This window comes from Typopeltis vanoorti, chromosome 21 (assembly GCF_054136105.1).
Source record: "Typopeltis vanoorti isolate ZY-2024b chromosome 21, IOZ_Tvanoo_1.0, whole genome shotgun sequence".
Taxonomy (NCBI): Eukaryota; Metazoa; Arthropoda; class Arachnida; order Uropygi; family Thelyphonidae; genus Typopeltis; species Typopeltis vanoorti.
In genome coordinates, this window is record NC_143569.1 from 100735299 (window position 1) to 101023656 (window position 288358).

At 35.7% G+C, this 288358-nt stretch overlaps 2 protein-coding genes and 1 pseudogene across 2 annotated transcripts; all 3 read right to left on the reverse strand.

Annotated features, from left to right (window-relative positions):
• Window positions 1–18634: 18634 nt before the first annotated feature.
• Window positions 18635–34075, reverse strand: LOC150095148 (glutamate receptor ionotropic, delta-1-like). Its single transcript, XM_090411488.1, has 5 exons — window positions 33923–34075; window positions 29157–29307; window positions 28717–28946; window positions 21468–21730; window positions 18635–19620 (listed from the first exon to the last, which is right to left on the reverse strand). Exons 1-5 carry the CDS (start codon window positions 34064–34066, stop codon window positions 19308–19310), a joined length of 1101 nt encoding a protein of 366 aa, XP_090267614.1. The 5' UTR covers window positions 34067–34075; the 3' UTR covers window positions 18635–19307.
• Window positions 34076–34130: 55 nt separating this feature from the next.
• On the reverse strand, window positions 34131–240511 carry LOC150095149 (uncharacterized). Its single transcript, XM_090411207.1, has 21 exons — window positions 240386–240511; window positions 230203–230361; window positions 214165–214462; window positions 189795–189972; window positions 187659–187682; window positions 181750–181845; window positions 173136–173301; window positions 170006–170180; window positions 158361–158498; window positions 140795–140907; window positions 135785–135925; window positions 119264–119419; window positions 106167–106270; window positions 101611–101692; window positions 61046–61160; window positions 43793–43915; window positions 43489–43691; window positions 43244–43393; window positions 40671–40841; window positions 40390–40496; window positions 34131–34293 (listed from the first exon to the last, which is right to left on the reverse strand). The coding sequence occupies exons 1-21, from the start codon at window positions 240404–240406 to the stop codon at window positions 34131–34133; spliced, it is 2883 nt and encodes a 960-aa protein (XP_090267333.1). The 5' UTR covers window positions 240407–240511.
• LOC150095150 (U2 spliceosomal RNA) lies at window positions 238534–238636 on the reverse strand (annotated as a pseudogene).
• Window positions 240512–288358: the final 47847 nt, after the last annotated feature.

The window sequence follows — 288358 nt, forward strand, 5'->3', positions numbered from 1 at the left end:
AAAAACTATTGGAAGTATTAAGTGTTTAATTGAGAGTTATTTGGTGGGGAGAGTAATGATAATTGAGTCTAATGAAAATTTACACAGTCCTTGCGTTCGGTTCCTCGTCTTCAGGGGTCATTATTCACGGAACATTATATCTGGAATTATCTCTTAATGGTCCTCCACTATACTCGGGTTTTGGTTTATTTACTTAGATGAATAATCCAGCGATTCGCCAGTAAATGATAATCGCTCTTACCTTCGTCGAAGACCCGTGGTGTTTGCCTCGCACAAGAGAGTTTCTTGAAAACCTTTTCAAAGTGCTTCAGTTTGTTAATGGTAGAAGAATTACTTGAACACGTCTTCGCTGCGTTCTTAACGTGTTCCTGCTTCGTTTGAAGCTCTTTTCAACAAGATGGCACGTCTTGAGATGTGCCCTATATAAATCCCCTTGATAACTTCATTTAGTTGAAGGATCGATCGAACTGCGCGCACACACACACACACACATACACACACACACACACACTGCTCGTGTCATTTTATTACCTTCTCCTACCTCCGAAATCAATGATGATATGTAATCAAATTCTCTCTCTCTCTCTCTCTTTTCGATTTCTTTTATCTTTCTATTATTATTTTCCACTTGAGCTGCCGAGTTGCTCTTCTCTCTATCACTCTCTCGCTCTATCTTACACTGTATTGATGGTTATTAACTTTCCAATGATTCTCAAAATGCTGTAAATTAGTTAGAAAGCAAGAAGTTCTACCAAGGGCTGTCAAACATATTTTTTAATAGACAGAATCTTAATCACGTGGTTGTCAATGAAAATCTTGCACCCTTTGCTAAAGGAAAATCCAATTGGTTAAAATGAAAATTGGCTGCGAGGTTCAAATATACATTATCTCTATACCACCTGTGTTCGACGGCTAATTTGTCTGTTTTCCAGGATGAAAAACCGCGGTTCCCGGACGAATCCATATGGAAGGGATTAATGAAACTCAAAATTTGGTTACAGCAATGATATAATTAAAAGAAAGAAACACACGTATTAATCACAGTGAAAATTATTTCATTGTAAATATTTCATCCTAAGTATCTCAGGACATCATCAGTACAGTAGTTTAAAACAATAATAGGAATAACATACAGTTAGGGCGCATGATTACAATAGAATCTCATTAAACGTGCGTAACGTGTTACAGAAAAAAAAAAATTATTTAACACAATTTTGTATGACAATTTCCCATACTTTAGGAATAGTAAGAACGTCGTTTCGGTTTAAGTTTGGTCTGTGTAGTAGGGCTTCAGAACGTTCTTTGTATTCTATGATGAACCTTCTTCCTCATCGCATCAACTTTACGTTAGAAAAAGAATCTCCACAGGGTATCTCCTTTTTGGATTTACACATCCAAAGAAAAGAAGACGGTTCCATCGCCACGTCTGTCTTTCGCAAGCCTACATTCTCAGGTCGCTACATTTTATTTGCTATAAGAATCTTTTTGTAACACTTAGTGATGGATTTGAGTCTGAAATCCTGCAGTATGTTTGCAAGAGAAGAGGTGATAATAGCTGATAGATTTGAATGTGGATTAGTCAGGTTCTGGGTTTGTACTATCTGTTTGGAGCGGACCACATCAGCATATGTTCTTACTTGATGTTGAAGATTCGTTTTCTTAAGGGGCTCAGTTAAAGATGGGCAAGCACCTGTTGTAGTGATCTCACTCTTGGAGGACTGAGGAGCCTGAGCTTCAGGAACTCTCCCACTACACGACGAGGTAGACCGATGATCTGGATCGCTCCATCTGTTTTGGGGGTGATGTATACACCCTCTATAATTAGCAGGGTGAGGACATCACAATTAGCGCACTTAGCCGGGGTGGAGTTTGGCTTGCCGCAAGTGTTTGTGGGGTGATTCTCGCCACATTTTAGGCATCTGAACTGACTTTGCATAGCTTCTGGGTATGGCCAAATATTTGGCATCTGTGGCACTGCCCAAAAGATGCTTTCTTTCTCAATGGTTCTGGGGTTATTTTGAGTCCGCAGATTGATTTTAGATTATAGATGTCTTTGTAAATGTTATGAATTTCTGCTAAGACTAAATGTCTTATTTAATCTAAACATTCTAGTGATCTTTATGGGAGATAGATCCTGTACGTTAAGGTCAGTAACTATTTCATCCGTGTCAATATCCTCGGAGAATCCTCGTAGGACCATTTTCAGATTTTTTTCGGAGGCAAGTGAAAATGTGTGATATTGAGTTTCTCTTGCGTCCAGTTCCTTTGTAAGATTTCTATAATCAGCCAACGTGGTGGGATGAATTTTTAATTGAAATCCAGGAATTCAATAATAGATACAACCCAGATATATTACTAATCAATGAAACTCACTTGAGGCCTGCTGACACCCTAAACATCAGAGGGTATCAGATTTACAGAAACGACAGACTTGGGTATAGAGGTACAGCCACCCTTATCAAAAACAATATCAGTCATCATTCAATAACCAACCCTACAACCACCAACCTCGAAATCGCAGGAATTAATGTCCTCACAAACTCAATTGGAAACCTTAAAATTTTTTCCGCTTACAACCCTCCATTAAAGACATTATTGACCTCAGATCTGGAAACCATCCTTGGAGTAAAAGGACCGGTCGTCATCGCTGGAGACTTCGATGCAAAACATCCTGCTTGGAACAGTAAATCTACCAATAAAAAGGGTCGCATCCTTTCCAGCTACACAGGATCAAACTATGCTGTTGTGGCTGGACCTACCGAACCAACTCATCTCAGTACGTCTGGCACTGCTGACATCCTGGATATTGCTATCCTGCAAGACATTAAAGTACAGTACAGCCTTAAATCACTAAACGAGCTGTCGTCGGATCACAACCCAATTCTACTGCAATTGGGAGAACAAGAATGCCTGTCTCCTCCGTCTCATTCAGGCATATCGTGGGAGAGACTGTCTAAAGCACTTAGGGATCAAATTGGACTCGTCCCTCACATATGCACACCAGAAGATGTGGAATCTGCGGTGACTAGCCTCGGCCAATAGATTAAGTCCGCTATAGCGGTTGCAACCTTTCACAAACCTGTTCCCAAGCCTGTTCGTTTACCTGAGGATATTACGGACCTGATCAGAAAGAAGAATAGAGCTAGGAAGAGATTTCGTAACAATCGCGCTCCTCAGGACAAGACAGTGCTTAATAGATTAAACGGAGAAGTAAGAGATGCACTTAAAACTCAGAGAAACCAAGTTTGGGATAAAAGGTTAGCCTCTATCTCACCTATTGATCACTCTATCTGGGGGTTACTGAGAAACATCAAAAATAAAAATAGATCCCCCCCATAATCTCAAACCAGGGGCTAGTCCACATAGATGCAGATAAGGCAGAAGCCATACTAAAGAATCTTGAGGAGTAGTGAAGACCTTCTTATAACAACTTAAATTTCAATCATTTGTACAAACATCCACAGACAGGTCAGGCATGCATTAAATCTCCCAGATACCAGTGCTGACCATATTGCATCCGCATCACCTGCTGAATTATATGATATTATTAAAAAACCTAAGAACAATAAAGCTCCTGGACCAGACGGCCTCTCAAACAGGGTGATCAAGCTGCTGCCTAGAAAAGCTATAGTGCACCTGACCAGTATAATAAATGCAATCTTAAGATTTCACTATTTTCCTCCCACCTGGAAACTGGCTGATGTAATTCCTATACATAAGCCAGGCAAAGACCCACACCCACCGCAAAATTATCGTCCAATCAGTCTTATCTCTAATCTGGGTAAGGTTGCTGAGAAAGTCATCCTCTCACGACTCCAAACCTCAATAAATGACCTAAACATCCTCCCAGTGATGTGTTACTATTCAATACTAAAATTCGCTGGCAGACAGAAACAAATTACTTGGATGTAATTCTCGACAAAAGGCTATCTTTCAACCAACACATCAAGTCTGCCTGTGCAAAGGCATCAAAAGCCATAGCTCAGATCTATCCGCTAATTAATAGGAATAGCAAGCTCAGCAACAGAATCAAATTGCAACTATACCAGATGACGATTCGTCCTGTAATCACCTATGCCTCTCCAGCCTGGAGCCACACCTCTAATACTAACATTATCAGATACAGCGAGTGCAGAACAAGTGCTTGAGAATGATTCTGAGCGCCCCGTGGTATGTTTGAAACAACCAACTCCACAGAGACACAAATATTCCCTATATTTTCTCTTTTCCACAATCCTTAGCATCCACGTTTTTCCTAAAGACGTCCACACACCCCAACGATTTGGTTCAGCAAACTGCAGCATACGATCCAACTGACATATTCAAATATAGAAGACCGAAAGCTATATTAGCCTCCTATAACGATGCTTAATCTCCATGCCCATTCAGGGCAAGCAAACTGCGCGTAAATTTTACCCTCACTGTAACCACAACAGATAGCGGGGAATATGAAAAGCATCTTGCTTCACCCCTAAAGACATAAATGTCAATGCCAATTGTTAGCTTAGTATCGAAATCTGGTCTTTGGGTTATCGACCTTGAGATGCGATGATTGGAATACCCTTGGAGGGTAATTGATGGCAGTGCTGTAGCCAATGAAGTCCTAACTGAGGCTCGGCTATTGCAGTTACCCTCCTGCCATGATCACAGCTTTAATAGCTCAATAACACCTTATCCCAACACTGTCCTCTACAGATAACGGGGAAGATGAAAAGCATTCTTGCTTTGCCCCTTTAAGCCAGTCCTTATAAGGACTATAAACTTAGTATCTCTCCTGGCGGTGGATCTGGGAGAGAGCTTTTTAACCGTTGGTTAAGCGATTAAGCAAGAATATAATTCGTGGCATTTTTAATTTAAACAGTATTTGGAGCGCGAGACCGCTGATTAAATTTTGGTTTCTGGTTCTTTTTAGTGCCAACTTCCGTTTTTGAAAAAGTAAAAAGTCGCACCGTGCTGTATCAGAAGGTTATAATTTTTTTCTTCAGAAATTCCTGTTCAGATGAGCAGATTTTTTGCTGTAATCTTTCCCACCTGATCTTTAATACGACCTGCATCAAAGAAAAGACAAAGCTATTTTCGCAATCAGCCAAAAGTTCAAGATAGGTATAATTTTAAAGAAACGGGTCATATTTCAAGTCATAATCCTCTATTGCCAACCTTATTTCTTTTGCTCGAACCCTCTTCTGTATAACACCATGTGTCGATGTCACTTTTAGCGAAAATACGCTCGCTGCCTTTTTAGTTCAATCTTCGATTCGTTTTCTATTTGAAATGGTAGAGCTCTTATTATATTAAAAGATTTCTATGCAGTCAATAATATAGATTTTCTTGAAAAATTCAGCCACCTTTCTAGGCATCGTGACATGCTTCTTTAGGAATATTAAGGCTAACTAAATGGATTACATATAAAAGCAGAATATTAAACAGAGCCGTTTCTTCATATGTCACAGGAGTGCTTCATTGTCATTTGCTGGGTAATGCCCATCACAACCTAGTTTTGTATAGTTTAGTTCTTTTACAAATTTGGACCATAATTTGTATAAAATGATTGATGATTTATGTTGAATATCGTACCACATCCGATGCATCTTTAAACCTGCGATTATAACCGTTAAACTCGATAATACGGAATTTTTGTCAGTTACCATTTCAAGTTTTCTTTTGTTGTATAAAATACCAGATCCGACTTCTATGTTCTCATTTATGTCGACGTTAATACTAAGATCATCGGGTAAGTAACTTCATTCATCTCAATCGTCTTCTTCTTATGGTGCCATCTTCTATAGAAGGTCAGAGACCATCTTGGTGAACAAACGACGTTCTTGCGTTGATCTGAGCATATTCATCTCAATGATGAGTCCTTTTTCCCAAGGAAGCAAAACAATGTTTTGCGCCTGAAATATATTTACGTCTGAGCTACTTTTTGGCTGCCTGTATATGAAATATACGAGTCTATAAGTCTATGACTTCTGTGTATATATTGTATATGACTTATCATTGCTTCAACCTTGGTATCTCTACCGGGTCTGGCTTCCACTGATGAGACCTCAATAAAGGTCGAAACCTCTCTGGATAGTGGGCCTTTCCATTATGCATTGCATTATACAAGCCTGAAAGGGGTGCTTTGCATTATGGGATACATACTAAGGCAAATGACATGAAGTCATTAGCCTCTATATACAAGTAGCTCAGATGTGAATATATTTTGTGCAAAACATTGTTTTGCTTCCTTAAGAAAAGGATTAAAACCAAGTATAAAATTTTTGGTATCTTTAAAGTATAATAAACCCAAGGTAAAAACTCTCTCTCTTTCTCTCTCTCTCTCTCTCTCTCTCTCTCTCTCTCTCTCTCTCTCTCTCTCTCTCTCTCTCTCTCTCTATATATATATATATATATATATATATATATATATATATATATATCAGTCGGTCTTTACTTATCTGAGAAGTTGTTTTAGTTGTAATGGACTGAAAAGTTGTACCCGCTGACTTCATCATTTCACTTTCCAGCTAATTTTTCCACTCTTTTACCTCATTTCTCTATAGGACTATTTTTATTTGAGCAAGTATATGTGCTTTTCAGCATGGAGTCAAATGATATAAGTATTTAGTGAATAGCTTTTAATTGCGGCAATAAGGGAAGTACCAGGAAATGGTTAACGTAGTATTTGTATCTACAAGTAATAAATATAAATAGAAGAACAAGCAAGAATACTTTTTATAATACAATATGACCTTATATAGTACTTGATTGCTGATTTGTTTTAGCTTGAATAAGTTTGTTATGTATACCCCTGTCGAGCGCACTCATCCGCAAGACAGCTCTGTATTGCAGGTTCTGTATCTACACATAACGCGATTGGTATCCAAACAGACACATTTAACCTCAGTTTTGTATGCGAAAAGCCAACAGGAACTAGTTGGAGTCATTTTTAAACGAATATGTCACATAAGACAACATAATTGTGTATAAACCTCTGAATGACAACTTGGGGGTATGGAATGAAATGTTACGCTGGGGGAGAAGAGAGAGAGAGTGTATGTGGGGAAATGAACAGTTTAAGTAAAGTGCTTTATGGAGTCAAGACGAGGCCGTTTTGGAGGCTGAAAAAAGCAGCCCATCACACCTAAAAGAGCAAAGTGTCCTTTCTCCAGTTAATAAAGAAATATGGCGGAAAAGAAAGTGTTATTGGACAGGTGAATTACTCATGATTACAGAGGACAGAATGGTTTATCTCCCCGAAGAGGGACGTGATAGCTGGCGGCCGTAATAAAGCACTTCGCGGAGGGGCCATAAATGTATGATGGCTGCCGGTAAATGCATGGAAATGGGGAAATAAGATGAGGTAAGATGATAGGTAGGTAAACATCGCGTGCAGTCGGTAATAGCCCTTGCAAGGATGTCGTACGTTGTAGTTAGGCGACCATCACCTTCGCAAACTCCAACCGTGAGTTTCTCGAATCATTTATTTTAAGTGTTATGCGGTGTCCGCTGCGGGGCCCCCTTGCGTCGAATGAATCCCATTAGAATAAGCAGGGAGGCCACCAGCTGATCGGGATTATGCGTGCTAACAGCAAATCTCATCTGCAATTCATTCTTTTATTTCTTCTCTATCTTTTCATTTATATTCTCCCTCGTTCTGTCTCTCTACCGAATGAATCACGCCGATTGTGGAATATGACAATCAACATTCGTATTTCAAAAACAAAAGAATATATCCTATCAAAAATTACCTTTCCCTTTCTTATTCGTTTTCTCTCTCTCTCCCTCTGTCACTTGGTTTTTCTGCCCATCCAATTTTTTCTTTGTTTTCTTCTTAGCATCACCTTTCTTCCTTTTCAATTTTCTTCGTTCTCTCTCTTTCTCTCCATCTCATTTGCTTGTTTTATTTTTTTCTTTAGAGCCTCAGTAGCTCAGTCGGTATAGACGATGCCCTTTAGTTGGAAAGACCCGGGTTCGATTCCCGTCCATGACGTGAGGAAACCTTTATCTGGTCTCTTTCGACCAACGGTGAGTTAGCCGCTTTTATACGGGGGGTTCACCTGGAAACTCGGGTTTTTCGTCCCCCAGAACAAGCAAACTGGCTCCGTGAACACACACGGTTGCAGTCATGAATACGTCCCCGCCATATGCCAGTCTCGATCCTGGATAAAACTGAGGAGTTGGGGAATGCAATGGTACACTATCCTGTACAAATATCATCACGAATACTTTGTGGGCAATGCATGCAAAGTCACCTACGGTCGAAAATGACTGAAAGGGAAAATCAGCAATTTTTTCTTTTAATCATCACCATTTTCTTCGTTCATTATTCTATCTAACAATCTTACAGACTTACTTTTCCTACCCTTTATGTTTGTGTTTCTTATCTTCATCATCATCAAACTCTTGTTATTTTTTTCCCTGAGTGTTTCTCTCTCTCTCTCTCTCTCTCTCTCTCTCTCTCTCTATCAAACTCTCGGACTTGCTTTTTGCTATCAATCCCATTTCTTACTTTATTTTTTATTTATCATCATATCCTTTGTTATTCTTCTAACCATTTTCTTCGTTTCTTGCCTTTCTGCACATCTATCGTCTAGACTTCCTTTTTCTATTATTTTTATTTTTCCTATCATCGTAATCATCTGATTTGTATGTGTGTGATTTAGTTTTAATTCTTCTTTCTTTGGATCCTGTTCCCATTCATAATTTTTCGCTATCTTTCCTTTAATTATTATCAAGTAATAATTTCTGCCAATTCTTTTTTCACTTTTTAGATTTTTTCAAAGGTCCTTTTTCATTCATCGTCTGTAGTTTTTACATAACAAGGGCATTGAATCTGTAGTAGTGCAGTACGATAAAGACTGCACCTTTGGATTAGAAACAACACAATTCAGTTTACGTTCAAAACGAGAGAAATCTTTAATTTTTTTTTTATTCCAGATAAAATGATTTGGACCGCTTTTCAAGGAGTTGGGAGGATTTTACCTCACGAAAAGTCCAATTATCTCACATAACATGCAGACAGGTCAAAGAACTAACTCAAGTAAGACTGACGTAGTCACAAACAAATCCTTAGTAATCAAAAAGAATTCTAAATTGTTAACAAAGATATGTAAAGAAAAAAGGAGGGCAACTAACTCCAAACTATAAGCCATGGACGAATGAAAATGAATTGTTACTATCCATAATCTATAACAATGAAAACACGTTTTTAAAATCTCGTACCAAGATAACAATTTCATCAGACTACAGTAATGTTAACAATTTATGAAAATAGCAAAACCAGTCACTAATATTATCGCTGTTATAAGAAACATTTTCCAAGTAAATTTATAAACACTTACATCATCAATTAAAATTTCGTAGCGATTCCAATTAGCAGATAACGCTGCCATCTAGCGGATATATACATAACCATTCGGACCATACTTAAGATATCCGATTTAGGTCTAACATAGTTGTCAAATGGTTCTTAAGTACCGTAACTGAAATTGCGTGTTTTGCATTGTAATTCATAAAAGCATCTCCACCTAAACAAATGACTCAGAAAATAATCTGACAGGTATTAAGCACTGAACCAGAACGTGACTTCTACTATCGTTCTGTCACAGAAGCAAACTACAAGAACGATCAGCAAATATTGAAATATCCATACTTAAATAATTCCATTATTTATTTATTTTTTTTGCGAGCTTCCATCAATTAATATCTCAACTCGGCGAACAAAACAAGACACCACTTAAGGTGATAAATATCATTAGCAGCCAACTAATCTCCCCCGAGTTGAGCGGGTCACGAAAGGATAAAGAAAAGGCAGGGAGTGGCTAAATGCACGAGATTAGGGATGTGTGTATGTTCCTCTTCTGACAAAGTACCTTCTTAGTTCACGAGAAATGTTCCCTCTTTCCCCCTCATCTGTACAAGACCCTTAAGAGAAGAAAAATGACTTTCCCTAAACCCAGAATGCGTGAGGTGGTATAAATGCTGGGGCACATTATGAATAATGGATTCGGGTTCCAATATCACCTGCCAAGCTGTAGGGAGATGTTGCAGGATGACAAATTACTTCTTAAATTGGAGCCAACAAGAGTAGCATCTATCTGACCAATTGACAAATGACTGGAGTGTCGCTGCTTCTCGTGATCCATTCGTTTTGATTTTATATACAACAGCCATGCATTGCAGTAAACACGTCTTGTAGGATGTTGTGTCCACTTTGAAATTCATGGAAGTTTTTGTACCGAGCCACAAACTTGGCCAAAAATCTTATCTAAGAAGAGCACATGACTTTGCTTCAGAACATCCGTTTCTTACGTTGGAATCTATATTTAATATCTTACACTTCAAAAGTGTATGACTTGCAGCTAAACGTTTTTTTTTTTTTTTTTTTTTTTTTTTTTTTTTTTTTTTTTTGAAGAGCGTCTCAAGATCGTATGTTGAAGATACGTCAGACTGAACTGACGCATGTCTTCTATAGGCTTGCCTTTAACGACAATACTATTAGGAAAAGCTAGTATTAAACTTTTCCCCCATTTGGAATAATGAATGGAACATGATTAAAAGCAATTTAAATATGTAACTCAGCCCTATCTAATTTAAAATCGTTTTTATTCTTTTATAAAATAATATAATAACATAAATCTATTAATGTATTTTTATTCAAAAAGAGAGTGGGGAACACTTTCTACATCCTGGTAGTTGGATTCATTTCTGCCAACGTACCGGACAGACAGTGCAGAGAATGACAGGTGGAAGATATCTGCTGCCATCTTGCGTTCCTAATCCCAATTAGTATTATTTGTCTTTACATTGTGCTCAGCGAAAAGCTTTAATTGAGCCCAAAGTTCTACTCGGAAACTGTAAAATATTTCAGAGAAAAATATCGGCTTTTTTTTTTTTTTCTAGATAGACTCCTCGATATTTCAAGTAGAATCAATAACTGGGAATGACTTTGGTTAAGGCGCATTAAATTCCTTCTTATATTGCATTATTTATTTGAGGAAATCTGTCGTGAAGAATGAAATACGGAAATCTCAGTTCATTTAAAATAATACCGTATTAACTTCGTTAACAATAAAATTATTGATCTTAACATATTAATAATATATTAACTAATTTAGTATTATTGTTAATGAATAACGAAACATTATCAATTATTTCAATGAGAATTATTAATTTAATTCATTCATTGTATTTTCATATTTTAATAATAATATTTAAGTAAAGTTAATATTTTACATTAATATTATTAATTTATCACTTAATAGCCTATTAATAAAAAATAAACTATGAAATAATATAGTATATATTATTAGTATATAACATTTGATATTTTATTTTATTAATATTTATTTAATTAAAACTAAATATAAACCTCTCATAGAAAATTAATAACACACCTTTTTCTTATTCATATAACTCTCATAATGGCCTTCGTGAGGAAAAATGGATGGCAATGCTGTAGCTAATGAAGTTCTAACTGAAGTTAGGCTATTGCTGTTACCCTCCTGCCATGATCAGAGCTTCAATTGCTCAATAACACTTTACCATACACTGTCCTCTACAGATAGCGGGGAAGATGAAAAGCATTCTTGCTTCGCCCCTTTAAGCCAGTCCTTATAAGGACTATAAGGACTATTCTACTGCACTATTAATTTGCGCCATGAATATCGCTTTGTAATGTTCATATTGTTACTTAATAATATTCATATTATTATTTAATTTAATAAAATAAATAATATATTTCTTTTAGTAATAAAAATAGAATTAAATGTTTCGTTGATATAGATCATATGATATTTTATTATATAAATCAATATATATACTCTGAAACTTTTAATTTGTTGTTGTTGAGTTGCCATTTTATGTTTGGGGAACTCTAACGGCAAAAAGTGAAAACTATTTCTTACGCATGCGTAATAAAAGCTAGTATATACTGTATTTTCATTTTTATAATTGTATGCGTTTGACATTTGTATGTTTTATTTATTTATTTTTTTAGAAATTGATTTTTTGTAATCACACATCGATTGATATGAATATTATTTTGTGTAGGCTTTATTGAAATACATTTATATTATATTATATTTCTCTGTAGGGCTAACCGGCCTTGCCTACTCCCTATATGGGAATAAAAAGGCGTTAGCTGATTTTTTTAAAAATATTTCTTTAAAACCAATAAATTAATTTTTGAATCAGTTAATATACTGTAAGAAATTGTTATTATTATTATTATTATTACAGAATTCTCTTCTCTAGGCCTGTATGATGCAAATTAATGGCCGCCTAAGCCTAGATGACTTTTTCCATACAATTTCTAACTGAAAGTATACATATTGCATTAACTTTTCATACGTTACCCACATGACACACAAACATGCTCGTACAGCCTCTCCTGGAACTACATCAAGAACTATATTTATTTATTTATTTATCTCCAAGTCATCTAGTCACGAAATATGGGCTCCACCTACAACTCTCAATCTAAACAGTCACATGCATCCTTATGCTCCTGTCAGACTTATTTTCATCATTAAGTTGTAGTGGAGAAAACTCCGGGGGGATAGACTCTCTCGGTTGGCGACTGACCTCTGCTGACCTCACGACAGTTAATACTGGTGGCGCCTGCTGACACCAAGATATTCGTCTCAATTTGTGACATTTCTGCAATGGACAAGTCGCTTCTTATCTGTGGCTCTGCTAACGATGTTACACGAGAGAGGGAGTGCCTACCTTACTTTGACATTTCCCACTCGTGTGGGAAACCTGGAGACTTACCGACGGGGATGTTATGTGTGATTAAAAGAGACCGACTGATCAAGGATTATACGTCAAACCTTGGCAGGATAAGCCACGTGGTTTTTGGTATTTAATTCTAAGGGAACCGTTTCGACGCCAGCTTTCTGGTCTTCATCAGATAGCGATAAAATAGATGCACAAAATTGTTTTAGTGAGTTGCCTTTCGTAGATTGCATCCTTATTTATTTATTTTTTTTTTTTTTAAATTTTCGCACCCAACTTGCCGGGAGGAAAAACCCTGCATCTCTTTTTAATCTGCAATATAACTTTCGATTTATTATTACTTCTAAACTAGCATTAGAAATGTAAGCATTTGTATCAGATTAGCTCTTTATGAAACGCTCTGAACATATGAGAAAATGCATTAGTTCTTCGTGTGACCAATAGGTGGCGCTCGGATCCGTTCTCATCTTTATGTCCGTTTTCGTCATAAAGAGAAAATAAATAGTTGAGCCGTGCTGCGCATGCGTATTATGAATGTACTTTTCGGATATTTTTCGTCTTATTAATGCAATTTTCACTTTTATTAATAACCAAATCTATTTAAACTTGAACTCTTTTATTTTGCGCGAATAAACTTAGAAACAAGACTAGCGCTAATTGAAAAATAGTTGCGAGAATTTCTGTACATAGCTTGGCTAATCAGCCTGCCTTCGTTCGCTTATTTCTCGCACACACACACAAGTTCGTAAAACTTTAAGCTCGCTGACGGAGTATTTGAATCTTATCGCAGTGTCTCGAGACGCCCGCCCTCTTCCTCGTTAATTATCTTTTCCAAATCAACTCGGTTCATTAAACCTCATAATTCCTTCCAGAAAGCCATCATCAATTCCGACACTCTAAATTATTATTAAAAGGAAAGAGCGTGGCATTGATTGAAAGAGATTGTTTCAACTTCCCTGCAAAGGAGGGCAGTCAATATAATCGTTCTATTGGAGCGATACACAACCACCTCTCGGTGCCATAATTAGAGCCACTTAATTAAACCCGAACAATAGGCATAATTACCTAGCGTGCATTTGGCGCTCTGCAGTCGTCTTATTCTCGTCCTATCTGTCTATCTTTCTGTTAATGTCTTTCGTTTGCATCTATTCATCTGTCTATCTGTTCATCAGACTAATCTGTTCATCCATCCATTGAAATCTTTTTTTTTTCCTCTTATAATTCTTTCTTTCTTTCTTTTCTCTACTTTTTTTTTTGTTTTTGTCTTTGTTTTTTATTCTTTCACTTTGTCTCTCATTTGATCTGCACGTGGGGTCTTCTAAAAGTACTCCGAAAGCTATTCAGATAGAATTACGTAAAGATATTTATGTTCCAGTTATGTTTCTATTACGGTCTCTTGTTGCTTGCTGTCTGTCATTCTGCAATTGACTGAGTACAGTTTGAACACAATCGTTTTGTCTATTTATGTTTCATACTTTCCATGCACTCCAAGACATTTATGATCTTTACCTCATAATTCGGAAATCAAGCCAGGTTCATCGCATTAGAAATCGCAAAGAAAGCCAAATCCATTCAAAAACCAAAGTAACGTGTTTTGTATTTGTTTTTCAATCAAGAGGAGATCACGTGGATTCAACACGTTGCACCTGAACAAACATTCAACAAGATATATTGCAGTATGCGTTCAATCCGTAATCAATGTCGTAAGATGGAAATTGACATCACCATAACAATGAGCCCGCTCATTTCTAGTTGTTTGTTTAGCAATGGCTTGTCAAACACTGTATTTTACCTCCCCATATTCTCATGCACAGCCCATGGTACATTTTTTTTTCAAAGTAAAGGATTCTAGGATTCTTCTGATAGGAAGGAGAGAAAGTGCAAGATATTGATTGATTAAAAAAACTGAATGTCACGAATTCGGAAAAAACAGAAAATAAATACCGGTAAGTGTCATTCTAAAGAAACCGTAGGGGTATTCCTTCAGAAATAGGAAATATTTCTCCATCCAATGCATACGTGCTCAAGAGAGCATCTTTGAAGCAGACAGCAAACATTAGGATGTAAGTTGATCGTCTTCTAATTATAGTCTGATCACTTTTAGATCGTCCCTTATTCTGTTCTGCTTTAATCTTGCGCACAGACTGCACCGCACGATGCAGAATTCCTGATCCAACAGAATAGGAGATGGTTGACGCTTATTCTATGTCTGTATATTGAGTTTTTTTTCTTTTTGTTTTTGGGACGAAAAATCCAAGATGAGGGTAGAAAAACCTTCCATCCCTGTATGAGACCAGCTAACTTACCTTCATTTAAAAAGTCCGTCCTGATAATGGTGTTCTAGATGGGATTCGAATCCATTCAAAAGGCATCTTCAAGCTACGGAAACTCATACACACCCTCTGTCCAAAAAGAAACCGAACTTTTCAAAAATAGAAGAAACTAGTGGCGCCACCTGTTGTATCTTTTTTGTTGTCGAAAACGGCGTTATGTCAACTCTTTATGACATTTGTTTCATTAGAAGCGGAGTTATAGTGCCAAGAGTGACATTTTGACGAACGGTCGGAAAATGATTTCAAACAGAGCTGCGATTGACAAAAGTCAATCGCAACTCAGTTTTAAATCTAAATTTTAAACTCCAAATGCAAATTTTTTTAATCCAAAGTAATCCAATTTTTAAACTTGTTAAAAGTTCTACCGAAACGCATGAAATGCTTCAGAAATACGGTGATGAATGCTTATCCTGTACTCAAGTTTACGAGTAGATTAAGCGATTTCAAAGTGGTCGTGAGACGTTTGTGGACGACGAAAAGCCAGGGCGTCCAAAAACTGGACTGAGCGAAGTTAATCCAAAAAGTGCGTGATTTCATCAAAGAAGGCCCAAAATAGTTTGTGAGATTAATTGAAGATGAATTGGGATTCTAAAATTTTGACCGAGAGTTTGGGCCTTTGTAAATTGAATTCGCGACAAGTTGACCGACAACCAAATATGTATTGAATTGAACACTGCAAGGATCTCATTAAAACAGCTCGTAAGGACTCAAACTTCCTTGAAACGATCGTTACTGGTGAGTAACGATTCAGTTACTCACCAGTAACTTTTCTTTCAAACACGAAACCTGGTGTTTTGAGTATGAGCCCGAAACAAAGTGCCAGAATGCTGAGTGGAGACCGCCAGAAGAGGGGCATCCGGAAAAAAAAAAAAAAAAAAAAAAAAAGTCGCTTGGAGAAGTCAAAAGTAAAGACAATGCTGATTTATTTCTACAATTTCAATGGCATTATCCACAAAGAATTCGTTCCGCCTGGCAAAATGGTCAATGGTGAGTATTCAATACTTCGAGATATTCGTCAATATCTCGAAGTATCGAAGCGATTGATAGCGAGAATTCATCGCGTACGGCATGAATATCGTGACGACCGACCGTTCGTCAGAACACACTGTCACTCTTGGTACTGTAACTCGGCTTCCTAATGAAACAAATGTCATAAACAGTTGACCCAACACTAATGATGGTTGCCCTTTCGACAACAGGTGGCGCCACTAGTTTCTTCTATTTTCGAAAAGTTCGGTTTCTATTTGGACAGAGAGTGTATACGGTGAAGGATCTATATATGTAGATTCCAACCACGAAATAATATACCTATAATACTTTTTCATTATACAGTGGGTCCAGTAAGGGATACATAATATGGATAATAACTCTGCTCTAGAGACCAAATATGGAACAATTCCAAGCCCCTTCAGTCCTCCAGTCTTGCATTTATGGGAAGTCGGAAGATAAAAATCAAAAGCCCGCACAATATCCCGTCATATGCTTAGAAACCGTAGTTGGAGTTGTTTGAAAGCTGTCCAAAGGCAGAACTGTAGTCAAAAAAGGCCCTCTCGACGGAGAGAAAGAAAGAAAATTTTGAATCGAACAAAAGATCAAGAACTAAATGGCATTAGGTTTCCAAAGGAAAATACTCATCTATCTTGAACGTTCCTTTTTTTTTTTTAATTTTTATTATGTAGCTCCTCTTGGATGGTCTAAGGATATTTTTTATTTATTTGGACCAATTTTACATATTTTTTGCATTTTTAATAAATTTATTATTTACATCGCCCCGAAACCTGCTCTAAAAACTAAACATGGAACTTTTAACTGCGCCACCTAGCAGCAAGTGAAGTCAACAAAATAATACCAGTTTGCACGCTTTAAGCAGACCAATTATTTGTAAACCAATTATTTATATTGTCCAATAGAGCAGTTGTTATCGATGCCTATATACCAAAAAGTTACGAGAGGGGGTGGAGATGAATTGTAACCTTCAAGTGAGCTCTTTACTTTATACTATTAACCGAAACAAATTTGTCTAGGGCCAAAATCCTAAGCTGTAAAAAAAAAAAAAAAAAAAAAAAAAAAAAAAAAAAAAAAAAAAATCAGTAAAAAATAAAGCGATGTCGTTTGGAAAAGCAATGAAATTTGGCTTTGCAAAACCCACGTAGCTGACAACATCCCTTCCCTCAGTAATAATAAAAAGAACAATTTCCTAAATCGGATAGTAAAGGTTCGGGCGAAGCGTTAAGATCAAAGATTCGCGTGTAAAATCACTCCTCCCCAACACACTAATTTCGGAAATCTCTGCCAGCCAAGAAAAAGACTAACATTAGATGCTGGTCTAAATGAAATTAGTCCAACAGAAGCAGCAGTTTGCACAACAACAACAAAATTCCAGCAGTGGAGCTTAAAGGCATGCTAGCAACAAAGTAGGCAAGAATGTAACAAACTTTGCACTACTTAAGAGATGCGGCGTCTCCAAGGAAACAGGAAATTGTTAAACGTGCCCTTTCCTAGAAAGGCTATTATCCAGTGTGGTAGGATGGCAGTTAAAAGACGGTAGACAAATTGGTGAATGTGAGGTTACGGACTTCTTTCATTTACCATAATCCTCTGTGTTGGTAGATCTATCGAAGTCTAAATGCACCCGTTTGCTTCAATCTTTTGCTAAGTATTTTTGTTACAAACAGGAAATTAATTCCATTAATGTTTTTTCTGTTTACTTTAGCTTTATTGCGCAATATATTACGTAATTCATTTATAAAAGATTAACATAACACCGCCAAGCGATGAATAAATAATTTTCATTATTTTTAATTGAATAATATGTCATTTATAAAAGGTTAATATAACGCCGCCAAGCGACAAATAAATAATTTGTCTTTTTTTATTATTATTAATTAGAACTCAAGTTGTTTACCAAACGACGTGAAAATAGAGGATTTCAGTTGCCTTGGATACGCACGTGACTTCTGTGTTGAGTTGTGATTTTTATTATTTTTTATAGGAGTTGGCTGCTTATATTAATTCGCTGTCTTTACGTATTTTTGAAGTTATTTCAGTAATATTTTAAAACGAATATGGCTAACTGCTATTCTTCTTTTTAATTAACATTTATTCGACTTTGTATTCTATTTATACATATTATTGGATAATATTAAGTTTAAGGATAATATTAAGTTTAAGGATAATATTAAGATATTAAGTTTAGTCATTAATATGCACAAATTACATTTAAACTGAAAATATCATGAAAAATTAGTCATAAGTACGAAACATAAGTACACGTTTAGACATAAATGCCCATAAAATATGTATACAAATAAAGTTACAGCAGTGTGTTTTACTCGTTCGTTTTTATTAAGGTGGAAGTCTCAAAGGTAATTTGTAGACATCCTGCATATCTGCAAGTCGTGCTTGTCAGCTTAAAAATGTGAAATCCATTTTAAAATGTAAAAATTAAAAATTCAAGAAGTCTTTCAAAGGCGATAGATGGCGGCACTTGCAATAAAGACACAAAGCATGTAGTTCATAAATCCATAATTTATTAAGTTTTATTATTTAAGAATGGATTCCGTATATAAAATGCAAATCAAAATACAAACATCATTAACGATAATTCACATTTCCTTTTACAACTAACATTCGTTTAACAATTCATAATTTGTAGTAAGAAGTTAGAGAATATCCATGAATAAAATAAATGCTAAGTACAATTCCGTAGGAAAAAAAAAAATTATACGAGAAGAAATTTGTGAGTTAATCAAACTCAATAATTTATTTATATGGCAGTTTGCCATGTCATCTGTCTATGCATGTTATTCTTATATATTGCATGTGTTGATTTCTTTCAATCCAGATACGAATGCATGCATTTCATAAATTATAAAATTTGTTATGCTCATAAAGAAAATGTTTTGTCATGGTGAAAGAATATTGACGTCAGTGTTTTAAGTATTGATAACCCATTGCTTTGGGAGGGAGGAGAGACAGACAGAGGAAGAACAGAAACGGAAGTGGGAGAAGACACACACACACAGACGCAAGAGAAGAAGGGACAGAAAGAGAAAAGGATAGAGCAAGAGACCAAAAGGAACTTTTCTTCTTATTTCGCACAATAGGTCACGGTTGCAGAGACGCACACAATTTAAAAGCTGTCTTAATAAGATTTGTATCCTCAAGGTCTTTGCAGTTACTTCTTCGACCTCGAGATAGGATTTTCTTACTGTCGCCTTTCATTTGTTCCTTCATCCCATCCCCCGCTATCTATCGTAGTACACGCGCCGACGAACGGAAATGTACCCTCCTTAGAAACCTACCCTCGCGTGTGTGCATGCAACACACGCATGCCTGGCTCGAGCTGTTGCGTGCCAGCTTCCAGTATATCCTTTCGGCTACGAGGAAAATTACTGCAGTCATTAGTCCCAATAAGAACAAGTAGAAGGCGCTCTGAACATCTTCCAGTATTAGCTCCCTGGCTACTTCAGACTGGCTTTTCGAGTTTATCTTTATTCCAAGGTAATCGAGCTCTTCTCGAATCCAATGATCGATCAGGCCTGCTTGCACGATGTTCTGGATGCTGAAAACAGAAAAGAAATGGTTATCTTATTTTCAACTTAGAGCCAGTTTTGAATATTTGATACGTTTGTTCCAACTACAAAAGACAAAATGAAATTAGGATTACTAGTGACCTCTAGCGAGAGGTATGAAAAAGTCGGGAGATAATTGTCTGCCATCCTAAAAAGATTCTTTTTTTGTGATAGAACAATGGAGGAGCCCTACATAGGATTAAGGGGAGTGTTTTATTCTATAATAAATGAGAAGGGAAATTCTAAAGAAAAGTTATTTGGATATTTCTAGATACATTTTCAATGTAGTCAAAAACTACATGGAAAATATTACGAAATTATGTCTGATTGAAGGAGATACAAATAATGATCAATACTTTAAAAGAAAAATAAAATAAATGTGATGAGGTTTCCTAACATTCTTTGCGTTTATAAAAAATTTAATTAAGGGATGTTTATAGAAAATGATTAATGTTATGAGAGGACTCGGTTCCGATTCTGGTGTTGAATCTCTCATGGCTACTACAACCATAGCTTAGATATTTGTGAATATCTAAGTTAAATTTAAAAAATAATAATAATAATCAAGCTGAAACTAGTAACGTACGCATTTATTCGTTCATGGCGAGTGAAATGCAAGAGATTGTGGCAAAAGTATCATATCGTGGATCGGTAAAATTAGTCACGCCATTGTAACACTGTGAGTTGGACATAAGTCTGTATATGAAAAAGCCCCTGTTACTGAACCAGGGAGAAGTAAACATTTATTTTTCCACAGGCATTGATACCTACTACCATGGTAATTGCACAACTCACTGAAAAATCGTCAATCTTCAAAACCTGCATAAGTTGGCGATCCACGTTTTGTGGTTCTGGGGAAGAATTAAAAGAAAAATGCAAGTGAATTTAATGACAGAAATGGCGAAATGTCTTTCGTTAAATAAACCTAATACTCACTGGTAAACAAACAAAAATTCTGATCGAGTTTTTTAATCTTTCAACACATCTAAATGAGAGAAAAATAAAATTAGATAATCTTGATTTATTTTGTATTTCGTGTGTGCGTGCACAAACTGTATTCTGCGTGCTTTAATATCGTACTAAGGTGTACTTTGAATTACTGTGCGCAAGGTAACTGTGGTATAGCAACACCGCCCTTTGAAGAGGGTTCGACTCCATTCTAAGAGTAAATAATCTTCATAAGGATTCTTCAAGTGAAGATGACTTTGCTGATCACATACGAAGTGACAGAGTATTTCCTCTAAGGGAAGGGGGACCGTCAGAGAGTATGCCCTGTAGAAGACTATGTAAATGGGAATAATACCGATTACATTACCAAAATTAGATTTATAAGAAAACAGTTCAGTCATGTTCATCTTGCTATTTTGTGTAAAGGAAGATGCAATGGATAAACAACTTCCATGTAGAGTACACTAAGGATTAGACACCTCAGAACCCTTTTTTCAACTGACTCGAGAGTAACTTCCTAGACTGAGCACTGCGGTGCTAATAGTTTTAATATTTACCTTTGGAGATAATAATCGTGCCCACTGAAGATAATTTTAGTATTTTTTATGGAGTAACAGTCATTGATATGCCTGCAGTGTTTCGTGTACTTTTATAATCTGTCTACACACACACACACACACACACACACACACACACACACACACACACACACACACACACACACACACACACACACACACACACACACACACACACACACACACACACACACACACACACACACACACACACACATAATTAAATTCAATTATAGTTTAATTAAAATTCTGATTATTAAATTATTAAAATCAGAAACTGAAAAAGCGTTTCTCAAATGCTGTTCACTCACACTCCATCAATCTCGTCCTTCAGCAATGACCCTTTGTCAATAGCGATGGAGAAATGCAACGTAGTGAAGAGATCTTTAGAGAAATAGAACTTTTCCTTGTCGAAATCCTGGTAGGCAATCAACTCAGTTATAAGGCGTGTGGATAAGAAGGCGTAATTGTGATTTAGAACGCGTCGAAGACCCTCCTGATGAGATGAAACAATGTTGGCCGGATCTCGAGACATGGCTGCACCCAAAGAACTCATTATTTCATTTGGCGTATCCTGAAAAATAAATTTCAATATTGGAATAAAAATATATAGCAAATGTCGTAGTTCGTAAATGGACCGCTTGGTGGCGGTGAGATAGTAAAATCTTAGTTCGTGGATCGATCCCTAGGTGGCGATGCAATGGGAAAATTTTAGTTCACAAATCGATCACTAGATGGCAGTGCTCTGTAGTTTAATACAATGTTAATAAAAGCTTTGTTTCTTTCCTGTTTTTTTTTTTTTTTTTTTTTTTTTTTTATTATTGTAATTTTTTCTTCGGCCATTTTTTCCTCTTACAAGAAACAAGTCCAACTAATGAAATTCTACTTTGAGCATTTTTAATTAGAACCTTTTTTTTTTTTAATACGCGTGCTTGTTTTAAATCCCCGTTGAACAGCCAATCGTACCTGCGTGCTTTTTTTTTTTTTTTCATTAGGTGACATTATTAAGCGCATTTAAGTACGAAAACGATAAAAGAAAATTACTCTACCATGACAGAAACACATCCCATATGGGTCTGTTAAATCCTTTTACATGCAGAGGGAACAGCGTTTTGCATAAAACAACGGGAAGTACTGAACCCATTAAAAAAGAAAAAATCACTTGAGGGATGGGCAATATACTGTGGGTAACATCGTGAAAAAGTAGCATAATCTGTCGACTTAACTTTCATTATAACGCAACCAATAAAGGCACGTGCACTAAAACCATTTGTTTCAAAAAAAAATCTAGTTTGAACTTTCTGAGTTTTTGTCACGTTACCTTAGAAACGACGAGAGTGGACTGCAATGTGTATTCTCACTTATGAGAAGAATAAATAATGAGAACGTGTTTACCAAAAGATTCCTTTTTTAAAATAGTTTAGCGTCTATATTATTAGCTATGACAGTTAAAAGTTGTAAGAACGTAATTTCTGTTATTATTAAATTTTCTTATAGAATATGCAGTAAACTTATATTTAAAATAAAATTTACATAAAATATTTTAATTCTCACAAAGATATTAATAATATTAGTGAATTATTTAATTGCACCTTCTTTCTTTTATTATCATTTTCATATATAAGGTTTTTGATTATTCCACAACGAAATGGGAGCCAGATCGTTTGCCTGAAGACATCATGAACTTAATCAGAGACAAAAACAGAGCTCGAAAAAGATTCCATAACACGTGTGCACCACAAGATAAAACAAATCTAAACAGACTAAATGGGGCAGTAAGAGATGCACTGAAAGCTCATAGAGACTATGTATGGGATGAAAAGTTATCCTCCATTTCACCTACTGATCACTCCATCTGGGGACTACTGAAAAATACCAAAAACAAAGGCAGATCAATTCCCCCAATATTAACTGATCAGGGCCTTGCTCACACAGATGTGGACAAAGCAGAGGTTATAGCGCACAGCTTGGAAGAGCAATGCAGGCCTTCGTATGGAAACGTTGACTTTGACCACATACATAAGATTCACAGCAAGGTCAGACACTCACTCAAACTTCCTATCACCAGCACTGACCATATTGCATCAACATCACCTGCTGAGATATATGACATTATTAAAAATTTAAAGAACAAAAAAGCTCCTGGACCAGACGGCATTACTAATCGTGTGATTAAACTTCTGCCCCGGAGGGCAGTAGTATACCTGACCAGTATAATAAATGCAATTTTAAGATTTCACTATTTTCCTTCCACTTGGAAACTGGCTGACGTAATTCCCATACATAAGCCAGGCAAAGACTCACACCTACCCAAAATTATCGTCCAATCAGTCTCATCTCAAATCTGGGTAAGGTTGCAGAGAAGGTCATCCTCTCACGACTTCAGACCTCAATAAATGACCTAAACATCCTTCCAAAAGAACAATTTGGTTTTAGGCAACACCATAGTACTACCCAGCAAATCCACAGAATTGTTGAATACATCACAACCAGCTACAACTGGTGTCAGTGCACAGGCGCTGTTTTCCTAGACTTATCCAAAGCATTTGACAAAATCTGGCATTTTGGACTCCTGCACAAGCTTATCTCAGCCGGCATCTCACCTAAAATGGTTCATTTAATCCACTCATATCTTCAAAATAGATCAATGCAAGTAAAAATCAACGGTTCTACATCCTCCCAGCGCCACATCTTTGCTGGAGTGCGGCAAGGATCTCTACTGGCTCCATTGCTGTTCTCTATATACATGTCAGACATCCCGCACAATCCGATGACTTCCATTTTCTCCCTATATGCGGACGATACGGCAATACTAACCAAATCTCTCAGACCCCTTTTCATTACCAGAAAGCTTCAAGAAAACATTCTAAAGCTGGAGGGTTGGTTCTCTAAGTGGAGATTGGAAGTCAACTCCCAGAAAAGCTCAGCCGTTCTTTTCTCAAAAAGGCCAATGTCTCCTGTAGGAGATTTGTTACTATTCAATACTAAAATTCCCTGGCAGTCAGAAACAAATTACCTGGGTGTAATTCTCGACAAAAAGCTATCTTTCAATCAACACACCAAGTCTGCGTGCACAAAGGCGTCTAAAGCCATAGCACAGATCTATCCGCTAATTAATAGAAATAGCAAGCTCAGCAACAGAATGAAATTGCAACTATACCAGATGATAATTCGTCCTATAATCACCTATGCCTCTCCGGCCTGGAGCCACACCTCTAATGCTAACATCATCAAAATACAGCGAGTGCAGAACAAGTGCCTGAGAATGATTCTGAACGCCCCGTGGTATGTTAGAAACACTCAACTCCACAGAGACACAAATATTCCCTATATTTTCTCTTTTCTACGATCCTTAGCCACCAAGTTTTTCCTAAAGACGTCCACACATCCCAACGATTTGGTTCAACAAGCTGCAGCATACGATCCAACGGACATATTCAAATATAGAAGACCAAAAGCTATATTGGCCTCCTTTAGTGATGCATAATCTCCATGCCCAATCAGGGCGAGCATTCTGCTCATAAATTTTACCTTCACTGTAACCACAATAGATAGCGGGGAATATGAAAAGCATCTTGCTTCACCCCTAAAGACATAAATGTCAATTGTCAACAACGAAATGGGATAGAACATCTGATTCCCGGAAAAGTCCTTTTTAGGGCTTCCAGGGTAACAAATGGCAATGCTGTTGCCAATGAAGTTTTAACTGAGGCTCGGCTATTGCCGTTACCCAGCCATGACTAGAGCGTTTAGCTCAATAACACCCCATCCACACAGATTTTCTTCATTCAGATGACGGGATAAAGAGTCAAGGACTCAGTCCATCGCCCAGTTCTTTTAAGAACTTGAAGAACAACGAAATGGCAGTCTTCAGCAGTAAAGTTCTTCTCAGCATCCTCTTCACATCCAAATGAATTAGTACAACAAGCAGCAAATTATGATGAAACTGACTTCTCAAAATACAGGAGACCCAAGGCCATCCTACTTCCAAATGAAGTTCTTTAAATCGCACCCACTCAGGCAGAGCACTTAGCTCATAAACTTTTCCTCACGCAGCAATCCTTATCAGATAGCAGGGATTATAAAAGCATTTTGCTTCACCCTTATAGTCAGCAACGTCTTGCGTCTCTTACAATGAAATGAGAGAATTGAATATGAATCAATCGACCGTGAGATGCGGTGATTGATTCATTCAATCCAATACCCATGGAGGGTAAAATGGATGGCAATGCTGGAGCCAATGAAGTTCTTACTGAGGCTCGGCTATTGCTGTTACCCTCCTGCCATGATCAGAGCTTTAATAGCTCAATAACACCTTATCCGTACACTGTCCTCTACAGATAACGGGGAAGATGAAAAGCATTCTTGCTTCGTCCCTATAAGCCAGTCCTTATAAGGACTATATAATAAGAGGGGTGAGTCGGTGGGAAGAGTGGAAATGAAGTTAATCGACCTTGAGATGCGGTGATTAATAATATATAATACCCTTGGATGGCAATGCTGTAGCCAATGAAGTTCTAACTGAGGCTCGGCTATTGGTGTTACCCTCCTGCCATGATCAGAGCTTTAATAGCTCAATAACCCCCTTTAAGCCAGTCCTTTTAAGGACATATCATTGTCCTTAAAAGAGGACAATGGCAATGCTGTTGTCCTCTTTTATATAATTAAATAATATAGTTTATATAACTAATATAATTAAATTAAATATAGTATAATTCTATAATATAATATAATTTAGTATTGATTATTCCGATTGCGTAATATATTTATTACCGATTGCAGTCAGTCCTCAGCTTGCGATGTGGTACCGGCATAAGTTGGAACCATACGGCCCATAAGGAAATGTTAACAGTTAACATGCTAAAAGGTATTTGTCTGTTTTGTTACAAATAATATGCGCTTCTCTGCAAGTAAAAAAATCAGCTGGAAGCACATGGTACAAGAGTATTTCTTCAAGGCTGCTGCTTTATAAATTGGACGATCCATCGAAGGGGGTCAACAAATTCTGTAAATGCAGGAATTGCAACAAGGCCTTCTAGTGATTCCTTCCCAAAGTCTGGAGATATTCTTAACTTCAGTAATAGTCTTATCCTGAGAACAAAAAAAAATTCTCAAATAAACGCCTTGAAAGTAATACCATCCGTGGATTGAAGATGCGAGGTGGTATTTGGTGAATGTGTTGATGGGATGGGAGTCGTAAGTCATGAATTGGCTATGCTCTAGTGGTGTTATCACTATATATGGAGGGCACGAAACGCCGTAGCATTAGGACAAAAACTGTTATGAGGCGAGTAGAAAAATATGTAGAAAATCATATAACTGACAGGGTAAGAAGGTCAATAATAGAGAGACATTGGAATTATTAGAAGCTATGGAATTTCTGACGAACAGGTGACAATAAGAAAAGAAATGTATCATGGGAGTTGTGTTATTGCATAGCAAGCAACATCGGAATGGTTTGAGATAAGGACCGGTGCGAGACAAGATTGCGTAAATGTCTGGATTACTGTTGAACATAATCATTGATTGGATTTTAAGAAAATGTTAAATGAAATCCTATATCACAGCTAGTGATCTAGATTATGCAGACGATATAGTTTTCATACCATCACTGATTATACAGCAAATTCGGAATGTAAAATAGCTGAAAAAATGGTCTTAAAATAAATACGAATAAACGAAAAGTTCCTAAATGTAACAGCAAAATGCCAAAAAGGAATTAAAATTGATCAAAACACAGCAGAAGCAGCTAAGAATTTCACATTGTTCGGCATGTTTATAGTTATACTGAAAAGGGATGTTGAGCAGCTGCAACTCTTTATTTATTTTTTTAAGGCCCAGCAGAAAGAAAAAATGATTGTTGTCATTTCGATGGGGCAGGGACTTTGGAGGTACCCTTGTAGAAGCACTGGAGCCGTGGATTTGTGAGATTTATCTGTGAGGTCATCTAGAATTGCTCATAAATGACCTCACAGCAGGAAGAGCTACTTTGGTGCGTTTGTAGTGCCAAAGGACACGAGGTTGGGAATGACCGGAGGGTGTACGGGTTTTGTGGAAACTCGCAAAAAATGTGATCCGAGATACTGAGAGAAGAAGTGACTTCTGCGGTGTACCTGGAGGGAGGAATGGTTACGCAAATATCAAGGGTGTTGGGAGGGTGGCCTGGGTGATCGGGACAGTAGATGTACAATTTGCGTTTAGATCATTGCGTATAGCAAACATTTCCGCATCTCCTCCAGATTATCAGTGGAATTGGAAGGGGGAAGTCAGCTGAACTGCGTACATTAAGGTCACCCCACCTAGGAGTATTTGGACAACCGGGTTGTAAAAAGTCACCTTTTTATCTTCGGAGTGGTTTTCGGAATTAGCAGCGGATGAATACAACTGAATCGGACAAGGAAATGTCTCATAAAGTCAGAAGAAGGAAAAAGCAGAGAACTCAGAGTTGTGTGGCACCCTTGTGGCGAAAGGAATCGGGCAGTGGAGGTGCCTCAAGTTGTTAGAAATGAACAGACCTCCTTAAGAAGAGGAGGTCTGGTGTAGATGAGATAGGTCATTTATGTGGAGATTCCTGTCACTCGTATTGTTGAAATCGATGTGTACGTTTTTTTGTTTTTTTTTGTAGGAATGGTATTGTGGCATGATCTGCATGTTTCGTTTGTTTGAAGGAAGTTTATTTTAATCGCAGTGATACATCACTGTACGTTGTACGGGTCATTTTCATTAGGAAATGGTTTAAAAGATAATAGGGAGAAGAAATAGACACCTAGACAAGACTACCAAATAGAGAGTTATGCCAATGAGATAGGTCTATACATAATAAATAACGGAAAAACTCACGTAGAAATATTATTTAAAAAAATATTTTTTAAAACTTAATGAGATAGGTCGCTGTTCAGTTTTCTGGTCTGGACAGTGTCATCCATATACTACTGATAATTCCCCCCCCACCCTAGGTAGCGGATTATGCACCAGCTGACTGGGAAGTCTCTTAACTCGTTACTGACAGACTCAGGCCCGAGTACCATCTGGTGACGCGCCTGCTGCACCATTTTACCGCTGTCTCTTCGAAATGGAGGTGGTTTCGATCTCTAAGTATGTTGGGATTCACTTGTAGGGTATCACTAACACCGCACGTTAAACGATTGAGGGGACAATGACCGTTAACTAGGAAGATCTCTTTTAGAGTGGGATTGCTCACTGGGTGGGTAGGGCAGAGTCTCTTTCATGGAAAGAGACTCTGACCTACCCACCCATGAGAAAGAGTGGTTCTCAATTGTGTATTCTGACCATCAGTGGCCATATTATTTAATATACTAGGGGGATACTTCCCCCTGGCTCCCAACCCCCCCCCCCGTGTTCTGGACTGGCAGGCCGGTTTACCTTGAATTCTGATGACTCGAATTTTGAAGACTCGACACTCAGGGTAGCCCCTGAGTTTTAAAACGTTTCAAAAAACGTGACATAAAAAGGCTTATCATTTTATATAGTGTATATAAGAAAACAGTCTCTGAATGACACCCCCCTTCTCCATAAATAAAATGAATGTGAGAAACGTACTTGAAAGACAGCATGCATCGCTGTGCCCCCTATGGCTCCGCATTCCATCTTGTTGTCTTGCACAGCTTCATTCAGCTGACCGATGGTTGCGATGAAGGGCTCCAATCCAGGAAAAGTCATATACGATGTAAGAGTTCCGCTGTAACTCAGTAAGAGAACCATCGTACTGATCCACCAAGATGCTAACAAAATCCGCACTGCATTGGTATGGAAAAATTGAATATTTCCTCCTATAAAAAAAAAAGTTATTTGAAATTAGGGAGAGAAGTTGGCGCAAATGTTAAATTAAAGCCTTTAATAAAAGGAGAATAAAAAGAAATTTAAAAATAAATAATGAGAAAGAGAGATTCTATTATATATGTTATGAATGTATTCATTTGAAAAGATTTAAGACGCTACGTTTTGTGCTAGCAGCGTAAACATAATTCAAAATCTCTTACCTCGATTTGTCAGAGTCCTAAACAGATACCACATAACATCTCTCAGATTTGAGCATGTATGTAAAACACCTTGCATTTGGACTTCTAATTGATTCAATGTCCGCAAGAGGGCACTACCAATCAATAATGAGCTAAATAAAGCGATCCAAAGCTACAAAAAATTAAAAGGAAACATTCTGTTGTAATGAAGTGATTTTTGTTGCCATTTTCCATTAGCTAGTTTATAAGACGTGATTAAACTTCAAGAAAGTAAAGCAACCTGAGCTATTATTTTTAAACATGACTTCACTAAGTGCCTTGATTCTACAGCGCATATTTTACACAATAACTAATTAGTCAATTTTAAAAACATTATTGCTTATTTTTAGGAATACATCAGTACTGTATAAGCATTTGTAGTCTAAACAGAGTTATGAGGTATTTATTTATTTGATTTTTTTGGGAGTTGTTAATTTTTATATTTATTTTGCTGAGTATCATAAAAACTTCATCTTAAGACATATACGTTCTTTATAATGAAGGACCCAAGAATAATTTTTCTATTAATTATTAAAAATAATATATTATTATATTAATCGATGATTCCCCATTAACTAGGACGATCTTGTCCAGTTTAAAACGCTATGACAGCGTTTACATATATATGTTGAGTGGTGTGGAATTTGTGAATGTGTGGAGTGAGTTCGATGGGCGAAAGGATTTATATAAGATGGATGGGTTACATTTGAATGGATTTGGTGTACGTAGGCGTGAAAAAGTGTTGATGAATGAAGTGGATGTGCAGAATGAGGGAAACTAGATTTATTAAGGGGTGGGGGAAGTAGATATGCAGACCTTAGGGAGGCAGTTGAGTGTATGAATGAGTATAATATGCCCGAGTGAGTACGAAGGACAACAAATCAGAATGGGATAGTTAGTATAAGGCATCAAAGTAGGGATGGGACAAATGGGCTTCTGCAATTCATGTACACTAATGCCAGGGTATTAGGAACAAGAAGGGAGAGTTTTTGGCCTTGGTTGGCACTTCCAGGCCACAGGTTGTTGGTATTAGTGAAACATGGCTGACAGAAGATGATAAAGCTAGTGGGATTGAATGCGACGGGTATAGCGTGTTCGGGAATGACAGGGAGAATAAAAAAAAGGGGGGGGGGTGTTATTGATGATAGCTGATGAGTTGCAGCCAAAGAGAATAGAAGTTGAATTGCAGGATAGAGAAAAGAGCACATTTGAGGCTGTTTGGTGTGAGATTGAGGCTAGCAGAACAAAATATATAGTTGGGTGCTGCCATAGACCAGGTGATGGAATGGATGATGGGGATAGTATGCATAAGCAAATAGAAGAAACGAGCGGAAGGAGGGTAATTATTATGGGTGATTTCAATTATGGCAACATTGACTGGAAGGAGGAGAGGGTACATGGGAGGAAGGAATTGGATTTTATGCGGTTATTAGGGACAACTATCTGCGACAGCATGCAGTGGAAAATACTAGGAGGCAGAGAGTGCTTGACCTTGTAATTGCATCAGAGAATTTAGCTGTAACGAACATGACCACGTTGCCACTAATTGGTGAGAGTGATCATAAGGTCATGACTTGGGAGGTGGCTAAAGGAGTCGAATTTACAATTAAGACAGGGTACATGTGGAATTACCTGGCTGGTAAGTATGACAAGCTTAGGAGTGTGCTTGGCTCTGTGCCATGGCATGCAAAACTGCAAGGGCTGGATGTTGATAGTGCATGGGAGGTGGTTATGAAGTGTTTGCAGGAGGCAATGGTTGACTGTATACCAAGAGTCCGAATAATAAATCAAGTAGGGGTTAAATGGATGAATAACACTATTAAGTTTGAGCTGCAAAAAAAAAGAAACAATTGTGGAAGAAATTTAAGGAAAAAGGTGACCAACAGGTGCAGGAACAGTATAAAGCTCCGGCCAGGAAGGTAACAAGGGTGGTAAGAAAAGCAAAAGCGGATTATGAAAGAAAATTGGCCATGCCGGCTAAAGAGAATCCCAAACAGTTTTTTCAATATGTTGCAAGTAAAAGGAAAAATGTTCATGGCAGAATGATTTTAAAAAATGCTGAGGGTAGGGAGGTAACCGAATCAGTCGATATAATGGAATTACTGAGCGAGCACTTTGCAAAAGTATATCATCCAGGTGGTGACATTGCAGGAATGGAAAAACCAACAGCTTATACGGGAATAGTGATGAATGAAGTAGAGGTAAATAGTCTATTACAAAACCTGAATGTCAATACATCTGTGGGATTGGATGGTATACCAGCTCGTGTCGTACGTGAAGCGGCTAAAGAATTGTCAGTGCCCCTGACCATTTTGTTTAATTTGAGCCTCGGGTCGGGGTCAGTCCCAAGGGGGTGGAAAGAGGGGAAGATAGTTCCGCTGCATAAAGGTGGTTCCAAGGCTGCTGTTGAAAATTACCGGCCAATCAGCATAACAGGAATCGTTATCAAGGTCTTGGAGAAAATAGTCAAGAGGAAAATACAAGATTGGATAGAAGAAAATGGGATACTGTATCGGGGACAGCATGGTTTTGTGAAGGGTAGGTCATGTCTCAGTAACTTGCTCGCGTATTATAACACAGTGACGGCTGAATTGGATAAGGGTAATGGGTTTACAGTGATTCTACTGGACCTTGCTAAGGCTTTTGACAGGATACCACATGGAGTTCTAATTAGCAAAATGCTGCATATGGGGATGGATATAGGGTTGGTGAGATGGATACGAGGGTGGTTGACGGAGAGATATCAAAGAGTGGTTTATTCAGGAGAAGAGTCCAAAAGACGGCCTGTGACTAGTGGTGTGCCACAAGGATCTGTTCTTGGACCACTGCTGTTCAATTTGTTCATTAATGATATAGGAAAGGATCTGAGAGGAACAGTTCATTTGTTTGCCGATGATGCAAAGTTGGGTAGGGCAATAGTGAATGCAGATGATATCAAAATTTTGCAGGATGATTTGGATAGATTGGAGGTCTGGGCTAAGGAGAATGGATGTCAATTTAATGTGGCAAAATTTAAGGTTATACATTTTGCGGTGAAAAGATTAGCAGCAGTTTACTACATTGGTGGAACTGTACTCCAGGATATTAATGAGGCACAAGATTTAGGAGTGTTGGTGGATAAGGAGTTGAAGTTTAGGGGACATATTGCAAAAGTGGCCAAATCAGCTCATCAAATCACTTGGTTGCTGAAGAATACTTTGACAAGCAGAGACAAGCAGGTTATTGTTCCTCTATATCGACCCTTGATAAGACCCATCTCGACTACTGTGCCCAGATTTGGTCACCTAAGTTTCTTCTTGATGGGGAGGAGGTGCAGAGGATCCAGAGGCGAGTGACCAAGATGATAGCAGGTCTGTGGAATGAACCATATGAGAACAGGTTGAGGATTTGTGGGTTGCAAAAATTGGTTGATAGGCGGAGGAGGGGAGACTTGATTGAGCCATTCAAATTACTGAAGGGTTTCTATAAAATTAGTTCAGAAGATATTTTTGAGAACAGGGCTGGTTGTGGGAGGACTAGGGGACATCCGTGGAAGCTGGGTAAAAGTGTGGTTAGTAAAGGTGTTAGAGCTGGGTTCTTTACTTTTAGAGTGGTGAATGAGCGGAATGGGCTGTCAGAGTCTATGGTGGATGCTGTGATAGTGAATGAGTTTAAGGCGAGGTATGATAGATTCTGTATGAATGTCATATAGTTGTGTGGACATGATGTTTAAGGCCTCCCTCGATGAGTCAAAGGACTCCCTGGAGTTGCCTGTAATAATAATAATAATAATGTTTACACATATACAGTGATATATGTTTGCACATATACAGTCATATACATATAAAACGCTATAACAGCGTTTACATATATATATATATATATATGTTTACACACATGTATATATATATACAGTGATATACATATATTCTATATTCTACTACACACACACACACACACACACACACACACACACACACACACACGCACACACACACACACACACACACATATATATATATATATACACACACACACATATATATACACACACACACACACACACATATATTCTACTACATAAATATATAAATATATACAGTGTTATACATATAGATATATTCTACTATATAAACTGATCAGTGCAATAATAATATATAACACTGTTCTTAGTCTAATTATGATGGATTTTGTATAAAAAATATTTGCAATTAAGCTTATTATAAAAAAAATTTGCAATTACTATATATTATTATAGTTGCTATTATATTTCTAATCTAATATTAACGAAATATGTTTTATATTTAAAAAAAATACAATTTTATATTTATAAAATGCAAAATTCATTTAAATATTTTTAACATATTCCTATTTTTAAGTAAAAAACATATTAAAATATATGTTATCTTTTTAACATTTAAAAATATTTTAAATGTTTCTAACTATTTTTTTTTTAAATAATAAACCATATAAAGATAAAATTATTTTTTATGTTTTATTAATATTTAGAAATATTTTCATTGTACTGATTAAATAGTAATTATTATTTAATTGTCTATTTAATTAATAGCTGACTGTCTATCAGCTAAAACCGATAGACAATCTCATCGTAAAGAAATTTAAAAATTTTAATTAATCGGTTAATCCCCCCCCTCGTTTATGTTTTTCAATTTAGTTTAATTTCATTCTGATACTTTGAATCTTTATTGTTTAGGAAGTGTCGTCTAGATAAATGAACAGGTAAGATTGTTTAATTTTACTATTTTTACCTCTAATGTGAAAGGTTTAAGAAGAACGAAAGTCTTCTCTTGCATTCTGGGAGCTTTCGTAATAAATATCAGAGGGTCGTACACATAAGGCACCGAGAAATCAACAACCCGACGCCTGGTGTACGTTTCAGCGATCATACTCATTGCTATATCTGCTTGCTAAAGGAAAATAATAAAAAAAGCATATTTAAACTAAATTACATAAACATCAGTTGATCGCATTAATGTTTAAATAATAGTTGAGAATAGCAGCATCGCTATTAATACCTCTCCTGGCACTTGCCTTAGAAATTACCATTCCTAGAAGTCCGGATTTGTAATCTTTAAAGAATTTGTCCACATTTCGGTCAGGAGCCACAAGTATTTTATAACTGAAAAGCAAAAATAAAAAATCTTTTAGCAGAATTCATAAAAGAATTTGAAATAGGTGCTTTCGAAACTCACGAAGAAAGATTCTTTTTACATAAAATGGTTCGGATTTTATTAACCATCCTAAGCAGTCCCACAGACAAAGATGCCATTGCATTCTGATCGCCAAAATCGTTTAAATGTGTGTGTGTGTGTGTGTGTGTGTGTGTAAAATGTCGCGCCGTTGGCCTGATGGCTATGCCTGGGGAAGGATGTCCTAGGTTCAATTCCCGTCGACGACGTGAGGAGCTTAAGGATCTTTCTCAGCCATAGCCGAGTTAGCTGGTCTTTGGCGTGGACAGCAGGGGTTTTCCCCCCAGTTTGTTTTTCATCCCGCAAGCGGGCAAACCGGCCCATAAACACACACAGATACAGTCATGAATAACCCCTTGGGGGATACAGCAGAGGAGCGGCAAACTGGCTGCAGTAACCCCTCATTAGGAGGGGCTCAGCCCGTCCTAGAAGGAACACCAGCCACTTTTATTTTTTATTTTATTTTTTTTTTTTTTTGTGGCTAGATGGTGGAGCAAGAATGCTTCATATTCCCCGTTATCTGTAGAAGAAAATGTATGGAGAGGGTGTTATTGAGCTATAAGCTCTGATTATAGCGGGAGGATAACAGCAATAGCCGAGCGTCAATTAAAACTTCATTGGCTACAGCATTGCCATCCATTACCCTCCCTGGGTACCCATTTTAGTCGCCTCGTACGAAATGCATGGGCTACAGTAGGGCTATTCTTATCCCGACCACCACACGGGATGCTACAACTTTTGTTAACTGTTAACTTTTATGGCGAGATGGATGACAATCCCTTAGATTTTTATCCTTCATCGCTAAAGAGTTGAGAAATGAAGAAAAGATTATCGAGCACCTGGCTCACCCAATTTAGGGCCTTGTGAGAGCGCTTGTACCGATGAGCAGAACTGCCTTCGGACGCTTATGTTTCCATCTGTCGTTCTCATCGTAGTTGGATGACTCTTGAATGGGTTCATTGGGGTGGAGAGCCGCCTTGACGAAGTATGTAGAGGCAATCCGTCAATCCGTAGAAGTAATTGGGTATATCTGGGATGTTAGTATCTCGATGGAGGAGAGCATTCCTGACAAGCCACGGAGCATCAAAAATCATACGGAGACACTTCTTTTGAATCACTTGTAGTTTCTTGATGTTGCTGGGGGGGGGGGGGGGCTCCAAGCCGGTGATCCGTATGTTAAAATGGGTCTGATGATTGATTTGTAAATCCGTAGCTTGTTTTCCGTGCTAACTTGGCAGGTGATAACTATAACACCATAGCAAGCCATGGTGGTTGATGCTGTGCTTGGGGCGTCTGCAACGTAGATGTTGAAAAGCAGCGGGGATAGTGGCGAGCCTTGAGGTACACCGGCAGTGATTCTTTTCGGAGTGGATTTGAGTCCGCGTAGCTTGACTTGGAATTTACGGGGTTTTTTTTAGAAAGGAGTCAGCTTATAAGGTATAGTAAGGTATATTGGAATGCTACAATTTGGGAACTGGGAACTTCTTTGGGAAATGGACCGAGTCCTTGACTCTTTATCCCCTTCATCTAATTTTAGCTTGTGTATGAGAAGATTATTTTGGGTAAATTACCCGCTCATTGTGAGCATTGTAAGCTGTATTAGCTTTATCTTGCAATGGAGGATTTTGGTTTTTTATGTTTGAAATGATCTGAGGATTTGCAGTCTGCTGCCTGTTGAATTAGCTGATTTGGGTGATTATCTGTGTCTGCGAAGAATTTTTCTGCAATGCCTGTCATGTAGGTCTTGATATCTGTAAGGTTGGCTTCCTGATGTAACTGGAGGTTTCTCATGAACCAAGGGGCATTAAAAGCTATTCTTAGGCATTTGTTCTGGATGGTCTGTAATCTGTTGATGTTGCTTTTAGCTGTGTGTCCTCAGGTTGGTGATGCGAAAGTGAGTTGTGGTCTTATTACTGATTTATAGAGGAGGATTTTGTTATTTATGTTTAGGAAGCTCTTCCTATTCAAAAGTGGATACAGTTGTGCTATTGTCTGACTTGCTTTGGTGGAGATACTATTTATGTGTCTTAAAATTCAGGCGTTTATCAAGATGAACTCCTAGATATTTGGTAGAGTTTTGCCAAGGGATGATTTTTCCAAACATTTGTATGTGTGTGTTCGGTTCTGGTTTACGTCTGGTGAAAAGTACCGCCGAGCTTTTTCCTGGATTGATGGCAATGCGCCATTTGGTGTACCACTCCTCCAGTTCATTGATTGCTTTCTGTAGCTTGTTTACGGCCAGATATGGACGGAGGGATCTGGCTATGATAACTGTGTCGTCGGCATAGAGAGCGGTGATGGATGGGGACAACTTGGGGAGATCCGCCATGTATATGGAGAAGAGTAGGGGAGATAGCAGAGAGCCTTGTGGGACTCCTGCCATGACTCTCCTTTCTGTGGATCTGACACCGTTGAGTTTTATTTTAAATTTTCTGTTACTGAGATATGATTTGATAAGTAAAACTAATGGTATTGGGATTCCTACTTGGTGTAGCTTGAAAATTAGACCACGATGCCAAATTCTATCAAATGCTTGTGTTATGTCCAAGAAGACTGCGCCAGAATGTTGGTGCCATTCAAAATTTGGAGGATCGTAGAATGCTGTTTTCTGAATCCGAATTGCTTGTCTTGTATGACTTGGTTGTTATCTGTTGCTTCTTGAATTCATGTTAGTATAGCGCGTTCGGCTATCTTGCCTACACACGATAGAAGCTGATAGTTCTGTGGGAATTGTGCATTTTCCCCAGGTTTTTGAATTAGAAAGACATCTGCAAACTTCCATCGCTCTGGGAAATAACTTAGCCGAAGGATGACATTGGTGATGGCTACCAGATGTATAACCCCTTTACGTGGGAGTAGCTTGAGCACCTTGTTCCTTATACCATCTGGACCCGGAGCCTTTTTGTTCTTTAGTTTTCCTATGATGTCGTATATTTCTGTTGGTGACACGGATTTGTTGTTGGATTGGATTGAAGCGTTTTGAGTTATTTTATGGGGATGGATTTTTCTTATGAAGCTTAAATCTACATTGGCATAACTGGGACTGCATTGTCTTTCTAAGCTGTCTGCAAATGCTTATACCTTTTCCTCGTCACTGTAGACGACTCTATATTCTCCTTGGTTTTGGGGAAAGGGTGCTAGGTTTTGAACGAAGTGATCTCATCATTCTCCACAGTGACTGATCCTCTGTGTTTAATTGGTGCATTTTGTTATTCCAGAGTTCGTTACGGTGATCCTTTAGGGCATACCGAACCTGGTTTGTAGCTCTGGTAACTGTCTGCTTATCTGCGGGATCCAGTGTTCTGTGATATTTTCTTCTTAACCTGTTTTTCTCTCGGATAAGATATTTTATTTCATCTGGGAGTTTATTTGGTGGTGCGCATTTGGTTGTATGTGTTACCAGTGATACTGCTGTTAGTACTTGCTTTTCAAAGATTTTTACTGTTTTTTCTATGTCTTCAGTGGATATTATATGTAGTAATGGGCCAAGAATTTCCTGGAAGGCTGAGGGAAGTTGTTTCCAGTTTATAAAGGTGGAGGTATTTTCCGTTAAATCTTGTGTGGTGCCTAGTTGCAATATGATGGGGTTGTGATCAGAACTTAATTCGTTGACTGCATGTATTTGATAGATGTGCGCTATATTTTTAATATAGCTATATCAAGTACATCAGGACGTCCGGTTGCTCCGTAGTGTGTTGGTTCTGTGGGTCCAATGATTGCTATGTTTCGTGAAGTAGTGTAAGAGTTGAGTATTCTTCCGTTGATATTTGAGTTTCTGCTATTCCAGGCTGAATGTTTCGCATTAAAATCTCAAGCTATAATTACTGCTTTACCTGCATTTAATATTTCGTCCAGATTTGATTCTAGGAGTTTTTTTTTTATCTGGGGGGGGGGGGGTTGTAGGCTGCAAATACCATGACATTACTTCTGTTCTCCGTGTGTATTTCAATTCCTGTTGTTTCCATGTGTTCTGTTTGAGGCGTGGCGATTGCGTTGTGTTTTATACTTCTTTTAATGAAGATGGCAGTTCCTTCTCCTCTTGCATAGGTTCTGTCTGTGCGGTACTTGGTGTAGTTGTTGATTTTTGTCTTGTCAGATGGACGCAAATGTGTTTCATTTACTAAAATGATGTCTGCTTGGGTTTCTGCCGCGAATTCCTGTAGTTCTATTGCTTTGTTGGGTAGTCCGTTAGCATTCCAGCTGATGATCTGTAGAGAGTTCGGTTTTATTTTGCTTTTATCCATTAAGGATTGAAGAGAATAAAATCTGTGTGTGTTTTAGAATGATGTCCTTGGCCTCTTGTGTTGGATCAGTTTGTCGGAGTTCTGCAAGCATCTCTCATATGCAGCTTGTTATGTTGAGAAGATTGGTCTTGCTAGTTTGCTGTTAGTTTTGGGTTTGGAGTCTTGTTGTTGGGTTGGTCTTGCAACTTCTGCATATGATCTTCCGTTTGTTGTGGAGGTTGTGTTTGTTGGGTGGGTGTGCGTTCTTGTATGGGCTTGATGCTTTGGGGTTGTATCTTCTGGTTTTGAGAATGTGCTGTACACCCTCTGTAGTTGGCGGGGTATGGGCCCCCATCAGTTAGCACATTTCGCTTGCTGGGTGCGTAGTTTCTTGCATTCTAGTGTGGCGTGTTTTCTTCCGCATTTCACGCATCGGAATTCTGCTTTGCAGCATAGCTGTGCACGACCGAACTGCTGACATCTGTGACATTGTGTTGTTGTGGATTTCCGTCTCAGAGATTCTACTTTTATAATTAGGTCGCAGATGGTTTGGAGATCGTATATATCTTTCTGGTCTTTTGAGATTTCGACTAGGATCAATGGGTAAGGAGTCTTGTCTGCTCTGTGCATTCGGCTTACTTTAATTAAATTTGTTATGTAGGTCTGTGATGACTTCTTCTGTTGATATTGTTTCTGTGATTCCTCTTAGTACTACTTTGAGTTGGAATGTGTGATATGGTAGGTTGTTGTTATCCAAGAATTTTGTTATGTTTCTGTAGTCTGTCGATGTCTTAGGGTGAATTCGTATTCCTTCTTCTGTGTTTGTTGCCTTTGTGAAGGTGATTCCTGTTGTTTTCAGAGCGGTGGCGATCGATGTCCAGTGTTCCTTGGCCCTTAGGATGACTGGGGGTATTCTTTCCTTTGTCTGTTTCTCTTGTTTTGGGTATTTCCGTCGTGTTAGATATTTTTCTTTTCTTTTGTACTTTCTGGAAGTCGGTGTGCGATTCTGCGATTTGGTAGGCGTTGCTATGTGTTGTTTGTTCTTCTGATTGTGGCAAGAATGCTAAGTCTTATTGTTGAAGGTGTGTGTCATCTTCGTTGTTTTGGTCGTCCATGATATCGTCTGTGACTGCTGCGGGGGGGGGGGGGGAATGTGTCGTACAGTTTTACCTTCTCTGGCCAGTTATCGTTTAAGAATTTTCCTAATCTTAGGAACTCTCTGTAAACTTCTTCGAACGTTAGGGGCTTTTCCATGGTCTTGTTATTGCTAAGTTAAATAGTGAATTGGTTGCTACTTACCTTAGTAAGTTTTTCTGAGTTCTGGCACTCAGAAACGCTCCTGTAGTCCTTTTTGTAATAAGGTTCCAATACTTTGAGAATAATCCGTAATCCTGAGATACGAATATACACTATTTTCATCAAAATATCAGTAAATCACTAACTCGATCAAAACTCACTCGGTGTCACATAATCACTCTTAGCTCAATATTTCAGCATAAAATCATCACTAACTCAATTACTACAATTTTTCATAGAAACTAAACAATTTATCTAATTTTATTTATAAAAAATAAAAGAAAAAATTCTCTAGAAAAATTAGATTTAAAACTTTTTTCAAAATATACTCTTTTTTTAATAGTATATTATAGTTTATAGAAAATTCTATAAAAATAGAAAATAAATATTATAGAAAATTCATATTATCGTCTACTTTTATAATAATATATAAATATTTATCAAATCCTATAAGTGGTAGTTCTAAACACTGATTGAAAATAAGTAAATAATTAATTAAGCAGTAACCTGACATTTAGTCTTCCAGCGATTATATCCAATACTTTGGGTTCAACGCCTCCTCCAGGGATCCAGGTGCCCTCGTCTGTTTGGTTGACTACAAAAAATCTTCCGATCTGGCGAAAGAGAAAATTCAGTTAGCATATTTTACAAGTTAACGAGGCTAAGAGGAATTTTACGAGGCTGCGTGGGAATTTTGATTCTCGTTAACATTCATTAATGTGTTATCATAAAAGTAATATATTAATTAAACTTCAACTTTCAGTTCTTGTTGGTAGACTGATGCTCACCTTTGATGTAGCAACCGACAAATGGAGTGGTTTATGGAAATCGCTGCAACTTTTATGAGTAAACTGCTCGAATTGTCGTGTGTCGTAGTGCCATTTGTTTACGGTAACTTCTAGCGAGGAAAATGGAAGAGCCTTTTTAATCCTGTATAAGGAATGTTCTCCGACTGATCCCTAGAAATATAAAGAAACAGTTAAGAAATACAATATATATATATATATATATATATATATATATTGCATTTTTATCGATGTGTGAAAGTTTAAGAGCATGAGTTTATTATTATTAATTATTATTATTATTATTATTATTATTACACACCTCCGGGGAGTCCAAAGACTCATCGAAGGAGAGATTGTGCCAAAAGCATCGAACGATTCTTCCCTTTCCAACTACTAAGCGCGTTCAAACTTACTTAACTGAGCCATTAGTAGCAGAGGCTCTACCAATCGACCAACCTTTGCCGTCAAAGAGCACCAGCGCTCATCTTAATTGGTCGAATGCAATTAATTGTAGCTAACTTTGAATACTTTATCAATGAATATGATTTTAAATATGGAAAGCATAAAGATCAAATGAACAATAGTTATGCTTCAGGCGCACCGTTTATGAGAGATGCACAAAGGGTTTACGCTTCGTGGTGAGATTAGATTATCATTGGCAAATACTAGGGTGAGACACGAATAATTGGAATTTTGATACGCCTTTTAAATACAGCTGTATAATACGCATAGAAAAATTGGGAAAAGTATACACTTGGGAAATTATTATTTTCCGGATTGAATCAAAGAAGTCTGAAATAACTTACTTATTGATATCTATACACAAGTCCAACCTCATTCAACTATAATCATACAATCCCCGAAAGCTCTGGTAGAAAACGAGACATTCAATCAATCACCAACACTGTTTCCCATTGTGAGTATGAGCAAAAAAAAAAAGTTAAAAGTATTTATAGAAAATTACTTGTCTATATCGGTGTCTAAACACGTATTTCACCCTTCACTCACGCAAAACAGATGAAACACAAAAAGAGGAACTCATGACAATTGACATCGTTCAGTTGGATTGGTTGACACAATAACCAATCACATCCACTGATTTCTGGGTGCTGTTGTCTCAGCGCACACTCTGCCTTGCATTCTGGGTGGATTATAACCCACTGGAACGCTAAGAATTTGACCTGCTGCGCCATCTGTACGTCTGTTTAAATGTGTGCAGTGACACCTTTAACGCGAATGTGAAAATTGTCCTCTTCATGAAAGCATTGACATATATTGGGTTTAATTTTATGAATCACGCCAAGCCAGGAAACTGTTATGGGAGTCTTTAACAGGAATAAATACAAAAATATAATAGCAGTGAAATTCCATGGGCGTGTATCCACACCTTGAATATATGCCGTTGATATATAGAGGGTTGATGAGGGGAAATATCTAAACTGTAAAATTAAAATGGTTATCTGATACATATCAAAGGGTTGTATATGGAGGGGCAATATCGGGCAAAGGAAAGTCACCAGTGGGGTTCCATTGGCTCCGTGTGTAGGATTATTACTTTTCTAACTTTATATCAGTAATATTGTCACTGGAATTCAAGGAAATATTCAGTTTTGTGGGGATAGTGTGAAGCTGGGGAAGGTTATTGAAAATAGTGCTTATATTGTGGCTCTTCATGAGGATCTGAATAAGCCGAAAACGTGGACAGATTCATGGGTGGATGCCAGATCAACGTTGCTACATGGAAGGTTTTGAATTTTGGGATATGCTAGAGGAAGCACAAAATGTTGGGGTTATGGTTGATCGAAATTTGAAATTTAAGGAGCATGTTGCAAAAGAGATTAAAACGGCTCAAAGGACTGCTGCAATATTAAGACGAAAAGGAGTCAGCAGAGACAAAATACTAAGGATTCCATTGTGTAAGGTCCTGATCAGGATGATTACTGTGCTTAAATCTGGTCACCAAGGTTTAGAGGGATGAAGATACTTTGGGGGTTGGCAAAAATGATTTCGGGACTGTGGGATGTTAGCAATAAGGATAGATGGAAGTCGTGTAATCTGCAGAGTTTGGCTGATAGAAGGCGAAGAGATGAGTTTAAGCTCTTAAGTGGTATTCATTGGATGGATACGAGAAAAAATTTTCACACAGTAGAAAAATAAGGAAGGCGCGAGAACTAGAGGCCATCCATTTAAATTATGCAAGAAAGTGGCGAATAAGAAGGTAAGAAATTGTTCTTTTACTCTGAGAAGAAGCATATGAGAGAGAACAGAATCTATGAGAAAAATGATTGCAGTGAGAAATGTCATCCAATAACTGGACGGCAAGCTTCTGGTAAACATCAAGCAGTCTTGGGGGAAATATACCAGTTGTTTTAATAGTTAAACTATTTAAAATACTAAATTGACGATTTGAAATAAAATATAAGTTACATTATTATTTCTGAATGTAATAAAACAAATAAATGTTATGAAATATTACGTCCAAATAACATCTTGTCATTATAATAAATGAAAAAAAAAAAAAATTCGTATACCAAAAATGGTGCCCAATTCGCTAAATTCAGTCCTGTTCTCACCTCATCACTTCCTGCGTACTTCATGGGGATTAAAACCATGTCGTGCAGCACTGAGACCTTCCTGCCCACAATCTTCTGCAGGGAGCCCATAGTCACCGTTCCTTCAGTTAGAAATATCCACTGTGTTAATGCAAACCTCCAGTGCACGCACTGCAAACACATACACAGAAAAATCATGAAATAACGCATATTTTAAAAATGGTTACAACTGAATTGGTTATTAAATTGAGACTTTAAATAGTTACCTCTCGCAGTTGTTCCATTAAGTCTTGCCCATGAGTGAAGTAAAGAACTGTGGTTCGCCCTGTGGCAAGCCCGTACTTCCGTGGCCTGTGATAATAACGTTCGATGTGGTGCTCTATTTGAGAGTGGGGATCGGGTCCTTGAAGAGTGGTCAGAATGCCATCGGCATGAAGAGCGTCCAAAGTCTCTTGTACTAGCGTCCGCTCTAAAATTGGAAGACAGCGTAAAAGAAGTATTGAAAATAAAAACAAAATTCAGAAAGAAAGATTTGGGAATAAAAATGTTTGTTTGAGTCTTTTAACTCACCAGTGGCGTTAGAATATTGCACTATGACCTCGCTGACGTTCAGCCACTTTCTGATCACGTCCACGACCATCTGCGATATATGAGCGTACGAATTCTTTGAACAGGAGGACCCCACAAGAAGAACTGCAAAATACACACAGCAGAACGCCATCATACATTCTATAAACTACGCTATCAAAAAAAGAGAGAGGAAATTGCCTTAAATATTTGGCCAACCAACTAATATGAAATTAGTTGGTTAAGATTAGAAGAAAAAGCAATCGCGGAAAGATCTGCTAACTATCATAATCCTATCTATGAGAGTATAGATCAAGAGATCCGCTTAAAAACATCTGCTTATACAAGTCAGGCCATCAAAGATATCAACATTTACGCAATCAAACGTCGGGAATTGCACGTCACTTTACATATCCAATGAAAACATTTAATTAGCAAACTGCATTGCATTTAGTTTGCTTATTGAAATAATGACAATATCACATGGCTAAAGTGCATAAAACCTTTCATCCAATTCTTTGTAACTTTTGACGCACCCTTCAGTGGATTTTATCGAAATGACAATAGATCATAATTTCAATGACAGAATTATTTACCATGTTTGTTATTCTATAGCGGCGTACATTTTATTACCAGTTATCTTTGGATATCCTTCTCCGCCCTCGTCTAAAATTCTGATGTGGATTAATGGCGAATAATTTCTCATGTTAATCCAGTCTCACTGAGTACAGAGATTGGATCCCATTGTGCTTTTATTCTACATTGGATATTTTGAAAGATAAATATGGTTATTTGCCTCTATTTATTATTATTATTATTCTATGTTAATTCATTTTCTCTTTTACAACGATTTATAACATAACAAATTATTGCCTTATCTAAAGGTAAAGCCGTCTCTAAAAATTCGGACGATCCCTAGGCAACTCAATCGTGGGCGAAAGACCGTCCATCTCAGCGGTGGCTCCACTCAGTGATGGCCTTCCACCTACCACCACCACCACCGAGCAGAACTGCTCAAATTCCGAAGAAAAGCATTCACCGACAAAGCCCCTCACCAGAGAACACTTCTCCCGAGACTCAAATTGCTCTCTTAAGGAAAACCTTAAGAGATCATACTCTTATTAGCAATAGCCGAGACAAAGTTAGAACTTCATTTAAACTATAGCATTGCCATCCATTACCTCATCAAAACAATAAATTATTGCAGCATGTGATTACAATGCAACATAAAAATAAAAATGAAACACATCTTATATAGTCTTTATAAGGACTGGCTTAAAGGGGCGAAGCAAGAATGCTTTTCTTCTTCCCCGTTATCTGTAGAGGACAGTGTAGGGATAAAGTGTTATTGAGCTATTAAAGCTCTGATCATGGCAGGAGGGTAACAGCAATAGCCGAGCCTCAGTTAGAACTTCATTAGCTACAGCATTGCCATCCATTACCCTCCAAGGGTATTGGATTGACTGAATCAATCACTGCATCTCACGGTCGATTGATTCCTCCTCTCACCGAAACGCATCTTAACAACAACAACAACGTTACTGGCTTGCTGGATGAAGCATAAAATGCTTTTTATTTTCCCCTTTATCTGTGTGGAGAAGCTTGATGGGGGAGGTTGTGAGACTTATGCTCGCACTTTGTGAATTATGGAGTTAGCTCTGTTCTGCTGAAAGCAGGATTGCCTTGGGTCTTTTGTGTTTTTGATAGTCATGTTCACTATAACTGGAAGCTTGTCTGATTAGTGGATTAGGATGAGAATGTGCCTTGCTGAAGAACTTTTCGGCATGGTCATGAAGAAGAGAACGGATGTTAGGGGTTCCGGTTTCTCTGTGGATCTGCGTGTTTCTGACGAACCATAGGGCATCTAAGATCATCCGCAGGCATTTGTTTTGTATCCTCTGTAGTTTCTGGATGTTAGATTTGGATGTGTGACTCCATGCCGGGGATGCATATGTGATTACTGGTCGAATTACCATCTTATATAATAACAGCTTGTTGCGTTTATCCAATTTGCTGTTGCGATTGATCAGGGGATAGAGTTGGGCTATGGTTCTGGATGTCTTTGTGCCTATGAGCTTGATATGGCTGTTGAAATTTTGCTTTTTGTCTAGCTGTACTCCAAGGTATTTGGCTTGTCTGCCATGGTATCTTTTTTCCGAGAAGTTCAATATCATCTTGGATGAAGGCTTTGCGTCTGGTGAAGAGTATAGCTGAGCTTTTGATGGGGTTTACTTGTATCCTCCAGTCGGAGAACCATTTCTCTAGCTTTGTGATAGTATCCTGGAGACGACTGACGGCCAGGTGTGGGCGGAGAGATCTTGTCATTATGGCTGTGTCGTCTGCATATAGGGCTGTGATGGTAGTCCTCAGGTTCTGTGGAATGTCAGCCACGTAGATTGTGAAAAGTAAAGGAGCCAAAAGAGATCCCTGAGGTACTCCTGCCAGGATTTTGCGCCTAGTTGAGATGGTGCCATTTATTTTTATCTGCATGGATCTGTCAGTGAGGTATGATTTTATTAGATGGGTAAGGTTTGTTGGTATGTTGGCCTGAATGAGTTTATAGAGTAATCCTTGATTCCATACCTTATCAAAGGCCTTGGCAATATCCAGAAAAACTGCAGCTGTGTGAAGGTTCCAGTTGTATCCTTGAGTGATATGCTCCACTATTCTGTGTATTTGTTGCACTGTGCTGTGCATACGGCGGAAGCCGAATTGTTCGTTTGGGATTATTCCTAATTGGTCTGATTTTTCTTGTAGTCTTGAAAGGATAATTTTTTCAGCAATCTTTCCCAGGTTGGAGAGTAGGCTTATTGGACGGTAGCTTTGCGGGAGTTGCGGATTGTTTCCTGGCTTTTTTATTGGTATGATGTCTGCTGTTTTCCATGCAGAGGGGAAGTGCTGTATCCTCAATATTGCATTGGTTATGTTAACCAGGTGCATAATAGCCTTTCTAGGAAGTAATTTGATGATTCTGTTAGTAATTCCATCTGGCCCTGGAGCTTTTTTGTTGTTTAGATGTTTTATGATGTTGGTCATTTCAACTGGAGTAGTGGGGGTGATGCTGGCTGGTTTGTCTTCGGACTGATTTAAGGTACGCTTGACCTGCTGGTGGACTTTATATATGTGGGTGATGTTTATATTATCATATGACGGGCTGCATTGTTTTTCTAGGTTTTCTGCTATTGCTTCTGCTTTTTCTTTATCCGTGTGCGCCGTTCCTTGAGCAGTTTGCATGGGCGGTAGGGGATTGTGTTTAGTGCGCAGAATCTTTAGAAATTTCCATATTGTGTGATCTTCTGGGTTGAGTGATGATAATTTATTGTCCCAATCCTGGTTCCTGTGAAGTTGAAGTGCTTTTCTGACTTGGTTGTTCAACTTGTTCAGAGTCTTCTTGTCCTGTGGGGCTCTTGTGTTGTGGTATCTTTTCCTGGCTTTGTTTTTTGTTCTGATGAGGTCCATTATGTTTTCTGGGAGCCGACCGGATGGGTGGTTGGTTGCGGTTTTGGTGACTGTTTCTAGTGCTTTTTTAATTTGGCTTGTTAAATTGCTTATTGCTTCATCTATGTCTTCTTTTTTGTGGATGATTGGTACAGGACCAATGTATTCTGGTAGGATTTTAGCTAGCCTATCCCACGATATGAAGGTGTGCTGGTGGGCTAGTTGATCTTGCGTGCCAAGTTTGATCAGTACTGGGTTGTGGTCGGATGATAGTTCATTGAGCGTCTCTAGTTTATATTGATAACTGATGTTTCTAAGGATAGCTATGTCAAGTACATCTGATCTGCCATGCGGGCTGTAATGAGTGTGCTCAGTGGGTCCTGCTATCACAACTGAGTTAAGTGTTGAATAGTTGTGTAGTATGCGACCACTTCTGTTGTTGGTGGTGCTGAACCATGCTGTGTGTTTGGCGTTCAAGTCACCTACTATGATGGTGGGGTCTGTGGTGCCGAGGACTGCATCCAGGTCTGTTGTCAGTAGAGGATTGCTTGGTGAGTTGTAGGCAGCAAATATCTTGAGGCTTCCAGCATTGTTTGTGTGGACTTGTATTCCTGTGGTTTCCAGGTTTGTAGTCTGTGGGTTGGATATGGCATTGTGGTGGAGGTATGGTTTGATGTAGATGACAGTGCCTCCCCCTCTGGAGCTGAGTCTATCCGTTCGGTATATTGTATATCCTCTCACTTTTGGGTTGTTGGCAGGTCTTAGGTGGGTCTCGTTGATCAGCATTATGTCCGGATTGTGTCTTTGTGCGAATTCCTGTAGTTCTAATGTTTTGTTGGTGAGGCCATTGGCATTCCAGGCTGCAATTAGAAGCGAGTTAGGTTTTACTTTTGTTTTATTCATAGTTGAGTGCTGTGAGTATGGAATGGGTTCCTTGCAGGAATCTCTTTGTGGAGGATGGAGTTGGGTTTGTTCTGCTGAATTCCTGGAGCATAGTGGCTAGCGAAGAAGTCAGTATTGCTGTGATGTTGGAGCCTATTTGATTGCTTTGTATTGTGTCTTTTGGGCGGGCTGCTTCAGCATAGGTCTTGGTGGAAGGTTGAGCCCTTTCCTGACTTTTATGGCTTGGGTTTTGATGGTTTGATGACTGTGCAGCAGAGATGCTTTGATTGGTGGTCCAGATAGGGGGAGGTTGGACGGGTCTTGTAGTTCCGTGATTTCTGGGATGGTGGCTGCATCCTTTATAGTTTGCTGGGTGGGGACCTCCACAGTTGGCACATTTGGCTGGTGTGGTTCTTGCTTTTGTGCATGTAATGGTTTGATGCTTCTCACCACACTTCAGGCATCTGAACTCAGCTTTACACAGTCTTTGGGCATGGCCAAACTTTTGGCAACGATGGCATTGCCCTGCTGATGCCCTTTTCCTGAGTGGCTCTGTTGATATTTTAAGTCCACAGACTGCAGTTATGTCATAAATTTGTCTTTGAGTGTTCTGTATCTCAATCAATACTAATGGCATTGGTTGTTTATCGGATCTGTACATCCGGCTGACTTTGATAGGTGATAGGCCCTGCTGGGTAAGGTCAGCCGCGATCTCCTCGGAGGTAATGCCTTCTGTGACACCTCGCAGTACAACCTTCAGATTTCTTTCGCTGCTTAGTGCGAAGGTGTGGTACTGTAGTTTGTTGTTATCCATCATTTTTGTTATTCCTCTGTAGTCTGTCACTGTTGTTGGTTGAATTTTTACACCTTCGTCGGTGTTTTTGGCCCAGGAGTATCCAATTTGATGTTCTCTTAGGTTTCTTGCAACTGTGGTCCATTTTTCCTTTTCACGGAGAATTACCGGAGGGACCTTTTCCCTTTTTTCCGGGACTGTTTGTGAGGTAGTTTCGTTTTCCACATGATCTTCCTCGATTCGCCGTCTCTTGCCCGTCTGTTCTCCTGTGATGACCGTCTGACTGGGGCTCTCGGGCAGGGAGATGGATGTGTCATTGATCTCTTCCACTTCGCCGTCCATATCATCGGATTCTTCCGGTTGTGTGTACAGGTTTAGGAAACCTGGCCATTCAGTGTCAAATTTTTTAAGCAGTAATTTAAACAATTTTAATGCTTGTTCTTTGTTTAGATGCTCTAGCAGATCAGTAATATTATCCATGTCTGCTTTATTTGTTGTTATATCTAGTAGGTAGTGATTGGAAAATTGCTTATGATCGCAATTAGAAATCCCGCAGGTCTTGAGACCTGCCAGCAGAAATTTTGTAGAGGATATTGCAGATGGAAAGGATTGCCAGCAATATCGAGCGATTAACTAGATGTACAAATCAATAGCATATGAAATTTCAGAAAATGAAGAACGCTTACCTCTATATATATCATACAATTCACCATCAAAAATACACAACACAAAACACTAACATGCGAGACGCCATCTTCGAAACGCATCTTTCCGATTAGGCATATTTAATATTCGTAAATTATAATTTTTTGAAAGTGGTGTTGCTATCTTAAAATTAAAAAGAAAAATATGTATTCATTCAGAAATATTATTTAACTATTAATTAAAATAAAAAATCCTTATAAAATGTTATTCTTTTTGTTATTCTATAGGAACAAATTAAAATCTCTAGTTGGTGTGATAAATGAAAGTAGTTACTTTTAAGATACATTTTAAATTTCATCTTTAATAGGAATCGAAAAAAGACTCAGCTAAAATGCAGCCGAACAAAGCTATCCTTATATATATATATATATATATATATATATATATATATATATATATATATATATGTGTGTGTGTGTGTGTGTGTAATTTATATAATAAAATAATATAGATGTAGTAAAGATTCTCGTTTCTGAAACCAATAAAATGAGGGGAGAAATGCGAATTCTGAAACAGTGGCAGACAGGACATGTTCTTTCACACTACTCCAATACTGAGCGGAAGCCACACGAACTGTAGTGAAAGTCCGAATGTGCTGAAAAGATTCCGAGTATTGACATCGGAATTTATCTTTGATGTAAATACAGCGGTTTCAAGTTCAGACAATTAATAATGGTGTACATTTGTGTGAGTATTATAACCAACGTCACTATACTATTACGGATTCGTTTCCTTGCAGACATCGCAGGCTTACTAATACAAACACAATTGCTAATTCGCTCGTATTTTAATCTGCAATTTATAGCACATGGTTACAAAGGGAAAAAAACTATATATTATAATATAAATTAAATTTCTAAATTGAATAAGAATAACGTAAAATACTTTTTACGTTATTGAGAAAAAATAATAGACTTAAATAAACTTCTTACACCAAAATAATTTTAAAATATTGTACTCTATATATTTTAAATCATATATATGAAGTACTGAAATTGCATTATTGATGACAGGACTTGTATCAATGTCTCTTAAATAATTTTGAACATATTTAATAATATCTACTTTCCTGTTCAACTCTATTGGATTTCTTTTATATTTACGAATCAAGTGATTAATAATGGCTCTTATGCAAATTTTTCTTAACCACGTCTGAACAAATTCAGGAATGCTGGCGTAATGGCGGTTGCCAAGTGTTTATATATGTGATCAGTGATTTAAATAGTCGTTATGATTTTCTGAAGAAAAATTTATTTTGTAAAATATTTGCTACTGATGCTGGTAGATCGATTTGATCTACGGGATATTTATATATAGAGGTAAGTGTTCTTCATTCTGTGAAACATTTACTACCTTTGCTGATAGATCGATTTGATCTACGGGATATTTACATTGGGCTCTAGGTCCCACTTCTCAAACTTTATTCTAATAGAGTTGTTGCCTTCTATCAATCATGACAAAACCTCTCATGAATGCATATTTGAAGAAGTTTACAGAGAATTCCTAAGATTAGGAAAACTTTTGAGCGACAACTGGCCAGGGAAAGTAAAGCTGTTAGATACATTCCCCCCTACAGCAGTCACAGAAGATAGGATGGATGATTCTAATGAAGGAAGTATGTTGACTGAACCAGAATCAAGTCACTCCACGAATACAGAGAATGCTGCATCTCAGGATAATACTCCGCAGTTTTTGGAAACCAACACAGAATTTCAAACAGTCAAAAAGAAAAGGAAAATCTCCTCTACTGCAGATACACCCAAAACAGTGGAGATAGAACCAGATAATGTAATTAAAGAAAGGGTACCCCCAGTCGTCCTAAGGGCCAAGGAGCACTGGACGTCCGTTGCATCCACACTGAAATCTTCAGATATCACCTTCATTAAAGCCACAAACACAGAAGAAGGGATTCGCATACAACCTAAAACATCATCAGATTACAGAAAAATGACCAAACTTCTAGACAACAACAATTTGCCATATCACACTTTTGCACTCAACAGTGAAAAAAATTTAAAAGTAGTGTTAAGGGGAGTAACTGAAACATTACAAATAGAAGACCTCACTGCAGACCTCCAACTTAAGGGATTTAGCCCAATTAAAGTCAGCCGAATGCGGAGAGCTGATAAAACACCCTATCCCCTAATTCTAGTGGAAATAAGCAAAGACCAAAAACATATATACAATCTCCAAACCATCTGTGATCTAGTTATAAAAGTTGAGGCATTGAAACATAAATCAACTACAACCCAGTGCCATAGATGCCAGAAGATTGGGCATGCCCAACGATGCTGCAAGGCTGAATTTCGTTGCGTTAAATGTGGTGGCAAACATGCATCAAATGAATGCCATAAACCTCGTACACTTCCAGCAAAGTGTGCAAACTGCGGAGGACCACACCCTGCAAACTATAGGGGCTGTATAGTATTTCCTCAAAACCAAAAATTACAACTCAAAACCAGTAAACCTCTTCAAGAACAAGCGTCTTCCCATCAAACCATAGTCTCCACAACGGATGGAAGATCGTATGCTGAAGTTACAAGATCACCCTTCCAAAAAGACCCAAAACCAAAGCAGTCACAGCAAACCAACAAACCTATCCTACTGAACATAACAAACCACTTAGGTGAAATGCTTGCTGAACTCCAACAAACCAACCCAACTCAAGAAGCCAAAGATATCATCTTAAGGCATACACAATCACTCTTTATGGAAATTCTTAATGGATAAATCTAAAAGAAAACCGAAATCATTACAAATTGTTTCATGGAATGCAAATGGTTTATCTATCAAATTACAGGAGTTGCAGGAGTTTGCAGCAGAAACTCAAGCAGACATCATCCTCATAAATGAAACACATCTTCGTCCAAGTGACAAAATCAGAATCAATAGTTATAGCACTTACCGTACAGACAGATGCTTTGCTAGAGGTGGAGGCACTGCCATCTTTGTGAAAAGTAACATAAAACATAATTCAATAGCAGAACCCCAAACAGAACACATGGAAACTACAGGAATAGAAATACATATGGAAAATACAAGCAGCATTACGATATATGCAGCCTACAACCCCCCAAATAAAAAACTCCTTGAATCTGACTTAGAGGTGATAATAAATACAGGCAGAGCAGTGATTATAGCCGGAGATCTTAATGCCAAACACTCAGTCTGGAACAGCAGAAACTCAAATATTAATGGAAGAATACTCAACTCTTACACCACTTCAAGAAATATAACAGTAATAGGACCCACTGAACCCACACATTATGGAGCTACCGGTCGTCCTGATGTACTAGATATAGCTATATTAAAAAACATAGCGCACAGCTATCAGATACAAGCAATCAACGACTTAAGTTCTGATCATAACCCCATCATATTACAACTAGGCACCATACAAGATATAACAGAAAACACCACCACATTTTAAATTGGAAATAACTTCCCTCAGCCTTCCAGGAAAACTTTGGTCCAATACCGCATATAACATCTGCTGAAGATGTGGAAAAAGCAGTGAAGACTCTTGAAAAACAACTGATGACAGCTATAACGCAGGTAACAAATATAACCAAATGTACACCATCAAATAAACTTCCACAGGATATAAAACGTCTTATCCAAGAGAAAAACAGATTAAGAAGACAATATCAGAGAACAATGGACCCAGCGGATAAACAAGCAGTCAATAGAGCAACAAACCAGGTTCGATATGCCCTAAAGGACCACCGTAACCAACTCTGGAATAACAAAATTCTCCAATTAAACACAGAGGATCAATCAATATGGAAAATGATGAAATCACTCCGTTCAAAGCGTTTTACATTTCCTCCAATCCAAGGTGAATCTAATGTTGTCTACAACGATGAGGAAACAGCTGAAGCATTTGCTGACAGTTTAGAAAAACAATGCAGCCCCAATTATATCAATACAGATATAAATTTCATAAGTAAAATTCACACCCAAGTGCGTAAAATAACTCAAAATGCCTCATTCCAATCCAATAACAAATCCGTGTCACCAACAGAAGTATATGAGATTTTAAGAAAACTAAATAACAAAAAGGCTCCAGGTCCAGATGGAATAACAAATAAGGTACTCAAGTTACTTCCTCGCAAAGGGGTTATGCATCTAGTAGCCATCATTAATGCCATCCTCCGGCTAAATTATTTCCCACAACGATGGAAAATTGCCGACGTTTTCCTAATTCCCAAACCTGGGAAAAATACACAGTTTCCTGAAAATTACAGACCAATCAGCCTTCTTTCATGCATAGGTAAGATAGCCGAACGTGCTATTCTCACACGGCTTCAAGAGGCAACAGATATCAACCATATAATTCAAGATGAACAATTCGGCTTTAGGAAATATCACTCCACAACGCTACAAATTTACAGAGTTATCGAACATATAACCCAAGGGTATGAATGGCACCAACACACTGGCGCAGTTTTTCTAGACATCACTCAGGCATTTGATAGAGTATGGCATCATGGACTAATTTTTAAACTACACGAAGTTGGTATTCCATTGCCACTAGTGCTACTTATCAAATCATATCTACACAACAGAAAATTTAAAATAAAACTCAACGGTATCAGATCCACTGAGAGGAGAATCACGGCCGGAGTACCTCAAGGCTCTCTACTATCTCCCCTACTCTTCTGAATATACATGGCAGATCTCCCCAAACTGTCTCCAGCTATCACCGCTCTGTATGCCGACGATACAATCATTATAGCCAGATCTCTCCGTCCACACCTGGCCACAATAAAGCTGCAGAGAGCAGTCAATGAATTGGAGGATTGGTACACCAAGTGGCGTATCGCAATTAATCCAAACAAAAGCTCTGCAGTACTTTTCACCAGACGTAAAGCAGAACCGAATACAAGCATTCAAATGTTTGGTAAAATCATCCCTTGGCGCAATTCTACCAAATATCTGGGAATTCATCTTGATAGACGTCTAAACTTCAAGTCACATATGGATAGTGTTGCCACTAAGGCAAGTCAGACTATAGCACAGCTATATCCACTTTTGAATAGGAACAGCTTTCTAAGCATAAGCAACAAAATCCTCCTTTTCAAATCGGTAATCAGACCGCAACTAACTTACGCCTCTCCAACCTGGGGTCACCCGACTAAAAGCAACATCAACAGACTTCAGATAATACAGAATAAATACCTAAGAACGGCATTTAATGCCCCATGGTTCGTCAGAAACATCCAGTTACATCAAGAAGCCAATCTTCCAGATATTAAGACCTACATAACAAGCATTGCGGAGAAATTCTTCACAATCACGGATAATCACCCAAATCAGCCAGCTCGACAGGCAGCGGACTACAAGCCCTCAGATCGTTTCAAACATAAAAAAACGAAATTCTTCATCGTAAGAGAAAGCTGATACAGCCTCAATGCTCACAATGAGCGGGTAAATTACCCACAATAATCTCATCACTCACAATCTAAAATCCAGATGAAGGGATAAAGAGTCAAGGACTCAGTCCATCAACCAATTAAGTTCAAGTTCAAGTTCATGAAGTACTGAGATCAAAAGGTAAGATGGCGGTTCGCATGTTAGTGTTTCGTGTCGTGTATTTTTGATGGTGAATTGTGAATTTGACTGATACGTTTTTAGAGATTTATGCTTATTCTTTAATAATATCAGTTATTTGCTTGCTGCCATTAACAGGCATTTTATTTTCCATACTGGTTTATCCAGGTAAGTCAACTGACTTCACAAAGGCGATACGCTAGGCCTACTACCATTAGTATCGCCATTGTTGTTGTATTTTAACATCTTATTGCTGGTTGACACGCCTATGCTTGATATTGCAGGCAATCCTTTGCGGCTGCGGGATATTTTACAAAACTTTCTGCTGGCAGGTCTTCAGAACTGCGGGATATTTTATTAACGCACATGCGAAGTTAAATCGATATGAGCGTATCTGACCTAGACGTATTCACTGATTTGCTCGATAAAGAGCCAGCTCTTGAACTCATTGATAAACTCCAAAAGAAGTTCAAGCTGACATGGCCTACTAGCATGATTGACCCCGACACTATTATCGAGTCACTCAATAAAAAGCTAGCACTCAGTTTTATTAAAAAGCTCCTCAAAAAGTTTGAACGGGATTGGCCCGGCTACTTAAATTTGTATTCCTCACCTGAAGTCGATTCTGAGGAAAATGAAGACTCCCCTCAAATGGAGGAAAAACTCAATCTAGTTGTCTCTACCTCTAATCCTTCTGACCAAGAAGAAACCCACGCACGTAAGAAGAGAAAAATTCTTGCTGCTGAGTCAACAAATGTTGTTGGTATGGACGAGGATGTTCCCATTTCAGATCCCTCTGTTTCCCCAAATGAAAAGGTGCCACCGATTATCCTAAGGGAAAAGCAGAGATGGTCATCACTCAGAACCATCATGGCTAATTCACAGATTCGTTACACGTCTGCAAAAATTTCAGACGAGGGAATACGTATCCAGCCCACCACGGTGGCTGACTATAGAAATCTTACAAAGGAACTGGACACTAGAGGAACCCAATATCACACATTTTCACTTGCCTCCGAAAAAAATCTGAAAGTAGTCTTACGTGGAGTCTCCGAGGATATTGACACAGATGAAATAGTTGCTGACCTTAACCTACAGGAACTACCCCCCATAAAGGTTACTAGAATGTTTAGATCAAATAAGACACCTATGCCTTTAGTTTTAGTAGAAATTCATAACATTTACAAAGACATCTGTAATCTAAAATCAATCTGCAGGCTCAAAATAACCCCAGAACCATTGAGAAAGAAATCATCTTCTGGACAGTGCCACCGATGCCAAAAATTTGGCCATGCCCAGAAGCTATGCAAAGCTCAGTTCAAATGCCTAAAATGTGGCGAGAATCACCCCACAAACACCTGCGCCAAGCCAAAATCCACCCCGGCTAAGTGCGCTAATTGTGGGGTCCTCACCCTGCTAATTATAGAGGGTGTATACCCCAAAAACAGATGGAATGATACAAGTCATCAATCTATAGCTAGTTATGCGGATGATATGGCAATTCTTAGCAGATCTCTCAGGCCGAATATAGCTACGCAGCGCTTACGAACTGCAGCAACAAATTTGGAGGACTGGTTCAGAAAATGGAGAATATCTGTAAATGCCGATAAAAGCACTGCCATTCTCTTCACAAGAAGACAAGCATCTCGCTTTGGAGAAGTTAAACTTTTTAACACAGCCATCCCATGGAGATCTAGCATCAAATATCTAGGCATTCAACTTGATAACCATTTAAACTTTAACTCACACATAGTTTATGCATGCAAAAAAGCAAACTCTGCAATTGTGCAACTCTATTCTCTCCTCAATCGAAGAAGTTAAGTCAGTACTGAAAACAAACTACAGATCTACAAAACAATTATCAGACCATCGTTAACTTACGGACGCCGGCCTGGGGTCACACTTCCCCCACCAACATAAAAAAGCTACAAGTTATTCAAAACAAGTGCCTCCGTATGATTTTCAACGCTCCGTGGGTTGTCAGAAATGCTCTCTTACATCGAGATGCCGATATTCCAGATATTCCCACTTTCCTCCATAACAGTGCTGCTGCTTATTTTGCCAAAGCAGCTGTTCATCCCAATCAACTCATTCCAGAGTCATCTAACTATGACGAACACGATAGGTGGAAACATTAGTGCCCCGAAAGCAGCTCTGCTTATCGGTTCAGGTGCCTCCGTACAGCCCTAAATAGGGTGAGCCAGGTGCTCGCTAACCTTTAATATAAGACTATTTCATAGCGATGAAGGGATCGGAGTCCATGGGACTGATACCCATCAAGCCACATCAGTTATCAGTTATCAGTGAAGTACTGTGGATTCGACCGTGAGATGCGGTGATTAATACCCTTGAAGGATAATGCTGTAGCCAATGAAGTTCTAACTGAGGCTTGGCTATTGCTGTTACCCTCCTGCCATGATCAGAGCTTTAATAGCTCAATAACACCTTATCCCTACACTGTTCTCTACAGATAACGGGGAAGATGAAAGCATTCTTGTTTCGCCCCTTTAAGCCAGTCCCTATAAGGACTATAAGGATGAAGTACTGTATATTATTCCCCCCCCCCCAAAGTCCTGCTATGCTGCCTCATCGTGGCGGAGGTGGGGGGGGGGGGGTGCCCTGGTCGGGATGGGCGAAGCACATCGGGATTATTATTACACTTGGTAGGGCCACCCAACGCGTGAAGCCCATCCCACTATGCCCAGCTATATGCTAGCAGGTGAAAACAGAAGAGGAGATGGGAACCATCTCTCTTAATTAATTTACTGTCCATTAGACATTCGTGGCGAAGGAATTAACACAGTATATCAATGATTTTAGGCTGTACTGAAGTTTAACATTTTGCAGGACAGCTATATCCAGGATGTCAGCAGTGCCAAACGTACTGATATGGGACTGAGATGGTTCGGTGGGGCCCTGCCACAAGAGCATAGTTTGATCCTATATAGTTGGAAAAGATGCAGCCATTCTTGTTGGTGGTTCTATAATTCCAGGTAGGGTGCTTGGAATTTAAGTCTCCGGCAATAATGATGGACTCTCTAATGCGTAAGATGGCATTTAGATCAGAGTGCAGTAGAGTTTTTAAGGGTGGGTGAGTAGATTTTCAGTCTGCCAGCCGAGCTAGTGAATACTTTCATACCTGTGACCTCAAGGTTAGTGGTTTGAGGGTTTTTTACAGAATGGTGTTTGATATAATTTTTAATGAAGATGACAGTGCTGCCGCCTCTATAGTTTGGCCTGTCGGTTCTGTATAGGAGATATCTCCTTATTTTGGGGCTGTCCAAGGGTCTTAGATGTGTCTCGCTTATTAGAATAACATATGGCTGATATCTGTGAGTAAAATCTTGAAGCTTTATAATTTTGTTTCTGAGGTCATTTGCATTCCATGCAACGATCTCAAGAGAGGCTGGAATTAGTTTGTTTCTATTCATCTATAAGTGCTGTGAGGATGGCCTGTGTTTCTCGTGGGAATAGTTTAGTGGAGGTTGCTGAAGGGTTGGACATGCTGGCATGTTTGCTAGAGAGGCAGTAATAACAGCAGTCAGGTTTGTAGGTGCTGTTTGCTGATTCTGTTCTGGTGTTGACTTGTTTGAATGGGCCACATCTGCATTTGGCCTTTGGTATACTCTATTCTTGAACGCCTCTGAATGTGGCCACTTACCCTCACGCTATGGTGCAGGGGCCTCTGGTATTCGTGTTCTAGAGGAGGAAAACTGTTTAGCTATCTCCAACTGTCTGTTCTGGTGCTGAGTACATCCCTTATAATTGGATGGATGAGGACCACTGCAGTTGGCATTTAGCCGGGGTGGTTTTCGGCTTTGTACGGATATTGGCTGGGTGGCTATCCCCACATTTCAGACATTTAAACTCAGCTTTATAGAGTTTCTGGGCGTGGCCAAACTTTTGGCACCTGTGGCATTGCCCAGAAGATGCCCTTTTCTGGATGGCTCTGGTGTGATGATAAGCCCGCAGATTGATTTTAAGTTGTAAATATTTTTGTATATATTTTGAATCTCTACGAGGACTAATGGCATGGGAGTCTTGTCAGGTCTATACATTCTGCTGACCTTCGTAGGAGGCAGATCCTGTAAGTTAAGATCCAGACACTATCTCTTCTGGATCAATGTCTTCAGAGACGCCACGGAGGACCACTTTTAATTTTTTTTCTGAACTGAGTGAGAAGGTATGGTACTGAATACCTCTGACGTCCATTTCCTTTGTTAATTTTCTATAATCTGTCACCGTGGCGGGTTGTATCTTGATACCCTCATCCACATTTTTGGCCTTTGTGTAATTAATATGTAAACTGGACATATTAAGATCTTAGAAGTAACCATCAGTGTTTTTCTCTTAGCATGATTGGAGGTACTTTTTTCTTTGAGAGAAGCAGTGGAGTCCAAAACTGGGTCGTCTTGTTCCATTTCTTTATCTTTGAGTGGTTCTAGGGTTGTTTTGGGCTTTTTGCGTGCGCGGACGTCTTCGAAACCTGAGGGAGTGGATATCACCGAGTCCAACTGTTCCTCCATTTTATCGGCGTCATCACCTGTGACGCTTGTGGAGGGGGGGGGGGAGTATCGTAAAGTTTCACACCTTTCCTGGCCAGTTATTATTAAGCAGTTCACCTGGTCTGCTGAATTCACGATATACTCCTCAAATATCGCCTCATCAATTTGTTTTTCCATGTCTGTCAATGTGAAGTGTCAGAAGCTTAAAAAAATAAAAATAAAACGCTTACCGTGATGTTGTAGTTTGGCCAGTATTTTCACAAAACTCTGAATTTTTAGGATAAAAGCACTAACATAAAATGGCGAGATCTTCGAAACTCATCTGCAACAAGTATCACGCACACAATCTAATCTTACAATCATTTTTTTTTTTTTTTTTACGTTGCTTATTTAAAAATTAAGTTGGTGTCCTTTCTTGAATTATTAACAACTTAGACTAGTTAATGTAATTGTTTTATTAGCAAATTAACAAAAATTACTAAACAATATTTACTTTTATTTTCTCTTTCAAAAGTTTTGCACACATCATTATTAAAAATGAATTTTATTTCTACGTTCAAATTAGACAGTAGACACTACTTTCGGTTAAGGCAGTTCTCCATAGTTAATTGTATAATTTTTTTATGTATTCAGCTGAAGGATAAAATCAGCGTGTTCAACGTATTATGTAGTTAACATTAACATATTCAGACAGTTTTAAGTAATTTACAAGAACACAAAAAAATCGTAGTCTCTTAACTCCATCTATATGTTGTCAAGTGAAAAATTTAAATTCGTTTGGTACATAATTCATGATTGCATTGCGCCGCATAGCAAATTGCGTTGATAAACAGCTAGACGCCGCTGGCAACAACTGAGAATAAATGCTTTTGAGAATTAATAATTAGCGGTTATGCGTCACCTTGAAAGACTTAAAACAGCTAGATGTTGCTTCTTAATTAAATAAATCCCATTTGTCGGCAGAAACATTGTAAATATGAGATTATTAATTCAAAATGCTATCAGCAAATCCTTTATTCACTGTGGAGAAACAAATGCTCAAGTTTTATATTTCACAAGTAAACAGACGTCGTCTGCGCCATTTTAATTTGGAAGAACCTGTATTGAATACGTTGGTATTATGTCTGGTCTGTAGATATAACAGACAGCTAAATTAGATGGGAAATAAATTAACCTGAAGAAGCTATCCTAATAATATTTAATATTGCAGTACACATTAGAAAAATAAAAATATGTACTGCAGTATTAAATATTCATATTGTTTGCCTGCATTATATTTACAGTTTCTGTGACCTTTTATTATTATTTTTACTGTTCAACACCCAATATTTTAATCATTTATTTAAATGAGTATTTTTATTCTGTTATCGTATTACTTACAGTTGCCACAAATATCGTCTGTTGTGGAATTTAATGCCTGCTGCATTCCGCTAATTGGAAATCCATAGCTTATTAAATATATGAGAACTATATTCTTTCTGAAGTACATTTTGAACTGAAAAAAGAAATCAGAAAAATTATCAGGAATATATTTTAATTAAATTAATTAAAAAATAGCTTAAATAGAAAAAGTATTGAATTAACTAACAAATAGCTTAATGACAAATTAATAATAAACGATTAAAAGAATTTAATAAAGAATTTCAATAATTTAATTTGACGTGACTCATTAATATAATAAAGAATCTTATAGATCCATCCTTATTTCATATTCAAAGATATATTCAACTGAACTTTATAGTCAATTTTGAAACTTAAGTTTCAAATTCAGTTATTTGGATGAGAAATGAGGATCGATCTATAATACCATTTTATTCTAAATGTCCTTGGATACTACCGAAATACCAGTTCTCATAGAGACACATAGATCTCAATTTATCCGTATTGTTTTGAATACCGGTACATGTGTTTACTTATTAGACGTGATCCTCCGTTTAGGAAATTCTCATATTAACGTTGATAAAAAAATCTCTAGGAATATTCATAATGGATTATAATTGCTAAATTTCCGAAATATTACTTGATACTAATATAATGAAAAGTTATCTTAATAAGATTATTCTGAATGAAGGGTCATGTTAATTACTTAAATTGCCAAAGAACACCAACAGAGGAAATGCGAATAAATCCTTGATAAGACACAATACTTTTTTTCGGAGCAGATCTGTGGTAACATATCTGCTCATAATGCTAGTAAACTATAAACTGATCGTATGGCTTTATCCCTTGCCATACAGCACAACAGGCAACGTCCAAAAAATTACCTTCGTTTGCGCGCAGTTTCAAGTATGACTGTTGCTATAGGAACGAACAATAGTACATCGGATTGATTTATGGAATATCATGCATTTATAGAAAACATTTGAAGTCATGAGTAGTAATTAATATCTTAACTTTTCCGGAATTATGCATGACTATTACAAGCAGCGGGTGGAAGGGAAGAAGGTAAATTTATAAAATAAAACTTTATAAACGCTGCCAGTTACACGCCACACCCACAGGCAAATTATCGGCGTGGGTAATTTGCAGTGGTGTTTCCATTCCTTTCTCGCATATCCCATGTATAGTGCCAATATAAAACAATCCAAACTTTGATTTCTATAATAAAACGAAAGAATAAATTAACTGATATCAAATCAGAAGAAAAAATGGCAGTTGACTTCTGTTTTAAAATGCCGTATTTCTGCATCTCTTTTAAGGTGTATTAAGCATGCAATTATAAGTTATTCATGTTATATATTTAATAGTAGAAGAAATTAACAGATAATTTTACTAAATTTCATTAAAAAAAAAGCCAACATTGCTTATAAGAATACCAAAGTTAAACGTTCTCCGTGAATTACTTACCTGGAATATCCAAACGGTTCCTCAAAATGAAAACGGTTAATTTATAAAACGTTTACGGCAACCCTTCCCATTTATCGCTGACACGCGAAATAAATATTTCGATAGTAAAAGTCTGTCGGCATTACAATAGAACTAGCAGTTGTCCATTACGACCTGCTTGCATGAGTTTTCCGGATATTATTTAGTATTTACCCCCCTCCCACTAACCCATTTTACTGTTATCGAACGCTAATAGATTTTCCTTCTGTTCAATCTTTGCTGCCATGTTTTAGTGTTACCCGTAGTCTTTTCTTTTTTATTTTTTTGTTGTTGTTGCAATTACTCAATGAAAGTAGGATGGGTTATTTGTTGGAACTGCAACTTTGCAATATATTATTCGGTTTATATAAAAACGAAATGTTGTAGTTGTAACAGCTATGATGGAAGAGCTGCGAATGGCATGCTGATATCCAATAAAATACACGACTTATTCTATGATTATTTATTTATTTTTTCCCAGTTCCCATCGCGTTGTTTGAAATAATAGGTTTTTCGGTTCTACTGCTGAATATACAGTAGTGAATGCTTAGCATTTAAGCTAAAGCATTCTTTATAAGTAAAGAATAAGAAGTGTCTACTGTATAATATTATATGTCGTTCAATTAGTTCAGTCTTTACTCAACAGGGGAAGTCTCAACTGTAAAAGACCAACAAATGCGCGTCAAAATCGTCTGCGTATATTGAGCAGGATATGGATTAATGCGAATTCGTTAAGGGAAAAAGGGCTTCGTCAAAACAAACTGAGGGTCTTTTCTTGCATTTATAAAAAGCAAAATTAGTGAGGTGTACTGAGTACCATCTATTAAAAGTCCTTTCAGAACTCTACACAGAATTACAAACTTATACGTTTATATTATTTTGCTAACGTTATACAAAAAAGCTCAAGTTACTATGGAAGCAAGAAAACTGAGTACATGCAAATGACTATGCTGTTCAAAGTTGCAATATTTCTTTTGATCACGTGAACATGGTTTGTTTTTAATCTCAGCCTTTCTCTACAAACAAAGATCCTATGTGAGCAATTTACCGATGTTAGATTCGTTTGCTGAAAAGCAAGGGAATAATTTGTGAATAACAAGAAGAAATGGAGTTTATACAATTGTTAAGAGATAACTACCTGAGACAGCATGTAATGGAAGGGACAAGAGATTCTCAAGTGTTAGATCTGGTCATAACATCGGAGAACATATCAATAAGTCATTTAGTTACACTGTCTCCTCTTGGGGAAGCGATCATGGGATCTTGACATGGGAGATTGTAAGATGTGCTGAATATTCTGTTAAGAAGGGGTATATGTGGAATTACAAGGCTGACGATTATGAGAAGTCAGCTTTCAGCAGTGCTATGGCATGAGAATTTGAAAGGGGGAGAGATGTTGATGGTGATGGGAGATTGTCAAGGAGTATTTAAAGAAAGCTGTATCAGTGTATTTCCAGAGTCAGAAGGAGAAATCAAGTAGGAGTAAGATGGATGAATAATATTATTAAGCAAGAGTTGCAGATAAAGAAAAGGCTGTGAAGCAAGTATAAAGAAAAGGTGATGAGCATTCCAATGAGCAGTACAAGGTACAAGCAAAGAGAGTAACCTGTATGGTAAAAAAAGCTAATTATGAGAAGCTAGTTGATGAATCCAAAAGAAACCCTAAGGAGTTCTTTCACTATGTGACAAGTAAAAGGAAGAATAACCATGGAAAGATTACTTTAACACTTTCATTGCCAAGCTGAAAATTGGAATTTCGTGTGGCGGGCAAATTTTTTTATTTAGTTAGCGACGTCAACGCGATAACGCGTGATCGGCCGTTTGGTGAGAACTCGCATCGCGCGATATCGCGTGATCGGCAATGAACGTGTTAAAAAGTGTTGATGGTAGAGAAAAAAACAAACAAATCAAATAGTTGGTTGTGATAGTGCAGTGTCAAATGTGTCATTGACTGAGGAGTCTAGAGATAGACGAAATAGAGGTGCTTAATATACTACAGAACCCTAATTCTAACATTGCCATTGGGTTAGATGACATATCGACCCATGTGTTGCGAGAATGTGCAAGAGAATTAGCACCTCCTCTAACCAGGCTGTTAAATTTAAGCCTCAGTTCTGGTAAAGTACCAATAGAGTGGAAAATAATTCCACTGCACAAGGGAGGCTCCAAGACTGAGGTTGCAAATTATAGACCAATCAATATGAAGTGGTGGTTAAAGTTTTGGAGAAATTGGTAAAAATTAGAATTCAGGGGGTGGACAGCAATATGATACTTTATAAGGAGCAACATGGTTTTGTGAAAGGTAGGTCCTGCCTCAGTAACTTGCTTACTTTCTATAATAAAGTAACAGTAGAGTTGGATAAAGGAAATCCTTTTTCAGTGATCCTGCTGGACTTTGCAAAGGCATTTGACAAGATCCCACACGGAACTCTGTTGCATAAATTAAAGCAAATGGGTATGGAGCCGAAGCTGCTGATTTGGATTTGGTGGATGGTGGATAGATATCAGTGATTTATGGAGGAGCTGAGTCCAGGAGAAAGCAAGTGACTAGTAGTGTACCTCAAGCCTTTTATTTTGGTTGATAACTCACCTCTATTTCACTTCACTAGTGTTTTGGTATTAAAAAAAAATAGCTGAATTACTGAATGCTCAGTTTGCTGGGCTGAGTGTATCAACTGGAGGTATCTGATGGAACAGAAGTCAGTAAACGGGAAGTGCTTTGGATATTGCTTAATGTGAATTAGATGACATACGAACCCGTGCATCACAAGAATGTGTTAATGACTGTCACTGAATAATTCATTTTTAAGTCTCAACTCTGAACAAGGTCTCCAAGGAGTGACAAAATGGTTCCACAGCATAAAAGAGAATCTAAGAGAGAGAGAGAGAGAGAACATTTTAGACTGACTAACATCTCACAGGCAGTGGTTAAGGGATGGGGAAATCACAACTTTGTGGGATCTTAACTTTGAAATTGTATTTTCTATAAAACAGTGATAGTTGGGTTCAATAAAGGAAATGACTGCAAGATAATACTACAGAACTTTGCAAAGAAAGCATTTCCTAGGATGTTGCACTGATCTCTTACATAAAATAGGGACATGAAGCTGGTGACATGGATAAAGGGGGGGGGGGGCTGATCAATAGACATCAAAGAGTGGTATACTGTATATGGAAGAGTTGAATCTACAGGGTGTCCCAAAATTCACGCAATATTTAAATTTAGCACCATTTGTGTGGTAAAGTGTGTTGCCAACGAGAAAAAAGACAGCGTGACAGCTGACAGTTCAGGGTTATTAAAAATGACCACACACAGCAAAGAGTTGAATGGATTATGGAACACGTGGATGCTTATTTTTCGAACAAAATCATCTTCAGCGATGAGGCTCATTTTCATCTTGATGACTTCGTTAATCGACAAAATTGTCGCATTTGGGGTTCAGAAAATCCACGAGTGAGTGTTGAGAAACAAATGCATCCACGTGTCACTGTTTGATGCGGATTTTGGGCTGGAGGCATCATCGGTCCATTCTTCTTCGAAAATGCGGTTGGTAAAAAAAATCGTTTTTTGTGCCTAAATTGCAAGATGTGGACGACATGTGGTTTCAACAAGACGGTGCCACATGCCATACAGCCCGAGAAACAATTCAATTACTGCATGAGTCATTTCCTGGTCGTGTAATTTCCCGTTTTAGTGATCAGAATTGGCCGCCCAGATCACGTGACTTAACGCCGTTGGACTTTTTTACTTTGGGTTTTTTTGAAGTCTAAGGTTTATGCCAACAAGCCCACGACCACCCATGCCTTGAAGGAGGAAATTGCGCGGTATCAACGAAATTCAGCCACATTTATGCAAAACGGTCATGGAAAATTTCGCTAAAAGAGTGCGTATGTGCCAGCAAAGCCGTGAAGGCCATTTACCTGATATGCTATTCCTTGCATAACCCTATACTGTATACTTTATGAATCAATAAGAAATTACAATTTTTAATTAAAAACCTGTGTTTTCTATCAAAATTACTTCTTGCGTGAATTTTGGGACACCCTGTATAAGAAGATTATAGATTCTATCCATGCTACAGGGTTCTGTACTTGTGCTGTTTAATTTAAATTGATTTCAGGTTAAATATCAGTTGTTTTCTGATGATGAAAAAACTGAATAGGGCATAGTTAATAAATGTTATAGATATCATGCAGGACAATTAGCTCATATGATCATTTGGACGTCAAACTGTTATTTAGGATTATAGCCAAAACAACTAAGGCTATAAGAGACATGATATGGGTCAGTGTATCATGTCTGCAAATTACATATTCTTCTGACTGGTTTGTGGGATGAAATCCTCCCACATTTGCTGAAGCAAAAACCCTTAATAATGGTTCTTTGCATCCTGGAAGGGGATTCAAACCCAAGTTTTTTCATTCAAAGACCACTTGGATGTTGAAATACACATTGACAAGGATAAGGTCACTATTCCTCCTTTATAAAGCTTTGATATGGCCACAACTGGATTACTGCACACGGATTTGGTTGCCTGAGTTTCTTGAGGATGAGATCTGGTAATGGTTGAAAGGATTCAGGGTCAAGTGACCAAAACTTCAGCTGGTGCATGGAATGCCCCATATGCAAGTAGACTGAAAGTGTGGGTTATAAAGCTTAGCTGATAGGCAGAAATGTTTCAGAGAACAAAATAAGGAGACAGAGTGGTAAATGAGCAGAAAGTACTGCTAGATGCAGTTGTGTCAGTTAATGATTTCAAGGAGACATACAGGTGTTGTGACAATAATGGCTAGTGTTAGCCTCCTTCAATGAGTTTTCCCACTGCATGGTGATGTTCATATATTTTTCAGTTTAAATTTCTTAAGGTTTTATATTTTAAAAAATTGTTGCTTATACTTATAATGAAAATTAAGGCAACTCAATCAAATGTACAAAATTTTATTTTTCAAGAATACTCTTTATAAATACAAAAACAATACACTTAAGTGTTAAGAGATGTTAGAAACATTTTTACAGAGTAGAGAACCAATACAAGGAAATAGTTCAAAGATCAATACAAAAAAGGGTATCACTTTAAAAATAAATTTGAAAATCACATTAATATATATATTATGAAGTTAAGTTAGTTTTATGAATGGAATGTGCATGAAAAGGAAACTTAAAAAAAAAAAAAATTAAAATCAGTGGCATAACAGTTTCAGTAGACCACACAATGCATACAAATGATAAAGCTTAGAAAAGCTTCGATGTAATCAAAAGTTAAAAATGGAGGGCAAAGGAAGTTTGTTTATGGGAATCTGAAATTATGCCACAATTTAAGAAGATAAATATCAACATCATAAAATTTCTTAATTTTAATTCAAAAATTTCAGTATACCCACAGTACATTTTATTAATAAATGAATTTGGAAAGATAACATGATAAAATAGCATATAAGTTAGCTAAATGATAATAGTTAGATCAAACACAAAGTAATTCAATGTAATTTTGTTAAAATTCATCCACTGATGACATAAACCACACAAAAATTAAAACCGTGTATATTACTGTATATATTGCACATATGGCTATGAGCATTCTGGGGACAAAGGAGTACTATGAGAAATATAAAGTGCTCATTCATGAATTTTACAATATTTAAATTGGATAACCTTAACAGTTATTTGAAAATTCATGAATCAATGTCCTATATCAGGAAATTTATTCTATTAAAAGTAATACTGGCCAATGCAATTTTGAATGAATGCCGATGGACTAATATTATTATATGTTACTTTGCCGAGATATTACATAGTATTAAAAATAATTTTGTCACTCCATGAAATTTAAAAATGATTCAACTTGGTAAAATAAAGTGAAATAAATACATAGTACAATAACACACGATTTCAATAAACTATGAAAACAGTCACAACTTATACAGAATTAAATTGTATATATACTTACACAATACCCTAAAATACTAAATTATTTAAATATATCATATTTATCATAAAATATAAAGAATACGGGCCAAATTTTCCTTTCAGCACCATAAATGAAAGAACACAAAATTGATGAATTTACCTACAGGTGTTACGTATGAATGGCAAAGCACTATGTACACTGCAGTTAACGTGGTTATATTACACATACAAATCCCAGTTGCAGACTTCAAATTTGAGAATATAATTAAATCTATGACTGAACCTTCTGGATTCACTAAGGGAGGCATACTCCCTTTAGTCAATAGCAATTTTGTTGGAAAGTAAAGATGCTGTAATCTGATTGCACACGTTTCTATGCTCTTCATTCACCGGACTGATTTGTTTCCAAATTTCCGATATTTTTAAAGATAACAACTTTGAATGAAATTTGAGATGCTCACAATAATACTTGTATTTCTAGACAAAGGTTTAAAAGAAGTCAAATCAGCAGATAAATAATAAAATAATTATTTGTATTTTTTTACCAAATGCTAGGTCTGAAATATGGTATATATATATATACAATGACTTCCCAAATGGCAATGTATATTTAATGCCCTGAAAAAAAAAAAAGTGCATCTGAAAAACATGCTTTTCAGTAACCTCATACCAAATTCTGATGAATGATTTACATTGTAATACATTCAGTTTAATAACATATGCTAACTTGTAAATTGATTATTTGAAATCTCTTGCAATGTTCTTTATGTACTAATACATTTTATAATGGCTATTGTATTGGTGAGTATATACAGTAGCATTCGTAATGAGAAAAAAATAAGCACTATGAAGAACAGGAATAAAAATTACATGCTTTAAATTAAAAATAATATGTATGTTGTATTGAAACAACCTCTGAATTGCAATATTATAAATGCTCTTAACTAAATGAGGTAATATCAATAATTCATTCAAAATCATATTTAACATATAGAAAAATCAACATACATTGTTAGTGAGAAAGATAGAAATTTAATTTCAATGAGAGTACTTTTCTTTTTCGCTCGACAACTGGTCGACAAATATCGAGATAACTATGTTTTTATGACTAACTGAAAATTACATTAACTTTGTTTACTAAAGGTCTGAAACTAATTAATGTTAGTAGAGAAACTGTAGTACATAAAATCGGAACAATGGGTTTCCAGAAAATTTAGTTCAGTTATCTGAAATACATAGATTTAGAACAGATTGTCAGAACTATGATAACATTACTGCTTTGGTCAGAGCTATGTATTTTGTGGAATTTGTGGCTGTTTAGAAATTAAAAACTGCATCTATTTACTTTTCAACACACAATCAGTTTGTACCTTTCTTTTTTCTTTTTTATTAGAGAAAGATTGTTCTACCTTTATTTGAAAGTTTTGTAAAAAATGGTTATACTACAGTAAATATGAATACGAACTTAAAATTTATTGTAATAAAACTTGAAACAATCACTGAATTGCTACACACTTTGAATTAACAAACTTTTATTTATTCAAGTGGGTTCAGATTATGTCATTTCCTCAGTTTCTAAAGTTTTGAATGGTATAATGAATATTACATAAAATTCTGATGTAATTATTTCTTTTTACAAACATTTACAAAAACATTCTTTTTAAAGATATTTTTTTTATTGACAAATTTCTTATAAGATCTTTGAAAATCAGTGTTAATTTGGTTCTGTGAGGAGTTTTATTCTGCTTTGTTTATGAATCCAATGATTATCTGGCAATCATTTGCTATCTGCCAAGACTTTAAAATTCTCATAAAATTTAATACGAAGAGGGCCACAAAACTTTTGTGGCCCTCTTCTTGAAAAACTGCTTGAAAGACCAGAATTTTCTGCATGATTCATATTTTCACACTTTTGACATTATACAAATCTTGAGTAAGTTTTGACATTCAAAACTAAAAAAGAACATGGTACAGATAAAAAAAAAATTCCTTTTTGCTTCCCCCCCACCCCCAATATCTCCATGTAAGAATTAATGGTATCTGAGAGGCAAAAGAGAAAGAAGCACAGAGAGTAACAGTAACATCTTGCCCATGATAAAACATAATGGAAAAGTTAACATTGCTATGCAAATCTTGAATAAGTTCACTGCCATTTGAAATTAGGGAGGGGGGAGTAAAATTCTGGTGGGAAAGGAGCTTCTTTCCCTTCTCTTGCTGGCATAGAATATGACAGAAATATCAAACGAGGTTCAGTAAAATCAGATGAGAAATATTTTTAAATTAAATGTAACAAAACAATCTAAAGAAATACTAGGCTGGATAGTTTAGCACAGAACAAAAATTAAATAACTAAAATATTTAGTGGAGGGGAAATGTTTTACTTCAGTTGACAAAAACACTACTAATTTACATCATTCCACCCAGAAATACGTGAAAAGATTCTTAAAGGATCTCTCTCTCTCTCTCTCTTTCCTAAAAAAGTGGGCTGCTTTTATGCACTAAAATTCTATAAATAAAGCCAGGAAAGTCTGTTAGTTCTTACTTTCATATTCCTGTAAAATTGTCAATATACAAATTTCCTCCATTTATGAAACCAACATCCATCCATCTAAGCAATCTACAAACACATGAGGACTGCTGTGCATCTTTAGATATGATATTTATTTCAGAATGGAATTAAGACAAATGTTATTTATTTCTGCTATAATTTCACTAGTCTGCTTCGGCTATCATCATCAGAGCAAAAAAAGAAATGAAACTATTAGAAACAATTTGAAAAATGAAAAATAGAGATGCAGTTTTGGGATGAATGATGCTTGCTGAATAACTAACATACATCAGAACAACCAAGTAGCTGTAAGAATCCATGAAAAAGTTAAAGAATGGAAATCAATAAACAAATGTTTGTCAAGGATGCCCAATGTCACCACTTATTTAATATCTATATAGATGAAATAGTAAAGAAATGAAGAAAAATATATAACCAGCATTTAAACTGGATCATGGAACTATTGAAAAACACTTATTCTTAATATACTCAATATCCTTTTGTTTGCAGATGACCAGATAATCATAGCAAGAAATGAAGATGAACTCCAAAGGTCAATATACTCCTTAAATATAATTATTAAAGAATTTGGAATATGCCAATATCAACAGACAAAACAAAAACCATGGCTTTTAACAGATCATATCCAATCAGAAGTAAAATCATGATTGAAAATAAAATTTTAGAACATTTAAATTAACAGCTTGAAATACCTTGGATAATATACAAAAGAAGTTGACATTGACATCAAGATTTCAAATTTTGTAAAGATAACAGGGATGATCAATAATATTTTCAAACCTAACCAAGTTCAAAAGCGTACAAGAATAAGAGTTTATAAAGTTTTGGCAAGATCTTCTCTACTATACAGAAGTGAATTATGGAAGAAGAAAAAAGAATAGAAACAATGAAATTCCTGTGAAGGACAGCAGGCTATACTCTCTGGACAAAAAAAGAAGCACAGAAATACATAAACTGAACAACAGACTCAGTATTGGACAAAGTATATGAATACCAAAAGAAGTGGCTTGAACATATCGAAAGAATAGAGTTCAAGACTACCGAAAAAAATACTCTGATATACCCCCCAGTTAGAGGATATTGAAGTCAAGGAAGACCAAGTAAAAGATGGAATGAGACCAGAACAGGCCACTGGGCCTAAATCCCTGAAAGGTTGATGATGATGTTAACAGTGATGAAAGGTATACAAAAAAATCCTTAAATATTCTCATTAAGAATGTCTACTTTTCACATATATAAACTGAACTGAATAATTCATGCTCAGATTTGGCTTTGTTAATGGAGAAAGCTTTGTAGGATTCCTTGAATAAAAGTTCAAATGTGAAGGAATTGCAATATCCATGATCAGTAGACTTGGTCAACTAGACTTAACTTTCCAAGTCGAAAAAATCAAATATAATCTCAACGTTCATCCCTTCATATGCAGATCATTCAGTCGGATTAATAAGTAAGATAACAAATGGGATTTATGCATACATCTGTATACAAATAAGGATGAATTCTATAAATCAAAAACGGGATGTTTTCTGAAACAGCGAGAAGGATACAGAAAAGAAAGTTTAACTTCTTTAGTTTTATGCTTATTTTTTTTTCTGAAATGCCTTTCACATCAGGAATGGATATTTATGGAAGATAGCTGCCTAAGTATTTTTCAGTATAATTTTCATAACTGCTGAAGGGCATAATTGTAAACCATTCCCTTCAAATTATTAAGGAAAAGGCCTGATTTAATGAATCATATTTCTATAATAAGAGAATGTTTGTAAAGAGGATAATTGGCACAATATTTATAACATCGACTCAGTGGGCCAGAATGAGTTTTGATTATACAAAGTTTTTGAGAATTGGCCACAAAGAGCAAATATATCAAAAATATACACTTTGTATCCATTTAATTTTTTTTCTATACTATCCAATGGTTATACTGACTTCAATAGACACTTCACATCCATATAATTACGGATGTACGTCCAGGCCAGTATAGTGGTTAAACAGAGAAATCAAGAAAGTTATAAACCTACTGATCAGACAGCCTAAACATAGCAATGTGTTATCGGTTTCTTTTCTATAATAAACTTCAGATGTCATTAATACTATTTATTTTCTTCCAGGAAATATTAGGAATATTTGAAAGTATAGCAAAATCATCATCAATGAATCTGTACCTACAACAAGGTAGGGAAAAAAAATGGTAGCAAATAGCTGTTCTTCAAAAGCAATCATGTAGAAATTAGTAATGCTGGAGAGATGGGTGACCCTTTCCTCCCTTTGCCATTCTCTATTTATCTCAAGATTTTTCCTCTGCATGCATAGTAACCAGCATGAGTTATGAAGTCAAGAACAAGATGATATCAGGAGGGAACTTCTATCTTAAGAACTCAAGGGTATCTTGCAGAGATCTGCTCGCCACCAATGATATCATGTTAAAGCTCAATTATAATTATGCCACTGTTTAATCCTAAACTCATTACTTTGGAAATGGACTCCAAAGTATTTTTAATTGAAAGTAGGATAAATTAAAGGTCAGATAATTCAGAATCCCTGTACTACTGTTTGTGTCTTAATTCTATTTAAAATAAATACCAACATCATTATGGTGATGCTTCTCTGCACTGTTCCCTAAACTTAGGGTTTAAATTGGGAATTGAACTATCTAGGCATAGTAATCCAAAAAAATGAAATTTTTTTGGATTAAGTTGGTAGAAGTATTTTTGAATAGCCTTCAAACAAATGATACACTGCTTCTCAAATCAGCTAACAGTTGTCAAAATTTAATATCTAATTCTATAAACACTTCTATGTCTTAAATAGGTACATGGAATATAAATGATTATGAGACATGCATTCACAAGAATATAATAATTTTATTACTGCAATCATCACACAGAACAAAGAATGTTAATCCTATTTACAGAGCTGAGCCACATAATGGATGCCACCTGGCGAGTAGTTACAATAAAATAAGATAATGATTAAGGCCCAAATTTAAAATAATTAATTAGAAGGGGGAGATGCACTATTGCTTGCCATTGAGAATGACACTTCCAAATTTTGGCAATGGAGAGACAGTTGTTCTGATTTAAATTTGGACACTGGTAGTGCCTCAGCACTCTCTTTAAATAACCACTCAAACCTAAGGCCAGATTTTTCAAGTTTATTGTTGTTAATATAAGATTGGTGTTCTTGTACTCATTTTTCAATAGGATGTTCTGTTGAAATCTTATTGTACCACCCACTAGATGGCATTTGGCATGTGGCTCAGCACTGTAAATAGGATTAATCTCTCTACTGGCCGAGGTGGATGAAATAGTGAGACCAAATTGCACTTCTTATCCATGTTATTCAATAGGTGTTACAGAATCGTATCCAGATTTATCTGGACATATATATATATATGTCCTGGCCGGTTGTGGTGTTAACATTCTTTATTCTGACTTCACCTCATGATTATACTGATGCAATGATGATGACCACTTAGTTTCAGGTCAAAATATTTGCAGTAATAAAATTATTTTCTTCTTGTGAACGTGCGTGTCTTGTAAATGTTATTATACCACAAATGCTATTAAAAATTCGTCTAACAAAATGGGATATAAATTTACAAGTGTGAGTAATGAGACAAATGGTCAGATTATTTAAAGAAATACACTTCAAAATGATGTTTTGTTTTCTTTTTTAAATCAAGAAACATATACAGAAAAGTGTTTACATATGAGTTGCATTAATTACTGGATTATTCATAGTGAAAAACACCTTGTCACAGAAAGTAACAGTAAACAAACTAAGCATAACTGAGTGAGTGTGATGTACAATAAATTTTGCTTGTCCATTTAATTTCTGACCACTAGGGATTATCAGCATTTTATACAATACAATTTGCCACTTCATACACAGCAGTAACTTTGTGTGTTGCATGTTAATGAAATGAAATTTAAATTTCCAAAAGACTAAATAATATTTCTGCAAGCAATAACTGACAGCAGGAATGTTGTTTTTTTTTTAAGAAAAATAATATATTTTTTCCCCTTTCAAAAATGAGTCTGTAATTTCTGCAACTTCAATTTTTGATTATCCTGCATGAAAATAAATGGGTAAGCTTCTTAACCAAAAATAATCCAAGTAAATAAAACAAAATATTTTTAGTATACCAATTAATGAAAACGAGGATATAACTAATAAAATGATGCAATCTAATTTCAAAACAATTTTAAATATTTCACAATTTTTAAAATAAGGATCAAGTCATCTGCAATCTATGTCCATAACTGCAACTTTTTTTGCTTGTATGAATGTAAAAAATATTTTCAGATAATTTTATAGAATTTACCACAAAGTTCCACTTATGTGGGACATTGTGGTAAATTCTATGACCAAAGAGTATTCTCAACATTTCACCAGCTATAAATCTGTTTATATTAAGCAGCTGATTTTGCTATATTCAATCAGCATGGCTTTATAACAAAATATATTTATTACATCTCACTACTATCTTAATTATATTTTCTTTACACTTCTCATCAAGCTACTCATAAAAATATCTCTTAAAAAAGCACAATATCCTGTGCTGAATATAGGATTTGCTGCTCGGAAACATTATAGAGTTATAGTCAAAGGTTAAGTATTTTATATCATACTTTATATCATATATTTTATATCATTTAGTCACAAAATTCCAACGTGAAAAATAACTGCATAATGATGTTTTATGCACTAATACAAAATATCTGCCATTTAAGCCCAATTTCATAATTATAATCATGATATAATTATAATGGCAGTAATGCATTTCTCGCTGGATCCCTTATTATTATCAACAGACCTCCATGAAGTCAAGAGACTCATCATGGGGGGGGGGAGGTCCCGCTCTCATATGCAGAGCTCATCATACCTCGACAAGTTTTGAAAATTTTCATTTTGAAAAAACAAAACAAACTAATTTTTCCAATATAGCTTACACCTTTTACTCAAACAAAGAGTCAAAGCAAAAGATATACATTATAATCGTTTCTTTTTTTTTAAAACTAAACTTTTATCCACTACTATCAGTAGCAAATAAAGTATTTACAAAAATGATTCCTCCTGGTTCAAGATCATTCCTAAACACACTTCAATATTGAATTTATTAACTGAAAAAATTTAAAATCAAGATGCATAAAAGATTTTTTTTCCCATTAATAAATACACTTGTTGACACAAGTTATTGAACATTGCATTTTATATTTGTTCAAAAATTATTTCTTGTTTCTCCCTCTTTTTTAAAAAAAATGTTTTTCTTGTATGTATAGGCAAAATCTAACCTATACATAAAAAAGATGATATTCAAAAATGTAATAATTATGGACCGATTCTTCTTCTTCTTCACTACTCTTACAAAATCTTTGTAAAAATAACATTGAATTGTCTAAATAACATTTATGAACAACTAACAGAAGAAAAACAAGTGGCTTTAGAAAAAAGAGATCATCAATATTCTGAAATTGCATGGGAGAAAGGGAGAAACCTCTATTGCTGTTTTTTGGATTTCAAACAAGCATCTGATTCCATCAATAAAGAAAATTTATTCAGATATTAAAAAACAAAACAGACTTTGAAACATTAGGATTCACCTCAAACTACTATAAGAATACAAGTGCAATAGTTCCATATAAAAATACACAATTAAAACACTTGAAATCAAATGAGGGGTTATGCAAGAATGCCCTCACTCCCCGTGCCTTTTTTTTTTTAACATTTCATCCAAGAACTCATTATAGAATCACTGTCCTCAACAAAAGGAGTAAAAGTCAATGGTTATACCAATCACACACACATATCGTATATGCGAATGATGTAGTAATTATAACAGATAGCAAATCAAATCTCCAATACCAGCTTGCAGAATTACAAAAACTCTGCAGAAATTATAATATAACTATATGTGCATACTCGGAAGGCACAGCTAACACTTAATCAGGAAATCATAAAACAAGTTAATGGTTTTAATTACAAACGATTTTCATTTAAAACATGTATATTATATCCAAAGGTTATATTAGAAAAATCAGGGCAGCTTCTCCTACACCTATTTATTCCTATTTCACCCTTAATAATTTTGGAGGAAATGAAAAGTGAGCTAAGAAGACTGAACATTGACAAGTATAAGAGTATCTGATGTAAGATGTAAAGGAACAGATTTTTGGAGTGATGAATATCATGTTATATATTCCAGAGAAGAAAAGGAAAGAAATGGAACAACCATAATCCTTAATAAGACATGAGGTAATAGAATAGTGAACAGTTTACATAGCAGCAACAGAATAATCATGGTTAAATTAGTTAGTGGACCAGTAAATACTGTTGTATCATAAGACTATATGTCAATGTCTGATATAGAACAGACGAAAGTAAACAGTGTTATAAGATATCATATATAACTTGATAGATCAGGTGAAATAATGAGAACTTTGGTATTAATGGGAAATTTTAATGCAATAGTTGGAGAAATAAAAGAAAAGAAAAGAAGACAAAGTAATTGGAAATTTTGGAAATGGTATAAGAAATGAAAAAGGTGAAAAATTAGTAGAGATTTGCAAACAAAGAAATCTAGTCTAACACCTTCAGTCAAGTTCATAAAAGAAGTTTTCTTATTATTATTGCATACGAACCTCTATGGAGTCCCTAAGACTCATCACGGGAGACCCAAACTATCAACACAATATTATCATACCTCTCCTATAAACCATTACCAAACAAAGTACTCGCAACTGACTCAAGCACCCCCACTATATTCATTCACCACTCTCCAAGTAAAAATTCTAGTCCTCACACCCTTGTTAACCACACTTTTTACCCAACTTCCAGGGATGACCTCTTGTTCTGCCCCCTCTAGCCAAGTGCTGAAATATTTGCTTGGCATTAATCCTAAAAAATCATTTAAGTAACGTAATGCTTCTATCATATCCTCCCATCCTTTTTTTTTTACCTATCAACCAACTTTTGCAATCTACAAACCCTCAATCCACCCTCATAGTGAGCATTCCACAGACCACTCACCATTTTGGTCACCTGCCTATGGATCCTTTCCACCACTTCCCCCAAGAAAACCAGACCCGAGCACAGTAATCCAGATGTGGTCATATCAAGGCCTTATCTCTGCTTGTTACTGTGTTCTTCAATAACACACTTTAGCAACATGCCCTCTAAACTTCAGCTCTCTATCTACTACTACCCCCAAATCCATGGCTTCATCAATTTCCTGGAGTACAGTATTCTTAATGTGTGCACAGCTTGTAATCTTTGTATCCCAAAATGCATAACTTTACACTTTTCCACATTAAATTGACATCCGTTATGTTTTGCCCATACTGTCACAGTCTATTTAAATCATCCTGCAAGCTCTCTACTTTAAATGAAGAATGCAACTCAAAAATGGAAATAAAAGCTAGAATTGAATGGCAAGAAAAAATTTTCTCCTGATGAAATCAATACTGTGTAACTCAATTTAAATTTAGAACTTTAACTAAGCATGGTTAAATGCTATGTATGTATGGTCTGTACTGCTGTACGATTCAGAAACTTGGACCTTGAAAACAACATTGATAAAAAAAACTTGAAGCCTTTGAGATGTGGTTTTATAGACGAATTTTAAAAATCCCATGGACAGCAAAAATGTCCAATCAAGAAGTACTGGAACAAATGGGGGAATCACAGGAACTTTTAGATACCATAAAAAGAAGAAAAACATATTATAAAGAAGAATATAAATCAATCTTGGTCACCTCCTTCGTAATGAAAAATATAAGATACTTCAATTGGAAGAAGACTTTTTTGCTCAAAATTTGCCAAGGTGGTCAGCAATCTCTGATAGGAGATTGCACTCAAAGAAGAAGAAGAAGCTCTCTACAACTTTTTGCTATTTGCCCATCAGCTATCAAAAATGCCAGGGGCTTTAAGAAATACTACCTTGATTACATAATAACAAAGAAAACATTCTAGAACCAAGTTAAATCTTGAAGGTTTACTCAGGAGCAACAGCAAACTAAAATTTCAAAAAAAAAAAAATATATATATATATATTATGTGAATCAATTAAAAAAAATACAACTATAAAACAATGAATATAAAGCTTTTGGAGATGAACAAATGAAATAGAATAAATAACCAGAAGAAACACTGCTGGGGAAAAACAAATAGTGAAAGATTACTGAAACAATACACTAAACAGCAGAGAAATGCCTGGAAAAAGTAAGAAGAGACCCTAGAAAAATGTAGGTAAAAAAAAAAAATGATCTCATTGATAAATGATCAAAATAAAAGGAAAATCAATTAGGATGATAAGAGTAAAAAGAATATGTAAAATTAAGGAAGAGGAATTACTTTAGTGTGCAGAAGACTAAAAGAAAACTAGATGCATAAAAGATATACCAGGAGATTGAAAATGTGATGAAAGTAGAAAAAATAGACATTGTGTAGAGATTAATAAAAAAATGCAATGTTGTAGAAAATCAGATGTACTGTGATAAAACGTCAAAATTATTAGTATAATTTTGTCAAAATGTAATAGATAATTCTGACGTCAAAATGTCAAAATTATCTATTACATTTATATATGAATGTAATAGATAAAATGATGATTCAATTGAAGATCAAGGATATGATATTCTAAGAGAAGAGTTTGAAAATGCACTTTGCCAACTACACAATGATAAGGGGAGATGATATCAAAGTAGAACTGATAAAGGATGCTGATGAGATGATAAAATCTGAGCTGTTTGAATTTATTAAAGAAAGTTTCACAGAAAAGGGAAAACAGTGAGGGACTTCAAACAAAGATCCTCACATAGAAAGCAAATGCTAGAGAGAGAGACATTATTGCACCATTAACCTCTTCACATGCTTCAAAATTCTTCTTGAAATAATACAAAACAAAATAAGAAATAAAACAGAGATGAACCTATGTGAAGACTAGTTTGAATTTAGGAAAAAATATGAGACAAGGGAGGCAATTTATTCCATAAGACAAATCAAAGAGAAAAGAGAATAAAGGTAGGAAAGGATATATATATGTTAGTTCTGTAGATTTAGAGAAGGCATTTGACAAATTATTCATAAATATGGAAAGAGCAAAAGAGCTAGCATAGACTAAAGAGACAAAAAGGCTATATATATATATATATATATATATATGACTTTACTCAGAACAAACAGCTAGAAATGAAAGAGATGAGAATTCTGAAACTGTTAAAATAAAGAGAGGAGTAAGACAGGGATGCTCGTTGTCCCCACTTTTCTTTAACTTATATATTGAAGAAGCTGTGAGCATTGTAAATAAAGTACTGGCAACACTGTCAGGAGACATAGTTGGTAACTCTTGACAGATATAGGTGCTAGTTGTATGTAGTGTACATGCGCACAAGGTGACACGGCCCATTCTAACAAGCGCCCTTGTGTGAAGAAGCGGTTAAAGTTAACATCTCAGTGTGCAGTGCTCTAAGGTATGTTCACATGATTAGAATAATATCCTGGATCAAGGTCCAGGTTGCATGAGGTGAGTGGCTTGTTATCATGGCCTTAGGATAGCTCGTGGTGATAGTACCCTACCGTACCAGACTGTCACAAGATAGGTCAGTGCATTTTGTGTGGGACAAGATCACCCGGATGATGTCGCAGTGCATGAAGACCCACCATTTCAGATGAACATGTTGGGAGTGTTCAGGGACTCCTTGCAGTTGATCGGCAATGGACTGTACACCAGTTGGCCCAGGAAACTGGGATAAACCACCAAAATGTTTGGCACATCCTAAAAGAGAAGCTTGGTATGTGTGAAATATCAGCTCGTTGGGTTCCACATCACTTGATTGAGATGCAAAAATGGCACAAGTATGCAGTTGTTGTACTATAAACTGAAAGACAGTTTAAACTGGAGTACGTTCTATAGTTCCAGCTGTATATGTAACTGCGTGTGTGAGATATCACGAGAACACCAGTACTGGACAGCAAAAATGTGCACATCAGATAAATTGTAGCTGAGGCTACTATTCATGTGGGTTGAATCAAGTGAAATTTCTTTGGATTTGAGAATACGTCTCTTAAGTTCATCATAACATTTATGCATGTTTGAAGTTTGAGATCAGTCTATAAGATGTTGGCAGCCTTCGTCGGAGTTTATTGAGAATAGGACGTGGCTGGAGAGAGAGCGCTAGCTCGGGTTCTGTTGTAGGAAATATCTCTTTTGTGTTCCTCAACACAGAAAAGGATAGATTATCAGTCTGTCCGTAGTAAGGCTTTCCACAATTAAAAATAATCTTGTAAACTCTTGGGTAATGAAGAAAGTGATGTTTTTCTTTAGGTCAACTGAGGATGGAACGGAGTTTAGGAAACGTAGTGAAAGATGTTTTGATGTTGAACTTCTTAAGAATATTAGCCAGTTTGGGAGAGAGGGAACTAATAAAGGGCAAAGAGATATACGCTCTGGGGGAAGAAAAGTCTTCCATAGTAGGTTGACGATGGCAGGAAAGAAATTTCTCAATATTTTTTAGAGTGAAGCCATTGTTGAGAAAGAACCTTTTTAAAAAATTGAGTTCATTTTGAAGTTCTATCTCATCTTATAATAATGATCTGGCTCGATGTGCCAGGGTGGAGATAATGCCAAATTTCTGTGGAGGGTAGTGATGGGAGGATGCATGAAGGTATCTGTCCGTATGTGTAGGCTTTCTGAAGATGGAGATTTTAATATTGTCAGAGCATCTTGTAAGTTTTAAGTCTAAAAAAGCGAGCTAATTGTTGGTTTCTAGTTCATAGGTGAATTTAATCTTGTGATGAAAGTTGTTAAGATGATCCAGAAAAACATCAAGGTTATCTAGGCCATGCTCCCAAATGAGAAAAACATCATCAATAAAACACAGCCAGATTTTAGTGTTGAAGAAAAAGCGATTAGAAAAAACTAATTGCTTTTTCTTCTAAGTCTTCAAGAAATATATTTGCTAGTACTGGGGAGAGCAGGCTGCCCATAGCTAATCCTGGGTTTTGTTTAAAGATCCTGTCCTCGAATCTAAAGTATCCTGAGTTGACACAGTGGGAGAGTAAGGCAAAGAATTTCTTAGATAATTTATTCTTGAGGAGATTGGGAACTTCCTGGGTTGGAACATTTGTGAAAAGAGACTATGTCAAAACTTGTCATTAAATATGATTTGTTTAGTTTGAGGTCTTTGATCTTCAAAACGAAGTCAGCTGAATTTTTTATATAAGTTTCCTGTTAGGTGTCTTAAGGAGGAGATGAGATATTTAGACACGTTGTAAGTTGGAGAGTCGATATCTTCAACTATTGGTCTTAGGGGAGTGTGGATTTTATGGATCTTCGAAAGACCGTATAATCGTGGGATTAAAGGGTGAACAGATCTGAGAGAAAGACGGATGTGTCTTGGTAATTCTGAAGTAGCTTTTAGAAGATTGTTGGTTCTGTTATGAAATTCTCTTGTAGGATCATTATTAAGTTCAGAGTAAGTGTCTGTCTCCAATAATTCAAGGATTTTGTTATGGTAGTCAGTTTTGTTCAGGATGACTGTGGCATTCCCTTTGTCAGCTGGAAGAATTATGATATCTTTATTCTTCTTTAAGTTGTTAATGGCTAATCTTTCACTATGAGAAATGTTATCAGTAGAGAGTCTAGCATTATTTATCGTGAATATAGCTTTCATACGTAGAAGGTTTGCTTCTTGGGTTGGCAGTGAGGATGCAACTTTTTCTATCTTCATGAGGAAAAGTTCTTTTGGAATGGAAGTAGGTGCGAGAATGAAATTGAAGCCCTTTGCAAGAACACTTTCTTCCGTCGATGAAAGAGAATGGGAAGATTTGTTTATAACTACTTTTTTTGAAAAGGTAGAAGCGTAATGAGACAAGGAACGATCTTGCATGCATCTAAGATAATTGAATTTTTTGATAAGTTTAATTTTATTTGCGTTTTGGGATTTTGAAGCTCAAAGAGCGCTAATTTCTTTTGTTTTGTTCCGAGATAGATTGTTCCCAAATTGTCTAGAGAATTACTTAAGCGGTTTTCTAGTGAAGTCTTCTTAGAGAAAAAAGAAACTAGGTTGCGCTTAGTGTCTACGATATGTTCTGACAGAAGTTCCACTTTAGCCTTGTGGTAAATTCTTTGAGCCCGAGTTGTTTTAATTGATTCCTTGAAATTAAGAAAATGAGGTATGATGGAACTGCACTTACATCTTTTAAGGAAGACTAGTCTTTAATGAATAATCCAATGCTTCTTAAAGTTTTCTGATAATCCTTGATGAGAAAGTGTAAATCCTCATCATAAGGAGTAATGATATTAGAATCCATATTTACTCGGTTAAAATGATATGAAAATTAATAAAGTTTAAATGACTAAACACCGAGAATAATATAGAATGGGGTTTAATAGAAATACTACTAGTTTTGTCGATAAAACAACTTCTTCGGGTGTCCAAGTGCAAAGAATTACACTTCTTTCGTATATAATTCTTTGCACTTGGACACCTGAAGAAGTTGTTTTATCAACAAACTAGTAGTATTCCTATTAAACCCCCTTCTTTATTATTCTCGGTTTAGTCATTTAAACTTTATTAATTTTCATATAATTTTAACCAAGTAAATATGAATTCTAATAACATACATACATACATATATATATATGCAGGGTAGCTAGAAAGAAGACTATATTAAATGCAAAAGGAAGAAGTCAGTCAGATCATTTCATTCAACTGTTTCCACTAAGCTTACAACTATTTTGTTTCTCAATTCCTAATATTTTCACAGTGCAACTCATGAAAAAAATACAAATGGTAATCTTTATGAAGTAATATTTCATGAGATTAATTAATAAATCATGAAACTGCAGTTATTCTATTTAGGAATAACCTAACACCGTTTGTTATCTTTTTATAAGACAGCCATGTTATCTTTTTATAAGAAAAACAAAAATTTTTTATTTTTGTTTTTCCTGATTTTACCCCAAGGGTAAAATCAGGAAAAACAAAAAAGATAAACATAAAAACAAATAAACTCTTTTTGTTTTTTTGAACCAATAACAATTCAAAACTAAGTATATGTGAGATCATATATTCAATTTACAATTCAATTCAAATTAATGATTGCTGGCATAGTTTAAGTCAGTTGTGTTGGTTTCTGTTTACACTACCATATAAGTGAACTTCACTAAGTTCTTTGAAACAGAGAGATGGATAGTACCATTGAAAAACAAAACAAAACCCATTAATGTTTATAGCTTTTAGTTAGCCTATGTACCCTTGCTATGAGCAGTACATTTTATAGACACCTGGGCACTTTTAGGAAGGACTACTGTATCGTGTTTTAATGTTAAGTAGTTATTTTTTCAAAATGGCCAGCAGGCCATGGCAAAGAGCTCTGCAGACTCTGGTACCTACATCTTGCAGAATAAAAAGCACGCCATATCAATATAGTACAGAAATAGTCTGTATTATATTTGTTTCATAAAATACACCTCATACGATAGAGAAGATTAAGTTCTTTGTATCTTCATCTTCTTTGCATGAAGTCAATCAGTTTTTTTAGCATAGTAATAATGATGAACTTTTGTCAAGGGTGGTGGAAAGAGTCAGCATGAAGATATTGATAAAAGTTTTGTATTTTTGGAGAGGTTTATACAGGAAACAATTATTTATGTGAATGACCTATGTGTTAACTGCTCTTAGTTCTGGCCTGTTACTAGTTCAAAAAAAATCAAACTTATTATTTTCACGAGTCTATAAAATGCAAAAAATATATTTTGGTTTTTTTTCTAATTTTTTCCCATATTTACTCTAAGATGCAGTCAAATAAAAAGTCAAGAAAACATGTCGGTTATTCCTGAACAAATTGTTACTTTTCTGAGAGTATCTCTTGATCTATCTAGTCACCAAATGTAAATATGACTGGCCATCCCTAGTTTAGATTAATATGAAAATATTTTTTTTCTCCACATCAGAAAGCCACTATTTCTTGGCAGAAATAAGAAACTAGTCTAACATTTGACTCAGTGCATCTTCAAACTTAACTTCTGGCTTAAACTGCTTTCAAATTCAAATTTCAAATTATAATATGCACAGCATATTTGATATTTTTCGGCTAGAATTTTGTGATTTAAATGCATTTTGCATTTTCTTTCATTTTGAATGTAGTTAATAGTGAAACATTTCACTCTCCACACAACTACAGTTAGCACCATATCATTATCCCAATAACGTTGGACATAAAAAATAAAAATAAAAAACACACATTGTAATAAATAAGCATTATTTGCAAACAAGTTGTGCTTATTCATTATTCACAAAAAATGAGAGAAAATAACTTTTATATCATATTACAGAATAAGATATTTTGCTTTTCTGAAAGAAATGTATACATAACTATTAGAACAAAGAAAGGAAAACAATTACAGAATATTATTTCAGACAATTTACAAAGAGTAGCATTACTTTTAAACATAATGTTACTATTTACAAGAGACATCTAAAAGTAGGCATTTATCATAGATTCTCAGGATAACCATGTGTTGAAGCCAAAGGCTGAGAAACATTCTGAGCTTGTTCTGTAGGATGCAGAATTTCCTCCATTGCTGGACAATGAGAACGAGGTCCAGGTTCAGGAGTGTAAGTAAATGTGAGTCCAGTTGAATAAATGATGCCATCATTTCTTACTAAAGAAACAGGAACCTAAAATAGATACTTTTTAAATTAATATAACAAATTCTCTTGCACCCAGAGCTCACTCTTACAAAAATATTATGAACTAACATTGATGCATAAAACTAAGGACTTAAATAAGCTCTATTATAGGAGATTTATTTTTGGTATTTTCATACCTAATTGACAACAATAATGCTCAAAATAAATAGCTTAATATTTGGTTGGTGCCAATTGTTTTTTTAATAAAAAAAAAATAAAGCAGACATATGAACACAATTATAAATACATAGCTGAAATATTTCTGTCAGCTGTATGAATATGACTTGCATCGATTCTTTTTTCAAAAACAATAACCTACTGTTTATCCCACCTTTAAAACAACAACCATGTATGTCAAATGGTTTCTCTGTAGAGCACCATGTAATATTACTTCAATTATCTAATTCTTCAATTATCGAAAATTGCCATTTTGATTACTGAAGGATCAGATAAATGGAAGATTAGTGTAGATACACAGCCTCCATAAGCCAGCTTTGATGGCAAGTTGGGTGCTTCTTGTGAAATTGACAAACAAATCAGTAAAGACTACATTCTATGAACAGCCAAAGGAATGGTGATTAATTATGATAATGAATCATATTCATTTTAGTTCATTTACCTAAATTATTAAAATATGATCTGGTAAGAAAAAAAGTATGTATTCATTGTAACCAGTGCTTTGTTAAATAAAATAAATTAAGCCAAATCATCTGAAGGGATACATCAGAACAAATAGAAGAAAGTGTAATGAGATGAAAAAAGCAATCGGAATGGATAAGATGAAATGGTTAGAAGCCCAATGCAACAATATAGAACAGTACTATGGAGAGCATAAAACAAGGGAGGTATACAAAATGATCAGAACCATTAATAGAAAGTGGCAACCAAAACAGACCACAATTAAAGATGAAAAAGGAAAAGTACTGATGAATAAAGAAAAAATTGTACAGCGGTGGAGACAAGATACTGTAGTGAGTCATATGAAGAAAAACTAGATTCAGATAGCATTGGGAACCTGACTGAAGAATTGAAGCAGATATCATCACCAGGTAATGAGAATGATACGGACATTTTAAGAGGAGAGGTAGAAAAAGCAATAGGATAGCTAAAACACAACAAGAGTCCTTGTAATGATAACATTACTGGATTACTGGAGAAATGATTGAATATGGTAGTGAAAGTATGGTTACAGAAATGCACCAACTATGTAATATGGTATGGAAAGAAGGGAAAATGTCAGAGGAGGGTGAAATCAATATTAGTAACATTATACAAGAAAGGAAATAAGCTAGAATGTAAAAATTATAGAACAATTGCCTTGATAAGTCACCTTGGTAAAGTAATGATGATTATATTGACAGAAAGATTGAAAACACAATTGGAAGCATACCTTGCAGACGAGCAAGCAGGATTCAGAAAGGATAGAACTACAATTCAACAGATTTTGACAATGAGGTTAATAGCAGAGAAAGCTAGGAGAAAAAACAAAAACATATATACTTGCTTTGTTGATTTTCAGAAAGCATTTGACAATATTGACCAGAAAGTGACATTAGCAGTTCTGGAATCCTATGGAATTGATAAAAAAATAATAGCTTTATTAAAAGATGTTTATCAGAATGCAGTTACAGCAGTTAGAATAGGTGATGATTTGGGGAAATGGTTTAAAACAAACAGAGGTACTAGACAGGGAGACCCAATATCACCAAGCATTTTCATCGCACATTTAGAAAGAGCAATGGACAAACTAAAGGAAGATGCCAAAGGAAATCTGTACATGGAATGAGAATTAACAATCTGAGATTTGCAGATGACAATGTTATTATTGAAGAAGATGAAAGAGAACTACAAAAAACACTGAAACTGTTAAATGAGGAAGGGAAGAGATTTGAACGTGTTATGAACTTGGAAAAAACAAAGACAATGGTATTTGGTGAGTACAACATGAAACAAACGATACAAGTGGATGGAACTGATACAGAAAATGTAGAACAATTCACATATTTGGGAAGTAAACTGACATATGACTTGGACTGTAAAAAAGAAACAAAGATCAGGATTGCAAATGGAAGAACAAATCTCAAGTCCATGGATAACATCTGGAAAAGTAAAGTGATCAGTCTGCAAACAAAACTAAGAGTACTGGAAACATGCATCTTCAGCAGTGTACTGTATGGATCTGAAACGCGGGTAATAAATAAGAAACCAAGAAAAAGAATTTTGGCATTTGAAAGAACTGGTTACAGGAAGATTCTAAGAATAGGATGGGTACAGAAAATCACCAATGAAGAGCTCTATCAGAAGATACAACAAAAACAGAGTCTAATGCAGAAGATTATAAAACAGAAGCTGCAATTATTTGGACACATCTGTAGAATGAGGGAGGACCGGAAGATAAAGACATTTATGTTTGGTATTTTGGATGGTTTAAACAGAAGAGGTAGACCATACAGATAATGGATAGATGATATAAAAGACTGGTGTCAAATGGGTGTACAAAAACTGCGAGACTGTGCACTGGACAAAAAAGGTGGAAGAAGATAGTGAAGCAGGCATCGGACATCAACGGGCAGTGAGCCCATGGTTCGTGATGATGATGATGAAATCATTAGTACTTCAGCATCATGTTAAAAGAAGGAGTTCATGAAAGTTTCTAACAAGAAGTCAGTGCAGAGAGAATCACAACTGACTAGAGAAGTCACAAGATTGGATGCATAAGTTGCCATCAGTACACTAAGGAGATTCTTGTATTCGTTAAACTGTATGAGAAGCTATCCTGAAGTATAAGGCTGCCATTATTAGCTACGTATCTAACTATCATTACAACAGAGTAACCAAAAAAGCTGCATTTCCCATCTACAGTTGTTGTAAGTACATGAAGATCATCTAGCATGCTACTTATTTTATGCTTTTACTTACCCACTTCCCTTTAACATCAGTTTTAAACAATTTAAATTAATCAGCTAACTTAATCATTCCTTTTTCACATTTCAGTAATTAATGAGTAATTTATTTTCAATAAAGAATAATCCCTAATATACTTTAATTAAATTGCAAGAGTATACCGTATTTGCCGGCGTATAAGACACACCTTTTTCCTTTGAAAATAGGTCTGAAAAACAGGGTGCGTCTTATACGTCAATACTCAGTTTTTTATTACTTTCATTCCTGGAAATTTTCTCTGTTCCGAGTTAAGCGATTTCTTTCTTGCAGTGTGTGTGAGAGCATTCCAGTTATATTAGTTATGTATTCCAGTTACTGGAGAACATTCTAGTATTCCAGTTATGGATAGATAACATTTGGTCTAGGCACTCTGTTGAAGAAGCCTGCCCTGCTAGTATGGGATTAGTTTCGTTCTCACAGAATAAAACAGAATATGTTAAAAATAAACTCAAGGAATTGCAAACTCAGTTAGCTGTAATTCCAGGAGGTCTAACTAGTCAGCTTCAACCTTTAGATTCTGTATTAATAAATCATCATCATCATCATAAAATTCCTGACAGGTACCCTCAAGGGGTGTACAGGATATGATAGTACTACATGAAAAATTTACATCATTACTAACTTCCTATCTACAATTTTCCTCTAAATCAGTCTGTTACTTGTCAAGACTATTATCAGATTTTATATTTCTATGGTCTAAGGCACTTTGTACCGTATCAATCCAACTATATCTTGGTCTTCTTCTGGGTCGTTTTCCTGCCAACCTGGCAGAGAACACTTGTTTTGCTAATTTTTCCTCGCCCATTCCATTTAAGTGATCATACCACCTGAGATTAGCTCTGTTGACAATGTCCAGTTCTTTCCTAATATCCTCACTTTTAATATGATATTGCCATTGATGCCATCTGTTCACGCCTATAATCTTTCTCAGGACTCTCATATCTGCAGTCTCTAGTCTTTGGTCAAGTGTTTCACTTCTGACCCAGCTCTCAGATCCATAAGTTAAAACTGGTTTGAATACTGTCTTGTATACAGAATTTAGTGTTCCGACTAATTTCTCTCTTATTCCATATGAATTTATTCAATTGACTTCCTACCATACCAGCTTTGGTGATTCTGTTATCTATTTCCATATTTAATTTACCATCTTCACTAAAAATCGTGCCTAAGTAGTTGAAATGTTTCAGTTGTTCCACAGGTTCTCCGTTCACAACGCAGTTGTCAATGATACTGCCTATTTTCATTGTCTTTGTCTTTTTATTGCTGACCTTCATACTGTATCTATTACAACAGTTATTCAATTTAGTCAAGGAATCCTGCAAACTTGCAAAGGATTTATTTAAAAGTATAACATCGTCCGCATAAAGCAAAGAGCTGACATTAACATCTCCAATTCTGATATCATGTTTAATACCACTTTCCTTGATAATGTGATCCATATAGATAATGAATAACAGAGGGGATAATGTACATCCTTGTCTCACACCAGATTTAACGTTAAACCATCTTCCTGTACTTCCTTCAATTCTAACTGCTGACTTACAACTCAAATAAGACTAAGTATTGCTTGATATAATGTCCCATTGACACCATATAACTGTAGATTGATTAGTTTCTCTCTTGGCACCTTGTCATATGCCTTTTCCAGATCAACAAAACTTGAATACAGACCTTTGTTATATTCCCATGCTTTCTCAACTATTTGTCGTAAAGTGAAGATCTGATCCTGACAGCCTCTATTTGGCCTGAATCCAGCTTATTCTTCACCAAACTTTTCTTTCACAATTCTTCTCAACCATTTCTCAAGTATACTCGCATAAATCTTGCCAGGAACACTCAGTAGGGAAATACCTCTGTAATTCTCACATTCAGTTTTATTTCCCTTTTTATATATGGGTACTATGAGAGCTCCACTGCAATCATTGGGAATTTGCCCCCCTGTCCAGACTTTTTGAACTATACAGTGCAGCCACTGTAAGACTTTTATACCACCATACTTCAGCATTTCTGTCGAATATCATCTACTCCTGCTGCCTTTCCACATTTCAAAAATTTGATGGCTTTTTCTACTTCAAGTATGGGTATGTATTCCTGACTGCATGCCTGGTCAGTGTGTTTTTTATCACTGTGCTATCATCACTGCTTGTTTCATTTAGCAATTTTTCGAAGTAGTTATGCCACACTTCAAGGATATCTTTTTTTCTCCTATTTTCATGTCACCTTTATCATCTCTAACTCTTTTTCAGCACTCTTTCCTCCATTTCTAAGCTTCTTCAACAACCTACAGAATATTTTGCCACCTTCTTGATATTTATTTTCTATTTTCTTGCCAAAGTCCTCCTATGACTTTTGTTTAGCTAGTTTTACAGTGTTAAGCTTTCTTACATTTGTCTCTGTATTCTCTAAGAGCACAAGCTGACTTATTTGCCAGGAACTTTTGATATGCTTTCTTATTTTCCTTCGCTGCCTCTTTAACTTCCTGTGTCCACCATGGACTTCTGATTTTTCTATCCTTGCAGACAACCTCACCACATGCCTCTCTGGCTGAATCAATCAGGGTTTTCTTCAAGGCTTGCCAATGAATCTCCAAGGTTTGGTTGCTGTTCTCAAACTCTTACATTTTTTCTTCAATAAGCGTTATGTATTTTAGTCTACAGTTCACATCTGAGAGTTGCTCAACTTTTATTCGCTTTAAAAATTTCTTACATGTTATTCTTTCAATATGAAATTCAGTTTTATCCTGCTCAAAACTAAATAGTGATTGCTTCCAATTTCAAATCCTCTGTACACTCTGGTGTCCTGCACCAGGGAGAAAACATCACTATCAACAATAACATAGTCAATGAGACTTTTCTTATTCCTTGCCTCTTCTCTCCATGTGAATTTGTGCACATTTTTATGTTGGAACATGGTGTTAGTAATAACCAGTACATGTCCTGAGCAGAAATCCAACAGGTATTTGCCATTATTATTATTAGCTTTGCTCTTTTCTATAAATTTTCCCAAAATATTTTTGTATGTCTGACAATCATTTCCTACTCTGCTATTTAGATCCCCAAAAGGGACCAACTTTTTATTTTTCATTGTGTCAGTTGCTTTTTCTAAAGCATCAAAAAATTCCTCCACTTCTACCTTAATAGAACCTATTGTGGGACCATAGGCACAAATAAGTCTCATTGTCCAATTCCCCCATTCCAATATTTGCCCACATCACTCTACTTGAGATTGCCTGCCATTCAAGAAGATTAGCTCGTATTTTGTTTTGAATACTGTGGCTGTTCCTTCTTTTCCTTGATTATTATTGCCTGAATATAACATTTTGTATTTATTGCTCAGAAAGATCTCACCAGTTTTTGTCTTTTTTATTTCAGTCACCCCTATTATGTCGATCTAGTACTTATCTAATTCCTCAGCTAGCTCCATTTCTTTACCATTCAGGCTTCTTATGTTGATAGTACCGATCTTTAACTCCAGTGATGTTGAGTTGGGGTGTGCTTTCAGATTTGTTCCAGTAGCTGACTTTCGCTGTTCACCCTGGTTCTCTGGTAAAAACAATGAGGGCCTTGGAAACCGGGCGACGCCCCAGCCAGCATGAAATTTTGTCATGTTGTACCATCATTTTGTATATTGGTTTAAGCCAATAAGAATACAATTTGGTCAGCTAAATCTCAAATTGCCAGCCCATCCTCGTTCGTTCAGTATCCAGGTAGATACCCAACAGGGTGCACTACGAGACGGCGAGGATTGACATTAGGTCAGAAGCCCTAGTCGGTTCTCTGCATTCCTTTAAAGGCTATGTGGAGGTCGCCTCTCAGTTATACAGCTTTGACCCTTATAAGGGATTTATGAAAGAGAAGTGGAACACTGCATCCAGAAGACTAAGACTGCTGGATGCAGTCTTCAGATTTTGAGGTTACACCATCAGGAAGAAGCCTAGCATTTTGCAAGTTTGTGAGTGAGTCAAAGTTTCATGGGATGCTGTGAAAACTGAGACAGTGGTTAAATCGTTTAAGAAGTGTAGCATTAGTAATGCACTGGATGGTGCAGAAGACAATTTGTTGCATGAAGACTCAAATTCTGATTCAGAAGAGGTTTCAAGTGTCTCTTATTTAGCTCTGGAGATGAATTTCTGGGTTTGACGAAGAAGATTAAAAGGTGGGTACTCTCTCCTAGTTAGATTAGGTATTTGTTGAAAGTAGATCTACTTATTACTTTATATTTGAAATACTGTAAATTCATTAGAATATTCAATGATAAAGTTTTTTTCCTAAAAAATGCGTACAAAAAGGGGGTGCGTCTTATACGCCAGCAAATACAGTAATTTAATGTATATATATTAGGTAGCTGATGGTGTTAACATCTTTCACTGTAATAACTATCTGTTAAATCTACTACACACACACACACACACACACACACACACACACACACACACACACACACACACACACACACACACACACACACACAGTATAATAAATTTAGTTTAATCCTTGTTTAATATTTTATCCAAGTGTAAGCAAACAAAGTTTGCACCTGAAAATATCTTCAGGACTGACGTAAGGTAGTGCACCACCAGGCAACTCCGAGCAAAGGTGGACCAAATTCTCATCACTCCTTGTCTCAGTATCTCCCATAATGCAAAGCACATCTCCTTGCAGACATGTATACTGCTATGTATTAAGGAAAGGGCCACTACCCAGACCGGTTTCAACATTTATTGAGATCTCGTCAGTGGGAGGCAGACCCAATGTGGAGAGATCATATTTACCTATAGGAGATGCCAACAGGTATACTACCTTATTATTGAATTACTCTGGATTTAGAGAAAGATGTTGGAAGTTTATTTTTCACTTGGTTAGACTATAATAAATTTAGTTTAATATTTTATCCAAGTGTAAGCAAACAAAGTTTGCGCCTGAAAATATCTTCAGGACTGAGGTAAGGGGTAGGGCAACACCAGGCAACTCCGAGCAAAGGTGGACCAAGTTCTCATCGCTCCTTGTCTCAGTATCTCCCATAATGCAAAACACATCTCCTTGCAGACATGTATACTGCTATGTATTAAGGAAAGGGCCACTACCCAGAGCGGTTTCAACATTTATTGAGGTCTCGTCAGTGGGAGGCAGACCCAAACGTGGAGATACTAAGGCAAAAGCAATAGGAGAGGTCATATTTACCTTTGCTCGGAGTTGCACTACCTTACCTCAGTCCTGAAGATATTTTCAGGCACAAACTTTGTTTGCTTACACTTGGATAAAGGATTGAACTAAATTTATTATAGTCTAACCAAGTGAAAAATAAAGTTCCAACATCTTTCTCTAAATCCAGAATAATTCAATAATAAGGTGTAATAAGTACACCTGTTGGCAACTCCTATAGGTAAATATGTCCTCTCCTATTGCTTCTGCCTTAGTATCTCCACGTTTGAGTCTGCCTCCCACTGACGAGACCTCAATAAAGGTTGAAACCGGTCTGGGTAGTGGCCCTTCCGTTAATGCATAGCAGTATACATGTCTGCAAGGAGATGTGCTTTGCATTATGGGAGATACTGAGACAAGGAGTGATGAGAGCTTGGTCCACCTTTGCTCGGAGTTGCCTGGTGTTGCACTACCTTACCTCAGTCCTGAAGATATTTTCAGGAGCAAAATTGTTTGCTTACACTTGGATAAAGGATTAAACTAAATTTATTATAGTCTAACCAAGTGAAAAATAAACTTCCAACACACAAACACTAAGTAGGGCAGGTATAGTAAACTTTAAAAAAAGGACAGCTACATGTGACAACAATTGACAACTTCCAAGGCAAGCCTAACATTAATTGCTGGAGGCTGTTGCATCATCGCACTTGAAGACATATTTATCCAATTCAAGCACTGAATTGGATAAATATGTCTTCAGTGCTTGACTTCTTAATTGATGAAGTAAATATTACTAATGTGGCCTCTCACATTATTCTTAAAAATTCATTGACATTTCTAAGTATGCTATATGAAACCAGCATCAGCTTCATTTCATGCTAATTATCAAGTCATGTCATTTAGTCTATGCATTATTGCTGTATCATAGTAGATGCATTAAAGGATCAACCCAACTATCAATAAGAGCTGGCATGATTGATCCCTGGAGATATTGTGAGTGATTTATTATCAATTTTAACTGTAACAATAATTTGTTGCAAATCCATTGACATCAAAACAGAATGTTATCATAAACATTTTTTCTTTGTCATTAGTGTTTCGAGCATTTAAACTTTTTGGATCTGTCTGTGACAAAAATGAAGAGTGCAGAATATGCATGTGGACATTTAAATGTTATAATTTCGATAGCAGGAATTGCTGTCATGCATCTAAATAATACTTTTAATATTTTATAAACTGAAAGAATTTTATTTTATCACTGAATTATTTCACCTTTTACATCTTATGTCTAGTATATGTTACAAACATATTCGGGTTCGTGTATTTTAGTTGCATTTCTGCAAGACTTTTCATCACTCTTATTATTTATTTTTCCTATTTGTCATAATAATTTTAGTTTCATTTATCTCTATTTAAAACATAAGCTTTATTTATAATCTTCATATTTTTAATTAAGCAACTGTCTCTGTCTTCAATCCTTTCTATTTAATCTTTATATTTTAGTTGCACACACACACACACAAAAAAAAACTCTGAATTTATTTTAAATGTATTTTTCTTAAGATGGCCACACTAAGTACCACCCTCTTTAGCTGTGATCTGCAAAAATGGGCAAGCATTTTTAGATTTATTTTGTTTGTTCATATAAAAGTTATTTCTAGATAAATTTCATTGAAATTCAGTATTTGAAATCCTTGCAGAAATTTGCTGATCTCATGGCAAAATTATACACAACTCTGATCTAGCTGGAATTTAATAAAATTTGGATTTAGGGTATGTGTGTGTATTTTTTTTTAAACATTAACTCCACACACAATAAATCACAAAACTTATAAAAGAACATACCACACCATATGTGAGTAAATGATTAGGGAAAAAAAAAAGGAATGGGTTGTGTTTACTGAACAGATGGAGGTCATAGTCCTTGGATGAAACAGTATGGGGAAAGGTCTATGAATTGACCTTTCCCCATACTTTCCCCAATGCTGAATTGTGTATGGATGTTAATTATAGCACTTTGAGTTTTTATATTTTTTTAAAGGAAAGTGGAAGAATGGCCATGGTCAGTTTGGTGGAGCAGCACTCATTAAAATACCTAAAAAAAAGACATAATGCAGAAACAGTGTTTATGAAAGTAAATGAAGGGCATCTGTAGGAGAGGGATCACCTGTTAAATGGACCACCCTCTTTGCCAACTTTAAAACAGTATTTTAAAGTTGGCTGAATGTGAAATATTTTCAAGGAAAGCCCTAGATGTGCAAGTTTAGTCCAAGAAGAGAAATTTGATCTTGACTAAATATTTCAATATTATCAAAAAGTAGGGGGAGGAGGAACAGAAGCGAGATCTTTGCTAAGAGAAAGAAGAAAAGACTGCGTTCTAGTAGCACTGAATTTCACTAAACTATCCCCCACTTCCCTGATAAGATGATCAGTGTTTAAGAAATTAGTTTTGAAGAATAAAAGAAAGAATAGTTTTGAAGAACTTGAAGCTTAGCCAATGCAGTAAAGTTTGTCCAATGCAGTAAAGGAAAGAAATCTGCATGGACACATACTAGAATGTATTTGTTGTTCAGTTTTGGTTTTAACCAGATGAGTTTTATCAGCATAACACTTTGAATGATTGCAATAATTTAGATGGTATTTAAGAGTTGTGTGAAAATGTATGGAGTTGTTTCAAGTTTGATTTCAATTGGGCAATTTTAGTAGCAAAATTCAGCAAAACAAAATTATATGTATCTATAGTACATAATTCAAAATACACCTTAAAATTTATAGATGAGTACTATGATGAGTAATTATAGAAGAGTACTATGATAGCTATATTCCAATCATCTGAAATTCAACATTCTGACTAGGTCTTCTAAATTATGCAGTGTAGCTACTATAACTTTTATACCACCATATTTGAGTATTTCTACTTGCATATCATGTGCCTGAGCTGGTTCTCCACACTGCAGATTTTTGACAGCTTATCCTACCTACAATATGAAATTTACTCATAACTGCATTCCTCCTGGGTATTTTCTACCATTGCTTACTTCATTGGCTGGCCTAATTGATCTTCTAGTTGAACTGCCCTCCCCTCTCCAACCAATAGGCTGCAAGTTCAAATCCACTGTAGGTGTAGATATTATGAATATCTTAAGTGTCAGGTGCATGTTATTGCCTAGAAGGCACCAGACAAAAAGGAAAAGATGGTCTTCGCAGAAGATCTAAAAAGCAGTAGGAAATGAATACCCAACATATAGCAATGTTGTAGAAAAATTTGGAGAAAAGAGCAAAGATAATAATAACGATAGATACCTCCTGTACTTCTGTTCAGGTATTCTTGTCTTCCCTCCACGTGCATTTCTTTATAAAATTCACATGGAGAGAAGATAAGATAGGGCAAAATACAAGAAATAAGTCTTACTGACTATGTGATTACTGATAGTGAATCTTAACTATCTGATTTTAATTCTGAACCTGGTTCAGAACATGAGTAGGTATGGAATTTGAAATAGGAAGTGATTACCATTTAGCTATGAACAGGATAAAAATGAATTTTGCATGGAAACTATGTCAGAAAGTTTTAAAAAAGAATCCAAGTGAGGCAGTTTTCAATGGTGAACTATGCAAATATTATCCAAAAAAAATAAAAAATTGCAAATAAGAACCAATCTTTGGAGACTGTGGTATACTTGGAAACAAATATTGAAGATTTAGCCAGAGAGAGAGAGAGAGAGAGAGACTGTGTGTGTGTGTGTGTGTTAGCAAATAAGTCAGAGTATGCTCTGAGAGCATACAGAGAAAAATATGAGAACAAAGCATTGTGCAAAAGTAGCTAAACAGAAGCCACGGGAAGACTTTTGTAAGAATATAGATGGTAAATATCAGGAAGGCAGCAATGTGTTTCAGTAGGCAATTGAAAAAGCTTAGAAATAATGGAATAAAAGGGATCAAAGATGATAAAGGTAACATGAAAACTGAAAATAAAGATATTCTAAATTAAACAAGCAGTGACAGAATAGCATCAGAAAATATTCAAAAGGAATGCAGTTAGGAGTGCATGTCAATATTTGAGATAGAAAATGCCATCAGAAACTTGAAATGGGGAAAGGCAGCCGAAGTAGATGATATTCAACCAAATATATTAGCAGAGAAATTCCTCTGTAATTCTCACATTCGGATTTATTTCAATTTTTATAAATGGGTACTGTGGGACCTCTACTATAATCATGCAGAATTTGACTTCCTGCACTGCATAATCAGAAGTTATGGTCAGAAAGCTAAATTCCAGATGACTGATTCCAAATTCCTAGTACCCATCTATAAAAAGGGAAATTGTGTGAGGCCTGGAGAAGTACAAGCTGGGTTCAGGTCAAATCAAGATTGTCCTGACCATATTTTCATTTAAACACAAACAGTTGAGAAATCATGGGAATATATCAAGAATCTGTATTTAAGTTCTGTATTTCTGGAAAAGCATTTGAGAAGGTGCTAAGAGAAGAGCTGTTCAACATAGTGTAAATGGGACATTATATTGAGCAATGCACAGTCTATACGTGAGTTAGCAGTTAGAACTGTAGAAAGTACAAGAAGATGGTTTGATGGAAAATCAGGTATGAGACAATGGTGCAAGCTATCTCCACTGTTATTCATAATCTATATGGATCACATTATGAAGGATAATGACAATAAACCTGATATAAAAATTGGACATGTTAATCTGGGCTCTTTACTTTATGCAGATAATGTTACACTCTTAAAAATAAATCCAGTACAAGTTTGCAGGATTCTTTAACTAAACTAAATAATTGCTGTAACAAGCATGGCATGAAGATAGAAAACTTCAACTGCACTGAATGGAGAACCTACAAAACATTTCAGTTATTTAATCACAATTTTTTGTGAAGAGCAAATTAAATATGAAAATAGACAAGGAATTATCAATTCTAGTATGAGGGAAATCAACTGATTAAATTTATAAGGAATAAGAGAGAAATTAGAATCCTAAATTAGTAGTATGTATACAAGACAGTTTTAACTATTGGATCTGAGAACAGAGTTAGGAGTTAAACAGATGATCAAGACTGGAGATTACAAATATGAGAGTTCTGAGAAAAATTAGAGGAGTAAACAGGTAATATCAGTGGCAGAATCATATTAAAAATGGAGATATTAGAAAGTAACTTGATAATGTTGTTTTTATGCATGTGTGAACAGAGCTAATCTCAAGTGGTATGGTCACTTAAACAGAATGGGAAAGAAAGGATTATTAAAGCAGGTGTTTAATGCCAAGAGCAGGAAAAAGGACCAAGACATAAGTGGATTGATGCAGTTAGATGTGCCTGAAGACTGAAATATAAGTGCTGACATATACTGGAGTCCTAGCAGATGACATACTGATTCAGAAAAAAATTATTGGTAGGATGTTAACAATAATGTTAACTTTCATGTTGTGGTATCATAGTATCCTGTACACCTCTTGAGGGTATATATCAGGAATTTGATGATGAAAACGAGATTTGATGCCAAATCAGGTGTATGACAAGGGTACACATTATCTCCACTGTTATTCATTATTTCTATATAGATCACATCATGAAGGAAAGTGTTATAGTCCTAAATAAAGTCAGTAGAAGTCTCCAGTATTCCCCACCAAACTGAATAACTATCATAAATTTAATATAAAAATCAGCAATAAAAAGACAATGACTACAAAAATAGGCAGGAACACTGAAAACATCAACTGCATCCTGAATGAAGAACCTATATAACTAGTGAAACATTTCAGCTTTTTAGGCACAATTTTTAGTGAAGCAGCTGACATATGGGAATAAAATTAGCAAAGTTGAATTATGGAGAATTGATGAATAATAAGAGAGAAATTATCAAAAGCATGAAAGAAAAAAAAACAGTATACAAGACAGTATTCAAACTAATTTTAGTGCTGATTTAGCAGTAAAACACCTGATCAAAGAGTGGATACCACAGATATGAGAGTTGTGAAAAAAATTAGGGGGGGGGGGTTACAGATGGTATCAATGACAGAATCCTATTATTAAAAATTAAGATATTAGGAAGAAACATGATATTGTTAGCATTCAGGAATGTGTGAGCAGAGCTAATCTCAGGTGGCATGGTCACATAAACAGAAAAGGAGAAAAAGGATTATCAAAGCAGGTGTATGATGCCAAGAACAAGAAAAAGACTTAGAGAAAGACCAATATGTAGGTGCCTTAGAAGACTGAAATATAAGGTCTGATAACAGACAGTGGAGTTCTGAAAGATAACAGACTAGTTTGGAGGAAAATTAGTATAGGAAGTTAGTAATAATATAAACTTTTCATGTACTAACATAGTATTTTGTACATCTCTTGAAGATACATATCAAGAATTTGATGATGATGATTCTTAGTTGCACATTAATCAACTATTGGCTATCAACGTCTTCAGGTCCTGATACTATCTTTTTCTTCCACCAACTTGCCTGGTTGGCTGAAGTTAACATATCTGCCTTCCAACTAGCAGACTAGAGGTAAGTTTGAATCCCACAGTGAATGCATTTAGGTGTGAGACCACTGACATACTTACTGGAAGTAGCTTGAGAAACTTCCATGCTTGATCTTGAGAGTTGGGTTTCCAGATTATGTAAAAAAATAAATAAAAAAATTAATGCTAAAGCATTCATTTAAGCAAGTTAATGCCATGCCTGTAGTAATTAGTGACTGGAATCCTGGAGACTTACAATCCTAATTATTATCACACGTTAGTAACAAGTGTTATGTGGGTCAAATGTGTACCATCCATATTCTTGTGATTTTTAGACCTCAATTATTGTTGAGATTAGGATGATTGATCAGAATTTCAGAGGCTTCTTTAAATTTGCATTCATACCAAGTTTTGATATGATGTAAGGAGCAGTGCCTTTCCAATCTATTCTGTGCAGGGTCCAGGGTATGATCAGAAAAGCGCAATTTTTCATAACTATTAAATTTGATATGTCATTTGTGTTGCTTTCCAGATAGAAATAAAAGAAATGGAGGGTTGAAGTGGGGCGATTTAGGACAGGTAACCTCCTTGGTCACCTGTCCTAAATCCTCTGGATTTCTGTTGGTGAGTCCTTTGAAATTGGTGGTATACTATATCCTAGTGGGTAATGTTGCTGAATTGCAGGATGTCGAATATGCATACACAGTTATCAGACATCAGCCAGAAACTTTTGGGTATAATGGTGTCTGTGGTGAGATTTCGATAGCTACATAGCTGGTAACAGAGGTCATTTTGATCTCAGCTGCCAGCTTGTCTCTTCTGCCAGTTAACAAGCGATTTATGCTTCTTTGCCTTCTATTTGCATTGCAGGTTGTCTGCGTTTATGCTGCAGCTACAAAGGGATGTATTTCAGAAATGCAAGGTTTCTGGACTTGTGTTTGTCAGAATGTTTTCATTAATTTTCATTAATTTGCGTTTATGCTGCAGCTACAAAGGGATGTATTTCAGAAATGCAAGGTTTCTGGACTTGTGTTTGTCAGAATGTTTTCATTAATTTTGTCATGTAGAATATGCCTTTATTATGGCAGGTGTGAAACTGTCCAGCATCCACACACATATATTAAAACAGCAAATTCAACTAAAAGCTATAATTTACTAAAATTTGTTAAAATTATTAAATTGTTGGATTCTAAAATAATATATATTCATAAAACTGATTCTCTCTCTCTCTCTCTGATACACAGCAATAAAACAAAAATTCTCCATTGAACCTTGTTTCAAACATTAAAAGTATGAGACATAATGAAAACAGTAATAAATAAAAACTTGCATACACTTGTACATACCTGAGTTGGTTGACGAACCCACTGCCATCCTTCACGAAATGTTGAGATGTCAGGAACAACACAAAGAATACTTTCTTGACACCTGTGGAATTGAAATAGTTAATATTATAATTAAAAAACGAAATGGCAAAGTGTACTATACAAATGGAATATGTAGTTTTCAAAGATATCCCTTGAAAACTACTTTTGTACATTTTGAATTTTTTTTTTGTAACTTTAGGGTTTTATTAGCTTATTTAATATCAAGATATGTATTTTAAGACATATCACATATTTACTTATTTCACCATGGTGAAATAAGTAAATACTTGCTACTCTCCAACCAGAAGGCTGTGGGTTCAAATCCAGCCATGGGATGGATGTTTATGATTGCTTTTAGGTGGGAGATGCAATTCAACAGCTTGTGTGCGAGACCACTTCCCTATATAATGGAAGCCTGAAGTGGTTTGAAATAGTTCGATGTTCGGTCTCTACGGCAGGTTTCTGGATTGTAAAAAATATATTAATATATATAAAAAAAAAAAAATAAAATAAAATAAAAAATCAGACACTCATGGTACTAATGTTCTATAAGTTTACAAGTTTTTGTCAGTGAGAGTCATAAAAAAAAAAAGAAGCACTAGCAAATAATGATCCCTAGATAATCTTTAAGCAGCTTGTCACTTCACATGACCTGTTTTTAATGCCTGTTACATTCCATTTATGATGGTCTGGTACCAGCTGGCATTGGTTGCAATTCATATTAGTTACCATTATACTCAGTTTGTGCACTTCTTATGATTTTTAATTCAAACAGAGATGTGATATATAATGATCAATATTTCTAAACTTAATTAAATAATTAACGTTTGGTAGTTTATTTTTCACTTGGTTAGAATATAGTAAATTTAGTTTAATCCTTTATCCAAGTGTGAGCAAACAAAGTTTGCACCTGAAAGTATCTTCAGGACTGAGGTAAGGTGGTACACACCAGGGCAACTCGTTGCAGGTGGGGCAAGCTACTAATACTCCTGTCTCAGTATCTCCTATAATGCAAAACACATCTCCTTGCGGATATGTCTAATGTTATGCATTAAGGGAAGGGCCACCACCCAGACTAGTTTCGACCTTTATTGAGGTCTCTTCAGTGGGAGCCAGGCCCAAGCCGAGATACCAGGCAGAAGCATTCGCAGGTCATCTCCACCCATAGAAGTTGCCAAATGGTGTGCCACCCATTTTTTAATAAATTACTCTGGATTTAGAGAAAGATGTTGAAAGTTTATTTTTCACTTGGTTAGAATATAGTAAATTTAGTTTAATCCTTTATCCAAGTGTGAGCAAACAAAGTTTGCACCTGAAAGTATCTTCAGGACTGAGGTAAGGTGGTACACACCAGGGCAACTCGTTGCAGGTGGAGCAAGCTACTAATACTCCTGTCTCAGTATCTCCTATAATGCAAAACACATCTCCTTGCGGATATGTCTAATGTTATGCATTAAGGGAAGGGCCACCACCCAGACTAGTTTCGACCTTTATTGAGGTCTCTTCAGTGGGAGCCAGGCCCAAGCCGAGATACCAGGCAGAAGTTGCTCCACCTGCAACGAGTTGCCCTGGTGTGTACCACCTTACCTCAGTCCTGAAGATACTTTCAGGTGCAAACTTTGTTTGCTCACACTTGGATAAAGGATTAAACTAAATTTACTATATTCTAACCAAGTGAAAAATAAACTTTCAACATCTTTCTCTAAATCCAGAGTAATTTATTAAAAAATGGGTGGCACACCATTTGGCAACTTCTATGGGTGGAGATGACCTGCGAATGCTTCTGCCTGGTATCTCGGCTTGGGCCTGGCTCCCACTGAAGAGACCTCAATAAAGGTCGAAACTAGTCTGGGTGGTGGCCCTTCCCTTAATGCATAACATTAGACATATCCGCAAGGAGATGTGTTTTGCATTATAGGAGATACTGAGACAGGAGTATTAGTAGCTTGCTCCACCTGCAACGAGTTGCCCTGGTGTGTACCACCTTACCTCAGTCCTGAAGATACTTTCAGGTGCAAACTTTGTTTGCTCACACTTGGATAAAGGATTAAACTAAATTTACTATATTCTAACCAAGTGAAAAATAAACTTTCAACATCTTTCTCTAAATCCAGAGTAATTTATTAAAAAATGGGTGGCACACCATTTGGCAACTTCTATGGGTGGAGATGACCTGCGAATGCTTCTGCCTGGTATCTCGGCTTGGGCCTGGCTCCCACTGAAGAGACCTCAATAAAGGTCGAAACTAGTCTGGGTGGTGGCCCTTCCCTTAATGCATAACATTAGACATATCCGCAAGGAGATGTGTTTTGCATTATAGGAGATACTGAGACAGGAGTATTAGTAGCTTGCTCCACCTGCAACGAGTTGCCCTGGTGTGTACCACCTTACCTCAGTCCTGAAGATACTTTCAGGTGCAAACTTTGTTTGCTCACACTTGGATAAAGGATTAAACTAAATTTACTATAACGTTTGGTAATTTAGCTGTTTTTGCTGAGCAGATGGTGTATCTACTCTACAACCAACTGGCTGTGGTTCAAATTCTATGTGGCAGATGCTTATGAGTCTAAATGGTCGATAATTTTCATTATCTTGTGAAACCACCATAACAACCTGTATATAAGACATGAAGAGGTTTAAAAAAGTCCTATGTTTAGTCTCTAGAGTAGGGAAATCAGTTATCTAACACTTTAATCCATCTGTCACACTAAATAAACAAGAGGTTTACAACCTTTAATAAATTTAGTTTATCCAAGTGTGAGCAAACAAAGTTTGCACCTGAAAATATCTTCAGGACTGTAGCAAGGTGGTGTAACTGTTGGCAACTCGGAGCAAAGGTGGACCAAGCTTTCATCACTCCATGTCTCAGTATCTCCCACCATGCAAGGCACATGTCTGCAAGGACATGTATAATGCTATGCATTGAGGGAAGGGTCACTACCCAGATCGGTTTTGACCTTCATTGAGGTCTCGTCGGTGGGAGGCAGACCCAGAGGTGGTGACACTAAGGCAGAAGCAATAGAGAAGTCATATTTACCTATATTGAAACCTATATTTACCTATAGTGATGAGAGCTTGGTCCACCTTTGCTCCGAGTTGCACCACCTTGCTACAGTCCTGAAGATATTTTCAGGCACAAACTTTGTTTGCTCACACTTGGATAAAGGATTAAACTAAATTTATTATAGTCTAACCAAGCGAAAAATAAACTTCCAACATCTTTCTCTAAATCCAGAGTAATTTAATAATAATGTGGTACACCGGTTGGCAACTCATATAGGTAAATATGACCTTTCTATTGCTTCTGCCTTAGTGTCACCACCTCTGGGTCTGCCTCCAGCTGACAAGACCTCAATAAAAGTCGAAATCAGTCTAAGTATGTGGCCCTTCCCGCAATGCATAGCATTATACATGTCCGCAAGGATGTGCTTTGCATGGTGGGAGATACTGAGACAAGGTTTACAACCATGTCTCAGTATTTCTTGAATTGGATTAACAGAAAAGAAAATTGCATGGATATTCAAATTAAGTAAAACATTTAAAATTCTTCTTTTCCTTTGCCTAAGGTCTTAGATCTATTGTGACAACATTCATTGCAATTTGTCTCCTCACAGTTTCCTTAGTCTTCCATATGGCCTTTTTTTTTTTTTTTTTAACTTTTGCATTCAGTAAATATTTTTTTTCACATTCCTTTTTCTTGTTTGCTATACATTTATTTACTGGCTGTAAGCTACATTTTTTATATATTTTTTATATGATTGTGCTACCTTCAGGCAATTGGACTTTTACTTTGTTTTCTGTTATTCCTTCTGAATTAATCTTTGTAAGTATTCAAAATTCATTGCTTCTGTTGTTTTCATATTAATTCAACTTATGTCCAATTGATTGCCTGCTAATCACAAGTGTAGGTTAGTTAAATGAAATATTATTTCTTTTGTCCTTGTAACTCAGTGGACATGGCGTTTGCACACCACAGCACTTGGCTGCACGAAGGAAGACTTGGTTTCAAATCTAGTTGGTGACTAGAGGAGATTTTTCTAAGCCTTTTTTCAATTGGTTCCTGAGTTAGTCAATCTTTGGCACAAGCAAACTTTTTTTTTCCATCCTGTAAACTTGGTTTTTCATCACATAAACTCAAGAAAATCGATTGTAGAAGCCACAAGATGGCAGCACTTGTCGAGCCGTCTTTCACTGCGTGGCACTTAATTAATGATAGCCTTGGGCCAGCTATCGCTGATTGGATACCAGTGGAAATTGAACTGCCCACTCAGTCTCCAAAAGTTAGACAGGGCTAAAACAGCCTCTCCTACTCCCTATATGGAATAAAAAGGCATTAGTTGATAGCTTGTCCTTATATTAACAACTCATTCTGATTTTTGTGTATTCTAGTGATGTTTTTCTATCTCTCATGTTTCTTAAAATGCTTTTAATTTGTTGTGATGTTATTTGTAATTAGTACAGAATTGCACATCTATATCAAAAAAAAAAAAAAGTAATGGAAATTTGACAATTTCATAAGCAATTTTAATTCATACCTGTACATAGTTTCAGCTTCCACTTCTCCAAACCAAACTTTTAGAACAGGAGTGAAATTCTCTCCAGTTAGTTCTAACATAGCAACATCTCCACCACCATTAAGCTAAAAATAAGAATATTTTTAATGTTACTCAACTCTATCAAATCAAAATGAGTGTTATATCGACTATTAAAGGCTATGATATTTTGCAGAAATCCTAAGAAAAATATTTTACACTGTGTTTAGCCAACATTAAATTCAATATTGGACATCCAAAGCATAATAAGCTGAGGTAAAGTTATTTATTAGATATCCATTTTAATATTCTGGTGGCAGGATCACTCTGGCATGACAACAACAGTACTGCAATGTTATATACTGAATGATATATGCACATAAACACAAGAAAGATATTTAATTAACCAAATATTTCGGTCTGGAAATAGCAGACCATCCTCAGTGGTATTACAATAACAGTTTTAAAAAATAAATATAAACTAGAATACTAACAATAGATTGCTATAAATAGAACATGCTGTGTGACGTTATATCACTAAGTATGAAACGGAATATTTTGAAGTAGAGACATGATTGAAAAAAATAAAATAAAATAATTAATGAGTCTTGATTAGACTTTCCCAGATTTTTGATATAGATATACAGTCATTACGATTCAGGTTGGGACAATGGAGCAAGGCTTCCACGCTTTCCTTGAACAAACGTTCAAACCTATAATGGGATCTATGCAAGAGGCGAGTCCTGGACCAAAAGATGCTGTGGTCAGTTTCAATCCCATGTTGAGCCAATCCAGACTTTTCAGGTTTGTTGTGAAGAATGGAGGATTGATGTTCTTGGATTCTTTTTTCAAGAGAATGTCCATCTGTCCAAAATAGGAGAGATCACAGTTGCAATGAATTTGATAAACTCCAGGAAGAAATAAAGTTGAACTTTGTCTTTAGGAGAAGGAAAATGAGAAGACAATTTGTTAACAGGTGAATACGTAGCTGTTAAATTATATTTCTTTAAAATTCTTGCAATAGGTTCTGAAATACCGGAGATATAAGGAATAGGCACTCGACATATTGAAACTTTGATGTTTTGTGAAGGATCATAAGAATTGAGAAGATGTTGAGTACATTTTTCAGAAAAGCCATTGAGTTTCATGTGTTGTTTGATAGTAGAAAGTTCTTTCTGTAGATAATCAAAAGTAGAACAATTAGTTTTGGCTCTTCTGATGAGGTATTTTATAATTCCTGTTTTTTGACATGGATGATGGACTGAGTCTTTAAGAATATAATGACCTGTGAACGTTGGTTTCCTGTAGTGTAGTTGTACTGTAGTTGTAAGAGTATTTGAATGTGACCAGATGAAGAGAACGTCTAAAAAAGATAACTGGTTGTTTTCTTCTATTTCCATAATAAACTTTATACGATGATGCAAGGAATTGATACTGTTTAAAAAAGAAGGTAAGGAGTTTTTGCTGTGTGGCCAAATAGTAAAGATGTCATCTAATTGTTGATTAGATGATATCTTTACATTTTGACATTTTTTTAGATGCCAAAACTAATTGTTCTACTTTTCATTATCTACAGAAAGAACTTTCTGCTATCCAACAACACGTGAAACTTAGTGGCATTTCTGAAAAAAGTACTCAACATCTTCTCAATTCTTATGATCCTTCACAAAACAACAAAGTTTAAATACGTCGAGTGCCTATTCCTTATATCTCCAGTATTTCAGAACCTATCGCAAGAATTTTAAAGAAATACGATTTAACAGCTACGTATTCACCTATTAACAAATTGTCTTCTCATTTTCCTTCTCCTAAAGACAAAGCTCAACTTTATTTCTTCCTGGAGTTTATCAAATTCATTGCAACTGTGATCTCTCCTATTTTGGACAGATGGACATTCTCTTGAAAAAAGAATCCAAGAACATCAATCCTCCATTCTTCACAACAAACCTGAAAAGTCTGGATTGGCTCAACACGGGATTGAAACTGACCACAGCATCTTTTGGTCCAGGGCTCGCCTCTTGCATAGATCCCGTTATAGGTTTGAACATTTGTTCAAGGAAAGCGTGGAGGCCTTGCTCCATCGTCCCAACCTGAATCATAATGACTGTATATCTATATCAAAAATCTGGGAAAGCCTAATCAAGATTACTCATTAATTTTTTTTTTTTTTTCAATCATATCTCTACTTCAAAATATTCCGTTTCATACTTAGTGATATAACATCACGCGGCATGTTCTATTTTTAATGATCTATTGTTAGTATTCTAGCTTGTATTTATTTTTTAAAACTGTTCTTGTAATACCACTGAGGATGGTCTGCTATTTCCAGACCGAAATATTTGGTTAATTAAATATCTTTCTTGTGTTTACGTGCATATATCATTCAGTCTTATGTCACAAGTATCCTTACAGCAATGTTATATTCTGCATACTCATTAAATTTGATAGCAAACTATCACTTAAGAGAAAAGGGCAGCAATTGGGGATGATATATTAGTTAGCACTGGTTTTAATTAAAATAACAACTGTTACTGAAATCAGTGATACAACATCAAATTCCCGAAATCAGTGCTGACAGAAAGACCTCCACCACGATAGCAAGACTACGAACACGACATTATAGAGGAATGAAGATCAATACAGATGATACGAGAGCAGAGAGAAACTGCAACGACTGCCCCAATACTGAACTGACATCCACTCACATCTTTACCTGTCCAGCAATTACAGCAGCCTTGCAAGAAATAGATCCTAATCCTGAACAACAGCTCTATACAAACAAAATCATTGACATAGCCAAAGCAGTAGAAGGAGCAGGAAACATCTAAGACTCTTCAAAGGACAAGACAACAACAATTGTTACAAAGGAAAACAGAGTAAATACATAATAATTCTGAACTAAAAATTTTTTTGTGTAAGGCATACAATTAAGTGGTTAAGAAAAATGTATCATTTTTGTAGGTAGTTTTGGGTAGTGAGACCACATTATAATATAAAGAGTTTATTAAAAATAAGCAAATTAAAACCAGAAAAATTTTGTGCATTGTAAGACTTACATCACCAGGGATAATGGCACATAAAAGTTTGACACAACAAAAGCCTATTAACAATTAATTATACATACTAGATGTTTTTTTATAACTTCACAACTGTTAAATAATTGACAAACCAGAAAACAAAAGATACGTTCGTTACTGTATGTGTGTTGGAACATTGCTAGTTGCTGCTATCATGTTCTGTGGTATAACGCGTGCTATATCCTAGGTCCATGGCATTAAATTTTTGATGAAAGCAGACTAAACTTGTAAAATTAAGTCTTGATTACTTTTATTGCATTGTATTGCATCTTAAGCATTTGTGAGGCATCTTAAGCATTTGTGAGGCTTCTTTAAATTTTCTTGTGAAATAGTTATCAACATATGGCATTTTTTGTCTGTTGCCAGAGTATTTGATGGCCAGTAGTGGTTGTGTGGAACACCAGATCTGATTTATGCTGTCTTCTTTTTTTGGCATCTTTTACGTGCTCAGATATGCGGATCTCTCCCGACCTTCCTGTCTGATCTACATATCAAATGCCACAAGAGCAATGAATCTCAGATGCCTGGTTTTTTCAAGGGATGATGTGGAGGCTTTGGTGGATGTAGAAATCTAGATATTTTTTGTAAAGGTAAAAAAGTAATTTTTATGTTGCACTTGCAGAGCAACGTAGCCATTTTGTCCATGACATTTTTGATGTAAGGCAGCATGATTGCATCGTTGAAATCTTGTTTAAGTAAGGGAGTTGCAGGAGATGTATTAAAAATTTTTTTTATTGTCTTGAGCTAAATTATTTAACAGTTGTGAAGTTAAAAAATACATCTAATATGTGTAATTAATCATTAATAGTCTTTTGTTCTGTAAAACGTTTATGTTTTTTTTATGTTGGGCCCATATACAGGAGGTTGGCTGGTTAACCTATAGTCCGTTAGTACCGTATATGGGTGGTGGGTTGCGAAAGGACAAACTTGTTTACATTTGATTTGAACGCCTGTATGTTGTATTCCTTGGGAAAATACATCTGGGGGAAGATTGTTCCACAGTATTGCGGTAGCAGGGATGAATGAGGAGGAAGAAACTTGTTCTGTGGGTTTCGAGGTGTACTGTGAAAGGATGTTGGGCGTCAGCTGTACGTGTTCCAATGGGCTTAGTATAGAGTGGGGGAATTATCGATGCTGTTTCAGATGAACAATTCCCATGGAAATATTTATAGAATATACAGATTGCAGAGACCAAGCGTCTATGTGAAAGTGGGGGGGAGTGAGCTGGTGAGGGATGGGTCATTTATTAGTCTTATTGCTCTCCTCTGTATTGAGTTCAAGCATTCTGAGGGAGCTTTTTGGGGCTCCCACACCAGATATGAGAGCAGCATTCGAGAGCTGGGCGGATTTGCGACTTGTATAATGTTAACAGCTGTTTAGAGGTGAAGTAGAGTCTTGAGCGAAAGAGAAAACCTAGTTTTGAGAAACTGAGAATGCAATGGTTGTGATGTGTTTATGCCAGGAGAGGCTTGATGTCAGGGTAATTCTGAGAAGAGAAATTTCATCTTGTCTGAGAATTTGAGTGTTATCAAAAACAATGCTGGGGGAAAATGGTTCATGAGAAATAAGACAGAACTGGGTTTTATTAGCATTGAAGTTGACAAGGTTATCTGAGCCCCATTGGCAGATGGCTTGGAGGTCGGAATTAAGGGCAGTGGTGGTTGATGTTCTGTGGGTTGAGGTGAGTTGTGTAGAGTAGGGTTTGTCAAATGAAAGGGAGGAATGTAATGTGCTGTCATCTGCAAAATGGTGCATTGAGTTAAAGGTCAACTGAAGTAGGTCATTGATATATAGAAGGAAGAGGGTCGGTGAGAGAACTGAACCTTGTGGGACCCCAGCATTAGTTGGATGGTGAGAGGATAGGGAGCTGTCTACCATCACACATAGTGTGCATCCAGACAGGAAGCTGGCAATCCATCTGCAGAAGTCCTGGGATAGTCCAAATGATGGAAGTTTGCTTAGTAAGCCTTTGTGCCAGACTCGATCAAAGGCTTTGGAGATATCGAGTGCAACTACTTGGGATTCACCGAATTTCTCCATGGCGTTTGTTCAGTGATGGGTGACGTATGAGAGTAGATCTCCTATTGAACGGCTTTGACGGAATCCGTACTGGTGGTCGCTTAATAGCCAGGTATCTTCAAGGTAGATTAGGAGTTGATGACCTCCATTACTTTAGACAGGACTGAAGTGAGCGAGATAGGGTGGTAGTTAGATGGCAGTGATTTGTCACCCTTTTTAGGAATGGGTTGAATATAGGCCAGTTTCCAAGTTTTGGGATATATACCAGTGGAGTAAGAGAGTGTGTACAGGTGACATAGGATAGGAGTCAGTTACGATGTACAAACCTTCAGGATAATTGGAGGAATGCCGTCAGGGCCAGGAGACCTTTTTGTGTCTAATTTAGACAACAGGTTTGTGATGTCTTTTTGGCAAAAGGATACAGGGAGCATTGTATGTTGGGCAGTTGGAATGACTGGAGGCATTTGCCATTGTCAGTTATGTGTGCATTAGAGGCAAAGTTTGATGCCAGGAGATTAGTTTTTCTATGGGTGATGTTGCAATTGAGCCATCTGGGTATAATAGAGGTGGGAATAGCGGCAAAATTATGGCCAATTGCCTTAGCAAGAGACCAAAAGGCACGGCTGCCGTTTGGACAGGCTGCAAGCTTCCTGCTTTTGGCCTGTTCAAATTTTGTTTGGAAGTATTTTCTTGCATTTATTTCGGGCTTCAGTATAGGCATTGAATGAGGATGGGGTTCTTGATTTGAGCCACTTGTGGTATGCCTGATTTTTCATTTGTACAGCCTTGGCACATTTTTTGGAGAACCAGGGTTTAGTTAGGGGATGGCAGGTCTGAGTAGTGTGGGGAATATATGTTTTCATGCCAGTAAGGATCACTTTGGTGATGCATTCAGTGCATATATTTGGACTGGAAGACCAGAAACGCTGGTCTAACCATGGGAATGAAGCATAGTAGTCTCGGAGACTGTCCCATTTGACAGTGTTATAATGCCAAACCACTCTTGTGTTGGAGTGACTGTGTAAGAGTTGTTGCATGGGGGGGGAGAAGAGCACTAAATTGTGGTCAGAATTGCCCAGGGACTCACTTCACTGCATATTTGTAGGGGTCATTAGTAAGAAAGAGATCTAGGATATTTGGGGAGTGGTTTGGATTACCTGGTATTCTGGTCAGTTTTTGAACAATTTGTGCGAGGTCATTAGTGACTACAAATGTTTCAGCATCTCTGCCTGCAGGATCTGTATAACTGGAAGAGGAAAGCCAATTGGTGTTATGGATGTTGAAATCACCCAGGAGGATGATTTCGCTGTTAGGAGAGTGGGACTGGAGAAAAATCAACTTTTAAGGAGAGGAAATGAAAGAGCTGGTATTAAGAGAGCAATAGAGAAAGCAGATGAATTTGACTGAGTGGGGGAGGGATATCTTCAGCCAAAGAAGGTCGAAGTCAGGCGATTCTAAGTTAGTTGCTCTCTGCTCTGGCAGGGTATGTCAGAGCAGATATATGCACAGACGCCACCCTTGGGTCGAAAGGAGTTAAATAGTGTATAGTTAGGAAGGTTGAGATGAATAGTGCTGAGGGAAGGTGAGATTTGAGTTTCTGTTAAAAAGAGTAGGTGAGGTTTGGTGGACTGCAGATGGTAGTGGATGCTATTAAGGTTGGAGTTGAGGCCACAGATGTTGGTGAAGTGGATGTGCAAGGTTCTGTGAGGCATTGATTTGACCCCAAGGGTCTTGCATGTTTCCTATGCAGTGCCCGCATACTGGTGTCATTGGTGGCTGCTAGTGGCGTCACTTGGTTTTTGTACGAGTTTGGATTATTTGTAGTCTATCACCCAACTGTTGACTCCATTTTGGCGTTTTTCTTCTAGTTGTCTTCGGAGTTGCCATCTTTGCTCTCTCTGGGCAAAGGTTGAATCAGGTCGATCACGTATGCGCGACTGGGGCAAGTGTCCTTTAGCTTGTTTATCGCTATTATAAATTTGGTTGTGTTTACTGGTGAGTCGCAGGTCACTTTCACAAGATGTGGAAAGTTCGGTCCGTCCTTTCTTTTGTTTATGGGTCCGATATGATGGCATATGACGATATTTCTGGGATCGAAATTGCATTCTCCTGCAAGTTTCCAGACATCTTCTTATAAGGATTTGCAGTTTTCCATCGGAAAGTTCAGGATAACAGCATTGAGTTTTCTATTTTCGGTCTCGAGCGACTCATGTACCGATGATATGATTAGTTCACGAAGTTCATTACCAGGCATGGGCGCACTTGTGGTCGGGCACCGGTCGTTGAGCGTCTCAAGCTTAGTTTCCAACTTTCCGATTTTGGAGGAGAAGGTATCGATCACGGTATTAAACTGTTGCTCGAGGTTATTGCCTCTTTCGCCTAGGTTTAGTATTTTTTTACGGAAGGGAGGCATGTCGTACAGAAGTAGGGCTGGTTTAGATCAGTAAAAAGCTTGTGCGCCGATTCATTTATTTTCGCGTAGGAAATATGTAGCCAGTTGCAACAGAAATCGCACAATATACCTTTTTTCCTTTCTTTGACTTCCGTTTCAGAGCTGTGACACTTCGTAATGTCATTTGGTTTGTTGGTGATCGGCGACGCTACGCTGACGGGACTCGAGGTAATCATCCGTTGTTGGCCTTTATTGCCGCCATCTTTACTTCGCACGGTAGGCATAGCGCTTTCACGTGGCTGTTTTTTAGTTGTAAAATATAGCATATTTAATGGACTATGGGTACTTATAAGTTGTACTGAAATAATCAGCTGCTTAGTACCTTCTGTTACTTTTCCGTTTGCTGCTTTTTTGCACAAAAAACACAATTATGATAAAATGTGGGAGCACAAGTTTAACATTACTTATTCGCAGGTGCCAGCTATAGTACCATGATCATCATCAGGGGTAATGGTACATTACCCCTGATGATGTAATTCTTACAATGTACAAAACTTGTTGGGTTTTAATTTGTTTATTTTTAATAAAAACTCTTTATATTACAAAATGGTCTCAATATTGAAAACCTCTTACAGAACTGCTTAACCACAGAAAGCTATGTGTACATGTATCATTTTTCTTAAACAGTTAATGTACCAAAATGTACCAAAAATCTCATTTTTGAGATTATCACCAGTAACAATTACTTATAGTCTGTGCACCTGAGTGTTAATTATTGTCACAGAAATCTTTGGTGGCCTCATTACATGTGGTGGGTGGTGGTGATGGGAAAGCTTCCTTATGCTTAGTCCACAGGCCAGTCCTCTCAGTTGGTGGTTTACTTGCCTACCTTCCCATTTCATGATTCCACTAAATCAAAGTTCTTAACATTAGTCCCTAGACTACCCTGCATTCATACCAAATCAAACAAAATTGATTTTGCCTGAGACAACTATTATACATCCTGATGTTTATGGCTGAATTTTGATGTATGTTCCCAGGCTATTTTATCTGCTCGTGGGATGAAAAACATGAGTTATTAGGGACACTGAAACCTTTAATCAATTATTCTATTCATAGTGAATCTATTCTGTTCTATTAGTGGCTTTAACAGGCAGTTAAGTGTCCATGGCTTTCCGAGTATCCTTGGATTTCCTAACTGTAATAAGAGAACAAGGTGGTTAGCCCTATGCCTCTTAGTATTCATGTCTGTAAATTGTGTGTGTTCTACTGACCAATTTGCCTATTCTGAGGGACAAAAAACCTGAGTTTCCAGGAGAAAAAACTCTCTACCTCCTTATCAGACTGGCTAACTCACCTGCAGTTAAAAAGCTCTGATAAAGGTTCTTTGTGTCCTAGACAGGACTTGAATCCAAGTCTTTCCAACCAAAGGACTCTATCTATACCAACTGAGCTACAGAGGCTCTCATAATGAATCTGTTATAATTAAAAAAGAAAGTCTTGAACTTACTTTTGCCTCTAGAGCACAAGACTGCCAGAAGAAAGACAATTATATGTTTGATTCTAGTTGCCAATCAGAAATGTTTTACTAGATCTTTGGCACAGGAAGTTGAATTTCGTCCTGCACCCTTTCAGAGGGTGGTCTGAAAAGTTCTCGGCCTCGGCCATACATGGCAACACTATCGGCAAGATGGGTGCCATGCTTGCTCACAGCAGGTGCATCTAAAGGTACATCTGTCATAAGCATCCATGTGAAATTGCAAGTCATTCTATCAAGTAGTTTGCTTTATACAGCTGTCTGAAGCAAACGTGTTGTCTGTATCCCTTGAAATGGATAAAATTGAGTATCGCGCAGTTATAAAATTCTTTGTAAAATAAGGTTTAATGCCAAAAGAAATTCATTCGAAGTTCATAAAAGTTTCTGAACTCGTTTTTGACAATTAAGAAATGGGCTGCTGAGTTTAAACGTGGCCGTACCAGCCTTGAAAATGATCCACATGAAGGGCATCCAAAAAAGTGTAACAACACCAAAAATCATTGATCAAGTGCAAGATATGGTATTAGATGACCGGTGAGTCAAAGTGCATAAAATTGCTGAGACTATAGGCATTTCAAAAGAATGTGCAGGATATATTTTGCATGAAGAATTGCAAATGAAAAAGCTTTGCGCAAGATAGGTGCCGTGCTTGCTCACAGCAGATCAAAAACACATTCACGTGAAAATTTCTAAACAGTGCTTGGAGCATTTTAACAAGAATAAAACTGAGTTTGTGCATCGATTTATTACTATGGATGAGACTTGGATTCACCATTACACCAGCATCCAAACAGTGGACAGAAGCAGGTTGTTCAGCACCAAAGAAGAAAAAGTTGGTTTCATCAGCAGGAAAGGTCATGGCATCGGTGTTTTGGGATGCTAAAGGCATTTTGTTTATTAATTATCTTGAAAAGAGTAAAACAATAACTAGGGAATATTATTCTGATCTTTTAACCAGACTAGATGAAAAAATTCGTGAGAAAAGACCCAGTTTGCAGAAGAAAAAAATCATCCTTCATCAGGACAATGCACCTGTCCACAAAGATGTTTTGGCAATGCGAAAATTAAGTGATTTGCACTATGAATTGCTGGAACATCCACCCTATTCCCCAGATTTGGCTCCCTCTGACTTCTGTCTCTCCCAAAACTAAAACTCTTCCTCGCTGGTCAGCATTTTTCTTTGAATCAAGAGGTGATTGCAGCTGTAGAGGAGTATTTTGCAGATCCTACTGAGAACCATTACAGGGATATGGGATAATGGTGCTGGAGCATCGCTGGAATAAATGTATTAGTCTTAAGGGAGATTATGTTGAAAAATAAAAATAATTTTGAAATTATAAATTCATTTTTTCATTGTTAGGCTGAGAACTTTTCAGACAACCCTCATACACCTGTAGCGCTTAGGACCATAAGATGGTGGGTGATATTGTCTTCTGATGTCCATGAAATCGCTGATAGCCTTAGATTCAGTTATTACTGATGTCTAAGGGTAGAATTTGACTGCCATCATTGTTCTAAAATGTTAGTTAAAGCTAGTTATTTATCATGAACTTGAATGAAATTTATGCAATTTACTAATTTTCAGATAATCATTGGACTAAGTAGCTTAATAACTTCAAAATACAAAGGTGTTTAAAAAAAGGTAACAAGCATGTGTATATGCAAAGGACTTTATTCTATATACATGCATATATAATACATAAGTCAACTATGGTACAGATCACTTTTCTACAGTTAACAAAGGTATTTATGGATCTGTCTCACTGTGGCATCAAGGCATCCAGATTTTACAGTGATTTATTTTATATCAGAATAGATTCTGGTGTTAAAGTGTGGTACCATAAATATACAGAAATTAGATAAAGTTGCACATCTCCGCATATGACTATGTTTACACTCAACTATCCTGCAACTGATGGCACAGCTGTATTTGGATCCATGTGATGCCATGCTGTGTTGTATGAGGAAACAGAAGTTGCAAACACTTCCCTTCACCTATTCAAACTTTCCATGTAAATGACGAGTTTTCACATGCAATATGCCATTACTTTATTTTGAGAGTTGCAAAACCTGATTATTACTTTGTGTTTTGTTTCCCCAATCTTCATGTAATTTTGTTTGTAGCAGTGTATGATCTGTAATTAACAATTTAAATAATGTAAAAAAGCATTTGTTTTTTTACATTATTTAAATTGTTAATTACAGATGAATTGCTGGAACCAGCAATTCATCTGTAATTAACAATTTAATATAATAATAATTAACAATTTAATATAATTTAAAATAAAATAAGTTTTATTTTAAATTTTATACAAATGGAAAGCTACTGTCATAAAATTTTGATACTGATACAAAGGATTCTTTGAACGAACAGTTTTTTTTAAGTATAGGGAAGACAAATAAGGAGGGGAGGAGAGGCTTTCTAGTGTGAAAGTAAACAAGGCCAGTAATGAGATTGGATCAACATCAATTGTTTTTGTTTGTGGTTAAGATATTTTCTAGCCCTGTGTAACATTGTGAAGAGTAAATCAGGTAGTTATGAGTTAGGAAATTAATAACAAGTTTGCCTTAGACATCAAACCATCTAGTAATCAAATCATATCTCATTCTTAGTATTACTATGTCCGGAAAATACACTAACTAAATTACAAGTACAATGCCAATCTTTAATTTACATTTGCAGTTGGATGGAGTTGAAGCTGGGAAGGGTTATTAGTAATAGTGCAGATGTGGTAGCCCTGCAAAGGATTTGAATAAGCTAGATAGATGGGAAAATGAATGGGGGTATTGGTTTAATGTGGCAAAATGTAAGGTCTTGAGGTTTGGGACACATCAATGGGACGCTGCATACTCTATTGGAAGAGCTATACTGGAGGAAGTAGGAGAGACAAGAGATTTGGGGTTGATGATTGATAGAAACCTGAAATTTAGGGGGACATATTGCAAAGGTGGTGAAGGTAACACAGAGGATTGCTGTAATAATGAGAAGGACACTGACCTGCAGAGATAAAAAAGTTATCATTCCGTTATATAAAACTCTGATCAGACCACACTTAGATTACTGTTCTCAGATTTGGTCCCCAGGATTTGAAGGGGATAAATTAACTGTGGAAAGGGTACAAAGAGACAGATAACAAAGATGGTTTCAGGACTGTACAATGTTAGTTATGAGGATCAGCTGAGGGAATGTGGACTGTAGAGTTTGGTGGATAGAAGAAGGAAAGGTGATATGATTGAGACTTTTAAACTGTTGAGAGGTGGTCACAGGGTTGACACTGGGGAGTTCTTTTGCTTGGTTGAACAACGGGAAGGAGTGATAACAAGGGGCCATCCCTGGAAGTTACGAAAGGAAACTGTGGGCAACAGGGTGAGGAGTGGTTTCTTTGCATGGAGGGTGGTTGAACCATGGAATGCACGACCTGATAGAGTGGTGAGAGCAGTCAATGAGTTTAAGGAGTGGTATGATAGACTTTGTGTTTCCTAGGAGGGACCTCCCATGATGAGTCTTGATAGACTTTTTGTTTCTTAGGAAGGATCTCCTGCGATGAGGCTTTTGACTCCATGGAGACCTGAATAATAATAATAATAATATGTAAACAGTTCTTGTGTTACTATAGGAACAATTTGATTTCTATGGATGATTAGAATACTGTGTAGAACTAAAAGGTGGCTTGCCAGCACTCTGTTGAATAAGTGAATAGCGTCTCTCTTCTTCTTAACCTACACACAGTATATTCAAATCATACTGTCATATAGATGTCTGTGAAAGTCATGTATAAGGAATGACATATGGGCAATGATTTTTCATTGCTGTCCTGTTTTCATAGAGGCCAGAAGTGGCTTGAAAATGACCATGTTTGGTCTCCATTATAGATTTACAAAATTTTGTCAGGAGGATTGCCATAAAAAAGCATGTAGCAAGAGAGTTGTGGCAGGATTGTCTCAGATGACAATGAGAGATGCTTATGTAATACACGAAACAGATTATTTATTGTGACACAAATTAAAATAAAATATAAGAAAAATTTCAAAAACTTTCAGGCATTCTTGTATTACCAAATATTATTATACTTACATGCAAACTATGTACAACAGGAACAGGAGTAACTGCGCATCTTACTGGACCCATTCCCTCATAAAAAGTGTACTCTGCTCTATCAGTGCTAATTATAGTCCATGAAGCACCATCATTAATCATTTCCTTATTAGGCTCTTTAGGACATGGTGTTGCCTAAGAGAAATAATAAATTACTAGTTGACATAGTGCTTGTAAAAAAATAATAACAATGCATTAATTTTACACCTGAATAAAGCAATAAAATTTAAACTATACTCCTTCATAAAACATTACTAATTCCTTATACTAAATAGATGTTACACAAAAGGTTATGTTCAAATCTCGTTAGACCTGGATGGGTAGCAAACTCAGCATGTGGCATGTGATTTATATATAATAAGAGGGTGTCTCAAACAGTAAACAGTGAGGTTACTGCTCAGACTTTAGGAATGATACAAGGTTGATTAACAACAACAGTTTAACAAGAACAAAACAATACTACAAATATCACAATAGTCAACAATAGCTTACTGGCTATTATATTTTTTAATTAACACAACTGACATTAATACCTTGCATTCACAAATATATGAAGTAAAGTATTTACATAAAGTTAATCATATAGCTCAAACATAATTAAGTTAAGCATTAGCTTAAATTTTATCAAGTTGCTTAAAAGTTGTTTATATGTGCTTTAATATCCAAATACCTACTCTATTAGCAGCTTCAGATGCAGAACACTTAAGTTCTGTGTCTGAAGTACTACTTGATTTACAGTTTACAACACAATACAGGGTGGCCATAATTAAAGGGGAGGTGTTCAGAGTCCTGTAGCAAAAAATGTATTGGACAAAATTCAATCAAATTTAGTGTAAGTACACTCCAGAACATGGGATTTTTATTTACAGAAGATAAAAAAGTACAAAATTCTGCCGCCAGCAGACATTTGGTGCTATAAGCACATGGTTTGCAATTAATAAAACAGTAATGGCTAGAAGAGACAACAAATCAACGTTTATGTTCGTATAACTTACAGAGGTTGTTCAATAATGCCCTTCTTTCAGATGTTCTAAGAACTGCATTCTGTGAATGACATTTTCTACATTGGAACGTGCACTGATTTGCTTCACATGCTGCGTTATTCTATCTTTCAAGATTGCTAAATCAGGAACATGTCCTTCGTATACCATGTGTTTCAGATGGTCCCACAACCAAAAGTCACAGGGATTAACGAGGCAAATGAGGTGGCCATGCTGTGGGAAATGCAGGACTAATCACTGTGTTCTGTGAAATGTTTTTGTAACATTTGCTATACCAACAATCCAATGTGAGGTGGTGCTCCATCCTGCACGAATATGGTACAGTCAAGGCATCTTTGCTGCTGTAGTTGTGTAACAACAACGTTGCATAGCATCTCTCGATACCTAACAGCAGAGATGGTACAAGTCATTGGTTTTGTCAGGCAAAGATCTTTGAAAAAGTACTGACCGATAATAAACAATGTGATGTGGTTTCACTGTATCATTTATTATCGGTCTATACTTTTTCAAAGATGTTCGTCCAACAGGACCAATGACTTGTACCATCTCTGCTGACTTTCAATGAGTGTAAAGGGGTCTGATGGACCACACGAGGTTTATTCACAGCCCATATAACATTAGTATTAACTGGCAAGTGTGCCAGTTAACGCTACTGTTCAGATAAAAATGTGCCTTGTGACTCAACAAGAACTTCCACGACCATGCATCATCTACCTCCATTCGAGCTAAGGATGTCAGGGAAAACTGCATTCGAGTTTCTGTATCACTATGAAGCAAAGCTTGAGTATCGGAGATCTTGTAGGAGAAAACCTCAGCATTTCATGCAGGATTTTCCACACAGCTGAGTATGGCATATCCTGTTGTCTTGATATTGCCCAAGCACTGCTGGACCCTTGTTACTTAAAGTGCTACGAGGGAAGTGTTACCATTATCCTCAATGCCAGTGAATACAACAAGAAAATGGATATCATTCTTAGAGACGGCTCCAACTACAGACATTTGGATTCTTCTTCTTAATATTATTATTTGGTGCATTATTCATTCCGTGTTCCATGACAACAGTTGCAGCTTCGTAAACTGCTGTCGTGGAATGAACAAACATGGAATGAATAACGCTCACTGCTAAAGATCAGTTATTTTCAAATCATAAAATCATTTTCTAAGATTTGTTATTGTCATGATATAAGTTTAATGAAGTGAAACAGCACTAGGAAATTATTAAAAGTAGTATTTAGTGCTTCAATATTTTGTCTCAGTTACAGAGACATCATCAGGGAGTACAAAATGAGACTTGTAACACATACACACAAAGGCAGCACAAAACTAAGTAAAACATGTAGATGAAAGACTAGTCCTAACTAGGTGGGGTGCCCTCTATGGACACCTGTTGGTAGCCTAGGATGTAAACTGAGATCTCGAAGTATTAGTGTTGTCCATTATTTTCGGAAGTTTTATGCAACCATATTTATTTTTATTATTATTATTAAACAAGACCTCATGGAGTCAAAGACTCATCTAGGACAAAGACTCAACCGATTTAAATTAGGCTGATTTTTAAGAGCAGCAGCAGATTCTAAAAATAGTCTTTCTCTTCTGAATTTACTGTGATGGAGCATGATGGTCTTTTTCCAACCGATTCTGTGAGCTGTATCCAAAGCATGGTCAGCAAGGTCAGATTGACCACAGTCATGACTGCAGATGTATTTTTTTATGTTTTTCCACTCAGATGGTAGCCGATCTTCCTGTCTGCCCATAGTCCTGTAGGCCAACTTGCAGGAACAAGAAACTCTATATCGCTAATAACATTATGCCATACGTCTCCAGTTCACTTTTTAGATCTTTGCCTCCAAAAAGAAATCTATTGCCCTGCCAGCTTAATGTTCTTAATAAACTATGTAAAGATAACAGCATAGTCATTACTAGATCTGACGAGGGAAGTGCTACCGTTATCCTCAATGCCAATGAATACAACAAGAAAATGGATATCATTCTTAGAGACTGCTCCAACTACAGACCTTTAGATTCTTCTTCTTATTATTTGGTAATCTCTATAAAGTCAAAAGACTCATCATGGGAGGCCAATTCAGCAGGCAACATGTCTATCATAAATGAACTTTGAAGTTATTTACACTACCTGCACTCACAATGCACTCAGGCATTCCACAATGCATTCCACTCACTAACAACTTTCGATGTAAAAAATCTACTCTTCCCATTAATCCCACAAAATCGCAAATCAAGCAATTAAAAGAGTTCCCCCCCCCCAGATATATGGCTTACCTAAGATTCTTAAACCTAAATTCCCCCTATGACCCATAGCAAATACCATTGATTCTCCATGCTATAAATTATCCAAACAGTTAACAAAATCTCTTGCATCCATTACTGGTCATACGACATCACACATAAAAAATTCTTCCTATTTTAAAAGCTCCATTGAAAATATAATTGCGAATGATACTGATATCTTAGTGAGTTTTGATATCACCTCATTGTTTACTAACATTCCCTTAAATGACACCTTATTGCTTAAAAAAAATTTTTTTCTCCTGGATATCACTGACCTCTTTTCCTCTGCTATCCATTCCAGTTACTTCTCTTGGAAGAACAAAATTTATAAACAGATAGTGGGTACACTATGGAGTCTCCCTCTCAACACCTCCTGCCCATTCTTTTATGGAAGATCTCAAACCTTCTATCTGGTAGATGATATCTTTTCTATTTGGTTTCATGGTACAGACTCATTAGATGCTTTTCTATGTCATGTCAATAGCCTTCAACCCTAGAATCCAATTTACTATGGAAAAGGAAACTAATAATAGTCTGGCCTTTCTAGACACCTTGGTACACTCACCTACCTAATGGTAACGTGTCCATTTCAGTATATAGGAAACCCACTCACACAGGCAGATATACTCACAAACTTTCTCATCATCCCACCTTTCAACAATATGGTGTAATAAAAACCATATTGTTGAAAGGTGGGATCACTATCCCAATGAGCTTATAACTTTTGTTCCAATGAGACCTCGCTTACAACAGCACTCAATGATATATGCCACATTTTTTTATTTAATGGTTACAGTTCCCACATTACCAAAAAAGTAATCAATTATTCCCCTAATCCATGACCTTCTCAGAAACATTTCAGTAATGCTATCACCATTCCCTATGTCCAAGGCACATCAGAAAAAATATCCAGAATCTTAAAGAAATACAATCTTTGCACCACTTTCAAACCCCACTTAAAACTAGCTATCCTTATTCACTCCACTAAAGACAAACTTTCTCCCCTCTCAGTTCCAAGCGTATGTTTGAGTTCCTTGTTCCTGCAAGTTGACCTACTATGGACAGACAGGAAGATCAGCTACCATCTGAATGGAAGAACATAAAAAAAATACATCTGCACTCATGATTATGCTCAATCTGGCCTTACTGACCATGCTTTGGATACAGCTCACAGAATCAATTTGAAAAAGACCATCATGCTCCATCACATTAAATTCAGAAGAGAAAGACTATTTTTAGAATCTGCTGATGCTCTTAAAAATCAGCCTAATTTAAATAAATATGGTCGCATAAAATTTCTGAAAATATGGGAAACACTAATACTTTGAGAACCCAGTTTACATCCTAGGCCACCAATAGGTTTCATAGAGGGCAATCATAGTTAGGACTCTTAATCTTTTGTTCGCATGTTTTAGTTAGTTTTGTGCTACCTTTGTGTGTGTGTGTGTGTGTGTGTTACAAGTCTCATTTTGTACTCCCTGACAATGTCTCTTTAACTGAGATAAAATATTGGAAGTATTAAATACTACTTTTAATCGTTTCCTAGTGCTGTTTCACTCTATTAAACTTTTATCATGAGTTTTTCCCAGTACTTAAGCCTTAACACACAGATTTTTTATTGTCATTGGACCTTTCCTCCTATCCTTCAAATGCTGGAATTCTTGAAGCATGGCAGCAACACACATTCTAGTATGGTGAGAACCATACCACTTCAGTCTTATCAGAATGATGTCAATCTGTTCGATCTTCCTTATATCTTCCAACTCGTCAGTAGAAACAGTGAGATTATGTAAATATCACGTTATTCTAGTGCCAATTGTCCCTGGTGGCAGAATTTTGTACTTTTTGTTTTTTTTCTGTTAATCAAAGCCCATGTTCCGGAGCGTACTTGTACCAAGTTTGGGTGAATTCCATCCAATACATTTTTCACTACAGAACTCTGAACATCTCTTTAAATATGGCTACCCTGTACATATTTTAAACACCAACACTTCATATGAGTTCTTACCAAACTACAGCAGGAAATGGAAGGATATTCTTTCTTAGCAGGAGCATTGCTTCATTGCCTAGATATTTGCAATCCTGTTTGAAAACTTCAGCCTTGGTTGAACTAACACAAAGCCATCCTCTGTTTTTATATTAAAAAAAAAAAAAAATAGAGGAGGCTTTGTTTAGTTCATTAGCAAAATTATCTACCAGTCTTGTGAATCATGACTAATGACATACTCTTATTTCGGCAAATTTGTTAACTTGTTCAGTTCCAACGATTTCTAGATTAAGTGGATATTAAATCCAACATCATTTCAAAGTTGAATACAAAAACTATAAAAGTTTTGTGCAAAAATTGACCAGAGAGCTTCCGGGAATACACCGCCACCATACTATGAGTTGCCCTAGCTGAACCTAATAGGAAAAGCACGAATGCTAAAAGCACCCATATATTGGTGCTTCATTTTGGCGATGCAAAATTGGTCCTTCTGGACCAATAGAAGGACCAATTTTGCACCGCCAAAATGAAGCCTTGGGCTCTTTATTTTAGGAATTATTTTCTACTATAATGATCTTAGAGACTTGCAATATTCTGCTGATTCACTATGTCTTTACACCTTGTCCTTTTCAACCATTATGCCCACCTCTGTACTATAATTCCCTCCTCTCATCCTTCTTCCCTGAATTCTATGATGAGGTAGAACTCCCCCCCCCCGCTCCCCAAATGTACCTTCTTTCTCTTTACCTACTCTTTTCCCTTTTTCTATGCTTTTGAATGGGAACTTATATTGTTTTATCATTCTATATGCACATGTGGCATGCAACCATGATTAACATACTTAGCATTTTTTTCTTTTCAGTTTTTTCATGAGTGGCACTATAATAGTAGTTGATTTGCATTTATGGTGTATGTAATGAAGTATAGAGTTCATCACTCTTGAGACTTACATATTGTTAACTTTTGTAAGAGTTCAGTTATTGCAAAATTTTGCTTTGTATGAAATTGAAATCTTACAATAATGTCAGCTTCATCTCCTTTCTTCCCCCCCCCCCAGTTCTCTCAGGTCTCAAATTACAGGGACAGGTACTTACAAAGCTATTCTTCTTATCCTGTTCCTTTAGTAGTAGCAGTTCCTGTGATGCAGTAAAGTTGATGAACCTCTAAATTAGTCATTTTAACACTATTATCAGGTCAATAATATTGTTGGAGTCTTGATAGGTAACAGACTGAACTGTTCATTTGTTTGCTGATGATGCAAAGTTGGGTAGAGCAATAGTGAATGTCCATAAAGTCAAAATTTTGCAAGATGATTTGGATAGATTGGGGGACTGGGCTAAGGAGAATGGATGTCAATTTAATGTGGCAAAGTGTAAGGTTATGCATTTTGGGGTGAAAAGATTAGCAGCAGTATGCCACATTGGTGGAACTGTACTGTAGGAGATTGATGAAGCCAGGGATTTGGGGGTGTTGGTGGATAGGGAGTTGAAGTTGAGGGGGCACATTGCAAAAGTGGCTAAATCAGCTCATCAAATCACTTGGTTACTGAAGAATACGTTGACAAGCAGAGACAAGCAAGTTATTGTTCCTCTGTATCGAGCTTTGATAGGAACCCATCTTGACTACTGTGCTCAGATCTGGGGCACCAGGGCTTCTTCTTGATGGGGAGGAGGTAGAGAGGATCCAGAGGCGAGTGACCAAGATGATAGCAGGTCTATGGAATGAACCTTATGAGAACAGGTTGAAGATTTGTGGGTTGCAGACATTGGTTGATAGGCAGAAGAGGGGTGATATGATTGAGACATTCAAATTACTGAGGGTTTCTATAAGATAATATAAGGATATTTTTCAGAACAGGTCTGGTGGTGAGAGGACTAGAGGCCATCCATGGAAACTGGACAAGAGTGTGGTTAGCAAAGGTGTTAGAACTAGGTTATTTGCATGGAGAGTGGTGTTGAGTGGAATGAGTTGCGAGAGTCTGTTGTGGGTGCTATGACTGTGAGTGGGTTCAAGGCAAGGTATGATAGATGCTGTGTGGAAGCTGAATAGTTGTTGACATGATGTTTAGAGCTTCCTTCGATGAATCTAAGGACTCCTTGGAGTTGCCCGTTATAATAATAATATGCATAAATTAAAATTATTATGGGCTTTTGCTCATTACAACTGTGATCTTGCTATTTCCATGCTCATTACAACGAAGTTCAACTGTACATAACTTTCTAATTAACAAATATCCTTTCTCTTAATAATTATCTAATTTCTCGTATTCATGATCAGACATTCCATACCAGAGAAAATGGCAAATCTAGAATCCTCTTCTTTCTTTCTTTTTTTTTTTTCCCTTTAGGCCTATGGCTCAGAATTTCATGTCCTAATTTATAACATTCATTTGCTGCTTCTACAACTCAACTAAATCGCAAAGTGCAACTGCCCAAACAATGAGATCATCTTCCTTGGTGACTTTACTGTTCGCAACTATGACTGGCTTCCTTTTTCAAATTCCACTGACCAAGCTGGAACAGATACTCAACTATATGACAAACATAATTGAAAAACAAAAAAGAAGTAAAAGAGATGGTAGTTCTAGTAGGCACTAATAATTTAAGTGGCAACAAATATAGTATAAGAGAGGATATGAAAGATCTGTTAGAAGAAGTGAGAAAGAAATGTCAGAGAGTAAAAATTGTAGGTTTGCTACCCAGATATGACAATACCAAGTTAAGAAGGAGGGCAATGATAGCAAATGATTTCATGTACAGACCGACTGTGTAGAAGAAACGGATGCAAGTTTTTTTTAGATGTGCGGAGTGTATTTAATGGCAGAAAAACTTGTATAAGAGGGATGGCTTACACTTGAATTCATTCGGCATCAGGAGCTTGGGAAAATTACTCATTAGTATGAGAACTAATGCAGAGAGTCAGGGAAACTAGATCACCAAGGGAGAAATGAGAAAAATGTGTATGAAAGTTCAGTTATGGTATGCAAACATGTAAAGATATGAATGGATTCAAACATGGTTATATATCTGGCAAAGGAGTGGAAAAATATGCTTTGGTTTGGACCTTTTGAGTATGAAGTAAGTTTCCGGCCTGACATACAAAATTTGCGGCAAGTTAAAACACCGCACATGACATCTAGCACCATTTATAGGGATTTCAGTATACCAGTTTCAATTCAATACCTGTATCGGTTGGAGACACTCATTTGACTAACACATGGCATGCTAAGTGGCTGTAATGTTAAAAATTGAGTACCTTGCTGTCTCCAAGTGCTATCAAACAGTGATTGGATGGTGTTTATAGGGAAACCTCTCTTTCATATTCCACCATGAAGGAACAAGCTAAACGGTTTCGCCTAAAAAAAGAGAGCATCAATGATGATCTTCATGATGGTTAGCCTCTGGAAGTGATGAGTGAGGGAAATGTCTCTTTGTTGAAGCTTCTCAACAAAACCTCAATCTCAGAAGATTGAGGCATTCTATAACAATTGTCTTTCACATCATTCACGAGAAGCTTCACATGACAAAAGTCAGTGCAAGGTGGGTGCCCCAACTTCTCTCTTCAATTCAGAAGGAGCATGATGTGAATGTGACCCGTGCCTGCAAGTTTTTAGAGCTTTCCCAAAGAATTCAGAGAGAAGTGCTGTAATCCATTGTCACTGAGGATGAAACCATGGTCATTTATTATGATCCTCTTTCCAAAAGGGAGTCCATGGAGTGGTGCAAACCAGGTGAAGCACTGCCGAGAAAAGCCAGGATCACTCAGTCCACCAAGAAGATCATGGCAATAATCTTTTGGGATTTCCAGGGAATTCCCTTGACTGACTTCAAGGAAAGGAATACCACCATGAATGCAGAATATTATGCTTCACCGCTGTGTAAACTGTGCAATGCCATAAAGGAGAAGACACGAGAATGTTGAGTCACAGTGTTCACCTGCTTCACGACAATGGACTGGAGGCAAAGGCTGCAATGAAGGACTGTGGTTTCCAGGAGATCGAACACCCATCCTATAGCCCAGATCTAGTATCCAGTGACTACTACCCCTCTTCTTGAAACTGAAGACCTTTGAGGAAGAAAATCTGCAGATGACATTGAGGTGAAAGATGCAGTTTTATACCATTTTGCAGACAAAAGAACAGACTAGTTTTTCAAGGGCATAGAAATGTTAATTCAAAGATGTGAAAAGCATGTTGAAGTAAAGGAACATTATGTTGTAAAGTGACACAGTTGTTTCCTTTCTATCACCTCTAAAAGTTAGTCAGGCCGGAAATTTATGGAACCACTTGGAACCACCCTCGTATGTCTGGGGAGGGAAAAGAGAAAGTTCTATAACAAGGCCAAATAGATTGACCATCGAATTATGAGAATAGGCTACGTGGTAATTTATTATGTCTATACACAAATGCCATGAGCATCACAAACAAAGGGGTTGAGTTCATTGCTTTATTGAATAAAACGTCGCCTAAATTGTTGCCATTAGTGAAACCTGGCTATTAGAATCAGATATGGTAACTGGAATCAAGTGCAATGAGTATACTATTTTTAGGAAGTACTACTAATGATAGGAGGAGGAGTACTACTAATGATATCAGATGACTAAGTCCAGTTAGTGTAGAAACAGAAGAAAAGAATGTTGATAACAATGTCCCATGTAGTGGTGAGTTTGTGGCTATCTGGTGTGAAGTGGAGCCAACAGAATGAAATCTATGGTAGAGTGTTGCTATAGACCTAGCAGCTCAGTTGCAGCTGAAGAAGAAATGTATTACCAATTTAGCCATATGGGTACTAAACAAGTGATCGTTATGGTGGACTTTAATTTTCCAAACATTGATTGGGTAGAAGAGAAATCTCATGATAAGAATGAAGCGGAATTTACTGAACTGTTGCAAAATAACTTTCTCAAGCAACATGTGAAATAAGGAACCCAAGGACAAAGAGTGTTGGATTTGTTCATAGTGTCAGAAGGGGTCTCTATGTTAAGAATATGGCTATTTTGTGTTTTCTAATATGTGCTTTCTTGGGAAGTATCTACTTGTATTGATGTTCCCATTAGAACAGGTTACATGCTGAACTACAAAGCTGGAAATTATGATCAACTTAGGAGAATATTATCCTTGGTCCCATGGCATCAGTTACTGAATGTGAGAAATATCACCAATGCAAGAGATTCTTTGAAAAAGTGTTTAAATGAGGTATCTGAATGTGGACCTAGTGTTCGAAGAATAAATACTTTGGGAGTGGAATGAATGTGCAACCTTATTGAGCAAGAGATCCACAAGAAGATGATGTGGAAAGAATGTTGTGAGAATAAGAGTGAGAGGAGTTATGAAATATATAAGGCTCAGGACAGAAAAAAAATAACAAGTATTGGGCAGAAAGCTAAATCAGATTATGAAAAGAAATTGATGCAAACTAAACACAATCCAAAAGAATTTTATCATTATGCTGCAAGCAAAAGAAAGAATGAATGTGGAAGAATAACTTTACTGAATGCAGATGGTACTCTAGTGACAGAAGCTATTGAGATTGTTCAATTAATGAGTGCTCACTTTGCTAAGATATATCAACCAGGAGTATGTAACATGGTGCACAGTGCTACTACTACAATGGATGAAGAGTTAGAGGTGCATGAAAACGAGGTTGAACAGCTGTTGCATAACCTGGATAAGAATTTGTCTATAGGTACAGATGGAATATCAGCACATTTGCTAAAGGAATGTTCAGCCAAATTGGCTAGGCTTTTCACATGTTTGTATAACTTGAGTCTAAGCTGAGGAATGATACCACAGGAATGGAAAGAATGTATGATAGTTTCATTATACAAGGGTGGTGCAAAAACTGATGTGCATAGCTACTGACTCATCAGTATACCCATTTCTGAACTCGCATACAGAAATGGGTAGACAAAGAAGCTATACTCTGCAAGGAACAGCATGGGTTTACTCAAGGAAGTCATATTTTAGCAATCTGCTCATATTTTATAACAATGTTATGGTTGAGTTCGATAAAAAGAATGGATACACTATGATAATGTTGCATTTTTCTAAGGCATTTGATAGGATATCACACGAAAGGCTATTGCATAAACTGAGAATATGGGATTGGAAGATAAACTGACTTGGATAAGGGGATGGTTGACAGATATCAAAAAGTGGTATACAGTGGGTGTGAATCTGCCAGATTTAAGGTGATTGGAGGTCAGTTTAATGTTAGTAAGTGTAACGTTATGCACTTTGGCATGATGCGATTTCCAGTGGCATATTATATTAGCGAGGTTATGTTACAAGAAACTGATGAGGCAAGGTATCTTGGTGTAATGGTGGATAGGAATTTGAAGTTCAAAGGTCACATAGCAAAAGTTGCAAATACAACTCAGAGGATAATTGTGATGTTGAAGCAAACCTGCCAGCCTGGTTGGCTGAGTGGTTAGCGTGTCCGCTCTCCAGCCAAGAGGCTGCGGGTTGAAATCCCGCTGTGGGCATGGATGTTTGTGATTGTCCTACAAACTTCATGTGGAAAGGGAATCTGCGACCCTACCATTTATTCTAGAATAAGACATCGTTGCAATACCATGTGAGGTACGGCAGTGACCATACAGTGTCTACGGACGTCAAATGTGAATGTGATATGTGAAGCAAACCTTGACATGTAAGGATAAGAAAGTCATTTCGACTCTTTATAAGACCTTGATAAAACCACACTTGGATTATTGTGCAGAGATTTGGTCTCCTGGGTTCCAAGGGGGTTAAGAAGCTGTGGAAAGGGTGCAAAGAAGAGTTACAAAGATTATACATGGATTATAGGATTTAGATTATGAGGACAGATTGTGAGTATGTGGATTACAGACTATGGTTAACAGGAAAAAGAGGGGTGATATGATAGAAGTTTATAAAATTTTGAATGGGTGTTATAGGATATCATCATCTGATGAAATTATTCGTTATATGGAAGGTGGAGATAGAATACAGAGACATCCATGGAAGTTAAGTTTGTTCACAGTCAAGAAAGGGGTAAAAGCTAGGTTTTTCTCTCACATAGCAGTGAGTGAGTGGAATAATTTGCCTTTAGGGGAAGTGAGTGCATCTAGTGTGGATGAATTTAAGAGAAGGTATGACAGCTGGTTTGGGTCATTTATAGCCTCTCTCTATGAGTCCTTGACTCCCTGGAGGTCTCAGATAATAATAATAATATGCTGCCAACAGCAAACTAATAACAGTCAATTTCTTCATAACCTTAAGTGCTATCAGCTAATCAATGATGACTATCAATACAGTTTCCATCATTAGATCCATAATAGATCTAGCATGTTAGACGCATGTCACAGAAAAGTTTGGAAAATGTCCAATTGCTCTTGACATTTCCAGGACTTCTGGCAAAGAGGCTTGCTTGACAAACTGTTCCAATGGGTTGATGCTACCAAAGCACATGCACCTAACTTCTTTCTTGCAGAAAGATCTAAATTCTCTTCTTTCCTTACATTCAATTATATCCAGTTCCTTGAAAAGATCAGATCTTACTTCTTTAGCTGACATTTTTAAACCCGGCTTTTTCTAACATCAACACATCAGATCAACAGTCTTCTCAGCTTCCAAAAAACTTGTCATTTTGTAATTAAGATATTCTCTCTCATCTGTCCAGTTGCTTACTCTGTACAAATCCTAGATACACTCAAACTTAGAATACTCTTTTCATATTTTATGATGGTGCACCAAAAAACTCTCAAAAGCCATCCTTGATGTTGTCTGGAAGAGAACAATTTGGATAACTGATGACCACGATCGCTTTCACTATCTCACAGAGTTTGTTTCTTCTTTATGTCTTTTTTAACAAAAGACTTCTATGGTTGACATTCCACTGAAACAGTATCCATATATCTCTTTCTGCTAAGCCTATAACAATACAAGCAAGAGCTGAATATCTACTTCCAATACAACTATGAACTCATCAAATCTTTTCCTGTTTCATTCTAAATATTTCTATTCTCCAGAAATTTTTTGCACTAAGTGTTCCCCAAGGACATCAATAGGTTCCATTCTTAAAACATACAATGCACTAATATGCTAGTGGTTTGTAATCTCCTGTCTATATGTGCGGGAGTGGGGGGGGGGATTATTTTTATTTCTTATTGTTTTGCTTTTCTTACTTTTCATCTGTGGATAAATTCATAAATGAAACTGAAGATTAACAGCAATTTTCTGTGATTTGCTCATGTTACATTTCAGCAGGATGCTTACAAATGTTTGATTACTGGTCTGGTTGGCTGAGTGGTTAATAAATCCATTTTCCAACCAAGTGGATAAAGGTTTGAATTCTGCATAGCATGAATGTTTGTGATCAGCTTTAAATAGGAGATGAATTTCATTGCCCAGTGTGAAACCACTGTCTTGTTTATAAGTGTCTTAAAAGAAGTTCCATGTTTGGTCTCTGGAATGGGGTTTCCAAACATTTTAAACATAAATAAATAAAATAAAACAAAATTAAAAAGTTAATTTATTTAAGTTAAGGGATATTATATCGCATATTGTTTCTTAGCCGAATAAGAAACTCAAACAGTTTCATGCCAAATATAGAAACTATATAAAGTTCGGCGATTCCAAGCGTAAGCAAATACCTGGATAGAGCAGCAACTGACCCTTGAAGGTAATGCAAGCTGAGGCAACTCATAGAAAGGGTAAGCAAGCTCCGATCACTATTCTTGATATTTACCCATAATATGAACTTAACTCCTAGGAGCTGTATTATTGTTCAACATTATGAGAGAAGGTCACTACCCACACCAGTTTCGACCCTTTTTTTGAGGTCTCATCAGTGTATAGGTAGACCAAGTTAATACCAAGTTTGTAGTGAACAGAACTTGCATCCCTTCTATGAGAATTGCCAAGAGGCATCCTATTAAATTACTAATTATAATGAAGAGCCAAAGGCTTTGATTCGGCGACATGAACTTATTTAAGTTAAGGGATATTATATCGCATGTTGTTTCTTAGCCGAATAAGAAACTCAAAGAGTTTCATGCCAAATATAGAAACTATATAAAGTTCGGCGATTCCAAGCGTATGCAAATACCTGGATAGAGCAGCAACTGACCCTTGAAGGTAGTGCAAGCTGAGGCAACTCATAGAAAGGGTGGAGCAAGTTCCGATCACTATTCTTGATATTTATTTATAATTAGTTATAATCATAATAATAATTATAATTTATAATTAGTAATTTAATAGGACACCTCTTGGCAATTCTCATAGAAGGGATGCAAGTTCTGTTCGCTACAAACTTGGTATTAACTTGGTCTACCTACTCACTGATAAGACCTCAAAAAAAGGTCGAAACCGGTCTGGGTAGTGACCTTCTCTCATAATGTTGAACAATAATACAGCTCCTAGGAGTTAAGTTCACATTATGGGTAAATATCAAGAATAGTGATCGGAGCTTGCTCCACCCTTTCTATGAGTTGCCTCAGCTTGCACTACCTTCAAGGGTCAGTTGCTGCTCTATCCAGGTATTTGCTTACGCTTGGAATCGCTGAACTTTATATAGTTTTTATATTCGGCATGAAACTCTTTGAGTATCTTATTTGGCTAAGAAACAATATGGGATATAATATCCCTTAACTTAAATAAGTTCATGTCGCTGAATTGAAGCTTAAAAAGAAAAAAAAAAAATCCTTAGCCTACCCAAGGTACTAACATACAAAAATTTCCAACTTTTCATGGGTGGAGTCACATAAAAAAAGGTACCAGATATTATTATCCTTTTCAAAGAGTATTCTGGAAAGAGATTTTTGTGGTGATTACTATATTCTTTACTCAAGATATACAATGATGTTATCATTTCATCTATTTACAAAAGTGTATAACCTTAGAGTAAGCTGGTATTGTGGATGGAGATAAGGTCAGATGATATGGAAACCCTTCTCTAGAGAGCAAACATAGTATGTCAAGCTACCTCAGGTCCAATAAGCATGGTGTTGTCTTAATGGATGAAAACCATCTCTACCTAGAAAAATTTACAAACATCCATACCACAGTGACTGACAATGGTTGCCATTCAAGGGACTTTTTGTTGCTTTGATAATGGCAATGTTATTACATGGCTGGAAACTTAGCAATAATTACTTTTAAAGCAATATTTTGAGAATTATAGATGTAAATAACTTCATGCACTTAGTTATGCTAATTATATATCTGCAGTCCTAGGATTCCTGAATTGGATAATGCAATAAATATCTCATTACTGTCCAAAAATAGCTCATCTTCTGGGAAAGAAGAAAAATGTGCAGGTGGGCTAAAGTATTCATCCTTTCCAAAAAAAAAAAAAAAGTACTACTTGCTCTTTCAAAAATATTCTACATGCTGATACATCTTATCATTGACATTTATGTGACATGAAGGGATATCATGTTAACACTGAAATACTGCTACTCTACCATTTCTGGTGTGCTGAAGTAAATTTGGATTTGTCACATACACAACAATAAAGTCTCACTGTTCACAGGCTTATTCTTCTCCCCACTTGATACTGCTATAACACAATTTTGCAATTGTCTAAGAATTTTATAATTTGAACACTTCTTGTATTCCTAAATGTATTTTTCATGTTGATGGTAGTAAACAATAAGCCATAATGAAGTCAGCAGCAAAATATTTCTAGGTTATTCTCTAGTTTCTGCAAACCTAATTCACCATTCTCCTACGCTAAAGAATGAACTCTCTAAATTCAGTTTCCTGTTTAATTCAGATTAAACAGGAAACTGAATGTGGTTCAGAGTGCAGGATTCAGATCCCTGCACTCTGAACCACCCACACACACACACACAATTAGTTCCCTTATTCATATATTCAGGACACCTTACTTCCCATACCAAATGCAACTATAGCATCTCTACTCTACAACCAACAATCTGTAGGTTCATATTCCACTGCAGCAAAATTGTCTCTGAATGTCTATATCTGGTAGATGATTTTTCAATGCTTAGTGTTCAACCATGAAGTACCATGTCTCATCTCTAAACATACTTTTATTCTAGATTATCTTATCCTTATATTAGCGTGTTTACAACTTTCATTGATGGAACTCACATAAAAAATAAAATAAAATGAAACTTGAAAAAGGAAATAGCCATAATGACAAAATTTTCTATGCAAAAGAAAAGTATTTATTTCACTTCCATTATATATTCTTCAAAAAAATTTTCAAATTATAATACTTATAATGTCGTATTTACCTGAAATTGTATAATTCGTTCTTGTGAAAGACACAAATACATTCTTTCTGTATCTTTCATATAAAAGGCACATTTATGAAGTTGGGATACTGGATCATCAGCATCCAATAATGCTGTCTGTTTGTCAACTTTACGTATTATCTAAAAAATAAATAATAATATATATATATATATATATATATATATATATATATATAAACACACACACACACACAGCACATGCATATGATGCATGTGCTGTGTGTGTACAATGTGTACAATGGCATACACAGAATAAGGGATGACAAAAAATGAATTACAGCTATAGTTTTAATTCCTCTTCATAAAATAACATAAAACTATATAAAATAAGAGTGATCTGGGCAAAGGGTGACTAGTATAGTAAGGAAGGCCAAAGCTTGTGAAAGACACAAGAGAGAAAGAGAGATTAGGTCAAAAGAAATCCTAAAGAGTTCTTTCACTATATGTGACAAGTAAAAGGAAGAATGACTATGGAAGGATGACTACAAAAAAGTGCTGATGGTGGGAGGTAACAGCACCAAACCAAATAGAATTAGTGAACGAGCATTCTACAAGGTGTACCATCTAGGTGGTGAAATGCAGTGCCATGTGACAATGATGGATGGAAGAATAGAGAGGATTTGCTTAAAATATTGCAGAATCTCAATATGCATGGGATTAGATGGCATGTAGATGCACATTTTCATAACATATGGATCGATATGCCATCTAATTCCATGGCTGTGTTCATATTGAGATTCTGCAATATTTTAAGCAAATCCCCTCTATTCTTCCATCCATCATTGTTACATGGCACTGCATTTCACAACCTAGATGGTACACCTTGTAGAATGCTCACTCACTAATTCAACTATTTGATTTGGTGCTGTTACTCCCACCATCAGCTCCTGTGAGGATTATCATATATCCTGTGAGGAAAAGAGAATTATCAGCTCCTCTGAGAGCAAGGTAGTCCCTTTGCATAAAAGAGGCTCTATGACAAATGTAGTAAATTATAAGCCAATTAGCATCTCAGGAGTAGTGTTTTATTTATTTATGTTGAGCCCATACATGAGAGGTTGGTTGATCAACCCCTATAGAACATTAGTACTGTAAAGGGTAGTGGGTTGGGGAAAGGAGAAACTTGTTCACATTTGATTTAAAAGCCTGTATATTGTATTCCTTAGGAAATACATCAGGGAGAAGAAGACGTCCATATTATGACAGTAGTAGGAATGAAGGAGGAGGAAAAATTTTGTTCTGTGGGTTTCAAAGTGTACTGTGAAGGGATAATTGGGTGGCAGCTGCACATGTTCCAACAAGCTTAGTACTGTGTTGGAGAATTATTGATGCTATTTCAGATGACATTTGCCATGGAAATATTTATAGAGTACACAAATTGCAGAAACCAAACACCTGTGCAAAAGTGGGAGGAGTAAGTTGGTAAGAGATGAGTCATCAATCAATCAATCAATCAAAATTCTTGGCTCAATACATTGGATTGAGCCAAGAATTTTGAGGGGAGCTCTTAGGAGCTCCATTCCATTAAGGTTAAGGTATTGGAGAAATTGGTGAAAGACAGAATTCTGGACTAGGTAGATATGAATATTATACTCTATGTGAGACAACATGATTTTGTGAAGGGTAGGTCTTGCCTTAGTAATAATTTGCTTACTTTTTATAATCAAGTAATAATGGATTTGGATAAAGGAAATGGCTGCTTAGTGATATTGCTAGATTTTGCAAAAGCATTTGACAAGATTCCACATAGAACTCTATTGTATAAACTGGAGCAAATGGAGATGGATAGGAATCTGGTAATTTGGATTCTTGTAGGAAGACTTAGACAGACTAGCAGTATGGACAAAGATTAATGGCTACCAGTTAAACATGGCCAAGTATAAGATGATGTACTTTGGGAAGAGATCAGAAGCTGTGTATTATGTTGATGAAACTGAACTCCAGGAAAAAACTTATAAGGAATTTGGGTGTGATTGTGGACAGGGAGTTGAAGTTTAGAGGACATATTACGAAGGTAATCAAAACAGCACATCAGATTACGTGGTTATTTAACACTAACAAGCAGGGATAGAGAGGTTATTATTCCTCTATATAAGGCCACATCTGGAGTACTGAGGTTTTTTGCTTGGAGGATGGTGAATAGTTGGAAAGGGTTGCCAGAGGAAGTTGTGGATGCTTCATCAGTGAATGAATTTAAGGAGAAGTATGAGAGATATTGTGTGAATGATGGCTAGTGTGTGTGAATAAATGATCTCTGCCATGAGTCTTTTGACTCCATGGATACCTGTGTAATAATAATACTCAAAAATTAATTTTATTAATTTTGAGTATTAATTATACAGAAATCAATACTTAAATGAAGCAATTAATTTTTAAAATTATATTCATTTAAATAATTTCTGTTTCATTTTCTTAATTTGTATATAAGAGCTGAATACAATTACATTGAACTGCTTCATTTATTGCTGGCATCTAAAGGTTAGTGTCTATCTGCCTAGACATTGCATTCACAAATCAGGAACAATACTGTGCATAATTAGCATAAAAATTTTTAAGAGCAACTAAAAACACTGAATTAATAGAAATAGTATTCAATGATTAGATCAATCTATCATTTTATGGTTCTATCATTTTAAAGATGAAAGGATGATAAACAATACTCACTGTTTTCTTCCATAACAAATACATAGTGTATTTTGAATAGGTTTCAATTAGCAATTAATGTGATGAATGATCAAACCATTAATCACATTCTATATACAAAAGTTATAAAATATCCAGAGGTTGAAATGCTGAAAAACAGCTATATAACTATGCTGTAATTTTTGACTGATTATAGCAGTTCAGTAAAGTGATATTCTTTATTCTCCAAGAAATTTCATGCAATTTTTTTCTTTTCCTCAACTTAAGATTCTTGAAGTTTAAATTATTTGATGATACTGATCAATTAAAAAACATACCACACATTGCGTTTGAAAGGTAATTTGAGCAGTGGCAGAAATACTGAAAGAAGTGTCTATGTGCACAGAAAAAAAGTTTACTTAGAAAGGGATTAATGCAATTGTATAGTAAACTAAGTAAAGTGCAACATTTTATTTCCACTCTTGAATTTCCATGAAATTTCAAGAGTCTATTATTATTTTAGTTTTAATGCCAGGATGTAAGTGGCTATTCTTATGATATCCATAAATTTCATGCTGTCAGACTGGTATGTATTTAAGTAAGATAGAAAGGGGAGAAAAAAATCTGACAATCTTTTTGAGGCAAATAGCTCAATAATCTCTTTTGTAATTGCCTAGAATTTCTTCATCCTTGGGATATGAACTCTCATCTTTACATCCAAAAGCGACAGGCTGTTTTTCTCAACTGTATTTCAGAAGTATCTGTAGTTTTGTAGGAATGAAAAACTGTTTAACAAGCATTGATGTTATGTAAAGTAGTGTTCACAGTTGTTCATCCTTAACTAGGCATGTGCTTATTGTAAAATTAAAAATTAAATATTAAAATATTTAAAAAATTATATAATATAAAAATAAAAATATTAAAAATTAATTTTTTTAGTAAAAAGAATCTTTATTCATGAATACTTTTCATATTATGAAGTCAAAACCTTCCATATCTCAGGAAATATAACTTCAAAAAAGTACTGTTGATATCTGAATCATTTCGTTACATAGATATTATGTTTCAAGAACTGCCAATGGATCATAAGAACTAAAGGTTAGCATCTCACATATGAAATTATGCTTAGGGCATACAATTAAAAAATTATTGTTAACTTCTTTGAATTCTCATTCTCAAATAATTAAAACAGAAGCACTTTTTTTACATAGCATCCCATGATACTAAGCAAATATTTTTTTTGTACATAGAACTATAATAAAGTAGTGACAAAGGAACCATCACAGATAAAGGAATGGAGTGATGATTACTACTGAAAATATTTTTAATATATACAAGGTGGGCGAAGGATCTGAAAAGTTCTGATAAACACCTAGACAAAAATTATATTAAATTAAAGCAACTGATTTAACCACAAGAAAGGACAGAAACATACTACTAGGTGTGTATCAGAACTTTCTAGATACCCCCCCCCCCCCTCCTCACATATACAAGTCACTTCTTCCTAGCATTTACCCTGCTTTAAGGCAGGGTCCACTTGTGTGCACTGCTTCCTCCATTTTGCACAGTTTTGGGCAATTGTACTGTTGATATTTGCTGTGCACATCTTTTGTTAGGAGCGTGTCTTTGGTTGGTCTCTTGGTTGTTGGCCATTGACATTAAGCCTCATGGCTGATTTTGCCACAGTCTTCATTGCTGCATAGCATGTACCATCTAAGGCATGTCTCTTGCATCTTCTCTGTTATCGGTGCGATGCTATCCATCTCAGCATTCTCATTTCCAGGCAATGTTGGCTCAGGCTTTAGCATCTGTTGTTGTATTGCCATTGGCGCTAATACTCGATCCTAGGTATCTGAACTGGGTGCATTTGTTCAGCTCCACACCATCTATTGTAAGCGTGTCATCAGTTTGGTCATCTCCTTGCATATATTCTGTCTTCTTGGTGTTATGTCACATTCCAGACTCATAAGTGGGTTTTTCATTTCTGTACGAGATACTGGAGTTAATTTTGCGATGAATAAATAAATATATATATACACATGTATTTATTTATTTATTTTGGATGGATGATTCTGAAAGAAAAAAAAACAACTTCCAAAACTATTTTCAAGCAAGGTATACCATGCACAGTTCTGTAAGGACCATTAAAATTTTTTCCAATGCATGAAAAATAAAAAAAATCTTTCCTTTTCTTTTCTTTGTATATTTCTTATCAAGTAGTGCCAAAGGGAGAACATTTTATAATGGGAGAACATTTGGCTGCTTGCCAAATTTGATATTCTTTATATCAAACATAAAGGTATAAAATAAAGTAAATATTTAATACCTACTGTTTAAAATATGCATACATAAGGAAATATTACATACCAGTCTAGGAAGAGCCATGCCTGTGACAGAACATACTAATTTTACGGTAGATCCATAATGTATATAGCCATCTCTCACTGTAAATTCTTCAGATTCTGATTCATTCTCATCCACTGAAAACATTAAAATATACAAAACATATACAAGACCTTCCACTTGATAGAATGCATAAAGTAATATAAAATTCTACAGAGTCAAACAACTTATATTTTTCTTAGAAATGAAGCCTGATGGTTAAGTAAGTTTTAAATCAATGACTTGAAGATAAAATTAAGTTACAAATGATGTAAAGGAGGGGGGGGGGGAGAGAGAGTGTGTGTGTGTGTCATTGTTTGTTTGGAATTATGGCCAAAGCAAATAAGGCTATGAGGCAATATTTTATTGTCTGTTCTTCCAGATGGTTTACCTGTTTTTCAAAGGGGAAAAAAAACCTTCCACTTCTGTATTAGACCAGTAACTCACTTTCAAATGAAACCGAGAAAGAGAGAGATGTGGAACTATAATCTTTTGTTTTGAAACCATTTAAAAAAAAAAAAAAAAAAGTGCATTTCAAAAATCCAAGAACAACCTGAAGTGGCTGCTTGTAGCAGTCAATTCTGAATATGTATATCATTACAAAATCCAACATTTATGTGCAATATGAATTTTTGTATTATACATTTGCTTGTAATCAGATTTAATGGCATTTTTGACTATTATATACACCATCTGATTCATAATAAAGTAAAGAAAATTGCAATTTTTTTTTAATTTTTAAAAAAAGAGAAAAAATTCGAATGCAAAGATCACTAATTATTGCATTTAATGACAATATGAAGTCTTTCTACTTAGTTTTAGACAAACTGTTCTACACCAAGAGTCACTTAATTATCAAGGCTAGATAACTGGGAAGAGACCTCCACATAGCCTTAGCAATGTAGAGAACCAATCAGAACTTCTGACCTATGTCCAAATCCTCAGATTATCATGATACACCTGGATAATGAATGAATGAATGAGAATGGGCTGGCAATTTGGGAATTGACTGACCAAATTATTATATTCTTACTGACTTAAACCAAAATAAAATTACAGTAGAATACGATGGAATTTCATGTTGGCTGAAGCATCATTTGGTTAACTCCCTCCCCACACACACAACTTTTCATCAGGAAACAAGAGCAGTCAAAAGTCAGCTACAAGAACAAACTTCAAGTAATTTCAGCAGAACTCATGATGAGCACCATCAACTTAGAAGGAACAATGGAAAAAGGAGGAGAAATGCCAGAAGAATTAGAGAAACACTGTGCTGACACTGTTGGTGTTATCAAAACAAAGAACACAAAAACAGATGAGATTTTTTTAATTAACAAACAACAGTATTCAACAATGAAAGTGAATATAATCTTCTTGAATTTGCAGACAATATTGAGTGGCGATGGATAAACATCAAAATGGGATCAAGTAGAGTGATGTGGGCAAACACCAAAATGAGCAATTGGACAATAAGACATATTTTGTATCTATGGTCCCACAGAAAGTTCTACCGTGTTCTACTAAGAAAGAAATCTGTTTCATTAGAGAGAGAGAGAGAACTGTTGACATAAAGAAAAAAGTTGATTCTTCGCTGAAATCTAAACAGCAAGGCAGAAAACTAATAACAAATATAGATATTTTGTGGAAATTGGGAGCAAAGAGCAAAGTTAATAATAACAGTAAGCACCTACTGGATTTCTGTTTGAGACATGAAGTAACACCATGTTTCAATATAAATATGTATATAAATTCAGAGAGAGAGAGAGAGAGAAGGCACCAGAAATTAGAAAAGTGTCATTAACTATGTATTGTTGGTAGTGATAATTTTACTCTGGTTCAGGACAGAAGTGCATATACAGGGGATATGAAATAGAAAGTAACCACCATTTAGTTTTGTGCAGGATGAAACGTCATATTGAAAAATGCGTAAGAAAGTTTTAAAAAAGAATCAAAGTTTTTTTATCAGTAGCATTTAGAGGTAAACTACAAATTCAAATATAGAAATATTCAAGAAAAAATAAGAGTTTGAAAACAAGAACCACGAGACTTACCTATGCCTATGGACCATGGAGACTCAGTGGTAGATTGTGAAAAAAATTCTCACTGTTTCAGCAGAGAGAGAGAGATATATGGTGAAGTTGTATGCAAGTATAGAAAAACCAGTACTCGTTTCGGCTCAGGAAGTTAGAGAGATAGTCTTGGAAAAAAAGAAAGCTTATCAAAAGTTCCTAGCAAGTAAGTTACCAGGTGCTATGAGAAAATACAGAGAAAAATGTAAGAAAGCAAGTTTGTGCGTGTAGAAGTAAAACGTTTTTCACTTTGTAACCTTGACAAGAAATTATATTCTTGTTTAATCCTTTATCCAAGCTTAAGCTAATAAAGTTTGTGTGTGACGGTACTAAGGAAATTGATGTGAAGCCATCAGCCTCTATATATGTCTACTTGTGAAGATGCTTCATGTGAAAATTTTGTTTGCTTACACTTGAATAAAAGACTAAACAAGAATATAATTTACTGGTAAGTTTCTTTAATGTGCGTAAAAGTAGCTAAAAAAATTCATAAGAATGCTTTGGTAAGCATTCATATAGAAGATAAATATCATCATAATCAAATTCCTTACATCTACCCTCAAGGGAATGTACAGCATAGTACTACATGAAAAAGTTACATCATTACTAATTTCCTACTGACAATTTTTGTCTAAATTAATCTGTCAAGACTCCAATATTATCAGATCTTATATTTCTCTCTTCTGAGGTAGTTTTTACTGTATTCATTCATCTAGATCATAGATTCCCAAACTTTTTGAGGCAACTGCCCACTTTGCAAGACATAAATTTTGTAATGCCCCCCCACAATATTTAATAATGAAATATTATAAGAAGCTTGTAATCCGTCATTATCTTGTTTATGGACGACGTAAAAAGTTTTGATATAGTTAGACATTTAAAATATTTTTCTTCTAGTACTTGAAAATAGGACAAATCTTTATCCTTTTTGTCAGCATGCATTTTAGTCAAATGCTCTTGTAGCCTAGAAGACTTTATTGCTTCATTTGAAAATACTTTTTGGCAAATCAAGCACATGGTTAATAATTGGTTCATAGGAGACTGAATAAAACCATATTTCAAATACTCAATACTGTACTGTCGACATTCATAAGATGAATTAAAATGCAATATTTAAATTTTAAATGATTATCTAATCACAAAATCACGAAAATAATTAATTTTTAAATATATATTATTAATTTCTTCTATAAAGAGCCACCGACCGCTAGACTACCTGAACGCCCCCAAATGCTTCTGATCCCACTATAGATCTCCTCCCCCCCCAGAAGGCTTCAGCGCCCACTGGGGGGGGTACCGCCCACTTTAGGAATCTATGATCTAGATCTTGGTCTTCCTCTGCATCTTTTTTCTACTATCCTGTCAAAAAACACTTGTTTTACTAAACTTTCCTCTCCTATTCTATTTTAGTGATCATACCACTGAGATTAACTCTACTCTGATAGTACCCATCTTATAAAAAGGAAATAAAACTTGAGAAAAGGCTAAGAAAAATCATGGAAGGGAAAAGCTTGGAGAAGAACATACTGGTTTGGACCAAATAAAGATAGTCAGTCAGATTTTTACTTTAAGACAGTTGAAAGATCATGGGATACCAAGGATCTATATTGAGGTATTGTGCATCTGGAAAAATGCATATGATGGGATGCCAAGAAAAAAAATCTGTTTCAAAGCTATAATTATATGATGTAAATGGTGTTGTGTCCCAATTTACGATTTTTATTCTAACTAGTAATTTCCTCTCATCTATGTTCTACTATTATCTATGCTCGAGATATCACCAAAAAATTTACTAATACTTAAGTTATTTCTCCCCTTAGTACCCCTAATATTTGTATTATACTGTGCCTTTTTGGGATATTTAGTTTGAGATATTATATACAAAAACAAGGAGAAAGAACTAAAATATGTCTGAAAGTGAAACAATGTTGCAGTCGTGACTTTATCTCGGTTCTTAACACATTAATTTTCCACGTGATTAGGTTCGTATTTTTCAAGTGGTGCATTGGACAGCAATTTCAGACAACTGTTTTATCATTGGACAAAGGGTTTATTAAATTCCTTAACATGGTACAATTCAAGTTTTAGTTATTACTCAATTCAATGCTATACTAAATATTTACAAAATGATATTAGCTTATCATAAATAATTAAGCTATGACCCTATAACGGGTATTACGATCATGCCGCCATACACATTCAACACATAACTTCATATGACATGGACATATAAGATTAATTCACACTATTTAACTATCCAAACTTAAGTAGTTTAACTAAACCATTTACTGCACTAACACATAACTATGACATTTAAACTTTCTTATACAATATAATAGACATGCAAAATTCTCAGGACACTTAATTACTCATATAACATTAACACTAGCCAGCTTACTTTCAATATAATATGTCAGATACTAAAGTCCTAGTATTGTTTTCTTGGTCACTTCAACAGTTCAGTGTTAGAATAATTATAACTAATACAGACAAATCTTAGTTAACACGAGATATAATTTACAGTACCTTTCTTTCCTGAGTTTTCCATATGGGCTTCTATCCTTTTCTGATTGAAGTATCCTGGTATAACCTCTCCGATAATCTGCTTCTCCTATGTTCCCTTTTGAATTGAACTATGCCTACGCGATCTTTACCTTTCGTTATTCAGGACACACTTTGAATCGTCTAAATAACGGCTGTGCAACTCGCGACGTGGATATCGATTTCTTTACAGCTTTCCCTTTTTCGTGGTTGTCACTGAAGTTGAAACACAAAGAATATGCTTTCTTTTCCTCGACTATATGGCATTCTTCGCTTCTTATATAGGAAACACGGAACCGAAATTCCGCTCACTTTTGTTTCCGTGCTTTGACGACGGAGATATAACTCCAATCTCGCCACTCAGGAAAACACCGTGAAACCCATACCTGGAACAGAACCAAAAACCAAAAGGTCTAAAAGCCTCAAAAGTCCTAAAAAGCCCCGTGGGGGATTCCAACCCTTTTATACTTACTCTCCTAACGGCACCCTCTTTAACTTCTTTTCTCCTTCCCTACTTGATTTTACTTCACCGACCAATTAGGGTGGCATTTTTCTGCCAAACGTCCTTTGGTCGGCGAGCCCGTAACGATGTCTCAATCCGGGAATCAGCCCTGAGCGATAGTCTGTTGTTTTTCTTTTGCTAGCCTCTAACTTAATCCCCTTTCCAAAATTTCTCTATGAACTTACTTAATATTTTAATCTCTTGCCTCTCACATACCATCTCTTATGACTAATCCTTTTCTCTCTTATTTAGTTAAATTTTCTCTTTTATATCATATTACAAGATTAATATATTCTTTCTTTTTGTTAGTTAGTTCAACAAACACCTTTATATTTTATTGGATGCAAGAATATTTCTTTTTCTTTTAATTAATTCATCTATTATCTTTTATGTAGGGTTTTTAATTTATTCATTCTTCATGTTACACCATGATAGCTGAGAATTCTACATTCTTAAGATATCAGGTGTAACAAAGTTTCCCCCTTTAAACAAAAAATTTCTTTAAGAGAAATTTTTCTTTTTTTGAAGTGTTCCCCTTTTTTTTTTTTTTTTTTGTATTCATTATCTATATACTCATAACTGATGTACTTAATTTCTTTGGTTTTTATTTCTCTTCCCTTTTCTAACCTTGCAGAAATTTATCTCTGATTTAACCTTAACTACTTGTGATTTCCTTTCACAGACTACCTCCTCATGTGATGATTTCTTCACTTTATTTACGTGGGACTCACGATTCCTCTCTTGAGACTCATTTCTCTCTTTCTTAAGTAACTCTGGAGTTTGCCCCTTCCTTGTAAATTGTCTCCTTCCCAATAAGTGTATTTCTTTCCTCATGTAATCACATTTAAAGTCATACCTTGATAGGAAATCTCTGCCTAGGATCAGCTTGATGTGTGGAAGAGAGAATCTTGGTAGGATCAAAAACTCCTGCCAAACACATAATTTGAACTCAGGCAGGTATAACTTTAGATTCACAGACCTAGAAGCACGAGTCATGGAAGTTGTGACACCTGACACTCTCACTCGTTGTTTAAGGTGAGTGATATTATCCTTGGCATGAGGTTCTATTATTTTAAAGTAATCCTCCGATATGATGGATGCTTGGGCCCCAGTGTCTAGCGAAGCATTGCAGTATTTTCCATATGCACTCACCCTCACCTCCATCTCGTAAGGATGCTCCTTCATTCCTTGTCCCTTTTTCCATACTCTGTTAGTATATGTATGTGAATCTGAGTCTCTGTCATGAACTCTACCAAAGCGTTTCTTGTTCAAGTAACAGTTTTGAGCAAAATTTCTGAGTTTGTTACAACTGAAGCATCTTGGGGGCTCTCTACAGCCTCTTTGGTCACTAACTCTCCCTTGATTTTGAGAAATAACCTTGTTGTGGTACGACTTCGGATAGTCTCTGCATAACTGAGTCTAATCTATCGAGAAGGAGTCTTTGCAGACGCTCAACTTCCTCTTTAACTAACTTGGTGGTTTCCTCAGTTATGCTACAATTAGGCTCTGGGTTTCTTCCAGATAACGTTCCTAGTTGTTTCATTACCTCATCTAACCGATCAATAATAGGTTTTTGGAGTATTTCTATCTCTTGTTTTACAATAACCCTGATTTTATCTGAATCAATATAAGACTCTGTCAAATTGTTCATCTCTTGCTTATTGTCCTTTTCTAGTCTCTCTCTTGTTTTTGATCTTTCTCTCCTCTCCTTACTCTCTTTAATATGTCCTTGCCCCTATTCAGAATTTTGCTTCTCCTCAATTATGTTTATTGACCCATGAACATGTGCAGGACGAAGGTCTCTGAGCAACTGTTCGTGTTCCTTTACAGCATCGTAACATTCTCTTAAATTGGATAATTTCTTATCGAATGCTATCTCCTTCAATTCAGGTTTGATCCCTGTCTGAATTGTTGGAAAATGGCCCAGTCCAAGTGAGGCTTTTCTTCACTAAGGACACTTAGGGTACTAGCTATCGTCAGTAACCTGTTATGGAACTCAGCCACACTTTCCTTTTCCTTCTGAGAGCACCTCTGGAGCTTCCATAAGTTAGATCCCAAGCTTCCCAGTTTTGAGAACTCAGAAATTAGGACTGACTTAAATCGGGAGTAATCCAGAGTTTCCTTGAGAATGGGGGAAGAATACAGGAAAGCTTTAGCCTTTCCTACCAGTTTACTTTGGAGTAGGACTAGCAACTGAAAATCAGTCCATCCTCCAACTCTTCTAAGCTCTTCTATATACCTAAAAAAATTTAGAACGTCATCAGTCTCCTCACGCGAAAATTGTGGGAACACCTGCTGTGGGTTAATGTAGCGAAAAAATTCGCTGTTATCCATGCCTAAATTACTGGAGGGTTCAGTCATACTTGCATCCAATTTACATTAATAAACTCTCTAAAATTCTCAACAAAACTTAACTAAACTTCTACCTCTCAGTTGTTCTGATCTGCACCCAAAATCAACTTGTTGTGAATAGCTTGTAATTAAGATTTAATTAGCTAAACTAAATCCTGCCGACTGCGCCATTTATGTTGTGTCCCAATTTACGATTTTTATTCTAACTAGTAATTTCCTCTCATCTATGTTCTACTATTATCTATGCTCGAGATATCACCAAAAAATTTACTAATACTTAAGTTATTTCTCCCCTTAGTACCCCTAATATTTGTATTATACTGCGCCTTTTGAGATATTTAGTTTGAGATATTATATACAAAAACAAGGAGAAAGAACTAAAATATGTCTGAAAGTGAAACAATGTTGGAGTCGTGACACTTTATCTCGCTTCTTAACACATTAATTTCCCGCGTGATTAGGTTCGTATTTTTCAAGCTGTGCATTGGACAGCAATTTCAGACAACTGTTTTATCATTGGACAATGGGTTTATTAAATTCTTTAACATGGTACAATTCAAGTTTTAGTTATTACTCAATCCAATGCTATACTAAATATTTACAAAATGACATTAGCTTATCATAAATAATTAAGCTATGACCCTATAATGGGTATTATGATCATGCCGCCATACACATTCAACACATAACTTCATATGACATGGACATATAAGATTAATTCACACTATTTAACTATCCAAACTTAAGTAGTTTAACTAAACCATTTACTGCACTAACACATAACTATGACATTTAAACTTTCTATAAGTTTTAAAAGAGGTAAACCATGAGTAGACGTATCGGTACACAATAAATAACGGAAAAAACTCACGTAGAAAGATTATTTATTAGTATGATTTTCGCCTGTGTGTCACAGGCATTAAGTACTGAGGATGCCTGTGACACACAGGCGAAAATTATACTAATAAATAATCTTTCTACGTGAGTTTTTTCCGTTATTTACTGTGTACCGATTTAAACTTTCTTATACAATATAATAGACATGTAAAATTCTCAGGACACTTAATTACTCATATAACATTAACACTAGCCAGCTTACTTTCAATATAATATGTCAGATACTAAAGTCCTAGTATTGTTTTCTTGGTCACTTCAACAGTTCAGTGTTAGAATAATTATAACTAATACAGACAAATCTTAGTTAACACGAGATATAATTTACAGTACCTTTCTTTCCTGAGTTTTCCATATGGGCTTCTATCCTTTTCTGATTGAAGTATCCTGGTATAACTTCTCCGATAATCTGCTTCTCCTATGTTCCCATTTGAATTGAACTATGCCTATGCGGTCTTCATCTTTCGTTATTCAGGACACACTTTGAATCGTCTAAATAACGGCTCTGCAACTCGCGACGTGGATATCAATTTCTTTACAGCTTTCCCTTTTTCGTGGTTGTCACTGAAGTTGAAACACAAAGAATATGTTTTCTTTTCCTCGACTATATGGCATTCTTCGCTTCTTACACAGGAAACACGGAAACGAAATTCAGCTCACTTTTGTTTCCGTGTTGTGACGATGGAGATATAACTCCAATCTCGCCACTCAGGAAAACACCATGAAACCCATATGAAGGAACTTGCGAAGAACTCTCCTGGAACAGAACCAAAAACCAAAAGGTCTAAAAGCCTCAAAAGTCCTAAAAAGGCCTGTGGTGGGTTCCAACCCTTTTATACTTGCTCTCCTAACGGCACCCTCTTTAACTTCTTTTCTCTGTCCCCTACTTGATTTTACTTCACCGACCAATTAGGGTGGCGTTTTTCTGCCAAACGTCCTTTGGTCGGCGAGCCTGTAACGATGTCTCAATCCGGGAATCAGCCCTGAGCGATAGTCTGTTGTTTTTCTTTTGCTAGCCTCTAACTTAACCCCCTTTCCAAAATTTCTCTATGAACTTACTTAATATTTTAATCTCTAGCCTCTCACATACCATCTCTTATGACTAATCTTTTTCTGTCTTATTTAGTTAAATTTTCTCTTTTATATCATATTACAACATTAATATATTCTTTCTTTTTGTTAGTTAGTTCAACAAACACCTTTATATTTTATTGGATGCAAGAATATTTCTTTTTCTTTTAATTAATTCATCTATTATCTTTTATGCAGGGTTTTTAATTTATTCATTCTTCATGTTACACCATGATAGCTGAGAATTCTATATTCTTAAGATATCAGGTGTAACAATGGGACATTATATCAAGCAATATGCATATATTTGAGTTGTATGTTAGCAGTTAGAATTGAAGAAGATATAGGAAGATGGTTTGAAGTAATATCAGATGTGAGACAACAGTTCATACAATCTCCATTCTTAATCATCATCTATACAAATCAGATTATGAAGGAAAGTAGCATTACTCTCAGCTCTATATGTAGATGATGCTATACTCTTAAATAAATCCGGTCTGCAGGATTCCTTAACTAAAAAACTTCTCTAGCAAATTTTCTATAATAATCAGCAATAAAAAAAGACAATGAAAATAGGCAAGAATATTGAAAACATCAGCTACAACCTGAATAGGGAAACCTAGAGAATAAATGAAACATTTCAGCTACTTTGGCTAAATAAAAATGAAAAAGACAGCTGAATTAATAAAGCTGGTATAGTAGGAAGTCAACTGAATAAATTTATATGAAATAAGAGAAATCAGTCAAAACACTAAACCAGCAGTATACAAGACAGTGTTCAAATAAATTTTAACTGATACATTCGAGAGCTGAGTTAAAAATAAAAGAGCTGATCAAAGACTGGCAGCCACAGATACAAGAGTTCTGAAAAAAATCAGAGGATTGATATTTCAGCATTCATTTGGTTGGCCTTGATGGCTGAGTTTCAGTGTATCTGCTCTTCAACCAACCAGCTGTGAGCTGAGTTTTACTATGGGCATGGATGTTTGTGGTTGTCTTTAGGATTGAAATGAATTTCATTGTCCTGTGTGTGATAATTGCACCATTTACTAGAGGCAGTGGTCTTCTGTTTAATAAAAATAGAAAAACTTTAGCTCACTCACAGTACTAACGTACTACAGGTTTATTAACTTTTCATGGGTGGCAGTCATATAAAAAAAAAACCCAGGAAATGTGTGAGCAGAGATAATCTCAAATGATATAGTCACTTAAACAGAATGGGAGAGGAAAGATGAACAAAATGGATGCTTCAAGCTAGGATGGCAAGATCCAGAGGAGGAAAACCTACATCCAGTTGGACTGATCAAGTACAAAGTGCCTTAGAATACTGAAACATAAGATCTGACAATATTGGCATCCTGATAGATAACAGACTGGTTTGGTGGAAAACTGTTAATAGGAGGTCAGTAATGATGCAAGCTATTCATGTAGTATTATTGTAGTATCCTGTGCATATCAGGAATTTGATGATGATGAAAATAACGTTCAAAATCTGAGATGGTACATGTGTTCAAATTCAAACTTGATATGCTAAAAAAAATTCCCTGTTGTACGATTTGTGTTCAAATATCACACGATGAACATGGCCATGCTTAGAGGCATCTGCTACTAATGATAACATGTAGAAACATTTTTTAATATTTTCTTCTTTTCTTGAAAATCATTCCAAGGAAAACATTTTTTTTTACACTTAAACTGAACTTATTAACTTTCAATATAGCAAACTGCAGGGCACAAGAATTTGTTATAATGAATATTTTTCTGCAGTGAATTTCCTTTAGATTACCAATGCATTTATTCCATTGGTAGTTGGATGGGTAGTTTACAATGAGAAGTTCGATATAATGGTGTTGCTATACTGAGAGTTAACTCTTGAAGTTTAAAAAGGTAAATTTTTAAATAAAACATATGTGCAGAATGCCAGTAACTGTACATATATTTATGTACAGTTTCTAGGCTACAATGCATATATTTATTTAAAAATACCAAAATATTAATCAAATCCTGTGTCATCACTGATGTATATTAAACAACAAGCTTTATATAAAGTACACATGACAGAGAGAGAGATAGTGATATGTTTTGTGTTCAAAATTTCTCACTATAAATTAGATCTGACATGGTAACGATCATATTTTGGCAGAAAATTAGATGACTTTTATATTTTTAAAAATACAACTGTGTTCTGTATGAATACAGCATATTTTTAAATGCAAATGCATAGATATAAAATAACAGACCACTGCTACTTAATTAACCTTTTAACTGCTGAGATACTAAATAACCAGTATGACCCTCCTTGCTGAGTTATTTTCACAATTATAAAATATTTTATAATAATATGAATAGTTACTAAAACGTATGGGGTGCTCAAGGGTCAAAGCTGTATAACTGAGAGGAGACCTCCATATAGTCTTTAAAGGAATACAGAGAACCGACCAGGGCTTCTGATCTAATGTCCAATCCTCACCTTCTTGTGGTGCACCCTGTTGGCTATCTACCTGGATACTGAACGAACAAGGATAGCCTGGTAATCTGGTATTTAGTCGACCAAATTGTATTCTTATTAACTTAAACCAAAATACAAAATGATGGTATAACATGACAAAATTTCATGCTGGCTGGGGCGTCGCACGGTTAAACAAGACCCCCGTTGTTTTTGCCAGGGAACCAGGGTGAACAGCGAAAAGTCAGTTACTGGAACAAATCTGAAAGCACACCCAAACTCAACATCACCAGAGTTAAAGATCGGTACTATCAACATAAGAAGCCTGAATGGCAAAGAAATGGAGCTAGCTGAGAAATTAGATAAGTACCAGATCAACATAATAGGAGTGACTGAAACAAAAAAGACAAAAACTGGTGAGATCTTTCTGAGCAATAAATACAAAATGTTATATTCACGCAATGACAATCAAGGAAAAGAAGGGGTAGCCACAGTATTCAACACAAAATATGAGGCTAATCTTCTTGAACGGCAGGCAGTCTCAAGTAGAGTGATGTGGGCAAATATCAGAATGGGGAACTGGACAACAAGACTTATTGTGCCTATGTTCCCACAGAAGGTTCTACTAAGGTAGAAGTGGAGGAATTTTTTGAGGCTCTAGAGAAAGCAACTGACACAATGAAAAAGGAAAAGTTAGTCCTTGTTGGGGATCTAAATAGCAGAGTAGGAAATGATTGTCAGACATACAAAAATGTTTTGGTAAAATTTGGAGAAAAGTGCAAAGCTAATAATAATGGCAAATACTTGTAGGATTTCTGCTCAGGACATGGACTGGTTATTACTAACACCATGTTCCAACATAAAAATGTGCACAAATTCACATGGAGAGAAGAGGCAAGGAATAAGAAAAGTCTCATTGACTATGTTATTGTTCATAGTGATGTTTTCTCCCTTGTGTATGATACCAGAGTGTACACAGGATTTGAAATTGGAAGTGATCACTATTTAGTCTTGAGCAGGATAAAATTGAATTTCATATTGAAAAGAATGACATGTAAGAAAGTTTTAAAGCGAATAAAAGTTGAGCAGCTCTCAGATGTGAACTGTAGCCTAAAATACACAAAGATTATTGAAAAAAAACAAAACAAAAGAGTTTAAGAACAAGAACCAAACCTTGGAGATTCAGTGGCAAACCTTGAAGAAAACCCTGATTAATTCAGCCAGAGAAGCATGTGGTGATGTTGTCTGCAAGGATAGAAAAACCAGAACTCCATGGAGGACACAGGAAGTTAAAGAGGCAGTGAAGGAAAAGAAGAAAGCATATCAAAAGTTCCTGGCAAATAAGTCAGTTTGTGCTCTTAGAGAATACAGAGACCAAATGTAAGAAAGCTAAACACTGTGTAAAATTAGCTAAACAAAAGTCATGGGAGGACTTTGGCAAGAACATAGAAAATAAATATCAAGAAGGTGGTAAGATATTCTGGAAGTTGTTGAAGAAGCTTAGAAATGGAGGAAAGAGTGCTGTAAAAGGAGTTAGAGATGATAAAGGTGACATGAAAATGGGAGAAAAAGATATCCTCGAAGTATGGAGCAATTACTTCAAAAAATTGCTAAATGAAACAAGTAGTGATAGCACAGTGGTAAAAAACACTCAACAGGCATATAGTCAGGAATACATATCCATACTTGAAGTAGAAAAAGCCATCAAAGGCTTGAAATGTGGAAAGGCATCAGGAGTAGATGATATTCGACCAGAAATGCTGAAGTACAGTGGTATAAAAGTCTTACAGTGGCTGCACTGCATAGTTCAGAAGCCTGGACAGAGGGACGAATTCCTGATGATTGGAGTAGAGCTCTAATAGTACCCATATATAAAAAGGGAAATAAAACTAAATGCAAGAATTACAGAGGTATTTCCCTACTGGGTGTTCCAAGCAAGATTTATGCCAGTATACTTGAGAAACGGTTGAGAAGAATTGTGGAAGAAAAGCTTGGTGAAGAACAAGCTGGATTCAGGCCAAATAGAGACTATCAGGATCAGATCTTCACTTTACGATAATTAGTTGAGAAAGCATGGGAATATAACAAAGATCTGTATTTAAGCTTTGTCGATCTGGAAAAGGCATACGACAAGGTGCCAAGAGAGAAGCTATCCAATACACTACAGTTATATGGTGCCAATGGGCATTATATCAAGCAATACTTAGTCTTTATTTGAGTTGCAAGTCAGCAGTTAGAATTGAAGGAAGTACAGGAAGATGGTTTAATGTTAAATCTGGTGTGAGACAAGGATGTACATTATCCCCTCTGTTATTCATTATCTATATGGATCACATTATGAAGGAAAGTGGTATTAAACATGATATCAGAATTGGAGATGTTAATGTCAGCTCTTTGCTTTATGCGGACGATGTTATACTTTTAAATAAATCCTTTGCAAGTTTGCAAGATTCCTTGACTAAATTGAATAACTGTTGTAATAGATACAGTATGAAGGTCAGCAATAAAAAGACAAATACAATGAAAATAGGTAGAATCATTGTAAATGTCAATTGTGTTTTGAATGGGGAACCTGTGGAACAAGTAAAATATTTCACCTACTTAGGCAAGATTTTTAGTGAAGATGGTAAATTAAATAAGGAAATTGACAACAGAATCAACAAAGCTGGTATGATAGGACGTCAATTGAATAAATTCATATGGAATAAGAGAGAAATTAGTCAGAACACTAAATTAGCTGTATACAAGACAGTGTTCAAACCAGTTTTAACTTATGGATCTGAGAGCTGGGTCAGAAGTAAAACACTTGACCGAACACTAGAGACCGCACAGATAAGAGAGTCCTGAGAAAGATTAGAGGCGTGAACAGATGGCATCAATGGCAATATCATATTAAAAATAGGATATTAGGAAAGAATTTAACATTGTCAGCATCCAGGAATGCATTAGCAGAGCTAATCTCAGGTGGTATGGTCACTTGAACAGAATGGGCGAAGAACAACCTGGCAGAGAACAAGTGTTCTCTGCCAGGTTGGCATGAAAACGACCCAGAGGAAGACCAAGATATAGGTGAATTGATACAGTACAAAGTGCTTTAGACGATAGATATACAAGATTTGATAATGTCATAGTCTTGACAAGTAACAGACTGATTTGGAGGAAAATTGTAGATAGGAAGTTAGTAATGATGTAAATTTTTCATGTAGTACTATCATATCCTGTACACCCCTTGAGGGTACATGTCAGGAATTTGATGATGATAATGACCATATTACACATTTCTGCACTGTTTTCTTGTATAAATTGAAGTCGCTGAACAAAACTGTTACACAGGAATTTTATTTTCAAGTTAGGGATGTCCAAAATTTATCTTTAAATTTATTTGTTTATTCCCTGTCAAATAATGTCACACACGACTTCAAGTGAGAAGCACCTCCCCAAAAATACTTCAATACTTTATTAGATTAGTGTGTGGTAATTTTGAAAGCAGGGGTGTACCCATAAGGCTATGCCACATTTGGCACACATATACTGGTCCCTTTTCTTTTTCTTTGCCCCAGTGTGGTATTTGAACACACATGACAATGCCTAGTGGGATTTGCTTTCTTGGGTGTGGGTGGCACAGGTATTAGGAAATGTCTTCCCTCAGTCTGAGGAGTTCGTCTCCCTGTGGTGGTCGTCCAGATGTAGTGGTCAGTCTTGGAATGTGGAACTTTTGAAAAATTTCTCTGATGGGAGTCTATTGAAAATTAGCATGTGTGATATTTTCACCAGTATGTACATTATACAAAATATATGTGAATCGAGAACATCTGAGGAGTTCGTCTCCCTGTGATGGTCGTCCAGATGTAGTGGTCAGTCTTGGCATGTGGAACTTTTGAAAAATTTCTCTGATGGGAGTCTATTGAAAATTAGCATGTGTGATATTTCCACCAGTATGTACATTATACAAAATATATGTGAATCGAGAACAGTGAGATCCAAGAGATGGAAAAAGTTCACTATCACTATTTTCACTATTTTCTAAAAAATAAATATCATTGTTACTGAAATCAGATAAACTGGAAGGTAAAGTTTCTAATACTTCTACTAATCCCGCCTCAGTAATAGAACGCTGCTGTCTGCTTGTCGAAGCCATTTTTACTAACCCTGGAATCACCGCATCACGTGATTGCCTGGCTCCTATTGTCAAGGACGGCTATGATAACATTGTGCATGGTCTCACAATTTTTTACGAAGATAGCGCCACAAAGCAGACAGAAGCTTGAAAATTAGTTCCTTCTAATCCTAAGAGATGACACTATAAGGTTGCTTAATTCAAATGCTTTCACAAACTAAATTAAACGAGTATTACACATTGAAAGTTCAAATCAAGTTAACTCGATCGTATCAAGGTCGCCATTTTTTTTCCATGCTCGAGTTAACTCGACCATAGCAGTTAAAGGATTAAACAGAGAGACATCACACATAAAAGCATTTATAACCTTCAGCATGAGTTTCTTGGTAACACACTACCTAATAAGAAAAACATCACACATGATGTCTACAGCTAATAAAAGATAAATTATACAGCCTCTTCAGAGACTTCATCTTTTAATTACTGTGAAAGACAGTGATGCACAGTCTTTCACAGGACAATGTAGGAGCTCAAGTGACTGAAGCAATATCTGGCAAGTGGTATAACAGAGAAAAGAAAGGAAAGGTGAAAAGGAAAAGAAAGGAAAAGTACACATTGGAATTAGGGGAGGGAGAGAAAAAGAGAGAGTAATCTACAGTGTTGTAAATTACTACAACATGACTTCCCTTTAGCAAATCCGTGCTGTCCATCAAAGATAATACCATTGTTGTCAACCTAATTCTGGATCTTGATTCACAACAGCCTTCACACAATCTATGTGTCAGTAAAGGATCTGAGAGACAGATTGACCTAGAATTTGATGGTTGGGTTCTGTCATCTTCTTTATGAAGTGGTACAATCTTGTCTTCCTTTCACTCAAAAGTAGACAAATAGAGATAAATAACTTATTCCTCTGCATAAGGTTTTGCTATAACATCTGGAATGACTGCTGTGTACAGATATGCCTGGGTTTCTTGGAGATGAAGTGGTGGAGAGGATCCAGAGGTGAGTGACTAAGATGATGATTAGTCTGTGCAATGTTCCTTATGAGGGCAGATTGAAGATTTGTAGGTTACAAAATTTGATTCGTAGGCAGAAAAGAGGAATATGATAGAAGTTATTAAAGGATGTTTTAAGAGATGAAGACATTTTTCAATACATTGAAAATGAAGAGAACAAATAGTCACTCCTAAAAGTTGCACTAGAATGTGATTTTCAAGGGTGTGAGGATTACGCTTTACTTGAACAATGGTGAATGAGTGGATGCAAGAGGCATTCACGAGCTTTGTCAGTGAATGAGCGTAAGAAGAGGTATGACATCTGATGTGTGAATAATGATTATTGTAAACTTTTTATGAGCCTTTCATAAAAATGTCAGTATAATAATAAATGTGAACAGCCTTTGATACCAAAGGCTGTTCACAACACAATAAGTATTGAAAATACCTCATAATTATGAATGTATTACTGGATAACTAATAATGAAAGCAATGACACTTTAACAATGAAATATTGTTCATATAAACATTATTCTTCAAAATCTTCATTGATAAACTTACACAAATGTATTGTGAATGATCCCCACTGTGTAGAACTTGCATGAAAGTTACCATTCTCGACATGCAGATACCTTGTGCTTACTGTCTGACTTCTTAAACGATTGAACAATGCTACTTTTGTTCCTGATGCAATACACACTGAAAAACAGTAAATATTATTGAGACTATCCATAAGTAAAACAAAACTCATAAACATAATCCATCATTAGCCATAACTTAAATATGTAAAAGTTTGTTTTTTCTTAATCTTTATAAATGAAGAGCACATGTATTAAACATCATCAAATTCCTAATATGTACCCTCAAGGAGGTGCACATGTTATTAAGATAGTAATAATATAAACTTTTTGTGTTGTGCAGTAGTCTCAATTATCTGACATAAACAGAACTGACAGGTGGTCAGATAAACGAATATGGAAATGGAAGATGCTAGATGAAAGAAATGCAAACTAAATGAACTCCAGTATAAATTTGAAATCATGTTTATTAATACAGTAACCATTATACAATGTGAGCCTCCATAGCTCAGTTGGTTTCAATAGAGCCCTTTTGTTGGAAAGACCTGGGTTCAAATCCCATCTATAATGTGAGGAACCTTTATCAGGGTATTTTGATCAAAGGAATTAGCTGTTTCATATGGAGATGGAGATTTTTTTCCCTCCTGGAAACTCAGGCTTTTGTCTCTCCAAACAGGCAAACTGGCCCTGTTAATATGTAGATCTAGAGACATAAGTGAGAAAGAGGAGAGCTTAGGGCTTCACCATTTTATCTTTCTACTACACATTATGAATCTCTATCTGAGATCCATAATGTGTCAATCTTCTAGATGGAGATGACACATGACAAGATAATATACAACTACAGAAATTAGAGAAAATACATGAGTATACAATATGGTGAAGTTACAGAGACACTTGATATAAGTATGCCTTTGTCTCTTTGCTATGTAAACCACAGAAACAAAGCACTTACCTTTTCATATTCACATTTTTTCATAGTTTTTTTTTAGTGTTTATTCCATAATGCAATCTATCAGAGTACCACTTCTCTAATTCACTTATTGTCATATTATCCTCAAGTCAAGTTGCAGTTCTTTTGTATGACTTGCCTTTTCTTAGTCTTTTTAAAGATTCAGGGTTTTTTGCTTAATAGAAAAAAAATATTTTTTCTCTTTTCACATGATATGTTTTACCAAAAAAAAATTACAGTTTGTACAATTAACTAGTGCAGTCAGCAACAATTTACTTTTCAGCCTGGTTGGCTGAGTGGTTAGCATACCTGATCTCCAACCAACAGGTCACAGGTTTGAATCCCACTGTGGACATAGACTTTTGTAATTGTCTTTAGATGGAACATGAATTTCATCGCCAGGTGTGACACCACCACTCCACTTATTGGAGTCCTGAAGTGGCTGAAAAAGTTTCATCTTTAGTCTCTAAGAGCATGATTTCCAGACAATGTAAAAATAAAATTTATATATATATATATATATATAAATTGATAAAAAAATGGAAAAAAAAATCCTTAGCCCACCACAAATGTACTGTAGGTTTAGTAATAACCTTTCAAGGCATGTAGGCATTTTGAATAAACCAAAAAGTCAGGTAACAGAGTTGGAGAATTGAGACTCTGCTGTACTAACTTCCTACTGACAATTTTCCTCCAAGTTAGTCTGTTATCTGTCAGGACTCCAATACTGTCTGATCTTACATTTAAGGCTTAAATCATAGGATTTCATTGGGTCTGTTTCCTACCATCATGGCATTAAACATCTATTTTGCTAATCATTTTACTCCTATTCAGTTTAAATGGCAAAATCACATGAAATCAGCTCTACTCATATATTTCTGAATGCTGACATTTCAGCATTCAGAAATCTTCCTAATATCTTCTAATATGATTCTGCCAATGATGCCATCTGTTTGCTTTTCTAATTTTTCCTAGAACTCTCATATCTGTGGTCTCTAGCCTTTGATCAAATGTTCTGAGCAATGTCATAAATACAGCTAGTTTAGTGTTTTGACTAATTTATAATTCTCTCTTATAAATAAATTTATTCAGTTGACTTTCTACCACACCAGATTTTCTAATTCAGTTGTTCTATTTTCATATTTAATTTGCCATATTCACTAAAAACTGTGGCAAAATGTTTTACTTATTCTATAGGCTCTCCATTCAAGATGTTATGATGTTTCTGCCTATTTTCATTATCCGTCTTTTTATTGCTGATTTTCATACTGCATTATTACAGCAGTTCTTCAACGTACCTTAGGAAATCCTGAAGTCTTTTATTGGATTTATTTAGGAGTATAAACATAACCTGCATAAAGAACCATCTGAGATTAACATCTCCAATTCTGATACCAGGTTTAATGCTACCTTCCTTCATAATGTGATCCATACAGATGAATAATAGAGGAGATAATATGTATTCTTGTTTTCTTTTTCCTCCATTCCTAAGCTTTTTCAAATATCTCAAGAATATTTTGCACTGCTTACTTTATCTTCTATATTATTACCAAAGTTTTCCCCATGAGTTTTGCTTAGCTACTTTTACATACTGCTTTGCTTTTATACATTTTTCTCTATATTTTCTCAGAGCACCTAGTGACTTATTTATTAGAGGCATTCAATATGCTTCCACCCCCCCATAAACTGTCTCTTCAATTTTCTGGTTCAGCGAAGTTCTAAGTGTTCTATCCTTGCAGACAACTTCTTCACATGCTTTTCTGGCTGAATCAATCATTGTTTTCTTCAAAGTTAGTTAGCGAGTTCCCAGGGTTTATCTCATCATTTTTTTCTTGAATAATATTTGTATATTTACATTCTACAGTTAACCTCTGAAAGCTGCTCAACTTTGATTATTTTCAAAACTTTTGCACAATTTTCAATATATTTAATTTCATCTTGCACAAATCTAAACAATAATCACTTCCTACTTCAAATCCCCTGTATGTGTTCCTCAACCAGAGTGAAGATACTATTAGCAATAATAACATAGTCAATGAGATGTTTCTTATTTCTTGTGTCTTTTCTTTTCACATAAATGTGCGCACATCTTTAAGCTGGAACATGGTATTAGTAATAACTGGTTCAAGAACAGAAATCCTGAGGGTGTTTACTTTGCTCTTTTTTCGAAATAGTTCTATATTTGGTAATCATTTAATCTCTGCTGTTTACTACCATAAGCACCAACTTTTTCTTTATGCTCACTGTCTGTCTAATGACTCAAAATTCCTCCATTTTTTCTTTAGTAGAACCTTCTGTGGGACGAATGGCACAAAGTAAGTCTCTTTGTCCAAATTCCCCATTCTGATGTTTATTTACATCAATTTACCTGATGTTGCCTGCCATTCAAGATTATGGTTGCGTTTAGTGTTGAATACTACAGCTGATATCACCACTCTGTATTTGTTATTTAAATGCATTTACTATGTAATGTACTACAAAAGCAAGTATACTGATGTGGTACATTACATCTCTAATTTGTATGCCAGTTCTGCTTCTTTTCTGTTTATCCATCTTAAGATGATGCCTATATTGAATTCCACTGATGCTTAGTTTGCATTTCCAGCAACTGAACTTCACTGTTCACCCTGGTTACCTGAAAAACTAGATATTAAATACTGCCAGGCAAAATTTATTATTTAGATATTTCATGCATAGTAAAAAATGGTTGCCATTATGTTTTTTATAAGCTGCTTGATTTGTGTGTTTTTAAGCAATGAATTTCTAAATATTTTCATTGTTTAAAAAAAATTTAATGAAATCTTTGACTATCACCAACTTTAAAGATGCTAAATGACAAATAACAAAACTAAATACTTCATACTGATCCAACACTTTATAGAGAGTACTACTTTAATGTGTTATTTTGCAGTATTTCTAATGAAAAATATGTCTGAAAATTGTATTGTAATCTGCAATCAAAAATGCCCATTCTGCTTCACAATATTGTTATGACTAGGAGTGGCTCATGCATAGGCACTGCGGAACTGCAGCAACCCCAATTTTTCTCAATATATAAATATATTTATTAATTTATTTATATTTGCTTGTAATATTTAATTTTATTATCAACAATCCTATACAATTATCTTATTTTGTAAAAAAATAATAAAAATCCATCTTGCAGCACTTAGGAGGGCAAAGGACGTTAGCAGCACTGTGTTTTCCACAGTGCCATATTGCTACGCGTGCAAGCATATGCACATCATAGTGAGATCTGAGCTATTAGCGTAATGTGGCTCTGGCCGTTGCCCAGTTCCACTGTTGTTTATATGCAGTTTGTGCCAGTAGTAGAGTGTTCGTAGTGCTTATCATGTTTACTCCATCTCTTTAAATATTTGGACATTACAATTAAAGAGACATAACATTCATTAGAGTAATTTTTAAGTAATTTTGAATTATACTAAACTGTATAATTTTATCGATAATAAAGAATATTTTTTCATGTTAAATTTTTTTTTAAATTTTACCATAATTTTGATATTTTATCCAAACATGTATACACTGTCTTTTAAGCTTACACGGTGATCCGAATGCATTTTTGAAAATTATGGAGACAACTACCATGTTTGAATAAAAACTTTAGTTTAATATAACTAAAATCTACATTCGACCTTTATGTCAAGGTCATCTTCTGGATGACCCTGACCAGCCGCTACAACAATTGTTGGCCTGACCTCTGGTGGAAAAAAAATAAAAAATAAAAAAAATACATCAACACTAGAGTCCTATTATTTGTGTTATCTCTTGGTTGTAGACATACATTGGGCGCAACAACGTCTATGTATCTATCTATATACATATATTAACATCATGATTATACATGTACATTCCAGCCAGTTGGTATGGAATGGTTTCTAATACTAGATGAAAATTATCTCGAGTCCTGACTTATGCTGGATCTTATATATTACGTGGGCTGAATGTGTGCCATCCAGATCCTTGGAATTTTCATGCCATCTTTGTTGTTGATATTTGGGTGGTTTATCAGGATTTCGCAGGCTTCCTTAAATTTCCTTTCTTACCAGGTTTTTTGTGGTGTAAAGAGTGGGTGCTTTTCCAGTTGATTTGGTGTAAGGTGTTAAGCGCATGAGCTGAGCGGCCTGCTTCACCATAATGGTTATATTTAATGTGTCGAATGTGTTCTTTCTTGCGTATAGGGATTGTCTGTCCTGTTTCACCAATGTACGGTAAGTTACAGGTGCAGCGGATGCAATAGACTCCAGGATGTGCCAATGGGAGGAGAGGATCCTTAGAGGTGCTGAATATGATTTTAAGTTTAATAGTATTTTTGTTATATCCATTATTTATGAATGTGTTGCTGATGATTTTTAGTTCTTGTTTTAGGGCTTGCTGGTTAGAGCAAATTGTTGTAGCTCTGTTTTTAAGGGTGTTAATGACTCCATATTTTTGTGATGGGTGGTGGTATGAATTAGCATGTATGTATTGGCCAGTGTGTGTCGGTTTTTGGTAGACCGTGAAGGATAGACTGCCTGAAGGAAGCCATGTGACTAGTGTGTCTAGGAACGGGAGCGAGTTTTGATTTTCGATTGTAAATCGTATGCATTCGTGTTGTTTGTTCAGGTGGCTAAGAAATGTTTAGCATTTGTCGCCTGTGCAGCCAGATCACGAATGCGTCGTTGACGTATCTAAGCCAGACTGTTGGTCTTAGCGTGGCGGAATCAAGAGCCCTTTGCTCAAAGGTTTCCATGTAGAAGTTAGCAATTGGGGGGGAATAGTGGTGAGCCCATGGCTGTACCTTCTTTTTGTAGATAAAATTGGTTTTGCCACATGAAGTAACTAGACTGTAGTACGTCGGCAAAGAGGGCCGTAATGTCGGGCGGAAATTTGTTCTGTAGTAGGAGAATTGTGTCATTGATGGGAACGTTAGTGAAAAGGGCAGAAACATCGAAAGTGACTAATAAGTCGTCTTTGTCGAGTGTTATGTTTTTAATTTTGTTTATCAAGTGTTGTGTGTTCTTTATGTAGGAAGGGGGGGGGGAATAACCTACCAACTCCTTGAGTGTTGACGCTAATTTCTTGGCTAAGTGGTAATTGGGGCTGTCAATTCCTTCCACAATAGGTCAAAGGGGAGCATTTTGTTTGTGTATTTTCAGGAGCCCATATATTCTGGGGGTGGGGGCAGGCATAGTGCGGTTTAAGTTTTTTAACTGTGTCTGGTGGCCAAGAAGTGACATCCTGATAAACCACCCAAATATCAACAACAAAGATGGCATGAAAATTGCAAGGATCTGGATGGCACACATTCAGCCCACCTAATATATAAGATCCAGCATAAGTCAGGACTCTAGCCAATCTTCAGCTAGTATTAGAAACCATTCCATACCAACTGGCTAGAATGTACATGTATAATCATGATGTTAATATATGTATATAGATAGATACATAGACTTGTTGTTGTGCCCAATGTATGTCTATATAACCAACAGATAACACTAATAATAGGACTCTAGCATTGATGTATAATTTTTTTTTTTTTTTTTTTTTTAACAGAGGTCAGGCCGACAATTGTTGTAGCGGTTGGTCAGTAACTTTAACAAACCAGTTTGATTGTAGTGTAGCTTGTTTTCTGTGTATAGTTGTATGCTCCAGAAGATGACCTTGACATAAAGGTCGAAACGTCGAATGTAGATTTTAGTTATATTAAACTAAAGTTTTTATTCAAACACGGTAGTTGTCTCCATAATTTTCAAAAATGCATTCAGATTGCCGTGTAAGCTTAAAAGAAAGGATTCAGATCATCCATGGAAATGATACCCACAAGCACTGCAATCGTTATGGTAAGTTATTTACATTTCCCTCTTGATCAATCGGATGGCCTTTTTAAAGAGATGCAGAGACAATGACCTTATTCCTATCTGCATCAAGCTAAAAATAAAATTTATGTCCACTAAAGCACTCCGTATTTATGACCGCACAGAAAAAGCAATGCTCAGAGAACAGATCCAAACAGCCCGCCAAAACCTAGCAATAACACAAAATCTGGTTTCACAACTGCAAAAACCTGGTATGAAAGGAAATTTAAGGAAGCCTGCGAAATCCTGATAAACCACCCAAATATCAACAACAAAGATGGCATGAAAATTCCAAGGATCTGGATGGCACACATTCAGCCTACCTAATATATAAGATCCATAAGTCAGGACTCTAGCCAATCTTCAGCTAGTATTAGAAACCATTCCATACCAACTGGCAGGAATGTACACGTATAATCATGATGTTAATATATGTATATAGATAGATACATAGACTTGTTGTTGCGCCCAATGTATGTCTACAACCAACAGATAACACTAATAATAGGACTCTAGCTTTGATGTATTTTTTTTTTCCACCAGAGGTCAGGCCAATAAATTGTTGTAGCGGTTGGTCAGTAACTTTAACAAACCAGTTTGATTATAGTGTAGCTTGTTTTCTATGTATAGTTGTATGCTCCAGAAGATGACCTTGACATAAAGGTCGAAACGTCGAATGTAGATTTTAGTTATATTAAACTAAAGTTTATTCAAACACGGTAGTTGTCTTTATAATTTTCAAAAATGCATGTATACACTGTACTTACAGTGTGTATGTATATTTCAAAAGTTGCAGCATCCCCTACGATTTCAAGCTGCAAGCTGCCACTGGTTATGATTATGACTACAACTATTCTAACTGCATCATAACCATTGGTGTGCCAGAGCTGGCTCACATGAACCAATTATTAAATTTTCAAGAATTTTGTGAGATAGTTGTTAAACTGACAATGCCTACAAACTGTAGAGCAACATGCACTTCAATCCAAAATGGCTAGCAGCATTTGGGCAATAAGCTTATATATATGGTGACATGGAAGATTCAGCTGGGATACACTTATTTCAGTACCTTTATGCTTCCTTTCCCCTCTGTCACACAATGACTACATGGACAGTTTGTGTAGTGATTGTGGAGGTGGGGAAATAAGTATAGGGAAATCCTCTTAAATAAGCATCCTTATTTAAGAGGATATATAAACATTATTATATAAATTTATTGGAAAAAGAGTTAGAGGATTGAGATGCAACTCCATTTGCCAAATCAATCAATCATCTTCAAAAATTAGGGAAACAACTACTGTGTGCTAGAGTAAAACCCAGGTCTTTCCATCCAAAGGGCTTCATCTATACTGGCTGAGCTACAATTGGTTTTTATATAAACTTTAAAATGAATTTGGCAAAAAAGTAATGAAATGGAATTTAAAAAAATATATCTAATGTATGACTCTGTGGAGTGGTACTAGAGAGGTGCTAGACCCACAACCAAGCATGTTCACTTGAAGTTACTTTTTTCTTTTGCAGACATCCTTTCTGCATTGTTTTTGATATCACTGTTAGAAACTAAGGAATGGAACAAGAGATCCATTTTTTTGTGTGAAGGCGGGGAAAGTCCCACTGCAACACAAAATTTTACGAATGGCTTATGGGGATGGGCTCTGTCCTCTTAGGAACAAACAGTTCAATGATGTAGCAGGCAATCCTTAAAGTGGATGATCATAAATGGCTTGTAATCTCAAATAGGTGGGAAAAAAGTACTAGCAAGTGACCACTGAAAATACTAGAAAGTCAGTTAAATGTGAATAAGGAACTAGTGTGGTGAAATGGGTCTGCTTAAACAACAATTAACGTGCAGATATTTCTGGCTCACAGCTGGGGATAGCGCTCAACTACTCTCTTTATTCTCCTGACTTGGTTTCAGCAGACTTTTTGTCTATTTCCAAAGTTGAAACTGCGATTTAAAGAACACCAGTTTGAAAACATGGAGAAGAATGTGCCAGCAGCTAAAATATCACAGCAACTAAATACCATAAGAGCAGATGAGTTTTCCGTGTCTTTCCAAATCTATATGAATGCTGTAAGAAAAGTGTATTATCCAGTCCCTTGGGGATTATTTTGAGGGAAATGGGTAAGATTTTTATATTTTTTAATTTCCATATTTTGATTTATTTGAATTTAGCCTCATTACTTTTGTTCTGTGCTGTAGATTATTTAAGGATGCATTAGTAAAAATAAAGGAGATGATTGTAGGCAATCATTAACAAACGTGCATTTTATAACAGCATTCTTTTACAGTAATGACATTTGTTATCAATAATTGATCTTCGAGCTATTTTTTGGTATATGCACTCTTAACATAATTTTGTTTTGCTTGAGTTGACAATTAAAATGAAACAACTCAATAAATATTAAGAGAGCTCATATATTTTATTAAATTCCATCAAGCTAGTGAGGAATTATTTTGAATCATATTTTTTAATCAAAAAATTATTTTTAATCGATAAAAATGGTCCAATTACAGTGGGAAAATTTTTTTTCATTCAGAATAACATTTCATGAACTTTCAATACCTATGTACCCCTTTTAAAACTTTAGTAACACTGGCATATCCCCCTCCCATCTCAGGAAAAAGTAATTTGGGAGAAGTTATAATAATTCATTTCATTCAAACACGAATAATTATAAAGGTATTCATTTTTCAACACAATGCGTTATAATAAATTACAAACATGTGAAATAATTTTTTTAAATTATTAAATAGATTTTTAATTATATGAATCCAATACAGTAGAAACAAAAATTATGAAACTTAAATTTTGAATAGAAAAATTTAATGAGATGAATGAAATTGTTTCTTTTAGAAAGAAGTTAATTGGTTTGTAATATGGACACAATTTAACAATACTATATACTATACTATAATATCATATCATACTATATTGCGCAGCATAATATATTATATAATATATTATACTAGTGGTGATGAACCTTTTTATGTGTGCGTGCCAAAAATTTACCAATCGAGTTGCTGACGTGCCAAGTAGTTTTTAATAGGAGAAAAATTAATCTAACTTAATTAATTTACTTATAATATTTTATAAATAATTTTGGAAGTTTTTTCCACTTGGTTAGACTATAAAAAATTTAGTTTAATCCTTTATCCAAGTGTAAGCAAACAAAGTTTGCATCTGAAGTATCTTCAGGACTGAGGCAACTCGTAGTAAAGGTGGACCAAGCTCTCATCACCCCTTGTCTTAGTATCTCCCATAATGCAAAGAACATCTTGCAGACATGTATAATGCATAGCATTATACATGTCCTTATATATACCCTTCCCTTAATGCATAGCATTATACATCCGCAAGGAGATGTGCTTTGCATTATGGAAATACTAAGACAAGGAGTGATGAGAGCTTGGTCCACCTTTACCACAAGTTGCCTCAGTCCTGAAGATATTTCAGGTGCAAACTTTGTTTGCTTACACTTGGATAAAGGATTAAACTAAATTTATTATATTTTATAAATAATTATTTATAATTTTATAAATAATATTTTATTTTTTTTATATTTATTTATATATAAATTTATAATACTATTCAGTGTAAAGTTGATTATTGTATTATTAAATTGATTTTAATGATGTTGGTTTGAAAAAAAAAAAAAAAAAACAGTAGTGAGAAAAATATTTATGCGTTATAACTCACTATCGAAGTTAGCTGATCAGGGGAAGCAGCAGAAGGATGTCAAGTTGTCGGCGAAACGCTTACCATATTTACTTGGAAATAACTCGCCCTCAAGTATAACTGGCACCCCTGATTTTACTTTACGAAAAAATACATTAAAAAGTGTTGCATATGCCTCGCACACGAAAAATGTTTAAGCATGTTCACGTCGAGGCTAGTAACTTGCTCCCCACTGTAAACAACACGCCCTTCCCAACAGCCATTATACTGCAGATGCAAGAAAAACAAATAGTTTTATTGTATCCCTGAATAAGGTACAGATGCTTTGCAGTCTGTGTAATATATTTCTCAACAAATAGTACAATTTGAGACAACTGGAATAAAAACGGTGCTAACTAATGAATCACATGTCCCCTCTCCTCTCACAGAAACTATGCTGTATAGACCCAAGCAAAACCATATGTTGCATCGAAACACAGTATCTAACTAAAAACTATTGTCCAATTTTCAATTGCATGAAATAAGTGTTTGTTTTATTGCATTTGAAATTCTCAATGTCATTATGACAGATCACAAAGGCTAACTTCAAATAAAATTCTACCACGAATTGAAATATGCCATATGATGCATGTGTGAGTTCCCCTGTCAGCTGAAACACAAAAAAGCAGCAATAAAATTCAACCAAGGGTTGAAACTTTGTGTGAGTTGAGCCCTCTGGTAACGAGGTTCCATCAGAACGATAAATGACACCCTGTCATGAATGTGTTAAAACTAAGAAATATATAGTGAATGTTGTTATGACAGTTTCAGATGTTATGGAATTCGATTGAAGAGAATTAGCATTTCAACTCAACAACTGTAGGTTGCCTTTGTCTTTGGGTCATGTGATCTTTTGTTAATACCACACCAATCATATGCACGACTTTATAACTGCACTCTCGTGTAAAACAAAATTTAACTTGTACGTATTGTAACAATTAAAAAAAAAAGTTGAATAATTTATAAGCGTATAAAAGGATATCACCTGTAAATCATTGACGTGCCAGCAAAATTCTCGGACGTGCCATAGGTTCGCCATCTATGTACTATACTAACAATACTGCAATACTATGGATATAAATGATACTTAAAAAACACTTACGATCAGCATTTTTTAATGACTGTTTCTTCTTTGAAGGTTTTGATATAACTTTAATTCTTTTGCTGTAAAACAAGCCGAGGTCTTCTCCACTACCATAAAACATTTTCAATGATAACATGAAGTGTTTCCTTTTATCAGAATCACTGATGAATAATGTCTTGGCAGCACAATAATTCTAAATCATAAAAGTAATAAAAATAATATTAATATATAATGTAAAAAATGAAAAAAAATGTATCAGTATTTTATATATATATATACAGATGGTTTCTGCCTTTAGAAAATTAATTGGTTTCTGGCGACTGTTTGTAAATTGGGAATTCGTAACGCAGGAATTTATTTGTCTTAGAAATATTGCTATAAGTGAGAATTACATTCAGAAGAAGGAATATATAAAATATAAAATGAATATTAAATGATAAAAAAAGACTTTACTGGCCAAAGATTTATATATTTAAAAAATAACATAAGAAAAATTTTAAATTAAAAAAGATTCTTTGAAAACAAAAAATCAGCTCATTTCTATATCACTAGGTGAATCGGCACCCGTCGAGGTAGTGTGAAATATATTAGGAAGTTTCAGTGCATTTTTTTTTTTTTTTTTTCAAAGAAGGTTTTGATTATCATCTGCTTCATTCACTTTCACTTCTTTTCGTTTAAAATAGCTTGATAGCAAGCAGAAGCATTATTCATTTCGTGGTTAAATTTACATTGTTCAAAGTCTGAATCTTGTGATTCAAAGATTGCTCGAGTTTTTTCGAGAAGTTTCAATGCCTCTTCTAGGCCTTTTAAAATGAAAAACTGAGTTGGAACTTCATATTCGTTATCTTCTTTGTCTTTTTCTTCGTCATTTCTTTCTTGTTCCTCTAATTCAAGGAGATCATTGGGTGAGAGTTCCATAGTGTGAGATTGAAGCAGCTCATTAACAACACCTTCCGAAACTTCCATTTACAACTGGTTAGCCATACCTAAGATCGCTTCAGTTTCAGAATTCACAATCTTTGTTGGGTCTTCAAAGCCTTCAAAATTATCATTAAACTGAGGACAAAGTTTATGCCATACTTCTTTCTTAGTTTTTTGGAAACTTTATGTCAGGCGTTCTGTGTTACTCGAATTGCATCTAAAATGTTGAATCTCTTCAAAACTCTTTGATAGTAAAGTTTCCATCTTTATCAGTTGCTTCTATTAACATTTCAAAATAATATGCTATGAGATAATGTGTTTTAAACATTGCAATCATTCCCTGATCCATTGCTTGTAAAAGAGAAGTTGTATTTGGAGATAAAAAGACTATTTTTACATTAGAGCAAATGTAAGCTACTGATGAAGGATGGCTAGGTGTATTGTGAATTATCAGAAGCACTTTAAATGGAATTTGTTTTTTCTCACAATCAAGTTTCACTTCAGGAACAAAGTGATGCATAAGCCAATCTCCAAAAATGGAACCTGTGAGCCAAGCCTCCTTATTTGCTTTCCAGCTGGGAGAGTATTTTAATTAATTCTTTTTAAGCTTCTTGGATTTTCTGATCAATTCACAAATAAGGGTTTTAACTTGCAATCCCCAGTAGAATTTCCTCCTAATAGTAGAGTGATGCGATCTTTTGATGCTTTAAAACCTGGCATTAAGAATTCTTCTTTTGCGAATTAAGTTCTTACAGGCATCCGTTTCCAAAAAAGGCCAGTCTCATCGACATTAAAAATCTGCGATGGCAAGTAATTTCCTTCTTTAATTATTTCTTCTAATTTTTCTTGATAAGATTTTGCAGCCTCGCTATCAGTGCTTGCAGCTTCACCTTGTACTTTGATGTTAAGCCAACCAGTTTGCTTTTTATAGCGGTCACACTACCCACTACTTGCAGCAAAAGTCTCTTTGCGGTCACCCTTTTTGATCTTTCAGCATTTAAAAAATGGCTAATGCTTTAGTACAAATTGTTGCATAGGTAATGGGCATGTTTATTCATTGAGTTTGGTCTCTTATCCAAGCAGTTAACAGTTTTTCCATATGAGGAATAATACTGCCTGTTTCTTTATTACGCAACCACATAGACTGCGCATTTTTTACTTCTTTCAAATATTTTTCTTTATCCTTTAAAATGGTACAAACTGTGGAAGTGGCAAGAGAAAATTCTCAGAAAGCGCTTTAACAATGCTACTCGCTTATGGCTGGTAATAATTTCATATTATTTCTCTAAATAATACAAAATTATTACCATTATTACACAATTGCTTTTCTTTGTTTCTTTTGCTCATTTTCTGGTTTTGCACTGTTGCTTTTTTTTGACATTGTTAAAATAAAAAGTGAAAGGGTATAGTTAAAAAAAAAAAACAAATAAAAAATCAGGTATAATCGAAGAAAACTACAAATGACACACTCGCGTTGCCAAGGCTCATTCTAACTGATCATTACATCATTACATACTGTGTAATTCCCCGTACACGTCTCTAATCGCCTTCACCGGTAAAATTTAAAATAATCCAAAAAAATTCGTAAACAGAAAAAGTCATGAAGTAGGAATTCGTAAAGTGAGACCTACCTATATATATATATTTATTTATTTATTATTTTTTTTTTTAAAAATCTCATAAAACAAGAGGCTCTTTGACTTATAAACAGCACTACACAGATAAGGTGAAGAAAAGAAGAAAAAAACTCTGGAACAACAATCTTTCATGTGTGAAAGATTGTTGTTTCAGAGAATGGAAGCAGAAAGAATCGGTAAACAAAACTGAAAAGTTTAAAGATATGTATAAAATGAATCATATTATACACAATCCCATTTTTTTGAAGTGATAACTTTTTCCAAAGAAATATCTACAGACCTCAAAGATGCTGGTATAAATAGAATTTATGAACTGGACACTAAGCTAATATTAGCATACAACATTCATTTTCATAGAATTAAAAAACAAAGCATCCACAAAACTATTTGAATTGTAGTTACAGACTGGAGCATTAAGCAGAACATAAATATTATGCAGTTCTGTAGGGTGTGAAAATTCTCATAATCATGAAAGTCTGTAAATGGGATTTAAAAGAAATGAAAACATCAAATATTGTAATCAACCAGTTATGTGAGAATAAGAGTAATTTACCTATTAGTTATTTAATATGCAAATTACTACTTCTTACCTTGCCATTAAAATCTAGTTGTTGCATATCTTGATCAGAGTTTCCAATGCCAATAAATGCACACAGCTGGGCTCCCTGTTCAGTTTCTCCTTCTCTTATCATTATCTCTTGTTTCTTTTTCCAGCCATCCCCAAGAAGATACAGACAAGGTGGAGGACAAAAAAACCTACCCAAATAAAGTTATTTTCAGCACATTTTTCAAGATAAAACTGACTATCAGCAATTAACGAATTTTAAAACTGTAACAATATTCTCTCTCTCTAGACAACAAATAAATATGCCTTATATAATAATTAAAAGCAGTTTATTTACTTCTCTATGCATATTTAACAGATATGCTTAATGATTTAATCTGAATACATTTTGACGTTTTGAACAACTAATTGCAGGGCTGTATCATCACTCAATTCATGAATTTTTATTTAACATTAAACTGACCTAAAATTGAAATCATTTCAAATGTAAATATGAAGAAATTTAATCATAAATTAATAAAGTTATGCAATAGTTTTCATATGGAGTCTCCGTAGTTCAGTCAGTATAGACGAAGCCCTTTGGTTGAAAAGACCTAGGTTCGATTCCCATCCAAGATGTGAGAAACCTTTATCTGGTCTCTTTCGACTAAAGGTGAATTAGCAGATCTCATACAGCAGTAGGGGCTTTTTTTCTCCCAGAAACTTGGGTTTTTCGTTCTACAGAACAGGCAAACTGGCCCACGTGGATCTAATATCATGAATACTTGCCCTTAGGGGATGCAGCAGAGTGATGAGCTGGCTGCATTAATTCATCATAAGCCTCTCACTAGGGGACGCAACTTGTCCTAAGGGATGGATGAGAAGAATAGGATAGTTATCATATTACTTTTTTTTAAAAAGCAAAAAAAAAATATTCAGTTAAGCAATAAATCATAACATTTATAATGATCTAAGGGTCTCAGAAAGAATATTGTTTACATAGTCTTTAACAGATATCATCATCAAATGGCATTTATAGAAGGCTTCCAAATATGTGACTGAAATGTTTCCTAGCAAAGATGTTCAAAATCTGGAGATAGTTTTTCTATAGAGGAGATATATTCTGAACAACTAGATAAATATTACTATTTATCTGGGATGTCAGTAATCCATGACCTTTGATGTAATGCATGAAAATCTCACATGAAATGTAACAGCTGAAAATTTTCATCCACATTTCATGAGCAAGGAATGACTCAATCACTTATTGGAAAAAATAAAAATAATCTGATAGTTTTTAGTTTTTCATTATGCTTTCACATTTACTGTTGCTTTTGGTCATTTTGTTCTACATATGAAGCTATGTGCTAACAGAGCAATACATTATGTCCAAATACTTCATTTGAGAATATTTTATAAATAAAAAATGTTAAAATACCAACATTAGCATTTAATTTATTAATAAAGATGTAAGTACACAGTAATTTATTTAGATACTGTTTTAAACAGAGCAAAAGTAACAAGAAGATGAGGTGGTGAAGTTAGTGCATGAAGATGGATGCAATGCATGATGAATGCAAATTAAAAAAAGAATAGTAAGGAAAGAGAGTGTTTATTTCATGACAATACAACTTTTCAATTTGCACTATTCAAACTGACAATTTTTTATGATTGTGTAGTATTTTGTTAGGATTTTACTCTCAATATTGTCTCCACGTGTATCGAATGTATTCGACATGGCAGTTGCCAATTTTAACACTACACCTCGCCCACCACCATTTAAAGACTATGTTATTCTTAGTACAGTTGATGATTTTGTAGCTTGTTATGTGTACAGTATGTACACATCCTGTTGTTTAAAAATGTGGAAGGTGTGAGCTGGGAATGTCTACATGTGCATCAAATGTAGGCAGAGGGAGGTGCTGGGAGACATTTTAAGTGTCTTGATCTCAGGATTGGAAGCAGTGATAGTGCTTCGGAAGTGGGTGATTTTCAGTTTGTCGATGCTAGTAGTGTGTTGGAGGGTGAAGAATGTTAAAGATGTATACATGAATTTAACCTTGGGCAATTTAAATGGAAATGGCTTGTCTGATGGCCATGATTGTATGTGTGAATGTAAATTGAAAGCAGAATATGTGAAGAGAGAAATAGAACTGCTGAGAAAAGAGATGGAAGGAATGAAGATCTAGGGAGGATAGAGAGGATGGCTACTATGTGAGGAGTGAGAGTAAGAGAATTGGAGAGTAAGGAAGAGAGGAAGGTGAGAGAATGGGAGAAACAGAAGATGAGAGAAAATTGCAGAAAATTGAGAAGTGTAGAAGCAAGGCCTCAGAGAATAAAGGAGAAACAGTGAAAGAGAGGAAATTTCAGAAAGCCGAGGAGTGTGTGAATGCAGGGGATAAAGATGTGAGGGAGGAGGAAGAGAAATGAGAGAGAGATTGGAAACTGTAAGAGTCAGGGATGCCAGTGAGAGAAGGATGAATAAATCTGTTTGGAGTGTCATGTATGGAGATTCGATGATTCAGGGTGTGAAGAGTAGGGTGACAGAGGAGTGCCTGCCTGGTGGAATGATAGAGTGTGACAATGGCAGTGAAGAGGAGTGAAAGTGTAGAGGAGATGACAGTAATGGTTTGGATGAATGACCTGAGAGGTAGAATGAATCATAGTGTGAGATTTGAGGTTGATGTTAGAGATAGTGCAGCAAAAATGTGTCTGGGGAAAGATAGTGAGTGCATTGCCCTGGTATAATAATGTGGAGTGGAGGAGAAGAGCAGTGATAATGAATGAGATGATAGCGAGAATGTGCAGGAAAAGAGGTCTGGAATACGTGCATGCATGGAGTACATTTGAAGATAGAAGAGAGCTGTATGCAAGAGATGGATGATATTTGAATGCAGAAAGACAGGCATTTGAGAGACTGCTGTTTTCTGGGCAAGTGAGTGCATTGGAACAGGGAAACTAGAACTGCACAGGTGGAATGTTGCAGGGATAGCCTCATGTGGAGATAATGGTTTGAGAAATGAGGGGATGTAAACTATATTACAGTGCCAGGTGGAGTATGGAGTAATAACAGCCATAAGAATGCTGGCAATACACTTTTTTTCCTGTATACAAATACTAGGACCATTAGGAATAAAGGGAATGAGTTGTGGCATTGGTTGACTCAATCTCTCCAAAGGTTGTTGGTATCGGTGAAACTTAGTGAAGATGTTCTAACAGGGATAGAAATAGAACGATATAGCATATTTCGGCAGGATAGGGAAGGTAAACGTGGTGGTGGAATGATAAGGGATGAATTGTGCACTCTCAGGTAATCTCAGTGGAAATAACGCCAATGGCTTTGAGAGTATATGGTGTGAAACAGATATTTATAAGACAAGATATTTAGTTGAATGCTAAAGACCAGGGAATATAGATGGTGATTAGCAGGAAATAATTAGGCAAATTAGTTTGGCAAGTGCAAAGCGAACAACCATTATGGGGGACTTCAATTATAGCTATATAAACTGGGCAGAGGAGATAGCATGCAGTAATAAGAGAATTGAATTTTTGGATTTCTTGAAGATGAATGGGAAAGTAGAAATGGTAGACATAGAAGATGAATGGGAAAATTTGAAACAAATTCTCACAAAAGCAGCAACAGAAACCTTAGGAATAAAGCACAAATGGATTAGAAAAAGAGGACTACGAGACTGGAACAAAGAAATAGAAAATATAATAAAAACCAAAAAGGACAGTTACCAGAAATGGCTAAACTCCAAAACAATAGAAGCAGAAATAGAGTATAAAAGAAATAGTGCAATTGCAAAACGAGAAGTAAGGAAAAAAATATAGAGAAAGATGGAACAATTTCGTAACAGAACTAGAAAAGGATTTATTTAAGCCACAACCCAAAACCTATAAAGTAATAAAATACATGAATAAAGAAATAAAAGAAAAGATAAAAATACAAACAATAGATTTAGAAAAATGGGTGACCTATTTCCAAAATCTCTGGACAGATGAGAACAATGAATTAAAATTTTATAAGACAAAGAATGACCTAATAGAAAATATCACAATGTTAGAACTGAAAAATATAATAAAGAAGATGAAAAATAGGAAAATGCCAGGAGAAGACAATTTAAATATAGAACTATACAAAAATGCAGGTGAAAAATTTAATGAAAGACTTATGAAATATTTTAATATGGTTTGGAAGTCTGGAAAAACCCCTAACTCTTGGAAAAAAGCACTAGTTATCCCAATCTATAAAAAAGGAAATAAAGACAATTGCAATAATTATAGGGGAATTAGCCTGCTGAATACAGGATATAAAATATATGCAGGAATATTAAAAGAAAAACTAAGCAGCATTGTAGAAAACAAATTACTAGAAGAACAAAACGGTTTCCGAAAAGGCCGATCCTGCATAGATCCAATTTTTACTTTAAAATTATTAATAGAAAAGAGAAGAGAATTTCAAAAAGAAACACACATGGCGTTTATTGATTATGAAAAAGCCTTTTGATAAAATTAGTAGACAAAAACTGTTTAAAATATTAACCGATTTAAACATACCAAACCAACTTTTACAATCTATTCAAGAAATATATACAGGAAATAAATTAGCAGTTAAATTAGAACACACCTCAGAATGGAAAGATATATCAAGAGGAGTACGACAAGGATGTACCCTCTCACCTCTGCTTTTCAATATATATATAAATGAAATATTAACAATCTGGAAACAGCATAACCCATTTGGTATACAAATGACCCTGCAAATGAAGATAGATACACTACTATTTGCAGATGATCAAACAGTATTAGCTACATCAGAAGATGACTTACAAAGATCATTAAAATCATTAAATGATATCTCAAAGCAATATAATATGACAATATCCAAAGAAAAAACAAAAATAATGGCATTCAAAGGAGAAAACCCAATAAGAAGTAAAATAGTGATAGATAATAAAATACTAGAACAAGTAAACACTTTCAGATACTTAGGATGTGATCTATCATACGAAGAAGAAAAAGACACACTAAAATATCAAACTTTGTCAAAGTAAATGGCATAATAAATAATATATTTAAGCCATCCCTGGTACAAAAACACGCTAGAATCAGACTATATAATGTCTTGTCAAAACCAACTCTACTATATGGAAGCGAAACATGGACCATGAAAAGGAAAGATGAAAAATGAATTCAAACAGCAGAAATGAAGTTCCTCAGAAAAACAGCTGGATATACCAAGTGGGACCACAAAACAAATGAAGAAATCTTACAATCCCTGAAAATAAAACCAATTAATTACTACATAAGACAGTATAAACAAAAATGGCTAGAACATTTAAATTGAATAGACAACAGCAGACTACCAAAAATATTATACAGATACAAAATAAGTGGAAAAAGAAGAATCGGAAGACCAAGAGAGAGATGGCATGAGATCGGAACAGGCCACATGGTCTAAATTCCATGTTAGGAAGAAGAAGAGAAGATTTCTTGAAGGAAAACTATCTTAGGCAGCATGTGGTGGAGGAAACAGAAGGGTCAAGTGTTTTAGATTTGGTCAAAGCAGCACAAGATCTGATTGTGGCTGAGATAACATACTTGCCTCCCTCCCTCCCCCATTGGTGAGAGTGACCATGTAACCCTGACTTGGAGGATGAACAGGTATGTGGAGGTATCGAAACAATAATTTATGTGACTATCAAAGATTAGAAACCGGCTTGAAGCAGTATAATGGATGAAAGAATTCGAAGAAAGGGGGGGAGGAATGTTCATTAGTGCATGGGAGATACTTAAGAAAAAAATTATTGACAACAATGACCGATTGTATACCTCAAGAGAAGAAGAAGAAGATAAAGCAATTTGGAGTCAAAACGGATGACAAATAGAATAAAAGGAGAATTTCAGAAAAAAAAGAGATTATGGAAGGCATATAAAGAGAGAAGTGGAGAGCAGTTGCAAGAGGAATATATAGCTCAGGCTAGGATAGTGACTAGTATTGTAAGGAGAGAAAAATTAGAATATGAGAGGAGATTGGCACTGCAATCCAAGGAGAATCCCAAGGAGTTTTTTTGCTATGTGAAGAGTAGGAGGAAAAATGATGGGTAGGAATGGGAATCATGTGACCAAAGCTGATGACATAGTTGAGCTATTTAATGATCACTTCATTAGTGTTCCATCCTAGTACTACAAGTTTTATTCCTAGAAGGATAACGAGTGGTGAAGTGTTAGAAGTGAATGAAAAGGATATATTCTGAATACTAAGTATGCTAAATGCCAATAAGGCAGGAGGACTTGATGGAATTTCACCACGTTTTAAGGGAATGTGCTATGGAACTGACTGTGCCATTAACTTGGCTGTTAAATGAAAGTCTTGCAATGGAGCAGATTCCTGGAGAGTGGAGGATAGGAAGTACCATTGCATAAGGGTGGTTGTAGAATAGAGGTATCAAACTACAGATCTGTTTGTATTTCTTTTGTAGTTAAGATTTTGGAGAAATTGGTATAGTTTGATACCTCCATTGATTAAGGTAATATTATTTATGCAGGCCAGCATGGATTTGTTAAAAAGTGCTCTTGTTTCCATAATCTGGTTACCTTTTACAATACAGTAACAAGAGCAGTGGATGAAGGCAAGGCATACACTGTCATTTTTTTTATATTTTTCTAAGGCATTTGACAAGGTGTCACATGACAGGTTGATTTTTAAGCCATTTTCATATGGCTTTGGATATCAGATTACTGGACTGGATTGGTTATTGGCTCTCTGATAAATATAAGGGAGAGCATCATCAGAGAGTAGGAAAGTTACAAGAAGAGTTCTACAGAGTTCAGTCCTGGGACAATTACTATTTGATCTTTATGTCAATGATATTGTCACAGAACTACAGGGAGATGTTCAGTTGTTTGTAGATGATGCAAAGCTTGGGAGGGTTAATTACAAAACATCTGTAATAATGCCAATGTATTGGCTCTTCAAGTGGATTTGAATAAGCTGGAAAGGTTGGCAAAGGAATTTGGATATCAGTTTAATGTGACTAAATGTAAAGTTTTAAAATTTGGGATCCATAGATGGGATGCTTTATACTCACTTAGTGGAGTTATACTGGAATTAGTGGAGGAAGCAAGGGATTTTGGGGTGATTGTGGATAGAGATTTGAAGTTTCAAGAACATATTGCAAAGGTTGTGAAGACATCTCAATGTCCACATCCAGATTTCTGTGCTCAGATCTGGTCACTGGGATTTGAAGGGGATCAAGTAACCTTAGAGAGGGTGCAGAGATGGATAACAAAAATAATACCAGGACTGATGTCGATTATGAAGATAGACTGCAGACTGCAGAGTTTGGTGAATAGAAAGCAAAGATCAAGACATTTAAGCTGTTAAGGGTTATTATCGTATTATCGTAACACTGAGAAGATTTTTTTTCATATGGTAGAATGAGGGAAAGGAGCAAGGATAAGGGGGCCATCATTGGAAGTTGCAAAAGAAGGCAGTTAGTAAAAAAGTAAGAAGTAATTTTTTGGCATGGAAAGTGGTAGGAGCATGGAATGAATTGGCTGAGAGGGTGGTGGACATGCGAACTGTGGACGAGTTTAAGGAGTGGTATGATAGACTTTGTGTTGACCTTCCGCGATGAGTCTTGTGACTCCATGGAGATCGGGAAAATAACAATAATAAGAAGAAACCATACAATTTCTGGTGATACAACTTGATTAAGAAATCTTGTAAATATATGAGTGAATCAAATAATTTTACAAGTGGAATGAAATGTCAGAGGCAGTCATAAGTGCTCTGTCAATGAACAAGTTTAAGGAGATATGTATGATAGGTATTGTGTAAATAACAATTAGCATGAATCTCCCATGATGAGGTTTCAGATTCCACAGAGATGTCCATATAACAATAATCATAATAATAAAGACACCATTTTAGAATGATGTATGCATTCAATGTTCATGACTCGAACTGTCACATGAATACATAGTCCCCAATGAATAATGACTTGTATAGTTCTATGTCTTTATTACTGTGGTGCTTAATAACTGCAGTACACAAACTTATAATAATTTTGTAATAACTCAAATTTTTCAATTTTTTAGATAAATAGGTGGAATCCTTCATAGGGCTTGTAAAGTTATACATGGATGTGACATAATATGTGCCACAGTTAACATGCACTAACTGGGAGAAAACCTCCAAAGAGCCTGTAAGGAATGAAGAGAACCAACTATGGCTTCTGATGCAATATCTAATCCTAATTTTTAGCACTGCATCCTATTATTAGGTATCCACCTGGATACTGAACAAATGAGAATGGAATAGCAATCTGGAACTTGGCTAACAAAATCATATTCTGTATTGGCTTAAACCACAGACAAATATGATGGTACAACATGGTTTGATAGCCTGGTTGGCCCAGTGGCTAGTGTCTCCACTCTTCAACCAACAGGCTGCTGGTTTGAATCCCACCATGGACATGGATATGTGTGAATGTCTTCAGATGAATTCATCCCCTAGTGTGAGAGACCACTGGCCTTCTTATTGGAGATCAAGCGGCTTGAAAAAGTTCCATGTTTGGTCTATAGATATCAGGTTTTCCAGAACAGATAAAACTGAATAAAAAATAAAAATTTCTATAGTAAACAGCAGTTACCTTTTCTCATTTCCATAGGATTTCTGTGCAACCTTAGCATGAAGTATGATAAGAATCATGTCTCCTCTTTCTCGCAGATACTTTTTCATTGATTCTCTATAAAATAAATTTTAAATAACTTTCAATCAATTGGTACATTAAAGTATCTTAGTGTATTATACTATCACATTATTTGAAACAAGATAAAAAGTCTGAATATTTCCAGAAAGGTCTCCCTTTGGAACACTTATAGCTTTAAAAGATATATTTCGGTGATTAGACCACATTTTTTATTATTCAGTTATACAAAATACTGAAATAATAGTTTCTCTAGTTGTATAACTTTATGCCAAAAGCACTCAGCGTAAATTTGTAATTGCAGGCATAGACTTCTGTGGCTAATTGGTTCAAAAGATATATTTCGGTGATTACACCACATTTTTTATTATTCAGTTATACAAAATACTGAAATAATAGTTCCAACAAGTTTCGTAAATTGTAGGATTTACATCTTCAGGGAGTAAATAGTATTTAAACAAGAGAATTAATAGTTTCTCTAGTTGTATAACTTTATGCCAAAAGCACTAAGTTTGTAATTGCAGTGTGTGCTTTTGGCATAAAGTTATACAACTAGAGAAACTATTAATTCTCTTATTTAAATACTATTTACTCCCTGAAGATGTAAATCCTACAATTTACGAAACTTGTTGGAAATTATTATTTCAGTATTTTGTATAACTGAATAATAAAAAATGTGGTGTAATCAGCAAAATATATCTTTTGAACCAATTAGCCACAGAAGTCTACGCCTGCAACTTATAGTTTTGTGTTCTGTACCAATCTACGTCACTTAAACTCATTAATGATAAAGGTAAATGTGACTGTTAAAATGATCACTTGTACATCAACAGCAAAATTTGATGTAAAATAAAGCTAATATTCGATAACTGCCATGTGAATGATCTTTATATTCTTATTCTTCTTCAGCAGTATATTCTTCATTTTATCTTAAAATAAACATACAATAATAGTTTTTGCAAGTTACTTCATCAGTCTTTTTGTAAACAAAGAAAGCTGTCCTAAATAGCTACTTACAACATAAATGAAGTCTCTTCACCAAAAAGTAAAACACTTAGTGTAGACTAACTCAACAGCAGATAGCATCTTTCAGTGTGCAAAAATCCAAGCAGTGTATCACTATATTTTCACTGTACTTTTAATTTTGTGGAATGAACATGCGAACTGCAGATGAGTTTAAAAAGTGGGGAAATTCATCATAGGGAAAATTCAATTTTCCCCATAATGAATTGACTAATCAGAAAAAATTTCACTGAAAATGTTATTTGCTAGAAAATTGAAATGATATTGCACTGATACTGATATATGAAAAGTAAATGAAGTGAAAGATAAATTTCACAAAATATGTTTGAGATTTAAACATGACCAGAAAGTATTGTATAAGACAGTACACATTTCCTAAGAAAACGTCCTTTCCACAGTACAGTCAAATTTCATTACTGTGAACTCAAAAAGAGCAAAAGGAATACTTTGTTATAGTGGAAAATCTACTTTAGTGAATTTCTCAGAATAGCATGACGGTACTGGGACTTTTAGTTATATTTTAGCTCATTATAACAGTTTTTGTTATAATGAGCAAGTTTAACGTAATGGTGTTTTCAACAGTGGGTGTTCTTAGTTTAAAAAAGCATAATCATGAAGTTGCTTCATACACTTCTACTTTAGTGAATTTCTCAGAATAGCATGATGGTACTGGGACTTTTAGTTATATTTTTGCTCATTATAACAGTTTTTGTTATAATGAGCAAGTTTAACGTAATGGTGTTTTCAACAGTGGGTGTTCTTAGTTTAAAAAAGCATAATCATGAAGTTGCTTCATACACAAACTATTATTATTTGCTTATACTATGTTAAAATATGAGCAAAAAGAAGAACACAATTTCTTGTCAAGCAAATAAACCATCATTAACAATGTTGCAACAGCAAATGACAAATACACACATATATATGTGTAAACAAACAAGATAATAGTTTTATGATAAGTTTAAATGGCAGATGATTTTCAACAACCAGTGTGAAGCCACCACCTTACTTAAGGAAGGCCAGAAGTGCTTTGAAAAAAAAGTACCATATTTAGTCTCTAGTGCTTGGTTTCCAGATTGTCTATTCCTATGTGTCCATGTGGTACAACAGTACCACATGGACACATAGGATCTTTTTTTATTTATTTGTGAATCCACATGTAGCATGTGGACTCAGAAATAAATAATCTGGAAACCAAGCACATTTACAACTACTTACAGGTGGGACTAACATAAAAAGTTGATTCATGCTAAGTTTTTAATCAGCTGTATTCCTCAACATTCAGGAACCAATCTGTAAATTCAAAATTTTCTACTAGGAAATTATCACAAAATTATACCTGTAAGGACTAGTTTCTATGTTAGTTCTGTTATCATAAAATCCTTTTATTAATATTTCTAAGTATATTTCACTCATTCAAAAATTTTAGAAACAACTTCATCTTTAATGTTTAAGAAAATATTCATATAATTAAAGATTTAAAGACATGCTAGCATATATTAATATTGCTCCAGTTCTAATAACTAGACATCCTTATTACAAGCTGCCCCAGTTTTTATAACATGAGGGTCAAGCGGTTCACAGACAATTCATCATGGGGAAAATTCAATTTTCCACATGATGAATTGACTATTCAGAAAAAATTCACTGAAAATGTTATTTTCTAGAAAATTGAAATGATATTGCATTGATATCGATATATGAAAAGTAAATGCAGTGAAAGATAAATTTCACAAAATATAGTTTATTTATGCATTTATGTATTATCGGTGAATTTCCTAATTTCGGTTTTGTCTTAAAAAAGTTGTAAATATTCTTTCTTACTTAGATACTACAGGTTCTTGTTGATGGAATATTAATATTTAAAAAACTGGAATAGGGTGGTTTAGGAGAAAGGGCACCATATTTAAGAATATTTATTTGTGGAACCTTTCACTATTTCTTTGCACTTAGACACCCATCCAGATGTGATATATATATATATATATATATATATATATATATATATATATATATATACACACACACACATTTTATTTGAACTAATTCAGAAAATGAGGTGTTTCAGTTATTGACACATGTGTATTTTGAAAATGACTCAATTTTTCCTGCATAGGAAAGATATGTTGTATGCTGTTATTGTTTACAGAGCTAGTTTAAGATCATAGGTGAATTTAAAGATCACAATTGTGAAGAATAATCTCATGTAACTTTCAGCCTGATGATTGTTAGGATAATCTTCTAGTATATCTAAGGATTACTGTCTAGTAACCAGAAAGGATTATTATATATATTATTAAAGATCTTAGATTTCAGAAATGGCAACAATCAGCAGTTGTAATAATCGTGAGACTTTTTTTTTTTGGTAGGCAAAAGAACACTGTAAACGATATTATATATGAAAAGATAACATGAAATCTATTTTTATTTACTTTTCATTGTAATTTTTATTCATTTTAATCTGGTTTGGAAACCTGCTCTAGAAACCAAACATGGAACCCACTCAAGCCACATCAGGCCTCCAATAAGCAGTGCTGTGCTGTGGTCTCACATCAGACAACAAAATTCATCTCTCACCTAAAAACAATTACAAACATCTATGTCCATTATGAGTTTCAAATCTACAGCTCATTGGTGGGAGAGGGTATGCTATCTAGTTGATTGTTAATGACATGATATTTCTGATTACAGTTTATTTTTGAACGGTTCACAACAGCACAAGAGAATAATAATAATCACAAATATATATATTAGGGTTACCAAGTAATTTTATAAACTTGGTTATTTTACTCCTAATCCCAAGTAAGCAAACAGCTAAGTATGTGCACCTGAAATGTAGTTCAAGTCTAAAGGTGGTGCAACACCAGGGCAACTCATTGCACCACCTTTAGACTTGAACTATGTTTGACAAACTTAAACTTAACAAACTTAACCGTTTGCTTACTTGGGATTAAGAGTAAAATAACCAAGTTTATAAAATTACTTGGTAATCCTAATATACATTATTCCCAAGGTAAAAAAACATATTTACATCTATATCTCCTCCAGAGATTATTCAAAATAAAAACACCTTTTAGCAACTTGCATAGGTATAGTTGATAAGGCAATGTATTACTAAAACCTTGGTATTTAGGGTCTAGCTACTCACTGAGGAGACCTCAAAAAAGGTTGACACCGGTCTGAGTAGTGACTCCACCCATAATGTATTGCAGTATACATCTCTTAGTGAGATGTGCTTTACATTATGGAAAATACTAAGAATAGTGATCAGAGCTTTACCCACCTTTACAATGAGTTGCCCTGGTGTTGCACCACCTTTAGACATGAACTACGTTCCAGGCACAAACTTAACTGTTTGCTTACTTGGGATTAGGAGTAAAATAACCAAGTTTATAAAATTACTTGGTAACCCTAATATACATTATTCGCAGGTAAAAAAAACATATTTACATATATATATATATTTTTTTTTTTTTCAGTAAAGAAGACTAAATGTAAAATTTATATTTTCTTAGTGTCATAAAATACTAGTATTGGAGGAAAAAATAAACACTAGTAATGCAGCCACAGATGACAATTTAACTTATGCTGATTTGCATAATGATGAAAGGATCTATGTAATTTTATTATCATATTCTTTAATATAATTACTCGGAAGTGCACTTATGATCTTAAACTAGCTCTGCAAACAATAGCAGTGTACGAGATATCTTTCCCATGCAGGAAAAGTGGAGTCATTTTCAAAATACACATGTATTCAATAAATGAAACATGTCACCTTCTGAATTAGTTCAGATAAAAAAAATATCACACCTGGATGGGTGTCTAAATGCACTGAACAGAAAAATAGAAGAAGACAACCCTATCCACCCTATCCCAGTTTTGAAAAAATTAATATTCCATCTATCTACAGAGCCTGTAGTATCTAAGTAAGAAAGAATATTAATAACTTTATACAGAATAAAAAAAATTTCAGAATGCTAAATATAATTGAAATAATAAATAATACATAAAATATTTCATTTTTTTTCATATATGGGAATGACATGACAATAGGATTTCAAATTTTCTCACGATGAATTGTCAGGACACCCAACTGAACAGCACAATTTTCTGAAACATCACTTGAATGCATCCATTACTAATGTTCTTCCTTTACTTTTCTAAATGCCTGATTACAGAATGTACAGTATTTGAGGAAAAAAATTTACAACAAATGGGTTGTATCCACAAGTTCAGTAACTGTTTCATTCTGATCTATGCTGATACATTATACTGTTTTCAGATATATAAAAAATTTTTTTCATATATGGGAATGACATGACAATAGGATTTCAAATTTTCTCACGATGAATTGTCTGGACACAGGAACAACCAACTGAACAGCACAATTTTCTGAAACATCACTTGAATGCATCCATTACTAATGTTCTTCCTTTACTTTTCTAAATGCCTGATTATAGAATGTACAGTATTTGAGGAAAAAAATTTACAACAAATGGGTTGTATCCACAAGTTCAGTAACTGTTTCATTCTGATCTATGCTGATACATGATACTATTTTCAGATATATAAAAAAAACTTTAGTGACATGCCATATATTATTACATATACCAAATTTGCTTATCATTGATGTGGTATGAAAATGGCTAAAATGGCACTTACCAGCTTAATTCTAGTAATCTACTGTTTTTATTCAACTTTGGAAGGTAAGTTGCCATTCTTTTCATTACTTTTAATTATTGTCTTTTTCATCAATTTTAATTTAATTGCAAAATATTAAAAAAGATATTCATTTTGATAATAAATAATTATTTTTATTAACTTACCTTGTTAACCTTTGGTCTTTAACCCTGAAATGATAAATTATGTAAATTTATATTTAGCTATTTAAATAACATAAATGAAAAACAATTGGTAAGATCCATTTATTCAAATTCTGAAATACACATAACACACATACTGATATATGAAATTCATAAAATAAAATATTCAGACAGCAAAGAAAATTCTTTCAATTGAAGGATATATATGGAAGCAAACACAAAATCTTGCTATGGACTTCTTTCTATTCCCAGATCTGGCAAGCATTAAATTAAACTTGCCAAGAAATTATACTCTTGGTTTAATCCTTTATTCAAGTGTTATGTAAACAAAGTTTGTGCCAGAAGTAATTTCAGGACTGAGCAACTTGTATACAGAGGCTAATGACTTCACATCACTTGCTTTAATATCCCATAATGCAAAGAACATATCCTTATGGACATATATAATGTTATGCATTATGGGAAGAATCACTACCCACCAGTTTTGACCTTCATTGAAGTCTCAAGTAGGAGCCAGACCCAGAAGTGATACCAAAGTTGAAGTAATGCAGAAGTCATATTTCCTTATGAGTAGATAATTTCTTGGCATCTTTAATTTTTAATATAACCAAGTGGGGAAACTTCCAACATTTATCTCTAACCCAGAGTATTTTAGTAATAAAGTGTGACACCTTTTGGCTACTCGTGTATGGAAATATGACTTCTGCTTTACTTGAACTTTGGTATCACTTCTGGGTGCTCACAACCATCTCTGACAATCTTCCACTCATTCACCACTCTCCAAGTAAAGAACCTAGTCCACACACCCTTAGGTAACTTTCATGTGTGACTCCTTGTTTTCTTTCTACTCCTCATGGAGAATTACTTTAGTAATTTAGCAGTTTCTATCGTACACCCTGTCCCCTGCCTGGTAGCTAAACTCTGCAACCCATACAACCTCAACCTATCCTCAGAGGAAGCATTCCACAGACCTACCAGCTTGGCTACTCATCTCTGAATCCTCTCCACAACTTTCCGATTCCCAAAAGACACAGGTGACCAAATCTGTGCATGGTAGTTAACATGTCGCAAAATCATGGCCTTCCTTCCCCACATGAAATCTAGATAATGTCTTTGAGACATTATAAGACATCTGAGTTTGCAACTTTATTCCATAACAAAAAGAGTTTCTTTATGTGAAAATAAACCTTTTATCCTGTTGAGTGCTTCTACATGAGATCCTTTGTGCACATTTCGAAAATTTGAATGTGTACCTGCTGTCCTCCCTATCTTTATTTGTCAATGTGTTCTTCAGTATCCAAGTAATCCTCTGAGCTATTTTGCCAACTCTTGCAACATGTCCTCTGAATTTCAATTTTCTACCCACTATCACTTCCAGATCCTTGGCCTCATCAATTTCCTGTAAACTAAAACCATCAATATGACATGAAGTATGTCATCTTTTCATTCTGAACTGCATTAACTTACATTTCAAACACTAAATTCACAACCATTGTCCTTTGCCCACACTGCCAATTTATTTAAATCCTGTAAGATATCTAAGACACTAAAAGAAAGGAGGACTGTAAGATATCTACATCACCTTCATCAATAATTGTCCTCCCTAAGTTTTGTATCATTGACAAACAACTGAATATCCCCCTTCAAATTTTCTGCTATATCATTAATGTACAAATTAATGAGTAGTAGTCCTAGTACAGAGCCCCCTGGGCACTTCACTAGTCACCCTCATTCGCCATGATTCCACTCCACCAAACACCACCTCTGATATCTGTCTATCAGCCGGGATGAAATAGTCGAAAGAAATAGTTCTGGACCCCTCACACATCAACAGTAATTTAAGTTATAGCTTACCTAATTCACACAGTGCAGTAATTCAGTTTTGGTGTGCTCGAGATAGTTCCTACTCACTAACGCATCCCGCTAGACCTGCCATGCGGACGCCAGATCAAACTTGACTGTTGTTGTTCCTAGCTTGTTTATAAGAGAAGTTCATTTTTTATCTTGCTATTTTTCCAGTTTTTTTGTGATAATATGTATACCCGAAGAATCAGCATCTCGACAAAACTAATTGTATTCTAATTAAAGTTTTATATATATATATAAATAACAATTTCAAAAGCAACTGCAACAATTTACCTGTTTCTAGATAAGTCATCAACTGCAGGTGATGTAGGAAGAGGACTAGGAGATCCATGTGATGATGGGACTAACAACGGAACGGTAAGAGCAGAATGATTATTCAGCGACACCATCTGATGTTCATTTGTGATCTTATCTCCAGACAAGGCACCCTGGTTGAAATGCAGGGATGATTCTAAAAAATAATCATAACATTTATATATATATATAGTGTTTAGCATTTTCAGTAATTCATTTATAAATTAATGAAAATTATTTTTTGATTAGCAGACTCTTATTAAAATAAAATTTTCTTGCATATAATAGTGATATTACAATTATGAAAATTTGGTTATTATTCACCAAATAAGTGACGTTTTGACATAAATTTGGTACTTTCTAGTTAAAGTATTCTAGTAAGTAAGGTTGGTCAATTGGTAGAGCCTCTGCTACTAATGGCTCATGCAAAAAGTTAAGCAAGTTTGAGCGTGGTTAGTAGTTGGAAGGGGTTCAATCGTTCGATGCTGTTGGCACACTCTCTCTCAATGAGTCTTAGGACTCCTTGGAGGTGTCACAATAATAATTCTGAAGTGGTTTTAACTTTTTTTTTTTTTTTTTTTTTTTTTAGGTCTTCAAGAAAAAGAGCTACCAGTTTTGGATGGAAGCAAAGAGATTTCTTTGAAAAACTTCAATGGACTGATGCCATAAAAAAAAAGACAAGCGAAATTAGAAATGAAACACACACCTTAAGGAAAACATGTCACAGGAGTACTTCAGCTCAGCTAAACCAAGCTAGTTTACTGATAACTTTCTGTGATTGTTTTAAAATACTTTATTAGTGTTAAATAGCATTAATGAAAAACTAGCAAAGCAAACTAAAGCTAGCAAAGAACACAATTCTTTGCTAGCTTTAGTTTTTGTTATGTGATTAAATTATTACAAGAGAGTGAACTTCAACGGATGGAGTTAATGGTAAAGTAACTAATGTAGGAGGTACAGTGAAAGCATTTAGTAATCGCTTTGCAAATGTGCTTCACACTAGTGAAATAACAAGCATTTTACAAGCGTTGGAGGGGGGGGGAGAAAGCTGTGAAATTGGATGTAAGTGAACTTAAGTTCTAGATATCAGTCAGGCTATAAAATTAGATGGAATTTTGCCACATAGTCAAAGGAGTGAATAGGGAATCCACTTAGTTATTTAATGAGAGCATTGTTCTTGGAAGAGAACCAATGGAGTAGGCTGGGTTCAGTTATAATTCTGACTGAAGCAACTAAAGCTATGAAGGCAGTATATGTGTCACTTTTTATTTCTAATGTACCAGCCAATTTTGCAGGATAAAATTTGATGTTTTTTTTTTTGGGGGGGGGGGGGAATACCTTGCCACCACTCCACACAAAACTGGCAACCTTACCTTCAAGTGAAATGTCCATGTAAGGGTTCTTCATTTCCTAGATGGGATATGAATCTCATCTTGGAATTCATAATCCATCAGGGGATAATGAATAATGCAGCTAACAGATATTCTAGCTAGTCTAGATATTGCATCTTTGTTCACAAATACTCCTGTAGACAAAGTTATGGCACTTGTAGATGATCTGTTCCCTCCTGACATCTCCCAACTATTTAGGCTTTGTCTCAACTTAAATTATTTCCAATGGAATGAGAAAATCCAGAAACAACTATCTGGCCTTTCTATTTCCTCCAAGTCATGACTTACGCATGGAAAATTTTGAAAAAGATTTACTGCTATCCACAAATTTGAAATCACATCACTTTGGTGGATATATACATAGATGACATATTTATAATCTGGAACACTGTGTGGCTGAGTTAAACGATTTTCTTTCATCTATTATTTCCTTCCACCATAAAATTAAATTCACTTTAGAATTTGAAAATGAAGGAAAATTACCTTTTCTAGATGTTTTAATTTCAAAAAAAGCAGAAGGAGGCCTATCTCTCATAGGATATATATATACAACAGGCTCACTCATATACAGGTCGTTCCCTACATTTCTCTTCAATGCACCATATATCACAAACATTCGGTACTATACATATGCTGAAAAAAATGGCGATCTCTATACTCCATCAAAAAACTGTTACAGTCATCACTGCAGGTGAGAAGTCAGCTGCTTCCCTCAGTATGTTCCAAACCAATTCGCTAAGCAAATTAACAGGAAACAGAACTATGAGAAACAGGAGATGAAGAAACACTAAAAGAAGGATTACATTCTTTGCTCCAACTATTATTGGTGAGCAATGGATATTTTAAGAAACTGGTACAAAGAATACTATTCTTTATTTCTGTCCCAAAAGATCCCTGACATTCACTACAGAGCCTCAGTTTCCATCCCTTATATTGGCAAACTTTCTCTCAAAATCACCAATCTCCTGAAATCACATGACATAAGAATGGCTTTCAAGCCCACTGTGACTATATGAGAGCTCTGTTATGTTCAGCTAAGGACCACAACCCTTTCAACAAACATCCTGAAGTTTACCATATTCCATGTACTTGTGGCCTTGCTTACATAGGGTAAACATCTAGAAGTTTGGAAATTAGACAAAAAGAGCATATTGGAGATTTTATTAACAACAGAGAAGACAGATCAGGCCTAGCTTTCCACTTCTCCAACATTCACCACAATATTGAATGGGACAAGCTCCATACCTTACATAGAACACAACTTCAGTACCTGCAACATCAAAGAAACTATGATGGTTATCCACTCACAAGACACACTCAACAGAAACAAAGGTCTATTTGAAGATGTACTGTTGATACTTCCTTTGAAAGGAACGCATTTATTTTCATCATAAATGAGTTTCACGCTCTCCATCAAACAACTCTTACAGTCATCACTGCCAGATGAGAGGTCAGCTGCTTCCCTCAGTATATTCCAAACCAATTCGCTAAGCAACTTAACAGGAAACAGAACTATGAGAAAGTATGACGTGCAATTCTAATTTCTCATAACTTGAAAAAAAAAAAAAAGCAAGGGATTGTTTTATTTTTGATAAAATTAATACTTTGTACCAAGAGGAAGTGAATATATTAAATTTCTGAATTTTAAAGGATAGTTAAATAAGTTCTTAAGCATTTTTTATTTTACATATTCTTTTATTAATATTCACTTTGATTATTTCGTGACCAAGATACTAATATGTAAATTTTATATGACATTCAGAATGTGAAAACCATAAGCACTTCAATACATGTACTGAACAAAATCACATTTTATATAATCAAATAAAATCACTTTACTTAACCAATAATCAAGCATGTAAATACTGAAAAATCTCTTTCATTAAATAACACTTTACATCCACAAAATTCAAATAATGATTCTGTACACTTCTCAGCACCTGTCATTCACTGTTTTCTACCAGTTTTAAATTCCCACAGAATTTATAACATATGGAAACATTATAGGACATTCATACCTATGAGAACTAATGTGTGGAGTTAATCCCCCTTCTGTAATGTTCCTAATGTAAACACTTCAATATTATCCATGGGAGTCTGTAAGTATAATGCAAGATGCATAAATAGTAAAATACCAGATGCAGTTCTTACCAAAACCATATGTGAAAAATCCAGGTTCAAGATAAGGTAAGTCATAGTCATCCAGCAAAGATTCTATGTGTGCCATTATACCAGCGCTTTAATTCTCAAATACTTTAGGTCCTAAAAATTATACCCCAAACTAGAAGTTACTACTCATGTCAATAATCATAAAAATAAACAATTAACCAGCCTTTGAAGTGATTCAGTGCTTTCAACAGAAGATGTAACACTCAAGTAAACCAAAATATCATACAGTAAGCTTCAAGTTAATTATCAGATAACACCTGTGGTACTTTGCAATTTTCCCATGTTACTATCTCTCCCTAGCATATACATGTTCCTTAACATTAAAGTCCACAATATACTTACAATTTGTGCACTTAAAGTTAGAGCCCAACAATAATTTTTTGTCACTTTTTCAAAACTAATTCTTAACATTACAAATGATATTAAATTTATATATAATTTTTGTCACTTTTTCAAAACTTCTTATTTTATAAATGATATTAAATTTATATATATATGTAGAAAAAGAAAACCAAATCTGCATGCATTATCAATTTTGATCAATAATTATTGAAAATAAATTTTTATTTTCTTGAACTGAAATATTCTGTTTTGTTTATTGGACTTCTTTGTTTAATTTTATTTTAATGAACTGATATATATAAGTGTACTAATAAAATTCGAGAAATTAATATGAAAAAAAAAAAAAACTTGATTTTTAATCACAATTTTTATTTTTTTTTTAGAGAGAGAGAGAGATTGTTTATAGACCTATTTACAGAGCATATTTCAGAATGAAATATGGGTATCAATCACAATATTATTATTATGCAGTCATCATCAATTCCTGATATGTAAGCTCAAGTGGGTAGCACATCATGTAATTAAGTTTACATTGTTACTTGTTTCATATCAGACCAAGATCATATTCATATGATCTTGGTCTCTTCTCTTTTTTCCTTATCATCAAACACCTCTTTTTCAGACCTTTTCTCTCTCATTCTATGCAGAGCTGCCAATAAGAGTTCATTTTAGATTAGTTCTGCATACACATATTCTTAAATGCTAATAATGTCAAGTTTCTTTCTAATACCATTTGAATATGATTTTGCCACTGCCATCTCTTTGCAGCTCCTAATTTTTCTCTTTAGTTCTAATCCAACTCTAAGATCTATAAGTTAAAACTGATTTCAATGCCATCTTGTATACGCCTACTTTATTCTTGTGGAGAATTTCTTGCTTCTTCCATATAAATGTATTCAACTGACTCACTATATGCAGGTAACCCTCGTATAATGCAGTACTTATACAACCTGGTTTCGATATAACGTGGTCTACAAATTGCAGTAACCCTTTATCTTTTCATATTTTTCCACTGTGCGACTTAAAAATCAAATTTTATCTTCGTTAAATTTGTGTCTGCTCGTATCATGCATGTAGTTATAAGTAGCGAATTTATATTAGGGGAAATACCCTTTAGTAGGTTACAGCTAGCATGTTTTGAAAATTAGTTTTTCAAGTGTTTTGTACCCAATGTAGAAAGTTACAAAAGAAAAAGGATGTCGACTTCAAAATTCTACTAATTTTAGATAAGGCACAAGGCCACCGAACAAATTTAAGCCATCCGAATATTAAAATAACTTTTTTACCGCCTAATACTACTTCACGTATTCAACCACTCCACCAAGGAATAATATCAACATTTGAGTCATATTATATTTGTTGGACATTCCAATTAATTTTGGAAAAAATTGAATCTAATCCAAACATGGCACTGCTCTCAAGCGTGGAAAGAGTTTTCAATATTGAATTGTGTGAAAATTATTTCTCTGTCCATTAAGAAATTACAACCCTCTACACTGAATGCTTGTGGAAAAAAATATGGCCTGAAGTCGTTCTGGAACAAAATTTTGTACCTCCAATGGATGAAGAGTTAAGTCGTATAATAAACGTTGCACACATTTTTGGTGGAGAGGGCTTTTGTGATATGGTTGAAAATGAAATTAGTGAATTAATTGATAGGGAAACAGATTTAAATGAGGAGGAACTGGTACAATTAATAGATGAAGTCAAACCAAATGGTAGGGAAAGTTCTGCTGAAGATTCTGATTGTGATGAATCCATTAAAGAATTCAGTTTAAAGAAATTAGCAGAAGGATTGGACTTGGCAAGAAAGTTAGGAAGTTATCTTATGGATAATGATCCCTCAGCAGAGTGCTCTGTAAAATTCACGAGACAATTGGATATTTGTTTAGCTCTATATTATGAACTTAATCAAAAAATTTCAGCATAGTGGTAAACAAGATCTTATTACTACTTCTTGATAACTAAACCAGCCGAAGTATGCAATGAGAATTATACAAATTATGTCCAAAAGTTTTCAAGTGATGACATCCAGCCACTTGTAAATAGAGAACATCTACGAAATGTTATTTTTGAAGATAGTGATGACAATTAAAATATGCACTTTATTTTATTTTGCCTAAAACATTTATGCATTATGTGCAATGAAGTTTACATACAATTTATAATTTTTATAATATGTATTTGTTTCATGGTTTATATGTTTTCCTAACTTATATGAATTACTTGAATTAAATAAAAATATATTTTTGTTGGATATGTCATTGTTGTTTATATAATTTAAGAAAAAAAAAAAAAATTGGGGCATAACCCTACTTTTTCTATGTGATCTGAGTCTCAAAAAAACACGATTTATATAATGCGGCATTTCCATAGAACCTAACATCCATGTTATACGAGGGTTATCTGTATTTCCATCTTTAATTTATGTTTCACTACAAATTAGATAGCTGAAATGTTTTACTTATACTGCTGGGTTTTCACTAAGAATGCAGTTAATTTTTTAACTGCCTTCCTGCATTTCATATTCCTGCCACTATTTTCACAGTGTTTCTCTTTTTATTGCCAATTCATGCCAACTTTATTACAGTAATTCAGTTCAATTAAAAAGTCTAGAAGACTTTTAATGGATTTTCTCAGGAGTAGTATAACATAATCAGCATAAAAAATTAGTTAAATATCTCCAATTTTGATAGAGGTTTAATGTCACTTCCCTTCAATAATGTGATACATCATCATAACACTAGTTACGGGTATAGACTATATTGATCTGTTCCGGTCTCATTATCCATCCAATATCCTTTTTTGAGGTCTACCCTGCCTTCTCTTTCCAATTGGTTATATTTTAGTATTTGTTTAGGTTGTCGGGTGTTGGCCATTCGGTTAACATGTTGAATCCGTTTTTGTTTATAATTGTTTAGTTTTTCTTCTATTGATTTTGTTTTTAGTTCTTCTAAAATGTCTTTGTTCCTTTTTTTTCCATCTAATAATGTGTATTCTGCAGTTCTTCTCATAAATCTCATTTCACTTGTTTTTATTCTTTGTTTAACTTGTTTATTTATTGCCCAAATTTCACTGCCATATAATAATGTGGGAACTGCTAAAGTATTGTATATTTTTGTGATACATATGATACATTATATGTGATACATATAAATGAGAAATAACAATGAAGATAGTATACACCCTGCCTTACATATAATTTTGCATATTAATCATTTGCATCTCTTTCAATTAGTTGAGAGTTCCAACAAAGTTAAATATAAGTTACATGTATATCTAATTTACACTATATAACTGTAGTATTTTTTGAACAACTACTTGAGAAATATAGTGATTTCTCCAGCATTTATCTTAAAGCCAAAACCTGATCCTGACAACCTCTACTTGGCTGAACTAGTTGTTCACTAAGTTTCTCTTCCAAAATTGTTTATACCTTTCTTAAGTATGCTTACATAAAGCTTTAAAACACTCAGCAGGGAAATTATTCTATTTTGCACATTCAATTTTAGTTTTCCTTTTATGGATAAGTATCAAAATAAGAGAAGTACACAGTGGAATTCTGCCACAATCACCCAGAATTCCACCTTATTATGCAATGTAACCACTAAAACATTAATTTGAGCATTTCTGGTAGAATGTCATCTACTCCTGCTGCCTTTCCATATTTCAGGATTCTAATGTTTTATTTTTCAACCTGAAGTACTGATATGTACTCCAAATTACTAATATCAAATATCTCCAGGGAGTAATGGGCTCATCATTGACTCATGCCAAAGCTTCTGGAGTCATTCATCATTTGTTATTGAGGAGAAGAAACCAGATAGCCTGGTATTTGCTTTAGGTCAAGTTAAGAAAATCTGGAAAGATGCCATCAACACCAGGGGCATTATCTGTTTTAGTCAGTTTGAGGGTTGCAGCAATTTCATTTCGAGTTACTCGATTGGAGTTTTGCTGTAAATGTAGGATGCAATAAGAAAACTTTTTGTAAAGATGATCAATCTCTTTTTTTTTTACTGTCAGAATTTAGGGCTTAAGCTTTTTGGGTTTAAGATTTCTGAAATACAGTTTGAATTTTTTTTTTTTTTTTTTAGTTCTGTTTGCAGTGCTGCTGCCTCCAAGTTGATTGAACAGCAACCAAGTTTTATGACTTGATCTGGTAAAGATGAAGTTGTTCATTTCTTCATGCCAGCAAGCTCTTCTAATATCATCCAAAAACCTTAAGAGGACAGAAGCAGTTGTCTGAATGGTTTTTGTTGTTCATATTCTGCCAGAAGAACTGTTTTTAACTGATCAACATGGTGTATAGGACTTTCTGATTCCTCTAGGGATGTGTTTTTTCCCATATGCTAATTAAGAGTTCAGTAACTCCTTCATAATTACCATTGGTGGGTGGAATTATGTTGATGTTGTTTTAATGAATGAATGAGTTAAGTTAAGTGTATGAATGAGTATATTATGCCCGAGCGAGTACGACGGACAACAAATCAGAATGGGATAGTTAGTATAAGGCATCAAAGTAGGGATGGGACAAATGGGCTTCTGCGATTCATGTACACTAATGCCAGGAGTATTAGGAACAAGAAGGAAGAGCTTTTGGCCATGGTTGGCACTTCCAGGCCACAGGTTGTCGGTATTAGTGAAACATGGCTGACAGAAGATGATAAAGCTAGTGGGATTGAATGCGACAGGTATAGCGTGTTCAGGAGTGACAGGGTGAATAAAAAGGGGGGAGGAGTGTTATTGATGATAGCTGATGAGCTTCAACCAAGGAGTATAGAAGTTGAACTGCAGGATGGGGAAAAAAGCACATTTGAGGCTGTTTGGTGTGAGATAGAATCTAGGAGAACAAAATATACAATTGGGTGCTGCTATAGACCGGGTGATGGAGTGGATAGTGGGGATAGTATGCATAAGCAAATAGAAGAAATGAGTGGAAGGATGTTGATAGTGCATGGGAGGTGGTTAAGAACTGTTTGCAGGAGGCAATGGTTGACTGTATACCAAGAGTCCGAATAATAAATCAAGTAGGGGTTAAATGGATGAATAACACTATTAAGCTTGAGCTGCAAAAAAAGAAACAATTGTGGAGGGGATTTAAGGAGAAGGGTGACCATCAGGCGCAGGAACAGTATAAAGCTCAGGCCAGAATGGTAACAAGGGTGGTAAGAAAAGCAAAAGCAGATTACGAAAGGAAATTGGCCACGCAGGCTAAAGAGTATCCCAAACAGTTTTTACAATATGTTGCAAGTAAAAGGAAAAATGCTCATGGTAGAATGATCTTAAAAAATGCTGAGGGTAGGGAGGTAACCAAATCAGTCGATATTGTGGAATTACTGAGCGAGCACTTTGCAAGAGTATATCATCCAGGTGGTGACTTTGCAGGAATGGAAGAACCAACAGCTTATACTGGAATTGTGATGAATGAAGTAGAGGTAACTAGTCTATTACAGAACCTCAATGTCAATACATCTGTGGGATTGGATGGTATACCAGCTCGTGTCGTACGTGAAGCGGCCAAAGAATTGTCAGTGCCCTTGACCATTCTGTTTAATTTGAGCCTTAGGACTGGGTCAGTCCGAAGGGGGTGGAAAGAGGGAAAATAGTTCCGCTGCAGAAAGGTGGTTCCAAGGCTGCTGTTGAAAATTACCGGCCAATCAGCATAACAGGAATCATTATCAAGGTCTTAGAGAAAATAGTCAAGAGGAAAATACAAGATTGGATAGAAGAAAATGGGATACTGTATCGAGGACAGCATGGTTTTGTGAAGGGTAGGTCATGCCTCAGTAACTTGCTCAAACTTGCTCACGTATTATAACACAGTGACGGCTGAACTGGATAAGGGTAATGGGTTTACAGTGATTCTACTGGACCTTGCTAAGGCCATTGACAGGATACCACATGGTCTAATCAGTAAATTGCAGCATATGGGAATGGACATAGGGTTGGTGAGATGGATAGGAGGGTGGTTGACGGAGAGATATCAGAGTAGTTTACTCAGGAGTAGAGTCCACAAGACGGCCTGTGACTAGTGGTGTGCCACAAGGATCTGTTCTTGGACCACTGCTGTTTAATATGTTCATAAATGATATAGGAAAGGATCTGAGAGGAACAGTTCATTTGTTTGCGGATGATGCGAAGTTGGGTAGGGCAATAGTGAATGCAGATGACGTCAAAATTTTGCAGGATGATTTGGATAGATTGGAGGTCTGGGCTAAGGAGAATGGATGTCAATTTAATGTGGCAAAATGTAAGGTTATGCATTTTGGGGTGAAAAGATTGGCGGGAGTTTACTGCATTGGTGGAACCGTGCTCCAGGAAATTGATGAGGCACGAGATTTAGGAGTGTTGGTGGATAAGGAATTGAAATTTAGGGGACACATTGCAAAAGTGGCCAAATCAGCTCATCAAATCACTTGGTTGCTGAAGAATACGTTGACAAGCAGGTTATTGTTCCTCTGTATCGAGCCTTGATAAGACCTCATCTCGACTACTGTGCTCAGATTTGGTCACCTAGGTTTCTTCTTGATGGGGAGGAGGTGGAGAGGATCCAGAGGCGAGTGACCAAGATGATAGCAGGTCTGTGGAATGAACCATATGAGAACAGGTTGAGGATTTGTGGGTTGCAAAAATTGGTTGATAGGCGGAGGAGGGGAGATATGATTGAGACATTCAAATTACTGAAGGGTTTCTATAAAATTAATTCAGAAGATATTTTTGAGAACAGGGCTGGTTGTGGGAGGACTAGGGGACATCCATGGAAACTGGGCAAAAGTGTGGTTAGTAAAGGTGTTAGAGCTGGGTTCTTTACTTTTAGAGTAGTGAATGAGTGGAATGCGCTCCCTGAGTCTGTGGTGGATGCTGTGACAGTGAATGAGTTTAAGGCGAGGTATGATAGATACTGTATGAATGTTGAATAGTTGTGATGAATATGATTTGGGGCCTCTCCTCGATGAGTCTAATGACTCCCTGGAGTTGCCCGTAATAATAGTAATAATGAATTCAGTGCATTTGGGCCAGTTTGCTTTCCTGAGATTCCATCCGAGTAATGGGAAGCTGTTTATATTCTGGGGAGTATAAGTCCTATAGTAATTAAAGCAGGGTCTGTGCTGGCTGTGGAAAAAAGGAGACAGGTACTTGATAGGCTGAGGTGAGAGGGGTTCCTTTCATATCAAGTACTAATCTCTATCTTCCTTGTCTAATCCAAGCGTAACATTATTAAGTCTGGTGGTCAGGCTTATGTGTTGATTATTCATTCTGGTATTTTTGATAAGAATATTACAACATAAAAGATATAATAATTAAATTACTTTAATTAATACTTCTAAGATTTCAACAAAGTCAAATTTCCATCATCAGGGAATATGTACAGAATGATACATGCACACAGACACTACTCTGGGCAAGATGGAAGTAGAGCAAATAAAGATAGGCTTAAAGTCTTACACACTGCTATATAAGGCTAAATTGGGTGTTCTTGGCTGTTGGGATGGTGGTCTGGGGATGAGTATTTCCAATATTTGAGGTTAATATCCCCTCTCATTTCTGCTGGCTCGTATTGTGCATGAAAAACATTTTATGTGCAAGTTTCCAGTCTCTGACTCAATGTGCATGGTAGCCTGTGCTTGCAATAGTGAAGTTGCAAGCCACAAACTCTTAACTTGATACACCTAAGTGACATCTTTCTTAAAAGATCTTGTACACAGTAAGCTAAATATTTCTATAAGAGTAACCTAAATACTTACTCTTTCAGCTTATCCACTTTAACGTTAACAGTGATACATTTGGAGGGTTTTACACACTAAAACCACTAATGTAATATTTTTCAAATTAAGGATGCTTTTTTACATCTAGTTTAATTAATTTAGTGCTGCTCACAATTTTACAGGTTGCCTGTAACCTGTGAAATTGTGAGTACTAAATTAATTTGCTTAAATTCATATAACTAAAAAAAATCCATCACTGATTGCATGAGTTCAAGTGACTGTTCTGTCTAGATAGTAGAAACTCTAAACAAATATGCCTCTGCAAATTGCTAATGTCACTTTGACCACACATCACAGACTAAAAGTAACTAATTAGGGTGTACTAAGTTGGAATAGGTTGGAGTAATACTGGAGTGGAGACACTGGAAAAATTACTAAATGAAATAAGTGACAAGTATGATTTATTTGTTTTTATATGGAATATTAATTTTTATTTAAAAATTATTGACTGTAAAGTAAAAATTCTGAAATCAAAAAATTTGTGCATGCATGCACAGATGCACAGCTTAGAGGGAATTGTTTGAGGCAATTTCATGAATCTGAATTTGTTCAGGTTTGGAAGTTTTTTTAAAGTTAAGGCAGATTCCAGAAACAATCTCTCAGATTAGCATTGGCTACAGTGAAATAAGGTGGTCTTAGTGGTGGAACCAGATGAGGTCCTTGTGACAGCACTGATGACGGCAAGTATGATTTATTTGACTCTGCTGACATATTAGATGTATTAATTTAATTAGAAACATTCTTATTAAAGATACAGAACGTAACATTATTATAAAATTTGAGCAAGTTACTCAAACATAACCTTCCCTTGGTAAACCCATGCTGTTCATTGCAAAGTACAGATTCTCTGTCAACCCATTTCTTTATACTATATTATTTGACACCTCCAGGGAGTCCAAGAATCATCGGGGGAGAGTGTGCCAACAGCATAGAACGATTAACCCCTTCCAACTACTAACCGTGCTCAAGCTTGCTTAACTTTTTGTGTGAGCCATTAGTAGCAGAGGCTCTATCAATCGACCAACCTTTGCCGGCATATGTTAAGAATTTTTCCAAAATCTTCACAAGCAAATTCTAGAGATAGAGACAGGTCAATAGTCAGACACTTCAGTTTTTGAACACCCTTGTGCAATGGAATTATTATAGGTTCTTTCCATTCCTGTGGAAATTCCCTGCATAATAAGACCCAAATTACACAGCCAGGTCAAAGGCACATCCTGCTGAGCACTCTTTTACCATCCAACATAATATCCCATGAGTCCCTATTGTCAAATTGTCATTCAGTTTATACAGTAATTCTAGAACCTTCTCCTCATATACCCAAGTTTCTTCATCCAGTAGAGAGGTAGCAATGATCTCCATATTGCATACACTGGTTGATAGCTCGTAGCAAAATGAGCATTCATTAGTTGAAGAATTTCTTGTTTATCTGCCATTTGCGTACCATCTACATTCAATAATTATTCTTTTACGTTCATTCTTTCTCTTACTTGCAGCAATAATGATAGAATTCTTTTGGGTTGTCTTTAGTTTGCAGAGCCAGTTACTTTACATAATCAGACTCAGCACTGTATACAATACTTGTAAATCTTCTGACCTGTGCCTTAACATATATCATCCTTATCTACACAGTATTTCTTTCACATCTTTTTCTTGAGAATCTCTTGCCACATCCATTTCATCCCTATCCTACTCATTCTTTGAAATCTAGAGACACACTCCAATATTGCATCGTTTAAGCATTTTCTAATGCTACCCATGCACTGCTGTCTTTTCCTTCCAGCATCCAAATACCATGGGAATTAACTTAGTACTCTCCTCAGTTGATTATCATTTCCTGCTTTGTATTTTAGCACATAACTGAATTCTGAATGGAACATCAATATACTTAGCTACTTTTCATGTCAGTACAGCATGATCACTGTCACCATCCAGAGGCAGAACAGTTACATCTCTAATTGAAATCCCTCTGACACTATAATCAGGTCTAATACTCTGATTTGTCTGTCAACCTATTTCTATATACAAGTTCTTAACTTCTTTAAAATCTTTACTACCACTCAAGAGATACTGGTAGTTAGATACATCAGTTTTTGCACCACCCTTGTACAACAAGACAATCATATGTTCTTTCCATTCATGTGTGATCTTTTCTTGAGCTGATACTCAAATTATACCAACAGGTCATTGGCCTAACCAATTCAGGTGAGCATTCCTTTAGCATATGTGCCGATATCCCATCTGTCCTAACTGCTGAATTTTTATCCAGGTTATGTGTATATGTGAATCTACAGTCATCATCATCATCATCAAATTCCTGACATGTACCCTCAAGGGGTGCACAGGATATGATTGTACTACATGAAATACTTAAATCATTACTAACTTCCTATCTACAATTTTCCTCCAAATCAATCTGTTACCTGTCAAGACTAACATTACCAGATCTTATATTTCTATCTTCTAAGGCACTTTTTACCATATCAATCCACCTATATCTTGGTCTTCTGGGTTTTTTCTACCAACTTGACAGAGAACACTTGTTTTGCTAATCTTTCCTTTCCCATTCTGTTTAAGAGTGACCATACCACCTGAGATTAGCTCTGCTAATGCTTTCCTAGATGCTGACAATGTCAAGTTCTTTCCTAATATCCTTGTTTTTAATAAGTTATTGCCATTGATGCCATCTGTTCATGTCCCTAATCTTTCTCAGGACTCTCATATCTGTGGTCTCTGGTTTCTGGTTGTTTTATTTCTAACCCAGCTCTCAGATCCATAAGTTAAAATTGGTTTGAACACTGTCTTGTATACAGCTAATGTAGTGACAACATGACAGAATTTCATGCTGGCTAGGGCATCACCCGTTAAACAAGGCCCTGTTGTTTCTGCCAGGGAATCAGAACAAACAACGAAACATCAGCTACTGGAACAAATTCTAAAACCCACCCCAACTCAACATCACCAGAGTTCAAGATCGGTACTATCAACATAAGAAGCCTGAATGGCAAAGAAATGGAGCTAGCTGAGGAAGATAAGTACCAGATCGACATAATAGCGGTGATTGAAACAAAAAAGCCAAAAACTGGTGAGATCTTTGAGCAATAAATACAAAATGTTATATTCAGGCAATGACAATCAAGGAAGAGGAGTAGCCATAATATTCAACACTAATTACGTGGCTAATCTTCTTGAATGTCAGGCAGTCTCAAGTAGAATGATGTGTGCAAATATCAGAATGGGGAAACTGGTCAATGAGACTTATTTGTGGTTATTTGTCAATGAGACATATTACTATGGTCCCACAGTAGGTTCTACTAAGGTAGAAGTGGAGGAATTATTTTGAGGCTTAGAGAAAGCAACTGACACAATGAAAAAGGAAAAGTTGGTCCTTGTTGGGGATCTAAATAGAAGAAAAGGAAATGATTGTCAGACATACAAAAATATTTCCGGAAAATTTGGAGAAAAGAGCATCGCTAATAATAATGGCAAATACCTGTTGTATTTCTACTCAGGATATGGAATGGTTATTACTAACACAATGTTCTAACATAAAAATGTGCACAAATTCATATGGAGAGAAGAGAAAAGGAATAAGAAAAGTCTCATTGACTATGTTATTGTTGATAGTGATGTTTTCTCTCTGGTGCAGGACACCAGAGTATACAGAGGATTTGAAATTGGAAGTGATTATCATTTAGTCTTGATCAGGATAAAATTAAATTTCATGTTGAAAAGAAGAACATGTAAGAAATTTTAAAGCAAATAAAAGTTAACCAGCTCTCAGAACTGTAGACTAAAATACACAAATATTATTCAAGAAAAATGAAAGAGTTTGCAAACAGGAACCAAACCTTGCAGATTCAGTGGCAAGCCTTGAAGAAAACCCTGATTGATTCAGCCAGAGAGGAATGTGGTAAGGTTGTCTGCAAAGATAGAAAAATCAGAAGTCCATGGTGGACACAGGAAGTTAAAGAGGCAGTGAAGGAAAAGAAGAAAGCATATCAAAAGCTCCTGGCAAATAAGTTAGCTTGTGCTCTTAGAGAATACAGAGACAAATGTAAGAAAGCTAAACACTGTGTAAAACTGGTTAAACAAAAGTCATGGGAGGACTTTGGTAAGAACATAGAAAATAAATATCAAGAAGGTGGCAAAATATTCTGGATGTTATTGAAGACGCTCAGAAATGGAGGAAATAGTGTTGCAAAAGGAATTAGAGATGATAAAGGTGACATGAAAACAGGAGAAAAAGATATCCTTGAAGCATGGAGTAATTACTTCGAAAAATTGCTAAATGAAACAAGCAGCGATAAGCACAGTGGTAAAAAATGCTGACCAGGCATACAGTCTGGAATATATATCCATACTTGAAGTAGAAAAAGCCATCAAAAGCCTGAAATGTCGAAAGGCAGCAGGAGTAGATGATATTGAACCAGAAATGCTCAAGTATGGAGGTATAAAAGTCTTATAGTGGCTGCACTGCAAGTTCAGAAATCCTGGACAAAGGGACGAATTCCCGATGATTGGAGTAGAGCTCTCATACTACCCATATATAAAAAGGGAAATAAAACTGAATGTGAGAATTACAGAGATATTTCCCTACTAAGTGTTACTGGTAAAATTTATTCAAGAATACTTGAAAAATGGTCGGGAAGGATTGTGGAAGGAAAGCTTGATGAAGAACAAGCTGGATTCAGGGCAAATAGAGGCTGTCAGGATCAGATTTTTATTTTAAGACATATAGTTGAGAAATTGTGTGAATATAACAGATCTGTATTTAAGTGTTGTAGATCTGGAAAAACCATATGACAAGTTGCCGAGAGAGAGAGAGAGAGAAAGAGAGAAGCTATTCAAAATGCTACATTTGTGTGATGTCAATGGTGCATTATATCAAGCAATACTTAGTCTTTATTTGAGTTATAAGTCAGCAGTTAGAATTGAAGGAAGTACGGGAAGGTGGTTTAATGTTAAATCTGGTGTCAGACAAGGATGTACATTATCCCACTGTTATTCATTATCTATATGGATCACATTATGAAGGAAACCTGATATCAAAATTGAAGATGTTAATCTCCACTCTTTGATTTATACGAATGATGTTATACTTCTAAATAAATCTGTTGCAAGTCTGCAAAATTTCCTGACTAAATTGTACAACTGTTGTAATAAGATATGGTATGCATGTCAGCATTAAAAAGACAAACACAATGAAAGTAGGTAGAAATAATGAAAATGTCAACTGCATTGTGAATGGAGAACCTGCAGAACAAGTAAAATATTTCAGCTACTTAGGCATAATTTTTAGTGAAGATGGTAAATTAAATATGGAAATAGACAACAGAATCAACAAAGCTGATGTGGTAGGAAGTCACCTGAATAAATTTATATGGAATAAGAGAGAAATTAGTCAAAACACTACATTAGCTGTAATACAAGACAGTGTTCAAACCAATTTTAACTTATGGATCTGAGAGCTGGGTTAGAAGTAAAACACTTGACCAAAGTGTTTTACTTCTAAGACTAAAGACCACAGATATGAGAGTCCTGAGAAAGATTAGGGGCATAAACAGATGGCATCAATGGCAATATCATATTAAAAACGAGGATATTAGGAAAAATCTTGCCATTGTCAGCATTCAGGAATGCATTAGCAGAGCTAATCTCAGGTGGTATGGTCACTCTTAAACAGAATGGGAAAGGAAAGATTAGCAAAACAAGTGTTCTCTGTCAAGTTGGTAGAAAAAACCCAGAAGACCAAGATATAGGTGGATTGATATGGTAAAAAGTGCCTTAGAAGATAGAAATATAAGATCTGGTAATGTTAGTCTTGACAGGTAACAGACTGATTTGGAGGAAAATTGTAGATAGGAAGTTAGTAGCGATGTAAATTTTTCATGTAGTACTATCATATCCTGTACACCCCTTGAGGGTGTTGTGTCCTGAATAATCAAAAAAATAAGTAGGACAAAACATTAATTTATTCAGGAACAACTGACCTTGATTGTAGGTAGAGAATGTGGTGTTTTGACAATGAACGCCGTATATATATGTATAAATAAGTCTAAGATAGAAGTGAAGAAATATTTAATATGAAAAATATGTGAGACTTAACCTGTTTTGCAGGAAGTCTAATAGAGAAATCTATTTAGGGTATTAATTTATTTAAAGCAATTTGTTCATGTATTATAAGAAAGCGAAGTGTATAAGCTAGGATCCAAGGGTCACATTTTAGCCCGTCCAGAATAACGTATGTCCGGAGGGAAAGTGAAGTTATACGAAAAGGAAGCTGGAACGCTTTCTAAGAAAACACGCCACATGCACGTGGAGGTGTGTGCAGCGCGTTAAACAATGTGGCGAAGTGCTCGAATCTCCGAGATTGAAGCGTGCAATATAAATGCGAATCCCCCCCCCTACACACACACGAGGCTTTTTGGTTCCTGTTTCCTGACCTCACGGACGTCGGCTCTCGGTCTCCATCCCAGCGGAGAAGATTCTAGGCTGGCCGTGGAAGTTATGAGTCGTCTGCCGTAGCATGCGAGTTAGGGCTAGCAATTTCCTCAGACCAGGATAGCTATGCTATATCATGCAACGGTAATCGAGATGTGTGCCTGCGATACTAGTAAAAGTCCTGGGCAGCACATAGCCTTTCCAATTCAGAGAATCTAGCCGTGCAGCTATCGTGTGTGACCAGGAGAATTGTAGACCTTAAAGGATCCTTGATGTCCAGACAAGGCTGAAGAAAGAACTGAAAGTCATTCTAGGAACGGTAATGTAGATTGTCATATTCTGTTTTCCAGTTGAAGATTTATGTACGAAATCTTTAGGATATTTTGTGTAATGGACTTATTGTAAGGAACTTTAAGAACCATCCTAATTTAGCATTGACCTGTCCCTGTTAGAGAAATGTTTCCCTAGAAGGGATTTGTATAAGAGATGATTGTGATATGTTGAGAAATATAACAAGTGACCCACGTGAGTGATAAATGATAGGCTACATAGGCTAGAAGTTTGCTAAATTATACATAGAAGTGGTCCAAGTAATTTGTTCATGTATTGTAATGTTAATATTGAAATTGAGGTCTTGCTAGCAACACAATATAGTTAACCATGCATTTATGTTTTCTCATGTATAATTTCTTGATTTAATAAATATGTTTCATAGCATTTGCCTGTGTCCAGCTTGTTATATGAATTCAAATAGTCACTCATAAAATTACCATTGAACCTAGCGGGAAGGACCCACGAGTATAATTTGATATTTAGAGCCATGACTGCATGCTAAGATAAAGAGAACAGGAATTAGTTTATTTATTGTTGGAAGTTTATTATTGTGTATCACTCTGAGAGAGCCACCTTGGATAAGAGCCTCGTTTATCCTCAGTATTGGAGTAGATGTATGGCGTAGTTAAAATATAAATTTGTCAATATTTATCAGGCGAACTGTCTCAGAGGATATGTTTAAGAGCAGCGTCCCATACTTGGATAAAGCCCTAATCATAAATTAAATTACACATGACTAAACTTAAGAACGGCCTAAATTTAGATTGTTTAAAGAAGGGGAAATTTGTATGAGTGAGTAGGGTATATATAACTAACAAGATTAGATAAAGATATAAAGGTAATATAGTTAAAGAATATGCAAACCATATAAAGAGTTGGTACATAACAAGGGTATATCAGGAATTTGATGATGTCAGATTTATCAGTCTGGTTGGCTGGGTGTTTAGTGTACTTGTTTTCCAAGCAATAAGCTGCAGGGCTGAATTCTACTATGGGCATGAATGAATGTTTGTGAATGTCCTTAAGTGGGAGAGAAATATCACTCAGTGAGAGACTGCCTCTCTTACAAAACTTCCATGGGAGAGCCACATAAGAACCATACCATATGACAGTCCATTTGTTAAAGATGGGGGGGGGGGATTAGCATTGCCATTCAATCTCTCTCTCAAGGGGCATGGAAGGCCCTTAACGTACTCCTACCAGTATTGATCAAAATCATTAATTCCTTAATTTCAGATATCTTAAGCAATCTGCTTCAAAAATCAATTAAGAAACAACAATTTTTAGCTGTGTAGCTAAAAATATATTACAAGCTCTATACTTTTCTCATTTTTTGATAAAAATTAAAGTACTGATATCCAAAGGCCACTTGATATCCCTATTTAAAGAAATAAATGATTTGATGTAATATGATTTAGAGAAATAATAGTGTTCATTGTTTCCTGTCCCCACCCCCCAAGAACTTACATAGATGAAAATTCAAATTTCTTAACATACACATAAAAGGTGTCATTTTTATTTCTTCTCATTTTTTTTTTTTTTTAAATCGAAAAACATAAAATTGTTGGGAATGAGTTCTTCAAAAGAATAATAGATTTCAGTAGATACAGTAGCAAAGAAATTAATCTGAACACTCACAATTTAAAGAAAAATTTTAATTTTGCAAGAAAATGAGTACAAAAATTCAACTTTAATTAATCGTTTATATGTACGTTACTGTGTTCCTATTAAGTTGATTAATTCGCTTAAGCATGGACTATACCAATGTAGAACACATTTTTCTTATTTCTGCATCTCAAAGTCAAAAATTTTCTATTCTCTTAATGTCAGGAGAGTTACCTGGGCACTGAAGCAATTAGATGTGATTTTTGAGGAACTCTCACTTTTTTTGGAAGTGTAGCATGGACCAAAAGATTCTGGAGGAAGATGAGTTCTTTATTTTTCTGGATCTGTGGGACCACTCTTTTCTCCAATATTTTTATGTTGGTCACTTTTCATTATCCCATCAAAATGCACAAGTGATCCTGGATGGTCATGTGTAAAACAACAGCAGAACATTTTCTGGGAAAAGACTTCTCAGTTGCTGATTTACAAACATAGGGTACTCACTCTCCTTGGACAAAGAAATGGCGCTCATCTGAGAATATGACCTTCTTCCCTTTTCAACAGTCCAATCATTGTACACTTTTACCCATGGAGTTCTTTTTTATGCATAGTCTTTGTCAACAGTTGTTCTTTTTTGGTCTGTGGGCAGTCCCTGCTTCCAACAAACAGACTGTCATGTCAGAAACATTAATCCCACTAATTGCTGAGTCTCTATTTAAGTCTACAGCAGACAATCTTGGATTCATTTTGTTTTTCCTAACTAGTAAACGATCTTGAGTAAGTGGACTTTTCCTTTTTTTGCCTACATTTTCCTTTTCTGTCAGGGGAAAAATGTACCTGTCACCCTAAACCTCTTTAAAATCGCATTAAGAGTACCCAAACGAACACCACATTCATTGGCAATTTATCTTTGAGTCATGGATGTGTGCTGAAATAGTGTTGAGTCGAGAAAATGTGATGAGTCATCCCCTTTTCTGACACAACATAAGATTAGCTCAGAAGGAGTGGATAAGGACATACTTATGCCTCCAAACAGCAAATGTGCTCATTAATGACCCAAGAACATGTATATATTCAGATTTGTGAATTCTAAGCAGTGTTAAAGTATCCCATAAACTAAATAGAGGAGGATTATTAAGTTAATTAAGGTAGAAAGTCATGTATAAATTCTATAAAGATGTGTACAAGCTAATAATGGTTTTTGGCCATGTCAAAGACAGTTCGTGGCCACGGTATCCAATCGGCAGCCGCCGTACGTATGACGACACAACCGAGTGAGGGCGCTGTTTTGGAGTATATAGGTTTCGGCGGGGATTTGAATCGCTCTCTTTTCTTCTCGTTTTGTCGGTACCTGGTTTTCCTGTGCAGAAGGCTGATAGTTGTGAAGAGCTGGCCGCCATGCGTAGCGAGAGTCTTCCCTTGCTATGTGTGCTACATGGAACAAAGCTGCAGCTATAATGCATCCAGATTCCTAAGAAGAAAGGGCCACTGATGAGTTAACGTCAGTGTATAAATCAGTGTAAGTGTGTTTCGTTTCGTGTGGGACAAAGGAATAGTGAGGTCGCCATTAAAGAAAGTACAGTAAGGAGATCCGAATATCCAGATAAAGCAAGAACGGTAAGCAGAAATCTTTTCATATTAATATTGGAGTAACCGTGAAGTAAGGAAAGCTGATCTTTAAGAACATAGCCCAAGTGTTACAAGGACTGTCTGCATTTTGGACATTTTGTCTATATCTAAGAAAAAGGCATCTTAGGCTTGAGCCGAGTAGGAGACCGAGGCTACAAACTGTTTGTGTCTAAAGGACAATAATGCTATGTTGTTAAAATCTAATTGAATGCTAACTAAAATTTTGGGGGAGGATTAAGTCTAAAATATAAGAAGAAGCATTGCCTCAAGAAATCTATGTCAGAGTTATAGAATTGACTTGTGCATATATGTAATTTGCATGTGTGATAGTAAATAGGTAATTTAGTATATGTTGTCAGAGTCTGAGGATAGTTATATATATAGAAGTGAAGGATTTGTGTTAATATAAAGGATTAAGTGTAGAAATTTTGGATGTGTTAAATTAAGAAAAGGAGGGAACCCAGACTCTATCTTAATTAAAGGTTTAACTAACATGTATCTTTATGTTATGTGCTAAAATAAACGTATTTCTTTATGTGTAAATCAAATGAGTTTGTCATGTTTTCTGTGGATTGAATTACCGTTTGGAAAATTACAAACCGTGTATAAAAGGGGAATCCACTAGTAATATTAGAAATGGGACCACGACTGCATACTTCATGATCCCTACATTTTCTTTCTAAATAATCTTGGATAGTGTATCAGAATTAGTTGCCGGCTGGCGCAGTCATTAATTAATATAAATTTGTCTGCAAACGAATTAACTGATAACAAGTATTAAAATTAATAATAACTAAATTTAAGAATAAGACACAAAGACGAAGATATAACAAAAGCCACAAGATATAACAAAAGAGTACATATTTTTGAACGCTTTCTTGGAGATGTATCCATTTTATAGCCACATAAAATGAATAAAACACTACATATGTCAACTTGCTTACACTATTAAAAGCACACAACACTATTAACCTCCTTACCAGCAGAGGTGTTTTAACAGTTAAAACATGCAGCACTCAGTCAATATAGTGAACTAAAAACCAAAATGAAAATAGTAAACCAAAAGCAAAACCAAAATTACTGTGAACTTAAACAAAAACCAAACCTAAACCAGAAACGTGACAAAAATTCAGCTTGTTTAGATTCATTTGTTCACTACTGTATATACAAGCAAGCCTCAACTTAAGAACGTAATGTATTCTTGGAAGCATGTTTGTAAGTTGAATGGCCATAAGTATAATTTTTTTTTTTTTCGTAAGATATATTGCAAAAATCGTAAATGCCTTTCTGAAATAATTTTCCTGAATACAATGATAGTAAAAATGCATTATTTAAAATAATTTATTCTAACAAGTTTATTGTAAAAATACATCATTTGAAAATAATTAAATTTCTTTTGCAGTTCAGAAGTAACCCTTTTTCTTACCACTTTTCTTTCTTTTAACCCATTTTATAGCCACTTCTGGCTATAGGTGTCTCCCAATTCTCTCCATCTGTTTCTATCCTGAGCTTTGGTGCCAAAGAGTTCAATTGTTTTTCTTATATCATCTGACCATATTAAAAATCTCTTCAATTTTCCAAAAGCTGCCCATCCCATTCCTATTCTTCTTTTCATGTCTTCCATGACTCCTTGTTTCTTCATTGTTAACAATTTTTCTAGGTATACATATGCATCTACAATTTCAATTTCTTTACTGTTTATCTTAATAATGTTGTGTCTTATCACCTACCAAGGATAAATTGCTACCTCTATCTTTTGATGTTTATCACGTAATATCCTGTCCCTGTTGATTCTGCCACTTTGGACAGACTGGCCATTCTGCTGAGATCAGAATCCAAGAACACCAAAACGAAACTGATTTTTAGAATCAGAGGGTTCCAACTTTGCTTCTCATGTCATACACATTAGATAAAGTTCACTGTAATCAAACCAAGATTTTGGACTACAGTAGACTTATATTGATTGTCTATTCCTTGAAACCCTGCATAACTGGCCTAATCTAAACCAATCAGATTGCATGCCTATCTCAAAGTTTTGGGAAGTAATTGCCATGAACTGTTCATTTATTATTATTATTATTTAGCTAATTTTTAATTGCAGAACTATAAAAATATTAAATTTTACATTAAAACATTAAATTTTAAAAAAAATTAATTACAGAATTTGTAAAGGAGTTCATGTTAAATCCTAATTTCCTTCACAATGTTTTTTTAAATATACATTATTATATTTACCATACACATTTACTTAAAACGTCTAGTAATATTATGTTCACTGTAACTTTAATATTGCTTTTTCCTGTTCACTCACCTGTGACCAAGACACATGAAAGCCTACTCATGTTACTCATGATTCATTTTTGTGTTTCACATTTTGAATGTTGTAACCAGTGTCTTTTACATTCACTCTGAATGATACTTATGTTACAATTGGTGAAATGTAAAGGAGTTCATGTTAAATTCTAATTTCCTTAGAATGTGTTATTTTAAATACACATTACTATATTTACCATACACATTTCCATAAAATGTCTAGTGATATTATGTTCAACAACTAGTTACTAGTTGTTGAACATTATCAACAACATCATCAGTGAGCATGTAAAAAGTTCCCTTGTCCACATATAAATCTTATAATTTCCATATAAATTAGAAGAAAAACTCACTTACCACATTCAGATACAGAATTTAAGCCATCTCCATAAGAGAGGTCATGTGACCTGTAGTGAGATCTGTTATGACCACTTGCCATATCAACAGTATCAAAATGCCCATTTGGTCTAGGACTGGAGAGATCAACGGGATGACTCTCATAGCTATTGCTATTATTGCTTCTGTGATTTCCAGAAACAAGATGAGGATGGTGATGACTTAACATACCACCGTTCACTTGCATGTGGTTTTCTGTATGATGTGGATGATGATAATCAGCCATACTAATCATCATCTTTTGCTTATGACCTTCATCCTAAAGATAGCATGAATAAAGCATTTATACAAATTTATTTTTCAACAAAATGTTTACATAATTATGTTATCACAATATAAAACAGAAAATAATAAATACCATGCAGCAACAAACAGAATTTATAAAAAATATTCTAAAGTATAAACACTAGAGCCTGTGTAGCTCAGTGGATGTGGCGTTTGCACACCACGGTGCTTGCCTGCATGAAGGAAGACTTTGTTTCGAATCTAGTCGTCGACTAGAGGAAATTTTTCTAAGCCTTTTTTTGACCAGTTCCCGAGTTAGTCGATCTCTGGCACAGGCAAGCGGGTTTTTTTTCTCCTGGAAACTCAAGTTTTTCATCCAGTAAACTCAAGAAAATCTACTGTAGTACCCACATTATTTCAGACATTAAATATATTATGTTAGGGTTATGGACCACAAGATGGAGGCACTTGTTGAGCCGTCTCTCTTCACTGCATGCTGCTTAATTAATGATAGCCTTGGGCCAGCTATCTCTGATTGGCTGCCAGTGGAGACTGAACTGCCCACTCAGTCTCCTAGGGCTAAATGGCACTGCCTACTCCCTATGCGGGAATAAAAAGGCTTTAGCTGATTTTTTTTTGAAGTATAAACACTTTCTGTAATAATTTTCTAACTATTAAAAGTCAATACTATAACAATTTTCTTGAAATGGTCAATATACAAAGGCTGATCATAAAAATCTTGGCCAGTTTTTTTCATTCAACATGTTATAGCACTACAAACATTTTAGAAAATACAGATGAATTTAACTGTCCTTTTTATCCCCCTCCCTCCCAGCAGGTGGCAATACTTACAGTGGCTATTGTAGTTTCCACACATAGCACACTCTTGTCCAGGTACACCAGAAGAATAATGACACAGTTTAACAACTTTCACACAAGTAAAACTTATTGCCCAATGTCCTCTGGATACAAGGAGAAACAGTTGTTATGCTGTATGTAATAAACTGATGGTATGAGCAGTTCAAACAGTGACAAGGCTAGAAAAAGCATAGTGGAAAATTTTGAATAGTGAAGAACTCTACTAATCTGAAAAAGAATGCTGCCTGTGAATACAACAGTTATGTGAAACTCATGAATGATTATATTCACATTTTATGCAAAATGATTTTACAGCATCATTCATGACTACTTGCATTATATGGTGGCAACATAGCAGGTGCTATAAAACTTTACTGAGAACCAAATTGACTATACATGTTGTAGCATTTAGCCAGAGCATTAAATCAGTGCAAGAAATGTTTTGGAATTATGCCCAACATAGTTAAGGCTACAAGGACCGGTGTATTTTGTCAGTAAAAAGCATGTGATCTTGTGGCCAGTTTGTCTGTTTTGCAGGATGAAAATCCTGAGTTTCCAGTGGTAACAACCCTGCCACTCTGTATTAAACCCACTAACTCAGCTAAGATGAAAAAAAAAAAAAAAACTGTTTTAAAGGTTCTTCACATTCTATACAATATTTGAACCAACATCTTTCCAATTAAAGGACGCTGTCAATATCAACTAAGCTAGAGGCTCACAAGAAAGATGATTCCTCCCCCGTCGCAACATGAATTGTTTTGTTTGAAAAACACTGTATAAGATGCAAAGAATTTTTATAAGAACTTTTCAACCACAGGTGAGTTAGTTGGTCTCATATGATGGTATCATTTTTTTCCTGGAAATTCAGGTTTTGGATCATGAAAAACAGACAAACCAGCCGAGAGAATATATCCAATTCACAATATACAGAATTTGTAAAACAGGATTAAACCATCTGTTATAACATTAACCTTCCAAACGGCCAGGACATCTATAGACGTCCAACTAAATCTGGATATGATTCAGCCCACCTGTTTAAAGAACCAGGATAAGAAGTACAATTTGACCCTCCTGTCCATTAGGTGTGATAAACCCTCACGCTGAAGAGAACAGTTAATCGGATTATCTCACGTTCATAGCTACCTCTCAGTTGCCCATAACAAGAAACGCACATCCTTGTTCTATGCTGGTTAACTGGATTTTAGTTATATAGGATAGACTAAAAATAGAGAAATTATTTATAGTTTTTATGTTGAATTTTTTTCTTGACAATTATTCATAAGACTATTACACTTTTTTTATAATCTTTGTCAAGTAGCTTTATTTTATCCTCCTACATGTTTCGCCAATCTTTTATTATTATTATTATTATTATTACGGGCAACTCCAGGGAGTCATTAGACTCATCGAGGGAGGCCCCAAATCATATTCATCACAACTATTCGACATTCATACAGTATCTATCATACCTCGCCTTAAACTCATTCACTGTCACAGCATCCACCACAGACTCAGGGAGCGCATTCCACTCATTCACTACTCTAAAAGTAAAGAACCCAGCTCTAACACCTTTACTAACCACACTTTTGCCCAGTTTCCATGGATGTCCCCTAGTCCTCCCACAACCAGCCCTGTTCTCAAAAATATCTTCTGAATTAATTTTATAGAAACCCTTCAGTAATTTGAATGTCTCAATCATATCTCCCCTCCTCCGCCTATCAACCAATTTTTGCAACCCACAAATCCTCAACCTGTTCTCATACGGTTCATTCCACAGACCTGCTATCATCTTGGTCACTCGCCTCTGGATCCTCTCCACCTCCTCCCCATCAAGAAGAAACCTAGGTGACCAAATCTGAGCACAGTAGTCGAGATGAGGTCTTATCAAGGCTCGATACAGAGGAACAATAACCTGCTTGTCTCTGCTTGTCAACGTATTCTTCAGCAACCAAGTGATTTGATGAGCTGATTTGGCCACTTTTGCAATGTGTCCCCTAAATTTCAATTCCTTATCCACCAACACTCCTAAATCTCGTGCCTCATCAATTTCCTGGAGCACGGTTCCACCAATGCAGTAAACTGCCTCCCATCTTTTCACCCCAAAATGCATAACCTTACATTTTGCCACATTAAATTGACATCCATTCTCCCTAGCCCAGACCTCCAATCTATCCAAATCATCCTGCAAAATTTTGACGTCATCTGCATTCACTATTGCCCTACCCAACTTCGCATCATCAGCAAACAAATGAACTGTTCCTCTCAGATCCTTTCCTATATCATTTATGAACAAATTAAACAGCAGTGGTCCAAGAACAGATCCTTGTGGTACACCACTAGTCACAGGCCGTCTTGTGGACTCTACTCCTGAGTAAACCACTCTCTGATATCTCTCCGTCAACCACCCTCCTATCCATCTCACCAACCCTATGTCCATTCCCATATGCTGCAATTTACTGATTAGAATTCCATGTGGTATCCTGTCAAAGGCCTTAGCAAGGTCCAGCAGAATCACTGTAAACCCATTACCCTTATCCAGTTCAGCCGTCACTGTGTTATAATACGTGAGCAAGTTACTGAGGCATGACCTACCCTTCACAAAACCATGCTGTCCCCGATACAGTATCCCATTTTCTTCTATCCAATCTTGTATTTTCCTCTTGACTATTTTCTCTAAGACCTTGATAATGATTCCTGTTATGCTGATTGGCCGGTAATTTTCAACAGCAGCCTTGGAACCACCTTTGTGCAGTGGAACTATTTTCCCCTCTTTCCACCCCCTTGGGACTGACCCAGTCCTGAGGCTCAAATTAAACATAATGGTCAAGGGCACTGACAATTCTTTGGCCGCTTCACGTACGACACGAGCTGGTATACCATCCAATCCCACTGATGTATTGACATTGAGGTTCTGTAATAGACTAGTTACCTCTACCTCATTCATCACAATTCCAGTATAAGCTGTTGGTTCCTCCATTTCCGCAAAGCCACCACCTGGATGATATACTCTTGCAAAGTGTTCGCTCAGTAATTCCACAACATCGACTGATTCAGTTACCTCCCTACCCTCAGCATTTTTTAAGATCATTCTACCATGAGCATTTTTCCTTTTACTTGCAACATATTGAAAAAACTGTTTGGGATTCTCTTTAGCCTGCATGGCCAATTTCCTTTCGTAATCTGCTTTTGCTTTTCTTACCACCCTTGTTACCATCCTGGCCTGAGCTTTATACTGTTCATGCACCTGATGGTCACCCTTCTCCTTAAATTCCCTCCACAATTGTTTCTTTTTTTGCAGCTCAAGCTTAATAGTGTTATTCATCCATTTAACCCCTACCTGATTTATTATTCGGACTCTTGGTATACAGTCAACCATTGCCTCCTGCAAACAGTTCTTGACCACCTCCCATGCACCATCAACATCCAGCCCTTGCAGTTTTACATGCCATGGCATTGAGCCAAGCACACACCTAAGCTTGTCATACTTACCAGCCCGGTAATTCCACATATACCCTGTCTTAATTGTAAATTCGACTCCTTTAGCCACCTCCCAAGTCATGACCTTATGGTCACTCTCACCAATTGGTGGCAACAAGGTCATGTTCGTTACAGCCACATTCTCAGTTGCAATTACTAGGTCCAGCACTCTCTGCCCCCTGGTATTTTCCAATACATGTTGCCGTAGATAGTTGTCCCTTAATAACTGCATAAAATCCAATTCCTTCCTCCCATGTGCCCTCTCCTCTTTCCAGTCAATATTACCATAATTGAAATCACCCATAATAATTACCCTCCTTCCATTCATTTCTTCTATTTGCTTATGCATACTATTCCCACCATCCACTCCATCACCCGGTCTATAGCAGCACCCAATTGTATATTTTGTTCTGCTAGATTGTATCTCACACCAAACAGCCTCAAATGTGCTTTTTTCCCCATCCTGCAGTTCAACTTCTATACTCCTTGGCTGAAGCTCATCAGCTATCATCAATAACACTCCTCCCCCCTTTTTATTCACCCTGTCACTCCTGAACACGCTATACCCATCGCATTCAATCCCACTAGCTTTATCATCTTCTGTCAGCCATGTTTCACTAATACCGACAACCTGTGGCCTGGAAGTGCCAACCATGGCCAAAAACTCTTCCTTCTTGTTCCTAATACTCCTGGCATTAGTGTACATGAATCGCAGAAGCCCATTTGTCCCATCCCTACTTTGATTCCTTATACTAATTATCCCATTCTGATTTGTTGTCCGTCGTACTCGCCCGGGCATAATATACTCATTCATACACTTAACTTCCCCCCCTAAAGTCTGCATATCTACTCCCCCCCCTCTTAATAAATCTAGTTTCCCTGAGTCTGTACATCCACTTCCACATCATTCATCAACACTCTTTCAAGTCTCCGTACACCAACTCCATTCAAATGTAACCCATCCATCTTATATAAGTCCTTTCGCCCATCGAACTCATTCCACACATCCACAAATTCCACACCACTCTCCATGCATAACCCACGCATAAAGTCATTGGCAATTATGGCCCTCCTTCTAAACACTTCGCTGTCATACCGCGGTAAGATACTCACCATCCTAACTCTCTCACTCTTCTCTTTTGCTACCTCAAACAACTCCCTCACATCCTCTATCATTTCCATTTTGTCCTCTTTCAAATCATTCGTTCCTGCCACTATTATCATCTCTTTCACCCTCTGTTTTTGCAGTCGAATAGATTCGCTGACGTCCTTTATGTTCGCACCCGGCTGGTACGACTTCGTTAAACTCTCAATTATTACGCCTCTTAATAGCGAATCCCCATACAGCACTCGCTCCTTCATTTTATTGACGTTTACGTACATTCTATTATTTGCCGTCACAGACTTCCGCCGGTTATTTGTCGGTACGTTCAACACACATTTTTGCATACGCTCCAGTTGTCGTTTGGCTCTGTGTATCGCGCCATTTAAACGGGCAATTTCGCTACTCGCACTTATCACACCATTTTCGTTATCGATCAAATCATCCATTCCTTCGGTGTTTCTACCTTCATTTACACTTTCAGCGACGCTCTCACACATATCTGGCACTACCACGCAATTCTCTAGTACACCGCCATTTTCTGCATTCTGACTACCGTTAACGATATCAGTCTCGATACACGAAACACGCTTGAAGTCCTCATTCTCTTTACACTTTCTACACATATTAACTCCACTATCACTTTCTAACCAGACTCCTACCGCTCTTCGCAAGGCATACATCTCACAGACAGCACACTGCATAAATTCTTTTACATCAAAACTCTTAAGCAAGCATGGCGACCTGGCCGCCATTTTTTTCTTTATCGGTGCCATGTGTACGCTATCTTTTCTTAAAAATAATAGTTAAAATAACAGAAAACACGCAAAAATTGCACAGACACACCAAGAAACAAAAAGCAAACAATACTACTTAAAATTCTGGTAAAATATCTAATGTTAACACAAAATAATACTGATCTTTTCAGGAGCTCTCGACAAGCCGACGATCTAATCCGTGCGACACCTCTCAGGGAATACAAACTAGTAAGCTAAAATGAAGGTTACAGACTAGGTTATAACTGATAGTTCTAATTCATACAAAAAATTGGTATTGTGCGTGTCTCGTTAACGTGATTCATTCGTTATGGCTCATTACGTAATTGTTATGAAAGTTCATTTCTTTGATGTTTAATGATCTGATAAAAGTTTTCCAAATTTCTGGTAAAATTAGACCTTGATTCTTGTTTAGGTTTTCAGTTTTACGGGCGACTGTAGCTGCTTCTTTAAAGGTTCTTGAATGGTAGTTATCTTCTGTATGGCATAAGGCTCTTATCCCACTCAATGTGATGGTTAGTAGAGGCAAAGTGGCATGAAAGGCCTGAAATGTCTTGTCTGTTATTTCTGACATATCCTATGTGTTCTTTCTTTCTCGTTTCAAAGCTTCTAGATGTCTGACCTATGTAACTTATTATTATTATTATTATTATTATTACCTACTAACGGAATTAACCACAATATCCAGAGAACTTTCTTTAAATGGTTATCCAAAAAGACTCTATAACAAGATTCTCTTTACTGATATACCACATCGACAACATGATGACGTCAAATACATCAGTACAATTACGATTCCTTTTGTCAGCAACCTTTCCAAAAAATTAGCTAACCTTTTAAAACCACATAAGATCAGAGTGGCATTCAAACCAATCAACACTATTCGGAAATTTTTAAGATCACCGAAAGATCCTCACCCATTCTACAAGTACTCTTGGAGTAAATAATATACCTTGCTCATGTGGTATTAGTTACGTAGGTCAGACATCTAGAAGCTTTGAAACGAGAAAGAAAGAACACATAGGATATGTCAGAAATAACAGACAAGACATTTCAGGCCTTTCATGCTACTTTGCCTCTACTAACCATCACATTGAGTGGGATAAGAGCCTTATGCCATACATAGAAGATAACTCCCATTCAAGAACCTTTAAAGAAGCAGCTACAGTCGCCCGTAAAACTGAAAACCTAAACAAAAATCAAGGTCTAATTTTACCAGAAATTTGGAAAACTTTTATCAGATCATTAAACATCAAAGAAATGAACTTTCATAACAATTACGTAATGAGCCATAACGAATAAATCACATTAACGAGACACGCACAATACCAATTTTTTGTATGAATTAGAACTATCAGTTATAACCTAGTCTGTAACCTTCATTTTAGCTTACTAGTTTGTATTCCCTGAGGATGCCAATAGAAAAAGATTGGCGAAACATGTAGGAGGATAAAATAAAGCTACTTGACAAAGATTATAAAAAAAGTGTAATAGTCTTATTTATAGTTTTGTTTTCTTTTTTTTATTGTAGAAAACAATTTTAATGTCTGGACAAAATAAAGATCTTGCATAATTTCTTCACTTAAATATTGCCTTACCTTGGAGAACCAATTTCATTTTTAATTTTTTTGTGCTAATTTTTTTCTAATCGCTTTCTAGACAAAACATTATTCTTTGTTCTCGAAGAAATTAATTCACGATAATTATTTGAAATATTCTTTTAAAAAAAGAAAAGAAAACTGGCTGCCGACGTTCCAGATGATATTATTTTTATTTTTGTACAAAACCATCGAAATCGAATAATACTTCACAGATTTCCTTTAGGACATGCTGGAGCAACTTTACTTTATAGAGAATAACATGAAATTCTTTAATCATATCACTAAATTTTTTCTTTATATTATATAGTAATCTACTGTTCTTTGTACTTTCACTTTCTTGGTTTCCCTGTATAATTGGTCATTACAAAATGAAATTAACAGTTATAGATATTTACTGCATAATTCAGATATTTTATTCTCCAATTTTTAAAGTAAGCGGTACATTTGCTTATTTTTTATCATTCAAAATATGTATATCAAATGCATCAAATGTGAAATTTCATTTCCTTTCACAATAGAAATGAACTTTATTTCGACTTTGATAGCATCAACCCCCCCCCCCCTCCCGTTGCAACATTACCAGACACCCGAAAGCTGTTATGAAACACCTCGACTTGGTGTCGAGGCTAGCTGGTGAACGGACGTGCTACCGGAGAGCTCCTGAGAGATTTGTGTTTTTTGTTGATTTATTGGTGTTTTGGATTCAATTTAATGGACTTAAGTGTGTAATTTTGGTATATTATTGGAGCTTTATTAGCGTGGTTAGTGTACTAAAGTGTTTTATAACATAATCTATGTCGGGAAGTCGCCGCTAGATGAATTCGTAATGTGTAGTGTTCGTGCAAGCTCCAGATAAGATAAGTATCATTTTCAGTTATCGATACAAATTACTTAATATTGTGTAGTTTTGTTTTGTTTGCCTTGCGTATTTTAGTGAGTCTATTTTTGGTGTGTTATAACGTATAATTTGACAAAACACGTTGCAAATAAATATGGCACCTGTGCGAAGGAAAATGGCGGCCAGTAATGAAGGTTCGCCATCGTTATCAAAGAACGGTAGCATAAAAGAAATGAGTCAGTGTACCAGCTGTGAAATGTACGCTTTGCGGAGTGCGGTCGGAGTGTGGTTAGATGACAATAAAGGATTGAATGTGTGTAGAAAATGTAGGGAGAATGAGGAATTGAAGTGTATTTCGGATCGTGAGTGTGATATTTTTGTCAACCTTCAGAATGAAGGAAATAGGGATATGACAAGAAACGGCAAGGTTGTACATGAAAATTGTGAGAGTGTGAATGTAGAAAGTGTGAATGATAGTATAAATGGTTTCTCAGAGAACGAAAAAGATGAGATAGATGCATTGAGTGAGATCGCGTTGTTGAATAGTGCGATAGAAAGAGCAAAACAGCAGTTAGAGTGCATGAACAAAAGTAGACTGAATGAACCAACCAATAATAAAAGGTATGACAGGAAAAATAGACGTATGAATGTGAACATGAACAAAATGAAGGATAGAGTGCTGTATGGAGACTCGTTAGTACGAGGTGTGTTAGTAGAGGATTTGACAAAATTGTACCAACCTGGTGCGACCATAAAGGACGTAACTGCGTCTATTAGAGAGCAAAAGGAAAGGGTGAAAGAAATGATTATTGTGGCAGGTACGAATGATTTGAAAGGAGATAAAATGGAAATGATAGAAGACCTGAATGAATTGTTTGAGGTAGCAAAAGAAAAGAGTGAGAGAGTTAGAATGATTAGTCTTTTGCCACGGTATGACAGTGAAATGTTTAAAAGGAGGGCTATAATTGCGAATGACTTTATGCGTGGGTTATGTATGACGAGTGGTGTGGAATTTGTGGATGTGTGGAGTGAGTTTGATGGGCGAAAGGATCTATATAAGATGGATGGCTTGCATTTGAATGGTTACGGTGTAAGAAGACTTGAGAAAGTGTTGCTGAATGTAGTGGATGTGCAAATTCAGGGAAACTAGATTTGTTAGGGGGGGGGAGTAGAGATACAGTCCTTATGGAGGCAGTTGAATGTAAGAATGAATATAATATGCCAGAGCAAATAAGGACAACAAATCTGAGTGGGATAGTTAATATAAGGCATCAAGGTAGGGTTGGGGCTAATGGGGGTCTTAAATTCATGTACACTAATACTAGGAGTATTAGGAACAAGAAGGAAGAGTTTTTGGCTATGGTTGGCACTTCCAGACCACAGGTTATAGGTATTAGTGAAACATGGCTGACTGTAGATGATATAACTAGTGGGATTGAATGTGATGGGTATAGTGTGTTCAGGAATGACAGAGAGAATAAAATGGGGGGAGGAGTATTGTTGATGATAGCTGATGAGCTCCAGCCAAGGAGAATAGAAGTTGAATTGCAGGATAGAGAAAAGAGCACATTTGAGGCCATTTGGTGTGAGATTGTGGCTAGCAGAACTAAATATACAATTGGGTGCTGCTATAGACCAGGTGATGGAAAAGATGGTGGTGATAGTATGCACAAGCAAATAGAAGAAATGGGTGGAAGGAGGGTGATTATTATGGGAGATTTCAACTATGGTCGCATTGATTGGAGTGAGGAGAGGACACATGGGAGGAAGGAAATGGATTTTATGCGGTTATTAAGGGATAACAATCTGCGACAGCATGTAATGGAAAATACTAGGGGTCAGAGAGTGCTTGACCTAGTAATTACATCTGAGGATTTGGCTGTAACAAATATGACCACATTGCCACCAATCGGTGAGAGTGATCATCGGGTCTTAACTTGGGAGGTGGCTAAAGGTGTAGAATTTTCAATTAAGACAGGGTACATGTGGAATTATCGGGCTGGAAAGTATGACAAGCTTAGGAGTTTGATTGGTTCAGTGCCATGGCATGTACAACTGCAAGGACTAGAAGTTGATAGTGCATGGGAGGTAGTTAAGAAGTGCTTGCATGAAGCAATGGCTGACTGTATACCTAGAGTCCGAATAATAAATCAAGTAGGGGTTAAATGGATGAATAACACCATTAAGCTTGAGTTGCAAAAAAAGAAACAACTACGGAGGGAATTTAAGGAGAACGGTGACTGGCAGGCACATGAACGGTATAAAGCGCAGGCCAGAAGGGTGACGAGTGTGGTAAGAAAAGCAAAAAAGGATTACGAAAGAACATTGGCCATGCAGGCTAAAGAGAATCCTAAACAGTTTTTTAGATATGTAGCAAGTAAAAGGAAAAATGTACATGGCAGATTGATTTTAAAGAATGCCGATGGTAGGGAGGTAACTGAATCAGTTGAGATAGTTGAGTTACTGAGTGAGCACTTTGCAAAAGTATATCATCCAGGTGGTGACATTGCAGAAATGAATAAACCAGTAGATTATATGGGAATTGTGGTTAATGAAGTGGAGGTGAGTAGTCTATTGCACTACTCACTGTCAATACATCTGTGGGATTGGATGGTATACCAGCTCGTGTTGTACGAGAAGCAGCTAAAGAATTGTCAGTACCCTTGACCATTTTGTTTAATTTGAGTCTCGGGTCTGGGTTAGTACGGAGCGGGTGGAAAGAGGGGAAAATAGTTCCACTGCATAAAGGTGGTTCCAAGACTTCTGTTGTAAATTACCAACCGATTAGCATATCAGGAATCATTGTCAAGGTCTTAGAGAAATTAGTCAAGAAAAGAATACAGGATTGGATAGATGAAAATGGGATATTGTATGGGGGACAACATGCCTCAGTAACTTGCTCACGTTTTATAACACAGTGACGGCTGAACTGGATAGGGGTAATGGGTTTACAGTGATACTACTGGAACTTGCCAAGGCCTTTGATAGGATACCACATGGAACCCTAATCAGTAAACTGGAGCAGATGGGTATAGATATAGGGTTGGTGAGATGGATAAGAGGGTGGTTGAAGGAGAGATATCAAAGAGTGGTTTACTCAGGAGTGGAGTCTAAAAGACGTCTTGTGACTAGTGGAGTGCCACAGGGCTCTGTTCTTGGACCACTGCTTTTCAATTTGTTCATCAATGATATTGGAAAGGATCTGAGAGGAAGTGTTCACTTGTTTGCTGATGATGCAAAGTTGGGTAGAGCAATTGTGAGTGCACAAGATGTCAAAATTTTACAGGATGATTTGGATAGTTTGGAGGACTGGGCTAGGAAAAATGGATGTCAATTTAATGTGGCAAAGTGTAAGGTTATGCACTTTGGGGTGAAGAGAATAGCAGCAGTATATCGCATTGGTGGAATCATACTCCAGGAAATTGATGAGGCCAGGGATTTGGGAGTGTTGATGGATAGGGAGTTGAAGTTTAGGGGGCACATTGCAAAAGTAACTAAAACAGCTCACCAAATCACTTGGCTTCTGAAAAATACTTTAACATGCAGAGACGAACAAGTTGTTGTTCCTCTGTATCGAGCCTTGATAAGACCCCATCTGGACTTCTGTGCCCAGCTATGGGCACCAGGGTTTCTTCGTGATGGGGAGGAAGTGGAGAGGGTCCAGAGACGAGTGACCAAGATGATAGCAGGTCTGTGGAATGAACCTTATGAGAATAGGTTGAAGATTTGTGGGTTGCAGAAATTGGACGATAGGCGAAGGAGGGGTAATATGATTGAGACATTCAAATTACTGAAGAGTTTTTATAAGATTGATCCAGAAGACATTTTTGAAAATATGACTGGTGGTGGGAGGACTAGGGGCCATGCATGGAAGCTGGGCAAGAGCGTGGTTGACAAGGGTGTTAGAGCAAGGTTCTTTACTTGGAGAGTGGTAAATGAGTGGAATAAGCTTCCAGAGTCTGTTGTGGGTGCTACGACCGTGTATGAGTTCTAGGCAAGGTATGATAGATACTGTGTGAATGTTGAATAGTTGTTCTTGACATGATGTTAGGGCTTCCCTCGATGAGTCGGTCGACTCCTTGGAGTTTCCCGGAACAACAACAACAACAACAACAACAATAATAATAATAATAATAATAATAATAATAATAATAGGTACACAGTTTTTATTTCATTGGTGATTTTTCCATAATAATTGTTCCACATAATGTTTAATTTTTTCGACACAGAAACTAAGTTTTGATTATTATAAATTTGCAAATTATAAATAAGAAAATATACATATTATTTCCCTATTGTTATAAATCAGGAAGTTATGTGACGCTGGCTAATAGGGGAAATTAATATTTAAAATGAAGGATGACATTAAAAATGTCATCCTACAAATGCAATATCAGAATATGCTTCGAATGTCTGCTAATCAATCAGAAAGATGGAAAAACAGAACAAGGAATTTCTGCCTGTAAAATATTCAGTTATTACACGAGGTACTTTAGTATGTTGCCTTCTGGGCATGTTCTTTTGATCCATTTCCCATCTAAGTGGTGTGGGGGGGGGGGGAGTAAATAATCTCAGTTAGTCTACAACTTGTTACTGGGCAGAAAGGAATATTAGAAAGTATACCCAATATACAATTCATTTGTGAGATGGCAAGCAAGAGCAGTAGCAGCAATAGCAGTAATTTCTTTCAAAATAATTATCAAATAATTTAGAATTTTTCGATAATAAAAGTGAAACTGATCACTATAAATAAAGAAATCATTTTTGGCATAAATGCTTCATCAGCCTGTAAAAGAAATGTCAGTTTTACTGTGTTAGGATATCTGAACAACAGAAAACAAAACAAGACATTCTTGCTTGAGGCAATTTAGTGCGACTTCTAGGAAACTTTCTGTCTTGTGCTTCTCAAAAGAGTAATCTAAGACTTTTAGCTTTTCCTCTAGGTAAGAGGATTATTGTCCAGCATTTCTAAGGTGTATTTCAGAAATAGCAATCAGCAGAAATAGAAGTAGTAATATTTAGATTTTTTTTTTAAAAAAAAAAGAAACAGAAATAACACAATTGAAATTTCTTTGTGTGGTATACAGTTTTACATGTTGAAAATACAGCATAGTATTTCTAAATCTTAGAATAATTTCAGCAGACCACTGATTTCAGATTCAAAGAAAGAGTACAGAATTAGAAGCTTCAATATACAACAATATCATTGCTTTATTTCTTTTGTCAAAACGGTAAACTGAAATAAGAGGTTTTGAATACTGTCTGAAAGCTTTCAAAGCTATAGAAATTTAAAGTAGTTATGCAACTCAGTTCCAGGACAGGAGAGGGGGGATTGCAGTAAAAAATCCTAAAAATGAGCATAAATTTTTAATCATTCCATACAAGATATCCTTCCTATTATATTTTCAACATATCTACAGTGGTTAAGCACTGGATATTATAGTAATGTGCATCCTACAAAAAAAAAAAAAAAACACCTGTGTTGCAATTTTCAGCAAAAGAAGGTGAAGAGTCTCTGATAAAATACCATTAGGTATAAATTTTTGATACTAAAAAAGATACAATATCGGAAACCGAGTAATGCAGTTTATAATCGTTAATCATTTGTTGTTCATAAAAAAAAAAAAAAAAAAAAAAAAAAAAAAAAAAAAAAAATCGTTCCTGAAATTGAAATGTGACAATCCATATAAAGGTATTTTGCAAAGAAAGAAAGCAAAATGTCATATTTATTTCACTAAATGTTATTTAAAAATATAAATATTTGACAAAATATTTTAAACGTAAACAAACATTTGAAAATTCGCGAAAAAGAATCTATATTGTCAGTAAAGTGGAGGAAATTGACTATTACTAATGTATATTCATTGCAAAGGCTGATCTATGGTCATTTCAGGATTATTTATTTTAGCAGATGTAAAACTTTGGAAAGAGACACAAGAAATAAATTGTTCAGCAAAAAAAAAAAAAACGAAAAAAACGATCAAATATCCTAGTACAGTGAAGAAAATTCGAAGTAACAGAGTACATGTAAAGACAAGTGACACAAAAGTTGCTCGACCACAGTTAATCTGCTAATGGCTCTCAAATCGCAGTTAAGGGATTAACAGCGGAGGGGGTAAATACTTGATAAAAGATAGAATGCCGATGAAGTTTTGATCCATGAAAAAGTCTTGCTATTTCATCCACCTTGGCCGGTAGGAGGGTTAATTAGGTTTCTACAATACCAGATTATTTAGCTGTGATAAAACATTCAAGCCTAACATGGTGAGGGAAGAAGAGAAGAGATGAGATAATATAATTTATGTGGGATAATAAACACTGTCTGTATGTGCCAGGCTTTAGTTTTTTATCATTGGTTACTAGGTACAATGGTAAAAAAACTATATATATAAATTTTTAAATATAGGTATTATTTCTGGGAAAACTCCTAGAAATTTTTAAATATGTTTATGAAGGTTATGTTTCTTTATAAATTCCAAACTATTTTCATGTATTCTCAAGATAAATGAATAATTATTAAAAATTATTATTATTACATGACATCTCCATGCACTCATCATGGGAGGGCACTCCACAACACACCATCTCCCTTATTTAATCTTTCAACTACTACTACCACGATGACTCTACTACCATCAACACCATCTACTGCCTACTACCACTACCAACAGTACTTTTTTGTCTGTAAATTGCGTGTGTTCTCGTGGCCAATTTTCCTGTATGCGGGATGATAGACCTGAATTTCTGGGAGAATAAACTCTGCTACCTCCATGTGAGATCCGCAAAGAATCGAACTCAGATCTTTTCTGATCGCAGGGCATAATGTCCTGATGTTCTTCCAATTGTGCTAAGGAGGTTGCAATTATCATGATTATTATTTTTGACCATTAAAAAATACTGTAAATCTATATCTCAACATGTCTACTACTAAAGGGCAAAGGAAATGAGAACTAACTACTAAATAAGTACAAGTCCTCATATGTAGAAGAGAAATGTCCATGTATTTATATCTTGAGAAGGATTATTTCAAAATAAAAATTAAAACTAATGAATAGAATTTAAGTCTTAAATTAAAAACTGATATCCTCAATTACAATATTCAAAATATATCTTAGTACTTACATGAGTTGGCATGATATAAACAGGAACACTACCACTAGAAGTAGAAGTAGGGCTAGACACTGAAACAGAGTATTGAGCCATAGTTGTCGGTGATGCTACATCATAAGGCCTATTACTGTCCTGCTGATAGTTCTGGTCCACTGAGTAGCCATAATGATCCTTCAAAGATATATATATATATATATATATTTAGAGTAGATGGATAAAGGAACACGGAAATATGTTCTTAAATTAACAGTTGACAACTCAATTTTTAATCTTAGTAGAGGGTAACTCAGCAGTTTCTTTTTCAAGAAATTTCAATTACCAAATCATTCATAAACAGTATTTATTAGAAAATTAAGAAAAGATATTAATTATTCAATAAGACAACTACATATGGATGTAAACAAGTATCAACTATGGGATCCTGTATTTATATCTTGATAACTTCTGCTTTCATGAGAAATCAATACAATGGAGCAAATACATCTAAAACCTAAATATTATCAATGAATTGGAAAATCTGGCAAAAAGAGTATGCTCGTAATATCATTTTTTTTTTTTTTGCAATACATAAAGAATGAAGAGTTGAATTCCTCACATTCATAAAAGTAGTTATTACATTCTTGATTTTATTCACATTTTACCCTGGTATAAGCAAACAATACAAGCTTGCACATACAACTTTATGATTTTGTGTATATTGAGAGCAAATGATTTCACCAGATGTTATTCTAATTATTCACTATAACTGTTATTATTAATCATTATGAAGACACTAAGCATAGTTGATATGATAAACATACCTATACTTACATTAGCAACAATCCCTGGGTTATATTTAATAAGAGTTATACCTTTAGAGATACTGAGAGCTTAAGATATCAAGAATCAAAATGAGTGTGTTGCCTTAGTGAGCATAAGCAAGTCAAAACACATGGCTAGCAAATTCTCAAAAACTGCTTAAAAAATAATAACAGTCTTCTGATAACTTCAATGTGGCATACTTTTTTATTAATAATCCCAAAGATTAGTACAATGAACAAAGAGGAAGATAATTTTTTTTTCTGCTGGTTGGATCTGAATAGCAAAGTTGTAATGTGTAACTCCATCAATCTAATTACTTTCTTCTGGACTAAGTAAAAGATTTTTAGGGAGAACCTAAGGTATCACCCCCCCCCATGTGAAAACAGTATTTAATGATTTGATGACTGGATAGATCTGTACAGAGGAGATAGTTGCACAGAGGTAAAGTACTGAATGGAGCAAAAGAGAAAACTTAATTTCTTGGATAAATATAATGAAAAACATTGTTTCATTCTTTATGTTTCTAGACTATGCATGACGTAGTGCAACCAAACATTATACAGTATATGGTAGAGTCTCTTCTGAAATTTCATAATTTTCTCCACCTTCTGTTCTTCAAGGAGTCAATACAAAAATATACTTTGTTCTCCTTATTTGTTTCTTTTTTTTTAATTAGCATAACATAAGTCATTTTTCATAATGCTACTCTGTTTGCATGCTGCACCCTTGAACTGGCATCTCTTATCTCTCTCTCTCTCTGATTTCTGCTGTTAAAACACAAGCAATAGCCCAACATCCCTTTTCAGTCTAACTGCAAGCACACTGAAGCTACCTTCTTCTCTTTATTACAGCTAACTCTGTCCTTACATACCATGAAGCATGAAAGAATAAGAAAGTAGTAATAACCGCTGTTCTCCGGAACAGCCTTCTAATAATGAAGTGTTACAACAACAACTATGACTTCAAACTTGTCAAGAAAAACATCAATAAATTTCTTCTTTTCCAATCCTTACCTGTACACAACAATGATATGCTATAGGCTCTTCACCACCTTAATATATGGAATTGATGTGTATATATAAAAAACTCGTTATCATCATCAATTACACAAAGACTTTGATTACTGTTACGTCTGTAATTTTCCTTAATGAAATGAATAACTGTTCTCAAAAAAAAAAAAAAAAAACTTATATGGTTTATTGTGGCCAAAATGCAATATATTTTTTTTATTAACTAACACCCACAAAAGGTTGTAAACCTATAGTGCATTATTACTATGGGTAGGTTAAAGTTTTTTCATTTTTATTGTATTTATTGTTGCTCAGTTGGAAACCCCAACTGAGCAACCAAATAGAACTTTTTCTAGCCACTTTAGGCCCTCAGTAAAGAGGGAAGTGGTCTCACACTGGGTGATGAAATTCAAAACAAAAAGAATGACGATAGTGATTTGAGAAAATGGGATAAGAACAACTGCTGTGAAGGATATAGTTGAGATATAGTGTGAAGGATATAGTGGATTTAATGAGCAGTTCATAAAACCTGAGGGGGAGAGACTGACTGTAAATGAGCAAGAGGCATATAGGGAATTGAGCAAACTTGATGTTAATAAGACTGTGGGACTTGATAATATATCACCACGTATTTTGAAGGAATGCGCAAGGGAGTCGGCATCTGCCTTGACATATTTTTTTAATATGAGCCTTACACTGGGTCAAGTTCCAAAAGAGTGGAAGGAGGGCAAGATTGTGCCACTTCATAAGGGAGGTGAATAGAACTCAGCATCAAATTATAAGTCTATCTGTATGTCAGGTGTTGTGGTTAAGTTGTTGGAGAAGCTGATGAGAAATAGGATCCAGAAGTGGGTTGACAGCAATGGAATTATCTTTGATGGACAGTATGGATCTGCTAAAGAGAGTTATGTTTTAGTAATCTACTTACTTATTACAATAAGGTAATGGCTTCCTTGGACAGAAGAGAGGGATACTCAGTAGTATACTTATATTTTGCAAATGCTTTTGATAGATTACCACATGATAAGTTGATAGTCAAACTAGAGTGGATGACATTGGATATTAGACTAGTGCATTGAATTTGAGATTGGCTGTCTGATAGGTATCAGCAAGTTGTGTATGGGGGGGAAGCAATATTTCAGAAGAGGAAAGTCACTAGTGGTGTGCCTCAGGGGTCTGTTTTAGAGCTACTGCTATTTAATCTGAATGTTAATGATATTGGGGAAGATTTAGATAGGGATATTCAGTTGTTTGAAAATGATGCAAAGTTGGGACAAATTGTAAGAAGCAGAGCAGATGTTGTGACCTTACAAGAAGATGTGAATAGTTGAACGAGCACAGAAGTTGGAATCTGTGCTCGTAAGGTTTTAAAATTTAGGAAACAAAGATAGGATGCAGAATTTACTCTTGGTGGGGATATAATGTTGGAGGTTGAGGAAATAAGAGATCTTGGGGTGAGGGTGATCTAAAATTTAGAGGACACATTGCCAAAATTGTGAGGACAACACAACGAATTCTGGCAATGATGCAGAGGACACTGACTTGTAGAAGTAAGGAGATTCTTCTTCTATTATATAAGGTTTTGATTAGGCTACACATGGACTACTGTGCACAGATTTGGTCACCTAGTTTTCAAAAGGATGAAAAGATGTTAAAAAGGGTCGAGAGGTGACTGACTAAGGTAGTTTCTGATCTCTGGAATGTTGAATATGAAGAAAGGATGAGAAGATGCAATTTACAGAATCTAGCGGAAAGGAGAAAGAGGGGTGATATGATAGAGAGACATACAAGTTGGTAAGGGGTTGTTATAGGATCAATGTTGAAGAGGTTTTTCATAAAATGGTGGGAGATCAGAGGAGAATAAGAGGTCATCCCTGCAAGCTATATAAGGAGGGTGTGAACAAGGGAGTGAGAAGCAGGTTTTTTTTTGTATACAAAGTTGTGAATGATTGGGATGCATTGCCTGAATGTGTGGTGTCTGCAGAGAATTTGAATGTGTTTAAGGCACAGTATGATGAGCTGTGTGTGTATGACAAAGGGATCTCTCCTAGATGAGTCTTTAACTCCATGGGATCTTAGGATAATAAGGATTTGAATTTCACAAGTATAATAATCCTTGTGGAATTCAAACAAGCAGCTTATTAAGCATTAAACTATTTTGAGCAATGAAATTTTGGGAGGGTGAGGACCTATCAAGAGTCTTTTTGACATCATGGAAGTCTGGTAATTTTTCAACACTAAGCAAATAATTTACAGATGTAATTTTATAATATTATGCCTATTAAAGAAAGTCTTAGAGTATAATCATATGAGTTTTATTTCAGCAATGCATATTTTAAAAGATTAAAGACTAAATGGGCATCTTTGTTAATATAAGAGACATTGCTATAACAGACATACTTATTAACTTTGATAGAATGGAGAAAATGCAGATGTGAGAGTTGCTAAGAAGAAAAAAACAGAAACAATATTTAGTGTTTGTTTACTTACCTATAAAAAACAAAAATACTAGTTTTACTAGGTATTGGAAGGTATAGGTTAGATTTCGAACCTATTGCTTCTCAAACTATACACTAATTTCAGTAAAATATCATCTTTCCTTCCTACTTGGGGTAACTAGCTCTCTTTTTGGGATTGCCAAGTCTCATCAGCAGAGTGGCAGTTAAATGAATAGTTCTTAAAGACCTCCATAATAAACAGTGCAATTGAACTAAACCAGTGATATACTTGTCATATTGAATCTTAAACTCATTCACACTCTTTACACTCACCCCCATCTACCACTTTCCAAGCAAAAAATCTATTCCCAACCTTATTTGCCATACTCATACAACTGCCTCTCATTTTTGCCCTTCTCTTTCACCTCTATGAATAATCCCTTTCATATTAAATCTAGTAACATTCTGTCATCAATTTAAACATCTAATCATATTATCTCCCCTTTGCTTTTGATGTTCTATCAACTCCTCATAACTTAGTTACTGTGGAAAGAGACTGTGAATATAAGCTGAGGAAGTTGAGGGAAGTTTCTTCACTTCTAGAGCCCAAACGTAGTTACTAAGTTTGGACTCTTAGGTTCTCTTAGGATGAGAAAACTCAAGAAGTTTCCTCATCCTAAGAGAATGCATAAGCATCAAGAGAATTACAATTTGATTATCTTTAGCACTCCTCTTTGCTCTCTCACTCTGTGCTATATCTGCATCACTGTAGAAACCAGGAGACCAGATATGTGCACAATAGCCCAGAGGAGATCATATCAAAGCCTTGTAAAGTGGCAAAATGACTTCCTTATCTTGACATGTCAAAGTTTGTTTCAGAATTGTAATTATCCTCCGAGTTATATTTGCAATATGGTCTTTGAAATTCAACTTCCTATCCAATAAAACTTAAAGATCCTAAGCCTGATGAGTTTCTTCTAACAAATTAAGCCAATTACACCAAAGTGCATAACTTTATATTTACTACCATTGAGCTGAGAGCCATTTTCACAAGCTCGCAATTCCTCTTCAAGTAAATATTTCCATCACATTCCTGCCTATCTTTGCATCATCAGCAGCCAGCAATATGTCACCTGTCAAACCCTTCTCAATATTGTTAACATAAAGATTGAATAAAAATAGACAAATCCCTGGGATACACTGCAGGTCATCTGAAATCTTTTAGACTCACATCCGCATACACACTTTTTGATCCCTATCAGTCATCTATCCTCTTATCCATGCTAACAGTTTATAATTTCAATCCCATATCTTCCAACTTATGTAATAGCCTTCCTGTACCCGGTCAAAAGTCTTTGCAAAGTATCATGGTGTGCTGATTCTTCTTATCCAACTAAACCATAACATTATTATAAAATGCTGTTCATTGCAAAGTATAGATTCTTGGTCAACTGATTTCTGTATGCAAGAAATGGGCTGACACACCTTAACCAACTTTTCCAAAATCTTCAACCACTCCAGAGATAGTGATAGGTTGATAGTTGGATACATCAGTCTTGGCACCACCCTAGTATAATGAAATTACCATGCATTTTTTCCCAGTTCTGAGACTGAAATTGCATAGCCTAGCCAAAGGAATGGTTAGTTCAGCTGAACATTCTTAGTATCCATGCTGATGTCCTATCAGTCCCTATTGCCAAATTCTTATTCAGTTTGTACAACAGCTTTAGTATCTCCTCTTCATACCTGTTTCCTCATCCAGTGAGAGGTGGCACTGAGCTTGATGTTGCACACATTGGATCAATAGCTCTTGGCAAAATGGGCTCACATTAGCTGAATAATCTCTGCATCTGTAACCCACTGGCATTTGGTAGAGCTATTCTTTCACATTTATTCTTTCTTTTAAAAACTTGAATAACGATAGAATTTTTAGTTGTCTTGTAGAGAGCCAATTTCTTTTCATACTCAGTTTTCTGTACAATACTTGTAACACTTCTAGCTTGCACCTTATAATTTTCATAACTGACATCATCCTTATGTACACCTTTCATCACATCTTTCTCTTAAGAATCTCTTGCTTAATAAGAGCCACCATCCATTTTACTCTTATTCTATTTATTCTTCAAACTCTAGGGACACATTCTGATAACATCATTTAATTATTTTTTTAAGTGCATCCCATTCACTGTTGATATCCTTCCCACTTAGCAACTGACACTATCGGATAGAACCTAGTATACTCCTCAGTTGGTCATAATTTCCTGCTTCGTAGTTCGGCAGGTAATCTTTTCTGAATGGAACATCTGAATACTTAGTCCTTTTGCAGGTCATTACAAATGATTGCTGTCACCAACCTCAGGCAGAACAGCTACATGTTTGTATATTACAATATAAATTTTAAAAAATAACTGAGGGATGTGAGGATACTGAAAATTTGGGAGGCTACTGGTAGAAGCAGATACCAATAGTAGTCCAGAAACTGCAATTTATTAGGTTTGGCTTTCTGACTTCTTTCAGTGCAATCTCTCTTCTAGCATTCTCTCACTCCAATATTTATAATATGATATTTTACTTTATTAATTTATGAGTAAGAATCATTACTTCTACTTTTGCTATTTTTTTTTATCTTCACTACAGATATAAACATAATTATGTGCTTCATCATAACCTTTCTTCCTTTGTTTCTGTTATTACTGTCAATTATCTTTCTATTAAGAGTTTTATCTACTGTCGGTAAATCCGTTGGAACAATTGGAAAACAACTGAAAAAACAATTCTAACTCTTTGGCACCAACAAGCTCTGGATAGAAACAGATGGAAAGAATAGGAAAGTGTCATTCTGGCTACAAAAAAGGTTAAAAGAAGAAGAAAATGAAGGTAAATCTGTGATGTCTAACAATCCACATAGATATGTCCTAGTCATTTACTAGAGTGACAGTTTGATTTCTTCTATTTTGAGACTTTGAAGTAAGAGAAATTTAACTGGGTTGGTTACGGACCATCCACAGAATATATATATATATATTTCATATAAAAAACATATATATGTGTGTGTGTATATATATATATATATTTTTTAATTTTTTAAGAAAGTGTTATTCTGAAATTATCTTGTATGAAAAATAATGAATCAATACTGAGAAAATAGAAGACTGGATGCTGTTCAGAAGCTGCTATTTAGCTAATATTATTTTTTATTAGTACTGTTCTGCTGCTGATATTAATTGCTGACAAAGGAGCATTTTTACATTTTCAATAATATCGATGATAACACAGATGTTGGTTGTACATTCAAATTGCAACCAACCTCCAACTTTCTCAGTTCCGGGCTCATTTTTTAAAGCGCGAGATGCTTTCAGGAGATATTACTTTTTTTTTATGTTAGTGTCTTATGCACCATTTGAGACATTATCTTTCAATGTAGATTTAATTGAATAAATTGTTTAATGAAATAGAGAAGATGATTTTCTACTCCCTCCCATATAGTGCCAATTTATGATTAGAGTGCACTGAAATCCCGAAGGACCTCAAGAAGCAACAATATTCCACACTGGGTCGAAACTGGCTGAAGGATGGATATGCTTAGATTTCTGTACACGCAAAATGAGGAGCGCCTGATTTTCAAACATGTTTGAACTTGTCGCAGCATTTAAAACCATTCCAGGCTCATATTAATTTTGATAATTTTTCATGGAACACTTATTCATTTTCCATGGAACACAGTTTGGGAAACCCTGCTGCAGAGGACAAGGAAGGGGAGAAAGGGAAGAAGAAGAAAGCACGATTTTGATTATTTTCAAAGTGCTGCAATTATTTCATTAAATTTCATGTCAAATACCTTTGGTGAATAAAAAGGATGAATCGCTAATATTCAGTCTGAAACCGGCATTACTGCAGACTGAATTTGAGCCTAATGATTCTCGTAATAAAACTGGTCAATGACTTCTGTAGAACTCTGCTTAAAGAGTCCTTACCGTGATTCTTGATATATCTCAACATAAGAAATTATATTTTAAAAAATGAATGCATATTTGCTGGAATTGGGTCACATAGCATGTTAACTAGTATTTTTACAAGTAGCAACCCTTCATGTAAATGACTATCTGAATTAAGTTCACTTTGCATCAGTTATGTAATATTATTATACATAAGAACAGATATTACACTTTGATCTTAGCCAAAAGGTCGAGAAGCAATAAAGAGTCACGTTTGGGGTCTCCTATTATTATTATTATTATTACATGACACTTCCAAAGAGTCCAAAGTCTCATTGAGAGAGGGCCTACTCTACAACTGTCCGTCTCCACCACTCAATCCACCAACTACAGCCAACCGCCACCATTACCTACACCAATGCCATCTACTGCCCACCGCAGTGTTATTGGTCTGTAAATTGCGTGTGTTTTGAAGGGCGATTTTTCTGTGAAAAATCGGGATGAAAAACCCTACTATATCTGTATGAGATCGGCTAACTCACTTTCAATTGAAAAAACAAATAAAGATTCCTCTCGTCACGACGAAAATCGAACTTAGGCCTTTTCCAATCGAAGGGCACAACGTACCGTCGTTCTTCCAATTGCGCTATGGAGAAGCTTTATTACTTGCTACTTCCATGGCTTGCCTAGACTCATCACAAGAGGAGACTTCACCAACTCCCTCCATCTATTAAATGAATTTTATCAATATAACATATGTTCTCGGGCCAGTTTGATTTACAGCTAACACCTTGTCATCTCTGCATGAATTGCTAACCCTCCTTCGTTATAAAAATGACCTTATAAATTTCCTCGTGTAATCATGATGCATCACTATCGAATTCCAACCAATAAACATATCACGTCTTTTTTCGGAATGCACTACGGAGACGGTCCAAAATGCAAAATAGGAATGAAAGAGAGAAAAAAAAATCCTCAACACGCTTTTGAACTAAAAATCTAAATCCAAAATGGCTGTGCCTAATCTGGCCACTATATTTGAAACGTGTAAATTTTTGTTGCAAGGCAGTGACAGTTACGCTTAAAAATTATATAAATAAAAGTTGCTAAGTTATTTTGAAAAAATACAAAGTAGTAATCTATGATATAATAACAAAGTTGCTTTAAATGCGTAAAAGCTTTATAAATAGCGACGATAGCAGCCAAACAGCCGAATCGGTCCTGCATCAACGAACCTAAAACTGCTCTAAAATAAACAAATGTAACAGTTATTGCATAATCACTCTAGTCTGAACTATTAATTCATTCAAGCCTTCCTGCAATAACACGATAAATGGTGAACGCGCAGCTACGGTAGCAGCGCATGATGCATGAGTATCAGAGCGTCCTTGACCTCCACGACACTGCTGTAAGTTATGTATAATGGCCTCGTGGGAAAGTCACTTTCAAATCGGTTAATAATTACTACATCCACAAAAATCTGCCCTCATTTCCACGAGGTCTTCAGTTGTAAATACTTATGACTCAGAGAGTTACAAGTGATCGTGCTGATAACATTTCCCACGGCTTCTTCATACTATTCATCTCATTTCTGTTCAAATAGGCTTGGTTAGCGTTTCACGTCTGTACATCGTCTTAAGTAGACGGAATATTTTAAAAAAATGCTAAAACATTATTCAAGGACATTTTTCAAGATAATTTTCTTAAGCGTCTCCTATTAACGGGGAAAAAAAAAAAAAAAAAAATTAAACAGGAGAACTTCGGATAAGATATACCGTACTTAACAGTTGTAGATTACACAAACACTAATTTATTTCTTTACATCGGTTGAGGCTTGAAATTTCAGGCCAACTGATCTATGGCTTTAAATTTCAAGAACTTTAGCATTTCTGTGTTGTGAGGCCGCAGAAAGACAATTAATAATGCACATAAGCACAATAAATATACAGTTAATATTAATGAATATCAAGCTTTTGTTAATAATAACAGGGTTATAAATATTAAATTTTACCATTAGCAATTTGGAGGTCATAATTAACACAGCTCGGATTGAGATGTTTTGAATTACGGCCGAAGTAAAAAGACTATGATGTGTGGATCAACGAAATCAGAAGTTAGTAAGGATCGACGGTGGTAGGCTCGTTTCGTGCAGTGCTCTCGAAAAATTCATCTTCGAAATAAAAGTAAAGAAAGTCAGTGAAGGTTAGCTTTAATGAAATCATGATTTCAATACCAAGAACACTATCTAAATAATTTTTTAAATATAATCTCGGAATGCAGCATCATAAATAAATAAATAACATGGAGGATATAATTTTCCATATATTTAATTAAAAATCACTGTAACCTGAGATTAATGGGAATGTTTTCCAAAATTAAAGTTGCGGAGGAAATGCTTCTTTATTTAATCCGAAGGAGGATAGAAACTACAACTGCGGAATAAAGGTTTGATGATGATGACGATGTGTAGGAAAAGAGGGATGGGATAGGTGGATATATGGGAGGAGTTTTATGGGAGAAAAGAAGATGGTCTGCATTTGAATAAGTACGGGAGTAAGCTTTTACAGAAGTTACTGTTTAATGAACATTTGGGGTTTTAGACCAGGGAAACGAGAGTTATTAGAAGGGGAAAGAACGAGAATGGTTGTCAGAAATAATGACAGGGTATTAGAGTTAGCTGTAAATAGTACTAAGGTCAATAATAACTGTGAAATGGGGATTCATTGTACTTAGAATTTTAACGGTATTCAGAGTGGGCTAATTCGCACACAGCGTGATTATGGGGGAAAAGAAGTATTTCAGTTTATGTATACTAATACCCAAAGCATTCGGAATAAGTGTGATGAATTTTTGCCATTACTTAGTTCTACTTGGCCAAAAGTTATAGGAATTAGTGAGACTTGGTTAACTAAGAATGATTTAGTCATAGGGATTAAATGTAAGGGATATGGTATCTTCAGAAAGGATAGAGAGGACAGAATGGGGGGGGGGTTACTACTGATAGACGAGGTGTTAAAGCCAAAAGTGGTAGAAGTGCCTGAGGGTGACAGTAGAGGGTAGTTCATTTGAGGCTGCTTGATGTGAGATAGAAATCAACAGGATGAAATATGTAACTGGTTGCTGCTATAATCCAAGGGGTATAAGGGAGAATGTAGATGGTATGCATTGGCAAATTAGTAAGATGAGTGGAGGATGTGTAATTATTATGGGGGATTATAACTATGGGGACATAGATTGGGAGAAGGAATGGTCTCAAGGAACAAAGGCATTGGAGTTTATACAATTCTTAAGAGATAACTACCTGAGACAGCATGTAATGGAAGGGACAAGAGATTTGAGAGTGTTAGACCTGGTCATAGCATCGGACAACATATCAGTAACTAACTTAGATACACTGTCTCCACTTGGAAAGTGATCATGTGGTCTTGACTTAGGAGATTGTATATGTGCTGAATATTCTGTTAAGAAGGATTATATGTGGAATTACAAGGCTGGTGATTATGACAAGCTGAGAAGTCAGCTTTCAAAAGTGCTATGGCATGAGAATTTAAAGGGGAGAGATGTTGATGATGCATGGGAGATTAGCAAGGAGTAATTAATGAAAGCTGTATCTGAATGTATTTCCGGAGTCAGGAGGAGTAATCAGGTAGAAGTAAGATGGATGAATAATAATATTATTAAGCGAGAGTTGCAGATAAGAAAAGGTTGTGGTGGAAGTACAAAGAAAAAGGTGATGAGCAGTACAAGGTACAAGCAAAGAGAGTGACCTATATGGTAAGGAAAGACCAAAGCTAATTATTAGAGGAAGCTAGCTGATGAGTCCCAAAAAATTCCTAAGGAGTTCTTTCGCTATGTGGCAAGTAAAAGGAGGAATAAATCTGGAAGGATGACTTTAAAAAGTGTTGATAGTAAGGAAATTACAGAAGCTAATCAAATAGTTGAGTTGCTTAGCGATCATTTCGCAAAAGTGTACCATCTTGGTTGTGATATTGCGGTGCCGAATGTGTCATTGACTGATGACAGTCTAGTGATTTTGAATGTGAAGAATTTGAGGTGCTTTGTATATTACAGAACCTTAATGCTAACACTGCCATTGAGTTAGATGGCATAGCGGCCTATGTTTTAAGGGAATGAGCAAGAGAATTAGCACCTCATCTAGCTTGGCTGTTTAATTTAAGCCTCAGTTCTGGTAAAGTATCAACTGAGCAGAAAGAGGGGGAAATTATTCCACTGCATAAGGGGGGGGGGGGCTCCAGGACTGAGGTAGCAAATTTTATAGACCAATCGGTATATCGGGAGTGGTGGTTAAGATTTGGAGAAATTGATAAAAATTAGAATTCAGGACGGATGCACAGCAATATGATACTTTAAAAGGGGCAACATGGTTCTGTGAAGGATAGATCTTGCCTTAGTAATTTGCTTACTTTCTATAATGAAGTACCAATGGAGTTGGATAAAGGAAATCCTTTTTCAGTGATCCTGCTGAACTTTGCAAAGGCATTTGACAAGATCCCGCATGGGACTCTGTTGCATAAATTGGAGCAAATGGGTATGGATCCGAAGCTAGTGATTTGGATTAGAGGCTGGCAGGTGGATATCAAAGTGGTTTATGGTGGAGCAGAGGCTAGTAGAATGCAGGTGATTAGTGGTGCCTCAGGACTCGGTGCTTGGTCCTCTATTATTTAATTTGTAGATCAATAATATTGGGAATACTTTTGAAAGGAAATATCCACTTGTTTGCTGATGATGCAAAACTGGGAAGAGAGTCAATTCAGATGTGGATATCTGACAGGATGACTTAAATAGGCTGACGATTTGGGCTAAACTAAATGGCTGCCAGTTTAACGTGGCCAAGTGTAAGGTGATGCACTTCGGAAGGATGAGAGCACATGTTATTTATTATATTAATGGAACTGAACTGCAAGAAGTTGATGAGGCTAGGGGCTTGGGAGTTATTGTGGACAGAGAACTTAAGTTTCGAGGGCATATAGCAAAGGTTGCCAAAACTTCATATTAAATTATATGGTTATTGAAGAACACTGACAAGCAGGGATAAGGAAGTGATTGTCCCACTTTATAAGGCATTAATAAGACCTCATTTGGACTATTGTGCACAGATCTGGTCACCCGGATTTCTTGATGAGGAAATGAGGAGGATTCAGAGGCGGATTACGAAAATTGTAGCAGGCCTGTGGGATGTTTCCTACGAGGATAGATTGAAAGTCTGTGGGCTTCAAAAACTAGTTGATAGACGTAGGAGAGGAGATATGATAGAGGCATATAAATTATTAAAAGGGTTTTATAGGATTGATACTGATAACCTTTTTAAGACCAGTGCAGAAAGGGAGAGAACGAGGGGTCATCTCTGGAGATTGTGTAAGAGTGTGGTTAACAAGGGTGTTAAGACTAGTTTTGCTTGGAAGGTTGTAAATGGGTGGAATGCGTTGCCAAAGGTGGTTGTGAATGCTTCGTCTGTGAATGAGTTTATGGGGAAGTATAACAGGTATTGTGTGAATAATGGTTAGTATGTCAATGTCGGGTCTCCCGCAATGAGTCTTTTGACTCCATGGAGGAACCTTATAATAATAATAATAATATATTAGAAAGCAGTGCAAATCAGAATTTAGGATCACGACATGGCGGCAGTTGCTTTCGCCTTCAAAATCATTGGTAGCAATGATTTCAATTACCATTTATAAAGCATTGATAAGACTTCATTTGGACTATACACCTGGATTTCTTGGTGATGTGGAAATGGTTGAGAGGATTCAGAGGCGGGTTACGAAAATTGTTGCAGGCCTATGGGATGTCTCTATCATATAAATTATTAAAAGGGTTTTATAGGATTGATACTAATAACCTTTTTAAGACCAGTACAGAAAAGGAGAGAACGAGCGGTCATCCCTGGAGATTGTGTAAGAGTGTGGTTAACAAGGGTGTTAGGACTAGTTTTGCTTGGAGGGTTGTAAATGGGTGGGAATGCGTTGCCAGAGGTGGTTGTGAATGGGTTTAAGGGGAAGTATGACGGGTATTGTGTGAATAACGGTTAGTATGCCAATGTTGGGTCTCCCGCGATGAGTCTTTTGACTCCATGGAGGCACCTTGTATAATAATAATAATTATTATTATTATTATCGGCGATGGCTTTCAAAAGTAAGACTAAAGGAGTTCTGCCTGCTTTCTTTGGGAAATAAAAATGCGTTATAGGATTTGTTTTTGCGATATCAGTAAAATAGCGTGGAAGTTTGGAAGAACTCCATACAGCAAAACTCCCTGAAAAATGTGTTTTGGGGGAGGGGGGGGGGGGGCAACAGCATATCCAGGCTAAAGATATAGCAATCGTCTCAGGGATCATAAATGCTCTGAGATTTCATCTGCGCTACACCGTAAAGGACATATACTGAAAGCTTTTAACCAGAAATCTAAAAAATTAGTCAATGGAGCAACAATCGAAAATATACTTTTGACACTTGACACCAGTCAAACAACTGCTTGACTTATCAAAAGAATATTCCAGCAATTAGTTCAGTTGTGACATATTAAACATCTTAATAACGCACTTGATAAAAACCAATACTAAAATTACGCTATTGTTGGTGTTGTTTTGAAATTATGGCCAAAGCAACTAAGCCTGAAGTCAGTGTATTGTCTGTAAACTGCGTGTGTTTCTGGCCAGTGTGCTTCTTGTGTGGGATGAAAAACCCTTCCAACTCCGTGTCAGCTAACACTAAAAAATAAGAACACTGTAATACCCTATACACATAACTTGGGCGATACAATACTATATTTTAGTAAAATCTAACAAGTAACAAACTAGTCAATACAATTGAACTGCAATGCCTAGGCACAAACAGCACTATATTTGCCCCTTTCGTCCAGCCAGAAAAGTCTCTCTCTTATTGCCATCTCAAGTCTGGCTGAATAAAGGATGTCATCAATACTTGGAAAAATCTTAACATCCGGAATCCCATTGTTCTGCTTTACGCATCACCGGGAAAAGTGGAGTAAACTGTCGTGTGTGTATGGGAGGGGGAGGGGGGGGTCTTCCGAAAAATGATAAGCGACGAAATAACACATGGTTAGGTTTAAAGCGTTACTCGATTTCTCCCTATTACTAGTAACCCTCGTATAACGCGGATGTTAGGTTCCACAGAAATGCCGCGTTATATAAATCGCGTTATGCGAGACTGAGATCACATACAAAAAAGTAGCGTTACGTTCCGAAATCATTTTTTTTTTAAATTATATAAAAACAATGACATATCCAACAAAAAAATTTTTTATTTAATTCAGTTAATTCATGTAAGTTAAGGAAACATAAACTATGAAACAAAATACATAGTATAAACTTATACAAATTGTACGTAAACTTCATTGCACATAATGCATAAATGTTTTAAGCATTTAAAATAAATTGCATGTTGTAATCGTCATCACTGTCTTTAAAACGAACATTTCGTAGATGTTCGTTATTTACGAGTGGCTGGACGCCGTCATCACTTGAAATCTCTTGGACATCATTTGTATAATTCTCATTGCATACTTCGGCTGGTTTAGTTATCAAGAAGTCAGTAATAAGACCTTGCTTACCTGCTTACTATGCTGCAATTTTTTTTTAAATTAAGTTCATAATATGGAGCTAAACAAATATCCAATTGTCTTGTGAATTTTCTAGAGCACTCCATTGAGGGATCATTATCCGTAAAATAACTTCCTAATTTTCTTGTCAAGTGCAATCCTTCTGCTAATTTCTTTAAATGAATTCTTTAACGGATTCACAATCAGAATCTTCGGCAGAACTTTCCCCACTATTTGGTTCGACGTCATCTATTAACTTATCTATAACGTCATCTATTAACGCTTATGATTTGCTCTTTCCTGGCAGAAAACGAAGACAACCCTTACATCTGATGTAAGGGTTACTACAATTTGTAAACCGCGTTATACGAGGGTTATCTGTATACGAAATCCTCGTTGGCCAAATCCTCGCTCCAGACCTTATGAGATGGATATGGAAGGTGCTGCCATTTTTTAAGATTTTTTCTCCACCATGTTGGCAACAAAATGGACTTCAGCTCTAGTGAATTATTCATGAAACTGTTTAATGTTTGTAATTACAAAATTGATTCAATTGTGAATAATGAACTGTAATGGAAAGGAAACTTATATTTAACTCTTTTAGGCAAATTAAGTCAGTGAGAAATTTCTGCTGCACAGAAAAAAAAAAAAGAAAAAAAAATACACACACTCTACGTTGCCTGCCCTTAAATGAAGCCCAAGATGAGATCAAGCAAATGCGTGAATGTTTTTCTCGTCTCTTAATTTGATGCGAATATCTTGACTAGTACAGTGTGCTCTTAAATACGTAGTAATGGAAAGCCTGGAAGCCAATACAGAAGTGATTTGTGTACCTTCGAGGAGAGTCAACATTTCTTGTCTGAAAATAGTCTGCGACCTAATTTCGATGCGATAAAAAAAAAAAAAAAAAAAAAAAAAAAAAAACATAGGAATTTTGCAAAGTAAACTTTCTAATTTCTGTGTATATCATTATCTCGCACATGACACTATGTTTATAGAATTTTGCACCTCTCGTATGTATTGGGATAAAAAAAAATTCTCCAGTTTGGATCTATTATGACCTGAAATGTGTTTGCATTTCTTTATTTTTCTCTATTACTGTTCTTGGCTTACTTTTTTTCTTAATCAAATAGAGTATATTTTAAATGTTTTTTTTTTCTTTCTTAGATTGTATCCCTGGGCAATCTCTGCTTACAAACTGGTTGAGGGATCTCCATAGCATGTATAACCTAGCAACATATTTCACCATGAGTTTTGATCTTCGTTAATCCAAGTTATCTCCTAGAAGCGGATGTGATTTTCCATTCAGTTTCAATGATTATTTTCGCTCGATTCAGTTCACTACCCATAGTTTGCACAACGAAAGACAGTGAACACGGAGGCGTTCCGTAAAAATGTTCAGTTCTATAACTACGATACTTGGTCACCTTATTAAAGTAGGGTGACCAAGTGATATAATTCAAGGGACATCTCGTTTCTCGGACCTCTTTCTCCCTCTCTTTTGAAATACACCGTGTACGTGTTTGAAATCACTGATGACACTTTATTCAGTATTTTTTAAAAAAATACATTATACCGTATATGCACAAAGAAAGACTGGTCTTGGAAACTTTTTTTTTTGTTTTGCTATTATTACGGCATTTCTAAAGTAATTGTGAATGCAATTATTGTTGAAATACTGGTGAAAAGCGGGAGAACATTTCTGCCTTTTTTCCCCCCTCGTATAATGAGTAATAAAAAATACATTATCTGCCGTCGTTCTATAAAGTGTACTATTTCAATTAAAAGATTATTTAATACGACATTTCCTTGTGGTTATAAGACATTAGTCGCTAACGAAATACTTGAGATTTTGCATCAATGTTGATAGAGTGGCGATAAGTAACAATCGCAAATAGGGCGTGCGCCTTATTAAAGAAAGCTACCCACGTGCAGTTGGGCGTTTTCACAGGCTTTAAGAAATGTGAAAGAATAACAAAAGCCACTCCAGAAGAAGGTAAACTCTCAATGCGAACACTGGAACAACCATTAAAAGATCCAAGTAGTGATTGCATTATAAGATTATATCGGAATGGTACTGTACTCCGAAGATAGAGCTAAAGGAAGAAGGAAAGGAGGCTGATATCAGGAGCCAAGAGGTACAGAGAAGCTTAAGATAAAGAACAAAAATATAGAAATTTGAGAGAGGCCTTCCTCCGGATGAAGAAGACTCCAGAAGAATAACGTCCATGGAAATACCCGCAGAAAAGGCATAGGGCAGAAAACGACAGAGCGTATCTGAGAAAATGATTAAAGCCAGTGTGTGAGAAAAACAGGTCATCAGTTAACTCGAATGAACTCTTCTGGATACGATCAAGAATTTTTCGGGATTTTTGAAGCGCAACCCAAAATGTATAAACAGAATTCTATGTAAGACTGAGCGGATTTAGACGTTGTATAGAGTAGCAGGTCTAGAAATAAGAAGCAACGTCTCGAATAGAAAAAGAACAAGTTTTTTGGTGGATGAGGAAGCTATGGGAAGATATTGCAATTTGAAACTTAAGCACTACAAAGACGTACTCAATTACATGAATTATGACTGCCAATAATCCAAAACAAAATCGGGGGGGGGGGGGGTATTTTGGATTATTGGCAAAAAAAAAAAAATTTCCCTAATGATATCATTTATTTATAATTAATTTAATACAAAATAATTAAAAACAAATTTACAAAACAGTCCGAAATGACAGATAGAAATTAGGTACTTTTCTTTGACACCCTCCCTCTCATATACCGCTACACAACAGGCAATTGCAAAATTATATTTTTATTTTTTATTTTTTGGGAGGGGGGGAGGGATTAATATCCCAATGGAGCGATTAAAATCACTAGCGTCCAAGAATTTCATGGTTGGCTGTAATTGATATCGGGGGGGGGGGGGGGGCATTACATTACAGATTATTTAAAAATTTGCCAAGAGATAATAAGCCGAAAGGCTATTTTACGGGCGAATTTGTTAATTGAAAGGTTTTCGCCGGTAAAATAGCCTTTCGGCTTATTATCTTAGTAATTAACAATAATTAACAATATAGGAATACACCACTTTGGCAATTCGATAGTAGAGGTATATAAGTTCATGTTCACTTAAAAACTTTGATATTCCAGGTCTACCTACTCACTGATGAGACCTCAAAAAATGTTGAAACCGGTCTCGGTAATGACCTCGTCTAATAATGTAAAACAGTATATATACATCTCTAAGGAGCTGGGTTTTACATTATGAGAGAATATTAAAGTTAGTGACGGATCTTGCTCCACCTTTGCATGGAGTTCCCCTGGTGTTGTACAACCTAAGTGATCATTTACACTTGGGCCTGTCGATAGTTTTTTCGGCATGAAACTCGATGGATTTCGATTCGAGTTTCGGACCCGGCTATAAAATAGAACGGGATTTACCATCCCCCTTTCAATTAATTTGCCAAGAGATTATATTCTAGTTTAATTCTTCATCTAGGTGAAACAAAGTTTGAGAGTGAAGTATCTTCGCGACTAGGCTACTTGCATCTAGAGACTAATGACTTCCCGCTAATTGACTTAGTATCCCATAATGCAAAACACACACCCTTGTTGCATGTGTAATACTATGTATGTCACAGATTATTACATTATATTATATTACATTACTGGTTAGGATGGAACAGTTTGCACCGGATCTGAGGCGGAAAAACGATTGATAGGCGTCGCGTGATCACCCATATCTAATTTTTTTTGGTGCGTGTGTGTGTGGGGGGGGGGGGGATCACAGTTTGCTGGATGGCTGATTGAAGATGTTCAAAACCTTGTAGCACATTATTTTTGCATTGTTCTCAACTTTGCCAATAAAAAGAATAACGTTTCGATTTTAGGCTTAAAAAATTCCCGGTTTCAAAAATGCTGCAGCAACAAGTCACTCATTTTTACCGAAATGTTTAGTGACGTTCTGCTCTTATTATCAGTTTTAATTATTACCAATATCAAAGCTAACTGATAACCACTTTTTCCAAGCTCAAGCAATTGAAATTTATATGCTGGATTAAATGCTCTTAGTGAATCTCATTATCACGTGATAATCATTATTCACGTGAATGAATCTGCTCCATAACATGCGTGAACACGTAAAAAATTATGCATTTATGGGTATCTGTGACTACACATCTTGCCTTGCAGGAGATGTATAAAACATAAACGCTGTTATTGAAGATTTCAAGTTGCAAAATTGTTTGACATGCTTGGTATGTTGCTATTTCATCACCAGAATCTATTACGTTCGCGCAGCCAACCATCAGAGTACAGAAATCGCTTCCAGCTGTAGTCATAATGATCGCCATAATGATGCCAACCAATCAGTCCATCCAATATTACAACAAATTTTACGAGTCGAATCTTTAAAGGTACCTGTGGCATGACTATAAACAATAAATTTATTGTTTAAATTTTATGAGTGCATCAAAACAGTAATCGGATAAGAAAGGTGTCCTAATTTCATGGAATAATGTACACCTGTCTCCAGTGTTTATTTAAAAACAAATATTTACAAATGGTACAAAATCGGGGATTGTATAAAAAAACATTGTGAAGAAAAAACGAAATGAATATTCAGTTTATGAATGTTTGGAAATGAGTTTGATTTAAAAAATAATAATAATAAAGTTTTGTAAGAGCGATAATTAGCACTTAAAATGGCGTTTGACATTTAGAGTTTAATCCCGGGTTTGGATTAAAAAAAAAAACAGACAATAAATGAGAATTACTAGAAAGGGGGCAAGTTTGGGCTCTCTGTAAATAATATACAAAAATCAGTAATCTTTGTACATTTAGCATAGAATTTTATGAAGAAAGAAATCGTGTTATTCAGAGGAAGTTATGAAATGAACTTTCTTTTTTTTTTTTTTTTTTTTACTGTTGTTGTTTTCGTGTTAATGAGAACAGTGGTTGTTGGTTGTTGAGGCAATTAGGTTTGGTTACATCAGTACGGATTACTGTTGATCTAAGATCAGATGATAATTTCAAGCCTGGGATTAAGCTCACGTGTATGTTATACCAACTAGTGGGAGCAAATCTGGGGAAATGGTGACACTAACTGATTTTATTCATCCGGGATTTAGGCATAAGCGAGACCTGGTTATTAGAAGAATGACACCGTGACAGGCACAGTATGTCACGGAAGACGGTGAATTTTACACTTATCAATGATAACAAAGGATTTGTACCCGCTGAAAGTGGAGAATCTGGAAAGAAGAGTGCACTGACATAATTTGGAGAGAAGTTCACGTAAATGGGATAGAATATTTGGTGGGGATGTTTGTGCAGGACAGGATGAGTCAAAGAGTTGGGAATGAAATATTTTACTTGCTATGGTAGCTAATTATAATAAAATACTCGCTGGGAGTAGGAAGTGGCGTAGAAGTAGAGAAAAGTATTATTATTATTATTATTTCTTATTCTCTCAGGGGACCCTGTAACACCTAGAGAGCGCGTCCCCTGGGTGGCGGATAGGGGAGCCTACCATGTGTGTGTGTGGGTACATGCGCGTGCGTGTGTGTGTGGTGGGTGGGGTGGTTCAAATATACTGAATAAGGACTCGTGGACCAAAAGGGCCATAAGGGGCAATCATCTTGATTGTAAGTGAAGCGGCACTCCCATGGACCCCTAGCTGGATCTATCTTCTCCTTCTTCTACTTTAAGGAATACCCACTTACTTTAATCTTTCCTATAAGGCCTTATCAGCCAACTCTTCTTACTTTATGACCCTTGTGCTATTGGAGTACTCGAGGTCCATGGGGTCTTTTCATTTCTAGCCTTACAACTATGTCCTCTCTATAAACCTTACTATATTTCTTCTATAATCTACTCTTTCCCCTCCAATATACCCTATTCCTCCTATGGGTTTAAATTCGGAAGAAGGCGAGTTCAGAAGACTTAAGGTAGCAGCCCTACCACTGAACTATTCCATCTTCAGGCTAGTCCCCTGACACGGAGAACAAAATCCTACTTGTAAGCTGACAGAAAAAAATAATCGGATTGAATCTATGGGAAACGACCCTGGAATGGAAAAGGGAAAACGAAAATGGAAACGACAAAATATAATACACATAGCAAACTGGAATGTAAGAGGAATAGCATATAAAGAAATAGAATTAGACCAGTTATTAAACGAAAGAAATTTTAAAATAGCAGTAATCACTGAAACAAAAAGAAATTAAAAGGAACTATGAGAACTGAAAATTTTAATGTGATATACAGTGGAGTCGACAGAGACCAAAGAGCACAAGCAGGAGTCATGATTTGGATTCATAACTCCCTTTCAAAACAGTTAAAACATTATAAATTATGGAATGAAAGAATAATAGAAGCTAGAATAAAAATAGATAGAGGCTATTTAACAATAATTGGTTTATGTTCCCCAGAAGAAGGAAGAGAACAGGATAATATTGATTTTTATAATCAGCTACAAAACATATATAATAAAATAAATAAAAATTATTACATAATTTTAGCAGGAGACTTAAATGCAAGAATTGGAAACACAAAAATTAATAATAATATAGGAATACATGGAGAACACACTCTAAACAGAAATGGTAAAAAATTGATTGACTTTGTAGTTTATAATAACCTAAAAATAATGAATTCCTTCTATAAACATAAAGACATACATAAATATACTTGGGCAACAAGAGGATGGAAATCAATATTAGATTACTTTATATTAAATGAAAAGACATCAAAATTTTCACTAGATGTTAGAGTTCACAGAGGATATGAAATAAGCAGTGACCACTTCCTTGTTAAAATAAAATTAAGATTACCACCTAAATGGCTACAAGTAACAAGAACAGAAAGAAAAATTGAAACATTTGTTTATAAAACTAGACTATTGAATGACACAAATGTACAATGGCTATATGAACAAAGAATTAACCAGTATCTAGATAAAATAAAACAAAATGAAGAAATAGAAATAGAATGGCTTAATATAAAAACGATACTAAATGCAGCAGCAAATGAAAGCTTAGGAGAGACCAAAAAATTCAATAAAAGAAAAAAACTGAAGATCTGGGATGATACAATCAAAGAAATAATCAAAAAGAAAAAAGAAGCCTATCACAAATGGTTAAGCAGTAAAAGATTAGAAGATGAAATAGAATATAAAAGAATAAGAGCCATAGCTAAAAGAGAAGTCAGAAAAAGACAGAGAATCGTGGAATAAATTTGTTTCTAATTTAGAACATGATTTATATAAAATAAGATCCAATGCATATAAGATTTTGAAACACCTAAATGCAGATACCAAAGAAAACATAAAATTAAACACTGAACTGAAATTAGAAGAATTTCTAAATTACTACACAGAACTGTGGACAGACAAATATTTTAAAAAAGACAACCGGCAAACAATTAACGAAAATGAAAAGGAAATAACTAAAAAAGAATTAGAAATCAGCCTGAAAGAAACAAGAAACGGAAAATCACCTGGAGAAGATAAGCTAGGTTCAGAACTATATAAATACGCAGGAACAAGATTCAAAGGAAGACTCTTATTATTTTTAAATAAAATTTACTCAACTGGTATCCCCCCAATAGAATGGAAAAAAGCAATTGTGATTCCTATCTTTAAGAAAGGTAATAGAGATGACCCTAAAAACTATAGAGGTATCAGTATACTAAATTCCTGTTACAAAATATACAGCAGAATCTTAAATAACAAACTAATGAAATATTCCGAAAACTTTATTCTAGAGGTACAAAATGGATTTAGAAAAGGACGATCATGTATAGACACAACCTTCTGCCTAAAATTAATAATAGAGAAAAGAAGAGAATATAATTTAGAAACACATATTGCATTTATTGACTTTGAAAAAGCATTTGACAAAGTTAAAAGAAACATATTATTTAACATATTAAAAGAAAGACAAATACCAAATAATATCCTAAAAGCTCTCACAAGTATATATGAAAATAATCAAATACAAATAAGATTAAATCATGAACTATCATATACAAGAGAGATAAACCAAGGGGTCCGACAGGGATGTCCCCTCTCAGCAACTCTTTTTAATATCTACTTAAATGAAATAATAACAAAATGGAGTAAAAATTTACATCAAGGAATTAAACTTTCACCTACAGTTAACTTAAACACTCTCCTCTTTGCAGACGACCAAATAATAATTACAAATTCTGAAGATAACTTACAGAAAGCTATTTTAAATCTAAATGAGATATCCAAAGATTATGGTATGATAATATCAACGGAAAAATCAAAAACTATGGCCTTTAAAGGACAAGATTCAGCAAGAACTAAAATAGCATTAGATAACAAGATCTTAGAACAGGTGAATTCATTTAACTACCTAGGATGTATGATCACTTATGAAAATGAAAAAGATATAAACATAAAAATTGCAAAATATTTAAAAATAACAGGAGTAATTAACTCTATATTTAAACCAAACCTAGTTCAAAAACAAACCAAACTAAAAGTATACAATACATTAGCCCTACCGGTCTTAATGTATGGAAGCGAAATCTGGACAATAAAACAAAAAGACAAACAAAGATTAACAACAGCAGAAATGAAGATATTATGAAAGAATTAAACCAAGAACCAGTAATTGAAAAAATTAAAAAGTATAAACATAGATGGATGGAACACATTCAAAGAATGAAAACAGAAAGATTACCAAAACAAGCCATTAGGAAAAAGAAAACCAGAACGTCCTCTTAAACGATTCAACGATGACTTCTAAGGCCGGAACAGGCCATACTGGGCCTAAATCCTTGATACGTATGATGATGATGATTATTATTTCTTATTATGAGTTTCTTATATAAAATGATTATTATATAACACAACATGTGATAAAGGGATAGACGATAATGCGGCGTGTTAATTTTAGTGATTACATCGAGGTTGTGGTTGCGAATGAAGTTTCCGTGCTGTTCCCGGCTGGTGAGAAGAATCGTGTGGTACTCACATGGAAGATGGTTAGACATATGCCTGCATTAATTACGATAGGGAAAATGTAGAATTACAGAGCAGCAGACTATGAGATTCAGGCAGCAATTTATGAACATTCAGTAATTGTTTGGAAAGGAATGCTTGGAAATTGCTAAAGGCTCATTTGAAATCAGGGATTTAGGACTGCTTCCTATAGTTAGGAGAATAAACAGAATAATGTAAGGTGAATGAGTAACGAAATTCGGTGATAAGTGCATAATATGAAAATGCTTTGGAGGGAGTATAAACAGGAAAGTGATGATGAATATAAAGCACGAGAAATGACTAGTTGAGATATAAAAAAAAAATAGATTAGACCATGGAAGAATCCTGGCGGCACAAGCTAACCAAACTCTTAAGGAGTATAGTAGATATGTATCCAGTAAAATAAAAGGTAAAAGAAGAAGAGAAAAAAAAATCAGCTAAGGCCTTTTTATACCCGTATAAGGAGTTAGCTGCCAAAGATGATAAAGGAACAAGACACAAGATATTCAAACACTATTTTGTAAGTGTATTTGTAATGGTAATGGAAAAAGAACAGAGCATAAAAGCAGAACAATGTGAAGTGATAAAATGTGACAGGATTCCAAGAACTATCCTATGATTTATTTTAAAGGGATGCGCTAACGCGTTAACTGTACCTTCGAATTGGTTATTCCATTGAAAACTAGAAAAGCGGAAAAAATAACCAGTGGAAAGAGAGAACGATAGTACTTCTAAATAAAGGGGGGGGGTCCAAAAGAGATGCACTATCATTCTAAACCCACAGACTGGTTAGTCTGTGGGTTTAGAATGATGGTGAAGGTTTAGAGGGTTATCATACAAAATTGGATTGATGAGGAGGGGGATCTCGCGGGATATTCAACATGAAGTTGTCAAAAGTCTTGTTATAGTGATATGATTACATTTCACAATAAGAACGATAGTAGTGGATAGTGATGAAGTCTATATGTACTGTAATATTGATTTTTCCTTTATGATTTTTACTGTAATATTCTTGACTTTGCAAAAAAAAATGATAAAATACCGCACGATAAATCAGTATTTAAATAGCAGGGTGGGATGAATTAACGGATTGAGACTGGCTAAGCAATAGATATCAACGTGTTGCGTATGGGGAAGAATGGTGTCCCAAAACTCAGAAAGGAAGAGTGAAAAGTGGTGTACTACAGGGTTCTGTGCTGGGACCACTGCTACTGACTTGTATAGTGATGATCCAACATATAGTTTAAAAGGAATCACTCAGCTGTTTGCAGATGAAGCAAAGTTGGGATTACAAACAAACTAATTCTGATATAAGATTATTCTAGGACTTTCATAATGCCAACATTTTGAACAGAAGGATGGGGATATCTTTTCAGTATCACTAAGTTATGGTTTTGCATTTACAGATGGAATATAGTGCACTATGCACTGCAAGGAGTAGTGAAGTAAAGGATTTGGGGACTGTAATGAAGACAAAAAGGGTTGCTAGAATAATGAAGAGAACACTAGTAAACAGAAGTGGTTGTGTGCGAGGGAAGTGGGTCATGGGACAGATGCAGGGTAGATTTTTCAGTATATGGTAGGAGAGTAAAGAATTAGAAGTCATTTATGGAAGATGAATAAGTGCAGATAACAGAGTAACAAATTTTTCTCATGATGAGTAGTACGCGAGTGGTGAGTTTAACATCAGTTAATGACTTTAAAGAGATGTATAACAAGCATTGTGTGAGCTGCATGGGTCAATTCTGAAAGTTGTTACTGCATCTGGTAGTTGTAAATCATCTGTAAATAAGTAGAAATAGTTGAATCATTGATTTACAATGTATTTATTTATTCGTATGGCATGAATATCAAACATGCAGTACAATACACTTTAATAACATATAAAATTAAAAGTCGAAAGTCATTTTAAAAACCAATAAAATTAAAAGATTACATCCATATTGGTCAGAGAGTTCATAGCTTCGGGTGTAGCACTTACAATGTATATAAGCTGATAATAAACAGAGAAGACCCCCAATCCCCAACGATGAGTTGAGAACTCCATGGAGGTGCCAGTATAATAACAAGTGAATACTTGTGTGCAATCAATGTAAATGTGTGCATTATTTGCACCTACAACCAACATATTTTATAGTTTCCAGTTAACTAAAGGTTGTAGGCATGTTTGAATAACAAATATTTATCCCTTATAATTCTCATTTCATCTCCAATAAATCATGATATCCATTAGTACAACTTTTATTTATCTTTTTTTTTAATTTTTTTTTTTTTTTTTTTTTTTTTTTTTTGTACCAGAGGAGTGCAATTAGCGAATGTAAACGAGAATGCTTCAATTACGTATGAAGTGTAACGGCGGTTAGCTAGTAACTCGCTACTTCAGTTTCAAGAATCATTAGGGACAAAATTCCAATTTTTTTTTTTAATCACCACATATACGAGAGGTCTTAAGACCTATAACACGACAGTGCAGTGTGAGGGCAAGTTATTAAAGAGTAGGAAGGGATGTGTTCGGAGCAGAACTGTATATAGATGTCGACTAGGCAGCTGCTCGTGCCGTACATGAATAGAGGAAAGTGGGGGAAACTGTGGTGGCCAGTTCAGTGGAACAGTGCCCATAGAAATACGTACAGAAGAGACATAATGCAGAAACAGAACGTCTGTGGGAAAGCGATTGGAAAGAGTCAGTGGGGGTGGAGTCATCTATGAAGCGAATGACTCCCTTCTGAATACAAGCATGCATTCTGCAGGAGGCTTTTGATACGCAACCCCAATTGTGAGAATAATATTCAGGGTGGGCAGATTTGGGATTTAATACGGCGTTAGAAGTTGAACTTTCAGAAGTAATGTTTAGAACGAACAAGAATGCAAAGTTTTTCGGAGGGTAAAGAAGCTATACAAGTGATGTGTTTATACCAGCCAGGATAGACGAGATGTGAAAGTCAGCCTAATAAGAGAAAATTGATCGTTGGTGGAGTGGTATCCAAAAGTGAGGGAGAGTGTGGCAATATTGTGTTTTTAACATTAAAGTTTACTAAAAACGCATTACTTTCACCCGAGAGAATGGCTGGAAAATCGGTGTTATTGTCCACATTGACCATGTTATTGAAGATATTAACCATAGAAGTTGAAGCACGAGCGAGTACTACAAGGATTTGTGATTGAAGAGAAATTGAGTGCTGCTTGTTAGAACGCTGGTTCTAAATTAAATATTACTGTATGCCACTTTTATTCGACAGTCTATTCAACAGGAACAGTTGCAAAATTTGCGGCATTACGATCGAAAACGGCGAAAAACTCAAAAAAAGCGATACTTTTTCTTGTTCCAGAAACATCTACAGGTCACATCATTCAACAAATTTCGACCAAATTTAGGATGTAGCTGTTTCTGATATAGCTTAAAATTTCCAGAGGAATGCAGCTTAATCAAACTAAAAGGAAGAAAGATTCCTGTCTCAGATAACATCGCATTATTTAACAATTTTCAAACGAACCAAATTTTGAATTACATGGTGGTCTAAGAAATTCCGCCCATCCGGATAAACCTGAGAAGGGTCATTGGGATATCGCTTCTTCTTTTAGGAACCGATACAGGTCACATCGTTCAACAGTTTTCGACAAAATTTGGACTATAATTATTTTTTACTTTAAGAACCCCCTTACGATTGCTGCAGAAAAGGAACAAAATGATGAGAAAGAAAACGTCACAAACACCGCTACAGATCGCATCATTCAAGTGGTTTTGACCACTTATTTGACGACAGTTTTGTCTACTTTGTCTAAAATCATAAGTGGCACTTCATAATAATAATGATGATAAATATCTACGGCAAAACGTGAGCCAAGCTACTAAGTAATATTATTTGCTTTAATTGTTGAGAATGCAACTTCGCCTAATTTGAAATTCGACAGTACCTACCAACTACAATACCATTAATTGTTAAAAATAAGCTGTAGCTTCCTTAGTCCTAGGCTCATGTTTTAAATACACATCTGTATATTCTTACACACACGTGTGTGTGTAAGAATATACAGACGAAGTCAGAAGGAACGTGCACAAGTACACAACACTGGAAGCCTGAAAAAAAGTCAAGAATTATGGCTTTTTATTTGCCTTTTTTAAAAATAGCTATGAAGTTTTAACAGTAAAAACAGGAATAAGCAGACACGTACCTTGTAAAGATACTAAACAATATAGAGTTCATTTTTACTAAAAATTCTCAAAAATATCATCCTCGGTTTCAATATACAATGCAGCTCGTCTGTGTGTTCATTTATTAGAACTGTTCTTTACACAGGCTGCAACATCCAAATTGCGACTAAGCACGGCATGTCGTGTTTCCAGTTCTATCTGGTATAGCAGCTCTTTCATTTACCCATAAAGATAAAAATCCAAACAGTACAAATAGGAAAAATCAGGATCTGTTAATTCTGCTAAACTCACTTCAAGTGGGAATTCATATAATCTGAAAACGTCGCTGGCATTCAGCGACAACAGAAACATTATTTCAATATAAAACCCATAAACACACGTTATACGCATTAGAAAATGCGATACATCTACTGAATTCAAGCAAGACGTCAACTGCAACGCTGTGAATTTGAGTTTTGAATTATGGCCGAAGGAACCAAGGATATGGAGTCAATATTATGTCTGTAAATTGCGTGTACTCTACTGGCCGGTTTGCTTGTTTTCCAAGATGAAAACCCGAGTTTACGAAGGAAAAATCCTGCTATTTACATGAGACTTCAGCTCACCGTCAGTTGAAAAGCTCTCATAAAGGTTCTTCACGTCCTAGATTCGAATTAGAACATGGTAACCAGGTCTTTCCCACCAAAGGATATGATCAACAGGCACAGAGTGAAAACATTGTAATTAAACTGCAAAGGCTGGTTACAGTGAATAAACAACTTTATCTTTCAAGGTCCAAGCACGATACACGAACGTGTGGTAATCTAAATTAGAGCAGAGGAAAGTATTTTTGAGAATTTACTCTTCGCATGAATTGCAGAGACTTTATTTGGCAAGTGTCTGCTAATTCTTATTACACTGAAAACACCAAAGTCATTCTAAAATACGTTTCGCAGTTTGATTATGCCAATTAAACTCTGACTCTCTTCGTCACAAAAGGGACATTTGTGAATGCATTCGCTCATTTAGCATTTCAGAGTTTCCACTTTAGAATCTTCTCTTTTTGATCTTCTCTATACATTTTGGTAAATTCATTTCCAGAATTCTGACAACTCAATTTGTCCCCATCGCTCTTTTAATGCCACTAACGATTCTTGAACTTTTTTTAATGGTGATTTTCTTCAGTTCCAAGTTTCTTAATAGCAAACAAATATCATCTCGTAGATGTTCAACAATTTCAACCGGATTTCCTTTTTCAACTGAACCGATCCGGTAGGTAGAGATGGCGAGCCATTTTCTATAATCAGTGATCTCAACATGCCTACCGGAATACCAAATTAACCCTAATCACTCTTCATATCTACTTCATTAGTGGTCCTTTTAAAGGTCCTTTTATACTGAGTGTTGTTTGTACTCTGGGCATGCAGATCACAATCTAGTGTTGATTTCTTCTCCCATGAAACAATATTTACACAGCCACTCGATTATAAGCATGCCAAATAGGACAAATCTCCATGATTTCTACACCACATTTTCTTGGGTGGATTAGTTTTTCAGTCTTACGATCTAAACATTTGCACTGAAACAGTTCTTATTAGTATGGAAAGATTCATTCCACTGTGTCCACCATCTAAGCCTCTGTTCTACAAGACGCGTGCCAAGGGTATAAAAGAAAAGACCTCATCTCCGATATGATTCAAACTTTCTGCATTAAGCTTGAATCATATCTAAATAGCAAAACGTGCTTGACGTAAATCATGTACAAACCCTGTTGTTTCCTCTTTCGCACTAAGCTTTTTTTTTCCAGCACTCGTAGAGAAAAAAGATAATTTCCTCGCTTCTTGCTTTTCCTCGAATTATTATATACCATACACGATATTGGTAAATGTTCTACTACCATTCCAAACATGCAACGTTTAATGCCATCTGACTGTTCGCTAGAAAAATATCAGAAGAATGTTGTCCAAATAGGATACTAAAAGTCATCTGGCATTATCGCGATGGCATTTCTGAGACTGTTCTGAAAGTTTGTTCCAGAGTCGACTTCTATGCTGACTTTATTTTCTCTTATTCCACTGGAAAATATATTGCAGCGTGGGAAGAAATAAAATCTTTTCCATCAAATTATCGTTTTCCAATTTCTCACTTCAATTTCAAACCATAATTACTCATTTCTATGCAAACTTGAAGCCACTCTGCTAATGACTGCCAATGCGGATGTCGTTGGCAATTAACAGGAGATATTCTTGCTTATGCCACCATACTTTACACAAATGTTATGTCCATGCCATGGAAAAGTTTATGTAGTCTCGAGTGGTTGCTCTTATCATTTCTAAGACATTCAATTGTGTTTAGTACAAAGCCTGTTAAAAGTAAGCTCCCATCGCGGTCTGTCTTTTGACCTTTACTGGGGCGCACGATGACGAATAGATCATTATCCTCAACGTTTTCAAGTAATGCCGGGATTCCACAAGGCTTTGTTCAATACCTATTCCTGCTACATATACAGGGTGTTCGGGATAAATTTGACAGTTTCGTAAGGAAAAAGAAAATCTTCTTTGTATCTATTAAATTTAATGAATTGACAAAAAAACATTACAGGCAGAGTTAATTACAATACTATCAACAAGATTTACTCAAAATAACCACCATTAGCATCGATCACAGCTTCAATTCTGCTTCGGAACCTCGAACAAGCTGATGCTACAGTCTCCCTGGGAAGGGCCGCAAAAACTGTTTTAATTTTATCCATTAACTGGGCTTTTGTATTACTGGAAGTGCGATTGGTGTCTTTTTCAACTGCGCCCCATACAAAATAATCCATGGGGTTAAGGTCTGGGGAGTTTGGAGGCCAAACATTTGGACTGGTGAAGTCGTAGAAATTTTCAGACAACCATTTTTGACTTTTCCCAGAGGTGTGGCAAGGGGCCGAATCCTGCTGCCATACATACGGCCTACCATTGGCTACCCTTGTTATCCAGGGCTTGACTACAGTTAGCAACTCCACGAACAAAGCCCGAATTCCAATGCCAGGGTTCTTCAACACCTGTTCCTGCAGATTTGCGAGGAATTCTGCTGTACGAACGCAATCAGATCGTCTGCTAGGGATCTTTCTTCTTGCTACATCCTCGTAGTCACCATTGCAAGTCTCTAGTTCATGCCTGATTGTTTTTACTGTATTCAGGGAGCATTGGGCAGCAGTCGTAATATCCTTATTTTGATGGCGGGCACGAATCATCATGATACAAGTTATTCTCTTCCATGATTCAGGTGGGTTCCAGCTATCCATCCTTTCTGACATCTTGTATATGAATGAAGAAGGGTCTCCAAACTTTTAAATGAAGAGAAGTGTGTGTTAATACATGTAACTTACGGAAAAATATAATTAATTATAAATATGTCAAATTTATCCCGAACACCCTGTAAGTGACCATCAGGTGACTTTACGCTCTTTTGCAGTTCCTAATTCACGACAAATTCTCCTTCCTGTTCATTAATTCCTTCTTCCTTCAATGTGTTTCCTGAATACTAAGTCCGATCCAGTTCTGCTGATGACAGTATATTCCTCTTTCTCATTTCATAAACATTGCACTGCGCAAATCATTAAAACTTCCAGAATATAAACTGTTATTGTCCTAAATTCTAATATCCAAACCATTCTTTCCTGGGATTTGATAATCCTGTTAACTGCAAAGCTGACAAAACTCAATCCTGTCTTATTTCACCCTAAGATTCTTTTTCTTCCAAGTCTTACTTGTGGAAATCTTTGGATAAGATCCCTCTTCTATGGATAACACTACTCTAACCTTTCTTAGTTTCAAAAATCTGGTCCTTAGCATGCAATCAATTAGGTTTTCTGTTTCGCCCAAGGTTTTCTTAGGTTTTCTGTTTCGCTGAACAACTATTAACTCTCTACAAATTCGTCATCCAAATCATGAATACTGTTCTAACATTGTGGGTAGCGACCGTAAGAGCTCCACAAAATACTTGACTCAGTACAGAAGAAAGAAATTTAGTAACTCCTATCTCATCCATTCATAATCTCACACAGCATTCAGTTTCTTTTACTTCAGTTGCTATAGTCCGACCACACAAGCGAGAGCCGTCGTTTGCAGACTGCCAAGAGTCAATTCATGTTGAAAGGGGGGGGGGGGAGAAATAAGGCGATATACGAATTGGTCACTAACACGCGAAATCACGTGCTTTATACGTAAAATTATCCAACTGTTATACAAGCAAAATAGTTACCACTTTAAAAACTACAATGATCATAAAAGAGAAGTTAATTTTCCGACGTGTAATAATAAACACTCATCCCACAATACGGATTGATTACCCTATTATTAGAATGGATTCTCCTTCGTTTGACATGCGCAGAGGTGTCCAAGGGTCTCGTATCTGTGGGCGTACAGTACAAATATTTTTTTAACTCCTAATTCACAACAAATTCTTCTTCCTCTTCATTAATGGGTGTCCTCCCGCGATGAGTCTTCGGACTCCTTGGAGGTGTCACGAATAATAATAATAATTATTATTATTAATTCCTTCTTCCTTCAATGTATTTCCTGAATAGTACAATATATAGGTCGGAGAACCTCTTATGTATGAGATCCCATTAAAAATAAATAAATAAAATGAAAAACTACCTATTTCATTCGTTCATTCTCTTTCTCCATCCGTACACAAGTTATTTTGATACTTTGGAAGAACAGACTGTACTAAAATTTGGTATTTAGGATCGTTTTTAGACCAGGTCAGCTTAAAAGTGAGCAAAACTGTCACGAAAAATTTCCGATATGTTCAAGATTTCTTCGGAAAAGATATGTCAAAAACTCATTTTGATGATTTTCCGAAGTTGAGCAAACGAGTGATGTCTAAACACTCGACGTTAGGAATGTTTATCGACAATAAAATTCATCGAATGAAAATGAAAATCAAGGAACTGGTCAATGCAATTAATCAAGTTGGAGCACATTTTGACATTAGATTCGAAGAGGTGTCCATTTCGCACCTCCTCAATCGTTATATTAGGAAATCTTTTAACTCAAATTAACAGTGAAGGGAAGAAGAGGATTTCAGGATGGCATTAAGATTCGAGAAGAAATCGCAGAGTATACATGCCGAGTTCAAACTAGTTTTCAACAACGGCAAGAACACTAGATTCGCTGTATCAGATGGCATAATACTTCGAATGTGCCACAATTATAATTAGAGAGGCGGGGGGGGGGGAGTACTGATGATATTTTTGTAGAAGTGAATCAAAAAGGGATATTAACTGATCAATCTAATTCCTCTCATCTGCATACAATTAAAAACTCTTGGGGGCTTTGTAAGTACCTCAATTCTATAATTTGAGCGAATATCAACGGATTAATAAAATAGATTGAGACTTTAAACAATGCATAGGGCGAGAGCTTTTTTTTTAAAGAAGAAAAAGTGTCTTACAGGCAGTGTTGCTTCTTCCTCATCTAAGAAATTAGATGAGGAAGAAATAACATTGGTGGTACGACTTGGCTGACATTAAGGCCGAAGCAAACTAAGGTTTATGAAACCAGTGTATTACTCTTTGTGTGTGCCCCCGCGTGGTTTCTCTGGTCGTGGTACTCGCCATCAGTTCTAAAGACTTATTACGGTTACCCGTGTCCAGTGGCGCACCAAGAGGGGGGAGGGGGCCATGGGCCCTGCCCCACCCCATAGAAAAAGGAAAGAAACACTAGAAAATTTTCCAAAAATCTTTTCGTAATAAAAATTCTTTTTTTTTTTAAAAAACTTATGTTGTGTCGTGTCTTCTATTTCTATACTACTTATGAATCAGCGATCATTGCAGATTCTCAGTCATAGGTCGTATGCGATGCGTAGTGTGTATTCTCAAATCGTCTCCTCCAGTGCTTCCCAAACTTCTGGATGTCAGGGCCCCCTTTGCAAAAATTAAAATATTTCACGCTCCCCCCTCGAAAAAAAATCGTAAGAGAGATATATTATTATAATATTTATTGTATTCATATTCAATACAAAACGTACACAGCGAATATTGCAAAAATCAAATGCATATATTACATTTTTTGCCTCTTACCGTTTGGTTCTGAAGACGATGCGGGCTGTTCTGGTAAAATATGAAATACTGTTTTTTTTTTTTTTTTTTTTTTTTTTTTGAGTCTGTTTCTGCTTCTTTTCTTCTGATTGTTCACGGGATTTTTTTATTTTTTTATCAGCCACTTATCCATCTCAGGGCTAAATTTTTTAACGTAGAATAGATCAAATAATATCATCACTTACCGATACTGGCACATCACAGACTGATAATATGAAATTAGTGAATATTACCTGAATAAGGGAATCCCCGGACCAGGAATATTTTTCTCTTTTGTGACTTTTCTCCATTTACGATAATTAAGCCTAACGCGAAACAGACAGCAAAGGCAGGTTATTAAAACGTGCATATGATTGGTGCGGTATTAACAAAAGATCGCGGAACCGAATAAAAGCATAGCTGACAATTGAGTTGAAATGCTAACTCTCTTCAACCGAATTCCATATGTGAAACTGCCATAACATTCATTATATATATATTACTTAGTTTTAACAATTTTACGAATTTTAACACGTTCGGTTGAATTTTATTGTTGCCTTGGGAAATCGAACTCACACACATCTAATTAATAACAATAGTTTTTAGTTAGATACTGTGTTTGCTGGTGCAACATATGGTTTTGTTTCAGTCTATACAGCATAGTTTCTGTATGAGGGGACATGTGATTCATTAATTATTGTGTTTTTACCCAGTTGTCTCTAATTGCACAATTTGTTGAGGAATATATTACACAGACTCCTCATACCTCATTCACTGGCTAATAAAAGTACTTGTTTTTATTGCCTCTGCAGTATAGTGGCTCTTAGGGAGGGCGTGTTGTTTACCACTGCAAGCGAGTTACTATCTCCCCACATGAACTTGTTTAAGCTTTTTTTCATGTGTGAAGTATATGCGAAAGTTATATTGGTAACAGAAAACTAGCTCGGATGACAGAGATAATATAAAACGAGTTTTTGATATGTATATAGTCAATATCAACAGTATTGACTATAGTTCGTAATTCCTGATTACGAACGCGTGATGAAAAGGACAGGAAGATTTGCAGCTTCCCTGGAGAGAGCATTCGAAGTAAATACAATAAATTTTAAAAGAGGTATACCATGAGTAGACATATCGATACAAAATTAATAACCGAAAAAAACTCAAATCAACAGTATTGACTATAGTTCGTAATTCCTGATTACGAACGCGTGATGAAAAGGACAGGAAGATTTGCAGCTTCCCTGGAGAGAGCATTCGAAGTAAATACAATAAATTTTAAAAGAGGTATACCATGAGTAGACATATCGATACAAAATTAATAACCGAAAAAAACTCACGTACAAAGATTATTTAATAGTATAATTTTCGCCTGTGTATCACAGGCATCTTCAGTACATTAAGCTCAAATTAAACAATAATTTGAGCTTAATTTACTTAAATGACAATTCCAAAAAGCGCCACCTAAGTAGCTGGTGTAAGATAACTGAAGAGGTCAATAACTTTCCTAAAAACAATAATAATAAATTAAAATATAAAAAAATAAAATAAAATAAAATAAAATCAATACAATAAAAAGTTAGGAAAGATTAGCTGATTTGTAAAGTACTATGTCCCATAAAGGGGATAGACGTAAGCCGTCTGATCTGTTTAAGTTAGGAGAATGAAGTAGAGTTTCACATGTTTCTTTATAAAGGCATTCCATGAGGAACCGACTTTTGTGAAGGACTCTTGTCTTTCTCCAATGAACTCTATGTCTAGTGAAGATGGCAGGTTCTGCCATCTTCATTAGACATAGAGTTCATTGACAGTAACTTTTTATTGTGTTGATTTTTTTATTTATTTTATTTATTTATTTATTTTATTATTATTTTTTTTAGGAAAGTTATTGACCTTTTTAGTTATCTTACACCAGCTACTTAGGTGGCGCTTTATGGAATTGTCAGTTATTGTTTAATTTGAGCTTAATGTACTGAAGATGCTTGTTACACACAGGCGAAAATTATACTATTAAATAATCTTTGAACGTGAGTTTTTTTATATTCATTTTTTATAATCAGCTACAAAATAAAATAAATATAATAAAATATAATAAAATAAATAAAAATGATTACATAATTTTAGCAGGAGACTTAAATGCAAGAATTGGAAACAAGAAAATTAATAATAATATAGGAATACATGGAGAACACACTCTAAACAGAAATGGTAAAAAATTGATTGACTTTGTAGTTTATAATAACCTAAAAATAATGAATTCCTTCTATAAACATAAAGACATACATAAATATACTTGGGCAGCAAGAGGATGGAAATCAATATTAGATTACTTTATATTAAATGAAAAGACATCAAAATTTTCACTAGATGTTAGAGTTCACAGAGGATATGAAATAAGCAGTGACCACTTCCTTGTTAAAATAAAATTAAGATTACCACCTAAATGGCTACAAGTAACAAGAACAGAAAGAAAAATTGAAACATTTCTTTATAAAACTAGACTATTGAATGATACAAATGTACAATGGCTATATGAACAAAGAATTAACCAGTATCTAGATAAAATAAAACAAAATGAAGAAATAGAATGGCTTAATATAAAAACGATACTAAATGCAGCAGCAAATGAAAGCTTAGGAAAGACCAAAAAATTCAATAAAAGAAAAAAACTGAAGATCTGGGATGATACAATCAAAGAAATAATCAAAAAGAAAAAAGAAGCCTATCACAAATGGTTAAGCAGTAAAAGATTAGAAGATGAAATAGAATATAAAAGAATAAGAGCCATAGCTAAAAGAGAAGTCAGAAAAAGACAGAGAATCGTGGAATAAATTTGTTTCTAATTTAGAACATGATTTATATAAAATAAGACCCACTGTATATAAGATTTTGAAACACCTAAATGCAGATACCAAAGAAAACATAAAATTAAACACTGAATTGAAATTAGAAGAATTTCTAAATTACTACACAGAACTGTGGACAGACAAATATTTTAAAAAAGACAACCGGCAAACAATTAACGAAAATGAAAAGGAAATAACTGAAGAAGAATTAGAAATCAGCCTGAAAGAAACAAGAAACGGAAAATCACCTGGAGAAGATAAGCTAGGTTCAGAACTATATAAATACGCAGGAACAAGATTCAAAGGAAGACTCTTATTATTTTTAAATAAAATTTACTCAACTGGTATCCCCCCAATAGAATGGAAAAAAGCAATTGTGATTCCTATCTTTAAGAAAGGTAATAGAGATGACCCTAAAAACTATAGAGGTATCAGTATACTAAATTCATGTTACAAAATATACAGCAGAATCTTAAATAACAAACTAATGAAATATTCCGAAAACTTTATTCTAGAGGTACAAAATGGATTTAGAAAAGGACGATCATGTATAGACACAACCTTCTGCCTAAAATTAATAATAGAGAAAAGAAGAGAATATAATTTAGAAACACATATTGCATTTATTGACTTTGAAAAAGCATTTGACAAAGTTAAAAGAAACATATTATTTAACATATTAAAAGAAAGACAAATATCAAATAATATCCTAAAAGCTCTCACAAGTATATATGAAAATAATCAAATACAAATAAGATTAAATCATGAGCTATCATATACAAGAGAGATAAACCAAGGGGTCCGACAGGGATGTCCCCTCTCAGCAACTCTTTTTAATATCTACTTAAATGAAATAATAACAAAATGGAGTAAAAATTTACATCAAGGAATTAAACTTTCACCTACAGTTAACTTAAACACTCTCCTCTTTGCAGACGACCAAATAATAATTACAAATTCTGAAGATAACTTACAGAAAGCTATTTTAAATCTAAATGAGATATCCAAAGATTATGGTATGATAATATCAACGGAAAAATCAAAAACTATGGCCTTTAAAGGACAAGATCCAGCAAGAACTAAAATAGCATTAGATAACAAGATCTTAGAACAGGCGAATTCATTTAACTACCTAGGATGTATGATCACTTATGAAAATGAAAAAGATATAAACATAAAAATTGCAAAATATTTAAAAATGACAGGTGTAATTAACTCTATATTTAAACCAAACCTAGTTCAAAAACAAACCAGGCTAAAAGTATTAATGTATGGAAGTGAAATCTGGACAATAAAACAAAAAGACAAACAAAGATTAACAACAGCAGAAATGAAGTTTATGAGAAAAACTGTAAAGTATACCCTATTTGATCACAAAAGAAACGAAGATATTATGAAAGAATTAAACCAAGAACCAGTAATTGAAAAAATTAAAAAATATAAACATAGATGGATGGAACACGTTCAAAGAATGAAAACAGAAAGATTACCAAAACAAGCCTTAAAGTACAAGCCATTAGGAAAAAGAAAACCAGGACGTCCTCTTAAACGATTCATCGATGACTTCTAAGGCTGGAACAGGCCATACTAGGCGTAAATCCTTGATACGTATGATGATGATGATGACGTGAGTTTTTTCCGTTATTAATTTTGTATCGAGGTAAATACAATTAACCACTGCTTCGAAATGAAACATATGAATAAGCAATATTTACTAATATTCATTAAGCGCCGAAATACGCAGGAAGCAAAGTTTGTGAACCAACATCAATATGTGAATTTTTCCATTAAAATATAAAAAATAACAAAAAAGAAATAATAAATAATAAAAGTTAAATACGTTTCTTTTAAAATAAAAAAAATCTACTTAGTCTTAAAACATTTTAAATTTGTTTTCATTATTTCACGGGGCCCCGCAACAAAACCTACGGCCCCCAAGGGGCCGCGGCCAACAGTTTGGGAAGCGCTGGTCTACACAACTCCCCCCCCCCCAAAGATTAAACCCTGAGAGCGCTATTGCCAGTGTCCCAGATAGGTTTAGCCCAGTCCCTCCCCCCCCCCCCCCCGAACAAAACAGTAAACGTCGCGATCCTCAATGAACGTGCTACGGGCACTCTACAGAAGCGGAGGAGAAATATTATCGCAAGTTTGTTGCCAAAGCAACACACACAAATGTAGTGTAAGATTTCTGCCAAATAACATGTATGTGCAGTACAACACTATTATTACCAAAACTGGATGAGATATGTCAAATCAGTTACCGATGTGCGGGAGACACGCAATCGTAGTCCTCAAACATCCCGTAATTAATTGTATGTTTTACATAGAAAAATTCGGCAACCACGTCGTTTGCGGTAAAAGAGAAAAAATTGGCTACTGCTACAAAAAAATTTACTTATGACAAACTGTCAAAATACATTAAGAAATAAAAACAACCACTTGAGTTTTCTGTAACTTTTCCCATGTTAACAGTAGACATACGTTACCTGTATGTAAGATCACTCGTAGATCAAATTCAGCAATCTAGGAACGTTTGACTGTTAATATATTCAATTAAATCACAAAGGATCGAGGTGATGATAGGACACACACTACGGAAATAACTCCGTTCTTAGAAATTATACTTACTATAGGTTAAATTTAAAACTGCCAAATTCTATTCTTGTTTAAAAGTAATCCTTTATCCAAGTGTAAGCAAAGTTTGCAGGTGAAGAAGTTTCTTCACGACTAGGCTACTTTTATATACAGGTTTATGATGCGAAGTAATTAACCTCTATATACAAGTAGCTCGTTTGCGGTTGTAGGGATTGGACAATGTTCTTTAAGTGGTTTAAGACGTGCGTTCGAATCTATTTACGACGCGAGGAATCTTTAAATATTTTAAAATATTAAACATGTATTATCTGCCCACACTTTGGACTGACGCGGGAGTAATCTAAAGAAAAGAAAGAGAAAATAGCGCACAGGTATTCTAGAAATTCATAAAAACATTTTTAAAACCAGGACTGCACATCATTTTTCATCATTAAGGTGTATATTACATAGCAGCATTCACAAAGTATCATTTTGTTCCGCTGACGACATAAAACCAACAAATTGAGCAAGTGGCGCAATCGGCTAGGGGGGGATCTTATAAGTACAATAAGAGCATTCAAAATATAACCTATGAGTGGTTGCTGGTTCAGGATATCTCATGATACACTCTACAAAATACAGTAATCTTGTCAAATGAAAACTTAAATACTGAATATACAATATCGAAACAATTACCATGATTTTGTATTGTGACTTAAAGTGGTGTTTTCTGACAGACGGTGGCATATATTGTTATGCAGAGGGGAGAAGGAAATGGGTGACATGAGAATCTTTCACAATGCACAACTTGTGTAATTTTTCTGTTCTTTTTTATTGTGAAATTGTATCTGAACTACTTAAAAAAATGTTTGTTGAGGCAGTGCATAGCACACAAAATGAAACAAAAAGACGGCGTGCTCAAACAGAAACAATACTCAGAACAAGCTTTGAGTCTATTCGCATCCTTCCTTCTTTTTTTTTTATACATAGGAGTATGCAAGCTTTCGAAACCAGACCTGACGGAATAGGGTGGTTAATCCTCATTCTCATAGTATCTTATATTTGCAAATTGCATGTGTTCTTCTGGCCAGTTTGCTTGCTTTGCGGATGAAAAACCCTTCCAACACCGTATGAGACAGGCTAATTCCCTTCAAATGAAAATACCTGATAAAGATGATTCGCGTCCTAGACAGGAGTCGAACCCAAGTCTTTTCAACCAAAAGGAATAGTCGAAACCGACCGAGCTACGAAAGCTTAATATTATTACGAATATGCCTTCCATAATATAAAATATATATTATTTTTAACAATTTTATTCGAATATGCAAAAAAGGGTATAAGTATTTTTTGCGAAGAATTTATCCCACAAACGGCCCGAATGCACTTATAGGTTCTTCTACGCCTGGTGTGATTCAGTGTTAAAATAAGAAAGAAAAAAAATCATTTATCGCTCGTGTTAAGCGTTCTAGAATTATTAAAGGAAGCTAAACCTTTCCACCCGCTCCTTGTAAACAATGGAGGTGTGTGTAATCAAACATGGTAGGATGCTACTACTAGCCTCTTGAATTATATTCTTAAAAGCTAATGAAGTATCCTTAGATTTCAAAGACATTTTAGCATACGTCTTATAAGATATGTCAGCTAAAGTAGTTAACTGTGCTTTTCAATTAACGGATGTCAATCAGCAGCAATAATCAAATAATCGTGGCACATACTCGTGGTCACGTAGGTAATTTTAGATATTTTTCACCAATGCAAGCAATTGCTAACTTATTAAAAAACTGTTTTATTTACTAATGACCCAGCTGACACTTGGATAAATTTGTCTTGGGAATCAATCATAAATTTCATATGTGAACTGGTCTGACCATACTGCATTTATTACTTGTACAAAATCAAAAAAAAAAAATTCATAAAATCGTACTATTTTATGGTATATCTGTCAGTGTTTTGCAGCAATCCAATATGGCGAGGATTTTTTTTTCTTTTTTTTTTTTTACGAAAGCAGGGGATGAGAAAAGATGCGGAAAATCGTCTACAAGTTTGGGCTGTAAAATCTGACCTACAATTGTGTTGCAATTTGGGGATGACTCTAATGAGAAATTCTACGGGTTCCTGAAAAACCAGATTTGCAGTCGCCCGTGATGAGGACAAAGAGAAGTACTAAAAGAAGCAAGTCCTATTTACTTACAAACTTTTCTTTTAATAAGCTGTCCCGCTTTCTTGCGGAATATTTAATTAAATGGCTGGTCTGAACAAGAATCTCTGGACAAGTCACACAATCTCTCCAGCATTGCAAATACTTGTTTAACTAAAATCGTTAATATATATACACTACTTAAACATATAAATGTACCCCCCCCCCCTCACACAAGCTTCCTGGCCTCTAACGGGAAAGACGGAATGCGCCTTTTAAATTAATTCCGAGAATGTAAAGAAATTGATTACTCTTTGCTGTTCTTGTTTTAAGAAAATCCTTTTAATTTGTTTTAGATAGCTAATATATGCTTGCACCATTTCGATACTTGTCCCAGAAAGTAACGAATATGAGGAAAGAGTACAAATTTCCCTCCTTAATAAACACAAAATTTATATACTTTATTTTTGAAATTAAAATTAAAAATCTTAAATTTAATTACATCGTTTATTCAAACGTCTTGCTATCTCTGAATAAAAAGTAATGTGGGTTGGCTGTGGCCAAATTGCTCTTTAAAATAAGTCTGTCCCAAATACTTTGTCGTCCATTCCTAAAATACATTCCCATTTTCTTTTTTATACATCTTTAAACCGCTCAATGTGTGATTAAGGTGCGTGTAACTAACATAACCCCTTCACTGTCTCTTTGAAACAATGGACAATAAACCTTCATATCTAATAGAGCCGGAACTGATTTATGAACATTTAAATTATCTTTATCCACACAACAGTAAAGCATCTGCAACTATTTTAACAGCTGTATTTCCTTCTATTTTAATTGTGATTATATTATAAATATTTGCGAATGTTTTGGCAAATGCTACATTTTATTACTCACAGAGTACAATATTTTAAAACGCCAGTATTTTTTTTTTCTGAAATGAAAAGAGTAATAAAAAAAAAAAGCAATATACAAATTGTATTTGTAAACTATATTCGAATAAACTATTCTGGAGAATCACGAATAAAATATACCACTGCGACATTGCCTAACTCCAAAAGTAACCGAAGAATATGGTGGTAGCATCTTTGCGACACATTCTAACTAAATAACAAAAATATACAGAAAACTGTGTTCTCGATATGGGAAATGTTAAATGGCGGATTGGCCACAAGAGTTGCAAATAGCAGAGTCGTTGATAGCGCGTCTGCTTCCAGACAGCATCAACCTTTAAAGGTCGTTAGTGGACAATTTCAGATATGTGCTTACACGTTCTCTCTTTCTCTCTCCAAGTACGTCTCTTTCAAACAGCAAAAGATAAAGAAAATAATATCTAGTCATTAAATAAAGCACCAGCGTATCACTAATGTAAATATTCTTGTCGTTAAATGAATAACTCAAATAAGATTAGTTAAGGAAAAGTGTACATTTTTCCATCACACACACCTGACAGTGAAAAACCTATAGCACATAAATGCTGTATGTGAGCATAAGGATGCCGTTTTGTGTTGTTTATTTATTCCGTAAATACAAAGGTGAAAACTTTTTCTTAAATCTTAAAAGCAATACTATATGATAATATACAGTGACATATAATATAACAAATAAATCCTTTTATAATTTTTTTATTCCATAAAGAGAGGGGGGGGGGACCTCTTGGGTATAACTTTTCGCAAATCGGTTGGCAGCCGATCTCCGCCTTCCTCATCGTCGAAAAATTCGTGTAATCTCTAGAAGCGTGCATATACGAAAGTGACAAAACAATACATGCAATCCAAGCGAATATCATCGTAATACCTAGCGTTACTGCAAGGCTACAGACACTTCGTGTCTGAATATATAACTTCCAAATAAAACAGCTATCCGAAACAAAATCAAATAGTTAATATATGACAAAAACGTTAATTAAAGCGGAAGTTTTTTCTAACAAAACATGGCCGCTTTAAAATATCATTCATTTTTGTTATAAATTAACTATCAAACTTCAACTGTATTTACAAGATCAATGTCATTCGTTAAAAAGCAAACTTCTCTGTCGCATGTTTTTGGCAGATAACACGGTTGGCTGTTGGCATCATCATCACGAACCATGGGCTCACTGCCGGTTGGTGTCCGATGCCTCCTTCACTATCTTCTTCTTCCACCTTGTTAGTATCAACAAATACAAATGACTCTGTCCAGTCATAACTTCTATAGCGTTCATGCTTTTAACGTAAATTTTCACTCGAAGCGTCAGCTTACGGTTTGAATGAACGAATGAGGAACTGAAGAAATTGCGCAGCAGCGATGGTTTTTTCAAATATAAAATTATAACTTCATCTTTACTTTAAATATGTGCAAATATTTGAACAAAAAAGTGTGAATCAATCTACAACTCGATACCATCACAAGCAAAGTGACCTAATTTTCTCAGTAATTTGAGAATATTTCTAAAAACAAATAAATAAAAATTAGCAGTCTCCTGAGAACATTCTAATTTATCCAAAATTTAGAAAAAAAAGTTCACACTACATACCTTGAACCAAGCCATATCTACGAACTTTCCAGAGTGAAACATGAATGCGATACTGAAAGATCGCATTCACCACAGTGAGAAAAATAGGAATTTGTTTTCGTTTTCTGAGAAATGTTTTCTTTAAATAAATAATGTAACACCAATCTGAAAAAATCCTATCTTGATGAAAAGACAAAGAGTTTTGCCCTTGATCGAAAGATTAGAAAAATTTCTCCAGAGACCAGTACAACAAGACAATCATCTTAATACATTAATTACTTACAAAACGCCTTAAAATGTAAAAGTCACGTGAAATTATTATTATTATTAAAGTGAAATAGGACAATTAAATATTTGCATATGGTGTCACAATCTGTTCGCTAGTGAAAACATTACTAGGATTATCATTTGCTGGAATCAAAAAAGAAACAATAAATGTATATGACAATTGCGTTCGAAATGGAATTTTCCAGTTTCACTGGAATGCAACAAGGTCAGTTATTGTTTCATTGCAACAGAAAACAACAAACAGCCCTAGACTTCGTTTAGAGGTGTATTGTTTGGTGATTTTGTCATTTGAAGCACGTCTGCAGACCACGTGTAAGAAACAAAAACTGCCACTTGCGATACTGAAATGCAAAATTCTGTTCTTGTAATTAACGCAGAAATAACATGCAAATATTGATGTTACATTATGAAAGATGACGCTAGATGGCATCGATTAATAGATTCCAAATCTAATCTATTAATATAGAATTATGAAAAGAACATTTTAATGGTTACTACCTGATCACACTTTCCACATTATTTCTCTAATATTTCTCATTTACACTAAAAAATATTAGGAGTCCACATGTCTGAAGGCTAGACTAAATGGTCGCCATGGCTTCTTACGTCTTTATGGACCTTGATATCGGTCGGTCCATTATTACTTAAACCCACGACTCCAATATGTCTTAAATCACCATTGCTTTTATAAGGGAAGAGCGTTTACGCAAAATGGAAAAACAATAATAAATAAATAAACCTGGCGTATCCTCTGCTAAGCTACACATGCACAAAGCAAATATCATATTTCATTCAGAGAAAAGGAGGAAGCACCAATGTATCACTTCAAAAAGCAAGCCGCGTTATTATACATATTTGCAACAAGCTGTTACTTCGAACATGTTTCTTCTTTTTTTTTCCAGCACGCTAAACATGACAACTGTCCTTCTAGAATGTGATAGCTTCAATACTGAATAAAAATATGACTGATCTGAAAAGAGTTTGAAAGATACTGTTTTGAATTCTTGAAAGAGAGAGAGAGAAAGCTGAGGGCTGTTATAAATTATGCTGATAAAATTAATTTCACAAGCTCTCAATAAATTTTATAGGCAGAAATCAGTCTATATAAAAAAGATACAAATAAGTGATTAAATCAACCAATCACAAAACTGAAGGGAAATGAAAATAAAGTTTGTATTAAAATGTGTAATGTCAAAAACAGTAGTGATATGTCACATGGAATTCCACAATAATTTCGTCATAAATGAGAGAATGCATCTTCAGAGCCACTTGATGGGTAGAAGAGGGGTGATATTGTAGCATAAGTTGAAGAGGGATACGGAAGATGTAAAGAAGATACCGATCAGGATTTTTGCAATGAGAATTCCCGCAATGAATCTTTAACTTCGCAGAAGTCTGATAACAATAGTAGCAATTCTTTAACGACTATCTGAGTATAAATAAGTCAATTATTCTTTCTGAGTTCGTAAACACTAACAATTACCAGAAAGACATGTTAAGAAAAAAATAAATGGGCTATTATTGGAGAGTTTATAAATGAATGAGATCGTCTTTGGCGATGTCTTAATAAGTATGCGATTACTATCATTCAATAGAAAAATTCAGATATGTTAAATTCATTTGGTCCTCTGGAACATAAAGTATGGAAAATCTCATTTGGAAGGTAGAAATGTAACTAAAGCCGATATACACATGAACCAGCAAAAGACAAAATCGGTAATCCCTAGAGATTATATTCCTAAATACTTTCAGAGTTTTCAAGGAATTTTGAAAGTTCTATGGATGATGAGAAGAATATTCAAATAATTAATGGTTTCTGAAAATTAATCATGATAAATGGAAACATTATCAAAAACAATTATCCTAACAGAAAAAATAACACAACTTAAAAAAAAGGACCTAAAATATGTCAACCAGAAATTGGAGAAAGCCGTAAAATTCGCGACTTAAGATTTACCACCTGATCTCACTTTCTCCGCATGTAAAAGCTCATTTACATATCAAAAAGAAATACTAGGGGGTCCTCACCTCAGTCATAAATGCTTCATTCATTGTCACCGGGTAGTCCTCACGTCTGACACACCAACTTGTAATACTGGCACTTACAGGGTGGGCTTGACACCCACATTATTCCGCAATGGAGCGAAGATACGAATGACGTATCAAATGCGTCCATAGGACTGTCACTCGAAGAAAAGATGAGAACGTCTTTGTTTTTGACCTCTCACATATACAACAAATATAGGTTCCCCCCCTTTTCCCGACCCCTAAACAGCCCACTGATCATTAATGGATGTTCCAAATTACCCTACCGCAAACGATCGAAAAAAAAAAAAAAATCACATTTTAGAATTTTTTAAAGTATTTGTCAGTCTTGCTCCATCCACGGTGTCGGATGCAAGACTCCTAAAGGTATGACTTCGCTAATAACGGGAACCCACGGCCGATTGGCAGAAAAAGTATGACTTCTCTCGTAGCACGTCCAGGAAGGCGGCGGCGACTGCAAAGCGCACTGAACTGAGACCACAGCGCCAACAAACACTCGTGGGAACGCCGATTCGACGTTGACATCGTGGGAACAATGAAAACTCCGCCGTTCCATTAGATGCAGGCTCCCCCTCCGCAGCACGTCCTCGACATCGGCTAATAAGGCTACTACAGTGTGTTAGAACGGATGTAATAATAATAATAAAAAAATGCTAATCTCAGAGGAATACCTAAACAACTTTCGAAAAAGAAAAACAGAGAGAAGAAGAGAATGATGATAATGAACAGAGTTATAATTAAGCTTGACACTTAATAGAATCTTAATAACGCTTTTCATTAACCTGCTGCTTGATTGCACGAGTTTGCAGCACACTAAAAATAATAGTAATAAGGTTAACTGTAAACGCTAAGAAATAAATACACTTTTGGGATAAGGAAAATTCCATACGTGGTTTCCGAAATACAGAAACAAAATATTCTATAAGTCTAAGAATAAATTTTAATTGGAAGCCTGCAGATGATGCTAAATAATACTGGCATTTACTTTTATAATGTTAGCTTTTCAAACGGCATCCTGGTGCTATTTTCATAACTAGAATTTCATATTTCAGAACAATGCGTTTTCGTGCGTACTGGTTTTGGCCATCCAAATTTCCAGGCATGATAATTATAAATCGGTCGAATATTCAAGTTCTTGTTTGTTCCCATTCTCAGGATGTTAACTTCAAGACATTGCCGATAATTTTTTTTTTTTCTCTACAGTAATTCATTTTATCGAACACATTTTTAGCAAATACTTCAAGCCGAGATAACTTGTTCCACACTAAAAACAGTAATAACGGTATGGCATCTACTGTTCGCAATTCTGTAAAAAAAATAATAAAATATAACTGCTGTAAATAAATGCATGCATGCATATGTTATCTTCTAAGCCTTATTAAACAAAGGAGATAGGCGGCACGCCCTCTGGAATTTTTTAAATTTTGAAATCAGTTTCCAGCCAGTTTTAGACTTTGTTCTTCCGCTGGATATAGACGAAAGTGCACGAAGATACGATACGCGCATACGATATGAAATGCTATGTCGATTGAGATGCCGGATTAAAAATTCGTTTTTTTTTGTTTGTTTTTCCTTCCTAGAAAGTTATATGCACTAAATCCACTAACTCGAAAATCGGCTGGGGAAAAGTTTCTCTAAATGATTCGATGATCAATAGAAAACCATGAACTAGATTCACAACGTAACACGGGCAGCTTGCTTATACTATACTTCGGATAATCTTATTCATAAGCAAAACATTAGTCGTTCATTAAATGTTAATGGACAAGTAAAGGTTTGAAAAACTAAAAGTAGACTACTTTTTTTTAACCCTATTAACTCGAAACAAAGACATTTAATGAGCGATTAGGTTATTACAAACACTGCAAATTGGATCCAGCAAATGAAATGTTCTTACTGTGCAGAAGGCGTATCACGGACTCAAAAACTAGATGGTAACTTCAGAAATGAATTACTTATTACTTCGGATGGAGTCGCAATTGGACATGACGATGTTGCACTGGAAGAGATTAGCCCAGTGGTGGCGAACCTGTGACACGCCAGCGTTCAATAACGCCCACCAACAATAAATTTCAATAAATGATCAGTTTGACGGAAGATTTAATCAATTTAGAAGTTTAGAACAGACAATTAACTATACGAATGTAATGGCATACACTACTATAGAATTAAATTATTTCCAATGGCTACAAATTGAAGGATTAGAGCTGCAGTTAGCAGAGTTCCAGGCCGTCACCTGGACTCAAGTGTTTGTCGACCTGAGGTCTCAACTTGAGGATCTGGAAAGAAATCGCCTGTAGAATGAAGAGTGCCACAACGAACATGAAATTGTGAATACCTGGAACCGAATACTGGAAACTTTTAGCACCATTAAAAAATTAGCAATGGCTTTATTCACAATTTTTCCCTCTACATACTCTTGCGAGACCTTTTTCTCGGCGTTAAACAACATTAAAATGGACAAAAGAAACCAACTGAAAGATGAAGTTAGTGCTGCTTGCTTGGCCTTGAAGCGCACAAAGTACCTATTTCTGGCTTATCCATTAAGACTCAGCAGTCATTAATTGATGATGATCAAATCAAATGCCATGTGTTCCATTTTTTTTTCAGTTCAATTCAAAATTACTATTTAAAGTATGGTAATTTCTTAGTGCACTATTTTTCATTATTATTTTACGTGTGTCTGTTTTACTCGTATTTTCATTTTTGTAATTATTTCCCGTTTCGATATAATGCCACACATGACTGGGCTGTATTTTTTTAATAAATGAATATGCAAAGAATTGTTTCTCTTTTGTTCGGGGAAGGGAGGGGATACGCCAGCAGAGTCAAGTTAGGCATTTTCCGAATTTTTTAAAACACCGAGCCTAAAAAGGCTCGCCATCACTGGCCTAGTCCCACCATGTTCAAAGAAGTCCAGACAAGTTTATTCAAATGCCAAGGTATGCATGTAGATCGTATGCTCTTCGACATCAACAGAATCGTGCATAACGAAGTGGTGCTTCAGGACAATGTGCGAATAAATACTTCTGTATTGATGTTTTACGATGAATATAAAAAGAATTTTGCAAACAAAACATCCTAAGCAAAGAGTGGTTCATCTACCATATATCATTTCTGACACAAAACAACATGTGATTCCCCACAACCACTTGTTTTTTCTCTTTTCAACACTAAATTAGAACTCAAGGGAGAGAGATTTCATGGTGTAAGTTGTTGTGGTGGTTGTTATAGCCTTTCGGCTGTTTAGGGGCAGTTATATACGCCACCATCTAGAGAAATGACTATGAGCAAGGTGGTTTCCCATTGCCTTCCTTGCTGTACTATATCTTATGACTGTAGCCTGTGTGTTCAGAAAGCCTGCTGTCCACACCCAAGACCGGCTAACTTGGCTATGGCTGAGAAAGATCATTAAGCTCCTCATGTCGTCAAAGGGAATCGAACCTAGGACACTCCTTCCCCAGGCATATGGTTGCGAAGCGCACAGCCACTAGGCTAACCGCGCGGACAATCATAAAAATAATGTCAGAGAAAATTTTCATTAGTGGTAAAACCACCGTATCAAGTTTACAATTATTTCGAAGGGAACAACCATATACTTGTCCTGTTTTTAATCCAGTTACATCATTTCTTTCAAACGAATAAGGGATTTGGCGACGACGCTGTTACTGTTCAGGGATAAGTCGAAGCAAAAAGTCAGGAACCAGTATGTCTGTCTGTCAACTGCGTGTGTTCACCGCTGATCTGTATTTTCGAATAAAAAAATAAATAAAAATAAGCATCTGGGTTTGTTGATATGGATCCAAGTAGGATCAATCCAGACGTCCCGCAACGCTCAGGACTGTCTCGGTTTGGCAATATCCCGTGTTCTAGCCAGGGGCGGCTCGTGCACAGGCACTGGAGAACTGCAGCACCGCTAATTTTTCTCGATATATAAATATATTTATTAATTTATTTATATTTGCTTGTAATATTTAATTTTATCATCAACAATCCTATACAATTCTCTTATTTTGTATAAAAAATAATAATAATCCATCTTGTAAATAATAATGTAGCACTTAGGAGGGCGAAGGACGCTAGCAGCACTGTGGTTACCACAGTGTCATATTGCTACACGCGCAAGCATATGCACGTCATAGTGAGATGCGAGCTATTAGCGTAATGCGACACTGTCCGTCGCGCAGTTCCACTGTTGTTTATATGCAGTTTGCGCCAGTAGTAGAGTGTTCGTAGTGCTTATCGTGTTTACTCCGTCTCTTTAAATATTTGGACATTACAATTAAAGACATAACATTTGTTATAGTTTTTATTTTAGAACATAATTCGGGTTATGATAAAGGATTTTATTTTTAAGTAATTTTGAATTATACTAAACTGTATAATTTAATCGATAATAAACAATGTTTTTTTCATGAAACAAAAGAATATATTTTATTTTTAAGTAATTTTGAATTATACCAAACTGTATAATTTTATCGATAATAAACAATTTTTTTATGTTTAATTTTTACCATCATTTTGATATTTTATCCAAACATGTATACACTGTACTTACAATGTGTATGTATATTTCGAAAGTTGCAGCATCCCCACGATTTCAAGCTACGAGCCGCCACTGGTTCTAACATTAGTATGATATGGCTCGATATATATATATATAACATGCTAACGATACCTTGAACATGATACTGGTTGTCATACGGAGGTTTCTGTGATTAAGAAGTTCAATCGAATTATTCCGGTTTTGTGACCACATTTTTATAATATGGTCGCAAAAATGATACTGGTTGGCCTAGTAGTTAGCGTATCCGCTCTCCAATCAAAACGATGCAGGTTCGAATCGCGTTATCGGCATGGATGTTTGTGATTGTCCTACTAACTGTGTGGAAAGATTCTGCTTCACTCCCAACTCTCCCCCATGAAGTACAGGGGAGGGGGGGAGTTTTGTCCTTCAAAAAGGGACAAAATCCCAGACAAAAAGGGCATAAAGGGATTTGGAAGAGGAGCGGCATACCGGATGCACTAATTCGACGTGACCTTTAATTAGGGAGCGGATGGGTTGAAGAAGAAGAAGATATATATAGACATTTACGTAAAGCACCACTGATGGGTTTCAAGTTCTCTATGGTAAACTAAAATGCCTATGATACAAAAAAGTCGAATTCACGGCTCTTCTTAATATGTTCGTTACTTGCATTAGATCATATAAACCCCTTATAATTTCGTAATAAATATCAGTGCTGCTATTTCAGATTATGTATTACTAGTGCATATCTAATGCAACTAGAAGTGGTCAACACAACAAAAAATTCAGGGAAAACCGAATTAATTTCTTAACTGTTGAAGAGTTTCACTAATTCCATACTAACGGGGTGATCAGGACTAACATCGGGACATAAACACATAGTTTCTGAGCCTATATGAGTCCGTACAGGTTACGGAATTGTTTAAAATTAAGTTTGCATTTTTCTTTTGCACTTTTGTGGTAGAGGAAATCTAGAAAATACGTACATATTTTCGCATATCAAATATTGCCTATTAATTTTAATATACAACATAATTTTAGAGCAACAGAAGCGTTTAACTAAAAATGTAAAACAGTAATTTTCTGTGTGGTGGAATCGCTACTATTTCCGTTCTCGTCATGGCTGTCCGGAATTATAGCTGAACCAACGAAATCTAAATAACTGACTAAGTCTAAATAAAGGCCAGTGTGTGTGTGTGTGTGTGTGTTGTAGTCAGTTTACCTATTTTGTAAAATGAAAACCAGAGTTCGGGGGGGGGGGGGGGGAAGAAACCCTTCAACCTCTCATTGAGACTGGATCAAACTCACCTTCACATGAAGCAACCCTTAACATTCTTCTCGTCCTAGAAGGAATTTAATCCCAGGTCTTTCCAACCAGGGGCATCGTCGATACCGCTACGGAGATTCCAGTCCTCTGACTAACACGGTAAAAACAGTAAACGGATACGAACAGAAGCATACCGTTTTGTCCTGTGTGCGCATTTTCGAAATGAATACTGCTTACTGCGGCTTAAAGATAATACTGAAAAACAGTGCCACCAATATTACTAAACATCGTATACATTATTATAAGAAGAAATTTTCCTCCAGAGTAGAAGGTTTCTTTTGTTTCTTTTCCGTGCGATAGATCGCTATCATACGAAACCAACACTCGTCTGCAAAGAAGATTTCAAAGCGTTTTGGTTTTCCCTCTGGCGAAGAATACGTTCCCATTCGGCGAGTGATCGTCTATCACTCACTACAACGAAATCTAAGACGTTGTGTGTCCTTGTCTTGTTTGTTTATAATCACATCGACTGCTAATGCACAAAAAAAAAAAACCGACTGTTTTTTGTGTGCCCAAAGTTCTAATTTAGTCAGTTGACGAGATGATTTTTAAATAAACGTCTTTAAGATAAAACAGAAAAAATAAAATAAAATTAACGAACACATGTACTCTGTGAAGAAAGTTTGTATCAAATAAATGCATCTATCTATGCTATCCTTATCTACTATCTCCTCCACCGATTAAATGATTAAATGCGTGTGTATGTGGTTTCATTTTGGCAATTTTAAATAAAAAAAATACGGCTTCAACTACAGAAGATGCTGCTTAGTAATGAAGAATTACTGCTGAACCAACAAAATCTAAATAATAAATCGAAATGAAGGCCTGTGTGTGTGTGTGTGTGTGTGTGTGTGTGTGTGTGTGTGTGTGTGTGTGTGTGTGTTGTAGTCAGTTTACCTATTTTGTAAAATGAAAACCAGAGTTCCAGAGGGGGAACTGGAAGGGATTCCGAATTGGCATCATATAAACAATGATGCCAATTCTTGCAATAAGAATATAAAAATAAAATAAAAAGATAAACCATTAGAGTTGACGAGAACTAATATGCAAGTATAAAGTGCAAGTTCAATGTTTTAAAAACATTATTTAAACCATGTTGAATAAATTATAAAAATATATATATCTGCATTAAAATTAGGTGCTGAGGATACAAGAAATCGCTCAAGGTGAATCAAGAACATGCATGCTCACTGCATTACAGTATGCATGCAGCATGCTGGAATGCAGTGAGATAGGACATATGCTCCAAGTTCTCCACAAGAGAGCGTGTGTGTGTGTGTGTGTGTGTGTGTATATATATATATCACTTCAGAAGGATATTATGCACATACCAAAGATACTTTATGTAAAAGAGATCTATTAGGGTAAAGCACGTTCCAGTAATTAATACTAGACATGCCATGTAACATGGAGCATTATCGTATTGGAAGTGTCCCTCACATGCAAGATAAATGGTGAACATGAAAGGGTGCACTTGGTTGGTAATGATGTTCAAGCAGGCTCTATCATTCAGTTCTTTCTTTCTTTCTCTCTCTTCTGTATTAAGGAATTCCAGAAAAACATACTCCAGGCCACGAGTTTTCCCGATGCGATTACATGGAATAATAAGAAATACTAGAAACTGGGTTTCATGGCTCCATGCGATCTCTCAATGATCACAAGAGACAGCTATTGTTATATCCCATTCGGGTGAGTGTCCGACGTACGGTATGTTCAAATACCCCTTCCCCGACAGGCCCTGGTCTTACCGCGTAATTATTTGATTAATCACAGCACTATTGGATTTATGATCCTGCTAATTCTTCTTCTGCCTCTTGCATTAAATAGATGTTTCTAGCTCTGTTTAACTCACTATTCTTGGTACGTGGTCATCCTAGAAGGACAATGGTTTGTGAAATACTCTTATCAGGTCTTCTGATTTCCATCACTAATTCCCATGGGATGGTAGTGAAAATCAAACAAGTTAGTATGACTCGGTAACACAACCTTTGCTCATTATCACACGCTTTTAACTCACACAGTGTATAATATTTCGGTCACCGAATGAGCTTGGAAAAATTGGATGTAACCGAATGAATTGTCGGAGATTGGATGTACGAAACTGAGATGCGCTTTCTCTGATTTGATAACAATATATAAATGAAATACCCTGCTTACTTAAAGTACATACTTCCCGATTCAAATTCTGCCCATTTTGCTAACGCTGACCGTTATAATAAGAAAAAAAATAAAAAAATAAAAATAAAAAAAAGGGACTGTATAAAGAACGGGATTCTACAAATGAAACAAACCGGAAGGACTTCATTACAAGTTTGTAAACCTACTTTTCTTCTGATATATGATGCACAGAATCATATAGTAGACTCTGTGCAGCAACAAGAATACACACACACACACACACACACACACACACACACACACACACACACACACACACACACACACACACAAAGATACAATATATCTAAACAATTACTGGTCTTTTAGTCATATCTCGGAAACGTGAAGAGAAAAAAATTATTTTCATGTATTTTAAAATGAATAATTTTATAGTTTAATAAAGTATGTTTAAAGCGAACTGACATTCCTATAATATACTTATTAGGTTACGAGAATTTCTAACGATATTTTTCAGACCGCTCTAATATATGAAATATACTAAACTAGATGACTTTTCGTGACAAAGCAATTTCATCCTTCACTAAGCCATCTAGGTTAGAAATCATTTACGATTCATTAACTTCAGAGAGGCAGAATCGTGCTATGGTTCATCATTAAAACATGCACGCTCTCCGACAACATCTCTGTTTGTCGACGATTCTCTCATTCATGACAACATAGGTGAATAGCGTAGGAATATGCACATCCTGTTGGGAATTATTTATCAGAAGTTCACATTGCCAAGTTAATGTCCTAACTCTCTCGTATTTATGTCACAATAAAATGTGTGGCCATTATTTACGGTACTGAGCGCATTATTGGTTACTATGGGAGAAGAGATCGTCGGCATACTGAGGCTAGCGGGGCATAAAAATCTATTGGGGATATCAAGGAGGATACAAAGATTGCGGTTAGCAAAAGCCATGTATCACCCTCCTCATTATTTTTTAGACATCGACAATCTCAAGTGTTTTTTGGTTTAAAAAAAATTGACACGTGCGTAGAATATTAAAGCAGGGGAGAAAAATATTGCGAGTCTGATGAGGGAGACCTGCAGTGCCCAGGGGCTGATGAAGGATGTGGGAAAGCGAACGAAAACACCGACATCACGGAGGAAAAGTTAAGCCCACCGGACGACTATCATTTGCACCTTACGACAGTATTGTTGTTTTTCATGAAGAACATAGTCATTAAGGATTATTGACACACCTACCAACGGTGTCAATGACTACTGTTAAGGCCTGTGTTATATTATTTATTAGACTCCCACTGAATACTTTTATTCCCTTGTCTGGACGAAATATGTAAACCTTTCTTTCCATCATATCCGTCTTTGGAGAAAGGTTGTGTTTACATGACCTCGCCAAGTCAAAGATACATGCACAAAGCCATACTTACATCCGCTCGCCTGCGGTCCAGAATCGACTGAAGTGACAATGATCAACAATCGAACGTGAAGAAAGAAAAAAAAAAAATTAAATGCCTCCTGTTGAATTAAAATATATCGGTGCCTCTCGGTTCTTAGCTCTTGAAAAAAGAAAAGACCATCAATATTCTTCTTTCAGAGAGAAACCCCACGTCACATTCCTCAGGCGCAATCTTACAGTTCGAACCAATTTCTTTGAAAACATTAACAAATGAAATTGTCTTTCGGCAATTAAAATTAACAAGTAAAAAAGCACAGTTAAATAGATTTAGCATTTAAAATGTCGAATCCTTCACCTGGGTAGCAAAAAATCCAACAGTAACATATTATTTGGGTAAGGATAAATTCAAAACACTGGAAGATGAAAAAGGAACTCGGACTAATAGTCCATCCCAATGGTGAATGTTCTAAACCAGTGCTTCCCAACTTCTAGATGCCAGGACCCCCTTTGGAAAAATTAAAATATTTCACGCCACCCCCACCTCGAAAAAAATCGTAATATAGACATATATTATTATAGTATTTATTGTATTTATATTCATTACAAAACATACACAGGGAATATTGCAAAAATTAAATGCAAATATTACATTTTTAGCATCTTACATACACATTTGACATGGCACATTATCTCTCATATTTTTATATAGATAGACATATTGTTATTATACATTTGCAGTACAAGAACACGAAACGTAAAACGATTAGTAATAAAGAAAGAATTAAAAACATAAAGAGTTTAATAATTTAATGTGATGGACGTGTTTCAATACTGCTACACAAAAAGTCAACATCAGGTGAAATATTTGAAACTGCAATTCTTAGATTTCTGCTTTGAAATGAAACTTTTATATAGAATCAGCAAATATTTACTAATATTCATTAAGCGTTGAAATACGCAGGAAGCAAAATTTGTGAACCGGCACCAATGTGTGATTTTTTTTCCATTAAATTATAAAAAATAACAGAAAATAAATAATAAAAATTAAATACGTTTCTTTTAAGATAAAAAAACCTACTTAGTCATAAAACATTTTAAATTTGTTTTCATTATTTTACGGTCCCCTCAACAAAACCTATGGCCCCCAAGGGGGCCGCGGCCCACAGTTTGGGAAGCGCTGTTCTAAACAATATAATAAAGGCAGCTCGAAGTGCAGACCTGATGCTAGTAGTGGATACAAAAATTAATTATTCTCCTGTACAAAACAATGGTTAAGTCTTAGATAAAATACTGTATTCAAGTTTGAAGTCCCTATCTTACAAAAGATAGCGTGTGTGTATTGACAAAAGAGGTATTTGGACATATTACGTGCCATGCAAATTTCGGATCCTACCACATGTAAATATTCGGAAAGTATCTGAGTAAGTCTG

Excerpts from the sequence above, each read along its gene's own strand:
- LOC150095149 (XM_090411207.1), bottom strand. The coding sequence starts at position 240,406 with ATGACCTCCAAATTGCTAATG. Across the intron at positions 214,463-230,202 it reads TTTATATCATGCCAACTCAT|GATGAAGGTCATAAGCAAAA; the intron begins GTAAGTACTAAG and ends TGCTATCTTTAG. Across the intron at positions 189,973-214,164 it reads AAATTCTGTATCTGAATGTG|AATCATCCCTGCATTTCAAC; the intron begins GTAAGTGAGTTT and ends ATTATTTTTTAG.
- LOC150095148 (XM_090411488.1), bottom strand. The coding sequence starts at position 34,066 with ATGAGTATGATCGCTGAAACGTACACCAGGCGTCGGGTTGTTGATTTC. Across the intron at positions 28,947-29,156 it reads TAGGACTCTGACAAATCGAG|GAGGAAATATTCAATTTTTC; the intron begins GTAAGAGATTTT and ends TTTTTTTTATAG. Across the intron at positions 21,731-28,716 it reads CGATGCATGCTGTCTTTCAA|GATACGCCAAATGAAATAAT; the intron begins GTACGTTTCTCA and ends TTTATTTTTCAG.